This window comes from Phycodurus eques, chromosome 1 (genome assembly GCF_024500275.1).
Source record: "Phycodurus eques isolate BA_2022a chromosome 1, UOR_Pequ_1.1, whole genome shotgun sequence".
Lineage (NCBI taxonomy): Eukaryota > Metazoa > Chordata > Actinopteri > Syngnathiformes > Syngnathidae > Phycodurus > Phycodurus eques.
The window spans coordinates 20,355,370-20,636,083 of NC_084525.1; the positions used below are offsets into that span (position 1 = coordinate 20,355,370).

Here is a 280,714-nt window from a genome sequence, read left to right on the forward strand (position 1 = left end):
TAACGGTTAAGCCACTGTAGCATACACAGTTTGAGCATTAATTCATTTATTCTTCGCGTACCACCAGAGGGAGCCCGCATACCACTGGTGGTACTAGTGCCATCCCTCCATCCAGTTTCTGAACCACTTAACGTCACTCCACAACTCGTTTGGCATAGTATGTACCAGACCAGCTTTAGCCTTCTTCTGTCTCATTCAAAGCTAATTATTTCTCTACAAAACCGAGTGTGAATGCTGAGAAGAGCAGTCGCCAAGCGGAAATTCCAGAGGAAACAAATCTATTTCAGGCGATAATGCTGGTGAATACATCAAGGAATATCATAGCAATTAGCAATTTCCAATAAACATGCAAATATGCCCTCGACAGGCACTGTCCGAATGACATATGAGCAAGCTCATTGGTTGCTGGCCATACATGCTTTGCTTTTCTCACTTAAGTCATTTTAGGGGGAAATAAGGGCTTAATATCTCACTCTGACTCCATTAAGACCTATTTTGTTTTTTGTGTTTGCATCGTTTGAGAAATAGCAATGTTAGTGATATACAGGATGTCTGAAAAGTCACAATATAGTTCATTTTTCTTTTCAATCTCCTTTCAGGTGTCATTGACATTGATGGACACGAGGCCAACAGTGTTTAACAGCTTAGGTTTGCAGTTTTTCTTGGCATATGCTCTTGACAATTGACCGCATTGCAAAACTGCCATCTGGCATTGTATAGCCGTCACACGTGTAGTACAATTTACGCTTTCCGTGGCAAGTCTCGAACCAGGATCCGTTCTTAATAAACCACGCAGTGGACGGCCTGCTACTACCATGACTGATGAAAACTGAATTGCTCGACCAAGCCTTTGTGGAAAGTCTAGTCTGGAGGCTGCATTGAAACAAAGAATAAACAAAAGTTCGATTCAGCAGATACTTCGCAGAGTGATGAAGCTTTACTCTTACTGACTTCATGTTCAAAGGCTTCAAGTGGAAGATTATGACCCGTAATAACCTGAAGTCGGTACAGGTAAAGCTTTATCACTCTATGAAGCAAACTGGCAGAGAAATTATTCTTGCCAGGTGGCAATTTCGCAACACTGCTACAATGGCCGAGTTGGCCAGGCATGGGCAAGGGAATGATAACTGCAAAGCCTAGGCTGTCAAATGGACTCATGTCTGTCCGAATGATACAGTACCTCAACCGAACTAGAGAAAAAGGAAGTGTATTGTGACTTTGGAGACACACAATAAATACCATAATTTTCCATCATTGGTGTGGATTCTTAACTCTCAACATTTGCAGCATAAATAGCTCCACTTTAACTTCTTGAGATTTTAAGCATTCATACAAATAATATGTGACATATAACAGTGATCCTGGGGGAGAAGCTAGGACTACATGTACTAACTGCAGTTTATATACACTACATTGCCGAAAGTATTTGCTCACCTGCCTTGACTCATATGAATTTAAGTGACATCCCATTCTTAATCCATTTTATATGACATCGGTCCACCCTCTGCAAGTATAACATCTTAAACTCTTCTGGAAAGGCTTTGCACAAGATTTAGGAGTGTGTTTAAGGGAATTTATGACCATATTTACAGAAGCGCATTTGTGAGGTTACACACTGATGTGGGACGAGAAGGGCTGACTCATTGTCCACTCGAAATCAACCCAAAGGTGTTATATAGGGTTTAGGTCAGGATTGTTGTGCAGGCCAGTCAAGTTCATCCACATCAAACTCTCATCCGTGCCTTTGTCAAACTCGATTTGTGCACTGATGCACAGTCGTGTTGGAACAGGAATGCCCCCCCCCCCCCCCCCCAAGCTGTTCCCACAAAGTTGGAAATGTCCAAAATATTAGCCCCTGAGCTACAGTGAAAGGAACTCTGAATGCTTCAGCATACCAAGAGATTTTGGACAGTCACACAGTTCCTTCCCATTCCAACATATCTATGCACCAGCGCACAAAGCAAGGTCCATAAAGACATGGATGAGAGAATTTTTGTATGGAAGAACTTGAGTGGTCTGCACAGAGTCCTGTCCTCAACCCGATCAGAATCAGAATCATCTTTATTTACCAAGTATGTCCAAAAAACACACAAGGAATTTGTCTCCAGTAGTTGGAGCCGCTCTAGTACGACAACAGACAGTCAATTGACGGAGAACACTTTTGAGACATAAAGACATTGACAAAAAAACAGTCGATAGAACACCTTTGGGTTGATTTCGAGTGGACGGTGAGCCAGGGCTTCTCGTCCAACATCAGTGTGTGACCTCACAAATATGTCCCTGGAACAATTGGCAACAATTCCCATAAACTCACTCCCGAACCTTGTTGAAAGCCTTCCCGCAAGACTTTAAACTTTTATAGCTACAAAGGTTAGACCAGCATCATATCAAACCATATGTATTTAGAATGGGATCCATCCATCCATCCATTTTCTCCACCGCCTATCCTCACTAGGGTCGCAGGTATGCCGAAGCCTATCCCAGCTAACTGTAGGCAGGAGGCGGGGTACACTCTGAACTGGTTGCCAGCCAATCGCAGGGCACATAGAAACAAATGACCATTCACTGTCACATTTATAACTACGGACAATTTAGTCTTCAATTAACCTACCATGCATGTTTTGGGGATGTGGGAGGAAATCTGAGTACCTGGAGAAAACCCACGCAGGCACGGGGGAACATGCAAACTCCACACAGGTGAGGCCAGATTTGAACCCGGGTCCTCAGAACTGTGAGGCGGATGTGCTAACCAGTTGTCCACCATGCCAGCTAAAATCATATGTGAGTCAAGGCAGGTGAGCAAATACTTTTGGCAATGCAACAAAAAAGTGAATGCCATTTGCTTGTTTATTGTTAGTGAAAACTGACAACTCCTCTGTTATCCCTTTAACAGGTCAGCTACGGAGCTGCCAGCTCGGCCTTTTCAGAAAAAGCGAAATATTCATCTTTCCTGCGCACCGTTCATTCCAATAAAGACAGCGTCAAAGTGATTGTAGCCATCATGGAGCACTTCAAATGGCAATGGGTGGCCTTCCTTTACAGCAATGATGCTTATGGCAATGACGGCCTGGCACTCTTCAAGAACTTGATTAAGGATACTGACATTTGTCTGGCCCTTGCCATGGACTTCAAACAAAGCTCAAATTACTCTGAAATGTTCCAACATATTGAGGCGCACAGAATAAAAACCATTGTTGTTTTTGCTCCCAAATTGTCAGTCGAGGCTCTCATTGAGTCAGCGATACAGGTGGGGGTCACAAACAAGCTGTGGCTAGCGGTCGAAACCTGGTCGTTAAATGAGAAGCTCCCAAAGAGAAAAGGCATCCAAAAAATTGGAACAGTACTGGGAGTGTCTCAGCCTCTGCTGACTATTCCTGGTTTTAGTGAATTTCTCCTTGATTCCAAAAGCAAAGGCCCTTGTGAAGATGCAGAGGAGCGTCGTTTTTGCAATCAGATTTGCAACTGCTCGAATCTGAGTGCACAGGATATCATCTCCATGGACCCTACCTATTCGTTTTCTGTTTATTCGGCCGTATATTCCATCGCTCACGCCTTACACAATGTCTTGCAATGTGAGAAACACACATGTCACAGAAATATTTCTGTGTTTCCACACAAGGTGAGTGGGTTTTTATTCCAACCGTTTGAACTATTCACATTCATAATATTACCAATATTATTTTTCATGTGAGCGTTCTTTGATATGACATAAAAGTGAAAGCTTAATGCAGATCCCCAATGAACAACTGGCAGGATACTTTCTTGGTAAGAGGGAGAATAGCAAATCAGCAATGTAGCCTATCCTCCTTTCTAGTATTAAGTAAGTATTTTTAAGTAAGTTTTTCCACGATGATATTTTCAACAGTGGAATTAACAAGCATCAAAATCTTATTTGGAATGAAGTGCACGTGCTTTATGTGACCATGCGTTCCATCTTTTAGGTTCTGGTGGAGCTGAAGAAGTCAAACTTCACACTGCTGAACCAGAGCATTCAGTTTGATGAGCATGGGGACCCCAAATTTGGATCGTTTTCTATCGTTTTCTGGAACAAGAGTGGTGAAATAGAGGAGATCGGATACTTTGAATTGCAGTCCTCAGTCAACTTGGTCATTGATGAGACGAAAATTCAGTGGCATGGAAAGTGGAAGGTGGGCTATTTCTTTCTTATTCGTCGTCACATTTGATGCCGTTTTTTTTTTCGTCTCACCTGATTTGTTTTTTATCACAGAGAATGCTGTTAGTATCAATCTCGCTTCGGAATGGGAATCCCTGCATCGAACAAGTTTTCTTCAATTTATGAAACTGCGACACCCTTTGTCTTGTGCAGGTACCAACGTCACGATGCTCTCACAAATGTCCTGTTGGATTTGCAAAGAAGCAAGACGGAATTCACCACTGTTGCTTCACCTGTGAGGAATGTCCTGATGGAACCTATATCAACATCTCAGGTACAGTAAGTCTCAACAAAGGAACGAGTCATTTGGTATTTAAAAGTCTGCGCTGACTGGACACTTACATCACTAGGTACACTCTAACAAAATCTAATGAGAACCAGTCATATGATCAACATGTCTGCCTTTACAAAGATGAGTGTTCAGCTTCGCTAATTATGTTGATTTTTTTCCAATACCTCACAGTAGCCTACTTTTCTCTGATTTTTTTTTTCCCCCCCAGGATATTATATTGTTGCAATGCAGTATACAATTTAAATGTCATGATATTTCATATTTCATTTAGAATTATAATCATTACTGTTCCTACCTGATTAGCTGTAAGAAGTCACAGGGTTCTATTAGTGAGGCATCAAGGGTCCATTTAGAATGCCCCTTGAGCGTTTACTCATACAGTGGAACCTCAGCGGTCGAACACAATTTGTTCCGGGATGCTTGTCAACCAAAAATCTTCATATAATTTTTTTTTTTTTTTTTTTTTTACAATATGAATTAAAGTCAAACTGTCACCATCCTAAAACCTTTAAGTACATTTTTAACATTCTTAGCTGTCATAGTGTCAAAATAAGTCAGGCTCTGGTAAAAATAAAAAACGGAAAAATTCATTAACATAGATAAGCGGCTCAGAAAATGGATGGATGGATGATTTTAGCAAATGGCTGCAATATAACAGAGTGAAAAATTTAAGGGGGTCTGAATACTTTCCGTACCCACTGTAGGGTCAAAATTCGTCTCCCACCTCTGCGCTGCTTTTCGAGGTTCCACTGTACAGTATGTGGCCCCTTGCCCAATTAGCACTTACAAGTGTCCCAGTGCTTTTTTTTCTCCCCTCCTCTCTCTCTCATTAAACAACCCTTTAGTGCCAATGTGTACAAATGGCCTAATTTTGTGTGCACCACAGAGAATGCATACAAGTGTGTGGACTGTAAGGAGACAGAGTGGTCGTCAGAAGCCAGCACATCATGCACCCTGCGAAAAGTGGAGTACGTCTCATTTGAGGACAGCATCGCTATATTGATCATTGCGGCCACCTTGCTCTTGCTGGGCCTGGGGGTCGCCACGAGCGTTATCTTTGCCCTCAACTACAACACGCCAGTCGTCAGGTCCGCTGGCGGTCACATGTGCTTCCTCATTTTGGGCTGCCTCGGTCTGAGCAGTCTGAGTATCTTCTTCTTTTTTGGCAAGCCCTCCGTTTTGTCATGTGTCTTACGGTTCATGCTGTTTTCATTGCTTTTCTCTATGTGCCTTGCATGTTTTGTGGTGCGCGCTTTTCAGATTGTTTGTATTTTTAAAATTGCCGCCAAGTTCCCCAAGCTCCACGGTTGGTGGATGAAATATCACAGACAGTGGCTCGTCGTCACGGTGATGTTTGGAACGCAATGCGTCCTCCATTTAAGTACCTTTTGGATCTCCACCCCCAAGCCGTACAATGAGACGACATGGTATCCAGACAAAATCATACTGAGCTGTGAAATCAGCGCTAAGGCGGCCACTGGTCCGATATTTTTGCTTTTGTGTTTATGCACCCTCTGCTTCATTTTTTCCTACATGGGAAAGGACCTCCCCAAAAATTACAACGAGGCCAAAGCGATAACCTTCTGCTTGCTCCTGCTGATCCTCACCTGGATCGTCTTTGTGACTATTTATATGTTTTACAGGGGTAAGTTCATCCCAAGCCTGAATGCTCTTGCAGTGCTCTCCAGCCTCTACTCCTTCCTCTTGTGGTATTTCCTCCCAAAATGTTACATCATCATATTTCAACCCCACAAAAACACACCACAGTACTTTCAAGGTATAATCCAGAATTACACCAAAACAATTAGCCAGTAGTAGCCTGTAGTGATTACCACCCTCATTTTAAACTACTAGGTCCAGAAGTATTTAGACACTTACACTAGGATTTTGGGCTCAATACACTTTCACAATGGCTTGGGAATAAAACAAACAAGATGTAACTCAAGTGTGGACTTTCATCTTTCATTTAAGAAGTTTCACTAAAATATGGCATTTGTCATTCAGGTGGACAGCCATTTTGTGCAGATGACTGACATTTCTACGAGACATCACACTGACATTAGGTTTTGGCATTTTGTGCCTCAAGTGGGAAAAAATGTATGGGCACCAAAACATGTACTGTATTGGTACTGATAAGGATTCATTTGGAAAAATGAAATGGGTCTAGAGACATTAAAAGATATAATATTTTATTGCGAGAATGTGGAATTTTTTCCGATGTCAATCTTTAGATTTCACTTTAATGTCCATCTCTTATAAGTGGTAGTGCATTTACTTCTCTTCAGTGTCATTATTTTTCAATTTCAATTGACTTGTTACGGTAATTGGAGTGTACGTACGTGCTGTGATAAAGTATTTGCCTCTTTCTCTGATTCTGTTTTTTTTTTTTTTTTTGCATTTTCCCCCCCCTTTCATGTTTAAGATCATCAAACAAATTTAAATATCAGATATAACCCAAGTAAACATAAAATGCCATTTTTAAGAAGCGTTTCTATTTATGGAACAGTGGGCGACTGGTTAGCACATCTGCCCCACAATTCTGAGGACTCAAATCCGGCCTCGCCTGTGTGGAGTTTGCATGCTCTCCCCGCCGTGGCTGTGTGGGTTTACTCCGGTTTCCTCCCACATCCCAAAAAAATGCATGGTAGGTTAATGGAAGACTCTATATTGCCCGTAAGTGTGAATGTGAGTGTGAATGTTTTTTGTTTTGTTTTTTTTATGCCCTGCAATTAGCTGGCGACCAGTTCAGGGAGTACCCGGGCACTCGTACAGAGTCAGCTGAGATGGGCGCCAGCATGCCCGCAACCCTAGTGAGTATAAGTGGTACAGAAAATGGATGGATGGATGTTATCTATTAAGGGGAAATACATAATCAAAGCTACCTGGCCCTGTGTGAAAAGTAAGTGACCCCCCCCCCCCCCCCCCCCCAGTTAAATCAGGACTTAACTGTCGCTAATCACTTTTTTTGAAAAGCTGATTTCATTTTCACTGACCACAACCAAGCCTGATTACCTCCAGACCTTTTCAATCAGGACATCACTTAAAGTCCTCCCAAAGTCATCCCAAAAAATGTCTTGTGAATTCGACAGACCACAGAGACATGCAGTATTACCAAACTGGCCAGATGACCCCATTTTTTATCCAAACTACCAAGGGTTTCAACCTCTTTCACGGTGACAACAATTGTGTGTAACCAAGAACAGCAAGAACCAGACGCTCTTGCTAGTTTCGGTAGCTATGATGTCAGTGTCAGCAATGGAAGATGGGATTAAAATGTAGACTTTCAGCTTTAATACCATTAAAGAGGTTTTGTGGCATTATTCTACATACAAGCATCATTTTTAATACTGTACTTGGATGAAAAGTCCTTTCAGGCCTTCACTGTAGCCAACTTCCATTTTGTAGCGTTTGACTGACTGAGCATTCTCAAATCATTTTGTGCCTGTAAAAACAAAAAAACAAAAAACAAAAAAAAATTGCACGCATGGAAACACAAGATTACTATTACGTTTTGGCACTGAAAATAAATATTGGCGCTGTAGAAAAAGAGTATTCAATCTGAAAAATATTTAATTGAAAAATAAAATAAGGTGGTTTTATAACTGTGTTTAAATTACACTTCGTTGTTTCAATGATTACTTTTATTTATAATAATGTTAATGTTAAAGATATAATATTCGGAATACACAGTTACCTTAATAAGATGTTTTTATTTCACTGATTGTTTCATGCTATAAGCGTTACTTTTGCTGACTTACATACAGGAACAGATGATTTTGTTGTTGTTGTTATTTGTTCAAAAATATACTACAGGCTCACTTAAAACTTGAATTTGCCCATAGGAAACAGTGTATTTTTTACTTAATTTCATAGTAGTTGCACTATTGCATTTCATTGCAAAGCTCATCTTATTTTTTTTGTAAATCTGTGTTCTCATCTGCAGCTATGTTAATGATGAAGTATGTCCAAAAGTCATGCGACACGACTTGTCTTTCGTCATCTTCAACATTAAAAAGGGGGTACAATCACCACTTGGTGGCGCTATTTAGCTACGACACGTTCCCTCAATTACATTTAACAGATTTTAACGGTTACCTTGAAAAGGAACCCAAGCACGAATATTAGATTAGCCACCTAATCAAGTCTCCATGGGTGCAAAATTAACCATTTATCTCACTCAAATAACAGCAAAAAAACACATCTACAGTACTAGACAAATATTTTTGCGGACTTGTTATGCCCTATACAGTACTGGAGAAAAATCCCGCTCCAATGTCTCTAATTGTGAATATGTGAAGACCTACAGAATGTTTCACACCACAAACCACAGCTGCCTATTCTAATTCGGTCCAAAACATAAATGTACCAAAAAAACAGAGAGAGCCTATATATTGTGGTTTTAATTGTTTTTTATAAGTACACTGCAATGTACTGAGAGCTGTTTTTATTTCAAGAATATTAGAAAGAACTCCCAGTATTCCACAATACTTATGCGCCACTGCAAACTGCGACAGCCACAATAATAGGTCAATTAAAATAATCTGAATACATAGCGACCCTAATAAGATGTTTTTATTTCACTGATTGTTTTATGCTATAAGGGTTACTTTTGCTGATTTACATACAGGAAGAGATGATTTTTTTTTTTTTTAACACAAAAATCTCGCGTCCATTAAACCTTGCACTGGTCTATGTTTGTACAACGTGTAACAATCCAATATTAATACATGGGAGGCATTCCCCGTTGACTTGAAAGTGAACCTCAATTTCATGCAGCGACCGCGGGGGGTGGGTGGGTGGGGGGGGTGGGGGGGTTGATGTGATAATTCCTGGGGCTCAATTGGCATTTTGTTGCGGCTATTCACTCACTGCTCCTGGACGACGGGGAGACTGGGAGGATGAACCGTGAAAGTGGGAACGAATTGCTCAATGGTGCCACTTAGGGCGGCATATGGCGCCGTGGGGGGAGCAGCTCAATGCTGACACCAACAAATTGACGATTTCATACCAATTTCGGACTTGCGTTCGCCGCACACGTTGCTTAACTCGGCAGGCGTGTTAATCAAAAATTGGTTTCGATTTGTCGACTATAATGCCGTGGGCTTAAAGGCCAACTCCAAACCACATTTCATCATCTGACCATGATATTTAGTTGACTTGAATTTGCAGCTTGATCTGTGGAATACATGTTTTCGCATACATTTACCACTTAGCCTAATTCTCACATTATACGATTTTTATTGTATAATTACGCCATTCTTGACATTATTCAATAACTTCACATATTTCATGTAAATCTTCCATTTTTAGTTGTAAATGATCAACAATAAATATTGTTGGCAATAGGCCTACTTTAGAAAAGGTTTGATCCTCTTCTTTATTGTTTATTCATGTAATATTTCAAGTTTTGCTCAAATCGCAGCTTCTGTGCGAGCCATATTTTTTATTCTCACAATCTTACGACATTTCGTGAAATCTCGTACGAATTCTTGCCGTAATATTTTTTTCCTCGCATGTAATTTGGATCATTCATTTTCTACCATTTACGCCATTTATTTATTGTTGGGCGATATTTCAGAACTTGCTTGCTCCTTTGGAATCAACTTTCTTCTTACAATATTACGATTTATCTTGTAAAATTACAATATTCTTGTTGTATTGTTGCAATGTTCTTATTCGAGATTGGGAGCATTTATTAAGATTTTATGATATTTGCGTGACTCTTCTGCTTAAATATGCCTGACTCAGCACTGTGATTTTATTCACGTTTCATTATGTACTCTTTCCTGTTGAATTCACATTGCGATAACGTTAATATTTTTCATTTTATTTGTTTTGACCCGATTGTTCACCTTAAGGCATTTTGCTCAAGACGCAGTCATTCTGCTGCAGGGATACATTTGTGTGCGTGTGTTTGTGTGTGTGTGGGTGTGTGTGTGTGTGTGTGTTTCGCAAAAATAACATAGGGAGCGAGGAAAATCGCAGGAACGCCCCTGTATCTTTTCAGTTGTACCTTTCAATTTTCCCCTTTGGTCAGATAAAGGGGGGGTGGGGGGGGGGGGCCCTGGGAAATCCTTGGCTGGCAAATGGTCCCTAAACTAAACAAAAATATACTTCAGGTCGCGTCCGTGGGATTTGTGTGGCGAGAAAATGTCCATTCAATTCAAGCTCGATCCCAAGTGATGCTGATGTGAGTGAGATTGATGGGACTTTTCGGGTGTGCTCTCCATCCCTTTAAAGCAATCACATCATGTTTCTCGGTTCGTTTTTAGTCTGCGAATCGTTGTTTCAAACTAACTGGAGGGATTTAATCAGAATCAGAATCAGAATCAGAATCATCTTTATTTGCCAAGTATGTCCAAAACACACAAGGAATTTGTCTCCGGTAGTTGGAGCCGCTCTAGTACAACAAACAGTCAATTTACAGAACACTTTGGGGACATAAAGACATTTATCTCTACTTTATGATCATAAATCCATCACATACAACATAAGCGAGGTAAAAGACGACCCGTATTTTCACGAAATAACGGCAGTAGTTTAGCGTGACAGCAGATTGCGAATGTGGGTACATGTTGTTGTTGTTTGTTTTTTTGTTTTGTTTCTGTTCACACATATCAAGCTAAAATAGCGTGATTTCGTCTCACTAAGTCTTGTTTTACGAAGACATCACACCAAAGGTCTGCTCCATGATTTAATTCCAATCCCGCTCAAGTGCTTCCAAGTAAATGGCAGATGTTTTGCAATTCAAGGCGCATCAATACCCATGCGCTTCAGCGTTTAACAATGGCACCCCAGCCTCTCCTTCTTTGCTCCCTCTTGTCTTTGACTTGAGGGACGGACAAAGGCTTCATCCTCCAGCGAGTTATAAAGTTACTTTGCAGTCAGTTCATTTGGGGCATTCAGAGAACCTTAAGCGATGTTAATGTGCACCTCGGCTCCTTTCATGCGCTCACCCCTGCACACACGGGCGAACAGCGGCCATTGTGCGCCCTAAGCAAAAGAAGAACTATTTAAATAAACCGAGAAGCAGTCCATAGAAATTCATGATGCTCTTTCTATTTGATGTTTGATCAGAGCTGCTGTCGCGTGGCTTTGCCCCAAATCCCGTCTCTATATTTGTAATATACATATATATTTTTTTCTTTTAAATCCCACTGCATGCACCTGTTAGTGTACCTGCTCTGTTTTGTGCACTTGTTGCACACAACAAAAGCGCTTTGGTCGCACCAGCGCAGACTCGAGTGCACCTGAATGGAAGGCGGCAAATCGATTTGATCCGCTCTCGCTGTGCCCAATAGAGGGCCTGCCCTCGTCTGCACGTTTTAACACACGGGCCACATATACGGGACACTGCGTGTACGCATGCGACCATGAGAAGAACTACGAAATCTTCATGACAATGGATTCACTGCATGTGGTGCTGCATGGTGCCAATGTCGTGGCCCTCCCGGACGGATGGGTATGTAACATATGCCAGCTTTCTAGTGCTGCGTGATCAAGACCTGTGCCTTGACAGCTCAACTGAACTCAATTTGATCAACTTTAAGAATAATTTAAAAAAAAAAACAAGCAGTTGAAAGAAGTTGCTGTTCACGAATTAAATATGAGCATAAAACATTGGACAGTGGGACCAAACACCATGTGCTTTTAAGAGAAAGGCATCTTTCTTCTTTAAACGCAGATGACAGACAGACAGTACTTCAATACACACACACTCACATTGTTAAACTGATCAACACATCCCATTGTTCATCAATATACACAGATTTGTGACATATACAGTGGGAGGGAAAAGTATGTAAAGTACTCTTTGGAATTTCTTAGATTTCTGCTTCATCCAAATCACGAGAATAAACACCGTCTGCTTAGACTAATGGTGGTCGAGCTGGTCACACCAGAGATCTCAGACCCCTGAACTGCAACGGTCTGATTTCAAAATTCTTCCTGATCGTTGAGCGCATCTGATCCGCAACTACGGGAAACGTTAGGTGATTGCCAGTTATTAAATCCGAGGGTTCACTTCCTTTTCCTGCCTGTCCTGTAAATCTTTACACGTTACGCTCTATAAAAATATGAAAACATGCAATTGTTTTTGCGCTATTAGTTTACGTAGACTGTTATTTTTGTGGTGTCTGAAGATCAGACAACATTTTATGGCCAGTTTATTCAGAAATGTACGAAATCCCAAAGAGTTTACATACTTTTTCCTCCCACTTTATCAGATATGTCGATACATTGATGCATACTAAATTATTACATCGATATTCATCAACCGGGATAAGATTGGGGGGGGGGAAATGATGAATTGAAAGTCTATATTGCGATATACTGATACATATCAGAACTATGAAATGAAAGATTTTTCAAAGAGTATCATGGCATGCAGCGTTTATACCCACTTTGCCGAACCATTGACTTGCAAATGCGGGCTTTTCTCTCACGACGAACACAGTTTATTGCAGCAATCGCATAATTGTCTCCCTAATTGTTGCTAACAAGTCTCCCAATCGTCCAATTATTACAGCAGCTTTGTCCGAGCCCCCCCCCCCCCCCCCCGTCTGCACGGCTCCATGACAAAGGGCCCCAAAGGGTTAATGAATGACCCGAGGCTCAAAGAGCGAAAGCGGCGCGAGAGCTGCGTCCTTTTTTTTTGTTTTTATAAACATACACTTAACATGTCGTTTAATGGCGCATGCATTCGCACCTCCAAATGGGACACACACACAAAAAAAGGGTTTCTCGTTGCGCCATTCTCATGGGTAGGTGATGACATGGAGACTTTGAAGTAGGGTGCCGGGGGGGGGGGGGGGGGGGGGGGGTCACTTTGAAAGCTCGGCCTCCTTCCTTTCCCTCCCCTGCGTCCTATTTTATGTCGAAAGAAAAACAAAAACAAAAACACAGCATTCTTCTTTGCTCCGCTCAAGGAGGAGAGGCAACGCTAATTGTAAATGATCGCGAACAATAAGCGAGGCGGCGTCTCCTCTGTGACTGCGGAGAACAAGACAGACGCCGCCACGGTGCCATGTCCAAAGCCAGCGTGAAAACTCAACTAATGTGACGTGGAAAAGAGGACAAAAGGCGCCACAGAGCCGCCTGGAGCGCAACACCTCTGCCAGATTTCATACCGATTACGCAGATCACTATTGCATTACATTTGTGTCCTGCAATTATTCGGTGGATTTTACGCAATTAGGGTTTTATTGTGGTGTTTTTTTTGGTGGTTTTTTTTTGGGTTACTCGACGTACGACACGCGCCATTTGAGTGGCCGTGACGTGAACGTGACAATGTCGTCTTCCGAATGTGATAGGCGGGCATGCAGTTAAGAAGTTGCGAATAAAAACAAGCATCCTTTACTTTTGGAACACGACAACATTTTCCATCTGACAACAACAAAATGTTTATTCGAGCCGAGCAAGTAGAAAACAACCTTCTCTTTTTAGTGATGCTAAAATACACACTTATACATGAAATAAACATTGTGGGGCAATGGGGGCATTTTGTGGAAAATCGCGTAGACTTTCCAAAAGAATATATGAAATGTTAACGTTTATTTTTTTTTTTCCGAATAGTAGCCTAAATATTTGAACCCTTTTGACACGAATAAAACACTGCGAATATGTTTCGGTTTGTAATATAAGTATATGCGGCCCATAATATAATAAGGGAAATGCCTAAAGAAAAAGAAATGACTTTCGGCTTTCCCCTGACCTATTTAGGCTAATGAATGTTAAATGTACCTTTGTAAGAGTCGCAAGTTATTTGTTTTTTGTTTTTTTTAAAACAAATTCGAATATCTGAGAAAACAAATCAGCATCATACAGCATCTGAATGAAATAATACTACAGTAAACGTCATCAATCGGATTTAAGGACACCTGGCCTCGACTTTTCTTCTAAGGACCAGAGAGTCACATAAGGCTGATAGTGGGGCAGGTTTTGCTCCATCTGTAATTGTCCTCAATAAGGCAGGGTATGCGAAGAAAAGAGGATCCACAAGTATGCCAATGGAGTCTCACCGGGATGTTCGGATACTGTATAGAATGAACTCGGCTATCGGAAAAGTCTACTCTCATGGACTGGTTACTGCGGGCGATGTTGTTGAGTAAAGACGTCAGGAACGAAAGAAGCAAAGTGCGGTTCCCATTGGACAACGAGGCACTCTTTGATGGAGAGAAGAAGGAACAATGGATGCTGCCCCCTTCTTTTTTTAAGCGCGCTCGGCCCTAGATTGAATGCAAATGTGCCCTCCTTTTACGCGGGGTCTCTGTCACTTTTTCATGCACAGCTGCAAGGTCTGCAACTGGAGTTTTCACTGACAGGTCGCGTGACCCTCATCAAGCGCCTTAAAAGCCCCCCCCCCCCCCCCCCCCCCCCCCCCCCCCCTCATTGGCCCCGAAATGTCTCCGTAGGAACCTTGTTCCAGGAAGGATGGTGTTGTGTCATTTCTATTTTCAAATGCTCCTTTTTACGCGCGTCAAAGGTGCGCGGTGGGCCGCAGTGAAGCCTTACTTTCCCAAGCCAGCTCTCCTTTCAGGGAGCAGTGTGGAGAATTGCGAGGCGGGGGACCGGGGACAAGGGGCGGCCCACGATTCTCCTCGGTGCCCCGCCCCTTTTCCCCCCTCCGACCAGCCTGGCTCAATAGCCGAGGAATAGCCACGTTTGCTTCCTCAAACTTCCCTTGCTCGTTCGATAGTAAGACATAATAGATCATAAGAAATGGAAAGGGGGAAAAAAAATCCTACAATATAAGTATCTGATAATGAATTTTTTTTTGTACCGGAAATGGGAAGAAGTTGAAACCTCTTTAAATCCTATACCCCTTCACAATTCTACAGCTATGATTTGATCCGAAAGACATGCACCATTTCCACAGACCTTGTAAATACCTATAAACATACACATAGCACATATAAACCCTCATACATTAATGCATACACCCCTCCACATACCCAATTGTTCATACACACAATTGTACATATATTCCCACATTTTCCCCCCCCCATATACCCGCCAGCATATTTGTATGGATTCTTTTAAACTGGTTTCCGTATGTTTGGACGTTGCTTTAATTCGTCACTCAAACTGTCCCACAATCAACACCACAAATTAACTCCAAAAACACTTTTCGTGCATGTATTGGTATTTTGTTCTTGGTGGGTTCCTAATCATTTGGTTGCGTCGCGATTTCAATATTTTCTAACTCTATACAATCAGTAAGAAAATGAATTAGATGACATTTGAGTATTTGTTGTAGCCTATTCTATTTGTGTAGTTCATTGAACTGCTACATGAGCACAAATGTAGCTTCTGTGTGTTGATATGTTCTTGATTATGGTTGCCGAATGACAACAGTGCTTGGCCGTGCGTTCTTGGGGCGGGTCTCTTTGCATTCACATGCTAAGTGGGATGTGTCTATATAAATCTGCGCGTGGTCAACGTTGTCATTTGTGCTGCGGCGAGGGAAATAGATTCACTTGAATGAAAACAGGGCAGGAAAAAAAAGAATGGTGGCGACTACTGACTGTGTGAACAAGTCCTACTCAATCCCCGCAAATAAGGTACGTCTGAGAAAAAGAAGGGAAAAAAACGTCGTAAATGTAATAATAAAGACTGAATTCAATGAAATTTATTTCAATTGTCCAGGTATCCAAACCTCTGATGGAGAAGAAACGAAGGGCTCGCATTAACAAGTGTTTGGACCAGTTGAAATGTCTTCTGGAGAGCCACTACAGCAGCACTGTAAGCATAAAGGAAATCACTCCGCTCGCATTTAGCACACAAAGCTACTGTACACCCCCACGAGGTCAATACACATTCAAATCAGACATTTAACAAACGAATTTGGGAAAGGGCAAGTTTATTGATTGAGCGGATAGCTCCTCAGCTAAATCAGCACGTTTTGAAGGGGTCCCAAAATAATAAGACGAAACATTTGACTCATTTTAAGAAATTACTTTATGCTTCCATCAAATGTGTGATTCACAACGTAATCTATATCATTATTATTATATCATATTGCCTACAGTCATATGGGGCACAACTCGATAACTGCACACGTAGTTGAAGGCCACAATATAATTATAGGCAATCGAAATTTATAGAACACATTTATAAACAACAGGGTCGACCAAAGTGCTGTGCAAATCATTTCAAACACACAGAATATAAAAGTAAGTAACATTACAGAAGATAAAGGCAATAAAAGCACTTTCTTTGCAATCAAGCACAATGCTGGCAACTTGGTTTATATTCACGACATTGAATTCCAATGACAGTTATTTTGCTCGCAGATTCGGAAGCGCAAACTGGAGAAGGCTGACATCTTGGAGCTCACCGTGAGACATTTGAAGCACCTTCAGAAATCTCACGCCTGTAAGTCAGAACACGCAGCATCACAATATTAAATGCGAACATTTATTTCACGGTGTCCCGTGTGACCTCACTGACGCGTCATCCTTGTTTGCAGTTGCTTCCGCGCGCGGGGAGCTCTCCGACTACCACCGAGGCTTCCACAGCTGCCTGGCCAACTTCAACCACTACTTACTGAGGGCTGACACAGTGACCGACCGAGGACGCCTGAAGTTGGCACTGCTACGAGGCAAACTGGCGGAGATGTTCAGGACCACGGACAGCGGCCCAGAAATGGCGTGCAGAGGCGAGGACGACAACGCGACCTCTCAGAGGATCCGCGGCGCTTCTCACTTTCGCCAGAGCGGTGAAAGTGAGACCGAGTGGCGGAGGCCCACGCAGCAGGTGTCCACACCGCGTGGGCTGGTCGCTGCCCCCACGATAAATGCTCGGGAAAAACGAGCCGCTCAAAGGAAACGTCACTCCAGGAGTCTTGGTGAAGTGGGAAGCACCCATCACATTATGTGGAGACCTTGGTAGAGACGCTGAACACTTCGACATATTCAGAGAAACGTTTATGATATGTTATTGCTTACATGTCATATACTTGTAGCTTCTATTTTCTGAATAAAAGTGAACGAATGGACTGACTCGTCTTCCATATTTCAATATAGTCAGTGACAGCTTGACGCTTCTGTACAGCATCCGCCTTTATAGAGAGCTGTTGATATTTATATGTTTAGTAAATGTATCTTAGAATTGTGCATTGACAGACATCTCAAATTTAACATGAGAAAAGATCAAATCGCCTGTACCAATATGATCGAAATTGTTTTATTTCAAAATCAAGACAAATACAGGAAAGTTGAAACAAAACCCCAAAATGTCCATTGTCTTAGGAATAAATCCAATTTTTGCTTCTGTATTCATGTAAAAAAAAAAAAAAAAAATCCTCAGGCAAAAGTAAGTCTGACTGACGGAAATGTAATCTTTGAGCTAAGTCATAAATACAACTTGAGACAAACGAATACATTTAGTTGTAGAACAAATGAGATGTCTTTTTTTTTTGAAGTTGATCAAAAAACATTTTTTTTTTTCTCAGTGCTGGTTCTGTCATGCAGCTGTTTGTAATTATAACTATTAGAGACAGTATAGTGTCATTGGACAGTGCTTTTTGATTTGTTTACGTCACTCTACAGTACAATACCACCCATCCATGTATTGTTTAAAATATTGATTTGGCGTGTTTAGTAAACATCTGCTCTGTCCGAGGCAAGTTATTATTAAGTAACAAAAGATCTAATAATTATTTAAAGATAGTTCGTGATTAAATACAACTGCAAAAAATGCGACGTTTATAATCATATAAAAAAATAAAATAATTCTAGCAGAGGATGGTTTCGATCCATCGACCTCTGGGTTATGGGCCCAGCACGCTTCCGCTGCGCCACTCTGCTCTTAGACAAGTGATGGAGCATCCACGAGCATCCAGTGACTTAAATGACCCATTAAAATTACAATTAGAAACCCTAACCCTAACCATTCAACCATTTTGAAACCATACTTTTAAACCTTTTGAAATGCAACTTTACAACCGTAACATTTTCTTTGAGCCCATAATTTGAAACTCTAATTTAAAAAACGGAAACGCTCTTTAAACCATAATTTCAAACCTTAAACCTGCTTTGAAAACCGAAACCTTTTTCGGAAAACTAACCCTGTCTTGAAACCATAATTTGAAACCGTACGCCTGTTTTGAAGCCCTACTCTGAAACCATAACCCTGTTTTGAAACACTACTTTGAAACGCTAAAACGCTCGTTAAACCATAATTTGAAAGACTAGCCCAATTTTGAAACCCTAATTTTAAATTAACCTTGTTTATAAACAAGGTTAATGTTTCCAGTTAGGGTTATAAACCTTAATTTGAATCCCTGTGTAATAAAACGCACATTTGAAACCCTAAACCTGTTTTGAAACCATGTATTGAAACCCTAATTTGAAACCCTAATCCTGTTTTGAAACCATAATTTGAAAACCTAACCCTATTTTGAAACCCTAAATTGAAACCTTTACCCCGTGCAGAAACCACTTTGAAACCCCAATCCTGTTTTGAAACCCTATATTGAGACACTAAAACTCTCTTTAAAACTTCATTTGAAACCCTAACCCTGTCGTGAAACACTAATTATAAACCCTAACCCAGTTTTGAAACCCTAATTTAAAAAGAAACCCTAGTTTTGAAACCCTAGCCCAATTATAAAATTCTAAATTGAAAAGATAATCCTGTTTTGGAACCCTAATTTGAAAACGTAACCCCGTTTTCAAACCCTACTTTAAAAGATTAACCTGCTTTGAAACCCTACTTTGAAAACCGAACTGTTTTTAAACATAAATTTGGAAATGATAATGTGCGTTTTGAAACCATAATTTGAAAAGTTAACCCTGTTTTGAAACCCTACTTTGAAACGTTAACCCCGTTTTGAAACCCTACTTTGAAAATTTAGTCCCGTTTTGAAACGCTACTTTGAAAGTTTAGTCCCGTTTTGAAACCCTAATTTGAAACCCGATCCCTGTTTTGAAACCCCAATTTTAAACGCTAACCCCTTTTGAAATCTTAATTTGAAACCCTAACCTCGTTTTGAAACCCTAACCCCGTTTTGAAACCCCAATTTGAAAGCCTAACCCTGTTTTGAAACCCTACTTTGAAAGCTTAATCCCGTTTTGAAGTATTAACCCTAATTTGAAACCCTACTTGAAAACCCTAACACCATTTTGAAACAGTACTTTGAAACCCTAATCTGTTTTGAAACCTTAATTTAAAACACTACGCCCCGTTTTGAAACCATAATTTGAAACCCTAACAAAATGTTAAAACACTATTTTAAAACCCAAACCCTGTTTTGAAACCCTACTTTAAAATCCGAAATTGGAAATGCTAACCGCGTTTTGAAACCATAACTTAAAAAGCTAACGCTGTTTCGAAACCCTAATTTAAAACCCTAACCCCGTTGAGAAACCCTAATTTGAAAAGCTAAATCTGTTTTGAAATCGTAATTTAGAAACCCTAACCAAATTTTGAAAGCCTAATTTGAAAACCTAACCCTATTTTGAAACCCTAATATGAAACCCTAACCCTCGTTTTGAAGCCCCAATTTGAAACTCTAACACCGTTTTGAAACCCTTCTTTGAAAACCGAACCCTGTTTTTAAAGCCGAATTTGGAAACGCTAACCCCGTTTTGAAACCCTAATTTGAAAAGCCTAACCATGCTTTGAAACCCTACTTTGGAAACGCTAACCCCATTTTGAAACCCTAATTTGAAAAGCCTAACCATGCTTTGAAACCCTACTTTGAAAACTTAACCGTTTTTGAACCATAATATGAAACACTAACCCCGTTTTGAAACCTTAATTTGAAACGTTAACCCAGTTTTGAAACCCTTATTTGAAAGGCGAACCCTGTTTTGAAACCCGACTTTGAAACCCAACCCCTGTTTTGAAACCCTAATTTGAAACACTGACCCCGTTTTGAACCCCTAACCCTCTTTTGAAACGCTACTTTAAAACCCTAACCTTGTTTTGATACCCTAATTTGAAATCTTAACCCCAATTTGAAACCCTAACCTGTTTTGAAACCCGACTTTGCAACTCTAACTGTGTTTTGAAACCCTAACTCCGTTTAGATACACTAATTTGAAACCCTAACCCTGTTTTGAAACCCTACATTGAAACCTTAACCCTGTTTAAAAACCCTAACCCTATTTTGAAAACCAAATTTGAAACCCTAACCCGTTTTGAAACCCGACTTTGAAACCCTACCCCTGTTTTGAAACCCTAATTTCAAATGCTAACCCCATTTTGAAACCTTAATTTGAAACCCCAAATATTTTTTAAAACCCTAATTTGAAACCCTAACCCATTTTAAAACCCTACTTTGAAACCCTAACCCCGTTTTGAAACCCTAACCCTGTTTTGAAACTGTACTTTAAATCCCTAACTTCGTTTTGATAACCTAATTTGAAACCATAATCACATTTTGAACCCCTAACTTGAAACCCTAGCCCCTGTTTGAAACCCTACTTTGAAATCCTAACCCCGTTTTGAATCAATAACCCTGTTTTGAAACACTAATTTGAAAGCCTAACCCTGATTTTGATACCCTACTTTAAAACCCTAAACTCGTTTTGAAACACTAACTCCGTTTTGAAACCCTAATTTGAAACCCTAACCACATTTTGAAACCCTATTTTGAAACCACACCCCCTTTTGAAACCCTAATTTGAAACCCTAACCCTGTTGTGAAACCCTACCTTTAAACCCTAGCCCTGTTTTAAAATCCTAATTGGAAACCCTAACCCCGTTTTAAAACCCTACTTTGTAATCCTACCCCTGTTTTGAAACCCTAACCCCATTTTGAAACCCTAATTTGAAACCCCACCCCTTTTGAAAGCCCAACTCTGTTTTGAAACCCTACTTTATAACCCTAACCTTGTTTTGAAACCCTAACTCTGTTTTAAAACCCTAATTTGCAACCCTAACCCCGTTTTAACATCCTAATTTGAAACCTTAACCCCGTTTTGAAACCCTAATCCTGTTTTGAAACCCTACATTAAAACCCTAGCCCTGTTTTAAAACCCAAATACCGTTTTGAAACCCTACTTTGCAACTCTAATTGTGTTTTGAAACCCTAACTCCGTTTAGATACACTAATTTGAAACCCTACCCCTGTTTTTAAACCCTAACCCTGTTTTTAAACCCTACTTTGAAACCTTCACCCTGTTTTAAAACCCTAACCCTATTTTGAAAACCAAATTTGAAACCCTAACCCCGTTTTGAAACCCTACCCCTGTTTTGAAACCCTAACCCTGTTTTGAAACCCTACGTTGAAACCCTACCCCTGTTTGAAACCCTAATTTGAAACCGTAAATCTGTTTTAAAACTCTAATTTGAAACCCTAACACCGTTTTGAAAACCGAATTTGAAACCCTAACCAAATTTTGAAACCCTATTTTGAAAGCCTAAACCTGTTTTGAAACCCTAATTTAAAACTCTAACCCCATTTTGAATCCCGAACCGGGTTTTGAAACCCTACTTTGAAACTCTAACCGCGTTTTGAAACCCTAACTCCGTTTTGATATCCTAATTTGAAACCTTCACTCTATTTTGAAACCAGAATTTGAAAGCCTAACCCCGTTTTTAAACCCTAATTTCAAACCCGACCCCTGTTTTGAAACCCAAACCCTGTTTTGAAACCCTAACCCTGTTTTAAAAACCTAACCCCATTTTGAAACCCTAATTTGAAACCCTAACCCCGTTTTGAAACCCTACCCCTGTTTTGACACCCTAACCAAATTTTGAAACCCTATTTTGAAAGCCTAAACCTGTTTTGAAACCCTAATTTGAAAGCTAACCCCATTTTAAAACCCTAATTTGAAATCCTAACCCCATTTTAAAACCCTACTTTGAAACCCTAACCCCATTTTGAAACCCTAATCCTGTTTTGAAACCCTACTTTGAAACCCTAACCCTGTTTTGAAACCGTACTTTATAACCCTAATCTCATTTTGAAACCCTAACTCCATTTTGAAACCCTAATTTAAAAACCTAACCCTGTTTTGAAACCCTACCTCTGTTTTGAAACCCAAACCCCGTTTTGTACCCCTAATTTGAAAGCCTTACCCTGTTTTGTAAACCTAATTTGAAACTCTAACCCCGTTTTAAAACCCTACTTTGAAACCCTAACCCCGTTTTGAAACCCTAACCCTGTTTTGAAACCCTACTTTGAAACCCTAACCCTGTTTTAAAACCGTACTTTATAACCCTAAGCACGTTTTGAAACCCTAATTTGAAACCCTAACTCTATTTTGAAACCGTAATTTGAAACCCTAACCCCGTTTTGAAACACTAACCCTGTTTTGAAACCCTACTTTGAAACCCTAACCCTGTTTTAAAACCGTACTTTATAACCCTAAGCACGTTTTGAAACCCTAATTTGAAACCCTAACTCTATTTTGAAACCCTAATTTGAAACCTTAACCCTGTTTTGAAACCCTACCTGTTTTGAAACACAAACCCCGTTTTGTAACCTTAATTTGAAAGCCTTACCCAGTTTAGAAACCCTACTTTGAAACCCTAACCCCATTTTGAAATCCTAACCCTGTTTTGATACCCACTTTGAAACCCTAACCCCGTTTTGAAACCCTACTTTGAAACTCTACCCCCATTTTGAAACCCTAACCCCGTTTTGAAACCCTCCCCTGTTTTGACACCCTAACCAAATTTTGAAACCCTACCCTGTTTTGAAACCCTACTTTGAAACCCTAACCGTGTTTTGATATCCTAATTTGAAACCTTCACTCTATTTTGAAACCAGAATTTGAAAGCCTAACCCCGTTTTTAAACCCTAATTTCAAACCCGACCCCTGTTTTGAAATCCTAACCCTGTTTTGAAACCCTAACCCTGTTTTAAAAACCTAACCCCATTTTGAAACCCTAATTTGAAACCCTAACCCCGTTTTGAAACCCTACCCCTGTTTTGACACCCTAACCAAATTTTGAAACCCTATTTTGAAAGCCTAAAACTGTTTCGAAACCCTAATTTGAAACGCTAACCCCGTTTTAAAATCATAATTTGAAACCTTAACTCGATTTTGAAACCATAATTTGAAAGCCTAACCCCGTTTTGAAACCCTAATTTTAAACCCTACCCCGTTTTGAAACCCTAACCCTGTTTCGAAACACAAACCCCGTTTTTAAACCCTACTTTGAAACTCTAACCGGATTTTGAAACCCTAACTCCGTTTTGGTACCCTAATTTGAAACCCTACACCTGTTTTGAAACCCTAACCCTGTTTGAAAACCCTAACTCCATTTTGAAACCCTACGTTGAAACCCTAACCCTGTTTTGAAACCCTAATTAGAAACACTAACCCCATTTTGAAACCTAATTTCAAACCCTAACCCCGTTTTGAAACCTTAATTTGAAAGCCTAACTCTGTTTTGAAACCCTACTTTATAACCCTAACCTTGTTTTGAAACCCTAATTTGAAACCCTAACTCCCTTTTAAAACCCTAATTTGCAAACCTATCCCCGTCATAAAAACCGAATTAGAAACCCAAATTTTTGAAACCCAAATTTTTTAGAAACCCAAATTTTGAAACCCTATTTTGAAAGCCAAAACCTGTTTCGAAACCCTAATTTGAAAGCTAACCCATCTTGAAACCCTAATTTGAAACCTTAACCCTGTTTTGAAACCCTACCTGTTTTGAAACCCAAACCCCGTTTTGTAACCTTAATTTGAAAGCCTTACCCAGTTTTGAAACCCTACTTTGAAACCCTAACCCTGTTTTGAAACACAAACCCCGTTTTTAAACCCTACTTTGAAACTCTAACCGGATTTTGAAACCCTAACTCCGTTTTGATACCCTAATTTGAAACCCTACACCTCTTTTGAAACCCTACACCTCTTTTGAAACCCTAACCCTGTTTGAAAACCCTAACTCCATTTTGAAACCCTACGTTGAAACCCTAACCCTGTTTTGAAACCCTAATTAGAAACACTAACCCCATTTTGAAACCTAATTTCAAACCCTAACCCCATTTTGAAACCCTAATTTGAAAGCCTAACTCTGTTTTGAAACCCTACTTTATAACCCTAACCTTGTTTTGAAACCCTAATTTGAAACCCTAACTCCCTTTTAATACCCTAATTTGCAAACCTATCCCCGTCATAAAAACCTAATTAGAAACCCTTCACAAATTTTGAAACCCTATTTTGAAAGCCAAAACCTGTTTCGAAACCCTAATTTGAAAGCTAACCCATCTTGAAACCCTAATTTGAAACATTAACCCTGTTTTAAAACCGTAATTTGAAACCCTAACCCTGTTTTGAAACCCAACTTGTAAACCCTACCCCTGTTTTGAAACCCTAACCCTGTTTTGAAACCCTAATTTATGAAACCCTAACCCCTTTTTTAAACCCTAATTTTGAAAGCATTACCCTGTTTTGGAACCCTACTTTGAGAACCTAACCCTGCTTTGAAACCTTACCCCTGTTTTGAAACCCTAATTTGAAAGCTAACCCCATTTTGAAACCCTAACCCTGTTTTAAAACCATAATTTTAAACCCTAACACCGTTTTGATACCCTAATTTGAAACCCTACACCTCTTTTGAAACCCTAACCCTGTTTGAAAACCCTAACTCCATTTTGAAACCCTACGTTGAAACCCTAACCCTGTTTTGAAACCCTAATTAGAAACACTAACCCCATTTTGAAACCTAATTTCAAACCCTAACCCCATTTTGAAACCCTAATTTGAAAGCCTAACTCTGTTTTGAAACCCTACTTTATAACCCTAACCTTGTTTTGAAACCCTAATTTGAAACCCTAACTCCCTTTTAATACCCTAATTTGCAAACCTATCCCCGTCATAAAAACCTAATTAGAAACCCTTCACAAATTTTGAAACCCTATTTTGAAAGCCAAAACCTGTTTCGAAACCCTAATTTGAAAGCTAACCCATCTTGAAACCCTAATTTGAAACATTAACCCTGTTTTAAAACCGTAATTTGAAACCCTAACCCTGTTTTGAAACCCAACTTGTAAACCCTACCCCTGTTTTGAAACCCTAACCCTGTTTTGAAACCCTAATTTATGAAACCCTAACCCCTTTTTTAAACCCTAATTTGAAAGCATTACCCTGTTTTGGAACCCTACTTTGAGAACCTAACCCTGCTTTGAAACCTTACCCCTGTTTTGAAACCCTAATTTGAAAGCTAACCCCATTTTGAAACCCTAACCCTGTTTTAAAACCATAATTTTAAACCCTAACACCGTTTTGAAAACCTAATTTTAAACCCTAACCAAATTTTGAAAACCTAATTTGAAACCCTAACCAAATTTTGAAACCCTATTTTGAAACCCAAACCAAATATTGAAACCCTATTTTGAAAGCCTAAACCTGTTTTGAAACCCTAATTTGAAAGCTAACCCAATTTTAAAACCCTAATTTGAAATCCTAACCCCGTTTTAAAACCCTACTTTGAAACCCTAACCCCATTTTGAAACTCTAACCCTGTTTTGAAACCCTACTTTTAAACCCTAACCCTGTTTTGAAACCGTACTTTATAACCCTAATCTCGTTTTGAAACCCTAACTCCATTTTGAAACCCTACTTTGAGAACCTAACCCTGTTTTGAAACCCCAATTTGAAAGCTAACCCCATTTTGAAACCCTAACCCTGTTTTAAAACCATAATTTTAAACCCTAACACCGTTTTGAAAACCTAATTTGAAACCCTAACCAAATTTTGAAAACCTAATTTGAAACCCTAACCAAATTTTGAAACCCCTATTTTGAAACCCAAACCAAATGTTGAAACCCTACTTTGAAACCCTAACCCTGTTTTGAAACCGTACTTTATAACCCTAATCTCGTTTTGAAACCCTAACTCAATTTTGAAACCCTAATTTGAAAACCTAACACTGTTTTGAAACCCTACCTCTGTTTTGAAACCCATACCCCGTTTTGTACCCCTAATTTGAAAGCCTTACCCCGTTTTAAAACCCTACTTTGAAACCCTAACCCCGTTTTGAAACCCTAACCCTGTTTTGAAACCCTACTTTAAAACCCTAACCCTGTTTTAAAAGCGTACTTCATAACCCTAAGCACGTTTTGTAACCTTAATTTGAAAGCCTTACCCAGTTTTGAAACCCTACTTTGAAACCCTAACCCTGTTTTGAAACACAAACCCCGTTTTTAAACCCTACTTTGAAACTCTAACCGGATTTTGAAACCCTAACTCCGTTTTGATACCCTAATTTGAAACCCTACACCTGTTTTGAAACACTAACCCTGTTTGAAAACCCTAACTCAATTTTAAAACCCTACGTTGAAACCCTAACCCTGTTTTGAAACCCTAATTAGAAACACTAACCCCATTTTGAAACCCTATTTTGAAACCCAAACCAAATGTTGAAACCCTATTTTGAAAGCCTAAACCTGTTTTGAAACCCTAATTTGAAAGCTAACCCCATTTTAAAACCCTAATTTGAAATCCTAACCCCGTTTTAAAACCCTACTTTGAAACCCTAACCCCATTTTTAAACCCTAACCCTGTTTTGAAACCCTACTTTGAAACCCTAACCCTGTTTTGAAACCGTACTTTATAACCCTAATCTCGTTTTGAAACCCTAACTCCATTTTGAAACCCTAATTTGAAAACCTAACACTGTTTTGAAACCCTAGTTTGAAACCCATACCCCGTTTCGTACCCCTAATTTGAAAGCCTTACCCTGTTTTGAAACCCTAATTTGAAACTCTAACCCCGTTTTAAAACCCTACTTTGAAACCCTAACCCCGTTTTGAAACCCTAACCCTGTTTTGAAACCCTACTTTGAAACCCTAACCCTGTTTTAAAAGCGTACTTTATAACCCTAAGCACGTTTTGAAACCCTAATTTGAAACCCTAACTCTATTTTGAAACCCTAATTTGAAACCTTAACCCTGTTTTGAAACCCTACCTGTTTTGAAACCCAAACCCCGTTTTGTAACCTTAATTTGAAAGCCTTACCCAGTTTTGAAACCCTACTTTGAAACCCTAACCCCATTTTGAAACCCTAACCCCGTTTTGAAACCCTAACCCTGTTTTGAAGCCGTACTTTATAACCCTAAGCACATTTTGAAACCCTAATTTGAAACCCTAACTCTGTTTTGAAACCCTAACCCCGTTTTGAAACCATACATACATTGATGCTGTGCTTCTCAGCACCTTTAAAAAAACACTGATTGATGTCCATCCATCGATTTTCTGAGCCGCTTATCCTCACAAGGGTCGCAGGAGTGCTGGAGCCTATCTCAGCTATCATCGGGTAGGAGGTGGGGTACACCCAGACCTGGTTGCCAGCCAATCGTAGGGCATATATCAACAAACAACCATTCACACTCACATCCACACCTACGGGCAATTTAGAGTCGTCAATGAACCTACCGTGCATGTTTTTGGGATGTGGGAGGAAACCGGAGTGCCCGGAGAAAACCCACGCAGGCACGGGGAGAACATGCAAACTCCACACAGGCGGGGCCGGGGATTGAACCCCGGTCCCCAGAACTGTGAGGCAGATGTGCTAACCAGTCGATCACCGTGCCGCTGATTGGTGACTCTTGGAAACATAAATATTTTTCCATACAATAGTTTCCATTTTCCATACTTTTCCATACACGGAGGTTTTAATTTATGAAATCAAATTCCATACTTGAGTATATAATCCATATTTGAACCCTACGACGCCCCGTAGGCTGTCGTCTCCCTGCGGGAACGTCAGGCGGCATCCGCTCAGGGCTCTACATTGACCCATCTCCACGCTTGCATTCGTGAGGGGCGGCCTGCAAAGGGGGTTGAAGGAGCTTACACCCACCCACAGGGTCAAGGGTGAGCTCTCAGAGTAACAAAGCAAGTCAAAAACCACACTTGAATAATCTTAGGAATTTAATCATTCACATCCTTTTTCAAAAAACAAAGTCGTCATCTAGGAACTCATAACAATTCAACATCATTCGTTGACTCACAGATCTTTGAATATGTTACAAAATTATATATTCAGATGGTGTATACAATAAAAAGTTCTACAAAAGGGGAATGTAATGTGTGATGTTTCAATGACAAACGTGCAGTAATACAAGTGACAACAAAACACTGGAGAAGAGAGCAGGAGATGGGGGAAAAAAAAACATGTGCAACTATTGGATACTGGTTTCACATCGTCATTTAACTCTGGATATCCATTTAGGTTTGCATATGTTGTTGTGTAACTTCTATGAGAGCCTTCATTTTCGATGCCTTAACTTTTTCCCATCTTTTGCGGACTCAATTTAAACAATCGTATGAATGGCTTTTCACATAGTTTTCTCTTTTTGTCATCGATTGCGAGGTCTGAGCAATCTAAACATGAAAACGATGCAACATTTAGTCAGTCTTACGGTTGTATTTCACCATCTTCCACGTGGAAATAAATTATGGGTGCACTATAATCCCAAACTGGTTTGAAAGTTGGCTTGACCTTTGTCATCAGCAATTTGGGGCCCTCGCCTCTAATGTCAATATGTGCAACATCCACGGAAAAGTTTGGGACTACTGCACTTATTTATCGTGAAAAATAGTGTTGTACAGTTTGGGAACAACACGTTGTACATCATTATCAAAATAAATATGGAGATTGTATTATGTCCTGACTCATGAGAAGGAAAGAACCCGTCCGAAAACAAAAGCAGCTGTACAATAATATTATATACACACACACACACACACACACACGCTAAACACACGTTTTGTGAAATAAAATCCAGATTTTTCCAGCCTTTCAATGTACTGTATATCAATAGCAACAACTTCACAGCGCATAAAGAAAGGTGTGAATATCATCTAGAAAGAATTACTTTGTGTTAAGGTGCCGGAACAAATCATGCCCCCACTGAATATTCTGGAATGTGAAAGGTGAAGAGCCATCTTTTCACAATGGAGGATGAGTACATATGTGAACGTGCAAGTTAACCCTCCTGTTATGTTGTTTAAAACTATGGAGTTGATTTTAAAATGGAAAAAAATTGGATTAAAAACACTGTGCCGTTTAAATTTTATTTGTTTTAAATATTAAACACTCATTTGCATTACATTTTATCTGTAACAAATGCTTATACAGTACCTTACATGAGAGATTCTTAACCAGGATGCCATGAGTATGGTGGCCTGGAAGTACAAAACAATATAACAAATTGTGAAACACTTTTCCATTTCAGAAAAGGGTTAACCCGCTTTAACAAAAGCAGAGACACTTCTACAAAAGAACGAAAATAATTGCAGGAAACAAATTAACAAGAGCCGAAACACTTTTACAAAAGACGAAACAAATTACAAAAGGCGCAATGGGAACCTTAACTCATCCTAAAATGCCTTAACCCCAACCCTAGTCCGAAACCTAACCTTAATAAACTTTTTAATTTTTAAAAATTCTATTTGGAACGGACATCTCGTTACATCTGCGTGGCCTACCGTTCTCGCGATGCAGGAGCCAATCATATTGAGGGGGTGGGGGGGCGGGTCTTGCCGAGAAAGGGCGTTCTGATTTCGAAGAATGTCTGTGAAATGGGACGTTCCCTTTCCGAGCTTTGTCAATAGTAATTTGTTTCGTCTTTTGTAAAAGTGTTTCTGCTTTTGTTAATTTGTGTTCTGAACTGTAAACCCTCCATCCATCCATTTTCTGAGACGCTTCTCCTCACCAGGGTCGCGGGCGTGCTGGAGCCTATCCCAGCTGTCATCGGGCAGGAGGCGGGGTACAGCCTGAACTGGTTGCCAGCCAATCGCAGGGCACATACAAACAAACAACATTCGCACTCACATTCACACCTACGGGCAATTTAGAGTCCCCAATTAATGCATGTTTTTGGGATGTGGGAGGAAACCGGAGTGCCCGGAGAAACCCCACGCAGGCACGGAGAGAACATGCAAACTCCACACAGGTGGGACCGGGGATTGAACCCCGCTCCTCAGAACTGCGAGGCTGACGCTCTAACCAGTCGGCCACCGTGCCGCCTGAACTGTAAACATGTTTCCAAATTTGTTACATTGTTTTGCACTTCCAGGCCACCGTACATGAGAGACCATCAGCGGTGCCGGAGCAAATGATCAAATTTCACTTGATTTGTCTGAAGAAAATATCAATTACAAGAATATCTTTGTTAATCTATCTACGTGACCGACATACTGTATAGTGAAAGGAGGAACAATTAAATGCTCCTCCATTGGATGCCAGAAGGTACAAAAACACCCATGTATCGACCAGTCGTACAGAAAAATACGTCATGGCTTTGTGTAAGTAAATCAGCTTTGTGTTCAATAAAACAGGCCCAGATTTCACACTGAGTCAGTGACTAAAGTGAGATCATCATTATTTAATTATTCATACTTTTTGTTTGGTGGTGTGCTGTGAGATTTTTCGAATGTAAACTTGGTGCCTTAGCTCCATGAAGGTTAAAAAACACTCGCTTTTGTAACCCCGAATTAACACACAAACGTGGCTTCATGTCCAATTTTCATGTGATCACCCCATGGCAGAGGTGTCAAAATCAAGGGCCGTGGGGCCTTCATGTACTTTTTTGTGGCCTGCTTACGCACGCCACCATTTTTCTTTGACTTCTGTTCAAAAGTAATTATTCATTATACAACTATTCAAAGAGATGGACAATGATATGATGGGGAGAGGATTTGGGATCCTACACACAACAAATTAGGTAATGGGCAAGAAGTCGAACTGTCTCGCGCTCTTGCCACGCACCTAATCTGTAAACAAATACAGTGCAGCTCAGCTTCTGGTTCACGGACATCATGGCGGGCAAGCAACATGCTTTTGGTAGAAAGTTAAACTTGGAAACTTATGAGAAATGGCATCACGCGAATCTGAATATCAGTGAAAAAACAAAACATCATCAACAAACCGAACGGAATAGAAATTAAACATTCTCTTCAGATGGAGCCAAAGCAATCACAAATGCCCTGTTAGTGTTTTTACAGCATAATAATTCTCTCTGGACAAAATATTACAGTTACACTTGTCTGCATCTTCATTTCTTGAAAGGAAGGCTTAAAACTACTGATGTCACAGATTGAAAAGATTCAATACATTGCCGGTTCAACTGTGTTGTGTTTCCGTTTACACAAAACGTGAACTTTGTTTTGCCTTTTGCTCCCTCACTGCACCCAATGTGAAACAAACCGCGAACTTAAACCCAAGACGAACCCAACCCTGATTTTTGGCATACACTCCTAGCAATTGTACATCATAACCGGCCCCATAAGGGAAACCAGAACTACGATGTGGCCCACAATAAAAACACCCCTGCCTATGCAGAAAGAGCTTGTAATGGCAAAATAAAAAGTCAATGCACACTTGTATTTTTATTGACAGACATGCTTCAATATAGACTATAAGAGGTACATACTTATTCTATATTGAAACTTCCTGTTAGAGACTGCCTATAGAATACACACTCCATGTACATCTCGTTGGACTTTTAACATCCACAATGTCTTTTTTTAGTCACACAAGATGTCATAAGAGAGCCACCAAAGATGAACATTATTTGTTTAGGCTTTGTTTGTGTTTACATGATATGGTGTGTGCCGTGAGATGTCTCCAAAGTAAAATGGGTGCATTGGCTCAGTAAAGGTCGGCAAACATTGGGTATGTACCGCTTGTAGTCTACATTGAAACATGTTAATAAAAAATATCAGTGCACAGTGGCTTTCTGGACATAATGTTGAATATGATGTAAAACTCATTGATTTAATGGGAGCAAGAAAACTATTTTTATGTTCTTTTTTTAATTGTATCGTTATGGTTGAACATGCATGCAGCAGGTCACCTTGACCAGTGAACATTTTTGGTGGACCAGAGAAATAAACATAACAGGAGGGTTAAATATTGATTGCAAGAATTTTAAAAAAGGCAGGTAATGCTTAGTCCATGACGAAACAGTTAAGTATCACACTGTTGGGAAATTAGTTGTTGTTGTTTTAGGAAGCAGAGCCAACAGAATCCGAGTGAAAGGTAATATATCCCGAAGAGGATGCCAAGGATGTGCTTACAAAACTGTTCGTGTTTGCTTTACTATCCCCCTGGCTCGTCTGCTTGTGTTGGGCCCAGTCAGCTGCTGCACCCGCCCTGGACCTGCAAACAGGTGGGGGAGTCCGTCGGCTGATCCCTGCAGGCGAGCCCACCTGCCGACCTCCTTTCCCGGAGCTCCCATGACCGCCGCTCCCTTCGGGTGAGCTCCTCGTGCAGCTTTTGTGTTCCGAGAAGCACCTGAGCGCTTGAGGCTCGCGTTCAAAGTCTGTGAGCGCAAAGTGAGGCAGGGTGACGGTGTGACGCTCGTACACACCGGGGAGGAGGGCGAGGGTGCAGGACGCGCGCCGCGGGCTCTTCCTGGGGCTCGGCAGCGGCGTCTCGTCGATAAAGTTGATGACCTCGTCGCGGCTGAAGCAGCGCGGGTCGTCGTCACGGTAGTCGTGAGTGCCGCGCGGCAGGTGCTTGAGGGATTGCGCGTCCTCAGAGCGCCGCCGCTTGCGATGGAGCTGCGGCTGGTGGTAGTAGCGGTGACGATGATGGCGGCTCTCCTCGTGGTAGGCGACCAGGCTGTTCCTGCGCCTCTCGCGGCGCGGCAAGGTGGAGCTGTAGTGCCCACTCACTATCATGTCCTCGCTGGAGCCCCACCGGTGAAGGTAGGAGGGGGGGATCCGGTCGCTGGTCCACATGTCGGTTTCGTCGTGGGAGTATCTTCTTGTAGGGGGCACCTGGACGAAAAACATAAAAAAAAAAAAAAAAAAAAAAAAAAAAAACAAGCAGCCCCACTTGTGAGTGCTTGGGTGCGGTCTGTCCATGTCGAGACACAACAATAAGACATTTGCTATGGAAAGACGTTGGAGCATTTATTCCACATCCTGGAGAGCCAATTTAAGGTCCGTGGACTGGTACGCACGCGTTTTGTCCTCAAAAGAAGCGAGACAATTCAGCGCACTAGGAGAATGACTGTGTTTTACTAGTAAAAAAAAAATAATTCCCACGACTATAGTGCCACTTTTGGCCTACAAGTATGACCTTAAGTTGCATATCAAGGATAATGAGCTGAGGGTTCATGTACTAGTATGCTGTTTGTCCTCATTTGGAAGCCAAGTCTTCGAATTAGTAGAACAACTGGGGCACACTAATAGAAGGACAGTGTCTTACTTGTAAAGTTTTTGCCACCACTAGTGCCATTTTTGGTCTACAAGTACGACCATAAACTGGATAATCAAGGATATTAAATAAATGCATTTGTAGCTTTATAAACATTTGAGCATTTATTTGATATTCTTGATATCAAGCTTGACATCCGTGGACTAGTATACTCTTTGTCCTCACTAGTAAGATGATTCAGTTACGTAGTAGTAATGTTTTTCCACTACTGCCTTTCTTAACTGTATGACATTTCTGGCAACAAGCAGGACAACTTTGGTCTGCCAGTAGGACAACTGCATGTTACCAGTGAGGCCAAATTTTGCACTAGTTGACATCGCCACACTGCGTGTACTACTAGTAAAGCGCTAAATCTTAACGAGCAGAAATGTATAATTTCAGTAAGTCTACTAGTAGCATGCAGTTGTCAACTAGTGCAGTTTTGCCTTACATCAAAGTGTTCCTACTGGTGTGCAGAAATGTCATACAGTTGGGGGGAAAAAAAACTTTACTTGTAAGACAGTCGTTTTACAAGTGTGCTGAATTGTCTTACTAGTGAGGCGACGAACATACTAGTATATTAACCTTAATCTATATATCAAGGATGTGAAATAAATGCTCAAACAGCTTTCCATACGTTGCGGCACTGCGCATGGTTGCATCATAAGCTGTAAGACACCTTGTATTACTTATAAAACACATTATACACCTGTTTAAATATCACTAACACAATACTGACATTATTTTTCCCAACACCATCCAGAATGTACAAAGCAGAAAAGGGTTGAGATTTGTGATGTTATTTTCACTACTCACAAAAAGTTAGGGCTATTTGGCTTTCGGGTAACATTTCAGGATGAACCTAAAATGCACTATAACCTTTACAGATTAATTTCATTTGACATTCTTTTAACAATCAAACACATGTGCAACTGTTTCAGTACTTTTTGCACAACTTGCTGTTCTCTAACAAGTACACATCCATCCATCCATTTTCAACACCACTCGCAGGGCACTGGAGCCTAACCCAGCTGACTTCGGTCAAAAGGCGGACTACACCCTGAACTTGTCGCCAGTCAGCCGCATTGCACATATAGACTTGGACAACCATTCGCACTGTCACTGAGTGGGAACTGAACCCACACTGCCCGCACCAAAGGCAGGCGAGTGTACCAATACACCATCAGTGACTCTAACAAGTACCTGAACAGCAAAATTCACAATACGTGTTTGATACCTGAATCTACCAATAAATTATGGGGCTGAATTAAAATTGATATTTAAACAGTCTTCTTTCTGATACTGTTCACATTTTGACATCGTGAGATCGAGACGACACCTAACAATTGATGAACAGTATTCCGACAGGATGTTCTCAGAGGGAAGTGGCCACTGAACTTAGAGTGTCATCAGCAGGTTGCAAGAGAGACTGGAAGACTCACAGAAAGGCATCGGAGTGGATATCCTTGGAGATTTCCATTGATCAAACACCTGTGTTTTGTCTTGTGACTTTTGTGTAGTGAAAATCAAATTATATTAACCCAAAAGCTCAATAGCTCCAGTTTTCTGTGAGTAGTGTGTGATGCGCTGAGTTCATGGAAAATACTGCGTTGGTATTTTTACCACTGGAACATTAACACGCTGTACATGTATATTATCTCCCAATTGTGTGAGGATTACATACACAATAAATATGAATACAACATAAATAAAGATTTAATATAAATTAAATACCTAGCACCTGGCCACAATTGGATGAGCAATTACACAATCTAGCAGTGATTCCCAACCACTGCACTGCACATTAGTGTGCCGTGAAAGATCATCCAATTTCACTTAATTGGTCTGACATATATCATCTATCCATCCATTTCCCGTACCGCTTCTCCTCACTTGGGCCGCGGGCATATATCATCTATTTACTACAAATAATGTATCTTTATCTATGACAGCAACGTACAGTATAGTGACAGGTTGAACAATGACATGCTCTTCCACTAGATGGCAGCAAATGCAATAAACCTATTGACCTGTTGTTGTTATCAACAACAGAACAATAGCTTTGTTTAACTGGCCCAGTTTTCACATCGAGTACATTTATAAGTAAACTGAGATGACATCAGCATTATTTCAGTATACAGTACATACTTGTAGCAAAATCTTTTTGGGGTAGTGTTCCGTGAGATTTTTCTTGGTTCAATAAATGTTAATGTTGCTAAAACACTCATGGCGATTTAATACAACATTCGGACTTTACAAAGATAATAATTCTTAGCTCATTCCGCCAATATATTATACGCAGCACAATCTTTAGTTAACATTGTTATCAAAATGGCAGTATGGAAAAAACAAATTTAATCAAGTAATATTTTTTCAAGAGTAAATTAATTCTTCTCTGAAAGTGAGCAACATTATCAGAGAGAGAGCTATTGCAATGGAGCTCATGAGATTGCATAAACGTTAGCTCATATTGTGGCCAGTCAGTACGCGCGCACGTGTGTGTGTGTGTGTGTGTGTGTGTGTGTGTATGCATATATGGGTGTTTATTTGATGATGGGCCTTTTTGTGTCCTTGATGTAAAATTTAAAGAAAAGATATATTTAAAAAGATTTTTTTCAATAACCAGCAGTGGGCGTGCCTAATTCTAAGTGTTGTCCAAAATTTCATGTTAATATTAGTACATTTTGACATTTTTTGAGTGGTTTTATGGTGGTATTTTACAGTTTTCACCCTGTCCCTAGCACAGGGTTTGGATATATGAAGCTCTATCTTTCTAACAAAAAAAATGCTAAAATGGTGTAACTTTTACCATAAATTCCTTAAAATATAATAGAGTTAATGATTTCTCATCATATATACAAAACATTTCAAATTCTGTACCTTAAAGTTGCTGTCTTTACCGCCACATTGACCATTTTCAGATCAATAAAGTTTATTCAAAATCTGATTCTTTAATTCCCTGCGCCATTTTGTCTTGTCAATCAAGCACAGGCTAGGGCAGAGAGAAGTGAGACATTTTTCCTCATTTGTACCCTTAAGTCACATAATATTTTTATTGCATGTCATTACCAAACGACTTGTACTGTTAATATCTTTAAAGATTTTCCTGTAAAAACTTGATAATCATATAAAAATGTTGCACAGGACTAGCTAGCTAAAAGAAAACTTAAGCTAACTCTACCAGCATAGCAGTTAGCTAAAAACTTGGAAATGTCATTAAGTCACAAGATTAATCAATTTTAAATCAATATGCCATTGTGGCGGTAATGACATTTTACTAGGGTATCTGACAAAAAGACAAAAAATAAAATGAAAAATTAAATCAATATATATGGCCATGAACAGATTCTGACTCACAGAAAGATGACAATTAAGGTAAGGTAGGTATATATAGTTTTTGTGACATTTAATTTTTTGCGAAAAACGAAAATCAAGTGCCCGAAATCAAACAAAAAAACACCCATATATGTCTGGCGACCAGTTCTATGTGTACCCCGCCTCTCGCCCGAAGATAGCTGGGTAGGCTCCAGCACGCCCGCGACCCGAGTGAGGATAAGCAGTACAGAAAATGGATGTGTGTGTGTGTGTGTGTGTATTTATATAAAAATTGTGTATTTTCTAACATAATGTACTCACATTCCATCGCGCCCTGACAACTTATGCAAGAGAAGGAAGGTGTTTGTCAAGCTGACGTCATATTCACAACGCTCATGTCAGCCCGCACTCTTGTGGTGGCTTTTTGGTAGAATTCAGAGAAAAGGAGAGACAGCAGACGATACAGTAGCGGTGTGAAGGACTCCACAGCAGAGGGCAGCACAAGCATGAGAAGTGGCATGAAATGAGCAAGGACGGATACGCACCAAATAAAAGCCAACCCAAAAAATAAATGCATAAAATAAAAGTCACAGAGGCTTCATGGTACTCTCAACAGATTAATATAAGTTTAACTTTAAGAAAAGTAATATGAACGAATATGCTATTTAACTTCCTAATAATGACGTCTTGCGGAAGTTTTGGCGCTACGCATTTATTTGTTTATCATCTAGAGTTTAATTTAATATTACAATGGGTGCGTTAAAACACAAACAATGGGTGAAGTATGGAGGAAGTGATGGCTACTGTATACATCTCTGTTTCATTCAAAGAAGACGTCAATTTATTCTGATATCCAATAACCAAACGACCCAAGTCAAAGTACATTGCTGGGACTGCAGACTGGAACCGAAGCCCCTGTCAAGTTAAATTGACAAAGATGGCACGGTGTTTAGATGGATTTGTAAAAATAACAAAGAAAATGGAAAAGAAAAAAATAAGAGGAACTTTTCTCTCAAGTTACATCGTCAGCAGTCTTCCAGGCAAGGCTCAGCAAGTGAATTTCATCAGTTCTAGTGTGATCAACACATCTTATTTAAGCAACTGTAATGTATTATGGAAGGCAAAAATTACAAGTCTGCCTCAATAATTTCCTACAGGCTTGAAAAAAATGATCAGGGGTTGATGAGTTGCCCTAGAAAACTGCATGCCAGCAAGCCTCAGTCTGTGTCATCTGAAAAGAAGCGTTGATTGTTTTTGTCTTTATATGGCACCACAATTGATTTGAAATAAAACAATCAAGATATTACATGACTATGCGATTTCCCTTTCATGAATGACAGACATTTTAGACACAACATGTCCATTTCCAGTGGTTCATAAGTATTTGGACGTTTGACCTATTCATAACTACACATTTTTTAATACTTGGATGGGAATAATTTATTATCAGTGACTTCTTGTTTGCAGGGTTCGCAGGACTCACTGTTGTCTTAAGTGACTTAAAAGCTGCATGCTGTTTTAGCTTGAGCTCAGGCCTCAGCCGCCACCTGCATGTTTAACACATGATGTGGTGTAGTGGTTGGAAGACTAAATATGTTTTGTTATAACTACAATGTAATAAAATTTGAGTCGGGAGAAGTCGATTAATAGATGACATCACTGATATTTTTTCAGCACAGTACAGCTGTCCTCAAAGTTTTTTTGCACCACGGACCGGTTTCGTGTAAATACATATTTCAACGGACAGGCATAGAAACAAAAACAAATTATGATGACGCTAATTGTAGTCGTTGTAATTAGTAGGAGTTGTGCTTATGTTCCTCTTCAACAAAACGGTCGACCTCATCTTGTGTTCCATAGAAGAGCGTATTGAAAGACGACACGTCCAAACCGGGCTAAAAAATATCACGCATTTCTCGGTTTCACTGCTTCTACTTCACTTGTGCTTTTATTGTACTTGAGGATTGACTACAGGTCTAATTTTTGGTAAAACATCGCCAGACGTTTATGGTATCTATACGGCCGTATTGTATTCTGACGTAGGTGTCATAAAGCGACAAATGTGTCGTGATGTTAGTGTGTGTTGTATCACACAACTTTATGATGAATAAAGTTCTCGTTAGCACACAGTTGTTGCCCATGCATTAGTAGACACAACATTTTGGCGGCAAAGACGGAACTTCACTTCCTGCCTCTAACCTCATTACTTGCCACCAGACCTGAGGTACTGCTGGTATGAATATTTTAAGATTGGTGGCAAACGGAATAGTCAAAGCTAGTGAGGCTAACTGCTGTCCTCCTCAACAACCAGCCTATTTTTGAAACTATGTCGCCTTGTTGGTCAGACATTTTACAGCTCTACGGAGCGTTACAGTCTATTGACGGCAGGAGATGGGCGAGTCGAAAGCCCTCTGTAAATTGGTCAATTGGAAGACGAGATGGCAAAAACATGAGATTACCGATGAGTCAGCTTCAAGTGTTAAACGTCGATGTGGAGTAGTAGTATACTTGTCGACAAGTCGACTAATCAGTTCAAGCCTTAATATGGTGTTTTTTGGATCATGAGCTGTTCTGCTCCTTCTCCATACTTTTCGCTCCCCATCATAATGATGAATTTGAACTTGGTTTGATCTGTCCAAAGAACATGTGAGGCTTTTTAAAAAAATAATAATAATGTTTTCTGGCAGCTTAAACCAATTGTCCTGTTAAGGAACATCACCAGCAGTTGCATCAAGTTGAAACCCTGTGCATTTACATTCATGAAGGTGTCTGTTGATTAAGGTTTCTGATGATACTCGTCCCCTCCCTCAAAGTCTATCCTCGACTTCAGTTCATGTTTTGAAGTGTCGTCTTCTCTCGTGGTAATCCAGGCCAAGCTTTTGATTTGCATTATTATGTATTGAGATCTCCTGGGACTCCAGCTGCCAACTCAGTAATTAATGTAAAAAAAAAAGATGTTTCCTTTAGCGTTAATAGCTGTACTGTACTTCCTTATCGGTGAATGTCATACGTTTGTGACACCTTTTTTAAAGATGAAAGTCTATGCTTCAATCTCATCTTGATTGTTTTATTTCAAATCAATTGTCATGGTGCATTAAGGGAAAAATCATTGTCCAAAAACATCTGCACCTTCTTTAACTGTATATACAGTATGTCTTTACATAGTGTTGATGGGAGTCCCAATGGTCTTATTTATCAAACATTCGCCAGTCAGAATTTATTTCGGAATCAGGTAAGAAGCAAATAGACACAAACACACACAAAAATATCACATGGCATATCTGATAGCATCACAACGTCTGTTAAAGGCCCACAATGCCATTTGACCATGCACATTAGCAATGAAGTGTCATTCAAAATAGGTCATGTGATCAAGTAAAAACAAATGAAGAAAATCAATAAAAGAATATACCTGCAAATACTGCATTTTATCTTCCTGCTGTTCCCTCACTGGATACCCTTGCGGGATCCCCCTTTCTAAGGTTGAGAACTCATACTTGGCATTACGGTCTACGGTCACGATTTCAGGCGCTGAGCTATAGTCATATGGTCTGTCATATATTAAGTCGACATGAATTCCTCCATCTTGGCTGTTTTCTACAAAGTGCAGAAAAGCACGAGCGTCAGGGTTAGATAGCAACGGACTCACAAGACAGACAGACAGGCAGACGAATAGACAATAGAGACAAGTTCAATTGCTTTCTGATTTGGTTTGCCTTTTGATTTTACTTTGTCCTGCAAGACTAAGTTTAAATCCAAATAGTTTCTCTTTAAATGGTTTTGAATGCAGAAATCAACAAAAATAAGTGGAAAAAAAATCTACAAAAATAAGTGAAAAATACCCCTCCATGGTCCCAATTAGAGAATTGAAGTTAATTTAGGATGTGTTGAGCTTGGCTGTAAAATGCTGCATTTGAGGAAAACTGTGCCAAAGGGATGAAACACAGCAGCTTTTTCTCTTGCACAGGCAGGTGGACATGCAAGTCAGCAGCTTCGTAAAAAAAAAAAAAAAAAAAAAAAATTAAACAGGAAACAGTCCTTATACATACAACTGTGATGAGTTATACATGGCAAGCCCTCTGAAAAAAGAAAGCAGAGAACTGGAGGTGTTATTATCACACAAAATATTGGCTACCCGGGGTTGGTGTTGTTATATGACCCCTCACTGGACAACATGCACTGCTCATGGAGGACACCAGGGGGCTCAAAATGTTTGAAAAGTGACAGGAATGAGGATGAGGGGAGGAGGGGTGTGGGGGTGTGGGATACACTTAAATCATCAGGAATAAAAAAATACTGATATCCATACGTTGTTAGTGCACGTTGATCCATATCCAACTGCCATTTTGTTATTATCATATGACCTTATAGCTTCGACCCGATTCTGTTACTGTGTCTGTCCAACTATAAGACAAAATTAGAATAAACTCCTTGATAATTCAGTGTTGTATCCAGAAAAACAAAATGGGGCATTTCTTTGTGACTTCTGGGTAATATGACCATGTTAATGGCATAAAAGTGCTTTTCTGCTTCCTGGTTTTTCAGTCCTTCCAAATAAATAGGAGCCATTTATTTTATCATCCTGTTGTTGTGGGGGCAAAATAGCCCATCTTAGACGCAATGGAGTGAATAAAGTGCTTTGAGGTAAATATGGCCTTTGTATAGCAATCACTCACTTTTTTTGACATGGTACTTATGTGCATCATGGTGAAGCAGAGCCCTTTATAGAAGTACTTACTGTACTAGCACATTCTGACCACAGATGCATAGTAAACAAACATCTGTAGGTCGCACGATAATATTTGACCATTGATTTCATGGAAAAATGCCATATTTTATTATTCCATCCATCCATTTTCATTTTAAATATTTACAATATATTCTCAGCCATACAATATGAGGTGATTTGATTGGCTTTTCACACATTGATGCATCTTCTCTCACCCTCTTCAGTCATGGGGAGTTCATCTACAGTACAGTGGTCTTTCAATTTAATAGGAACAACTATCACTGAGGTCTTGATTTTGGGAGTCAATGCCGTGTTTTGGTTCCGTGGACAAAAGGGTGACGGCTCTGCGTTAAGGTTCCCTAAAACTCCAACATTAGCTTGCTATTCACCTCGTTTTCCTTTTATACAATACTACTACCATTATCAAACTCCACCGTATGCAAAGAAACAACACTATTTAAGATATTAACCAGTAAGAGATGCCAGAAGTGAAATTTACTTTTAATTCAATTTAAATTACAGCTATCATATTTACATGATTATTTCTGGGTTTTATAAATCCCCATCTACAAATAAACAGGTGACACTATAACCCCTAACCTAACCAAACCAAGTTAGAGAGGAAAAGAGGAATTATACCCATTATCACACGGGAAAATAAACTTACTAAGACAAAACATTAGCAAAATGAAAATAAAACTGTGCCTGCAATAAACAGTTTAAAAAAAAATCTTCTCCATGGCCGTGTTTGGAAAAAAGAAAAAAATTTAAAATCAATTTCAGTGATTTACAATTGAGACATTGGACATAGTCCTAGATTAGGGCCTTTCAGAAACATGAATCGTCCACCACATCGATATCTTTGGGTCGTGGGAAGGGAGTGAAAAAGGAGGCTGGGAAGGCTGGGGTGGTGGGTGGAAGGGACACCTGACTGTGGGGGGCTTACCCTCGTCCACCTCGTCATTGGACATGATGGCCACGCACTTGTCCCACACCATGCGGATATCCGCCCGATAGCGGTCACAGGCCCACAGGAACATGGGCAGCAAGATAGACTGCACAATGGAGCACCAGAGCACACACAGAACCATCCAGTTGTAAGAGCGTTCGAACTTCAGACTGGCAAAGCTCACCACCTGTTAAGAACAAGACAACAACAAACACATACCTTATCCACATGACTATTGGAATGCATTAAAAATCCATCCTTAATATTCAAAATATTAGTATACTTGCATTGATTCAGCCATAGTCAAAGCAATCAATCCCTAAAAGCTACTGATCAATCGCTTGTGACTTAGGTAGATTCTCCAGCATCCTCAGACACTCAAATAGACAGTTGAGAACAATTGTTTACATACAACATATAAAAAGACACATACGCTATTTTTCCCTCACTGTATGACAAGAAATCAGATGAAACCTTTCCGGTTTTAGGTCACTTAGGATTACCGAAATTATTTCAATTTGCTGAATGCCAAAATGAGAGAATGATTTTTTTGAAGACAGATTTGCATTACTTTCTTCAAAGCCTGAAGTTTATATACAGTAAAATTACTCTGCCTTTAACCAATTTGGGAAAACCCAGATGATGTCATTGCTTTGGAAGCTTTTGATACGTTTATTGACAACATTGGTGTTAATTAGAGACATAGCTCTCGATGTATTTTAACTAGGCATACCTAAAACACACTGCTCCTTTGTGTAACATTATGGGAATTTCATAAGAAATCAACCAAGATATCAAGAAGAGACTTGTGGATTTTAACAAGTCTAGTTTATCCTTGGGTGCAATTTCCTGAAGCCTGAAGGTACAGAATTCCTCTGTTCAAACAATTACACGCAAGAATAAACACCATGGGAATGTCTAGCTGTCATACCACTCAGGAAGGAGATGGGTTTCACATGTACATGTGGTCACAGGTCCACAGGAACGTGGGCAGCATGTGCATATCAACCCAACAACAGAAGCAAAAGACCTTGTGAAGCTGTGTGGCGGAAGCTGGTAACAGTGCATCATTATCCACAGTGAAATGAGTACTGTACCAACATGGGCTGAAAGGCCACTCTGCCAGGAAGAAGCTTTTAGTCCAAAAGAAGGCCAGATTAGAGTTTGCAAATGCACACAGGAACAAAGACCTTCATTTTTGGAGATATGTCCTGTGGTCTGATGAAACTATTGTTTGGCCATAATGAGCAGCATTACGTTTGGAGGAAGAAGGGGGAAGCCTGCAAAACCCGGGAACACCATCCCAATGTAGCGGACATGCACGTTGCAACTTTGAGGCGTCACAGAGACTCGCAACCACCTGAGAACTCCCACTCCTCCACGCTGCCCTGCTGTGAGACGGCGACTAGGACAGGGCCTAGTGCACGTCAAGTGGACCTTAACCTAATTAGCAGCTTCCCGTCAAATCTTGATTCCTGTCTTCAAAAGACCCTTTCCCGGACCAAATGGTTGGGGAAGACTATGTGGTTAATATCCACCGATACGCGTGAGGCTCCACCCACTGGCGTTGAGAGGAACTGCAAACGCCAGAACTTGCAGACGTGCCTCTGATGTTCGTTAACAGAAGATCCGTTTTTATATCTTGCAAACTCTGTATAAATATTCCAAATGTATGTCAAGGTGTCTGTGTCCCCATTTTCACTTTGAGAGGTCCTCTGCATGATTTCGAAAGCTGTTCATGATTTGAAATCAAACAGTACGAAATGTTGTATTGAACAATAAGCAACCCATCTGGCACGACCAAAGTTTAAACAATGATCCTATGCGTCAGAGTACAAAGTTGGGAGTGTTTTAGATTAATATTATTTTAAAGTCTATTGACTCAAATTTGTAGACAAGATTCAGGCTGATGGGTGTGGTCTTCTCCAAGTCGGCACTCCCTCTTCCTACGCCCTGCCCCTGGGGTATTTAAATCTAAACTCACACCTTTCTCAGGGAGTTGAGTTCAGGCTAGTCTTGTTTTTCCATTACTCGTACCTTGCGGGCAGGTCGCCAGCCGGGCTGGCCGTTGGCCACCCCTCCCCCGTTTCCCCTTTTGTGCGGGCACACGGCTTGGCAAACGCGAGCTGGGATTGAACGGACATGGCTTCCCAGCCTAAACATGGGCCTCCGCTAAGCGATCAGAGCCGCTACTACAAAGGTACCGGGTACGCTCCCAGCCAAGCGGGATCGCCGAGCCACGAAAGAGGCAGGAAGAGAGACATCCCGGTTTTCCCAAGAAGGCGTGACGACCAGCCATTTTTCTTTCCTTGTGTTCCCGTTGTTTTTATTTTTCTACATCTTTTTCGTCTGCAACCAAATCTGTCGCCTTGCTTCCGGAGCCGCTTCCAAAGGAAGACCATCTGATCTGCATTCGTGAGTCGACACTGCAATCCTTACTATGATGTACAACATCAGTGCTTAATAATTGTGGGGAAATTATAAGCTTCATACGAAATCCCAACTTTGCCTTCTCACTCTCTGACTCAACGCATTAAACGCTCACACGCTCATTTAGTTTAGCCCCGCGACCACACACATGATCTCCTCTTTTCCATTTTCATACACCTCATTTTCTTTCGTTTACCCTTAGTGTTATTTTCTCATTGTAATTGTGTGTTTCATGAAATATACCATAAAATTCCACTCTTGGTCGTATTTTGTGTGTGTTCTGAATTTAAGTAAACCTCTGTAACCTAGGACTCAAAATGTCGTAGAGTGTAGCAACCTCCAGATTCTAAGAGTGATTTAAAAAGGTTTGTCGTCATTTCGCCTGAAGTTAAACTTGAAAAATTTCACGTGGTGCCATCTGAGACATTAGTTTGACTTAAACAATCAAATCGAATTTTACGATAAACTGGAAGTAATGCAAATGTCGCTCCTGGCTTATTACTTTATCCTAAATTAAATACAATTCTTATTTCATACATAATCGCTATACCAACTTTGAAATATGGGGGTTGCAGCATCATGTTGTGGGGTTTCCTCCCTCCAGGAGGGACTGGTGCACTTCACAAAATAAATGACATTATGAGGAAATATTGAGCCAACATCTCAAGACATCGGCCAGGAAGATAAAGCTTGGGCGCAAATCTGTCTTCCCGCTGGATAATGACCCAAAGCAGACTGCCAAACTGGTTACAAAGTGGCTTAAGGATAACAAAGTCAATGTTTTGGAGTGGCCATCGCAAAGCCCTGATTTCTATCCTCCTGAAAATGTATGCGTGTATTTGAAAAGGCACTTGGTTCAGTTACACCAGTTCTGTTTGGAGGAATGAGCCAGAATTGTGAAAAGCTTGTGGAAGGATATCTAAAACGTTTGACACAAGTCATACGCTTTAAAGACCATGGTACCAAATACTAATGTAATGTATGTCAACTTCTGACTTTGATTAAATAAATGAAAAATCCTCCCCCCGTCCCCCCCCCCCCCCCGCCCCCCCTCCAAAAAAATATTATTTTGACATTTAGCAAATAGAAATAATTTTGGTAATCCTAATCTCAGACAGTGAGAATTATTTTTACACAGTCTATGTAAAATCTGGTTCAACTGTAAATCTTAAAGGGCCACAAAGATTTTTTTCAGTCTGTGGTCCATTTATTGACATCAGGCCACATGCAATAATACTGTAATATTCAAATCAAATTGTCCTTTTCATTAAAAAAAAAAAGACAGACAGACAGACTGACGATTGTGTGGGGGTCCATGAAGGCAACTGCGTGTGTGTGTGTGCGCGCATAGTGTACAACGAACTTGGAGTCTGCAAACACACTCGCGTGGCTGTTTTGTTTTTTTTCCTCCCCAAAATGAGTCATTTTGATTGGCTCGCGAAGGCGACGTGCGCGGTCATGTGACTGCCTTTTGTCGTCTGATTGGTGAATTGGAGTCAAATGACACGAGTGATTCCGTTTGATCGGCGCAACGCCCCCTCTATGCGGAAGTCAAGGATGGAGTCTAAAAATAGACACGCACACGCATGAATGGATAAATAAAAGTAGCGAATGGCATGTCAATCATTGTAACGGAGTAAAAGTATTGATCCTTCTTCACATAAATACTCAAGTCAAAGTAAAAAGTACGGTGCATTTAAACTACTCTGACAAGTACAGTTTATCGAAAATGCGACTTGAGTAAATGTAACGGACAAAATGTAACGCTACCCACCGCTGTCCTCTTTCGAGAAACTCGAAGTAGTGGCTGTATTTCCAGCTTGAGTATGCCAATCCCTCATCAACGTGCATTGTGTTTGCGCCGGAAAACGTGAAACACGTCACGGGACGTCATTGCCCCAGACTGCTCCGTTAATAAATATTTTGCCTTTTTTTGATATTGTGGTTAGTCATTTGATTTTTGTTAAATCAAAGTTCCGCTGTATATAAAATACAAGATCTCACCGAGGGCACCAGATTAGGTAGGGCCAGCCCTGCCCCCCAGTTTGCGAGAAGTCAGCAGAGAAGAGTGACTGTGCGGAGTGGACGTGCCATTTTTTTTTTTTTTTTTTTTTTAAATGCTTAGTCCTAGTCCCAATAGCAATCTTACCCAAATGACATACAATTAGTCACTGCTAGGTAAATCCATCCCTGCGGTTTTTTATAATGAATGCTCATGATTTTCATACATTTTGGACTATGTACAGTATATGACATTACACCTCTTTATTGGGGGTTGTATTCAACTATGATGCTTCTTAGCGGGATCAGTTGTACCATATGTGTATTGTAACTTCATTCATTAGAATTTTAATGGCCAACACTTTCTTTCAAATAATAGTGTTTGATCGTGTGTGCAGTCTTTATTGTCATTGTATTTCACCTCTTGCAAAAAAATACCTCGATGAGTTGGTGCCAAAAAAAAAAAAAAGTTTTCTTTTGAATATTTATGGGTGTTAGAAATGTAAAATCCAAATACGTTCCCAACACAAATTTGTTGCGGAGTGAGTGAATTGCAAAGCATGAGCATCAAGTATGTGTTTTTGTGATTCCCATGCATTTAAATAGCTCATTACATTTGGTCAGGAGAGGGCTTTGTTATTTCTGTCAGGAAATATAGTCTTCAATCACTACGACCTGCTCTGTTTCGTACACATTATACAGTATAAACATTCACACACTCTGTGCATTAATAAAATAGCAAACCAGGAGAATTCATTTCAACTCACAAAAACGAACTTGCCAGTGTCCTGAATCTTTCTGAATGTTAAATAGCAACTGTTGGGCCCAAAGGCCTGTGAGATCATCACTTTGCTTTGAATAGCAGTGCTACAATAATGGCGCGTGTTCATTGTCTCTCCATCTTATATATATTCCACATTCATGTTTGGGCAGCACGGTGGATGATTGGTTAGAAACATCTGCCTCACAGTTCTGAGCACCCAGGTTGAAATCCACAATGCAATGTGGAGTTTGCATGTTCTCCCTGTGCATGCGTCGGTTTTCTCCGAGTACTCCGGTTTCTTCCCGCATCCCAAAAACATGCATGGTAGGTTAATTGGTGACTCTAACTTGTACGCAGGTGTGAATGTGAGTGCGAATGGTTGTTTGTGTATGTGCCCTGCGATTGGCTGGCGAATAGTTCAGGGTGAACCCCGCCTCTTGCCCAAAGATAGCTAGGATAGGCACCTCGCCGCCCGTGACCCTAGTGAGTGGAAGCGGTACCGAAAATGGATGGCTGGATGGACATTTACGTTTGGTAAAAATATAAATAAACCTATAGCATCCAACTTCAGCTTGTGCTTATAAAATGTCATATATCTTATCAAGTTAGGTCTGTTTAAAGCAGAAATATGTGGTTAAAAAAATCTAAACTATACCCAAGAGTGGAAAAAATGCTAAAGTAAATTTAAAATCTTAAATATCCAAATAAATTAAAAAAATACAATAATACATGAATAAATAACCAGCTATCCATTTTCCTCCACTTATCCGATGTCAGGTCGCCGGGGCAGAGGATTAATCAGGGAAACCCAGACTTCCCTTTCCCCAGCCACTTCATCCAGTTCTTCCAGGGGGATCCCGAGGCGTTCCCAGGCCAGCCGAGAGACAGTCTCTCCAACGTGTCCTGGGTTATCCCTGGGGTCTCCTCCCGGTTGGACGTGCCCGGAACACCTCACTAGGGAGGTGTCCAGGAGACATCCTAACCAGATGCCCGAGCCACCTCATCTGGCTCCTCTCGATGCGGAGGAGAAGCGGCTCGACTCTGAGCTCATGACCGAGCCTGTCACCCTCTCTCTAATGCCTGTATCAGACTACAAGACAAATTTCGTCTTTCCCGATTGCACTATGTCAGACTACTGGCATAAAATCTTGCTGTCTCTCGGTCACACAGTGGCAACACTACACGACATGTATTCCGATACCACCGCATCCACTCATTTACAATCACTGGCTTTATCTTGTCAAATCAAACACAGTCGGAGAAGCAGAACCAGAGAACGTGTCACCGGTCAACGCGACCGAATACATTCGTTACCACGGCGACAACAACAATGCGCCGCGCCAATGTATTATGTGTGGTGGGGGGAGAACAAAATGAGGAAAAATGTGTGGTGGTTGTCACCGGTGCTCGGGAGAAGACGTTCATTCAAGGATTGTTTGTGGTACGTTCATGTACTTTTAATATGATACGGCTCGCAAGCAGGCAACAAAAGTTTATGCAGCCTAGCAAGCTAGGGCTAGCACTAACAATCATATGCAAACATGCCGACGTTCTGTCGAATCATTCCCTAAAGCTTCGGTAAAGATAGATTTGTGCGCATGAAAACATTTTGACAATGGCATGCAAGTATGTTGACAACGGTAAGCACGGGAGGCGAAGCGCCGGACGCAATACGCAATCCTATTGGTCGACATCAAGGTGTGCTGTTGGAGAGTTGTCGTTGATATGTCACGCTACACGGAAGATATCCACAAAAAAAATATATATAACATGCTAGATTTTTCATTTTGGCGTCGTAGGGCTATCATAGGGCCAAATCGTTGGTCATGGATTATGTCACACTACAAGAAGTTTTGTCGTTCCCAATTAAATATGTCAGGTCCGATCTGGGAAATCGGCCCTGATAGCTAATTGAGCCAATATCGGGGCTAAAATCCTGGAGTCTGATCCAGGCATAACGGAGAGCCAGGACACGATGTGGAGGAAACTCATATTGGCTGCTTGTATCTGCGAATCTGTTCTATTGGTCACGACCCACAACTCGTGAACCATAGGTGAGGGTAGAAACATAGATTGACCGGTAAATCGAAAGCTTTGCCTTTCGGCTCAGCTCCTTCTTCACCACGACAGACCGATACAGAGTCCACATCAATGCAGACACTGCACCGATCTGCCTGTCGAGCTCCCGCTCCATTCTTCCCTCACTCATGAACAAGACCCCGAGATGCTTGAACTTCTCTACTTGGGGCAGGATCTCCTTCCTAAATTCCTAAACCCTTTTCTGACTGAGAACCACGGCCTCAGATTTGGAGGTGCTGATTTTCATCTCAGCCGCTTCACACTCGGCTGCGAACTGTTCCAGCAAGAGTCTGAGATCACGGCTTGATGAAGCCATCAGAACCATATTTTCTGCAAAAAGCAGCGACGTGATAACAGATGTCATCAAACCAGACCCACTCAACACCCTGGCTGTGCCTAGAATGTCTGTCCATAAAGGTAATGAGCAGAATTAGTGACAAAGGGCATGAATAAATAATGAGCAATTAAAATTAAACATACATTAATTACAATCAAATGTTGTTTTTGTTAGAAGTTAAACAGTTACTTTTGTTTGTTTGTTTGTTTGTTTGTTTAGTTTCAAATACTGCAATGTTGAAGCTAGTTAAGTTTCAATGGAAAGTGTGCACAGCAGTGAATTGGTCTGCTGATCCAATAAGAGAACGAGAGTGAAAAAGTTTTGCTACTTGTAATGGAAGTTGTTTTCGCTCAGCTCCCAGTGTGCAATTTTAGGCAGATAGCATGGGAGCCCACAGAAGCTGAGAAGTATAACCTGAGGGAATAATTAAAGGCTGCAAAGTGTTACAATTTCATTGCAGAACATTTGCTAATACTTGTATGATTTTCGATGGGTGCTTTTTCAAGAAAATATAATTTATAGCACAATATAATAGCAATTGATATTATATATAATACTGTCACTGACATCTTGTTTTCTTGTGCCTTTTACCAATGTTTTAACATCATTAAGCTGTATTGTTTTTGCCCTATATGTAGGAGCACTACTCATCTAGTGAAGTCATGTTATTTCAACTTGCCTAAGGTGTACAATTCTTGATGAGGAAAACATTTGTTCCGGTGACAAAGGACTTTAAAAAGATGGCTGCACACAGGACAATGTAACTGAGGTGATGCAGGAATCAGGTCATGATATACACAGAGGTGTCTCACCTAAACTACAACCCCAATTCCAATGAAGTTTAGATGTTGTGTTAAACATAAATAATAAAAACAGAATACAATGATTTGCAAATCATGTTCAACCTATATTGAATTGAACACACTACAAAGACAAGATATTTAATGTTCAGACTGATAAACTTTATTGTTTTGAGCAAATAATCATTAACTTAGAAAGTTCAAAAGCCAGCATCTGTAATGGTATTGGGCTGTGTTACACATCTGTGAAGGCACCATTAATGCTGATAGGTACATACAGGTTTTGGAGAAACATATGCTCCCATCCAAGCAATGTCTTTTTCATGGACGCCCCTGCTTCTTTCTGCAAGACAATGCCAAACCACATTCTGCACCTGTTACAACAGCGTGGCTTCGTAGTAAAGAAAAGGTGATGTAACACAGTGGTAAACATGACCCTGTCCCAGCTTTTTTGGTACGCGTTGCAGCCATAAAATTCTAAGTTACTGATTATTTGCTAAATAGAATAAAGTTTACAAGTTTGAACATTAAATATCTTGTCTTTGTAGTGTATTCAATTAAATATAGGTTGAACATGATTTGCAAATCATTGTATTCTGTTTTTATTTATGTTTAACACAACGTCCCAACTTCATTGGAATTGGGTTTGTATATAACAATAGCACATTTGACAAGCAAATGGCTCAAACAAGACTAGGAACATTCTCCGAATACAGGTTTACTGGTCTGGCCTTTTGTATCAGATGTAAGTAGTCTTAAGCACGCTACACGCTCTCTGTTCTGCCTGGAAACGCAATGAATTGACTTGACTCGTAAAATGAATGAGGCAAGCCAGATGGTGACAGGCTGAAAAACGGCCTTGCTCCTTCATTTATTGATGATGAGCTTTAAGGATTCTTATTCCTGTCATGTCAATAGCACCTTTGGAAATATATTTAGTGAGAAAAATGGTGTTAAATACTTATTTCAGCCACTATTAATTTGCCTGCTATTTTGCTGTTCAAAGTTGATTAACCTCCGCTATAAAGTGGTTCCAGCCAGACCAACGTGTACTGTATCACCCAATCACTTACGTATTTAGTTGTTTTTGCGACTTCACATCACGATAGCTTACCAATTAGCATTGCTTCTTCCTCTTTTCTCATGTTAATTACTCTTCATCCTCCCTTCGTGATAGCGATACTTGGCACAAGTGTAGCTTATTCGCTGCCATGGAAGTGATGATTAATGACTTATGCGGCGTTGACACCGGACACAAAATGAACCATCACCGAAACGGCTCAGCATCGTGTTTAGCTCCGTTAGCTGTGGCTCATAGGTAGCTGGGGTGACACAAAATAACATGCGCCAAGCATTCGCCGTTGTACCTGAACAGTGGAGAGCAGGGAGGTTGGGTGACTGTTCAATGTGGACACTAGTGTTGGCATCTCGGGTATCCGGTACACATATAGATACACAGGTTACGATTCAATACATAAACGATATCTTTAAGGGCGGAACGATACGGTTTGATTTAGTATAGGAGCGATATGATTCGATACGATTCGATTCGGTGTGGAAACAACACGATAGTTAAGAATTGTTGATGTAGAATTAGTCATAAAGAACCTTGATTTGACTTGACTTAACCCAATTCTACAATATGATGTCCCTATTTTCAAACATGTAAAAGACCACTTATCTCTTAGAATTGTTGCTTTATGGCACTATATTTTCAAATATCAAATTAACTATTTAAGTAGACTACAACAATTTATTTTGTAGAGAAAATAATCTGCACAAACAAACAATAGTTAAGAACCAAGAGGGGTCTAGCACACAGTGCCATTCAAACAAGGACCGCCACTGTACACACGCAATGCTTGCTTTTTTTTCTTCTATTTATTTATTTTTTTAAACAATCGCACTGATTGCTGACTGACTTTTTGAACTTTAAGTCGTGATGACTAGCTTAGCTCCAGTACCTGGCTGTGTGTCCTCTCGGTAGTTTCTTTTTGGGTCGCAAAGCAGACCCAGAGGAGAAATGTAGGTAAACTAATAGTGTCGCTAGTGCCCACCACTGCTCTTTTTAGTTGTAAGCATTATGTTACGTCCACGTCGCACAGTGGAAGAGCCCTCGTGCTTGATTTAAGAGATGAAAACTGTAAAGCCTCAGGCAACCAATTCCTAGCTTCCTGATCTCCAGCCCACAGTCCTGCAACTGATGTAGCTAAGGATTCCTGGCGGATTTTGAATCGATTGTGGAGCCTACTACCGATACAGTGGTGGTATCTCTCGCCTTTACGAACGGATATCCAGTCGGATTGGTTTATCATTCCCAACACTAGTGGATGCAATGTCTTTTTTTTTTGGTTCAGTTTTTTTTTTTTTTTTTTTTTTTTTTTACAATAGTGTATACAACCGCGCACTGGCCGCGTTTTTTTTTTTTTGCGTGCGTCATGACATCCTGTTTCAGCCTCTTTTTAAAATTTTATTTTTTATTTTTGGGCCATTTTCACCCAAATAAATTTGTCCATCACTGATGTTTCCATCTGAATTTCTCAAAAAATACCTATTTCTAATTTGGGTTTTGACCGGAAGAAAATGGAAACTCTGGTGAAATACTATGTACAAACTGCTGAGTTGTTAAACTTGAGCACATGAGTAAAATCTACCCTTCGAAATTACATACCTTTATAGATCATCTTTAAATGGGCTTTTGTACATGGACACGTAACGCCCTATGAATTATAGTGGTACGTAGGGATAGGACCACCTTGACTTACAAGTTTTACAAGATACGAGCCATCACTTGGCTGATTTTTTTGTCTTTTTTGCCAGCAAACTTCATAAAATCTGGCCACCATCAATTCACATTGGCTTCCTCGCGGTGGAAGGACAATACCAATTGGTTGTGGTAATGCACTGCAGACCCCGCCAAAGTGGAACAGGGAAGGACAATACATTAGTGACAGTTATGTTTTGTGCTCTCATTTTCTGTGTTTGCAGCAAATGTTATTACTGTGTATTTTATACAGTACAGTACTGTTGGGTGCAATTGTCATGAAAAAGAAAATGTTGTTGTTTGGGGGGCTGGAACAGATGAAATATATTTCCATTCATTTCAATGGGGAAAGAGGATTTGGGATACATGTTTTGAGATGAGCATGTTCAGCGACCAAATTAAACTAATATCTATAAGCACCACTGTACATCCCACAATCTTATGCAGAAGATCAAAAATTTGGTTTACAAGCAAATAACGGGCATGTTTAGGTGGTAACTCACGAGTATGGGGAAGCCGGTGAGAAAGTCATAGATGAAGACAATACCGCTGATCAGGTAAGTGATTTGCAGCGAAGTCTTGAGAGGTTCTGACCCATCAATGGAGGATCTGCGCTTGCCCTGAGCGTCCTCCACCACGATGGTGGGGACGTTGAACTTGTTCTTGTCCGCTTTGTGGCCTGCCTGAATGGAGAAGGTCTGGAAGAGAGCAATGCCGATGCAGATCACACCCATAGTCACGCTACCGCCAATCAAGAGCAGGAAGCAAACCCCAAACCCCAGGCCGATCTCTGTCACAATGAATCTGCAGTCGGAGGTGTAGAAGCGGTCGATGGTGTCGTGCCAGCCCACCGCTGGAAGCGTGGACAGGATGAAAGAGACCATCCAGATCCCCATCACTGTGTGCACCGCCTGCTTCTTGGTGTTGCTCAGCCTGGAAGCACAAACACACGTTTTAGTGTACAAAACAAATTAAAAGCTTGAAAGAACATTTTCACATTCAATTGCAGTGCCTTGCAAAAGTATTCACCCACTTGGCTTTTTAACCATTTTGATACATTACAACTTCTAATTCAAGCGATTTCTATATCTGAACATTATTTGATGGATCTGCACAGTTTTCTAAGTTTTTGAGTGAAACAGAAAATATCTAAAAAAATATATTTTTTTACAAAATAACAAAATTAAAATTGGCATATACATAACTTCAACTAAAGTCTTTTGTCGAGCCACCTTTTGGTGCTATCACAGCTGCAAGTCATTTTTGACAAGTTTCTACGAGCTTGCCACATCATGCCACTGGGGTTTTTTCTCATCCCCCTAGGAAAAACTCCTGCTCCTGATGATCACTTAGACTGGTACAGGTTTTGCTCAAGAATAACACTGTATTTAGCACAAAGCATCTTTCCCTCGACTCGGACCAGTTTCCGAGTGACTGCTGTTGAAAAACATCTCGCCATCACCATGTTTCACTGTGGGGATGGTGTTCATGGGTTGAGGACATGTGGTGGGTGCACACCAGACATACACAATTTTCGTCTCATCTGACCAGACCACCTTCCTCCATACATTTTGGGAGTCTCCCACATGACTTTATGTAAACTCAAAACGTGCCCTCTTTTTAGCTGAGAGTCACGGCATTCTTCTGGCCACATTTTTCATAAAGCCCAGCTCTCTGGAGTGCACAGCTTATTGTGGTCCTATGGGCAGATACACCAGCCTCTGCTGTTGAAGTCTGCAGCTCTCCCAGTGTTACCTTTATTATAATCTCTGTGCTGCCTCTCTGATGAATGCCCTCCTTTGCCTGGTCTGTAAGTTTTGGTGGGCATGTCTCTCTTGGCAGGTTTGTTATGGTGCCATATTATTTCCATTTGACGATGACGTTGCTCCCGGGGATGATCAAAGATTTTGATTTTGTTTTTTAAACTTAACCCTGACTTGTGGTTCTAAACAACTTTGTCCCTGAATTGTTTGGAGCGTTCCTTAGGCTTCATGGCTGTGCTCGTTTAGCTATGCCTCTTGCTTTGGTGATGCAGCTTCTGGGGCCTTTCAGAAAAGGTGTATACAGTACAGTATATACTGAAAGATTATGTAACACCTAGATTGCTCACAGGTGCAGTGTTTCCTCTACATAGGCCCACCCAAGTAAATTGAGAGCTCGCCAAGAAGATGAAAGAAAAATTGCCATCCCCGCCCCTCCAAAATAAAAATAACACACGTGTTCATACTGTACAGACACAGGGAAACCTCTACTGTCTGTCTCACAGCTCTGGACTGTGATTAGCCAAGATAGCTAGCTAGCTAGCTAGCGTCACTAGTCACCCGATTGTCCAATGTTCAATAATGGATACAAAACAGCAGCGCGGCACACGATTGTGTCGTGCCAGCGCCATAGCTCTGGCTTAGCCAGGCTGGCTAGCTAGCTAGCATCACTAATCCAGCCGCAGAAATGCCAGAGCGGAGCTGACGTGACTTGTCACTGATCATCGCCTGCATGGCGGATTCGTTGCTATTATTTTGTCCAAGGTTCCGGCACATTTGCGATTTCAAAATTCTATACACTTTTTAGACTCTAATTTCCAGACTTTTCAGTAAACAATTCAAATAATTTGTGACATTTGAGTAAATAGATGATGATATATGTCATTTTTTAACGTTTTCGTAAAACAATAAAAAATAAAAATACTAAAAATTAGAAAAGTCCAGTTGATTCAATTGAACCTTAGCATATTTCCATGATCTGGATGATTGATAATCTACACATACATAAAGAAAAACATAACTTTTAGCAAGCAAACTGGTATTTCTTTTTTAAATTAATACTGTGACAGTAAGTTAAGTTAAGATATTTTCGCCCACTCTTCCTTTCAGAATTGTTTGAATTCAGCAAAGATGGAGGGTTTTCGATTATGAAGGGCCTTTTTAAGGTCATATCACTGCATTTCAATCGGATTTAAGTCTGGACTTTGACTAGGCCACTCCAAAACATTCTTTTTGTTTTTTTAAGCCATTCAGAAGTTGACTTGCTGGTGTGTTTTGGATCATTATTCTGCAGCAGAACCCAAGTGCGCTTCAGTTTGAGGTCACAAACTGATGGCTGAACATTCTCCTTCAGGATTTTCTGTTAAAGAGCAGAATTCATGGTTCCATCAATCACAGCATGTTGTCCAAGTCCTGAAGGAGAAAGCACCCCAAGACTGTCACACTATCACCACCGTGTTTGACTGTTAGTATGATGTTCTTTTTGTGAAATGCTGTGCTACATTTACGCCAGATGTAACAAGTCACACCGCATCCAAAAAGATGAAGTTTCATCTCGTCAGTCCATATAATATTCTCCCAAAAGTCTTGGGAATCATTCAGATGTTTTTGTTTTTTTTGTGCAAAATTAAGACGAGCCTTTATGTTCTTTTTGGTCAGCGATGGTTTTCCCCTTGGAACTCTGCCTTGGATGCCATTTTTTCCCAGTCTCTTCCTTATTGTTGTGTCATGAACATTGACCTTAACTGAGACAAAAGAGGCCTGCAGTTCTTTAGAAGTTGTCCTGAGATCCTTTGTGGGCTCCTGGATGAGTCATTGCTGTTCTCTTGGGGTAATCTTTGTAGGCCGGCCTCTCCTGGGAAGGTTCACTACTGTTTCATAATTTCTCCATTTGAGGATAATGGTTCCGTATGGTTTGCTGTAATTCTAAAGCTTTACAAATGGCTTTTGTAACCCTTTCCAGACTCATAGATGTCAATTACTTTCTTTCTCGACTGTTCAGGAAATTCTTTGGACCGTGTCATTTTGTTGCAGCTTTTTAAAATCTTTTTTCAGACTTGATTTTGTCAGGAAATATTTTGTTTAAGTGATTTCTTGATTGAACAGGTCTGGAGGTAATCAGGCTTGGGTGTGATCAGTGAAAATTAGCCAAAATATTGTGATTAGCCACAATGAATTCATTTGATTTAACAAGGGGGTAATTACTTTTTCATACAGGGCCAGGTAACTTTGAATATTTTTTTTACTTAATAAATGAAATTACCATTAAAAACAGAATTTTATGTTCACTTTGGTCATATTTGTATGATAGTTACATTGTTGTATATTTGTGCAGAGTGGTTTGATGGTCCTCACATTTCCAAGTAATTGTTACAGTCGAACACTTTGCTAAATGTGTTTGTGTCCTTTGGCGACGGCCTCTTTCTCTCATGCACATACACTTGAAATACAACAGCCAGTGATGGATGTTTCCATTAAAACATTGTACCTGTTCTGGATAAACCAACCACAGGCTTCAGTAAGACAGGTCAGAGTAGTAGTAGGCGAGTCGTCATCACCATAAACAGTGCCTTTGAGACTTCCCATTTCACCCCAAAAATTATTGTAGTCTATATGGGTTGAAATAAAAATTTAATTAATTTGAAAAAAGATACAAAGGAAGGTAAACGCCTGCTTTCACTTCCGGTTAGTCCAATTTATGCTTTTACCGTTAAAATCATACTAATTTGTCTCCTAAAGGGGAGATGGACCGCCTCTTAATGTTACTTTTCCATTTTAGAATTATGTTGTAGTTTAAAACCATCCATCCATCCATCCATTTTCTGAGCCGCTTCTCCTCACTAGAGTCGCGGGCGTGCTGGAGCCTATCCCAGCTGTCATCGGGCAGGAGGCGGGGTACACCCTGAACTGGCTGCCAGCCAATCGCAGGGCACATACAAACAAACAACATTCGCACTCACATTCACACCTACGGGCAATTTAGAGTCTCCAATTCATGCATGTTTTTGGGATGTGGGAGGAAACCGGAGTGCCCGGAGAAAACCCACGCAGGCACGGGGAGAACATGCAAACTCCACACAGGCGGGGCTGGGGATTGAACCCGGGTCCTCAGAACTGTGAGGCTGACGCTCTAACCAGTCGTCCACCGTGCCGCCGGGTTTAAAACCAGTGGGATAAAATATACATTTTTGGATTTAAGATAACAAGACCATTTTCCAGCCTTGCATTGTCACACGCACATCCTCTTTAATCCCTGTAACAAATGTTTCAATTGTATGTGGTTGTTGAGAGCACTGTAATAGTTGCAATGAGGCATTTGTTTTGTGTGGTGGAAACATCTCATCCGGTTCAGTTGACAAACAGATTTGACATCAGACATTCAAATTTGCAGAAATACGATAACTAGTGGCGCTATTGCGATGGCAACACTGGTGGCGTTCAGCAAGCTCATCCCGAGGGGGACCCAGGCAGGGGGACGCCACCCACTCCCCAAGACCCAGGGTGGTCCCCTAGCCCAACCAAAGCGCCCCGACCAGTCCCAAAGGGAGGGGCACAGGTACCGTACCATCCGCAACCGTAACCCCCACCGAGGTCAACCAGCTCCCCAAAGGATGTGCGAATGTATATAAAAATCTGTGGGGAAAAGACATGGCGGGCCAAAGAGCAGGCCAGCGTGCCGGAACACCTGACCGAGTGTCCTCCCCAGCCCGACATTGCCCTCCCCCGACTGACAGGTGTATGTAGTATTCAAACTGGAGGACCGGCAGGGCAGAGAAGGGGAGCAACCAGACTGGAGACCAGCACAGATGTGCCAGGACCTGGCCCGGCATCCGCCCCATCATGACTCGTGCCAGCCCCCCAGGGGACCCTGAATGAGATGTCAATGTGCCAAATGTGCCAAATATGCACAATGTGAGTAATAAAATGTGCTGAGTGTGTGAAGTAAGAGGCTAGACTCCTGCAGGCCCAGCCCGGCCCGATTGGCTAGAAGACCACAGAGAAAAGAGGAGCAGCCCCTCCCCACCCCACAGATAATTGGTAAGCGTATTGAATTAGTATTTGAGATTAGTTTGTATAATTTTGAAAGGAGTTTTTTGATTTGTAAGAGTATTTCCACTATTTTCTGAACAGAAATGGGTAGTTCTAAAGTATTCACGTGTGTTGAGAATCTTTTTAGGATTTTTGTTGACTTTATAGTTTTGAAGGAAGTTACCACCTCTAATTTGAAATGCTTGGAATAAGCTTTCACATGACATAAATGCATTATTTTTGAATAAGTGATGTTGTCGGTCAATTCCACTTTGTTCCCATGTGCTGCAGTAAATAATCCCAAAAATGTTTTCCATTAGAGGTACAAGTTTTCCTGAGGTATTCATGCCTAGATATTTTCTATTCCCTGTCGGAATAGGAAAGTTTGTATTTTGGTCTGCAGGATTCCACGAGTTAGTCGTTATAGGGAGTATTGTTGATTTTGATTAATTGATAGCGTATTCTGATAATAGTGAAAATGACTTAATGAGGTTGAAAACTGTTTGAAGTGATGACTTGGGTTCTTTTAAATAAAGGATATCATCTGCATGTAGATTGATTTTGTGTTCTGACAAAGGAACGCAGATACCTTTAATACTAGTGTTCTGCCGTATCGCTATTGCCAGTCGTTCGATAAATAGTGCGAATAGCAGGGGCGAGAGAGGACATCCTTGTCTAGTTCCTGTTTATAAAGTGAAACCTTGTGATGTGGACCCCATTTGTGGTGAGAGTTGCTTTGGGTGAGTTGTATAACGTTGCGATCCATTGACCAGATGAATCACCGAAGTCAAATTTGTGAAGTACTGCAAAAAGAAAAGACAAGTTGACTTTGTCAAAAGCTTTACCTGCATCTAGTGACAAAACAATTGCTTTTAGGTTATTACGCTGAGACATACATCTTAGGTTTATCAGTCGCCTGACATTGTTGGTAGAGCTCCGACCTTTAATAAAACCTGTTTGTTCATAATGTAATATCGACGGGAGATTCTGTCTATTCTGTTGGCTGAAGCCTTAGAAATGATTTTGATGTCCGTATTGATTAGTGACAACGGTCGGTAATTAGCTGGATGAGTGGGGTCTTTCCCTGATTTCAGTAGTTTTATTGTGGCTGTGTTCATATGGCTTCTAATTAGGCATTTATCTTTTATCTCTGTCACCATTGTCACAGTGGTTCTAATATAGAGCGGAAATGTTTATAAAACTCTGTGGAAAATCCATCATTGCCTGAAAGCTCTCCCCATTCAGCGAAGGTTAATAGGGTGTCTAAAGGCTCTTTACTTTCTGAATTGAGGGTTGTTTAGGTTATTTATAAAAGTTTTAATGTCGTCTTTATTCGGTTTATTGTGAGACGAATATAAGCTACTGTTGTAGCTGCAGAATATATCATTAATATCCTGTGGTGATAGAGTAAATTTGCCACTTGAATCTTGTATTTGTTATGTTGAAGTTGGTTTGCAAGAAATGTTCTTATTATTGTGCTCGAAATTATTGTATCTTAGCTGTTGTAGTAGGAACTGTTATTTTTTGATAATATGCTATCAGGTTGTTGTTAAGCATTATAAAGTTGGTTCATAAGTAGGTCTGTCGGATTTATTGCATATTCTTCTATAATATGTTTGATTTTCAACTTCAATTGGCTTTCTAATCTTTGTTGTTGTTTTTTTCTTGTAGAAAGAGTATGAAATGATTTTGCGTCTAATGACAGCTTTCCCTGTTTCCCAAAGTAAGGATGGAGATATAGTTCTGGAATAATCCATATCTAGAAAATCTTTCCATTCCATCCATCCATCCATCCATTTTCTGAGCCGCTTATCCTCACTAGGGTCGCGGGCGCGCTGGAGCCCATCCCAGCTGTCATCGGGCAGGAGGCGGGGTACATCCCGAACTGGTTGCCAGCCAATCGCAGGGCACATACAAACAGACAACCATTCGCACTCACAGTCACAGTCACACCTACGGGCAATTTAGAGTCTCCAATTTATGCATGTTTTTGGGATGTGGGAGGAAACCGGAGTGCCCGGAGAAAACCCACGCAGGCACGGGGGGAACATGCAAACTCCACACAGTCGGGGCCGGGGATTGAACCCGGGTCCTCAGAACTGTGAGGCTGACGCTCTAACCAGTCGGCCACCGTGCCGCTCTTTCCATTCCTTCCTTCCAAATATATAAAGCTCTGGATCTTTCAGTAGAGAAGTATTGAAGCGCCAGGTTGGAGAAGTTATTATGTTTGATTCAAGTTTGAGGCAGAGAGAAATTGGAGCATGATCGCTGATCATTATTGGATGTATTTTGGAAGTACTGTTTTGAGCATGCGGCACAGTGGCCGACTGGTGAGCACATTTCCCTCACAGTTCTGAGGACCGGTGTTCAAACAGCATCGCCTGTTTTGAGTTTGTATGTTCTCCCCATGCCTGCGTGGGTTTCCTCCCACATCACAAAAACATGCGTGGTAGGTTGATTGAAGACTCTAAATTGCCCGTAGGTGTGAATGTGAGTGCGAATGGTTGTTTGTTTGTATACGCCCTGCGATTGGCTGGCGACCAGTTCAGGGGTGTACCCTGCCTCTCGCCCGAAGATAGCTGGGATAGTCTCCAGCACGCCCGCGACCCTTGTGAGGATAAGCTAGGGGTCGGCAAACCTTTTGGCTCAGGGGCCAAATTGACTTTTAAAATTTGACAGGTGGGCCAAGCCAGGACCAGATGCTTACATATCAAAAATAAAAAAAGGCATTGTAGTGTTAATACTTAGATTTACTTTTAATGAGTACATTGCTGTTTTGTTGATCCCCTTTTTTCACCAGTACATCAAAGTCTGGTGTTAGTTTTGTTGTGGCAGTTCTCAGAACACATGTGAGGTGTTCATCACTCAGCTGTGATCTGTAGGATGTTTTGTTGGTGTTCATCACACTAAAAGTCTGTTCACACACACATATGTAGAGCCATACATCACCAGCATCCCCTGTGCCATCTTCCAGATTTTTGGAAATTTGTCTGCGCTTATTGAAGCATAAAAGTCATCCAGTTTGAGAGTTGAACTTGTCTTTTCAGAAGTATCACATTGGAGATCAATCAGTTCCATCTGCAGTTCCCGTGGCGCTGTTTCAGGGTCTTGTGTGACTGCATCTTGGATGGCAGTTTATCAGATAAAGGTTTTTTGCTGAGCCTGCAAGCTTGATTTTAACCGCTGAGCCGTAGCCAGCAGTTCCTACTTTGATTGGCTGTTAGCATAATCAGCATGCTTGGTAGAAAAGTGATGGCTGATGTTATATTCCTCTAAAACCGCAATGGTTTCTTAACAAATTAGAAATACAGCCTTTGACCGGACTTCAGTGAAAAAGTATTTCGTAGGTCATTCTATATTAAACCCACTGTCGACTTTCCTTTGGTCCATGGTTAAAGAAAGGTGCAGAGCAGTAGCAGAGTATAAACAGAACAGCCAAAGTCAAGTCAATGTGTCACTGTACCTACTGCCCAACCTAGTGGAACCACTGGGCATTAAAGGACAATGTGGTGGAATCACTCCGCATTACAGGACAACTTCAAATGAATGCAGTCATGATTTTGATAGGATTTGGATGATTCTGTACCAAATTTGAAATGATCAACGGGCCGGATGTAGCCCGCGGGCCGTAGTTTGCCCACCCCTGGGATAAGCGGTACGGAAAATGGTCGCTGCGGACAGTCTAAAAATGCCGCTGTTTGTCGCCACAGAAGGGAGATGCGAAAGCAGACGAGTTTGTCTCGCTGACACAGCAGGTGATTGAACTACTGCAACAACAGGACATTTTCACGGCACGACTTCAGCAACAGCAGGAAAACTTGAAAAGCTTTGTCACAATAATCATGGATTAAAAAACAACAACAAATTTCAATGGAAATACAGCAACTTACTTTCTATCTGTCTTTCTAACAGTCACAAATCTGAAAGTCCACTTCAGAAGTTTGCAATTTAGCCACAATGGAAGGAAAACATTCATGCATCCATCCATTTCCTTTTACCGCTTATCCTCACACGGGTCGCGGGCGTGCTGGAGGCTATCCCAGCAATCTTCGGGCGAGAGGCGGGGTACAACCTGAACTGGTCGCCAGCCCATCGCAGGGCACACGAAACAAACAACCATTCGCACTCACATTCACACCTACGGGCAATTTAGAGTCTCCAATCAACCTACCATGCATGTTTTTGGGATGTGGGAGGAAACCGGAGTGCCCGGAGAAAACCCACACGGGCACGGGGAGAACATGCAAACTCCACACAGGCAGAGCCGGGATTTGAACCCCGGTACCCAGAACTGTGAGGTGGATGTGCTAACCAGTCGTTCACCGTGCTGGCGAAGGAAAACATGCAAATTAGAACTTTAGTTTTTTATTTTTTTGCTAATTTTTGGAAGGCCATACTACAGCATATGTCTGGTTTTACTGTACATAGTAATGCATCTAATCAAACCTTAGAAGCAGTATTATGCACTGCACTGCTGCATAAATTCTGTGGACTGTTATACACTACCTGTATTTTATTTGTGGATGGTTGTTCATCTGTTAGAAGTTAATCATTTGTTATTAAATGGTATTTTTTGTCGAGTCTTTAATTACACAATACTTGTGACTTTTTTTAATCTCCCACTTGAAAAATACCCCAAATAAATAAATAAAAAAACAACACTGAAACTAAAAAAACTCAACTAAAACAAAGCATTTTTGAAAAACTACCCGTAAATGTATTTGAAAAAGAAAAGTTAAAACGAAATAAAAACTAACTTTAATGGAAAATCTCAAACAATTATATCCTCAACCCTTCACCTGTCAATTAAATATACGCCGACGTTCGCTGTAGTCATCTACTGGTTAAATGGCTGAATAACGTGTGCCACAGAGCTTATGCTTAATAAACAGTTAACGTTCCCATGTTTGTGTTCACTGGGGACTAACACACACAACAACCCGGAGAGGCACTGACGTTCTAAATGACGTTGCCGTGGAGGAGCGAGGTGTTGAGTTCCTTAACTTGCTAGCTTGTTAGCTCGCAGGCTAGCTCGTTAGCGCGTGGCCGGACTAGTGAACACAACCAACAGTTAACTTTCCCTTAAGTGTCTCTGTTGTGCAAATCTACTTGCTGCAAGGCTGTGGAATATTAGACGAAGCCAACACCGGCAAGAGTGAGAGTGACTGTATGGTGGCAGTGAACTCAACTCAAGTCATTTTACAACAAGCACGAGTATGGTAGATAGTGAATAAAAAATCTTCAAAAAAGAGGCTTCAAGCTGTATAATGCCAATTCCAGTGGAAGTTTACTGTCAAACTAAACAGATAACAAGGAGAATTAGGAGAAAGTCCGCTTAGCTTAATTTTAACCAACAAAGCAAAACACCATAGACTATAATAACAAATATCATCAGTGTTTTGGTTTTATAACCCTTTGGCAAGAGATACACGAACACCAACGGTGGAGCCGCTCATGTTGACAGACAAAACAACAATACCAGCATATATTCTTTATCCTCTGCGAAAAATGACTAAGTATCACTACAATTTACTGAAGAGTTGTTACTTAAGGAAGTGTCTTGCATTCACTCGGAAAAATAAAAAAACAACCAGTTTTCTGAGTAATTTATTTTTGGGGTTTGTTTTTGTTGAGTAATTTATTTCCTGTTTTACTGACAATTTACTCAAAAAAACAGAAAAATATATTTAACAAAACAAAGCCTCAGAAAAACAATCCAAGTGAATGCAATACGCTTCCGTAGTCGAGTGCTATTTCCTTTCTCAAAAAACATTGCAAATATTTTTCCTGTCTTTTGGGGGGGATTTTCATTCATTTCATCGGGGAAAGACGATTTGAAAGACGAGTGTTTGGAGTTACAAGCCTGGTCACAGAACAAATTCAACTTGTACCTCAAGGCACCACTATTTATAAATAATATTCCAATGAACGGTATACAGTACCAGTAAAATGCAATTTTCTTTCAGTATATTTAGGTATGACATTTATACCACATTTATATCAAAAAACTTTTCTTAATTGATTTGCTGGGAGAAATTACATGGTGTACCTGCAGTCCATTTCGACTTAATTAACGAAATTACCAAATATGGTTCCCTGGCCCAATGGGCTACAAAGGTAATATGCAGCGAGATGTGGACCGAGCTGTTGAGGCTTTTATGATTTATAAATAGAGTTGACTGAACAAGTGTGCTGCATTATTACAGAAAATGCTTAATTCCTCCACCAGAACAGCAATAAATGTTGAATGTTAAATGTTAAAATTTCCTCTTGCCATTGCTCTGAAATAAATCAGCACAACATAAAAATGTACACCAAAAAAATCCCAATCATTTTCTTTGCGTGTCCTAATCTATTTTTAAAAGATTACTTTACATACACAGTTGCAAAATGCAGGGCAGCAGTAGCTTCTGCTGCAAAGACAAGGAGGTCACTGTGAGCAATAACGCTAGCCTTTCCTCAATATGCCTCAAGTTCCTATAGCAGTGAGATCGCATCACTAAGCAGCTTGAATCTATTGCGTGAATGAGCATTGCAACGGGAGGCGGACGCCGTGAGAGAGCAGCAGCACAACTACAAGGTTGAAATTCATTATTCAGGCTTTCAGTGTGTGTTAATGTCAGAGACAAGGCAGTCATGCTAACTCAGCAGGGCAATTATGGAGCCATTTTAATGAAAAACGAATAGCATTTACATTGCAATTTGGCTCAACAAAACTGTTGTTATGAGTAACTGAATATTGAAATGAACTGGCGAGTGCAATGCCAATCCGAAGAGAAGTCAGACAGGTTATTGATAGGTGTGAATGGGACAAAAGCATACAATCTACAATACACCAGCTGGCCACAACATTACTGCCAAAATCTAATACAAGAGCTGGATCTATATGGCATTATGCCCTCAATGTCCATTTTTGATTGATAGTCAGCAATTCATTATTAATTTAACAATGTATATTGTCGTGGTATAGAACAGGCCCCATAGAGTGAACTGTTTCTATTTTGACTGAACAAGGTAACCAACATACAGTATTTGACAGTCCAGTTGTACGCCAAAGCAAACTACAATTACAAAAATGACACACCACAGAGAAGAGTGTTGTTAACAACCCTGCAAAATTTGAATGATTAAACAAATCTTTTTTTTTTTCATGAAATGAGGCTTCATCATTGTGAAACATCAAGCCATTGTCTCTGCTTGTGGGTGTGTCCACACAATGCATGAAACCACGCCCTGCTGGAAAATTAATGCTAATGCTTCTAGCATCTGTCTTATACCTAAACATCCCCTACGTTTGGGGCGTGAAAACATATCCGCTGAAAGCCTGCAGTGGTTGAAATATATTCCACAGAGTCATCGCGGGGCTTTCCACAGCATATGAGAGGCGCTAGCCCCCGAGCTAACAGGCTTCTGGGGCTCCTGTAGGCTGCCGGATGGGAGGTGGGCTACTTCAGATGACGACACTGAGCCGTTCTGTCAATTGTGGCATACAGGCAAGATGCATTATCCGGATGACCACACAGCTAGCTACACTCGGTAACTGCACACTGTAGTAGAAATGGGCCTCGTAACATGGAACTGCGAACAATTGCGCCAAATATCCACTGATGTGAATGAAGGTGCACAGTTCTTATATAGCAGGGGAGGAGGGACTCAAGCCGGACGCCCAAGTACGTCAATGGGCGCCGTTTTAGCCAAGCCCAAAAATTCTGGGAAACTAAAATGGTGAAAAACAATGCTATAGATCCACAATAGTAGTTCCCGGTCATTGGACGTTTTCAGGAATTATCTTCAAACGTATAATATAATTAGAAACAAATTCACTTCACAGGTAAATTACCACCTCTTTACCAAAACAAATAGAACTGTTGTGCAGGGCTTGATTGACTGTGCAGGTACACCTAATGCTGTGGTCAGTCTGTGTCTATGAAATCAGCGTGTGAGTGTTAGAGATTGCGAATTTGAGCATCTGTTTGTCAAATTGGCTGGACTATCTGTAAATGCGTCATGCCTCGGGAAGTACAATCATTATTTGTTCCTCCGCATCGGGGTAAGAGTGAGACGTCCCGATCATCACCACGTGTCACTTCACCACTTTTTGCACATCTCACTCAACAAACAACAAGCTTGTAGTTCTGCAAAAATCAATCCAGAGTTCATAGGTTCTGTGTTTGTTGGCTACTGTGTGCTCTTGTTGACTACAAAATGAAAATGTAAATCACCATCATTAACAGATGGTCTGCAGCATACGAAAGACCTTTAAGGAGTGCCTCAAGGCGAGCTGTGATGCAGCTGCACAAATGGTATATTAATAATTATATAAGAGCAAAATACTTCCATTGAAGCAACCATCCACAGCAGAAATTCAATGACAAAGCATCTTAAGAAAACATTTACTGTAACACATACTTACACATTTGGCCCAATATAAATAAAATAAATTCTTACTGTCTAAAAATGACCAACAAAATAAATCATGCATCCCTGACAAAAATAGCATCAAAATCCTATTGGAAAGCAAGCAGCTATGTGTGAACAGCAGATGTCTTGAGAGTATTACAAGGCCAAATTGTGTTACTGCAAGATCACGCTGTCTGGTAATATGAATCTCTATTATTCAGTGTCACTTGGCTAATATCACTTGTTGTCTGGAGCCAAATGTAGCTGAAGGCCAGAGCTAGCAGATGCTCCTTGTGGAATATTTTTCTGTGGTGCAAGCTCAAACAGGAGCATTGGCTGAAGAGAAGTGTCCCCTAATACAGACAGTGTACTCATCTGAGTAGATTCATCATTGAGGGCTGTATTCTCCCGTTCATGCGTGAGTCTTTTTTTACACAGCTGAGCAAACAGACTTCTTGTCAATGCTTATTCTCCCGTTCAGTCTTCTGACACACCCGCTGTGCGTAACCAGGGAATGAGTGCACAGATACCATAGAGGCGTGATTTATTGATTCTATCTGAGCCTGGCTGTAAATCATGGAGCATGGAGTTTTCCTGAGAGTTGGAAATGCCACTGAAATCCATGACAATAGTATAGCACACTTTTAATATGAAAATACCTTGAGTAGCGGATGCGTCGTTGGCCAGTCTGACGTGCACATCGCTCTGGCTTAACACACTAACACTTTGAAGGCGAGCATGTATATTTGTTATTCTTTTGGAAATAATTCCAATACAATTCATTTAATTGCAATACTTTGCTTATGATTGAATGCATGTTTGGCGGTCCATTAATAATAAAAAAAATAAGGGATAGATCTGTCGTACCCAACCTTCCTTGCACCATGGACTGGGCCAGTTACTTTGTCACGTAGACAATTCAATGACTGGGATAGAAGCGCACTCACAGAGCCTCTTTGATCATATCAATAAAATATTTTTTTGTTAAGTCACTCTACAAACATACATTTGATAGCTTTCTGGATGTGTCCTACAACGTGTGGCAGCATATATTGTAAAACCTCAAGTACAATACAATGGTTCATCTTCCTTGGGCGCTAGACTCAATTGCAGCTTCTGGAGCGCACAAGATGAAACATGCTTAAATTGATGGCAGAATGCACGCAAAACCAGATTTGACAGGGAACATCCAGGTATTAGGGTTGCTCCAACCAGACTGCGTACCTGGCAAAGTGTGTAAATCACAGAATTAAGTGAACGGGAGAATCAACGCAGTCAGAAAAATACGTAGCTGCGTGGCTTCTTTGACTTAAGCACTTAGGAGAGTGTCTACAATATCAATTAAAAATACATCTTCAAAATTGTTCACAGCTTTTTATTGAGGACAGAATGTCATGCCACTAAGAGCTCCACATGACCAAGGTGGTCTATAATATTGGTGGACCCCTTCTCATGTTGTGTTCACACTTGCCACAGTGCTAACGTTACTGTTCAGAATTGTCAGATTTTACGGAGCCCCAGACAGGACATGAAAGTAAAAATTAACTAACGAACGATAATCAGGGGACATAGGTCAATGAGGTCCGCAGACACATTTACTCTAAGTCATCAGCGATTTTTCACCAGCTCATTCTGTATTTAATAAGGGTATATACTGCAAACATTCAATGCTCCAGTCACGCATGTGTCGCTCAGTCCTCTTCCGCATATATGACATCACCATGCGAGACTATTTGTGCTGCTTTTAACGGTGTGTAATAAAACGCTTTGATTGGATAAGATTGAAGCCGGCGAGTGGGAGGACAGATACATAAGCTTCACAGACATGTGGGGTGGATCAGAAGTATTTCATTCATAATGTGTGAACAGCAGACATCAAACGCTCTGAATCACTGCAGAAAGGAGTTTATCGAACGCGTCATCATGATTATTATCATTATTAGGGGTGGGTAAAAATATCGATTAATCAATGCATTTCAATTTTCTGCCCCACAATCTCGATTCAGCAAATCCTCCAAATCGATTCACATCCTGTCACTTTGCGTGTGATTTGCTGCACTGAAATTGTGCCACTATGTGCTACTTCTGTGCCTCTGCTAATGATTGATACCACTGATTTCCTTTGTGACATGAGACTGTAAATACAGTTCCTCAAATGACTATCAACAAGTATCAACATTTATTTTGGAGGATCTCTCTTCTAGTATCAGAGGCATCGACATTTCAGACAGTGTCGATCCTCTCCCGCAGGCACGGGGAGAACATGCAAACTCCACACAGGCGGGGTCGGGGATTGAACCCCGCTCCTCAGACCTGTGAGGCAGACGCTCTAACCAGTCGTCCACCGTGCCGCCGTTTTACACTTTCTATAGAGACTTTTTAATTTATGTATTCACTTAAATAAGAGATTGTATTTTTGGTTGAAATGTTTAACTCTATTTCCCAAGAGGAAATAAACATTCAGGTCTACATGCAGCGCCAACTAATTGCACATCCGCGTCACGGTTCTGGGGACCGGGGTTCAAATCCCGGCACTGCTTGTGTGGAGTTTGCATGTTCTCCCCGTGCCTGCGTGGGTTTTCTCCGGGCACTCCCGTTTCCTCCCACATCCCAAAAACATGCATGGTAGGTTGATTGACGACTCTAAATTGCCCTTTGGTTTGAGTGTTTGCGCGAATGGTTATTTGTTTGTATGTGCCATGCGATTGGCTGGCGACTAGTTCAGGGGTGTACCCTGCCTCTCGCCCGAAGATTGCTGGGATAGGCTCCAGCACGCCCGTGACCCTAGTGAGGATAGGTAGAACGGAAGATGAATGAATGATGCACTTTGTGACATAGGACACACAGTATGGTTTACATGGGATCAAAAATAAATATTTCAAAATCGTCCAAATTTACTCTTATTTGTGTATTTTTACTTCTTACTGAATCGATATCGGAGCATTTAAATCAACATCGAATCGAATTGCAACCTAAAAATCGAATCGAATCGTGAGGTTCTTAACAATACCCAGCCCTATTCATGATTAGCTCATTCTTGCTGGCCAGTGGGGTGGAGAAGGGGGGTGGGCAGAAGCGCAAACGATCGTGCATGGGTGGGGATAGATTCATGAGTTCCGCAGATGTAGTTAAGTCACCCGTGGTTCTTACCAGCTCATCCTGTATTTAATCACGTTGTATTTGCAACATATGACAATGCTCCAGTCACGCCCAGTCATGCACAGATCACTCTCTCCATGCATGCGAGACCGCCATTGTGCTTCACTTAAAGGGAATTAATGAATTAAGCTGCTTTGAGTGGCGGCTATGTTTAGGCCCACAGGTGCAGGGAGCCCCTTTTTCGAGATTACGACAACCCGGTATAACCCGCCCCCCTCGCAGAGTTACACCACATGCCGCACCAGATTTGCGCTAGTCAGGAAAATAGAGCCCGATGTCCTTAATGTGTCTTTTCTTATCTGTTCACCTTGCTTTGTACACTGGGGTACAGTCATGCTTGCCAAAAATGTTCCCACTAAGTTCGAACCATACTTCCTCCAAAACGTATTTTTAGGATAATGATCCAGTTAAGTAGCTTAACAATTGATTGTTGAGGGGATGATGTTTGTACCACAATGTTTTGTCTAAGGTTTTGATGTTTTAGACAAAACATTGTGGCAAATTTGCTTTCATAATCTAAAACCCACAATGACAACAGTATCAATAATCTAGAGAATGCAATTTCTGTAGACATTGCGTGTAAATGTTAAAGCTGTCGCAGAACTGAAATGCTGTGGAATTAATTGAATTGCTGACACATTCAATGTGAGACTTGAGGTTGGAATGAATTGGTCAAGAAATGTGGAAGAATGAGTGTGTAAGTATCTCTTAATTGGGGAATTTTATTGTGAAACTTTGGGAACATTGTCACAGCTCCATAACTACATGTCCTAAATAAGATGAACATGGTGGCTAATGTGGAATATTACAAAAATATGGACATTTGGGGAATCTGAAAAATAGTTCACAAGATGTCCTGAATGAACTGAAAAGATTTAAGTTGGAATGTCAACGATGAGGATTTTATTTGTTGTTGAATGTCTCATTCACTTGATTTTTGTTTTTTCATGTGGAAATATGTGCAACTGGGGGGAAACTAGAAATCTTTGGGATGTGGAAAATAGTTCCCCTAATGTCATGAATTTAGTGAATTGATTGATTGGTTTGAAGGAGTAGAATGTTACAAAAGACTAATTGTAATAATAAGAAAAACGTTGGGTGCAGAATAACATGTGAATGTATACACTGAGACATAAAAAACCCAAAGGTGTCTTACCTGTAGTTGACAGGCCAGCGTACCATCCACATGCGGTGGTAAGAGAGTGATGTGACAGAGAAGCAGGTGACCAACGTGAGAGTGTAGAAGGTGGACACAAACACCTTGCACAAGCCCTCGTTCCACTCGTAGTTGGAATGCTGACGCCGCAGCGTTATGACGCAGTACATGGTGATGGGGACGGCCATGTTGAGGATGTGCGTACCAGCCAGCGTGCAGATGAGGAACTCAAGCGGCTTCCACTTCTTCTGCTTGGCGCTGACGCTGAGGATGCTCCACGTGTTGGCCAGGATTGACACGCCCGAGCAGACCAGCCAAGCCAACGTGTTGGCGTTGATGACATCATCCTTCATGGTGGTTGCCTCATCCACCATGTTGGAGAGGGGCGGGGCACAGCCTTGGGGGCCGCAACGAACTGTTGGCAAGAGTGGGTACGCGTGAGGAGAAGGAGGAGTTGGTGGCGGGCAGGTGGGAATCCAGGGTGTCGGACGAGGTAGGCATCCTACACGGGTGGGTGTGCACTCTCCATGGGAAAGCCGTAGCAGAGGCGAGGACACGACAGTGGGGCAACAAGGCGGGAGGCTAGCGGGAGATGGTGGCAGATCCGGGCCGGTTGCCTGGGGATCAGAAAGAGAGAGGGGGCGGTGATGTAATCAAATGCCATTAGTCAGTCCAATTGAAAATAATCCTTCATCAGCTATAATCCTTCTTCCCAGTGAACTAATTACATGAATCATCACACTTTATTACAGTTAATACAGAAAGTCATTTATTTGTCGTGTTTCAGACAGAACAGTGATCAGTCAGCAAGGCTATTTTGAAAAGAAGTGGAAGCAACATCCAAGCAATAAGCTGCCAATTCAAAGATTACTGTATACAGTACTTATATAAATTAAATAAAAAATGATGAAACACACTAGAGTGAGTCCAAATTGGGTCATTCCCATGCATAGAGCCATTTACAGTGGGTATAAAAGTCTACATACCCCTGGTCAAATGCCAAGTTTTTGTGATCTAAATAAATGAGACTAATTAATGTGAGCTATATCTACAGTATATAACTCAATAAAAAAAAAAAAGTAAAAATAGCGAAAAACAACTGGGATAAAGTGGTCGCACAAGTGAACATACTCTGTTATAAATGAGGATGTGGCTGTGTTCAGAATTAATCACATTCAAGCTCATGTTGAATGGGAGTCAGCACACACCTGCCAAAGGTTAAAGAGCCTCTGATTAACCCAAATAAAGCTGAGCTGTTCTGGTAGTTTTTTCCTGACAGGTATTTTTTTGCTTTCTAGCAGAGGCCTGGAGGTTTAGTGCTGACACTGACTACTATTTAAAACTGTCTTTCATAACTGGGTAAAACCATTTTTAAGACAGACAATGAAAGTGATTGGTGAAATAACAGAACCTGATGATTGAAAGTGCATCTCTATCTAGCAGGCAATAAAATATCTAAAAAAAAAAACAAAAAAACATTTGATTGTTTTTAATATCACTGCAAATCAGTAAACATATTGCCATTTCCATAATTTCTTTGCACATATTGTAGCTTGTTAAACCACAGTCAAATCACAGTTCGTAAAGTGTGAATGAAAATAACTGAGCTGTGGGTGTGAGCTGGGCATAGCAAAACAGAATAAAATGTTGTCACAACAAGCTATAAAACATCATGCACATAAATATCACTGCTGGTGAGGGTCTACTTTTACAGACCTATTTACTGCACAAGATGAGTCAAAGCACCAGAAAATAAAGAATGATGTTCCCTCCCTCCCACGGTGGGGTGAAAAATGCTTGCCACAAAGCCAGGGCATGTTGTCACATTCATTCTTTGTCCAAACACTCATGTGCTGTGGGCTGTGGGCAGAAACCCTGAGAGGGGACACTGAAAATGACCTCATCAGCATCTTCATCACCATCATCCCACGTTTGAAGATGAGAGTCACTGATGATGTAGTGGTTCATTCGCCACACTTCCGTTGCAGCCAGGCAGCGTGGGTTTAGTTCCAACACAGTGACCGTGTGAGTGTGAGCGTAAATGATTGTCTCTCTCTCTCGTCCAGTATGTAGTCTGTAAGTGGTATATAAAATGGAGGGCTGGATGGAAGTTTGCAGGAGAAAAAAATGGCACCACTAAGACTCTTACTGTTTGATGTGCTTTTTGAACAGACAACAAATAATGGCCGCATGTCACTAGGCAGAATTTGTGAGATAAGCTCATTTACAGTATACCCCAAAGCCTAGTTAAAAACGAGAGTCATATGGCAGTCACAGTCTGTATGGTTCCTTAAAAACAAGGAGAACCAAACAGCAGATAATAGACTGGGAGGGTTGACAGAAAAACATCAGATAGAAAACTGGCGAGTGACGAAATGTTTTTTCTATTGATAACCTCCTGTTAAATTTACACAATACTAGTACACTTTAAGAAAACATATCTGTTTTTTATAGCACTACCATCTGCTGGAGCTAGTGGGGTCTCTACTTAAAGCAACATGAACCTCCTGTCCAGTACCAGTCATTCGGGACAGCAAATTGAGCATACTGTAATTGTGCAAATAACAAATTACATTTTGCTACTTCACGCTGCAGTGACGGTTTACACAACAGCAAATTGAGCATACTGTAATTGTGCAAATAATGAATTACATTTTGCTACTTCACGCTGCAGTGACAGTTTACACAACTAAACAGACCACAGCATCCACTTTTCTAATTTGCCCAAAAATAAATAAATGCAAGGCTCCAAATGGGAAGTCTTTTAAGAAAACGTGAAATAGCAGCAACACCTACAAGTTGAAATAATGTACTAGTTATTTAAAAATGCAGCAGTTCCTTTTAGCAGTGGAGACAGCGCAAGTAGAGACAGGTTTTAGCAGAGAAACATGGAACGTGAGATGGATCTTGAGGGATTGCGGGAGTTTTAATTGAACTGATGTGGGATTGATGATGACTCCATCTGGAGTGGGAGGTCACGGGAGGAAAGCCAAATGGACTGACCCACCTTGTACTCAGGAGAGCGACAGAGGCCACGAGCCGTTTGTTCCTCTCTGCGGACTGGGCTAAGGCCGCCCTGATGTCTTTCCAAATGGCCTGGACCCTCTAAAGGTGATCCCTTACTGCGGGAACTGCCACCCCCTGCTCCTGTTCCCTAAATAATGGAGGTTGGAAACAGTAGCAGGCCATGAATGGAGACATACCAGTGGCAGAGCTGGTGAGTGAGTTCTGGGCATACTCAATCCATGGGAGGAATGAGCTCCAGGAGGTGGGGTTGCGTGCGGCAACGCAGCGAATGGCCGCTTCCAGGGACTGATTTGCCCGCTCCGTCTGGCCGTTGGTCTCTGGATGGTATCCCGAAGACAACCTGGCTGCTGCGCCCACCGCTTTACAGAACTCCTTCCAGACAAGGGAGGAGAACTGAGGACATCGATCCGAGACGATATCAATAGGGATTCCGTGGAGTTTGAAGACATGTTGGACAAGGAGGTTCACAGTTTCAAAGGCAGAGGGTAGCTTGGGTAGGGGAATGTAATGGACGTACTTAGAAAATCGATCGATAATGGTGAAAATGACCAAGTTACATTCAGAGGAGGGTAGGCCTGTAACAAAGTCCAAGGCGAAGTGGGACCAAGGGGGGCTCGGGATAGGTAAGGGGCACAGTAGACCAGCTGGGGGCAGGTGTGAAGTCTTCCTTCGGGCACAGACGGAGCAGGCTTGGACGAACTCCCGGCCTTTCACCAGGCTAGGCCACCAGAAGTGTTGTTGTATAAATTGGATTGTGAAGGTGAAACCGGGTTGACAGGTGAGTTTTGAACTGTGGGCCCACTGGAGAATGTCAGAATGTGCCGAGTCGGGTACGAACAGGAGGTCCAGTCTTGGGATCCGGTTGGGCCTCTTGAGCATGTTTGACAATCTGTTCGATTTTCCAGGTGGCTGCCCCAACGAAGCAGTAGGAAGGGAGGATGGTTTCGTGTTCTGCAGGGCTGGAAGGGGATGAGAACATGCAAGACCGAGAGCGTTAGGTTTGCTGTTGCGGGATCCAGGATGGAAGGAGAGGCTGAAATTAAATCGGCTCAAGAAGAGGGCAGAGCGAGCTTGTCGGCGGTTAAGGCGTTTGGTGGAATGGAGTTAGGAAAGTTTCTTATGATCAGTCCAGATGATAAACGGTAAATCAGTCCCCTCCAGCCAGTGCTTCCACTCCTCCAATGCCCAAATGATGGCCAACAGCTCTTGGTTGCCAATGTCATAGTTCCGTTAAGCGGGGATAGATGATGGGAAAAGAAACCACAGGGATGAGGTTTTTGGGAAGAGGGGTCCCGCTGCGAGAGAACCGCCCCTGCCCCTGTGTCCGAGGCGTCAATCTCCACCACGAACTGGAGGGAGGGGTTGGGGTGTTGTAGGATGCGAGCATAGTGAAAAGGGTCTTAAGTTGGTCAAAGGCTTGGGATGCTGCCGGGCTCCACCCTTAACGGAGAGCTGGTGGAGTGAGAGGAATTGCGACTTTACTGTAATTGCGCATGAAGCGGTGGTAGAAGTTGGCGAATCCAAGGAAACGTTATAGTTCTTTGTGGTTGGAAGTGTGGGGCAGTTAACGACTGCTTGGATATTGGCAGGCTCTGGTTGCAATTGTCCTTTGGCAATGTTGTAGCCTAGGAAGTGTACGGAGGTGAGGTGGAATGCACATTTTTCGGGTTTGACATACAGGCGGTTTTCAAGGAGGCGCTGGAGGACTTGGCATACATCTTCGGGGGAGAGGGAGAAAATTAGGATGTCGTCCAAGTAAACAAAACCAAACTGGTTCAACATATCGCGGAGGACGTCATTGATGAAGGTTTGAAAGACAGCAGAGGCTTTGGTTAATCCGAACGGCATGACCAAGTATTCGAAGTGTCCGAGGGGGGTATTGAAAGCGTTTTTTCATTCATCCCCCTCTCCGATACGGATGAGAATGTAGGCATTTCGTCGGTCCAATTTCGTGAATATCTTGGCGTCACAGAGGGGTTTAAATGAGGGGTCGATGAGGGGTAGTGGTGATTTATTTTTAACGGTGATGTCATTGAGTCCACGGTCATCGATGCAGGGGCGGCGAGTGGTAACTCTCTTCTTGACGAAGAAGAATCTGGCCCCTACTGGAGACAAGGAGGGTGAAACAAGTCCAGAAGCCAGAGAGTCACAGATATAGTCCTCCATAGCCTTTTTCTCAGGGCGGGAAAGGTTTAAAAGACGGCCGGAGGGAAGAGAGGCTCCCGGCAGAAGATTAATTGCGCAGTCATAAGGGCGGTGGGGGGGGGGGGGGGTTTAGAGAAATGGCCAGGTCTTTACTGAAAACAGGGGAGAGATCATGATATTCTTCAGGCACCCGGGAGAGGTTGGAAGTTTACTGGAGGGCGGCATGGCAGAAACCAGGCAGTGCGAATGGCAGTGAGGGCTCCATCCAGTGAGTGATAAGTGAGTCCAGTCTATAGCGGGGTTATGCTTTTTGAGCCAGGGAATTCCAAGGACTAGTGGGGTCGAGGGAAGGGATGACAAAAAGAGGAATGTCCTCAGATGATTTCCAGAGACAAGCAGGGTAAATGGAACTGTTTGGTGGGTGACAGGGGGAATGATTCGCCCATCCAAGGCTGTGACTTTCTTCGGTGAGGGAGTGGTTGGAGAGGGAGTTGGAGCTGATGTGCCATTCCTTCGTGAATTAAGTTGTCGTCTGCACCAGAATCTATAAGGGCAACTATGGGTGTGTTGTGAATGGGGCCGAGAATGCAAGCGGGAACGGTCATATGGGAGGGAGAGCTTGGGGAAATGGTGGTTTGGCTCACCACGGCGCTCTCGGGTCGTGGTGAGCCTGGCCTTTTGGTCGCAAAGGTCATGTGGCAATAAAGTGGCCTGATTTGCCGCAATACATACACAGACGCTGGGTGAGACAGCGCTGAGGTTCATGGGGGTCTAGTCTTGTGCTACCGAGTTGCATGGTTCATCTGGTGCAGTGGGGGGGTGACGTAAGGGCAGTCTGAGGTGCAGAAGACGGGTGAGGTGCTGATGGTGCAGTGCCCACGGTGGAAATAATTTTACGCGCTCTAACCACCCTCTCATGGGCTCTCTCCCGTAACTGGTTGTCAAGGCGAATGGATAGCGAAATGAGATCCTAGAGTCAGGAGGGCACTTCCCAAGCAGCGAGCTCGTCCTTCAGCTAATCTGAAAGAACGTTAAGGAAAATCCCCCTATATATATATATATATATATATATATATATATATACACACACACACACACACACACACACACACACACACATATATAATATCACGGTATTACAAGAGCCTCAATATCATCATAGGCTTGTCTCAGCATTAAACAATTAAGCTTTGTGCTTAAAATGTTGTTTTGGGTCAGCTATACGTAGACATGTTCACAGCACGTCGCTTAGCCGTGCTTCTACAGCACCGACGTGGCCAAAATGCTGCATTTGGATGCAGAAGTAATAGAACTAAGTGCAGAAGTAAGTCAGATGTAACCGGGTTATATATGGGCCGTACATTAATCACCCGATAAAAAAAAAAAAAAAAAAAAAAAAAAAAGACAAAAAAAAATTGCACTAATTTGAATTGCAGGACATATTGACCAAAGACACTTGGATTGCATCTCGGGGCCCCGAGTCCCTTACGGGGCTACGGTGTAGCCGCTACGGCTTTCTGAGCATTGCTTCGCAATTGATCGGGCGAGAGGTATGCTTCGCAATGGCCTCTGTCCCCCCCAAGCGCGGACCCGACATGCCCTGTCGGACTGGGATCGGGCCTCATCACAATCCTTCTGCCAATACCATTCCATTACCATTGTCCCAAAAATGAAATATAAAATAGGTCCACTCCATACGAATTTAGACTTCAATACAACAACAACAACAAAAAATGACATACTTAACGCTCTTCAACTGAAATTTCAAATTAAAGCCTATTACTAATAATGGGTACAGAGACCCAGTATTAAACTGGCCCCTGGGCTAAATTTTTACATTACTTTTGGTGGGAAGCACATACAGTATACAGTACATACTGTTGTAATTCCTACACTGATCACTTGATTTGGACATAAATACTGTACCCTCAAATTAAAGCTAAAATTATGCAGTTAAAGCACAATAATGGTTGCTATTAGCATACTGTTTTTAGATAGCCAAGCAACACTACCCAGAGTTTGCCATTCCAGACTGTACCATGGTTAGCTGAACTGAACTCCATGACTTGATGGAAACATGACTTAAAATTCCTCAGCATGTCAATGCAATGACTTAGTTTAGGATAAATTGTAAAGCGTACCAAGTATTATGGAAGGGTGGAGCCGTTTGAGGCTGATAAATTATTATGGTTAAGTATCTGTATTTAGCCACTATGTTTGCTTTCCTGTGCATATTCTGGGAGACATTCATAAATGGTAACAGCAGTGGAGCTAGAAGCACAGCTTTAATTTAAAGTCTTGACTGATGGCCTCCTCACTATTTGAACCAACAGCTTGATCACCCACAATCCCCTGGGCCTCCAAACCAAATGTGTTGCCGCCCACAGGAAGGAGTACTGACAATTACAAGACTCTCTCTCTCCAACTTCAAGGTGTCAAAGGATAACATAAGACGCATGGAGTCACTGAGAACAGACGGTCTTCACGAACAATGACTTCAGAGCAAAGTCACTTTAAATAATTCATGTTTAGACCTGATGAAATATGCTCGAACAACCCACTTGTCAACATGGCCTATGGGGGTTTCTTTGAGATGTGGGGGCAGAACAAGTACATTTATTGAGATAACAATTATTCCTGCCAAAGAAAATATGCAAAAATGTTTGTTGCTCTGGAATCAAAGATATTAATTCTCGAAAAGGCTGACTGACATTGCATATGACAAGCCACACCAGCAGGCATCTTCTGTATTTTATCCAGCAGTGGTCTCAGAAACGCAGTGGCTCGAGGTAAAAATAACATGAATTCCTGCCAACAGATATTCAATCCGAATTGAAGCGCCTTGAGTGGGATATGCACATACCAATAATCAGTCTGAATTTGCGCATTTTTCCCACATCTTTTCTTATTATCCTGAGCGATGATCCGGTGGTGTGGGGTGTGTTAAAAGTGACATTTTCTTCCTTCAAGCTGTCCGCTTAACAATTGTAAATGTTAAACCTGTTCAGTATTTACGATCGTGTGGTAAACACGCCGTGATTGTGTTGTGAAATGGAACAATAGCTACCACAATAAAAAAATGACAGTTTATGTTTGACGCTTATCCTCACATGGGTCGCGGGCGTGCTGGAGCCTATCCTAGCTATCGCAACTGCTATGTACTTACCAGTAAGCTAATAGACTACTTCTTCTACTACTACTACAACTGCTATGACTACTACTACTACTACCACATTTTTCTTTTTTGTAATTTCATGCAGTCTGGATGCCCTGCTGCCTCTCACAGGTCTACAACAGACATCTGATCAGGGGGAGGAGACTCACGATTATTGATGGAGATATCATTATGTGTGTGACGTGCTTTGTTGGTCATCTCAAGTACAACACACAATATAAGAGCAGTAAGCACACACGTGCTGCTTTTTATTCGTCATGTGTGGGGTCACTCACATTTTAAAAATTGGTTAAAATGGTAAAAATCGGCATGTGTGTACCAGTTTTATAGGGCCTGCTCAAGATGAGGGGGGGGGGGGTGGATGTGCAGAAAATGACACATTTTTGTCACCAATGAGATGTTTTTTAACTATGGTTTTATAGACTGTAAAATGTCACATTGTGCTGACAGCTGTAGGAAGATGAATTACCAGAGGCATTGCTGTGGAGGTGATAATTACCAACTATTTAAGAGTATACTACAATGCTACTTCTACAGCTAAGAAGAAGGGTGGGATTGCAGGTTTTCATGTGGTGCACAGTGTCACCAACATACACAGACACAGAAGAGCTCTCCTTCACAGGAGAAAGGATTAGGTCGGCCCTCGGAGGTCACCACACTATCTTTGTGTGGTGACTAGTGCTCATTAGTTTGTTATCAGAATCCAGCAGAGGTGCCTTCATGCATAACCAATCATGTGCAGGACCTGTTTGTTAACCTACTGTCCTGCTAAAAGACTAACAGGGGCTGAGGGGCATAATTTTTGGAGGTTTTCTGCAACTGTTGTTCCCTATGGTTTGCACGAAATGGTATTTCAACCGCTCCATAACTAAGACCATTTTAAGTGGTCACATTTCTCCCATGGCCTGAATTAGTCTCACATGTGATTAAGTGTCATTAGGATTCTTTTTAACTGTAACGGTATCACCTCTTTGAGGTTTCGAGCGAAGAAACAAATGTCATAATCATCCAAACGGTCCACTTCTTTTCATTTACACAAGTGACCTGGTTATATAACGCACTTCAAAAACCACATACCTTAATTATTATCCTTCTTTAGCAGCTGGAGACACTTGTTTGAGTCCCCTGGGCAAAATGCTGTCATTATTGGTGTGTATTTCTCCATGATGTCATCATGTTATTTAGAGTAAAGGGCATCATGTTTTCCCACACTTGAGTAAGGACAAAACACATGCTTGGTTTGCCGTGTTATCCTTTTCACTGGCGTTTACAGCACAACGTGATCATAGGAAACAGGAGAATGTTGCTTGTTTTCAGTGCCTGCTTTTTTTCTCATTGTTACCATAACCATCAAGCCACCATGTTTCCACCATAAGAACATTTTTTTCCCCACTAAACCTGACAATATGGTTATCAAATACATCCATCCATTTTATTCCGCTTATCAGAGGTTGAAGCAGTAGCTTTAACAGGGAAGCCCAGACTTCCCTTTCCCTAGCCACTTCATTCAGCTCTTTCGGGGGGGATCCCGAGGCGTTCCCAGGCCAGCCGGGAGACACACTATTTCCAGCGTGTCCTGGGTCATCCATGGGGTCTCCTCCTGGTGGGACATGCCCGGAAAACCTCACCAGGGAGGCATCCTAAACAGATGCCCGAGCCACCTCATCTGGCTCCTCTCGATGTGGAGGAGCAGCGGCTCTACTCTGAGCCCCTCGCGGATGACCGAGCTTCTCACCCTCTCTCTAATGGGAGAGCCCGGACACCCTGCGGAGGAAACTAATTTCGGCCGCTTGTATCCGGGATCTTGTTCTTTCGGTCACGACCCACAGCTCGTGACCATAGGTGAGGGTAGGAACGTAGATCGACTGGTAAATTGAGAGCTTCGCCTTTCGGCTTAGCTCGTTCTTCACCACAACGGACCGATGCATCATTGCAGACGCTGCACCGATCCGCATGTTGAGCTCCCGTTCCATTCTTCCCTCACTCGTGAAAAAGACCCCAAAATACTTGAATTCCTCCATTTGGGGAAGGATTTCATCCCCGACCTGGAGAGAGAACTCCACCCTTTTCCGACTGAGGACCAGGGTCTCAGATTTGGAGGTGCTGATTTACCGCTCCATTGAGAGTTGGAGATCACGGCTTGATGAAGCCAACAGAACCACATCATCTCCAAAAAGCAGAGATGCAATACTGAGGCAACCAAACTGGACCCCCTCTACGCCTCAGCGGCGCCTAGAGATTCTGTCCATAAAAGTTATGAACAGAATCGGTGACAAAGGGCAGCCTTGGCGGAGTCCAACCCTCACCGGGAACGAGACCGACTAACTGCCAGCAATCAACCAGGACAGCCCTACAACATCCAAAGCCTTTAGGAACTCCGGGCGAATCTCCTCCACCCCTGGGGCCTTGTCACTGAGGAGCTTTTTAACCTCCTCGGTGACCTCAACCTCAGAGACAGGAGAGCCCGCCTCAGAGACCCCAGACTCTGCTTCTGGTCTTCGAAGTATTCTCTCCACTGACTCACAATGTCCCGAGTCCAGGTCAGCAGTGGCCCATCCCCACAATGCACAGTGTTGATGATGCACTGCTTCCCCCTCCTGAGACGTCGAATGGTGGACCAGAATTTCCTTAAAGCCGTCCTGAAGTCTATGGCCTCACTGAATTCCTCCCACTTTGCTGGTTGCCTCAGTGACCAGCAGTTGCCTCAGTGACCAGCAAAGCTGCATTCCGGTTGAACAGGCGGTACACATCAGCTGCCTCAGGAGTCCCACAGGCCAAAAAGGCCCGATAGGACTCCTCCTTTAGCTTGACGGCATCCCTCACAACTGGTGTCCACCAACGGATTTGAGGATTACCGCCACGACAGACCACCTTACGGCCACAGCTCTGGTCGGCCGCCTCAGCAATGGAGGCACGGAACATCGTCCACTTGGAATAAATGTCCCCTGCCTCGCCCGGGACATGGGTGAAGTTCTGCCGGAGGTGGGAGTTGAATCTCCTTCTGACAGGGGATTCTGCCAGACGTTCCGAGCAGACCCTCATGATACATTTGGGCATACCTCACAATCACGCCCTTCCAGGTTTCACTGTCATTGCCCACATGAGCATTGAAGTGCCCCAGCAGAACGATGGCGTCCCCAGCGGGAGCGCTCTCCAGCACACGCTCCAAGGATCTGTCCCCCCACCCGAAGGCGGAGGGTGGCTGAACCTCAACGTACAGGCGCCGAGCCGGGGGGCAATAACTATACCCACACCTTCTTGGCGCCTCTCACCGTGGGCAACTCCAGAGTGGAAGAGAGAGACCCGCGTCCGAGCAGGGGAAAAGGTCTTCCTGAATGTTTTAACATCATAGGGGTTTTTGGAGCTGTGCTTTGTCTGGTCCTTCACCTCAGACCTGTTTGCCATGGGTGACCCTGCCAGGGGCATAAAGCCCCAGACAACTTAGCTACTACAATCATTGGGACACACAAACCCCTCCACCACGATAAGGTGGGGTATAAAATACGTTTGGTGTGAAAATTCACTTCAATAATTAATTACTCTGCTTATGCAACAACCCATGACACTGATTCAATCACTCCAAAAGCATGCATACTATCGACTGTCATGAAATACCAAACTCTCACACCGCGGTAGCTGTAAATGGCCACAGTGAAGGACCATTGCATTTTTACAAGGGTTTATTTCACTTTAAAGCCCAAATGTAAAAAACAAAATTGTGAAATATAACATTAGGTACTTCTAATGAGATACAACACAAAAAAATTGCCATTACAAAGACAACAAAGCTCATTAGATAGACATTGTCAGAGAGGCGCTAATGTATCCATGCGTTTATTTTTGTGGTAGCTCCCTTCACTATCTGCTCACCATGCAAACCACACCCACACTCTCCAACTGTTCCAACAGTTTTATGAACCCTTTTGTTCCCAAGGTTCGCACCACTTTCGATCGATCGTTATGATTTTCAGCCCCAAACAACTGGAACACTGTAGCAAATAATAAAACTCACCTCATTTGTGCACTTGCTTTTAGCCTTTTTACAACCTCTTTTTCACCATATGCTATGATGTAATGTAATCTATTATGTAACTCCGTATGTCACACTGTCCAGTTTGTTGTCTTAAGTATTTTTATTTGCTTTGATTTAGCTTTGTTTTACTCTGCTGTGAGGTCAGCATTGCAAATGAGAATCTGTACTCAATTCCCCTACCTGGATAAATAAAGGATAAACACATTTTTAAAAATAATATATATTTTCACCCTCTCATTTAGTTAGACAAGGGAAGACCTCAGAATGTCGCAGTGCATTTCTATGCCCTAATTAGTTACCACTTACTGTAATAAATAAGCCAAGGAGGACTGACACTTCATCAAATTAATCCCCCAAGAAGCAAATGTGAAAATACCACAATGATAATAATATTTAAATAAAATTATGTTTCATACATTTGTGAAGTGAATCAGTATCAGGGATGGAACCTTATTTCCAACTCTCGTGGTGTATTAAAATGGACCTTACACGCCTAGTTCACCCAGCCAATGAGGAAAGAGAAATAATAATAATAATGATAAAAAGCATAAAATAAAACAGCCTTTTTAAATGACGGTAATAATTCGACTTGGTCATGCTAATTGATTCAACAATTAATGGAACTGTGTGTCGAATATTTTGTTGATTAATTGGGTCTTGAAGCAATTGAGGCAAAATGCAGTTGGTGACTTGGCTGCAACCAGCTAAGGTGACATTGACACAGTCTCAACTAGTTTGGTGCTTAAAGATGAGGAATACAACCCCATCTCAAGGAAGCTGTTCTACTTCCATGCATACCTTCAGTGTGGTACAACTTTGGCTTTGAAAAAGGTGCTCAGAACATTCGGATGGCTTTGACATGGTCCAAAGAACTAGCCAAATCAGTCAAGTGAATTAATGTACACGCTCAACAATTACAAAACTCAATCAGGGCAAGAACATCATGTGTTGCTTTAAGTCTGCTGCTCATACTTATTTGGCACATTTTTTTGATACGTAGGTTAGATATAAAATAGAGACGGGTATGTGAAAGCTTCAACATAACCCCGACTTTGTCCCATTTTGCACATGGGACAAGATTCAGGTCATAAACACATATTTTCAGCTCATGACACTGGATGATGCAATTCTGTAAACATTTGATTCATGTCACTGGTGAACATATCATCAAAGGAAACAGTCCAAATTAAATGATCCAGAAGAAATTGCAAGTATTGTACACAGAGGTGTTTTAATTTAATGGCTTCTGCTATATTTTACTCTCTGCAATGAACATAAGGTCCTCAGGACTGTTTGCAAGTTCATTTAGTCTTTTATTGAGTTGGGCTATGAGACCAGTTAACAAGCAACCACTGTGAATAATCTGCTTGTGTGCATCTTACATCATTTCTATTTGTTTTTTAAGATGCTATTTTCCAAATTCCTTTGCAGTTTTTGATGTGTAAGTAACACAAACGTGCACGATGAAAATCTACTAATAATGAGCTATAAAAGACCCATGCCAGAATACAATATGGTGCTCGCTACCCCTGTGGGACAATGTAAACACTTTGTTAGAGTCACCAGCTTCTCAGAGGAAGTCGTTGAATTTTCCATCATGTAACCCGAGGCTTTCTTCCTGTTTATGGAACGCTACCTCCAGCTAAGAGTGAGGCTGAATCACTGTGAGCCATATGGCACGGGGTTTTTGTCTCAACAAACACTGACCATTCCAAGCATTTGAGTCTGTTATTTATAAAAACATGCACTGTGCTTATTGCCTTATTATCATCATCATCCCCACCACGACGGCCGAGGCAACCAGAACGGCACTCAGTTGAGCACAGACCTCCAACTGGGCTGGAAAATCTGAATTTGAGTCAGGAACAGAATGTGCATTTTCATAGGTACACACCGCCTGCAGATGTTTGAATTAGTAACTGAGAAATTAAGGAAAATGTGGAGATATTTTAGGGTCCGAACTAAAATAAAACATCATGTGCCCATGCCTGGCCCTTACACGATGCCGTTGGAAATATATGTGTCACAACAACTAAGGGCACATTTACATTCTTTGTTACTTTGAAGGGGTGGTTTGAGTGTTTCTTTTGTGACACCAGTCATAGATTTTTTTCTGATACACCAAGTACAATAGTGACGCGGTTTCAGGATTTTGGTTTGTTCCTTTTTTGTTTGCTTTTGTGAGGGAGTGATGTTACTTGATAACGAAACAGTATGTCTGATCCAAAACCATATTTTCAAAACACATTGATTGCGTGTGAGTGGATTTAAATTCTGGCACACAGAAGCATTAACAGTGTCATTTTCAAGAACCTCCACTTTGTTTTTGTTTTAGAGCATTTTGACTAATCTTTTAAGACCCACAGAATTTTGTGTTCTGTGACAATGTAAACAGCGGACCTACCAAAAGTAAGAGGAGATGCTTCTTTCACCAGAAAAAAAGGTTTGTTTCTGTTTTTCCATCTTTTAGTAATCAGCAGTAGAACATGGGTTGGGAACACCAGTTTCTCACCAAGAAGCAGAGAAAACAAGCAAAACATAATATTATTGTTTTTAATATTAGTGTTTTTAGCAAAACACTAATATTTTTTTTGCTTTTGTGGCATCTCAAAACTTTTAAGACAACAAAAACAAAACTGAGACTGGGCTTTTGATGGCAAAGTAATTAGTCATACTTGTACAACTAAGAAACAAGCCGAGCCTGTCTTCTTGCATGTGTTCTTCCATCACAGTCTGTTTTGGTGCTGCTACAGAAAAGGACAAACTCCGACTGCAACGGACAATCAAAACTGCTGAAAGGATTGTCGGTACCCCCCTACCCACCCTTGAGGACTTGCACGCTGCCAGAACTAAGACGAGCGTGCAAAATCCTCTCGGACCCTCCACATCCCGGTCACCGGCTCTTCCGGCTCCTTCCCTCAGGTAGGCGCTACCGATCAATGCAAACTAGAACTAGCAGACATTCCAACAGCTTCTTCCCTCTTGCGATCAACTTCTTAAACACCTAACCTACAATTCCATTGCAACATGCTGGCAATTTTTTGTCTTTTTGTCTTGAGTTTGTTGTCACATTTCTGTCGGGCCAATTATATATTACTCGTGCACTCACTGTAGTAGTCTCACTACGTTGCACTATTTGCATATCTGTTGTGGACCAATACTGGGCACTCATGGCAGAGTAGCATCTGCTCCATTTGCACACTGACTGAGGAGCATCTGCAACATTTGCACAATCAACATTGTCCCAGATTATCGTACTACTCTTGCAGAGTCCTCTAGCACTTAGAGCATTTCGAATGGCTAATATTGCAATAGTCCGGTGCAATGACCACTATCCAAAGGGCGCCGAGACTTCAAGCGAGTAGTACGATAATCTGGGACAACTGTTGATTGTGCAAATGTTGCAGATGATGTGCAGTGAGTGCACGAGTAATGTATAATTGGCCCCACAGAAATGTGACAACAAACTCAAGTCAAAATATTGCCAGCATGTTGTAATGGAATTACATAAATGGAATTTATGATGGAGTATATCAATGGTGCACACATTGCAAAGCTTGCTCGCAAGTACAGTACAGTACAGTACAGTACAATATGGAAGAAACAAGTCAACAATTGCCCCTATTTTGGGGGGGGGGGGGGGAATATTTTTGTTGCTGCTGACATGGCCAAGACAGTAAGTATCTTCAAAAGGACAGAGACAAACTTCGGGACCAAGTCGAAAACCTGTTGCTAGTTTGGATAAATGTAAAAACAGCTATCAATTGATAGCATTTCCGAGACTATCATTTGCGAGAAGGCGAGGCACTTCATGTCGACTTGTTGACAAGAAGAAGCTGCAAGCCAGGAAGTCAAGGAAAAATTTGATTTAATATTTTATTCTTCGTAATTGTAGCAACCTGGTTGTTAAAGTTAAAGGGTTTTGTAATTTCCGACTGACTGTGAACACCCCAGATGGACTCGTGACAGGACACTGTTTGGGTGTGTGTCGGCAGGGCAGATGGATACGAATGAAGAGGACAGTTTCGCTTGTTGTTGCTGTTAACTTGGTTAACTTGTTTTTTGATCGATTACCCCGTGTCATGTTTGATACACAGTACAAACCTTTACTAAAATAGGGACTTTTGTCGAGGCTGTGTGGAACCAATTATTGTTGACTTTTATTTTACATTTTCTTTGTTGACAACAGTGTCATGCATACAACCTCTAACAAAGAAAACCTAACCTTTCAGGCACAGGTAAACAAGCAGTAGTGATAACAACCTTCTTGGAGCAAGCAAACACCGTGTAAATTGTGGTCTACATGTTGTGTGGACGAGTGGAGGAAAGCACAGTGTGAACACAAAATGACAGACGCAAACGTGTGACACACAAAATGTCACACATGCCCCGTGAAACAGTGAGCTTGCTGGTGGAGGCTCCTGTGTCACGTGATCTCTAGCCTGCATGGCCGCATGACATCTACTCCATCTGCATCGCACTAATGGCCTCTGCATTGACATGAATGTCTCTTTGCTGTGGTTTACATTTTCATAGTGATAGCGTAACACGCCTATTGATGTTCTTTGTTGAGAAGACTATTAAAGGCCGAGAAATAACTCCTTTGGATCACTTGGCAGGCCTAAATGATTTAACATGGTGTGTTGTGTTGTTCTTGACAGTGACAATGCATACGGTATTAATGAACATTTGTATGGAATACAATTCTTGATAGTGTCAGAGTTAGCCTGATTTAAGATGCGTAGACAATCAGGTTACTCTAACGCTCAGTCAAGCCTGCAAATGCGATGAGCTGCCGAGGCAAGAGTAAGTTGCAATATTTTGCACACCAGTTTTGATACATGAGCCACGTAATATACAAACCCCAATTCCAATGAAGTTGGGACATTATGTAAAAATACTCCGCTAGGCTGGGCGAAGATCCGCTGCTGGATTACACAGAAGCAGTGTCATATCAAAGCCGCAATTTAAGAAGAGCAGCAGCGTAAGCGTTTCGGATAACCTGCACATACTGAAATGTTGTCGATGTGGGGGCAGGAGATATGTTTTTGGCGATGTGTCCGCTGCATGCATCACATGCACCGATCCGCTACACTAATTGACAAAGTGTAATTTGGCGGCTTGCTACCTCCACAACTGAAAATACAAACAAAGCTTTTTGGGCGCTCGTTTAATGTGAGGGATATGTTTAAGTGAGTCAGTGGTGGCTTTGTACACGCAATATTCATTTGCAGTCTGGACGCAGGGGTAAACATCTGCTCGGGAGTGAGTCTCAAAGACTCCAAAAGTCTCCAATCCCACCATGAAAAGTCGCTAGATCTTTAGTAGGTGCTTGACAAACTTTTTCACTTGCAGGGTTGGAAAAGTTGCTTAATGGTTATAATTAAAAGTTAGCAACACTGAGTTACCGCCACTTCATTGCCCTAACTCTGCCCCCAGTCGTCATAGTAATGAAAGCCATACTCACCATTTGCATGAGGCAACCACCCCCACGAAAACAAGTGATTTCAACTTCAATTGAAGTAGATGTTGAGTGCAATGTATTTCTTTGTCCTTTGTGTCCTTTGACAGAAGAACGACAGACGTATTATTTTGATAGTAAAAGCCCTGGGAACCGTTTTAAATTGCAAACAAAAAATGGACGTATGCTTGAAAATTACTGTAGGTTCGCTGCCGGTGTACTTTTTTGTATTTATCTTACTGGATTTACACTATAGTTCAAGTGGCACGATAGCCACAGACTATAGACTATAGTAGTAGTATATATAGTAGTGTAAAGAGGGTGGGGAAAACGCAGAGAATCAAATATCCTCATACCAGAATCCGACGAAACAATATGCAAGTGCCCAATGTGCATTTGGTTAAAAATATAAAAGTGATATCAGCAATAGGGGTTACCAGAAAATACACAAAAGTGGCGCGAAATCAGCACTTGCACCTGCAGTGGCGATGCACTGATGCTTATCGATTATTTGTCTCAAGTAGTTTGTGGTAAATTAGTAACAACAGTCGAATATTCCCTCTCGGGTACATATAAAATTGTTCTTATTGTAGTCACGAAAGGTGTCATTACCTAAACACAAAACGTACACAGCAGTGTGCAGATGCTTACATGTTGACTATTGAAAAGCAACCTCTCAGACTTCAAATGGAAACATTTTAAACCTCGCTTAAAACAGCATATGAAATTTACATTTGCAGCACATTTCTTGTCGAGGGAGCAGCTATCTGATGCAAGCTTACTGTTTGGGTTATTTGTTGCAGATGGAGTGCTTCCCCACCAATGGGAGATGATCGTCCTGGACCCAGCACGTTACCGCTGACTGTAACGGATGCTGTGCTGCCCATCATCGTGTTATTTCACCTCTCAAGTGGGTCATTTTTCATCTTGCATGCGACCAAATTCGATTTGAATGCAATCGGCAAAATAGGTCAGATGAGCTCAGTGTATGGCGGAATGCTGCGTTCACGTGTCTTTCACATCAGATGCAGGACACCACCTGTTTGGACTATTGCTCTGATTCTCTCATAATAATAATAATAATAATAATAGCCTTTTATCACTCAACTAACATTCGTGGCAGTACTGTCTTTGTTTCTTACCTTGGACGACACGCTCCGTGCTTCCTTCCAGCCGTTTACTCTCCGCACGAGGTGGTCCTACTCTCACAAAAAAGTGGCTCCCGGCATCTGTCCAACAGTCCAAAGTGAGCAAAAGCGGGTCAGCCACTGTAAGATTGATGACGGAGCCCTGGCGACAACGCACATCACCTCCGCCGGACTCCCCTTTGTCTTCCTAAACGAAGGAGAAGGCCGTCTGCTGTTGGATTATCGATGAGTATCGATCAAACGATCAGAGTCGCCGACCCCGCGAGGCCGACAGCGCGCAACCGAGGATGCCCAAGTGGCGCAAATGGCAAATGAAAGATGCATCGTCCTCGCCTGTTCGCTCCCCCCCTCACCTCAGTCACTCCGCGGCGCTCTGGCTGCTGGCTGCTGGATGCCTGCGCGCTCCCTCGCTCCACACAGGCGCGTGCGCGAACCAAGACGCCCCGTGTTAGTGGCGGTGGGAGTGGACCGCCAGACCACAACGGGATTGGGGGAATCATTCATGGAAGGGAGGGGGTGCACATACACTGAAGCATCGATCTATCTACAGATTGAGCAATCGATGCTTTTGCTTTTGTTTGACAAAATGCTTTATCTGTCCATGGATATCACATGACCTGGTTAATACAACCCCAATTCCAATGAAGTTGGGACGTTGTGTTAAACATAAATAAAAACAGAATGCAATGATTTAGAAATCATTTTCAACCTACAGTTAATTGAATACACTACAAAGACAATATATTTAATGTTCAAACTGATAAACTTTATATTGGTTTTAGAAAATAATCATTAATTTAGAATTTTATGGCTTCAACACGTTCCAAAAAAGCTGGGACAGGGTCATGTTTACCACTGTGTTACATCACCTTTTCTTTTAACAACATTCAATAAACGTTTGAGAACTGATGACACTAATTGTTGAAGCTTTGTAGGTGGAATTCTTTCCCATTCTTGCTTGATGTACAGCTTCAGCTGTTCAACAGTCCAGGTTCTCCATTGTTGTATTTTACTCTTCATAATGCGCCACACATTTTCAATGGGAGACAGGTCTGGACTGCAGGCAGGTCTATCTAGTACCCGCACTCTTTTACTACAAAGCCACGCTATCATAACACTGTGCAGAATGTGGTTTGGCATTGTCTTGCTGAAATAAGCAGGGGCGTCCATGAAAAAGGCGTTGCTTGGATGGCAACATATATTTCTCCAAAACCTGTATGTACCTTTCAGCATGAATGGTGCCTTCACAGATGTGTAAGTTACCCATGCCATTGGCACTAACACAGCCCCATACCATCACAGATGCTGGCTTTTGAACGTTGCGTCCATAACAGTCCGGATGGTTATTGGTGGTTAACCATCAGCACTGGGGCACCCCAATGTTGTGTCCTCTCTCCGCTGCTCTTCTCTCTCGACACAAACGACTGCACCTCAACGCACCCGGCTGTCTATCAACAGGAAGCGGAGCGGCTGGAGCTGTGGTGCGGCCGACACAACCTGGAGTTGAACACGCTCAAGACTGTAGAGATGATCGTGGACTTCAGGAGGCATCCTTCGCCACAGCTGCCCCTCACGCTGTCCAGCTGCCTTGTGTCAACCGTCGAGACCATCAAGTTACTGGGAATTACAGTCTCTCAGGACCTGAAGTGGGAGCTCAACATCAACTCCATCCTCAAAAAGGCCCAGCAGAGGATGTACTTCCGGGGCTTCTGAGAAAGCACGGCTTGCCACGGGAGCTGCTGAGGCAGTTCTACACAGCAGTCATTGAATCAGTCCTGTGTTCTTCCATCACAGTCTGGTTTAGTGCTGCGACAAAAAAAGGACAAACTCCGACTGCAACGGACAATCAAAACTGCTGAAAGGATTGTCGGTACCCCCCTACCCACCCTTGAGGACTTGCACGCTGCCAGAACTAAGACGAGCGTGCAAAATCCTCTCGGACCCTCCACATCCCGGTCACCGGCTCTTCCGGCTCCTTCCCTCAGGTAGGCGCTACCGATCAATGCAAACTAGAACTAGTAGACATTCCAACAGTAACAGTAACAGGCCTGTCGGGCCGATTATATATTACTCATGCACTCACTAGTAGTAGTCTCGCCACGTTGCACTATTTGCATATCTGTTGTTGACCAATACTGGGCACTCATGGCAGAGTAGCATCTGCTCCATTTGCACACTGACTGAGGAGCATCTGCAACATTTGCACAATCAACATTGTCCCAGATTATCGTACTACTCGCGTGAAGTCTTGGCGCCCTTTGCACAATGGTCATTGCACCGGAGTATTGCAATATTGGTCATTCCAACTGCTTCATTGGAATTGGGGTTGTCGATTAAAAGGAATTGCTCTAGCGTTTGCCTGACTGGATGATTTATATAGTATATCTATAGTGTGTCGTGGTAGTAATATATGTAGTGTATATATATATATAGTGTCTCTACTGTATCTGTTAAAATGAAAATATCTGTATATTGTATAAATATATGTATGTATTCAATTAAAAAAGCTCAGCAATCATTTTACAGTGGTTTTCGAACTGCATTACATACTGAAAGCTGTGTCATGTGTTTAAATTGATTTAAATTTAGATTATATTATTAGCTTTCGTTTTGTTGCATGTTTTCCTGTGTCCCATGTTGTCTTGTCTTGCTCGTTAGGTTTTTGTTTGCACCTGTTCTCGTCAGTCCAGTCACTTGTGTCCACCAATCAGCTCCATCCAGCCACTTACTTGTGTCTCATCAATTTGCTTGTATTTATTTTGCTGCTTTCTTTCACTCTGGGTTGGTTCATTGCTCTTCAGTTGTCATGTTTCTTTTGTGCTGTTGTGTTTCTTCGTGAGTTATTCTGAGTATTTGTTAGTTTGAATTTTATTTTTGTTTAACTTTGTAAATTATTTGCATTTGCCTCCATGATCCTTGTTTGCCTTTGTTTTTGAAATTAAATCCCTTTTTGAGTTTCCTGCGCTCCTGCCTTTCCTCCCTTCTTCTTTACACTTGGGTCCACCAGTTGCCTACAACCTGTGAACTTGACAAGCTGTTTGTAATAATTTGATTACCTCGGTTACCTACATGAGGGTTAAAATCTAAGTAAAAGCTCTTAGCTCATAACCACAAAAATACCCTATTGTTCATTAAATGTGTTACATGCTGCAAAACCATTGCTCTGTCAAGGTGAAAAAAAAAAAAAAATCAACATAGTTTTATACCCACCCCTCTGACAGTGGTCACTATTGTTAAAACCAAACTGTGTCAAAGTGTGCCTAACTTTGTGACTACACTGGACCGGTGCACGAAGCTCACATACAGTGTGAATCACGTTGCATCAAGTTATTCATGCTCCTTTGAAATGAGCAGTTTTCATTGACATTATACGAGTGCTTATGTAAGACTCCTCCCTTGGACGCTCCCTTCAGAGTAGTGTTCTTCCCTCGGGGCTCACATTGTACCCAGTGAGAAAACTAATAGACCCTGCATGACTGCGAGAGCTCCCTGGTGTCTGTAACACAGACTATGTTCACATATTCGTCGGATGCACCTGCCTCCCATTCATTCCCAAATACACCTTCCAGCTGCACATCCTGGGAGGTGTGTCAAAAAATGCCTCTTGATTTTGAAACAGCAAGAGGGGATTTTGGAGGGTGGGGATGGGAGGCTATTTCCCCAGAGCTAAGGTGATCCAGTCGATAAAAGCTGCGGCGTGCTCTCTCAGTTGCATTTCAAACGACATCTGTAATTGGACTGCAACGAAAATCACCATAATCTGGATAGATTTGCTGTGTTTGCCTAGAAGTAGGCCAACAAAACAACAGCAATTACAAGTCAAAATGCTCCTCTTGTCAATGATTTCATTGGAAGACTCTTTAAAAATGGTCATATACTCTAACTCCGGTAAGGTCCACAATTGTCGATAATCAGACCTAAAGAAATCTGAGGATCTGACAAAAAAAAAATCTACATGAAGATGGCCTAAGATGTAAGATTGCCAAAACCGTGAAATAAGATGCCGCACGATTGGCAGTTTTGCCAATCTTACATTATAGGTCATCTTCATGTAGATTTTTTTTCATCAGATCCTCAAGAGAGTTCTTTAGGTCTGATTATCGAAAAATTTGGACCGTACTGGAGTAGAGTATATGACAATCTTTACAGACGCTTCCAATGAAGTGATATTAAGTGACCTGGAAGTAAAAAGTAACAGAAGGCATTCCCGCCCACTGGGTCCTCTGGCACCAGGCTGCCCCCACTCTGTCTGTCAGCACCACACAATCACCCACCCACCCACACATACAAGCTTGAATACCCAACACTGTTTGAAGGTCTTTCTGGTGGTGCATGCTCCCTCCCAAATGTAGCGTAACCTCGCAGGATAGCCACACCTCTTTGGGCAGGAGCTTGGTCATCTTACAGCCGAAGGGGAGTTTAATATTACCTGGGAGCAAGGTCTCCTAGTGGATGGAAAAGGGGACTAGGGTGAGGGGGTTCCAGACTTATCACATTTAACCCCTCTGCAAGGAAAGCCCTGCTGGCTTCAAGTCCAGATAACAGTGGCGACCTGGATGAAGGACTCTGCTCTGAGAATGTGTTCCCTGTGTAATGGCCAGGTGTCCCAATATTTTTGCCCATATCGTGAACAAAAGATGGAGGAATATCAAACCACGTGTGAGGCAGGTGTCAGCAAACTTACGTTGCCTTACGGAATCCACGGCTCTTATTCTTCTTCGTGTGACCTTGACGTACGATTTTTCTGTGATAAAAAATAAATCAAATCAATAAAATAAAATAAATTGCTTGGCTTGTCCAAAAAAAATGATCAAAAAGGTCAATGATGAAGCTTAAGAAATACAAAGCAGTCACTCTGCAATGAAAGCTGAGAGCTCTTATATCCAGTGCCTGCTCACTTCATTTTTATTCCACCCTTATGAGCCCTTAATGGTTTCCCTCTTGCTCGAGGCCATTGTTCATTCTGTATAAGTGGCCTTGTCACTCTCTCCGCTCTGTGCTATATCATTGCGCTCATTCAGATGACACGGCACGTGCTTATGGGCTTTATTTCTTGTTCCCGATTTGTTTGATGTACAGCTTCCTCAGGTTTCTTGAATGATGTCCAATCTTGCTTGTTCTCTTTTATATCCATGTTCTCCCTGTTCTTGTGTGGGGTTTTCCTCTGGCTTCCTCCCACTTTCCAAAAACGTGCATGTTAGGTTGACTGAACATTCTCGATTGTCCAAATGTGTGAATGGTTGTCTAAATGTGCCCTGGGATTGACTGGCAATCAATCCAGGGTGCAGCCTGCGTGGGTTAGGGTCCTAGCTCAACCGTGACAGAATAAGCAGTAGACCATGGAAAGAAATGATGCATCAAGGGAAATTATGTCAGTTTAGGCATAGGACACAAGGGATTCGGGACAAGCCTGATCCAGCCCTAAGTATACGCTTGATCAATATAAAGCTTGTCATAGAAATACTAATAATAGCACTAATTGCAGTGGTCCTAGCAAAGACACTCGCAGGACTCCGGCTCACGTTTGCATGCAAGAGCTTTAATTATTTAGACAGACAGTCAAAATACTTTTTTCATCCCGTAGCGGGAAATTACATTCAAATTAATTTGTAAGTTTAAGCAATTAGCTTTGACCCGATAAGTAATTAAAATGACTTCAGGGAGCTCCTTTCGTGTCAATTAAATGTTCCAGTCTCTGTAATAGGATGTGATGGTCTATGACGCTGAACTCGTCCGTTTCTGCACGTTTACGGATCAATTGCCAAGACTTCATGATACAACACTGAGATGTTCCGGACTATTATTTTAATATTATTTTAATATTTTCTAAATATGCTTGAGTACAATACTTGGAACTCACACTCGTCACACAATCCATATTTTTCAACCATGGTCGAGTGCGCGCCTCGATCAAGCAATGCCAATGCGAAGACGTGTTGGATCAATCAAAATCCTGACTTATTCGGTTGATTCTAAAATTTAACAGTGTAATTTGAAGCCAATTTTTTACGATAAGTTCCTAATAGTATTGCATCCATTTCAAAACTGCTCTATGCCACGCACCATAGTTACAGTACCATATTGTGGCTTCTTGTGTGACAGCCAGTCACAACCAGCCAAAAGGAAATGGCTGAAAACAGTGGTGAAAATTGACGCATGTGGTGACGTGATGTTTTAGAGCAGTGCATACTGTATAATTGCATTTCAATAAGTAGCGATCATATTTAGTTTTCTGAGATGGATTGCATTCTCTTTTCCCCTCAAGATGCTTCAACCTCACTGGGGTTAAAAATAGATTAAAACCCCCTAGTGGAAGCTTGAGCCTAACTTCATTTTCATGGGGGGGAATGAAAAGCGAGCATGCAGTGCTTGGAGTGACACTGGGAACAAACAAACCTTGAAGATCCAATGAAAAATCATTGTGCGGCTGCGTAAGCAATCACGGTGTGTGGAGGAAGAACAAAAAGATGCTTTGCTGCCGTGATATTTACACCATCTCTCTCACTCTGACATATCTCATTTTAGTGCACTTTTTCATCTCATTACAAAACTTGCCATCTGTTACGTGGAATGCAAATGTACTACTTTTTTTTTTTTTTTCCAATTTGCTGTTCTCGAACAAGGAGCTGAACGGCACAATTCACAACAGGTGTTTGATACGTGAATCGGCCAAATAAAAAGGCCTGGTTCTACTAGAATTTGTACAAACAGTCATTCTCATCATGCTGTTCAAATTTTGACAGCATGAGATCAAGATGACACCTAAGAATTGCTCAACAGTACCTCACCATTGCGTTTGCCACACAGAGCTTAGAGTGTCATCAGCAGGTTGCAACAGAGATGCAGATATTGGAAGAGTCACAGAAAGGGATCACCTGTTGTGAATTTTAGCGTTCAGTTAAAGAACAGAACAGCCTCCCAGAGCAGATTGGTGCAATTCCGAGGGTGCAATGCATGTTTAAAACCCGGCGCCACAAAAAAAAAAAGCGTTCGTAATTTCGCACTCTATGCTGTGAATTCCACTGAATTTGTATTTGGTTGTTCTGATAGGGATGTGATAAGCCTTAGCCTATTTATGTGGAAGACAAAGCTGGCCGACTCACAAAAAGAGTAAAAGCGAGGAGTAGTAAGGAAGTGACAAAGCAACAGAATGGAGAATCATTGCGCCCGTCGGCTTCACAGGAGGAAGGAAAACAGAGCAGTGAGGCGGAGTGTGACAACACAGGAGGAAAGCAAGGGTGAGGCGGGGTGACTTTGGGGTTGTATGAAGGCGTGGGAGAGATGTGAGTTGAGTCAAAAGCCCCCCCCAAGCCACCTGCGCCTCCCCCTTGATTTCTCCGAGAACGACATTGGTGAAAAGAAGGATAGCGTGTGTCCTCTCTGCCAAGGCATGCCCAAGACATTGACATCATCATCATCATCAAACGCACAAGGGCATGAGGCAAGAGCTCAGACTCACCCTTAGATATTTATTTTATTATTCATTCACGTTTTTTCATCTTGCACTCGCACATTACCCTGTACAGTTCATCAAGTCCTTTAAAAAGCTATAATGAAAGTCTCGTGACAATTTAAATATTTCTCTCACTTAGTTTTGCAGTTCTTTATATATGTGAACGCTTTGGTGGGTTAAACAGATCAAGGTTCGGGAGGAGGCTACAATTACAGAAGAGGAAGAGAAAAGGGACTTTATCCTTTGGTGTTGTCTTGCAGCCGTGTCAATGTTTGGCTTCCTTCTCTGCAAGTCTCTTGGCTTTATTGAAGAGGTAACGGGCTTGGCCTTCATCATAACGCCTCTGCTCCTCCTCCCCGTGAACCTGAGTAGAAATAAAAGAAACAGATGTTGTTCCTCTGCAAATATAATCTCAAAATTGAAATGTAGAAAGCAGAGTATAATGTTCATCCACTCATTTTTCTAGAGCACATGAGGGTCGCAGGTGAGATGGAGCCTATCCCAGCTGGCTTTGGGCAAGAGCCGAGATAAATGCTAGACTGGTTGCCACTCAATTCTGGGACCCGGTGGCGCCGTTAGGCTTGTTTTAACATTTTAGGGGGGCTTCTTAAATCCCTCTAAAGGATTTGGTTGTTCATTTCTTCAATTTTAATTTTCTTAACCCCCGAAAATGTAATAAGCAGGGATAAACCACCAGTAAGCCTTTTGGGGATTGGTCCCCCCCCAAAAAAAGAAAAAAGAAATTGGAAAAAAAAAAAAGAGAGAACAAAAAAATATATCTATTTTTAAATCCATGCGTAGATGAATCCGGAGATGACAAACCACAAGTATGTGGGAGTCCACTCTAATTGAAAATATACTTAGTTTAAGACCCGCCACTATCCCTAAAACCAAGTGACACCCCTGCCATAGATAACCATTCACACCCACATTTACAACTATGGACAATTTAGAGTCTTCAGTGAACCTAACTACCCTACATAACTAACACTTGACATGCTCTAAGAGGTGTTACTTTAACAATACCGTATCTTTATTACTGTGGCTGTTGTTGCACTGCATCATACTGAGAGCTGTTTCTCATAGTGTTTCCCTGCTATATTGCGGTTCATCATTTCCACCTCCGCTTTGTTGCAGATTTTCTAAGCGATCATTTAAGGCAGGGGCGTCAAACTCATTTTTGTCTCGGACCGCATTGTAGTTATGATTTCCCGCAGAGGACCGTTAGAACAGTGAAACCATATAAATGTTTTATCACCAATCATATTAGTACCATTACACAACAAATTGAGGGATAACTACTTTTGAAATCAGAAGACAAGGATAATAGTTGGATCAAGTATTGTTTAAGTTACTGTAAAAGAAGGGTTCGGTAACAGAAAAATGCAATCTCTCAACATTGTTGTTTATTATGATGAAAATTTGGAACTTGGGTATAGATTTTAGCAAAAATCCCGTAAGTTGTCACAGGCCATGTAAAATAATGTGGCAGGCCGCATCTGGCCCCCGGGCCTTGAGTTTGACACGAGTGATTTAAGGGGTTTTATTTACTACTGTAATACCCTCACATGTGGGAAAGGAGAGCCACAATCGCCAGTGCACTTTTCAGCCATTTATTGAATGCCGGGTAAGGAGTAAAACACAAACAACGAGCACATTCACACAGGAGCTGGTGTCGGCCACAGCTCACACTCCAAGCCCCGCTTCTTCAAAGCACATGCTGTATCTAACACAGAGACACTACAAAAAGTACAGTATTTTCTATACATTCTATGCCTGCAATTTTGTGTGTTCAAAGACATTTACAATTCGCTTAAAGAGTGTTTTAACAAATGTAAGTATATTTCAAGAACTTTAAAAGGTATGGGAGATTTAAAGCTAGACAAAATTTAAAAAAAATTCTATGGTCTCGTTAGAATCCAGATTTGAACCAATTGCAGGTAGGTCAGGAACATCTGTGATAAACATCGTCCATGATAAACAAGGATTCACAGCATTTTAGATATCTTACTTAGCTGCATGGAAGGGGCCAAATATTAGAACAATTTCACATAACGAACATTAATATCTCACTGACAGCTAAAAACAAAATTGAGCATTGTTATCTTTGCAAAGACATGGATTTCATTATTGTAAAGAGGCATCAGATGAAGTGGGCACGGGCACACCAGACATTTTTAAAGCGATAGCGACATCACTGCTAGGATTCAACGTCACACTGTTGACAATGAAGTCGAAAACTCCTTTTTCTCCTCCACTTAACTCAGTCTGGCTTTAGATTCACAGGGCACATGCTATGCTGCAGTTTAATTAGACTGCCTGCCAACCTCGCTACTGAAAACAGCATGGCCACCCACAGCAACCACATCCACTGTAACTTTTACAGCGCAGCCTGCACCCTTCCTTGTCTACCTAACTAGACAGGGGAGCTCACGTGTGTCTGTTTATTTTTAAATACACTCTCCAAGTGAATATCAGTATTCATGGCTTATTCAGAAAGAGCCTCGTCAATCTGCTCACACGAGGGGGTTGGCACATTCAAGAGCACCTGTCACTCCGCAGTGCTCCCAGCGCTGAGCTGACAGATGGCACTTTAACTTTATGGAGGGAGCAAGGTGGCAACACATGACAAAATGTCATGGTGGGGACAGGAGCAGGGGTCACCTCCCAAATGGGATGGCAATTTAACATAGTGATGCAGAGCCACGAATGCACTACAGAGAAGTAGATCCTCCATTTAAAGACAAGCTCATGCACATGTGTGGAGAAATTTGCACATAACCCTGACATGTACCTCTTTCAACATCTTTGGGATGAACTAGAACAGACCTGGCGAGCCAATGTGTGGTCCACAAAAGTTCCACAGATAGAGTACACGCCAACATATTGTAGAAAGTCTTCCCAGAAGAGGGGAAGTTGTTTTAGTTGCAAAGTGGGGACCAACTAGATCTATTAATACAATTCACTTCATGTAGGTGCAGTAGCTATGCCCAATACTTTTTTTCCTTATTCGTAGTGTGTTGGATGGTGGAGGCACAAGTTTGTTTGAGCCCTCACTTTTATCTGATTTGGAATGATGTGAAAATATGTGATATTCAAGTTGGCAGCCTTCTGCCCAGGTATTAAAAAATAAATAAATTGGGATTTAGGTTGGTGGTAGCAAATCTCGGCATCTGTTAAAAGAAATGTCACAGTGAGGGTTTGCACATGCTAAAAACGTTTTTGGAAACTTAACCAGTTTAAACATCCTAGAGCACTTACGTTTTTATCAAATTTCGTTGGTCTGTTGGACGCAATACGTAGCAGTCTATTAAGCAATCATCTGAAACCACTACAAGTAGATCATTGGTATACTATGGAAAAAAACATCCATCCATTTTCAGTAACGCTCATCTTCTCTAGGGTCGCGGGCGTGCTGGAGCCTATCCCAGCTGACTGGGTGAGAGGCGGGTTACACCCTGAACTGGTCGCCAGCCAATCGCATACACATAGACTCAAACAACCATTCGCACTCACATTCACACCTATGGACAATTTAGAGTCTTCATTGAACCTACGATGCATGTTTTTGGGTTGTGGGAGGAAACCGGAGTCCCCGGAGAAAGCCCACGCAGGCACAGGGAGAACATGCAAACTCCACACAGGTGAGGCCGGATTTGAACCCAAGTCCTCAGAACTGTGAGGCAGATGTGCTAACCGGTCAGATGGAGAGAGAGAGAGAGAGAGAGAAAAAAAAAAGTCTTATCGTCTATTTTATATTTTGAACTATGACATTATGTCTCCACCTAATTCTAAAGAGGCAGAAGAACAGAAAAACATGGCACTAAAGGCAGGTTAGCTTTGTTTAAGTACTGACAGTGCTCTGGAATGTAAGGTAAAACTGTGTGTGTTATCCCATAACACTAATTTTCAACAACAGGCAACACAAAATGAAATAAATTATTTTAAAACGAATAAAAATACCACTGGTCAGAAATTTATGGAAGCGAAAACAATAATTAATTGCTTTGTCAATTTACATTATATGGACTGAGAGGGAAAGGAATATTATGAGACCCCAGTAGAAAGGATATATTGTGTTCCCGTGAAAGTTATTCACGTAGCTGCTGCAGATTAATAACAATGATTATCCTACCGCTAATGACTACCAGCTCTCCTAAAGCAGTATTAAGTGTTTCATTGTGTTTAAAATTTTAGCTCAACACCAAATGTCAGTGTCTCGAAAAAGACAGTAAAAGTCGATTGTACACAAATCCAAATGTCAATTCAGAAAACATGAATATATACTGTTGACTACTCCAAACTTGCTTTCCTAGCTGTTTTTAACAATAATTCAACTATAATACAATTTACACGTCAGGAATTTCAAACATTACATCTATGCTTCTTTATTATGTGAGGAAATGCACATTGGAATGCGGTGATGTGCCTCAGACCGGCACAGACACGAATTTCTCAACTCGCACACTTGTCGCCATTAACCCGTTGACTATTGAGTTGAAGGCTTGGCATCTAAAAATAAACACTGCGTTACTTGGACTACATGAGGTTGCCATGACAACCAGGCTTGTTTTCATGTAAAGGGATGCCAGCTGAGTCTCTGCCACTAAGGAAGGAGGCACGGAGGCAGTCTCCATGGAAGGGGAAGGAAGTGATGAGGAAAAGAAGGAACTATGTAAGGGAGGTTGATATTATAGAACTAATTAAAATTCTAGAACTAAGGAAGGAAGGAAGGAAGAGAACAAATGCGGAGGAAAAGGGGGAGAGAGTTGGTGAACAATAATGATGGAAAGGAGAGAGACAAATGAGGATGAAGCATGAAGGGAGTTACAAAAGAAGGAATGCTGGTGGACTTGGTGATAATGATGGAAGAAGGGAGAAAAGTGCTGGGGATGGAGATGCAATTTGGGAAAAGAAGACGCTGATTCGGAGGAGAAGGAGGGTGGAAGGGAGACACGAGGAGTAAGAAGGGTGGAGGGACTAGTGACTCACAACAAGTGTTGTGAGTGTGGCCGAACTCTCACAATACAAGGATGCATGCAGGAGCAGTGCACATTAACAGCATCCAAAGTGATGACCCTTCTGATAACAAAGTAGATTTTCTACGCTCATACTGAATATACATGTGATATATATGTATCGATTACATTTCAAACACAGCAAAGACCGCTGGCAAGAATCTTCATTTTCCTCATTTTCTTTTCTATGGCTCAACACAAAGATGGACCTTCTCGTGGGAAGTACCACCAGCCCTGCTTCCCCCACCCCATGCGGTCCTCCCACCCCAATTTATATGACACTCCCCTCCATACGCGCGCACACACGCACAAGAATCCTATCACCCTGCCGAGCTAAAATGGGAAATTCTATGAATAGAAACAGAGAGAGCTCAGTGGGGAGGAAGCCTGGTTGAGAGAATAGGCTGATGGGGTGGGGGAAACACCTGCAGTCTAAAATAGCAGCATCCGTCTTTCACCCGGACTATTTATAGAGCACAACGGGACCTGAATACGTCCCAATGTCATGAAATATTAACTGGTGAAGCTGCTACCTTTTCATTGTGTCGCTGTCCATTCGAAGATCACGTCTGATGACTTCAATATAAATGTATATACACAGTTCGCTATTTGCAAATTCACCTATTCAGAGATTTTTTTGGGGAAACTTACCGTGTCCTCCATTATTCGCTGAAAACCCCACCTTTTTTGCTGTTTTTGTGTTTAGGCTAAAGCACTGACTAAGATAAAAGTTGTGCTTTGCCAACATCTTTGGGCCTTTATGGGCAATTAGAATTCCTGAGTGGGGGCATAAATTACCCACGGATTTTCGCTTTTCGTGGCAGGACTCGGTCTTTCATACACTGTATACAGCTGTACCTTGAGATTCAGGTTTTATTCATTCGTGACCTTGATTGTAACTTGAAAGAGTTGTATCTCAAATCATCTTTCCAATGGGGGATTTTTTGTTCTGTAATGTTCTATTTAATAAGGAAAAGACTACTCTAATATTGGACTTCATAGAAGCATACAGTAACTACATAATTAAATAGATTGTAAAGAATTTAACAGTTCTTGACGTTTTGCTTAATTTTTTTTGGGAACTTGATTAAATATATACCAACAATTCAAGATATGAATCGTGTGTTTTTTACATACTTGTAAAATAAAGATGATTCTGATTCTGACCTACTGTGAAGCATAGGGGGTGGAAACATCATACTTTGGGGCTATTTTTCTGCAGAGGGACCAGGACGACTGATCCGTGTAAAGGAAAGAATGAATGGGGCCATGTATCGTGAGATTTTGAGTGAAAACCTCCTTCCATCAGGAAGGACATTGAAGATGAAACATGGCTGGGTCTTTCAGCATGACAGTGATCTCAAACACACCACCCAGGCAACGAAGGAGTGGCTTCGTAAGAAGCATTTCAAGGTCCTGGAATGGCCTAGCCAGTCACCAGATCTCAACCCCATAGAAATTCTTTGGAGGGAGTTGAAAGCCTGTGTTGCCCAGTGCCAGCCCCAAAACATCACTGCTCTAGAGGAGATCTTCAGGGAGGAATGGGCCAAAATACCAGCAACAGTGTGTGAAAACCTTGTGATGACTTACAGAAACCGTTTGACTTCTGTCATTGCCAACAAAGGGTATATAACAAAGTATTGAGATGAACTTTTGTTATTGAACAAATACTTATTTTCCACAATAATATGCTAATATTTTTTTTTTTTTTTTTTTTATTTTTATTTTTTTTAATCAGACTGTGATTTTCTGGATTTTTTTCTCATTTTGTCTCTCCTAGGTGAGGTATACCAATGATGGAAATAGGCCCCATCTTTTTAAGTTGGAGAACTTGCACAATTGGTGACTGACTAAATACTTTTTTGCACCACTGCACCACCTACGCCGCCGTCTTCTTGATCGATTTTGCAATATAATTAAATGCATCATCTGGTCACCAAGGTCCATTTGTTCTTGCAGGCACTGTTCCACGCTCGCCATTGTTGTTGCTTTGTTCCTTGTGCCAGAAAGTAAAAACGGTTGTCGGAATTGGCCATAAAATGCAGAGGAAACTCCATCTGGTGTCCTAGCCAATACCAACCGCAGCGACACTCTCAACTTGGAGGAGAATTGCAGCATATTTCAAAATAGCGCGCGTAGGTTGTGCTTGAGTATAAAGGCAAACTGCGCGTGGGATAGCCGTAGTGACGTCAGCGCGGTCAATGCTATTCGTTATCCTGTCTGTGGGATGTTTGTTTGCTAGCATGAAGCCAAACAGACTTCTCACATAAACCTATGTCATTGTTTGAAATACACAACGTGTAATAATCTGTTTAATGTTTATGACATTTAACTTCAACTGGGATGGGCAATAAACAGCTTGAAGTCTCTTTTATGAAGAATTGTTCACTATCTGCCAAACTTGTTGTGAAGTGAATTGAGTTCGCTGCCATCAGACAGCGCTCTTATCTCAAACTGTTGCTCGCAAGTCAAAGCAAAAAAATAATCCGAATGACTGCTCATGTCTCGAAAAACTCATAGGTCAGTTCACTCATATCTCAAGGCACTAAATGGACACAGTTTGAAAGAAATTGGAGCATCAGGAGTTTAGGTATTGCATCTCTCCATTTCTGCCAGTAGGGGGCATCAAGTAATCTCTTGTGTGTGGGACTTTCGTCACAGACACAAGCTTTGGTCAAGATCTGACCTTGTAGAAATAGTTGACTTATTACAGTTTTGTGTTTTATAGCAACTCATCAAACTTTCCTGCCATCGCCGCCCAGACTCCATGAGAAAAACTAACATGTTTCAAAACTTATTTTGAATTCATTTGTCTTTTTGGATGCCACGATCACAACCCTACCAAATATACATTCGCCAGGATTAACATGCCAGCAAAATTTGGTGAGTTTTTGAGAAAGGTAGGGCTATCCAAATGGCGATTTCGCCTGAGAATAAGGACGAAGAAATGCTCCCAATGAGCTATTATGCACTTACAAATTGGTAACATTAATGGTAAGTCAACTAGCAATGTACAGAGCCCCACAGTCAAGCAGTAACATGATTGTTGATTGCAAATGTTGCACAAAAAGCTCAAACATAAGTTTGCCATGTGAGGATATTAATAATCAGCATTTTGCTTTCCTTTCACATTTTCTATCAATTAAATGATGGTTGATCAACAGAACGTGATCACCAAGGTAATGGAATTCCATGTTTGTTTCTTAAAAGAAAAAAAAAAAGGAAATTCTATGGGCTGTGCCTTTTTTCTGTAGAACAGTGTGAGAGTCTCTGTTGATATTAAAGATGCACTGTGAGGTCATAGTTTGACTTCTTAAATTAGAGTGTCAAAATCTTCACAGTTGAAGACCTACAGGTATTAAAGCAGAACTAAAATTCCTCCCAGAGTCAAAAATAGTTTGTAAACATGTGACAGATCAAAGTACAGAAGTTGCTTCTCCTTTGAAGGATCCCGTGCAGCTTTGGGCTCGTCTGATCACTGTTTAATTCACTTAATATCAACATAAAGGCACAAACTTAAATGTGTGAAGCCTGTAGTGAAAAAACGTTAAGCAGTGGACTAATGAATCGAAAATGGAACTTCAAGACTGTTTAGACTGCACAGATTAGAGCGTCTTTGAAACTTCAACTGGCTGCTTGGATGAATATGTGGACAATGTTACATCCTACATCAGTTTCTGTGAAGACTTGTGAGTACAAACTAAGACATTTTGCACGTTCAATAAAAATAAGCTGTGGTTCACTGCCAAACTTCGCCCACTCCACCAAGCTAAAGAGGACACCTATCGCAGTGGCAACAGAGCACTCAACAATCAGGCCAGAAACCAGCTGACAAAAGAAATCGACATCACAAAGAGAAATTATGCAGACAAGCTGTGAAACCACTTGGCTGCTAACGATTCTGTGTCAGTTTGGCGAGGATGACAATCGCTTCTACCAACTACAAGCGAACATCCCGCAAAGCAGAGAACAATAAAGGACTGGCTTACGACTTGAATACCTTCTACTGCATATTTGAAAAGGACACATTCATGGCCTGACACAGGAGCTGCTGAGGCAGTTCTACACAGCAGTCATTGAATCGGTTCTGTGCAAGACAGTCAAGGCTGCTGCAAAAATTATATCGGTACCCACCTACCCATTCTTGACGACTTGCACGCTGCCAACTGCCCTGTGTCAACTGTTGAGACCTTCAACTTCCTGGGAATTACAGTCTCTTAAGGACCAAACATCAACATCCTCAAAAAACCCCAGCAGAAGATGTACTTCCTACGGCTTCTGAGGAAGCACGGCCTGACACAGGAGCTGCTGAGGCAGTTCTACACAGCAGTCATTGAATCGGTTCTGTGCATTTTCTGAGCCGCTTATCCTCACAAGGATCGTGGGAGTGTTGGAGCCTATCCCAGCTATCTACGGGCAGGAGGCGGGGTACACCCTGAACTGGTTGCCAGCCAATCGCAGGGCACACGTAAACAAACAACCATTCGCACACACATTCACATCGGTACCCACCTACCCACTCTTGACGACTTCCACGCTGCCAGGACTAAAACATGGACATGCAAAATCTTCTTGGATCCTCCACATCCTGGTCACCACCTGTTCCAGCTCCTTCCCTCAGGTATGCGCTATCAAACAATGCAAACTAAAACCAGCAGACATTCCAACAGCTTCTTCCCTCTTGCCATTAATTTCTTAGTTATCTTACAATTTCATTGCATTGCTGCCAATTTTGCACATCTCTGTTGGGACAGTTCTACATTATTCGTACACTCACTGTTTTATCACGCTGCACTATTTGCATTGTGTTGTTGATTACTACTGGCCACTGATGTGTTTGAGAACTCTCTGCACCATTTGCACAACCGTCACTGTACCAGATCATTGCACTATTAGTCACTTTAAACTGCTCCAAATGACTTAAGGACTGCATCATTTTCACAATTGCCATTATATCAGTATCATCACACAAGTGGTACACTTTCATCACTCAATGACTTTCCACATTTGTGTTTTGTATGTCCTAAATGTGTATTTAATCAGAGTGGCTGTTTGTTGTTATACTAGAGTGGCTCCAACTACCAGAGAATAATTCCTTCTGTGTTTTGTAACATACTTGGCCAATAAAGCTGATTCTCATTCTGATCAGTCAGAAGTTTGACGCTATGCTCCGCCCATTTCACGTCACCCATCTGTCCAGAATACCTGGTTCCGATTGGATCGCACATGGAACCCTAGAATTGGCCCAAAATGCCTGCTTCAAATAGAAAAGGCCAACTTCCAGTTCCATTTTTTGCGTGGGTCTTTCAGACTTTTTTGTGCATCCAGTCTTCTTTTCCTTTCGGCTTGTCCCTTTCGGGGTCACCACAGCGAGTCATCCTTTTCCATGTAAGCCTATCGCCTGCATCCTCCTCTCGAACACCAACTGCCCTCACGTCTTCCCTCACAATATCATTCAACCATCTCTTTGGTATTCCTCTAGCTCTCTTGCCTTGCAGCTCCATCCTCATCATCCTTCTACCAATATACTCACTATTTCTCCTCTGGACGTGTCCAAACCATCGAAGTCTGCTCTCTCTAACTTTGTCTCCAAAACATCGAACCTCGACTGACCCTCTGATGAGCTCATTTCTAATTTTATCCAACCTGGTCACTCTGACAGTGAACCTCAACATCTTCATTTCCGCCACCTCCAGCTCTGCTTCCTGTCTTCAGTGCCACTGTCTTGAATCCGTACATCATGGCTGGCCTCACCACTGTTTTATAAACTTTGCCCTTCATCCAAGCAGAGACTCTTGTCACATAACACACCTGATACCTTCCACCACCCGTTCCAACTTGCTTGGACCCGTTTCTTCATTTCCTGACCACACTCACCATTGCTCTGGACGGTTGACCCCAAGTATATAAAGTCCTCCACCCTTGCTCGCTCTTTTCCCTGTAGCCTCACTCTTCCCCCACCACCCCTCTCATTCATGCGCATATATTCTGTTTTACTTCGGCTAATCTTCATTTCTCTGCTTTCCAGAGCATGCCTCCATCTTTCTAACTGTTCCTCCACCTGCTCCCTGCTTTCACTGCAGATCACAATGTCATCTGCAAACATCATGGTCCACGGGGATTCCAGTCTAACCTCATCTGTCAGCCTATCCATCACCACTGCAAACAGGAAGGGGCTCAGGGCTGATCCCTGATGCAGTCCCACCTCCACCTTAAATTTGTCTGACACACCTACAGCACACCTCACCGCTGTTCTGCTGCCCTCGTACATGTCCTGTATTATTCTAACATACTTCTCTGCCAGTCCAGACTTCCGCATGCAGTACCACAGTTCCTCTCTGGGTACTCTGTCATAGGCTTTCTCTAGATCTATAAAGACACAATGTAGCTCCTTCTGACCTCTGTAATTTTCCATCAACATCCTCAAGGCAAATAATGCATCTGTGGTACGCTTTCGAGGCATGAAACCATACTGTTGCTCGCAAATACTCACTTCTGTCCTGAGTCTTGCCTCCACTACTCTTTCCCATAACTTCATTGTGTGGCTCATCAACTTTATTCCTCTATAGTTCCCACAGCTCTGCACATCACCCTTGTTCTTAAAAATGGGCACCAGCACACTTTTCCTCCATTCCTCAGGAATCTTCTCACCCGCTAGAATTCTATTGAACAAGCTGGTCAAAACCTCCACAGCCACCTCTCCGAGATGCTTCCATACCTCCACAGGAATTTCATCCGGACCAACTGCCTTTCCATTTTTCATCCTCTTTAATGCCATTCTAACTTCCCCCTTACTAATCATTGCTACTATCTGGTCCACCACACTTCCCGCTTCTACTCTTCCTTCTCTCTCATTTTCCTCATTCTTCAACTCCTTGAAGTATTCTTTCCATCTGGCTAGCACACTGCTGCCACCAGTCAACATATTTCCAGCTCTATCCTTAATCACCCTAACCTGCTGCACATCCTTCCCATCTCTATCCCTCTGTCTGGCCAGCCTGTATAGATCCTTTTCTCCTTCTTTAGTGTCCAACCTGCTATACATGTCATCATATGCCTCTTGTTTGGTCTTTGCCCTGTCGCATCTCAATCTATTCCTTTCGCCTCTCCTTGGTCCTCTCAGTGTTCCACTTCTTCTTAGGTAACCTTTTTCCTTGTAGGATTTCCTGTACTGTGAGGTTCCACCACCAAGTCTCCTTCTCTCCTTTCCTGCCAGAAGATACACCAAGTACTCTCCTGACTGCCTCTCTGATCACCTTGGCTGCAGTGGTCCAGTCTTCTGGGAGCTCCTCCTGTCCACTGAGAGCCTGTTTCACCTCTTCCCGAAAAGCTGCACAACGCTCGTCCCGTCTCAGCTTCCACCACATGGTTCTCTGCTCTGCCTTTGTCTTCCTAATCTTCCTCACCACCACCAGAGTCATCTTACACACCACCATCCTATGCTGTCTAACCACACTCTCTCCTACCACTACCTTACAGTCGGTAACCTCCTTCAGATTACATCGTCTGCACAAGCTGCGTACTTCTACCTCCACTCTTGTAGGTCACCCTATGTTCGGGCCTCTTCTGGAAAAAAAAGTGTTCACTACAGCCATTTGCATCCTTTTTGCAAAGTCTACCACCATCTGTCACTCCAAGTTTCTTTCCTGGATGCCGTACTTACCCATCACTTCTTCATCAACCCTATTTCCTTCACCAACATGTCCATTACAATCTGCACCAATCACGACTCGCTCTCTCTCTGTCTGGGATGCTCAGAACTACTTCGTCTAGCTCCTTCCAGAATTTCTCTTTCACCTCTAGATCACATCCTACCTGTGGGGCATAGCCACTAATCACATTATACATAACACCCTAAATTTCAAGTTTCAGCCTTATCACTCGATCTGATACTCTTTTCACCTCCAAGACATTCTTAGCCAACTCTTCTTTTAAAATAACCCCGACTCCATTTCTCTTCCCATCTACACCATGGTAAAATAATTTAAACCCTGCCCCTAAACTTCTAGCCTTACTGCCTTTCCACCTGGTCTCCTGGACACACAATATATCAACCTTTCTCCTCATCATCATGTCAACCAACTCCGGAGATTTTCCTGTCAGCCCAACATTCAAAGTCCCCACATCCAGTTCTAGGCTCTGTGCTTTCCTCTTCTCTTACTGCCAAAGAACCCGCTTTCCACCTCTTCTTCTTCGACTTTGGCCGACAGTAGCTGAATTTCCAACGGCGCCGGTGGCGGACGTTGTTAACCCGGGCCACGACCGATCCGGTATGGAATTCTTTGGATGAACGCTTATATTTGTTTGGCAAAGTTTTAAGCCGGATGCCCTTCCTGATGCAACCCTGCGCATTTATTCGGGCTTGGGACCGGCCTACAGTTTACACTGGGTTGTGCCACCCATAGGGCTGCATTTTTTTGTGTGCATCCAGTACCAGGGGTAAATTAATCAATTTGTCTTAAGCATAAATGTTTCTCAAAATTATGGAGAATATGGGTATAAATTTAGCAAAACGAGGTCACACCACTATATACTTGCCGTCATCTAGCTCGCACAGCAAATTGATGTCGTTGTCGCATTTCCATCCATCCAATTTCCCATCAGTATCATTATGATTATCATCAAGTGTTAATTGGATTGATGTGTTCCATCTCATCTCCTGCCCATGATAATGCATCTCTTTGGTGCACAGAGGGACAGCCATTAGGTGTGGAGACAGGAATGGAGTTCACATGCATATTCCCTCATTCTGATCTTGTTTCTTTCCTTGTTTAAATGAAGCCAGCAGGCAGACTGAAATAGTAAAACTGAACCTCATGTGCCTCTTTCTCATAAATGAACATGCTCAGTGATGTCTTCAAGATACTGCACATCTACATGCACGCACGCACACGCATGCGCACACACACAGAAAAAAAACATGTAGGAGCCTTCTCCTTCAAACAAAGATGTCAATCCTTTCTATCTGTATTTATGTCCAACTTCATTTGGCATGCTACACCTGAATTGTGCAGGTTCCATTTACAGAGCTGGGGAAGAATGATTAAAATCATTCATTTGTGTTGTTTTGCTTCTCTTTTCATCAAATCGAGGCGTACACATACATTACAGCAAGGGCTATCATGGCTGCAGTTCTGTGCCATTAAAACAAAAGACAGGAGCAGCTCATTGGAGATGGAAAAGTGGCTGTAATGAAAGCGTGGAAGCAGGCACACAAAAGGCGAAGCAAACACAAGCTTGTGTCAAATGGAAATGGGGACAGTGGCAGGTGCTTTTGAAAATGCAGACTGGCAAAAGAGGTGGATTGGATTAAAATGTCTGTATGGCACCAGCAAAAGCAAACTGGTGTGTTTCCAAACTCACTCTTACACACACACACACACACACACGCACGCACGCACACACACGCACGCACACACACACATTAAATCCACCACCATAAACACTTCATGTTCTTTGAGGGGGTGTCCGGTTGGAGGATGCGTTTAGCTTGTCTGCCTCACAGTCAACAGGATCCAGGTAGGAATATGGACTCTGGTTTTTCTGTATGGCGTTTGCATGTTTTGCCAATGCTTCCATGGGTATTCTCCAGAGGTGGCAGTAGGAAGTACTCACACTTGGTACTTAATAAGTAGAAGACTGGTAAAAATAGAAGTACCGATTCAACTCCCAAAAGTAAAAAAGTACAGTCTGAAATGTAATTTAACTACAAAAGTAAAATGTAAAAATAAATTTTTACTGTCAATTATGTACAAAGTAGTGGCCGACCAAGAATCACCGTGTGCTTGCTTCAAACTGCTTAGTGACACTTCCGTGTGAAGTTTACAGTAAATCTAACACAAGATAAAGAAAATTACACATGTGTATTTAATCAAACACAAAGCTTGAGCTTTCAGTAATCCGCTATCTTTATGCTAACACATAATGCGAAACACTATAGCTGGGGTAACGACGATCAATGTTACAGTATAAACCTTTAACCAACAAATATTCACACACAGTGCAGCAACATGTTTAGAAAGATGATATAACAATACTCTGAAGCATATAAAGTATTTATTCTACTTCGAAAAAATATATATAATTGCAGCTTTGATGCAACATTCTTCTTTGTGTCTTTTCATCAAATCTATGTCTAAATCTAAATTTGTCAAATCTGTTTCATCAAATCTATCAGTTATCTGCATCTGTGCACCATACTGCCCCCTGGAGGTCAAAGTGCACACAACAGAAGCAGCACATATACAGTACATAAAGAGCAGGTGGAATTGGATATGGATCTGTATGAGAAGTGTTATATTTAAGTGAAATGTATTTTATGTTCAATTAAGTTTGTGTTTTTGAACATTATTTGATTAAAATTAAATACATTTTCATCAAAATTACAAGACCTCATGTCATCAAGTATCAGTGCCCAGTTTCGGTGATTGGTGAATACTCTAAGTACTAGTACTTGTACTCTTAAAAAGGACTCATAATCAAAAGCATGGATAAAGTGATCTGCGGCATCATTCAATCACTCAGCTTACGTGGTGAAATAACACCATCACAGCGTTTCCATCCATCCAGGTCCCACGAGGGAGTTCAGATTAAAATTGGACTGATGTGTGAAACCTTATCTGCATGTGATCTGCTGAGCGAGACAGCAAAGCAAATGGTCTCTTGACCAAATTCATCGATCTATCCATTTTCTGGAGAGATTTATCCTCCCTTGGGTTGCGGGTGTGCTGGCGCCCATCCCAGCTGAGTTCAAGCGAGACGCGGGGTACACTCTGAACGGGTCGCCGGCCAATTTTAGGGCACAAAGACAAACGACCATTCACACTCACGGACCATTTATTCTCCAATTAACCTACCATGCATGTTTTTGGAATGTGGGAGGAAACCAGAGTACCTTCAGAAAACCCATGCAGGCATGGGGAGAACATGCAAACTCCACACAGGAAGACCGGATTTGACGGGACTTCAGAACTGTGAGGCAGATGTGCTAACCAGTCATTCACCGTGCTGCCACCAAATTCATTCAATGAATGCTCAATAATTAATGATCCGAATAATATCCATCCATTTTCTTCCGCTTAACCGAGGTCGGGTCGCAGGGGCAAGCAGCTTTAGCAGGGAAGCCCAGACTTCCCTCTCCCAGCCACTTCCTTCAGCTCTACCGAGGTGATCCCGAGGCGTTCCCAGGCCACCCGAGAGACGTAGTCTCTCCAGTGTGTCCTGGGTCGTCCCTGGGTTCTCCTCCCAGTGGGACGTGCCCGGAACACCTCACCAGTGAGGTGTCCAAGAGCCATTCTAAACAGATGCCCGAGCCACCTCATCTGGCTGCTCTCAATGCGGAGGAGCAGCGGCTCTACTCTGAGCCCCTCCCGGATGACCGAGCTTCTCACCCTATCTCTAAGGGAGAGCCCGGACACCCTGCAGAGGAAACTCATTTCGGCCGCTTGTATCCGGGATCTTGTTCTTTCGGTCACGACCCACAGCTCGTGAACATAAGTGTGGGTAGGAATCTAGATAAAATCGAGAGCTTCGCCTTTGGGCTTAGCTCCTTCTTCACCACAACGGACCGATATAAAGTCCGCCTCATTGCAGACGCTGCACCAATCCGCCTGTCGTTCCATTCTTCCCTCACTCGTGAACAAGACCCCAAGATACTTGAACTTCTCCACTTGGGGAAGGATCTCATCCGCGACCCGGAGAGGGCACTCCACCCCTTTCCGACTGAGGACCATAGTCTCAGATTTGGAGGTGCTGATTCTCATCCCAGCAGCTTCACACTCATCTACGAACCGCTCCAGTGATAGTTGGAGATCACGGCTTGATGAGGCCAACAGAACCACATAATCTGCAAAAAGCAAAGATGCAATACTGAGGCCACCAAACCAGACCCCCTCTACGCCTCGCTGCGCCTAGAAATTCTATCCATAAATGTTATGAACAGAATCGGTGACAAAGGGCAGCGTTGGCGGAGTCCAACCCTCACCGGAAACGAGTCTGACTTACTGCCAGCAATGTGGACCAAACACTGACACTGGTCGTACAGGGACCGAACAGCCTGTATCAAGGGCTTCGGCATCCCATACTCCCGAAGCACCCCCCACAGGACACCCCGAGGGAGACGGTCGAACGCCTTCTCCATGTCCACAAAACATGTAGAATGGTTGGTCGAACTCCCATGCACCCTCGAGGACCCTGCCTGCTGCTCCACTATTCCACGGCCAGGATGAAAGCCACGCTGCTCCTCCTACTTCCCGACCAACCCTCCTCTACAGCACCTTCTAAGTTAATGATTACTTGCTAAAAACAATAAAGTTTATCAGTTTGAACATTAAATATCTTGTCTTTGTAGTGTATTCAATTAAATATAGGTTGAACATGATTTGCAAATCATTGTATTCTGTTTTTATTTATGTTTAACACAACGTCCCAACTTCATTGGAATTGTAATCGGGGGGGGGGCGTTCCTCCCAATCACGCCCTTCCAGGTCTCACCGTTATTGCCAACGTGAGCATTGAAATCCCCTAGCAGAACGATGGAGTCCCCAGTGGGAGCACTCTAGCCCCCCCTCCAAGGACTCAAAAAAGGGTGGGTACTCTGAACTGCTGTTTGGTGCATCGGCACAAACAACAGTCAGGACCCGTCCCCCCACGCGAAGGTGGAAGGAGGCTACCCTCTAGTCCACCGGGGTGAACACCAATGTACGTGCACCGAGCCAGGGGGCAATAAGTATACCCACACCTGCTCACCGTGGGCAACTCCAGAGTGGAAGAGAGTCCAACCCCTCTCAAGTGGACTGGTACCAGAGCCCAAGCCGTGCATGGAGGTGAGCCCGACTATATCTCGTCGTAACTTCTCGACCTCACACACCAGCTGGGGCTCCTTCCCTGCCACAGAGGTGACATTCCACATACCTAGAGCCAGCTTCTGTAGCCGGGGATCGGATCGCCATGGTCCCCACCTTCGGCCACCGCCCAGCTCACACTGCACCCGACCCCTATGGCCCCTCCCACAGGTGGTGTGCCCATGGGAAAAGTTACCCTTTCAGGCTGTGCTCGGCCACCCCATGGGTGCAGGCAGGGCCACCAGGAACTCGCCTTTGAGCCCCACCTCCAAGCCTGGCTCCAGAGGGAGGCCCCGGTGACCCGTGTCCGAGCAAGGCAAACTTACATCCATTTGTTTTATTCATCATAGGGGGTTTTGGAGACGTGGTTTGTTTGGTCCCTCACCTAGGACCTGTTTGCCATGGGTCACCCTCCCAGGGGCGTGAAGCCCCAGACAACTTAGCTCCTAGGATCATTGGGACACACAAACCCCTCCACCACGATGAGGTGACGGCTCAAGGAGGGGATACTAATAATAATTACTTCAAATTAAAATTACTAAATTAATACTAAAGCAATATTTAAATGAAATTATTAACTTATTTTGTATTTTAGTCTTTATTTTTATCATTTTATTATTATTATTTAATTATTATTGTATTTAATTATTTATTTAATATAATTTTAATTCACACATTAAATTGATTTAAAGAACAACAATTAATTAAGAATGACAACTCGCATTTATTGTTGAAATATTGTTGGTATATTGGTAAATGGGCGGCACGGTAGATGACTGGTTAGCACAGCTCCGAGGACAAATCCGGCCTCACCTGTGTGGAGTTTACATGTTCTCCCCGTGCTTTTCTCCGGGCACTCCGGTTTCCTCCCACATCCCAAAAACATGCATGGTAGGTTCATTGAAGACTCTAAATTGTCCATAGATGTGAATGTGAGTGCTGATGGTTGTTTGTTTATATGTGCCCTGCGATTGACTGGCAACCAGTTCAGGGGGTACCCCGCCTCTCGCCCAGAGTCTGCTGGGATAGGCGCCAGCTCGCCCGCGACCCTAGTGAGGATAAACACTATGGACGATGGATGAATATTTGTCATGGAAAGGAGATTAAAGGGGTCGGAACTAATAGGTTTATGCTTCTTCCTACTCCCTTTCGAACATGTATGCGTAAGCGAGTAATTTATTACCAATAATTGGGTTGACCACTGTTTTATGTACTCTTGTTTGCATGCATATTTGTTCTGTCCTTTTCTGTAAACTGTACTTATAATAACGGTTCCTTTATTTTCATTCATTCATTCATCTTCCATTCCACTTATCCTCACTAGGGTCGCAGGCGTGCTGCAGCCTATCCCAGCTATCTTCGGGCGAGAGACTGGGTACACCCTGAACTGGTCGCCAGCCAATCGCAGGACATATATAAACAAACAACCATTTGCACTCACATTCACACCTACGGACAATTTAGATCATCTAAATTGAAAATGTTAAATCATAATCACCACATTATAACCCTTAAAGTGCAACCAACAGCTTCTCCAACGTAACAATCCTTGTCCGATGTGTTAGTTTCTACTTACTACTTTTTATCATGTCACAAGTAATTTTAGGTCGGTCTCTTAAAATGTGATTTTAAACCATGTTAAAATAATGCCCAGCAAAAGAATAGCTTGGATTTTTTTTGTCATTATTATTATCATAATTATTTCTTATGTGTAATCTGCCTGTATATGGTGCTTAAAAAACATACCAGTAATGGTCTACATTTTATTTTTAATGCTCAAAAAATTTGTTGTTTAACATATCAATTTATTTGAGTTGGGCATCGAGAATCAAGAACCGATTGGATTCACACGATTCTTCCGGAATCGTTAAAAAATTTACAAATTTCGGTTCCCAGTTTTGATGCCTACAATCCGCCAACCCCAAACAAGAGTGGCGAAAACCAATGAAGAAGAAGACTCACGAAGACGTGCTTGTGCCCAACCGTGACAGCGAACAAAAGTGTGTCTTGACTTTGGTAAAAAAATAATGACCAGTCAACTCAGTGCAACACTTGGAATAAGATTATATTGTGAAAAGGAGGCTTTCACGATGTCTAGAAAGTCTGACACGCTCCGAGCCTCAGCCTACACCGCACTGATGACTCATCTAAAAACAGTTTAGACTCTCAGTCAATTGGGTGAGTGAAACAATACAATGTCTATGCCAACATTGAGGCAACTGTTGGTTGCACTTTTGCACTGATGGTTTTTAGCGTTTATTTCAGTCTTCAAACCAATGTAAGAGCCGATGACAGAAAAGAAGCTTCACGTTGAGCTAAAACTTCAAAGGTCCAACTAGTAACTTTACATCACAATGAATTGGGACAAAATTCACAAACGTTCTCTCACAGTGTCACAAACACTAATCTTGGGCCTCATCGGTGGGTACGGCAAGGAATCAACGTTTTATAGTATTTGGTTACATTACTTTCCTTTTCAAAATTCACTGGTGTCGTGTGAAGTTACTTTTCGTTCCGAAAGTTCCAGTGGGTACCCTTCAAAATAAAAGGCTACAAGCTTCAAACAGGAAGTCAAGATAAAACTTGCACATATAAACCATTTGATGGGATAAAACAGTCCCAAATAATTTTAACAATGCTATATTTAACTTTTAGCGGAAACATTAATGAATGAATATTAAGTCAATTGGGTTAGTTCCACACACATTGCCTTTTAGTTCATAGGTTTGATCTTGATACTGGTTATAAAGAACCCCGAGTCAAATGTTCATTTTAATCTATGCTGCGGGCCAACCCTACAAATTACAACTACCGTATTTTCACGACCACAAGGCGCACTTAAAATCTTAAATTTTCTGCAAAATGGACTGGGCGCCTCATAAAGCGCATCGAGTTCCAAAATCTATGAATGCTGTTGTGTGATGAGCGCTCCGCTTGACTGACTGGGAGCATTTCCTGCCGACATGCTGCTTATACAGAGGAAAAGCGGACGTGGCTGAGGACAGTATGCGGCCGTTAAAGGGGGAAGGCTGCGCGGGAAGGAGGATGCTAAAGGCACGCCCCCAGTAGGTATATAGCGCCGGTCAAGCCAGGCTCCGCTCCTAAAGCAGCAATCAAGCCAGCCGCCCCTAATTTTGTTCATACTCGGCATTGCGTTAATAAGTTGCCAATTCGCAGTAAATGCCACCTTCAAAATAAAAGCTTCCCAATAATACGGACGTCAATGCTCTTCGGTTAAGGAATGCAACCAGCAAGATTAATTTGAATCTTGAGATGCATTAAAAAATGTAGTTTATTTGATATCTTATGAAAAATAAATGGTAACTGGACTGTACTTATATCGCACTTTATCTACACCATCACAGTGCCCAAAGCGCATGGCAGCAGTCGCCCATTGGTTTATGAATGTGTATGTGAATGTGAGGCTTTGTAAAGCGCTTTGGGCACTGTGATGATGTAGATAAAGTGCTGTATAAGTGCTGACCATTTACCATTTATTTTTCCTAAGATATCAAATAAACTACATTTTTTAATGTATCTCAAGATTCAAATTAACTTTGCTCGTTGCATTCCTTAACCGAAGAGCACTGATGTCCGTATTATTTCGAAGGCGGCTATCGCCGCGAGTTAGCGACCTATTACCGTAATGCCTAGTATGAACAAAATTAGGGGGGGCTGTCTTGACTGCTCCTTTACGAGTGGAGGCTGGCTTGACCGCAGTCGAAAACTGCACCTACGAAGAGACACACTTACGAAGCACAGTTTAAACTGCAAGCTATCACTTACGCGGAGTAAGATGGGAATAAGGCAGCCGCGAGAGAATTCAAGATCAACGAATCCATGGTTCGCAAGTGGAGGAAGCAGGAAAACGAGCTTCGCCAAGTCAAGAAGACGAAGCTGAGTTTCCGCGGAAACAAGGCGAGGTGGCCCAAGTTGGAAGACCAACTCGAGCAATGGATTAATGAACTCCCACTGCTGGACATCGGTGTAAACCGGGCGTTCAAAGTGAAGTTGCGAGCGGCGTGGGAGCGATGAACGAGAGATGGCGAACACAGCTTTACTAAGACTTGGAGGCAGCGCCGGGAGAGTTACGCCACAATTTGTGAATGGATTGTGGATGCTTGTGCTAACGTGTCTGCTTGCACTGTTGTTCGAACTCTCGTAAAAGCCGGCATCATTTCTGAGGAGCCGCACGGCAACAAGACTGACTCCGACAATGACGAGGGAACTTGCCCAGCTGTTCATTTCGAATACAGAAGATGAGGACTTTGATGGATTTGTGGATGAGGATTGATCAAAAAATAACGTGAGTACATTGTGAAACACTTCAATAAAGTACAACCGAACTCAGTTTTGCTCCCGCTGCCTTTTTAAAATGCACGCTATCGTATGTTTTACCATATTTTAAAATGCATGCTACCGTATGTTTTACCATGCCTGCGCCTTTTAATATGGTTATTATGGTCATGAAAATACGGTATTTACTTCCATTCCTGTGTTTGTTATAGTGGTTAAATGTTATGCTTTATGAAGACTGGTAAAGCGGCACAAATTTGAGTATTAGAAAGGTATTTTTCTTGTAATTGAAAATGTCCGCATTAAAGCTCTTCATGATGCAAGATGATTCCTGCCAATTTTTTTTAAATGGACAATTTGTTAATTGGTCAAAAAATGCCTATGAAATGTGTTCTATATGGATGCAGAGGCTATAATACCAGGTTACATGCAATGTTAATTTAAAATCCTACTTAAGTTCACACAATGATCACGTAATTTGTTGCTTATTTTTGAGGATTTTCATGTATTTTTTGTTCCCAGAAACGCTTGTTTTTATAAAAAAAAATACAGTGGTATTTAAGCAATGCCACAAAAGATGTGTACAATTTGGGTACAATAAAGGTTTTATGAGTAACTAATTAAATATACTAAATATAATAGTGCGGTGGCTGACAGGGGGAAATGTGCCGCAAGCAGATAGCAGAAATGATGCAGGACAAAAAAACACAGAAGCACATAAAACTGCAAAAAAATTAAAAAATAAATAAATGCAAGATGAAAAATAATGCTGCAATCAAAGAGATCAGCAAAAGAAAAATGCTGCAAGATAAACAGGCTGGGATCACAAAAAACAGCAAAAAAAATAATGCTGCAAGATGAAAATGTTGCAATCACAGAAAAGTACAAAAGGAAAACGCAACAAAACACACGCAAATTCCCCAAAAACTTGCTCATTTCTCAACTGATTCACATGAGCGTTACTCTTTTGTCAACGCCAAAGCATATGCTATCAATACGCAGCGTTTGATGAAAGCAAAAAATAAAAACAAATTGAATGTGAAATGGACTTCCAATTCCCCTGTCGTAATTGTACAGCGTTCAACCGTAAGCACCACAATGTGCCAGCATCCTTGGTCTTTCGGTTTTCTCGCCATCCAGACACTTGGAACGCACTGACGAATTTGACCTCCCGAGTTTAGCGTCAACGTCGGCATGGAGCTCAAAATGCGCGTGTCGTATCTACCTATACATACCTGTGATGCATTTGGTCTTACAGGACTGGTCTGTCCCGTAGGTCGCGCCCCCTAGTGGCCTAGTGAACTTCCGTTGTGTGGCGTGAACTTGCAGCAGTGTTTTGGGGATTTGTGTGCATTTTTTTGTCTTTGCAGCATTTTTCCTTTGTGTGTTTTTTTGTTTTGTGTCATTCCTGGGTTTGCAGCATAAGACCGTTTGCAATGCATTTGGCCCTGTCAGCCACCATATAATACCACTGTACTAATCACTGAATGTCAATCAAATCTACAAAAAAAAAATAATAATTCACTCTATAAGGTGTCTGACTTCATGGACAAATAAGGTGATATGTTATGACAGGGCCGGAGACATTTGAGGTTCATACTTCAGAGTCTGCAAGATGTCACCAACCTTAAGAGGAGGGACGGGCTGAGCTTTGCCGTACTTGTCCAGCGAGATGAAGGTGAAGAAGGCAGAGACTGCACGATAGCTAACTTTCTCCGTGTCGACCAGCGAACAGGCATCTACCACCACCTCTATCTCCATGGACTTGTTGCTGGCGAATGTCAGACGGCCCGCTACAGTCACCACACAGCCTTAACAAGGGGAGGAAAAAAAGGACAATGTGCATGTGTTCGGTTTTTTTTTGTGTTTACATACATTCTGTTGGTTTAATAACAAATGTGATTCAACTGTTTTCAAAGGGTAAAAAAGTAAAACATTGCTTGCCAAATCAAAATGACAGACTTCAAATAGATCTTGACGATATTTAAGGAGTTCCTGGTAACAAGCCAGGCAGGTGAAACCAATCATGCAATCTTGCAATGGACTCAACCCCCACTCACCCCCCAGCATAAACATCATGTTGAAGTTCCACTGAGAGAAACAAAGACAGGCACACGGAATTTAACAACTCTGACAGTTCAGGGTCTACCCCGCCTCCTGCCCGAAGATAGCTTGGATAGGCTCCAGCACTCCCGCGATCCTTGTGAGGATAAGCGGCTTGGAAAATGGATGGATGCATGACCTATCAACAGTTTTGTTTTAGTTAAATAAATTGAATGACAATATACTGTATATACACGTTAGACAGCAAATAAAGAAATAAACCCTTTGTGCTCTTTTATTAAAATAAGTATTCTCCAACTTTGTTAGTGGCGTTATTTCATTACTCTTTTTAATGTGCGTGTGTGTGTTAAAGTCTGTTATTACTGCTGGTTGCCACGGAAACATGGAGGGAAAGCATCACTGCAGTCTGAGTTCTATTTTGAAGCTCAAATAATAAACTAGAGTACAAGGAAAACGAATGTCTGTGCTGCAAAACATTCGTTTGGATGTCACATCTGATGTAGAATCCCATCATCTGCATGCTTTAGTTAGGTAAATAAGTCTTTTTTGATTGTGTAGGCTTTATAGGCTGTCATCAAACATTTTACGAAAAAGGTTCATTTCAATATAAGTAAAAGAAAACTGTTGCAAGGATCTCGATTAGAGGCGGGCAAACGTTTGTGCTCATTTGATTTTTAAACTACACAAATGGGCCAGGTCATTCATAGGTGAGGAAAAAGTTAAAATAAGCATATAAAATGGTTCATTTTATGAATATACACGAATGAATTAATAATTCATTCATTCTCTGATATAATTAGTTAATAAATATTAAAATATTTTAAAATCTATAAATCTTTGACCAATTTTAGTAAACTAGATGAATAAATAAAAAAGAAAGCAAAAGAAAAAAAAAAAACACTCAATCAATCACCAAATAATGCATGACTGTTGATAATGTAATGCTTGGTGGGCCGGATTATAAAGAAAGCAGGCTGTATGTGGCCCTCGGTGCATACTTCGCCCACCCCTGGTCTAGATGCAGTGGCTATAAAAAGGTAAAAAAAAACCTGTTCAAATGCCAGGCTTTTGTCAGATAAAAATGAGCCCAAGATAAATAATTTCAAACCTGTTAAAGCATTAATGTAACCTACAGCATAATCTGTAAAACCCATTTGAAAAAAATATATATTTTTGAGAGGAGGAGGAAAAATAAAAAAAAAAGATAATATGGTTACATGTGCACACACCCTCTCATAACTGGGGATCTGGCTGTGTTCAGAATTTACCAATCACATTAAATGCACCACCATTTAGAGTGCTTCTGGTAAACCCCAAATAAATGACTGCGCACGAGCGTGACTATCTAGAAAACTGCGTTAACGTTTGTCTCAAAAATAAAAGTGCGTGCCCGCTGATCCACAAACGCACTAACAATTCACAAGCAGAAGAATTTAATATTTACAAATGATAAGTCATGATCAATGGTCACACAACAACAACTACAAAAAAGAACACGTAAATCGCGCCTCATTTTGTTGGATTTGACAAAAGTGTAAATCGCGGATATATTTGTGCATCTGAAAAATGTTTAAACCGCGGATATATTTGTGGATTGGAAAAACGTGTAAATCGCAGATATATTTAATCATTTTGAGACAAATCCCTCCTCATACTAGTAGGCCCCTCCCTGAGCTGTCACCTTATCGTGGTGGAGGGTTCTGTTTGTCCCAATGATCCCAGGAGTTAAGTTGTCCAGGGCTTTATCCCCCTGGTAGGGTCACCCATGCAAAACTGGTCCTATGTGAGGGCACCAGACAAAACATGGTTTAAAAAAAACCCTATGAAAAATAAGAATTTTGGATTACGCTTTCACCGCGGCCCCCCTTTGGAGCCAGGCCTAGAAGAGGGGCTCGATGACAAGTGCCTAGTGGCCAGGCCTGCACCCATGGGGCCTGGCCGGGTACAGCCCGAAGAAGCAGCATTCCCATGGGCTAACCATGTGTAGGTGGGGCCATAAGGGTCAGGTGTAGTGTGAGCTGGGCGGCGGCTGAAGGAGGGGACCTTGGCGGTTCGATCCCCAGCTGCAGAAGATAGCTCTAGGGACGTGGAACGTCACCTCACTGGCAGGGAAAGAGCCTGAGCAGGTGTACGATGTCGAGAAATTCTAATTAGATATAGTCGGGCTCGCCTCAACACACCGGGCTCCGGTACAAGTCTTCTTGAGAGGGGTTGGACTCTCTTCCACTCTGGAGTTGTCCATGGTGAGAGGCGCCGAGTAGGTGAGGGCATACTTATTGCACCACGACAGTGCCTGTACGTTGGGGTCCACCCCAGTAGATGAGAGAGTAGCCTCCCTCCGCCTTCGGGTAGGGGGTCCTGACTGTTGTTTGTGCCTATGCACCAAAGAACAGTTCAGTACCCATGCTTTTGGAAGTCCTTGGAGTGGGTGCTAGAGAGCACCCCTGCTAGAGACTCCATTGTTCTGCTGGGGGACTTAAATGCTCACGTAGGCATGACTGAGACCTGGAAGGAAATGTTTGGGGGGAAAGGAGGAGTTTCAACTCTCACCTCACTACGTCCCGGGGTAGGCGAGGGACATTGAGACAGAGTGGATCATGTTACCGGATGCGGACTCTGTATCGATCTGTCTTGGTGAAGAAGGAGCTGAGCCAAAAAGCGAAGCACTTGATTTACCAGTCGATCTACGTTCCTACCCTCACCGATGGTGACGAGCCGTGACCGAAAACAACCAGATCACCGATACAAGCGGGCTACATGAGTTTCCTCCGCAGGGTGTCCAGGCTCTCCCTTAGAGATAGGGTGAGAAACTTGATCATCCGCATGGCGCTCAGATTAAAGCTGCAGATGAGGTGGCTCGGGCATCTGGTTAGGATGCCCCCTGGGCGCCTCCCTGGTGAGGTGTTAGGGGCTCCTCCCACCGGGAGGAGGCCCCGGGGACGACCAGGACACACTGAGGAGACTACATCTCTCGGACGGCCGGGGAACACATCGGCATCCCCCCGGAAGAGCTGGATGAAATGGCTGGGGAGAGAGAAGTCTGGACTTCCCCACCAAAGAAAAATGGAAGGATGGGATGGATGATTGGATGTTCTAGTAGGCTTTTTCTGACATATTTTGCTCTCTAGCCGAAGCCTGAAGGTTTTGTACTAATATTAACTGGCATTTCGAAGTGTTCATAATTCCCTCCACCTTGATTTAGGCCCCGGTTCCAACTGAAGAAAAACCCAAAATGTGATGCTGCCACAGCCACGCTTTACTGTAAGTATGGTGCTATTTTGGTGATGAGCAGTGTTGTCATCACAATGGTCACCTTTCTTAATCTTGCGATGAAAGTTGATGGCATCCACAGAGGCAGTGACAATGTTGGTGTTGCAGTGGCGTGCTGCCACAATGCCCGCAACCTCATCCATCAGCTTCATGGTCACGCCTGTTCAACACAAAAACAGGCATACTTCGGTCACATGGAACGTAATTCCCTGCGATAAATGAGGGATTACTGTATTCTAACTGAACTGCAAAAAAAGAAACAGACAATTTAGAGTGTTCAGTGAACCTAATGTACGTTTTTGGTGAATAGGAGGACGCTACAATACCCACAGAAAACAGACACAAGCAGAGGGAGTATATACAGCATTTAAAATTGTTCCAAATTCCTTGTTTCCCTGAGACCTTCTTGCTGTGAGATGATAGAGCCATCGTGCTTCCCACGCCAGCATATTTGGTACTGGGGAAAAAAAGGGTGATATTTATTTTCAGTGATTTGTCACTTTTAAAGACCATCCATCCATCCATCCATTTTCTGAGCCGCTTCTCCTCACTAGGGTCGCGGGCGTGCTGGAGCCTATCCCAGCTGTCATCGGGCAGGAGGCGGGGTACACCCTGAACTGGTTGCCAGCCAATCGCAAGGCACATACAAACAAACCACCATTCGCACTCACAGTCACACCTACGGGAACATTTTAGAGTCTCCAATTAATGCATGTTTTTGGGATGTGGGAGGAAACCGGAGTGCCTGGAGAAAACCCACGCAGGCACGGGGAGAACATGCAAACTCCACACAGGCGGGGCCGGGGATTGAACCCGGGTCCTCAGAACTGTGAGGCTGACGCTCTAACCAGTCGGCCACCGTGCCGCCCTTTTAAAGACCATGTCAAATAATTCAAAAAGCTTACAGGGCACTTTGCCAGATGTCACATTAAAAGTTGATGAATTTTTAAAGAGGTACAAAGTAACCCAGTGAGAGAACAATGAAAAGTGCAGATTACAATATAAAGAAGCACAAATGGAGATGCAATGAAATTATAGCTTTATGATTTGTCTGTGAATTTGTGCTAGAAATGAAGGAAACTTCTTGCGGGTTTCAAATGGAAGCGCCATCATTCTAAAAATGTGGAAATTGCAGATCATTTGGAGGGGCTGTTAAAACACTGGACTTCTTTTTTTTTTTTTTTTTTTACAAATTATTTGTACATTGTGTACTGTATTTCTGTTAAAGTCCTGCTGTCCAGTTTTTCAGTCAATGTCCTGTGTACAATGTGTACCATTCGTTGTGGTTTTCCTTATTTTTTCCAAGTCTATTTACATTTTCAATGGAAAATGCCCAACTCACAGCCATATGCGCTGATGTATTCAGCAGGGTGAGGTTTTTCATTTGATTTCATTGCCAGTTTGTCTCAGTGATATCTATCAACATTCACATGCCATTTCTGAAGGAACTGCAATTTCTAGTAATAAAGTGTAGCTGCCAGATTTATTCCCCCTGAGTCTCACATGCAACATAAAATCAATAAGTCTGCTTGGGATGGCGTATTTAGCTCTGACCATCTGCACGGTGCAGGGAGCCTGATATGTGGGAGTACAAACAAGAATGTGCTGCCTGCTGTATTCACATAAAAGACAGCCTGTTTGGGTGATTCAAAATAAAGTTTGTTATTACTCCAACATCTTGTTCTCCTAAATCCATGACAACTCCACTGTAATTTTATTAACAAGACACATAAAGCTTTGGTAAAAGTTTAATACGGAACGTCTTAATGATGCTGCTTCGTTCAGATGAGCCATCCGTGACTTTCCATTTCCCATGCTGTCAAAAACATTTCCCTTCACGAATCTGATGTTACTTCTTAATGTCCAGTCATCTCCTCTGAGCTCATCAAGCTCTGCCAGATGCCCTTTAAATATCAGGCCAATGCTGATATTCTACATGTACGATTGTGCAACACAGCTAATCCCTATCACGGACACTGAACAAAACAACACCGTCAGGTCTCAGATATAATACTGTACATCATGGATCTTTACAGGCAGCTTCTATACTTCTAAGCTCGTCATTCTTGAAGACCCATCTGGACACTAGATCAGTAACTTGGAAAGTTTTTACGTTCCTCTAGTGGTATGCAAAAGAATCACTGAATTATATTTTCACACTCTGCATTGTTACAGATTGTTAAGTACAGTTCAGTTGTATTTAATTTTGAGTACAGTAGATTTGCATTTATTCTTTGAGAACATTTTGTCCAAACATTTATTCAGGTGCAATTTTAAACTTATGTGCAATACATTTTAATTGAATCATTCAATTAGTGTTTTATTATCCTAAAAAAAAAATGAAGTGTTACTGTTCACAAACTGTGCATTATGTTAGAGTGGTTTACAATTATATCAATAATTTAAAAAATACTTTTTAGAGACCAAACTGCTGCCTCATTATTGATGAACACTTATGCCTTCTGCGCTACTATATTATGTTTATCATGATGGTTGTACTTGGAGAGGTAGTAATTTGTTGAGGTAGTACTTGGCATAAAAGGTTTGAGAACCACTGGTCCAGATAACTTTTAATCCTAAATAATTAGTACGAACCATTCAATGAATTGACTGGACCGCTTAGTGCTTAATTATTCATCGAACAAAGACATCATGGACAAGTCTATGTTTCCAACCTTGTGGGAACAGTTTTAGTAAGCATGTTAATTCCAACAGACACACAATCAAACTTTTATCCACAGACAGGGTTTTCCTACTCTTAAAGCCTTTAAACATCTACAACATATTTTATAACATCGGACTGTTTTCCATGTGTACTGCATCGTGCAAAAACAATATTTGTCTGTATTAATCAATAATCACTGTGGTCGGTGGAGCTGTGAAAGCTACCGACTGGAGGGGAAAAAAAACATCCCATATGTAGCAGAATTTCTAATGTTAAGAAATTACTACTTTAGGAAAGGAAAGTTTGTCTTCCATTGTCGTTACTTTAGGAGCAAAGATAAAAGATAAAAACTGTTATACATAACTTGGTGTCACACAATTTCAGATATTCATGCATGTGATGTAAATGCTGTGTGACAAATTAAATATACTGTGTGTGAATTGCATAATATTAAGGGAATGTAAAACATATTACATTTATGTGAGTCTAAACAGTCATTATTAAAGCTTGTTTTTCTTTTTTGCTTCATAGCAGAAGCCTGCAAGTTTTGCACTGACACGGACTAGTATTTTAAACTGTTCATAATTCCCTCCATGTTGTCTAAGGCCTCAGTTCCAGCCACGGGTGGACTGGCCTTCGGACATACCTGGCAAATGCCCAGTGGGCTGGCAGTCCTTTGGGGGTGATATTTTTCCCCCTCTTTTTCTTTTGAAGAGACGGGCGCAAAATTTAGAGGGGGAAGCCAATTGGTTTATCTTTACTGTAGACAGTGGATTAAACCAATCAGAATACAGTACGAAATCGACCCAACCTCTTCGAGGAATGGAGAAAGGCAGTCCATTGGTCCTTCAATAAAGCAGGTGGACTGAACCAATCAGGATATAGGATGAAGCAGCCCCACCCCTTTCCTACGGGGTCCATTTGTCACACTGTGTGACTCACGCTGCTTGTTTCCAAGTAGTGTACAGAGCGAAGAGTGTGTTGCAATGTGAAAAAACAAAAATAAATGGCGTGAAATGTAAGAATCTCATCTTAGATGCTGCAAAATGTGTAAAAATCATAGATATGGTCGCTTGAGGAACTGTTCTAACATCCACGTCTGTAACAGCTTTGCACCAACAGCAGGTGGAACAAATTGAAGACAGCAGCCACAAAATCGGACTTTTGAAACCAGGTCAGCATGACCGACATGTGACTGCCAGTAAGCAGGTTGGAACGTTTGAATCTAAAAAAAAAAATGGACTTTGAGATGCTGGAGCTAGCGTCCATTACATGTCTTGAGCAATGGCGATTGATTAGAATTACCAATTAACATTGTTACTAATCACTTTGTAATATTGCATGGTTTCCAAAATCTGGGAGCCATGGCACCTTATTCTGATAAAATAAAAAATGGTCAATGCTGAGACGTGTTGGATGAGTAGCAAGTTTTAATTTTTAGGTTATGTCATAGTATTTTAGATATTTAGGTTAAAGGAGTGTTGAAAGGCTGCATAGTAGTTTGAATTAGTAGAATTGAACTCTCTATACTGCAACATGTAGAATTGAACTCTCTATACTGCAACATGTTAAAACATATTATTGATCTTATTGGTTGTGGTTGGCTAATTATGAGGGACCGGTCTAAGCCAAACACCGAAGCATGATGTTACCACTGCAATGCTTCACTGTAGGTATTAGAGGCAGTGAAACAACGCGTGGGTTGGGGAGAGGGCAACCATGCTCAAAAATTAAATACACTTTGATGGGTTGCAACATATAATTATCCTACTGATAAGCAACATGTTCTCAGATAGGTACCACCCAGTGCAATACAGATAGGTGTGTGAAAACATGTGATGAAGGAAACAAAGGGGCACCCCAGTGCTCCCCGGGTTCTGCTGCCTCTGGTACATCTGGTGTTCTTTTGGAGATGAGCAGGGTTGTGTCTGTGCCAAACATACCTTTTGGAATTATGGCCCAAAAGGTCAACGTTGGTTTCATCAGCCCATAACAAAATCTCCCAAACACATGGGAAGAAAAGTCTGCTTTTTGTTTCCTCAAAGTAATGTTATACGGTAGTTTCCCTTTTCTTGACAGAGAGTGAGAACAAGTCCTAAGGAATACTTTAAAAAGCGTGTTTTAATACATTTAAATGTGTTTGAGTGTGTGGGAGGGAAACTATTTTTAAAAATTTGTATACGGTCTCTCTGTTTCACAGATTTTCACCTATCATGATGGGTCTGGAACATATTCCCTGCGATAAACGGGGCTTCTGTCTATAGTAAACAACAGAATTCCCATTACACCATGTAAAACAGACAGAAAAGGTTGATGTGAGACTGAAAATGAGGACAAGCAAGACCAAAGACAGCCCAAGGGCCGCCGTTACACATTCACAGGGTGACATGGAACACTATGACTCCCTTTGCCGTAGGGCGGGAACAAGCCAGGGGGTGGATGGGGAAGGAGGGTTGGGGTGTGATGGCGTTGCTGTGTGTGAAAAGGAAAGAGAGCTCATTCAGAAAGGGGGGGTGGGGATCCAATTAGTAAGCCAGTCCCCAGTGCAGCCCAGTTTGCCAGAGGGCAGAATACCTCAGTGATCACACTCCTTGCCACCACCACCCCAAATCTTCATGTACATTGTGCTCCAATGGCAACAGAACAGTAGGTCTGTCTTCAAGGCAGGCTTCATAGCACATCAACATTTCATATGAGCCCACTCAGACGTTACACGAGGGTCATGCTGATGTAAATGGGAGGGAGTGAAAAAGAGCGAGGTCTGCGTGACCTCTCGCAGTCTTGACACCAAGCATACTGTATGGGCCCCTTGACTTGATTATTGAATAATCCAGTCTGCCATATTGTAAAAAAAGAAACTTTCGGTATGTATGTGGAGGTGATTCTCTAGATAACTCAGTGATTAATCTTGAGATGCATCACAATGAAATACTGCAGAGCAGTGGCAGCTGGTCAATAAGGACGGTAGGGGCACTGCCCCACTGCTCAGCAGTCACTCTGAATAAGAATATAAAAAGTTCATGAAAAGTAAATATTCTAATAAAAATATATGTATATATATTTTTACATTAGTAGGATTAGTAGTACTGAGACGTTTACTGTCTCGTTAAATTAGGACACGCGGGGCGGGGTTATGTACAATGCAGAAGATATTGCCGAGGTAGGGCGCCAGATTCCAGCGGCCACAGCCGATAAAGTTACCAATTACGAATAACCGTTAACCCCTCCCACCCCCGTGGTATCAGCCGTGTCTGGCGACGTCCTTGGACGATCAGCAGCAAAAATGGCGGGATTCAAAGATTGGAATACATATTTATTGATTTCTAAGCAATTTCTAAGACACGTTTTATGAAACTTTGCCGTACTAGCTGCACTCGCTTTTTGGCTGTCTTAAGAATGGTTTGGCCACTGGTTGACAACTGTGGCTATATGGCGGAGTGCATTGCCACTGGCATTAATGGTGGCAGGTTGGTTAATGAGGATTTTTCATGCGCGAGTTCGACCCTTGTTGAACTACCGTGTTTACATTTGGCTATTTAAAAAAAAAAATCCTAATTTCATGAAATAATATTGTTGAAACTCACCTCAACTTTATTCATATAGCACTAGCAACAACCCCAGCTTTCACAAAGTGCTGGACAGATTAATGAACATAAAATCTAAGACACTTTGATGTATTAACCAGCATTAAGTCCTCAATTCATTTCCTTCACATGCAATTTCTATGGGAATTGCAATTCCTTGTTGTGGTGTTTACATCCCAGGAGGCCATCATGATTTGTTCAAAATGACCCCTCAACTTCTGTGTTCATTTTAATCCAATTCTAATCTTGATTTGCTGGATTTTGGTAAAAGCAATCATTACACTTATGTCCCATCTGGTCCATCGGTAAACTGGTAACTACTATAGGTCCTTTTATCACTTCTTAAACTCCCTTCATTGGCCTCTGCTCACCTTATCCACTCCCCTGCAAGTGCTTTGATCGTGGACAGCATCAGATTGCTCAAACTGCCTCCTAATGAGTTGTAACTATGGAAACGGCTCCTGTTGGTGCCTCCCAGAAATCCACCCACATCACTGCGGAAACCGCCATAAACGTTTGTTTATTCTCCTTTAGGCTTTACTAAACATGCTGCTTCCAAAATTACAGAGAAGTGCTGACTGTGTTATTGTGCACACTCAGCAACAGGCAAAGCAACAGATAAGAGTATCTCTACTGGAAACGTTAGATTTCAAGCTTAGAGTCAAGCTATCAGAGATTATTGTAGTGTAGCAGTGCTTAAACATATGAGACCACCAATCATAAACACAAAGTGTTTGAATTCAGACCTTTTAAATTTCAATGAGTGGTCAACGTTTTGTTTTTGGGCACATCGCTCATTTTAAGGTTTAATGGTGTGAATTTAGCAGAGAAATAACTAAATGAAAAAGTATCTGTTTTCAGTGCACTTATTCTAATTAGACCAAGCTGCGGTCCACCTGTGGAAATAAACCTCTGTTTCCATGGAAAAAGTTGAAGTAGTTCCTTAGAACTAAGGGTTCATTTGAGCTGTGCTTTGTCTGGTCCCCCACCTAGGACCGGTTTGCCATGGGTGACCCTGCCAGGGGCATAAAGCCCCAGACAACTTAGCTCCTAGGATCATTGGGACACACAAACCCCTCCACCACGATAAGGTGACGGCTCGAGGAGGGGCCTGTAAATCCCACGAATAAAAGAAACTTTTACAGGGCTTTTTATTCGAGACTGAATGGCATATCAATCTGGAGCCACCTTGTACGTTAAACATGAAAGCCAGATACTATCGAACAGTCCTGTGAGAGTTCTTCTGGTTGGAATGACGAGCAGGCTTTGCTGTCCAAAGGTAAGATAGTCATGTCTTCTCACTCCAAAATGAGTAACGTCAAAAGTTTGACGAATTACGAAGTGTTGTCACCAAAATTGAAACATAAGCCCTCACTCATCAGCAAAATGCTGGTGTGGCAATGTGAAGGGAAGATGGTGTGTCTATTTCCATCACTTCGGGGTGACTGTGGCTATGTTGGTAAAGCCAGTCATCCACTTACCAAAGAGTTGGTGGTTTTGACTGTCTACTGTTGGAGTGCTCTTGGGCAAGACACTGAACCCTAAAATTGCATCCAGGTTGGCATTGTAAATGGGAAATTGTTCTCCATAGCCTTACCTGGGAGAAAATTATTATTAATTATTATATTGTTAAATTACAGTTTGTTCATGTTAACCATCATTGACTGATAATTTACCTGTGAGGCATGAATATTTAACAGTTTTACAATTATTAAAAAATACTATAAGGTATTGTCATCCACCGTGAATTTAGATCTATTTAGAAAATGCTGTTTTATGCTGTTAAAATGATTTATTGTAATTTTTTAATTATTAATTTAACTTAATTCACCTGCAAGGATGACTAACAATATTTTACAATTATTTAAACTACAGTACGATACGATTGTAATCCACCATTAATTTGCAGCTATTCATTAGAAATTCTGCTTTATAATGTTAAATTACAGTTATTGCTAAATTGTTTTTGTATTGTATTGTTAAATTGTTAAATGACTAATTTAACTGTTGATTTACCTGCAAGGGATGACTAACAGTATTTTACAGTTATTATGAAATACAGTAACATACTGTTCTAAATTCACTGTAAATTAACAGCATTTCATTACAGTGTAATGGTTCACCATGGCGGAGTGCTCGACTAAATACAGCATCTGAAGCATGTATGAGGAAGAGCACAAGTCGATGGGAGAATACGCAGAAGGCCAAATTTAATTGGGAATGCCCACATTTGGGGTTGTTCCGCCCAGAGCACGTTTCTGGCATGAAGGTGCGTAGATGATCGACTTAAGTCAATACAAGAATCAGCTCCAAAAAAAAAATGTGTGTTGTATGGACGGAAGCCAAACACAATGGCTACTTAAGCAAACAGTGGCTGCAGCAGCAGCGTGACGCAAGCAACTTCGACTTTATGTGACGTTTGGGGTCATTTTGGATTCCCCTGTAAATCCAGAAGACAGAAATGGACAAAAGACACCAACCACAATACGCAATTCCAACACAAAAACACGCTAGAAGTCGCCGTCCCAGAACTGTACAGAGAGTTAAGACCACGCTTTGGGAGTCATTGAAGTCGACAGAAAGAGCGACTGACCCCTACATACTACGTAACTATCACTTCTCATTTAATTTCTAACGAGTAAGAATTCATGTCAAATGTTCTGAAGACAAGAGCCCCCTACACAGGAGGGAGTAAAACAGCAAACTTGTTGACAGACACAATAAATTAATGAGGTTTGAAGAAGAAAGTACCGGTCCTGGCTTGTCTCACAATGCTGCAAACATGCTATATCATTAGGTATTACTTAAATACACTGTGAATAATAATAGTACCCCTGATAAGTAAAGAACCATTGTTTAAGTAGACATGCACATTATTTTTTCAAGACAGCGCTGTCATCATGTTTTAACTTTTGTATTTCATATGAACAAATAAGTTATTGTGCAATTTCTAAAAGGAAATAAACAATTACGTTTACATGCACTTTACCTTTTCACTGTATATACACAAGTGCCATATTTTTTTTACTTTTGTACTACATATGTACAGTGGGTACAGAAAGTATTCAGACCCCTTAAATTTTTCACTCTTCTATTGCAGCCAATTGCAAAAATCATTTTTCTTTTTTTTTCCCCTCATTGATGAACACACAGCACCCCATATTGACAGAAAAAAAAAATTGTTGAAATATTTGCAGATTTATTAAAAAAAGAAAAACATCACACAGTCATAAGTATTCAGACCCTTTGCTCAGTATTTAGCAAAAGCATCCTTTTGAGCCAATACAGCCATGAGTCTTTTTGGGAATGATGTTTTTCACACCTGGATTTGGTGATCCTCTGCCATTCCTCCTTGCAGATCCTCTCTAGTTCTGTCAGGTTGGATGGTGAATGTTGGTGGACAGCCATTTTCAGGTCTCTTCAGAGATGCTCAATTGGGTTTAAGTCAGGGCTCTGATTGGGCTATTCAAGAACAGTCACGGAGTTGTTCTGAAGCAACTCCGTTATTTTAGCTGTGTGCTTAGGGTCATTGTCTTGATGGAAGGTGAACCTTCGGCCCAGTCTGAGGTCCTGAGCATTCTGGAGAGGCTTCCGTCGGGCCCCGACTGGTGGAGGACTGCAGTGATGGTTGACTTTGTAGAACTTTCTCCCATCTCCTGAATGCATCTCTGAAGCTCAGCCACAATGATCTTTGGGTTCTTCTTTACCTCTCTCACCAAGGCTCTTCTCCCCCGATTGCTCAGGTTGCCCGATTTTCAACAATTCCGTTTATTTTTCTGTCAAAATGGGGTGCTGTGTGTACATTAATGAGTGGAAAAAAATTAAATTAAATGATTTTATCAAATGGCTGCAATATAACAAAGAGTGAAAATTTTAAGGGGGTCTGAATACTTTCCGTACCCACTGCATATACATTTTTACTTTTAGATGTTTTATTGCTTAAAAAATGTGATGTGAAATTACGACATATTTTTACAAGGCCTCAAAAATAATTACAATTTTGCCAAATTTACACATTTATGTATTTTTACTTCTTACTGAATCGATATCGAAACATTTAAATCAATAGAATCAAATTGAATTGCAACCCGAAAGAATCAAATCGAATCACAAACTTAAGAATCGAAATCGAATCAAATCCTGAGGTTCTTAACAACGCCCAGCCCTATTCAGTGTTGTGTAAGTGCATGGTGAATAAATGAAGCGCTGTAACCAAGTTATAGTTTAAAAGGGTTCATTCGCACTTTTTTGTTGACGTTTTGCTTTGCATACTGAAGTAGAATAATAATCTTAAAACCCACTAAACAACTTGGTTTTTGGTTTCAACTCTCCACTGGTAAACTCTTCCTGCAGTATAAATTAAATACATAAATAATGTACAATATATACATTATGCAGGTCCATATCTATTGCACTCATTATAAACATTACAGTACAGTGAATCCCCCATTTATCGCAGGTGGTACCTTCTAGCACGAAACCCACAATAGGTGAAAATCTGTGATAGAGAATATATATTTTAAAAAACTATTATATAGCTATAACCCTCCCATACACTTCAAAAACACTTATTAAAACACACCTTTTAAAACATTGTAACTGTATTTGAACACAAAAATAATTGTATAAAATGTATCAAAAATACTGTACGGATTGTAGTGTCTATATACATGCATGTGCCAGCACGCCCGCAACCCCAGTGAGGATAAGTGGAACAGAAAATGGATGGATGTATAAAAAAATGCAATATAGTGGGAAAACATTGGAAAATACTATATTATATTATACATTTCATATTGCTTATAAACACACAGTAATGTAACTTTAGGTTAATTCTGATGATTACGACTGTGGTTCTTACGCCCCCCACCCCCGTCACTGATTCCTCTGTTGCTTTATTCAATAACAGGACTCCTCAAAATTTCTTGTGTTTGAGCAGCAGGGTGTTCTGGTGTTCCTGTGTTTGTGCGTGTGCTTTACGTCTCCTTAGGCTTCAGCTAACTAGGTCACATTTCCACAGAGCGGCGAGGGAACATAATTATTAGTTTGTATTCTCAAATAGAAGTCACTTCTCTCAAGCAAGAGATGGAGAGAACAGAAGAGGAGGAAAAGGGAGGTTTGCCTGACCTCACTCTTGCTTATGTAAACAAAATAACTGTAGTGCAAGCAGCAGCAGCGAGCAACGGGGAACATTGCCCTAATGAGAAATTGCATGTATAAAGATCGTGTGGGGGGAGGGATGCTTGTTCCATTTGATTGTTAATTGGACAGATGTCTCAGCAAGCACTCCAAAGTAAAAAGCCAAGCGTGACATGTGCAACATTTATCTGTCCCACCCTGCTCGCAGCGATCTTTCGTCCTGCCCTCCATGCTCTCTCTCCTGTTCATCTTGCTCACATCTCTCTCGTTGTTCTCTCTCTTTACACTCATGACATTGGCAGAAATGGCAGCAGAACCAAAGCAATATACACTATACAGTGAAGACAGAGGTATTTGAAAACACCTCTAAAGCAATTCATTTGCATCCCACTGGTATGTACTGTATTTCATGCAAAGACATTCCCTTGTGGCGGCACGGTGACCGACTGGTTAGAGTGTCTGCCTCACAGTTCTGAGGAGCGGGGTTCAATCCCCGGCCCCGCCTGTGTGGAGTTTGCATGTTCTCCGCGTGCCTGCGTGGGTTTTCTCCAGGCACTCCGGTTTACACATCACAAAAACATGCATGGTAGGTTGATTGACAACTCTAAATTGCCCGTAGGTGTGAATGGTTGTTTGTTTATATGTGCCCTGCGATTGGCTGACAACCGGTTCAGTGTGTACCCCGCCTCCTGCCTGATGATAGCTGGGATAGGCTCCAGCATGCCCTTGACCCTAGTGAGGAGAAGCGGCTCAGGAGAGGAGAAGCGGCTCAGTAACGTTGACACATGGACATTCGATCGATGGACATTCGCTTGTATCTGTATGCAGATCACAAGCCAAAGTTTTATTTGAAATATGTTTATATTTATATTATATTTGTCAAAAGTTGACTAAAACATATTCCTCCAACAGTTAACATGACTCCACTCTACAGTGCTGTGCTGTACACGTGGAAGTACTCATCCACGAGGGCAGTGATTACTATTCCACAGCATTAGTGTGCCGTAAGAGATCATCAGGTGTGCTGTGGGAAATTATCCAATTGCACTTCATGAGTCTGAAAATTATCATTTAACATCCCATGTGTCTTTCTTCGATTCCTGCAAGTATATCAGCTTTGTGTTCCATTAAACGGGCCCAGATTTCACACTGAGTAAGTCAATTCATGAGTAAAACGAGACAAGATCCTCAGTATTTGAATTTATACTGTAACTGTATTTTTGGTGAGATGTTCATCTTAGACATTTTTGGTCAATCGTATGTTCCCATCTTGTGGTAACAGTTTGAGCAGTCTGCTACAGCATGACTATGGCCCAGAGCAAGGTCATAGGTAAACTTGGATTGGTTTGGTGTCAAGGAACTTCATCTCAACCCCACAAAACAACTTTGGATGAACTAAAACGGAGCTGGTGAGCCAGGCTCTCTCTTTCGGATTAAACATCAGTGATCTCACAAATGGACAAAATTTATGACAGACACGCACAAAAATCTTGTAAAGAGTCCTTCCATAAGAGTGGAAACTGTTAGAGCAGCAAAGTGAAACGCTTACTTCTTCTACAGTCAAGTATCTTGGTCATTCACCACAGTAGAATGGGGGAACAGGTTGTAAAACAGCTTGACACTAATTCCGTTTAGTTATTCCGAAAGCCCCAGTTACTTTTACTTTTTCTGACTTTGTAGACATTACTGTGCACACAAACTGCATCACAGTGCACGACAACTTTGCACTATTTGAATATTATCTTCTGTACAGGACAACCTCTACCACTTTGAAGGTCCATCCATCAATTTTCTACCGCTTATCCGAGGTCAGGTCATGGGGACAGTAGGTTTAGCAGGGACACCCAGACTTCCCTCTCCCTAGCCACTTCATCCAGCTCTTCCGGTGGGATCCCGAGGCGTTCCCAGGCCAGTCAAGAGACGTAGTCTCTCCAGGGTGTCCTGGGTCGTCCCCGGGATCTCCTTCCGGTGGGACGTGCCCGGAACACCTCACCAGGGAGGCGTCCGGGAGGCATCCGAATCAGATGCCCCAGCCACCTCATCTGGCTCATTTCAATGCGGAGGAGCAGCGGCTCTACTCTGAGCCCCTCCCGGATGACCAAGCTTCTCACCCTATCTCTAAGGGAGAGCCCGGATACCATGCGGCGGAAACTCATTTCTGCCACTCGTATCCGGGATCTCGTTCTTTCAGTCACGACCCACAGCTCGTGACCATAGGTGAGGGTAGGAACGCAGATCGACCGGTAAATTGAGAGCTTCGCTTTTCGGCTTAGCTCCTTCTTTACCACAACGGACCGATACAAATTCTGCATCTCTGCAGACGCTGCACCGATCCGCCTGTCGATCTCCTGTTCCATTCTTCCCTCACTCGTGAACAAGACCCCAAGATACTTGAACTCCTCCACTTGGGGCACGATCTCATCCCCGACCTGGAGAGGGCACGCCACCCTTTTCTGACTGAGGACCATGGTCTCAGATTTGGAGGTGCTGATTCTCATCCCAGCCGCTTCACGCTCTGCTGCGAACCACTCCAGTGAGAATTGGAGATCACGGCTTGATGAAGCCAACAGAACCACATTATCTGGAAAAAGCAGAGATGCAATACTGATGCCACCAAACCGGACCCCCTCTATGCCTCGGCTCCGCCTAGAAATTCTGTCCATAGAAGTTATGAACAGAATCGGTGACAAAGGGCAGCCTTGGGTAAGTCCAACCCCCACCGGAGACTAGTCCAATTTACTGCCGGCAAGGCGGACCAAACTCTGACACCGGTCGTACAGGGACCGAACAGCCCATATCAGGGAGTTCGGTACCCCATACTCCCGAAGCACCCGCCACAGGACTTCCCGAGGGACACAGACGAACGCCTTCTCCAAGCCCACAAAACACATGTAAACCGCCGAGGATGTAGAGGTGGTCCACTGTTCCACGGCCAGGACGAAAACCACGCTGCTCCTCCTGAATCTGAGATTCGACTCCCAGACGGACCCTCCTCTCCAGCACTCCCGAATAGACCTTACAAAGGAGCCTGAGGAGGGTGATCCCCCTGTACTTGGAACTCGACCTCACACACCAGCTTGGGCTCCTTCCCTGCCAGAGAGGTGATAGTCCACGTCCCTAGAGCCAGCTTCTGTAGCCGGGGATCGGATCGCCAAGGTCCCTGCTTTCGGCCACCGCCCAGCTCACACTTCACCCGACCCCTATGACCCCTCCCACGGGTGGTGAGCCCATGGGAAGAGGGACCCACATTGCCCTTTCGGGCTGTGTCTGGCCGGCTCGCCTTTGAGCCCCACCTCCAGACCTGGCTCTAGAGGGGGGCCCCGGTGAACAGCGTCCGGGCAAGGGAAAACGCCTTCCTGGATTGTTTGTCAGCAAAGGGGTTTTTGGAGCTGTGCTTTGTCTGGTCCCTCACCTAGGACCTGTTTGCCATGGGTGACCCTGCCAGGGGCATAAAGCCCCAGACAATTTAGCTCCTAGGATCATTGGGACACACAAACCCCTCCACCACAATAAGGTGGGAGCTCAAGGAGGGGCGCTTTGAAGGTCATTAACCTAATCATAAGAATCACAAAAATAAACTGAAAAGTGATTTAGACACTGTCATTGTTTTGTTTTTTTCCATTCATTTAATTTTCCCTCTTCTGCATCCTTTGTGATTAATCCCAATTCCCTTTTGTCTCTTCTCTTCTGTGGGAGTCTCGGCTTCATCCTCCACCTGAGGGGTATCCACACATCACCATAAGGCCATGGGTTCTCTCTGCTCCAGTGTTGAAACCCAAACACAGAGATGCTATTTCCTCCTGTATTGCTTAGTATTACTTACCTTTGAGACTGAGGAACAAACTGTAGCAAATGTATATTCTGGAGTTTGTGAACCAATCCAATGATTAATATTTGACTGCATTGGATGTACTGCTGGTACAGTATTTGTTGAAAAGAGTGCTTGTATACAAGGTCTGGAATGTCAAAGGGCTGCTTCTGCTGTCTGCATATCAACATGAGAGCAAATGGGTGAATGAGGTGACAAAAATACACCCTGCATGACATTTTGTAGACTGGTGCTATATCTTCCAAATGTTTAATTACGGCTATAACATTATTGATCGCCAAAGGGACTGTGAATCCATAAATTAAGATGCAATAAAGACCCAGTATGCGCATTTCAGGTCTTAAATTCACCAAGTCCTGACAGAATAAAATACTGCCATCCCAAAAGGAATCAGTCACGGTTTTGTGTCAGCATCTTCAAGCAGCCCAAGTAACTGTGAGTGTAAAAGCAACAAGGTGTAGAAACAGCTATGCATAAATATAAAGCATTAAGCCCTCTTTGGGGAGTGACTGTAAAAGTGTCAGAAAAGAATTTGGACCAATAAGTCACAAGGCAACTAAAGTGCAAACTATAAGTGATTAAAACGTATTGCTGTGTGTGCATTATGCTATAAGAGCAAAACTTGTTTGAAAAGTATAAAATGCTAGATGATTCTGTTCCACTCAGGTCCTGTAGGTGGCAGTAATGTGCAATGCGAAGACAGTGCCAACCGCCACAGCTCTATCTGTTGGGTCACTGCCCCACTTTACCCCAATGTAAGCGGACTACAAAAGCATAAAGTGAAAATAAACCCCTCAACCTGTATCTTCATCTACATCAGAAACTTAATTTTACAGGTCGTTCCTTTGCCAATGTGCCACCTCTCTATAAAGTTACGTTACAATTGGTTATGTAGTTTATATATACACACAAACACACGGGGTACGGAAAGTATTCAGACCCCCTTAAAATTTTCACTCTTTGTTATATTGCAGCCATTTGCTAACATCATTTGTTCCCTTTTCCCCTCATTATGTACACACAGCACCCCATATTGACAGAAAAAAAACTGAATTTTTGAATTTTTTTCTGATTTATGAAAAAAGAAAAACTATCACACACCCATAGGTATTGCTATGACACTCATTTAACTCGGGTGCTGTCCATTTCTTGTGATCATCCTTGAAATGGTTGTACACCTTCATTGGAGTCCAGCTGTGTTTAATTATACTGATTTGACTTGATTAGGAAAGTCACACACCTGTCTATATAAGAGCTTACAGCTCACAGTGCATGTCTGATCAAATGAGAATCATGAGGTCAAAGGAACTGCCTGAAGAGCTCAGAGACAGAATTGTGGCAAGGCACAGATCTGGCCAAGGTTAAAAAAACATTTGTGCTGCACACTGGCCTCCATAATCCTTACATGGAAGACATTTGGGATGACCACAACCCTTCCTAGAGCTGGCCGTCTGAGCAATCGGGGGAGAAGAGCCTTGGTGAGAGAGGTAGAGAAGAACCCAAAGATCACTGTGGCTGAGCTCCAGAGATGCAGTCTGGAGATGGGAGAAAGTTCTAAAAAGTCAACCATCACTGCAGTCCTCCACCAGTCGGGGCCCGACGGAAGCCTCTCCAGAATGCTCAGGACCTCAGACTGGACCGAAGGGTCACCTTCCAACAAATCAATGACCCTAAGCACACAGCTAAAATAACAAAGGAGTGGCTTCAGAACAACTCCGTGAATGTTCTTGAATGGCCCAGCCAGAGCTCTGACTTAAACCCAATTGAGCATCTTGGACAGACCTGAAAATGCCTGTACACCAATATTCACCATCCAACCTGACAGAACTGGAGATGATCTGCGAGGAGGAATGGCAGAGGATCCCCAAATCCAGATGTGAAAAACTGGTTGCATCATTCCCAAAAAGATTCATGGCTGTATTAGCTCAAAAGGGTGCATCTACTAAATACTGAGCAAAGGGTCTGAATAGTTATGGCTCTGTAATATTTCCGTTTTTCTTTTTTAATAAATCTGCAAAAATTACGTTTACGTTTATTACGTTTTTTTTCTGTCAATATGGGGTGCGGTGTGCTTTTAGTCGTTCAACCCCTTGTAGCTAGCTAGCATCTTTTTACATGCTAGTCTATTTCAGCCAGTTTGGATGATTGAGGCAAGCCAATGAACTCACCTCCGTGAACGTAATCGTGTAGTGTGCAGTCAGAGGGACCCACCAGATGGATCAGACTGGACTGGCTGAAGCCAACTGTGTACTTTTCTGCGATGCAAAAGAACAATGCATTACATGTGTACATTTTGCCCTATATGCTGCAACTAGCAAAACTGTGTATGTGCTCATGACAGCACACCAAGAAATACAATGCTGTACCTTTTGGCGCATCCTCTGTTTGAATGACCATAATGACATTTAAGGAACAGTTAAGTGTACATACTTTCTTCTTCTTCTACAGTATGTTCCTTTAAAGTGAGTCTGTTACCTGGCTTGGTTGGCGGTGGCACAACTTCATCAACCACTTCTTTGGTTTTCAGTCTCGCCGTCTTCTGAGCCTCGTAGCGCTTCAGACCCTCTTCCTCTTGTTCTGCGTCAAACTATACATACATTTATAATGGAAAATTGTTACCACCTGATGTTTTTTGCGACACTATAATCTCATAATTGAAACCTTTTTCCATCTGTCCTTCAGATATGAAACTGCAATCTATCCTTTACCTTGCATGTGGTGTCAAGATAGGCAAGTGCTCAAGTAGGTGGTCTTATTTTTCTGAGAATGATCTATTTTTTGCTCTTCTTGGCATCTTGATGAGAGAGGGAACTTCTTGTACATTAGCAAAATGTTTTGTGATGTAGAGCAGCGATGGGGGAGATCGATGTTTTTTCACAGCACTCAATGTTAACGCATTTGTCTTTTAGTACTCAATCCATCCATTTTCTTTTCTGCTTATCCTCACTAGGGTCGTGGGTAAAATGGAGCCTATCCCAGCTGACTTTGGGCGAGAGACTGGTTTCTCTGAGTACTCAGATAATAGATATTAAAGACGTATTTTAAATGTACAGTAGGAACATAAGCATTGCATTGGCACACAAAAGCCCTACACCACTTTATGGAGTCCCATAAACTAGGATTTCTCAAAATGGCATTCAAGCAAGATGAGTAAAATGGGCATTTCACCAGGCTGACAAACTATTACTTGATCAGATGGCCTCTTTCCGTGACAGGAACCTGAAAAATGCCAAACTTTGGTTGATTAAGGTTAGCGCAGCAGACATTTGTCACGTACCTTGATGGGCGGCACCTCCATGATCTTGTCGACATTCTGCAGAGAGCAGGGTACGTACCACAGTACGGCCCTGTTGACCAGCTTTTTGGCACCTGCAGGCAAGGAGAAAAGGTCAATGTCTTCTACCTATGGAAAATGTCACAAGGACTCAGGAAGCTTTCTGCTTCCAGTACATTTTGCAACTGTGAAACATGATGCGGGCAGCCTATGCAAAGCAATCATTGATTCACAGTGAAAGAAATCTTTGGCAGCTGTAACATGTAGAAACACAGCGCGTCATCCTTTTCCATGTAAGCCTATCTCCTGCATCCTCCTCTCGAACTCCAACTGCCCTCATGTCTTCCCTCACGACATCCATCAACCTTCTCTTTGGTCTTCCTCTAGCTGTCTTGCCTGGCAGCTCCATCCTCATCATTATCTACCAATATACTCACTATTTCTCCTCTGGACGTGTCCAAACCATCAAAGTCTGCTCTCTCTAACTTTGTCTCCAAAACATCGAACCTTGGCTGTCCCTCTGATTCTTTGGATGAACGCTCATATTTGTTTGGCAAAGTCTTAAGCCGGATGCCCTTCCTGACTGCAACCCTCTGCATTTATCCGGGCTGGGCACCCCCCACCACATCTGCAAAAATTATTTTGGGGGACTTTGAAAGGTTGTATGTTTTTTCTGTAACTTTACCAGGACTGCACACCCAGGATGGGACAGTGCTCAGCGTTCCATACGTTCTGCCCACAAAAATAAGCCTTTACGAAACAGGTGTCAAACTCAAGGCCGGGTGGCCACATCCGGCCCGCCACATCGTTTTATGTGGCCCGGGAAAGCAAATCATTTACGCCAGCTTCCATGATTCTTGCTAAAATCTGTATCAACATTTCTAAAAGTCATATGTAATAAATAAATAAACAATATTGTAACCAAACCCCTTTTTACAGTAACTAAAAATATCTGGTGTAGATTAATATTGGTTTGACAACAGCTGCATGGCATAATTTCAATATCAGGGCTCGGTACATTTGCAAGGCAGCGGAGTAATTAATAAGTAAGGCTACATTCAAATCTTGCTAGCAGCTGGAAAACTGTATACCCCACATTTACATAAAATTCCCAAAAGTAATAATTGGTTGAAATCATTTGCATCAGTAATATGCAGCCACCAATCAGTTGTCTTGGACAAATTACATTGCTTGTCAATTGCAGAGTGGGGCCACATTTTGTTGTTGTCTTTTGCTAAACTATTTGGAGCAAAAGGCCAAACAGACCTCTTGCCAAAATTAAATTAACACAACCTCACATTAACTCATATTTCTGCATAGTTCCAGTATGAGTTAACATTTAAGAGGGCTGGAACGTTTCATCTTCCTTGTCGCACCAAGAAGCAGAAGATCACACAACCTTGTAGAAATCACATCTCATAGCAATCAGGCAGAGAGGTTGTCATGGTGATATCTGCTCTATTCTTCCAACACATTGTCACTTAATTCACTAACTGAGAGAACTGGAGGCTATTTTGGTGCATTTGGGCACATAGACGAGAGGAACGCACAAGGCTTACTCATGGCAACAGCATCTAATGGCGTCTCATTTTGGGAGAAGACATTTGTATTTATCTGATGAAAATTTCAAAAATGTTGAAAGTCCTCCTGCTAACATGTAACAAGATATAACAAAAATGAAAATGGGCTATTGTTACATAAGGTGAGTGCATTGTGACAATACGTGACAACAATAGCAGGCTTAAAGTAGACTTCTCTTAGGGATTAGCATTTGCATCTTACACCAGAGTTAGAACTGCACTGGCAGCCGGGCAGCGTTGCCATGCAGACCATGCTTTTCTCCGCCTCCTTTCATTGGCTCCCGCCCTTGTCAGCAACCAGGAAGTTGCCCATAGGAGAAAGAGAGCCATATTTACATATCCTTAACTCTACCAAGACTGTCCGATCCAGTCTATTATTAGCCACTGCTGGACCTTGGAAGTGAACTACGTTTAGGATGGAGTGGGGATGAGGAGGAAGAGAGAGTGGAGGTGGCTGTTGAGAACCATTCTCAGATGACCTTTTTACCAGAATCTAATCAGGGAGCTGGTTTTCAATTTCAACTCCCCCCGCATTAATGACGATCATGTCAATGTCTGACCATGTCGTCCTTTCAACAGCAACCCTCCCTTTTCACTGAAGTAGCATCATGGCTTCATTAAGGTTACAGTTCATGCACACTGTTAAATAAATATTCTGCATCTGGGAATTCATCCAGATACACGTTTTTGAGGACGTGCCTCACAATCTCTGTTGTAGTTCATCCCAATGACTGACTGATGGGGTTCTTCCACACCTAGCTAATCGAAGAATGCCTTTCTGGGCCTTACTTTGTGCGTTGGCAAATGATCATGCTGGACCAGAAAACTGCTTTCTTCAAACACCAAACTGTTTCCACTTACTTAGAAGGATGCAGTTGTGTTTAACATATTCAAGTGGTTAATAATTAAAGAGGAGTTTACAGGGTTGTTGTTTTTTTTTGTTTTTGTTTTGTTAAATAAACCACCTTTCTAGAGGAAGAACAACCTATCAGTGACAGAAGGCATGACTGGCGAGGTGTCAATAACTGGTCTTATACTCTCTGGTACACTCCGGACACTGTCATACCCCGCAGCCTCACGCTGACCTGTTAGCCCGGCTTCAGGAGCTTTGGAATAATCACCAACCCTCATTTGCTAACAATCTGCGCCCAAGACGATCAAACAGAAGCAGGGCGAAGGGACCTCAGGCATCTGAGAGGATTTAGAAGCCATGCGGCATGAGCAACATTTCTGCGTAGTATGTGTATCTCCTCTTTAAAAAAAATTGTGTATATTCCCAAAAATGTTAAAACAATAAATTTAGTGTTATAGTAACACTCTATTACGAAACAGTCATGACACCAACGTAGCAGCTGTGGCTAACATCGGCTTGTTTACTGTGCTAATGCTAGCTTAGTATTGCTAGCACTGCTATTTTATTGAAGCTGGACAAACTCCCCTTTCAGCAGGTCTGCTTCAATAATGCCATGTCCTTTTAATATTTTTATATTATTTATTTTTATATATTTTAAATATTCCTGCACCAAAACAAAATTATCTTGCTCTTATATCGGATATAATTATATTGTGCAACTGTTTCTAATTTTGAGACTAGTCAGGATATTGTAAGTGTTTTTGTGGGCCACTGATTGAAGTTTATTCATCTAGTTTAAATTTCCTCCATCCATTTTCTGAGCCGCTTCTCCTCACTAGGGTCGCGGGCAGGAGGCAGGGGTACACCCTGAACTGGTGGCCAGCCAATCACAGGGCACTTGCAAACAAACAAGCATTCGCACTCACATTCACATCTACGGGCAATTTAGAGTTGTCAATCCACCTACCATGCATGTTTTTTGGGAAGTGGGAGGAAACCGGAGTGCCCGGAGAAAACCCACGCAGGCACGGCGAGAACATGCAAACTCCCCACAGGCAGGGCCGGGGATTGAACCGGTCCTCAGAACTGTGAGGCAGACGCTCTAACCAGTCGGTCACCATGCCGCCATTTAAATTTCAATATAATATTATTGTTTAATTATTGGAATTATTGTTTTCATTTTTTATGATAACCATTTGGGGGCACTACAGCATAGATGGTGCCCCATGGCTAAATCAGTGGAAGCCTGTGCATTAATCCAGACGCACTCATGAAAGCATTACCTCCTGCTTGTGCTTGGTGGAAGTAATTAGGGGATTGTAATTATTGTCTTTATGCAGATATGTCCCTCCAGTGCTGTTCTTACATAATTCAATCAGAATCCAATTTAAAGCCATTAGTCACTATTTCAGTGATGTGTTGACATGTTCCAAAAGCTTCTTTTTCTACCTCAGTGTTTAAATGGCTAATAGCAGAAGTCACTATGATCTTCAAACTGCTATGTTGCTGCTCTCTCCCTCTCCAAAATCAGCCCCTCCCCTGTTTTACCCACTTCAATGCAGTTTTGTCAATTGAGTTTTTGCTATCTGTAACTCCGTCACCCCTCTATTCTCTGCTTTGTCTCTTACGCAGAAACTTTCAAGCCCTCTGAGCAAATAGAATTTTTTTTACCTTTTCTACTTCCTGCACACCGTGTTCCAGACTGAGGAATCAAGATGCAGATTTGTCCATTGCGCTGTGCCAAGGCTAAATTACTTTTAACTAAAACAAACTCTGGCCTGATGGGACAAGATGATTTCAAGTCAGATGTTTTTTGACATTATTACATTGAACTATTAGGTGTTCAAGTTTTCATACCTGACATGTCACGACAATATTAAAGCATATAATGCATTTAGCAAATGTGGCTTTGTAGGCTCACAAGGCTAACATTCAGAGTGTGCAGTTGAATGACCCATCATGTCATGCTTATTTTAAGCCTCACCCATAATGCATTGCTCTCAGCTGTGTCTATGCATGTGTATGTGTGCGTGTGTGCTGCACATGGGGGTGGGTACGATTTGTGTATACTGTGTTTATGCAAATGTGTTCCCAAGTGTGCATGTGATGCAAGCATTATTACCTACGTGTGTGTGTGTGTGTGCATGTATGTGAATGCATGTAAAGACAACATTTGTTGTATTAGTGTGCAACTCTGAATGTGAGACGTTGTGGTTTTACAGAGTACACACACCATTACTGTACATGGGCATTTGCAAATCTGTGCACGTGTGCGCGGCTGCACATCTGTGTATAGTGCGCATGAGGGTTTTGCACAGTGGGGACAATCATCACGGCTTGTGCCCACAGTAGGCAGGCTCCCCCTGGGGGGCCGTGACTGAGGCCTGCCTGATGAGATGCTGCCTGACTGACTGTGGAACCTGGATGCCTGCCTCCTCCGCCAACACACACACGAAAGACACATAAATGGATGGAACCTATAAACACCCCACAGTAATGCATATTAGTATGCAGGCAATCAGATTTACATTCAAGCTAACTAGGCAATAAAAGCAAAAAGAGACTATACATTTAAACAAATATTTCCTGTCAAAACCATGTTCCAACATAGAGACAGGAATGTGAAAGGTCCTCCTTCATGAGGTAAGACCTCTTTTTGAGAGAACGCAAGTGTGCGCGTTTATGGTGTGTGGGTGCAAAAGAGTGTAGGAGCGTGGCTTTGTCTATGTACGTGTCAGTACACACATGTCAGCCCTACACCGAGCATGTGTGTGTATGAGACATGTTCAGGTACACCCACTTGGCATCCATGTGTGACTGGACCACAGTGTGTGGGGCCTGATGCTAAGCCGACATGACAGAAGCAAATGATGTCTGCTCCCGTTATCTTCTCTTCCCCCTCAGCCCCGAAGGAACCTTTTAAAAAGGGCCAAACACTGACACAAGCACACATGCACAGACATGCAGATATGTACAGTATGCCATACGCATGCACACTCCAATATACTGAATTGTATACATACTGCACACACAAAATGTATCACTGCACAAAGAGATACGCACAGACACGTTACACACAGAGTTCCACAGTCCAAAAATTCTCCGAAGGAAGACAGCGTACTGGTTTTGTCACACTGAAACTGCCTGAATAAAAGATGACAATCCAGTATATGCACAAACTACTTCTGCATTCGGCAAAACAGATTGAAGCACTTTCTCCCAGTTTGGGTGAATGGTGAAGGGGGCCGTGACAAAGCAACAATAGGAACTTTAAACAGCTATGTTTAGGCTTCGTTCAGGTTTACATATAGCATTTCATATTTGTATAAATATATGATATACAGCGCCTGAAATAAGTATTTATCACATCACCATTTTTCTCACTAAATATACTTTCAAAGGTGGTATTGACCTGAAGATTTCACCAGATGTTGGGAACAACCCAAGCAATCCATAAATACAAAGAAAGTAGAACAAATAAGCTAAGAAATTAAGTTGTGAAACGACACAGGGAAAAAGTATTGAACACGAAGAAAGGGAGGTGCAAAAAGGCATGGAAAGCCAAGACAACGCCTAAAATCTATCAATAATCAAACAGCAATCCAGCCCCTTGTCAGTGCAAATGAATATCAGCTGGTTCAGTCCTAATTGATGGCCTATAAAAAGGTCTCATTGCCAAGGTGTGAGTCAAGACACATCTCATGATGGGTAAGAGCAGAGAGCGGTCTAAAGACCATCGCAAACGAATTGTTGCAAAACATAACAATGGCATTGGTTAGAGGCGCATAGCCAAGCTTCTGAATGTTCCAGTGAGCACGGTTGGGGCCATAATGATAAACCAATGATACCACCATAAATTTGCCTTGATCGGGTGCTCCTTGCAAGATTTATGACAGAGGAGTGCAAAAAATAATCAGAAGAGTTGTTCAAGAGCTTAAAAAAGACCTGGAATTAGCAGGTACTGTTGTCACAAGGAAAACAGTGAGTAATGCACTCCACCGCCATGGCCTGTATGCATGCTCACCACGCAACTCCATTGCTGAAAAAAAATAGCATGTCTAAGCTAGTTTAAAGTTTGCTGAACAACATTTTGACAAGCCAGTTACTGGTAGAATATAGTCTGGTCAGGTGAGAGCAAAATTTAACTGTTTGGATGCCATAATGCAAACCACGTTTGGAGGAGAAATGGGACTGCGCAGCACCCTAAAAACACCATACCAACATCGAAGTTTGGAGGTGGGAACATGATGATGTGGGGCTGCTTTTCAGAAACTGGTACTGGCAAACTTCACATTATTGAAGGAAGGATGAATGGGCAAATGTACCGAGACATTATTGACAAAAAATCTGCTGCCATCTACGAGGATGATGCAAATGAAACGAGGGTGGACATTTCATCAGGATAATGATTCAAAACATACTGCCAAGGAATCTCCCAATTGTTTTCAAAGAAAAAATAAATAAAGCTGCTAGAATGGCCCAGCCAATCACCTGACATGAATGCAATCGAAAATCTATGGTAAGAACTTAAACTCAAGGTCCATAAAAGAAGCCCACAGAACCTTCAAGATTTGAAGACTGCTTGCGTGGAGGAACGGACCAAAATCACACCAGAGCAATGCATACGACTAGTTTCTCCATATAGGCGGAGTCTTGAAACTGTCATTGCAAACAAAGGCTTTTTTCTGATCTTATTTGTTCTGCTTACTTTGTATGTATGGATTATTTGGATTGTTGCCAACATCTGGTGAAATTATGTCACTAGCACCTTTGCAAATATATTTAATGAGGCAAATGGTGACGTGTTAAATACTTATTACAGCCGGTGTACATGTATGTAACTTTTGGCTGAAGACACCAGCCATAAAGAAAATGAAAAGTTTCGCAAGTTGGGCTTCAAACCGTAATCATGCTCGTTAGCATAGCATATTCAGGAAGTCAGAGTGACCTGTTTCCCGGGTTTGGTCACATGACATCCCGCATTTAGCAGATTTTTAAAAATACTGAAATAAACTAATTTACTTGTTTTGGTGACTAATGGCGCATTCAAAACTGAAAAATGCAGGTCAGAGCAAACAAGGAATGAAGCATCCCAGTCAACGTGGGCTGCAATTTGTTTGCCTGGTTTGTGAATACATACCGTATTTCCATGACCATAAGGCGCACTTAAAAGTCTTACATTTTCTACAAAATGGACGGGGCGCCTTATAATGGGGCGCGCCTTATGTGTGTACAAAGTTCCAACGTCTATAAATGTGTGATTTTTTATTTATTTATTTATTTATTTTTTTTTTGCATTTCCTGCCGACACGCTGCTTACACAGGAAAAGCGGACGTGGCTGAGGGCAGGGGAAGGGTGGGTGAAGTAGAACGCTAAAGCCACGCCGCCACAGTAGGTATATAGCGCCTGGGTGGTTTTTTTGTTGTTTTTTTTACCGCTTGACTGACTGGGAGCATTCAGGGGTGTGCATTGTGCAAAACAACGTCGGTTTTGCTAAGGACCTCCGAAAATGTCACCTACGAAGAAACATGCTTACAAAGCACAGTTTAAACTGCAAGCTATCAGTTATGCGGAGGAAAATAGGAATCTAGCAGCCGTGAGAGAATTCAAACTCAACGAATCCATGGTTCGCAAGTGGAGGAAGCAGGAAAACAAGCTTCGCCAAGTCAAGAAGACAAAGCTGAGTTTCCGCTGGAAAAAAAAAAAAAAAAAAAAAAAAAGAAAAAATGTGGAAACAAGGCGAGGTGGCCCGAGTTGGAAGACCAATTCAAGCAATGGATTAATGAGCAGAGAAGAAGCGTCTCTACAGTCACCATTCGACTGACTGCAATAACTCGGGGCTTGCCATCATTCCGGGAGGCTTGACGAACCGCTGGACATCCGTGTAAACAGGGCCTTCAAAGTGAAGTGAGCAGCGTGGGAGCCATGGATGACAGAGGGCGAACACCGCTTTACTAAGACTAGGAGGCAAAGCTGGGCGAGTTACGCCACAATTTGTGAATGGATTGTGGATGCTTGGGCTACCGTGTCTGCTTGCACTGTTGTTCGAGCTTTCGTAAAAGACTGACTCGAACCTGGCGTGTTTGATTGATAACTTACCCAGCTGTTCATTTCAGATACAGAAGATGAGGACTGCTCAAAAAAAATAACGTGAGTACATTGTGAAATAATTCAATAAAGTACAACCGAACTCAGTTTTGCTCCCGCTGCCTTTTTTAAAACATTGTTTTAGCGTGCATGCATGCTACCGTATGTTATAAGCTCTTATGTTTTACCATGACTGCGCCCAATAATGCGGTGCAACTTGTGTATGTGTAAAATACAGAAATAGACCCCGTAACTGAGACTGCGCCTTTTAATACGGTGTGCCCTATGGTCGTGAAAATACGGTAATTTGATCTTTTTTTTTAAACCCAGTTCATAAGTAGAAATTCTAATTTTGAGCAGCATTTGAAACAGGATAACAACACATACACAACAATCATCCTGTCCTAAACGGAACATTGTGCGATCATTTTAGTGTGGTGCAAACAAACGGCTACTCCTCTATCATAGAACACAACTGTGATGAGCTAGGGTTGTCATGGCAATGACACAGACATAGTTACCCTCCTTATTCCAAGACAACATACCATCAAACCTATTGTGAAACTGACTAACTCTTTTAAGGTAAACCTAATGACATGCACGTGTGGTTTAGGTCCATGTAAAACTGAAAACTTCAGTGAAATGAGTTTTTTTTTTTTTTCTCTCAAGAATTATTACAACTGAGTCAGCATAAGGTGCCTTTAAGACTTGCCAGTTTCACCTCAATAAGTTTAGATTTTCCATTGAACTTCATATTTCTTTGAGTAATTCAATGCTACGGTGTTACAATTGCATATTGGTCACTCGCTCATGCTTTTTCGTAAATTAACTGTAAGCAGACAATTTACTTGCTAGCTTCCAGACAGGTTGGACAATGACAGGGTGGACATTTTTGGCTAATATTAGCATTTAATGTGCACATATCTGTTCCAGCCTCCCAAAATAACTCAAAACATGTTTTGTAACTTTTTTTTAATATAAACTAGCACTCTATAATATTAAATGTTCTACAAACATGGAGTAATAACATAATTAAGTAGAATTTAAAGAATTAAAAAACATCGTGCATCGTGTTTTAATGCTTCAGTTCAATTCATTGTGTTGCTCCTTCTGTTGTGCTTGTCTTGGCCACCAGGGCAAAAGTATAATACAGACAACCAAAGAAGCTCTGACTCAATAAGGTGCAATATTAGTATTTTTTTTTTCACAGAGGAAAAAGACGATGCATGTAAGTATTGTGATAGTCTGTCTATATGCTGCTTCACCGTTTGTGTTTAAATATCCATTGCCTAAAGGATTATAATAACACAGCAACTATCAATGCTAATAGTGAGCATGTCTAAGGCATTTTGTATTATGTGGTAGCATTAACCTAGCGGGGGCATTCTTAAGGCAAAGTTGTTTAATTGTTTGAAATACACAAATTGTAATATTCTTTGTTGTACGTTTAGTTTGATAGTAAACTTCATTTTGGAGTAGCATCAAACAGCTTGAAGCCTTTTGAAGTCTCGTATCTGGGGCACCAGACGCAACCCTGTATTAAAAAGGGTGCTGCGACATTTTTTCTTACCTGCCTTGGCTCAATACAAGTTGGGAAACTGCTGTATCAGATGTACTGTATAAACTGTATATTCAGAAAATAGTAATCATTGTACTTAAGAGGCTTTTCACTGGGATGGTACTCTTAAAGGTAGTGTACTACTTTGCTTTTGTACTTTGGAGTCAAATAATGCACGGGGGTATATAGATTGTACTTTGGTGGGCATAAATGGATTCTACCACAAACCTGTTGGCTGCAAGTACTGAATGTCTGCTGTTCTCCACTTGTCATGTCATATCTCCGATGCACGTCTGTCAACCTGCTTCCAACCCAGCAACCAGCCAACCAACCAGTACAAGGCTGTTGCTAGGGCAACAGCTGTCTAGGGGATACTTTTGTTTTTCACACCTCCTTCAGACTTCTCTCATACGAAACATAATAGGTGACGTGTACACTGGTAATTTGGCCGTACTTTTTTTTTTGCTCTTCCCACTTTTAATTTTCCAATACCCGTTAGAAGCGCTTCGCTTTTTTCCACAATATTCGAACGTCTTCGAAATTGTTGGGGGCCTAAACCCTAATCTCTGAACTCCAACCGGGAGAGCTTTAACCTAGACTTTAACTCGAACATAAGGACTCTGACCCTACCAATGGAACGTGGGGAGAGAAATTACTAGTACCACTTATTTCAAACACAGTACACCATATGAAATGTTCTGATTTTCAAGGAATTAAAATTTTCTTTACCGTAATTTTTTGTTTGGAGGACAACAGGTCCGTTTGGATCCTGAGGTGATAACCGACATCCAGAGCCCCAGCAGCCGCCACCCCCACCACCCCGCCCCCTGTCCTTAATTCTTTGGGTAGAGGCAGGACTCGTGTGTTGGTGCTGGATGATCAATCACTCCCGGGGTCCCCTGGACCAATCCTAGGATCCCACTTCTGACACCAACTGTTTTGGCAAATCTTTTTCTGACAGAATAAGTGAGGAAGCAATCTTGTCTTTGTGGGTTTTTATTACAAAAAAGAAAGAAAAGTCTTTGCAAAGAGAGGAAAAGGTACAAGTCTTACGAGTTGTCACCCCTTACTGAAGTCGAAGCAAAACAATTATCTTTGTCTAGCTGCACTCAACTTATCTTTATCGAAAAACGCTAGTAGTCACAACATGGAACAATAAAGCATGTGAAGGTTGTATAAAACTAATAGAAGTAATATTTGGTGTATATAAAATATACATTTTCCAACTCACTTCCCTCCTTTTCCCACCCTTAATCACTCTTCTTTCTTTCAGTCTACAGTCGTGGCATTCATCAATGCACCCGTCTGTCGTTGTGTTTGTCTTTTCTCCCCTTCATGCTCATCTCGGATCATTAAAACTAAGACGGACAGGTTGCTGTGATGCTGCAGCACCTTCTACACTGCTATTACTTCTAAATCAGCAAATGATTCACAAATAGGGTATTGCTAAATTTAATAGACGGGAGGCCTGTGTGGTGCGTGCGTGCGCGTTTTCTGTGCATAAACAATCCCCATGCCAGATGTTACGTTGTGTGTGCTGCTCTCTACTGATCAAACAGCAGAAGTGTAACACGAGACTTCACAGTTCAGTACTGTATTTGGCTTATTCTGTTTGTAGTTCAACTTTTAAATCATAGTAGTTAGGATTAAGCAGACACTAAATTACCCCGTTTTATTTATTTCTAATGTGCATTTACATTTAATAAAATGTATTCAGTTTTGGGGATGAATAAAGGTTATCTTAGTTGCAAAATTAATGTTTATAAATTAACTTGTTTGATAATCCTTATTTCATTCTGCTCCTCTGAGCTCTCAGTCCAGCAAGGAGGACTGTCAAGCCTTATGTTCGCCATTCAGATGCCTGAGTGGGCACATTCAATGGCGTATGGCAGTGATTCTCAGAGTGTCGTACGAGTATCACTGGTTGTACACAGGCTCCCTCTACTCAGTTAAATTGTATTTCACTTTTAAGTTCAATGCATTTGCATTTAATCTTTGTTTGTTTTCAAACATTTATTAGGTACAGCTTGTATTTAACTTGTGTGCATCCATCCATCCATTTTCTGTACCTCTTCTCCTCACTCGGGGCGCAGGTGTGCTGAAGCCTATCCCAGCTATCTTCGGGCGAGAGGCGGAGTACACCCTGAACTGGTCGCCAGCCAATCACAAAGCACATATATACAAACCACCAGTCGGACTCACATTCACACCTACGGGCAATTTAGATTCTTCAATCAACCCACCACGCATGTGTTTGGGATGTGGGAGGAAATCGGAGTACCAGGAGAAGACCCACGCAGGCACAGGGAGAACATGAAAACTCCACACAGGCGGCGCCGGGATTTGAACCCTAGTCCTCAGAACTGTGAGGCAGATGTGCTAACCAGTCGACCACCATGCCGCCCTTTTGTGTGCAATACATTTTAATTGAATCGTTATTGAAGTACAGTTTTTTTCCCCCTTCATTTAAGCAGTGTGTTAATGTCCGAACTGTGCGTAGTGCTATACAGTAGCTTACACTAATATTAAATATACATTTTCAAAATACAACCTCTGCCTTGTTTTCGATTAACACTATTGCTTAGTACTAGGTTCTAGTATGCCATTTTGTATTTTAATGTTGGTCATTATGATAGTACTTGGAGAGCTGAGTATTTTTTAGCTGGTACTTGGTTTAAAAAGTTTGAGAACCACTGGCCTATGGGACAGGAATGATTGTGCGTTACAAGTTGCGCCTAGTAAGACGTGACTGTGTGATGAGACCAAGAAAAGAAAAGAAAAAGAAAATCTGATTGGATTGCTTTGACTGTGAGATCAAGTTTACTGCAATTCTAAATATTCATAATGAACCAAAAATTGTTAAACACTGCTTTTGATAGCGAAACTGGATTATAGAAAAGAACATAAGATACAAAAACTCTAATGTGGTTGGTGGCCCATAAAAAAAATTTTAAATAAAAAACAAACATTTGTGCAATATATGAACCGCAGATTTGAATAAATGTGAACACAAACCAGACGCTGTCACCAATTTGGACATGTGTGCGTACATGTAGATGCGTTTGAATTGTGCTTGTGATCAGTGAATTCCTTCACACATGAATGGCTGTCATTCTTTGTATTCTAGCAGGGGAGGGAGGCGGGGGCGGAGAATGAGGCAAAAGGTTAACACTGGTGAGTGATGGCAAGTTAACAAAAGTGCTGATTTTCCCGGAGGACCAGACGTGAATGATGCAGTCTGATCAAACTTTGATATCTTGACAAGTTACCTGTGAGGATGTTCTCGCCCATGACTTTGACCTGCACTTCCAGCGAGTGCGGTGAGGTATACGTGATCTCAGCCGTAGCGTGGGCGACCTCCCCGATGAACAAGGGGTACAAGAACTCAGTCTTCTCAACCCGAACCAAAGCTGCCAAGCAGCGGTCCTGGAGGAGACGGTACAAGACAATGTTGTCATACATGAGGTATCACTATTGACTAACACTAAAAGGAAAGCAAGCATAGTTAAGAACTGACGCCTGATTTGACAAGGTAGTGATGAAGACTGAAGATGTATTGTGTGATACTTCTTGTTTAGAGACCTCACTGCATTGTAGATGCTCTTTTTAAACATACCTTTCCACAATATGAAAACATTTACTTCTCTAAATTGTCTAACGATGTTCATGAGTAAAACTACTGTACATTTTTAACTATAGTGAACAGAGTCATACGTGTGCAGTATAGGAATTGAGTTCGACATACAGAGATGAACTCATTTATTTGACCACCTGTCACAAAGATACCATCCAGCATCATGAAGTGCTTTAATACGCACTTTTTAAAATAAACCTGACAAAGGGGAGAGGTCTAATACATTTGTTAAACACTGTATATATTCAAATACTGTATATCGCAATTCACATCTGAAAGGAGACAAAAGTGTAAGACATCATCAGAATGTTGTTGAAGGAAAGACAAGAATCAAATGATGTGACAAAGCAGAATTTGTTAAATGGGTGAAAGGTAAAGCAAAACAAAATCTTCAAACCAATGTTTACATTTTGATATCCATCCATTTTCTGTACCGCTTATCCTCCCGAGGGTCACGGGCGTACTGGAGCCTATGCCAGCTCTCTTCGGGCGAGAGGCGGGGTACACCCTGAACTGCTCACCAGCCAATCGCAGGGCAGATATAAAAAAACAACCCTCTGCACTCACATGCACACCTACGGGCAATTTAGAGTCTTCAGTCAACCTACTATGCATTTTGTTTTTGGGATGTGGGAGGACACCGGAGTACCTGGAGAAAACCCACGCAGGCACGGGGAGAACAGGCGGTGCCAGATTTGAACCCAGGTCCTCAGAACTGTGAGGCAGATGTGCTAACCAGTCGTCCACCGTGCCGCCTTTTGATATCATTTTCTAAATTCATTTTTTTACATTAAAAATGGGGAGAAAATAATGATTATGGTGGAAATTAAGGTGTGGAAAAAAACAAATGCAAAATGGGATGTGTGTGAAGATCATTATTTAGTTCAGCATTCTGTAAGAATGCAGTCAGAATGTGATGGACCAGGAGGGAACGTAGTGGCATCTGCGTCAGACCACAGGCCGAAACGTAGAGTGCCTTTAAGCCTGCAGGGCTCAGCAGCCCCGTCCCCCCACGGCCCATCACAGATACTGTGATAGACCAGGTAAAAGATTTGCAAGACAGGGCTGCCGTGACCGCCGATAACATATTGCAAACTTATCCTACCAGTCACAATTGAAACTCATCTTCAAAATAGTAGGATTTATGTTTTTACTCAGAGTAGCCCAACATAGTTTATGAAACCTAATTCAATTTGAAATAGCTAAAGTAGTGCACTACATATACAGTTTTAATTCCACAAAATTTTCTGAAATTCTTGATCTTTGCAAAAACCAAGATGCATGTATTTTTTACATACTGTACATAACGGGAGGATAGTTTTGTGATGTTTACATTCTCCTGCGGTAAAAGGAAAACATTTAGTCCAATCAACAGGGTTGTAACCTCTCACCTCATTCTGTGTGTTACAGTGTCGCGTGCTGATAATGCATCCGGCTTCCTCGATCATCTTCAGGATGTTGCCACCGTGCACGTTACCGACAATGTTGGCATCATCGGGCCGCATGATCCTGCAGGAAGAGATGGAGTTAGTACAGGTGGTGTGCAGTGTGGATTATTCTCTGTGGCAGGTTAAATAGGAAAAAATGACACCCAGGTAAGAATGTAATGTTGATTTTATTTTATTTTTTAAAGAACAAAGTCACAAGAAAAACGATATGCGTTGAATGTGACGCTGATAGAAAAACCAAAGTCACTAAAACAATGTCTGCTGAATACTGTTGGAGGCTATCAGTGAATATACCCGATATGATATGTAATGTGGTGCATTGTGTCTTGCACAATCTATAAGTATGGCATCATTATCTTTACAGCACTTTTATTTAATGTAAGTAGATTGTAGTCAAAATCGGAAACAAAGTAATCAAAATGCAATAAATAAAAAAGGGTATAGCAAGGTATTGTAATTTGAATGCCCTTTAAATGGTTAAATCGTGTTCAATGTCTACAAGTTTCTGTCATTACTTTTTCCTGTTTGAGGCGTTTCCCAGTTTATGACTCATCTTCTTCCCAAATGTCAAACCACATGTCCTGGCCTTCTAACAGGTCATAAAAAAACAAGAAAATCCACATCTTGATACCATAAGGTGCCAAATGAGTCACGTTTATCATCTGACTGACTGGTCCTTGTTTTATGAATGACTGAGGACAAAATGACTCATTGTTAGTCACAGCAACAAAGTTGGCATAACTATGCACCACCGTCGAGAACCGAGCAGCTTGTCACAATGTTGACATTTCTATGGTATGTCCTTTAATTGTGAAAAGATGCTTTCAAAATATGCTCCCTTGAATGATATGACAGTCACACTGCAAACAAATATACTATCATAAATGAAGTATTTTGTAAACTACCTGCAGAGCTCGTATTTCAAGTCTGATGTCTTCTCCGCTTCATAGGGTAGAAACTTTCTCGGGGGCCTGAAGCAGCGCATCTTCCCAAACTGACCTTCTCTCTCTCTATGTCTTTCACCAAGCCACTTACTTGCCTTCTGGATGCCTTCTGCATCCAAATCTGATATTTGAGGTTGTGATGTCGGTATGGTCTCCATCACGACAGGTCAGACTGGATTAGAACACGCCCGCTGATGCAGCGATAAGACACCAAGCTGACAATAACTGTGACTTACAGTCAGTGTCGTGTGCCGTGGCTGAAAAGGCAATCCTAGGAACTTCTGTTACTTCTGTCAAGGAGCTAATGTCTCCGTAGTACAAGTGAGAACTGACTATGCAAAACCCACTTTAAACCACTTAAATATTTAGTTAAAAGTTGTTGTTTTTTTAATTCATAACAGCAATGATATTCTATGCATTCATGTTTTTTCTTTTGTGAAATACCCTAAGATTCCACAAGATGCCGCCAAAGCTGTGTCTAGTAAGAAAGTAGTTCAACAATGGGTGTCAAGGAACTATGTTAAAGCGAAAAATCTTGACTGGGAACTGTACGTCGGGGAAGAGCTAAATTAGCCTGGGTTGTTTAGGGAATACGTTACAAGAGAGTATCACCACATGTGCATGTACAGCATTCAGATAATTTATAGGCATAGAAAGCAAACTATTTTGTGACTTCATTAATGAGTCGGGTAGCAGATCTGCCTTAAAGTCTGAGGTTCCAGTTTGGAATCTCATCTTGAGCCCTCCTGTGTGGAGTTTGCGTGTTCTCCCAGTGCTGGGTTTTCTGTGGGTACTCCGGCATCCTCTCACATTCCCAAAACATGCCTCTTAGGTTAGTTGAAGACTACATTTTATATAGGTGTTAATGTGAGTGGCGGCACGTTGACCGACTGGTTAGCACATCTGCCTCACAGTTTTGAGGAACCAGGTTCAACTCCGGCCTCACCTGTGTGGCGTTTGCATGTTCTCCCCGTGCCTGTGTGGGTTTTCTCCAGGTACTCTGGTTTCCTCCCACATCCCCAAAACCTGCGGTTGGTTAATTGAAGGCTCTAAATTTCCCGTAGGTGTGAATGTGAGTGCGAATGGTTCTTTGTTTACACAGTGGGTACGGAAAGTATTCAGACCACCTTAAACTTTTAACTCTGTTATATTGCAGCCATTTGCTAAAATCATTTAAGTTCTTTTTTTTTCCTCAATGTACACACAGCACCCCATTTTGACAGAAAAAAACAAATTGTTGACATTTTTGCAGATTTATTGAAAAAGAAAAACTGAAATATCACACAAAGTATTCAGACCCTTTGCTGTGCCACTCATATTTAACTCGGGTGCTGTCCATTTCTTCTAATCATCCTTGAGATGGTTCTACACCTTCATTGGAGTCCAGTTGTGTTTGATTATACTGATTGGACTTGATTAGGAAAGCCACACCCCTGTCTATACAGGCCACAGTGGCCTCCATAATCCTTAAATGGAAGACGTTTGGGACGACCAGAACCCTTCCTAGAGCTGGCCGTCTGGCCAAACTGAGCAATCGGGGGAGAAGAGCCTTGGTGAGAGAGGTAAAGAAGAACCCAAAGATCACTGTGGCTGAGCTCCAGAGATGCAGTCGTGAGATGGGAGAAAGTTCCAGAAAGTCAACCATCACTGCAGCCCTCCACCAGTCGGGGCTTTATGGCAGAGTGGCAATACACATGAAATCCCGTATGGAGTTTGCTTAAAAAAAAAACACCTGAAGGACTCCAAGATGGTGAGAAATAAGATTCTCTGGTCTGATGAGACCAAGATGGAACTTTTAGCCTTAATTCTAAGCGGTATGTGCGGAGAAAACCAGGCACTGCTCATCACCTGTCCGATACAGTCTCAACAGTCAAGCATGGTGGTGGCAGAATCATGCTGTGGGTGTGTTTTTCAGCTGCAGGGACAGGACGACTGGTTGCAATCAAAGGAAAGCGGAATGCGGCCAAGTACAGGGATATACTAGACGAAAACCTTCTCCAGAGTGCGCTGGACCTCCAACAAGACAATGACTCTAAGCACACAGCTAAAATAACAAAGGAGTGGCTTCAGAACAACCCCGTGACTGTTTTTGAATGGCCCAGCCAGAGCCCTGACTTAAACCCAATTGAGCATCTCAGGAGAGACCTGAGCATGCCTGCCACCAACATTCACCATCCAACCTGACAGAACTGGAGAGGATCTGCAAGGAGGAATGGCAGCGGATCCCCAAATCCAGGTGTGAAAAACTCATCATTCCCAAAAAGACTCATGGCTGTATTAGCTCAAAAGGGTGCTTCTACTAAATACCGAGCAAAGGGCCTGAATACTTACGGCTGTGTGATATTTCAGTTTTCTTTTTTTAATAAATCTGCAAAAATTTCAACAATTCTGTTTTTTTTCCCTGTCAATATGGGTTATTGTGTGTACATTAGTGAGTGGAAAATTAACTTAAATGATTTTAGTAAATGGCTGCAAGAGTGAAAATTTTAAGGGGGGTCTGAATATTTTCCTTCCCCATTGTGTGTGCCCTGCGATTGGCTGGCGACCAATTCAGTGGACCCGCCTCTCGCCCAGAGCCAGCTGCATGCCACGACCCTAGTGAGGATAAGCTGTATGGGAAATTGATGGATGTTCATGTGAATGCAAATGGAACTTTTAGTTTTAAAATGTGAACACAGGTGGGTAGAGTAGCCAAATATTATACTCAAATAAGAGTACGGTTACTTGAGAATCATATGACTCCAGCAAAAGTAAGAAATGCTCTGCCAAATAATTACCTTGGTACGAGTAAGAAAGCACTCAGTGGAAACAAAACTACAAATACTGAGTAAATAGTAACTTCTGATGTATTTGTTTTAATCACAACCATGAATGTCGAATAAAATAACTAAAAATGAATATGAATGTGCAAATAGATATATTCGGATATAGCTGAACAATATCACTTTATCTAAATCATAATAAATAAAGTATCTGTAAAATAACTAATGCAAATTTAGCTCCAAGAAATGGTCTTAAACGATATTGTTTCCACTTGTGAAACAGCACAATAGTGGAGGCTCACCAGGCATATAACAAAAACATGAACAAGGCTGCTGAGGATATATATCCAGTTGTAAAAGAATTTTGACCAAGATAAATCACTTTAAAAGTTTTTGCACCATTAATGTGACCATAAATTTGAACAACTCAACTGATTTACTTTTGTATCTTTTTGAGAGCGGAGGTAAAAATGAACATCTGAAATGAACTTGAATGTGATTGACTTGGACTTGACGTTTAACTTGTTGCCTTCTTGGCCGGGTCACCATTGCCAAAGAGATGTTCTGTTTTAACTGTTTTTTTTTTTTACCTGGTTAAATAAAGTTTAAATACAAAAAATAAATCGGATTGCACAAGGATGCACTCTCTCTTATAACTGGCATGTGGCTGTGTTCAGAAGTAACAGACACCATTCAAACTCATGTTTAATGGGAGTCCACACACACCTGCCACCATTTCATTTAAGTGAAAAAAAACAACACATGCATAGGGCCTTACAGAAACATGACTTGCTTTATCCACTAAAATGACTGAATGAAGAAGCTGTTTGCTGACCAGATTAATTGATAAAGGGAGGGAGGGAGAGGGAGAGAGAGAGAGAGAGAGAGAGAGAGAACAAGATGCATGTTTTACAGTTACTTGTTACCATAAAATAGGGCTAACGTTGCAATATGCACAACAACAGCAAAAACATCTCCAACTTACCGCATGGGGTTTTCTCAAGTGAGCAATGGCCTGAAATATCCAAGATTGGCCAGTGATTAAACTACGCTGCATTTTAAAGCTGTTATTTTTCGTAGTCTGTAATGTCAACACGGGTCGCGCGCGGCTGTCACGGCTCACTTTGATTGGCCCGGACATATGACTTCCTTGTGTCGTTTGATTGGTGAATTTGAGTCCTACGTCACGGTGGTAATCACAGTGGATTGGAGCAACGGCGCGTCGAAAACGAAAGTCTAAAAATGGATCGAAATGAAAATTGCAAACTCCATGTAGATTATTGTAACGGAGCAAACGTATCATTTCTTCTTAACGTAAATAGTCGAGTACAAGTAAAAAGTATGTTTCATCAAAACTACTCTTAAAAGTACAAAACATCCAAAATGTTACTTGAGGTAATGTAACGAAGTAAATGTAGCGCTCTCCATACATTTTGAGTCTTGTGTTACACACTGCTGGACATATACGTCAGAAAAAAAAGAAAAAAATATATATATATATCTTGAGATGACACAAAACTCAAATATGGGGACAATAATTAATTCTCTCATTTGACTCGTGTTTGCCCAGCAACGTCTTGTCCTGTGCTTAACATGGATGTGTGCGTGTGACAAAGGTTGTTGTGAGTCAGGCGCCTTCTGCCGGTGAACATGAGTACCACAACGCAACACAAAGACACGCCGCTGAGACAGGAAGCCCTTTCATACATGAAATTCGGTTACGTGTTTTTCCGTGAATCTATTTTCACATTCAATCAAAACGTCACCGGCACGCTTACATGGTGTCGCCATCTTGTACGTGGTTAATGTGTAATTTGTATGTCCCGGTGTCGTGCGACACGAGTGACTAAAATAAGATCGAAGGAAAAATGTTTTATCATCCAAAAACTCATCCTGTTAACATCTTCGACCACACACACAAAACCGATAACGTGGATGGAAATGGAATGCTCGTAAAACAGATAAAGCAGATTAAGCCGGCGAGTGACCTAAAGTCTCGCGACGGACGGACGCCGGCATACGTGAGTTCCCCGTATATGTTGTTCATGTGTCAAACGCCTGTCAAATAGCGAAGAAAAGTAAGAACACATCGTAATAAACATAACTAACAAAGCATCCGACCTACCTGCATAGCTGAAGGGATGATGCTTCGTCTGGAGCCTTCATCGCGGACATGATGCCGGTGAGGATGTCCTCTTCCTGATGGAGAAAAGGACATTTGTAACCAGTCGCATATATGCAGTCAACACGAAAACGTGACGAAACTGATTTTGAAAAAAAAACATATATATATATATATATATATAGCATTAAAGGTTTCTCACGAGTGGAAGGAAACACAATGTAGCGGACAAGCGATTCCGTCAAACGTATTGCGGTGTTTAGTTAGGAAATGTCACGCCAACAGCCATTTTGCTTGCATCGCTCGGATTCTTTTTGAACGAGGCAACTGTGAGCACCTGGAACGCAACCCGCCGTGCCAATAGCGGCCGCGAGAGGGCAGCAGATACCAAGGCAAAAAAGGGCAGGCGTCAGGTCACGTGGAGAAGCCTTCCTTGCCTGTAGGGGACACCAACACACAAACAAAACATTGACTCACTGAATTCATTTAAACAGACGAATTAATGAGGGGGGGGGGGGGGGTAATTTTTTGCATGAGATATTTGTGTTTTGGAGACATACCCAGTGCAAGAGACTTTATAGATAATCATATAATTAAAAATAATAATAATAATAATACACCAATGGCAGTGTCCAAGAGCGTGAGAAATGTGTTAGAAATTCATGGTAACCACACGACCTATAATAAAAAATACTTAAGAGGTGTCCTCCCTTTTGTTAACCAGCAGGTTATAGAGATTAATGGCCGTGTTTTTGAGGAAACAGTAGCCTACATTTACACTGTCGTACAAGCTGTACACGGTAACAAAGTGTCATTTCTTCAGTGTTGTGCCACGAAAAGTCAAGTTTTTACTGTACAAACAAAATTCCACAGCATGTAAACAAAGGGACAAACGAACAATAGTATACCACGACATCGCAGTTTTATTTTTTATTTTTTTTATATAAATATATATACATGATATAAATACAGACTTTGCTGCAAATAGCAAAAATAAACAAATCCCAACAGAGATACATGCAGTGACACACAATGTGTCCACAAAATCAATCTGCACAGATTCAGAACACTGAAGTCATACAGTGCAAATTCAATAATAGTGACCCTTGGGGTCTTACAGGGCTGTTTCAATAGCCCTTAATCATTCAGTCCTCAAAGAAGACCAAATTATTGAACGTAAAACATACATGCGGAGTTTGAAAAAAAAAATACGACAGTCTAGATTTGTCATCTTATACAGGACAACCGACGCGTACGCAAACGGGAAAGTATACAATACTCAGCTAAGTCGATTTAACGGATAAATGTTAAATGTATACAAGTCATGCTATATCATTCAACATGTACATGTATATCACATGCCCTAGTCGCCCCGGGGTTGGCAGGCGTTGGAACCGCTGGAATGATCTACCAGGGTCTCCACACGGTGGCGCTGTCGTGCTGCGGAGCTGACCGAGCTCTGACGGGCGACATCTCGCCTTCGGGTTTGTGGCCCCAACTGGATTTGAGGCTCAGGAGCCTCTGCTGGATGTGCGGGAAAGCCGCGGAGCTCTGTGTGCAGCACTTGCGGCAGTGCCGGGCGACCGCGGAGGCCACGGACCGCTGGAGGAAGTCGGTCACCTGCCGGGACGCGTCCCGCTCCTGCAGGCTGCTTTTGGGAAGGAGCGCAGAGACGCGCTGGAGGCAAGCTTTGTAGCCCTCTTGGTAACTGCCCGTGGAATCTGAAAGGAAAACGGCGGCGTGGGTCCGTTAGTGTCAGTGACTGTAATTGTAATCGAACTTTTTTTGTGAGTAGTGTATTTGACTCACTTTTATTTTGGACAGGGCGGGTGTCACTGAGGAACCTCACAGTCATCTCCAGGATGTCTGCTTTCTCCAACTTGGAGTAACGAGTCTTCTGCAGATGGTAAAATAGCAAATGTTACAACAAATGACCGAACCCCTTACTTTGATTATTTGACATCTAAAATTGTGATCTTTATTCATCTGACATAAAACAAAATGAAGTACTTACATCTCTGCCGGTGAAAGGAAGAATCAGCTCTTTCAAGTGGTTCAGGCTGTCGTTAATACGAGCGCGCCTTCTTTTTTCCAGCAAAGGTTTCATAGTCTGAAGACAACAAACCTAGTTACAATCAAGCACATCTATTTGTGCGAAAGAAGAAAATAATAATAATAACAATAATAATAAAATCAGGCCTCAACTCACCTTTCTGAGCTCAAGGGCCTCTTTCTTTTTGGCCGCGTTGGGCCTCTGAGAAAAGGATGCCAGGGCATCACAAGTCGTGTTTGGAGACATGTTCTTCCCTCCTTTTTAGTTCACGAGATGTGTCCCCGACAGATACCGAAGGAGATGTGTCTCTAACGGTCTGGAGCTGCGGTTTATATCCACGTCCACGGCGTCGGTACCCGTGCGTCACGGCGACGCCCCCAAGCCAACGACAAACGACGTGACTGGCCACTCATTCGAAGACAACAACGGGGGGGAGCATCACGTTTATTAATGTTCTACCATCTGTCTTCTACTCAAATCCAAGCGTGACAACTCCATTATGTGTAAGCAAAAATATATACATAATCCACATCCAGACGCCGCGCGTAAAACTCGTTGGCTCGCACACAAACACAAACGCTGCAAAAGGTTTAAACAGACGTATAGCCATTTTTAAATAGTTTCATACGTAGAACATGTAATATATGACTTTATTTGTCGTAGAAAAACATTAACATGGATTGTTAGTAGTGCGTAATTGCGCATAAACCTCTTTGTTTTGTTGCGTCATTGCGCAGAGTTTAAATACTTTCTAAAAATGAAAACAAAGCCTATCGAATGCTCATGAATATGTTGAGGTTAAACAATTGTTTTGATGATATTTCATGTTGTAAAATTAATGAATATATACAATACTGTTTGTTACTTGTGTTAATAATTATATAGTTGAGACGATGTTGACGTGTGCTCTATAATTGTATGGATGTTTGATCATTTACATATTTTTTTAACGGGTACATATATTTAATGACAATATACGTCAAATAAAAAAGTGTAGCTGTCTGGTATAGAGTGAAGCTTGGGTGCGTGCAAAATGGGGTCCACAGACAGCCAGTCCCCTGCTCCAATCCAATCCACGCTACACCAAGTAAACCCAAGCCACGCTACTTCCAAATAACATCTGCTAGTCAATTTTGACAACAATAGTTTTACATATGAGGTTTATGCAGTTCGAGCCGGAGGGGGCGAGATCTCAATACCTGTGGCGTGTTTTCTTGCGTCCTGCTGCCAACGCTGAGCTTCAACCGCGAGAGGGGGCGGTGACTAAATGTACACAAAGAAGACTGCGCCACATAAATACATTTTTTTTAAAATAAAGAAGCTCGAAATAAAAGACTGCGCCTTTGGTGCGTTTCTGTTACGTGTTGGCTCCTTCATTATTAAGTATTTATGCGTCGTGCATTTCAAAGTATGCGTCCATATACTTAAGTTTCAACTTATGATAGTATCAAACAATAACTGAAGATGTATGACTAGCCATCAGATGCCACTGCACTCAAGGGACCCACGCGTGCAGCACGCGCCACGGTGACCAGATGGCTCTCTGCCCTCTTCTAATCAAACGTCTTTCTCCCTCCCCCTCCCCATGCATGCATGCTCCATCCAGCCAGTCAACCCATCCTGCAGCAGCACCAACATCCCACACTATACAGCCGCCATCCATTCGTTTCTGAGCCACAATACGGGCACGCACACACACACATGCACACAATAGGCATTGCATTCCGTCTTTCATTTCTTGACGCGCATGACACATGATCCCCAAGCACTTTTAGCGTGGCTACATCATCTGCATGTTTCGAATATTGTGCAACTGAAATGAATCACTAATACCCCCGCGCCCCCTGTTTGGAGGCTCTGTGTTGCAATTGTCTTCTTGTGCTTGACTCTTAGCTATTTTGGCATCCAGGCATTTGAGGGATGCCTGTTTTTGCATGGATTGTACACTGGCATGGCAAAGCACAAAAAGCTCAATCTGGTAGAGGGCATGAAATGTGTTTTGTCTGGAGGAGAAAGAAAGAAACCACGAGGCAAGCAGTTTGGTGTACTTATTGCAAGGTAAAAGATCAGCTGTCCTGCACACACAAATGACACATCATGAGCCCAATGGCACAATTGCCTGTCATTTTTAATTAATGAATGTCACAATATCAACAAAAAATACCGATGAGCTTGCTAAAAATTGTGGTTTTTCTTTCTTTGTGTCTGTGTAGATGGTTAGTTAATCAGGTCACGGTAATTGGCAAAGGTTGAATCGAGGCAAGTGGAGTTTGTATGTGTATTCTTTTTTGGTTTGTTTGTTTTCTACTTGTTTTCCGAAAATGTTTAAAAAGGACACGTATGCAAACATTTGTGCAGTCAAGTCAGTATTTGTTTTGGTCCAATAAAATGTCAGAAAATGGTAACTGTAACGACTGGTTAGCACATCTGCCTCACAGTTCTGAGGACTCGGGTTCAAATCCGGCCCCTGCCTGTGTGGCGTTTGCATGTTCGCCCTGTGCCTGCATGGGTTTTCTCCGGGTACTCCGGTTTCCTCTCTCATTCCAAAAACATGCATGGAAGGTGGACTGAAGACTCTAAATTGCCCATAGGTGTGAGTGTGAGTGGTTGTTTGTTTATATGTGCCCTGCGATTGGCTGGCGACCAGTTCAGGGTGTACGCTGCCTCCCGCCCGAAGATAGCTGGGATAGGCTCCAGCACGCCCACGACCCGTGTGATGATAAGTGCAATCAAAAAGTGGCTGGTATTATTTGATTCACTTCTACAGTACTGTTTTGTCACGTTTTTCCTAGTATGACATGAAGCCATTAGATGTTTTTTTTCAGTGTATAATCAATTCTTTCATTCATTTCGTTGCGTTTCTGAGAAGGTCCCATCACCACGATGCAAAGACAAGCGCTTTGAGAGGCACACTTGCTGCACGCGCCCCTCACACTCCCGCTGGGATAGAGAAATTAATGGAGGGGAAGGGACTCGAGGGGGGTTGGGATTTTGAGGAGGGGAATGGTACCACCTCTCCTCCCATTCTCCGCCGTCGGTTAGAGTCCCCTTTTGTCTTTTCAAGTAAATTGGGCGTCTGTAACCCATCTGTGCAGGCCGGATAACAGGGAGCTTTTGTCTCTCAAAGTCCCAACACTTCACAGGAATTAAGATTTGCATACATGCTGCAGGTTTTGGGATAAAGGAGGGGGCGAGGGAAACAGGAGTAAAACGCCACCTGACTTTGTCAAAGTGTTGATGTGAGTTGGTGATTTTGTGTCCCTCGTATCATCTCCAAAACTGTAACCAGCTGGGAATGAGATCCTGCCCCAAGTGGAGAAGTTCAAGTATCTTTGGGTCTTGTTCACAAGTGAGAGAAGAATGGAGCGGGAGATCGACAGACGGATCGGTGTAGCATCTGCAGCGATGCGGACTCTGTATCCGTCTGTCGTAGTAAAGAGGGAGCTGAGCTGAAAGACAAAGCTCTCGATTTACCAATCTATCTACGTTCCTACCCTCGCCTATTGTCACAAACTGTGGGTCATGGCCGAAAAAGCAAGATTGTAGATACAAGCGCCTGAAATGAGTTTCCTCCGCAGGCTGTCCTGGGTCTCTCTTAGAGATTGGGTTCAGTCATCCAGGAGTGGATCAGAGTAGCGAGGTTTCTCATTCACATCAAGAGAAGCCAGATGAGGAGGCTCGAGCATCTCTGGTGAAGTGTTCTGGGCGCGTCCCACTGAGAAGATGCCCCGGGGATGACCCGGGACACGCTGGAGAGACTATGTCTCTCGGTTGGCTTGGGAATGCCTCAGGAACCCCCAGAAGAGCTGGACGAAATGGCTGGGGAGAGAGAAGTCTGGACTTCCCTGCTAAAGCAGCTACCCCCATGACCTAACCTTGGGTCAGCGGAAATAGATGGCTGGATGAACCGGCACAGATGTATAAAGACTGTGCCATCTTGTTGGCCGGACATTTTTCTTCTCCACAGAGCGTTACAGCCCAGTGACGGCATCAGACAAACAATTTGAAAGTCTTCTGCAAATTGGCTGATTGGAAGATGAGACGCCAAAAACATGTGATGAGATGCCAAAAACATGTGATTAACATTAAACATGAACATTAAATACTGTATTTAATGTTCAAACCGATAAACTTTTATTGGTTTTTTTTGCAAAAATTCTCTCATGTTGAATTTAATGCGTGCAGAATGGGACAAGGGTATGTTTACCACTGTGTTACATGATCTTTCCTTTTAAGAACACTCATTAAGCGTTTGGGAACTGACAACACATTGTTGAAGCTTTGTTGATGGGAGTCTTTCCCATTCTTGCTTGATGTACAACTTCAGTTGTTCAATTCTCTGGGGTCTCCTTTGTCATAGTTTGCGCTTCAGATTGCGCCATGCATTTTCAATGGCAGACAAGTCTGGACTGCTGGCTGACCAGTCTAGTACTCGAAATTTTTACTACGAAGCTACACTGTTGTAACATAACGTGCATAATGTGGCTTGGTATTGTCTTGCTGAAATAGACAGGGACGTCCCTGAAAAAGATATTGCTTGGAAGGCACCATGTGCTGATCCAAAACCTGTATGTACATTTCAGCATCAATGGTGCCTTCACAGATGTGCAAGTTAGCCATGCCATGGGCACTAACACACCCCTATACCATCACAGATGCTGGCTTTTGAAATTTGCGCTGGTCCTTGGCCTCTTTGGCCCGGAGAATACAACACTGATGATTTCCCAAAACAATTTGAAATGCGGACTCATTAGACCACAGCACACTTTTTCACTTTGTGTCAGTCCATCTCAGATGAGCTCGAGCCCAGAGAAGCCAGCAGCCTTTCTGGAAATTGTTGATATATGGCATTCACTTTGCATGGTAGAGTTTTAACTTGCTTTTGGAGCTGTAGCGACGAACTGTGTTAACTGACAATGTTTTTTTTTGTTCCTGAGTTGTTGGTTTTTTTTTTAGCTCACATGGCAATATCATTTACATAATGATGCCGCTTTTTAATGCAGTGCCACCTGAGGGATCAAAGGTAACGGGCATTCAGTGTTGGTTTCCAGCCTTGCTGCTTAAGTGCAGATTTCTCTGGATTTGCTGAATCTTTTGATGATGTTATGGATCATAGATGATGAAATCCCTAAATTCCTTGCAATTGTACTTTGAGGAACAATGTTCTGAAACTCTTTGTCTATTTTCTCACGCAGTTGTTCACAAAGTGGTCGACCTCATCCCATGCTTGCTTGTGAACCTTTCGAGCCTTTCGGGGATGCTCCTTTTATAGCCAATCATAACACCTGTTTCCAATTAACCTGTTCAGCTGTGGAATGTTCCAAACAGGTTGTCAGGTTCAAGACATTTTTCCATCACAGGTGTTGCGCATTCATCAACTTTCCCAGTCTTTTGTTGCCCCTGTCCCAGTTTTTTGGAATGTGTTGCAGGGATGAAATTGAAAACGAGACAATATTTGCAAAAAACAACAAATGTTTGAACATTAAATATCTTGTCTTTTTAGTGTACACAATTAAACATAGTTTGGAAAGTATTTGCAAATCATTGTACTGTATTCTGTTTTTTATTTACATTTTGCACAACGACACAACTTGATTGGAATTGGGGTTGGTACTTCTGTGCTTTGGGTTGTTGTTCTGCTGCATCACCCATCTTCTGTTAAGCTTCAATTTGCAGATAGACGGTCTTAAGTTCCATCCATCCATCCATTTTCTGAGCCGCTTCTCCTCACAAGGGTCGCGGGCGTTCTGGAGCCGATAAACTAGGGAAATAATTTTTCCGTAAACGATCGCAATGTATGCAGGCCCGCAGGTAGCAAACCAGTTCCCAACCATGACGCTCCTCCCACACAGCTGGGATAAGTTTGATGGTGGTGTGGTGTGACATTTTTTCACCACAGACAGCATTATGTGTTACTTCCAAACAACTCAACTGTGGTTTCATCTGTCCACACAATAGTTTGCCAGTAGCGCTATGAAACATCAATGTCCTCTTTTGCAAAGTTCAAACTTGTAAAAGTGGTTCTTGGAAAGCAAGTGTCGCTTCAAAAAAAGTATATAAAGTAGTGGCTTCCTCTGTGTACTCCAATGACATCCAATATTGTGTAATGTTTTCCTTATTTGTCAACAAAGATGTTAGCTTGTGCCAGAAATCTCTGTCACCCTTGAGCCAACACTTGGATTTTTTGCACCTCATTGAGCTTTCTGCACTGTGCTCTCGCAGTCACTTTTATAGGAAAGCCACTCCTAGGAAAGGCTCTCCATTTATGGACATATATTGTATGTCTTATCACGGACTGATGAGCATTAAGGCTTTTAGAAATACTTTTGTGACTCCGTCTAGCTTCATGCAAGTGAACAATTCTTAATTGCAGGAGTTCTGAGAGCTCTTCTTGCAAGACATGGTTCATATTGGTAAAATGTAATTGAGATTAGAAAATTCCAAAGTGGTTAATGTTTTTTTAATACAGTAGGGCAGCTATAAGCAGCACCTCCAGTCTCGTCCCATTTATTAGCTCTTGAAGAAGTCAACTTTGTCAAGGAATTCACATCTACAGTACATTTTCCAATCTGTCCTCTGAATGTTCACTTGGTGTGCCTAATAGAGACAACGTGGAGATACCGTATAGCATTGTTTGTGTGGAATTTTTCTCAAGTAGACTGGTGTTTTCTTTTTCTTTTTGCGACTTAGATGAAGATCAGATCACGTTGTACCGTATGACCAATTTATGCAGAAGTCCTAGTAATTACAAAGACTATACTTTCGTGCAACTGCATAAGGATGAATAATGTTGTCTGTCTAAAAAGATTTAGTTTTTGCACATTTGTCAAATTTTAGCCAAATTATTTTTTTTAAACGGGGGTGGTATAATTACAGTTGTTCCATAGCTGACAGCTAAATATAATATTAACAATATTAACAAAATAGTATTAGTATTAGTAATATTATATTATTTTTGTTGTTGTTTTAATTTGACATAGAAATATCACAAGCATTTAAAGTGGCACTTTATGACAAGTGTTTTGGGGCTGTGCTCGCCCAGCCATGCAGTGATCTCAGCATTCTTCCCACCGATTTGGCGGCAAGCCGCGAGGCGCCTCATGTAGCAACAATAGAGCAGCTGCTCTCAGCATCAATGGGCTCATGCAGGATGACCTGTGGCTTTATGCATTTGCCGCCTTTTCCCAACCCCACCACATACCTCATTACCTGCTCTTAATGACATCATAAAACACAAATTCTACAAAACATGATTTGTTTTGAATGAACATTTATTGACTCACCCCCCCCCCCCCCCCCCCAGTGATAAAACATCTCATACATCACATTTGCGTTGCTTTCGTCATATTTATTTAACACACAGTGTTTACAGACTATTCTTTTGCACAGACCAAAATACTTTTAAGTCCATCGTGCAAACCTCAAACTGAGTAACCCTTGGGGTTTTACAAAAGTGTTGCCAACAACCCGTGCCTTTGAAACCCCAAAGAGGATTGCAATAATAAAACGCAATAGACTATACTGCTTCTTTGGGATCTGTGCTCAATTTCTACGCAAAATGAAGCAATTGCTGACTTACATTAATTATACAGCGACTCCCAAAATCACTCCTATTCAATACGTGTGTAAAGTGGATCATCACAAAATAAATAAGGCATAAAATAAGTGTCCGTCTACCAGGGCCTCCACATGTCAGCGCTGACAGTAGGCGGGACCTGTTGCGCTGCACAGGGGCCCGGGGCCACCGGCTGAGACTGAGGCTGGCTGTCGCCCCTGGAGCTGAAGGCGGACTTGAGGCTAAGGAGCCTCTGCTGGATGTGCGGAAAGGCTCTGGAGGTGTGCGCGCAGCAGTTGAGGCAAGACGGGGTGACTGCGGCGGACATGGAGCGCTGCACAAAATCACTGACCCGCTTACACGCGTCCTGGTCGAGGCTGGTTTGAGGAAGCAGAGCCGAGACCCGCTGGAGGCACGCTTTGTAGCCTTCTCTGTAACTTTCTGTGGGATCTGGATCGGGGGATATAATCATTAGATACAAGGGCTGAGCGCAAGTCACGCAAACTATAATTATCAGCCTACTATCCCAGATGTAGTTCATCGCTCACCTTTTGTGGGAGAGGATGGAAGGTCCCTGAGGAAGCGGACAGTCATTTCCAGAATGTCGGCTTTCTCCAGCTTGGAGTAGCGCGCGTTATCTTTGCCAACCAGGGGCAAAATGAGACTCTTCAAATGGCTCAGGCTGTCGTTAATACGAGCACGCCTTCTCTTCTCCAACAGCGGCTTGAGAGTCTGGAAGAAGCGATAAAGCAAACGTGTTCCTCAATTTCACTGTTTGCACAAGTCAAGCTAAAAAAAAACAAAGGACATGGGAACACGAGCAAAATGTTTTTATTGTTCTTACCTTTCTAAGCTCGTGGGCTTGCTTCCTCTGGGCCACAGTGGACCTGACAGCGAGAGGCTGGCTGGCCTCGGAAGTAACGCTAGGACTCATATTTCGTGGGGGGTGCTGGGGGGCTTGTGCTTGTGAGAGGTGTTCGAATTCGGAGCTGATGTGCGCTGCAGAGCTGTGCGCTCTCCTATTTATGTGGCCCCGTCGCGTCACAGGGGCGGGGACACAAGCTGCTGCGGGGTTGGATTCGGGAGGTGGGGACTGAGGGTTCAAGCCATTTGGGAAATGAATTCATGACATGCGCTCCTCTCTGGACCATCTGTCCGTGGCGAGTCCTACATGCAGTCAAGCGCTGGTATGTAGAGATCGTCCGGGCAGTCGCTGCACATGGCTGATTTTATTCAAAATAACAAAACTGCAGTCGACTGGACAAGAAAATACATTTGTGGTGCCGAAGATTGCCCCTATTTTCATTTGCCTGTGTGGCCAATGCATGGTCTCTGGTAATGGGCAATTTCACACAAACTGGTTGATTGTTCTTCTGCTATACATACATTGCAAATGCATATTACAATTTCATGAGACTTCACAAAATTAAAATATTCTTTGTTATGCTCCATTCGTCTACTGCCACAACAACTCACACATAACGCGCACATACATTGGATGTTTGTTTTCAAGATGGCAGGACTTTCCTAAAATGCAAAAAACCCACGCCACGCCATCGAGCATCTGCTTGTAAACCTCCACAGAAGCTCGTTGCCAATGCCAACAACACAATGTTTACCTGCATGGATGCTGCTGCTTGTGGCGGGGGGAGGGGGCACGTTATAGTGACGTGGCCATCATAGTGACGCCGTGTCACACACACACAAACACGCACAGATTCATGACTGCGGTGGGGGGCGGGAGGGTGATATGCCCTTATTTGCATAACCCTAAAATATAGACACGACAAGAGCTGTAAACAGTGGTGGGAATGGACTAGGTATTCGTTACTGTACTTTAAGATTTTCCAGGATCTGTATTTTACTTGTGTATTTTTGACGACTTTTTACTCCCTACATTTGACACACTGTAAAAAAATAAATAATAATAATAATAATAACATTTTTAAAAAGACGTAAATTGAGAGATATAAGTCACAGTCTAGCAACACTACGGAAAGACGCTGCTTCAAAAGCATAAAAGTCGAGCGAACGCTTAGCTTTTTACTTTATATGTTTGTAATTATAAGTACATGTCAAAGAATGTATACTTTTAAACATTTACTTTCTGAACTTTAAGTATACAGAGCGTGAGTACTTTTTCCACCTTTGACTGTAGCTGTATGTATATTAAATCTAATCATTGTAATATAAACCGTGAGTGATTGTACAACCCCAATTCCAATGAAGTTGGGACGTTGTGTTAAACAGAAATAACAACAGAATACAATGATTTGCAAATCATGTTCACCCTATATTTAATTGAATACACTACAAACACAAGATATTTAATGTTCAAACTGATAAACGTTATTGTTTTTAGCAAATAATCATGAACTTAGAATTTTATGGCTGCAACACGCTCCAAAACAACTGGGACAGGGTCATGTTTACCACTGTGTTACATCACCTTTTCTTTTAACAACATTCAATAACCGTTTGGGAACTGAGGACACTAATTGTTGAAGCTTTGTAGGTGGAATTCTTTCCCATTACTTGCTTGATGTACAGCTTCAGCTGTTCAACAGTCCCGAGTCTCCGTTGTCGTATTTTACGCTTCATAATGCGCCACACATTTTCAATGGGAGACAGGTCTGGACTGCAGGCAGGCCAAGCTAGTACCCGTACTCTTTTACTACGAAGCCACGTACTTGTAACACGTTTAGAATGTGGTTTGGCATTTTCTTGCTGAAATAAGCAGGGGCGTCCATGAAAAAGACTTTGCTTGGATGGCAGCATATGTTTCTCCAAAACCTGTATGTACCTTTCAGAATTAATGGTGCCTTCACAGATGTATAAGTTACCCATGCCATTAGAACTAGCACAGCCCCATACCATCACAGATGCTGGCTTTTGGGATTTGCGTCCATAACAGTCCGGATGGTTCTTTTCCTCTTTGGCCCGGAGGACACGACTTCTACACTTTCCAAAAACAATTTGAAATGTGGACTCGTCGGACCACAGAACACTTTTCCACTTTGCATCAGTCCATCTTATATGAGCTGGGGCCCAGAGAAGCCGGCGGCGTTTCTGGGTGTTGTTGATAAATGGCTTTTGCTTTGCATAGTAGAGTTTCAAGTTGGACTTACGGATGTAGCGCCGAATTGTATTCACTGACATTGGTTTTCTGAAGTATTCCTGAGCCCACGTGGTGATATCCTTTACACATCGATGTTGGTTTTTGATGCAGTGCCGCCTGAGGGATCGAAGGTCACGGGCAGTCAATGTTGTTTTTCGGACTTGCCGCTCACATTCAGTGATTTCTCCAGATTCACTGAACCTTTTGATGATATTATGGACCGTAGATGATGAAATCCCTAAATTCCTTGCAATTGTACGTTGAGGAACATTGTCCTTAAACTGTTTGACTATTTTCTCACGCACTTGTTCACAAAGAGGTGAACCTCGCCCCATCTTTGCTTGTGAATGACTGAGCAATTCAGGGAAGCTCCTTTTATACCCAATCACGGCACCCACCTGTTCCCAATTAGCCTGTTCACCTGTGGGATGTTCCAAACAGGTGTTTGATGAGCATTCCTCACTTTCTTTTTTCCCACCTGTCCCAGCTTTTTTGGAAACATGTTGCAGCCATGAAATTCTCAGTTAATCATTATTTGCTAAAAACAATCAAGTTTATCAGTTTAAACATTAAATGTCTATAAGTATTTGTCAAAATGTATCTATAATCTATCTAGCTATGTTTATCTATAGTTGTGTTTATCTATAGTTATGTTATTTGTCAAAATTTATCTATCTATCTTAAAATAAATCTCCCAAGATTTTTATTTTCCACAAGTATGTATGCGATGGAAATGTGGAAAGATTTGAGTATAGTTTATGAATGGAGTTGAGGATGGTATGTGAATAGATTTGACATGTTTATGCGAGTGTGTTTGAAGTCTATGTGTGCAAACATTTGACATGTTTATGTGAGCGTGTATTTATATGAGTTGAAATGGAAGTGGTTTCGAAATAAAATATGGCTGAAAGGCACATACAGGTTTTGGAGAAACATATGCTGCCATCCAAGCAACGGTTTTGTCATGGACGCCCCTGCTTATTTCAGCAAGACAATGCCAAACCACATTCTAAACGTGTTACAACAGCGTGGCTTCGTAGTAAAAGAGTGCTGGTACTAGACTGGCCTGCAGTCCAGACCAGTCTCCCATTGAAACTGTGTGGTGCACTATGAAGCGTAAAATACGACAACGGAGACCGAGGACTGTTGAACAGCTGAAGCTGTACATCAAGCGAGAATGGGAAAGAATTCCTCCTACAAAACTTCAACAATTAAGTGTCCTCAGTTCCCAAACATTTATTGAATGTTGTTAAAAGAAAAGGTGATATAACACAGTGGTAAACATGACCCTGTCCCAGCTTTTTTGGAACGTGTTGCAGCCATAAAATTCAAAGTTAATGGTTATTTGCTAAACACAATCAAGTTTTTCAGTTTGAACATTAAATATCTTGTCTTTGTAGTGTATTCAATTAAATATAGGTCGAACATAATTTGCAAATCATTATAGTCTGTTTTTATTTATGTTTAACACAACGTCCCAACTTCATTGGAATTGGGGCTAGATGTACATGTATTATCATCACAGCAAACAGTGCAGTGAGCTGCCAGTGGGACTCACGCGCTTGGCACGCGCCAAAACCACGCAACAGATGGGACCTTGCAACTGTTCCAATCAGCCACCGCCCCCTGCGTTCCCCCCTCCGGCAAAGCCCCCACCCCGCAGGACGTCTCTACTATGTGGCTCTAGTCCTTCGAACCTTAAGGGTAATATTACTAGACATGCTTTAAGAACGCATGACTAAATGTTGCAACAAACCTAACAGCCTGATCAATGGCATCATCGTGGCACGAGTTTACGCACACAATTCAGATCAACTATACGTTTTTGCCTGAATGCCCTGCACAATAAAAAGGACAACTATAAGACGTGGCGACAAAATATTAAAACAAAAACATACATTACGTGAAGCTGAATGTCGCTTAAAATTGATAAAATCTTATGCATGTAGACTATTGTGAGCACACATTTACGCACGACAATATCCCAAAATTTTCACGCTATATAAAATAAGTGTATGCTGCACGAAGTGCGTCAAGAAGTAACTCAAGCTGAAACGACATCAGACGTCATTTTCTACATTTCACTTACGCACCAGTCGTTGATTTTACGCATAACGTTTAAGCGTGATGATCTTGCAAAACCCCGACAATCATACATCAGAAATATTAAGCTCGCAGAGGACACATCGCGCCGTAGCTCGGCTGCAAGCTGTCTTGGCCGCATTGGCATGAACAGCACCGTTTTGCACGCGTCCCGTCCCGTGGGGCCCCAAATAACTGCCATGTCCTCTCTGCATGGGAACGGGTCCCTTTCGGTGGAGCAACATTAACAAAAAAAAAAAAAAAAAAAAAAAAGGAGAGGGGCTTCGGTTAGGGCTTTTTTGTCCCAGTTTCCGCGTGGGTATCCATCTGTGCAAGCCGAGACCACAGTGATCTTTTGTTGAACGACATGCTAAGAAGTTGATTTATGAAAGGGCTTCCGGGGAGGGGATTGTTGCCGGTATCTTTAAATATATTTTTTTAAACCAAAGAGTAGTTATTGTAGGTTTATTCCACAGCAAATGGCAAAACAGTATTCACAGAAATTATTCTAATGACTTTTTAAGCATTTAAAATGATCCCAATATGCATAAGAGAGGTCTAAAATATGAATACATCGTTTGAAAATAAGATTTATGCGATCAAAAAAGGCTAATCAGTACAGTGTATACTGTATGTTTGTCTATGCAACCTGTTGATCTTGAGAACATGTGAGTGTTTTGGTCTTATGAGTGGCTTGAGACTGACACGAGCCAGGGCCCTGCAGGCTCCATCTGGAGCCCCTCGTGATAATGAATTGAGGCGTGAAACAAAAGAAAGAATGGGAAACGTCTGAGCCATTCTATTTCCATCATGGCTGCATGGAGGCTTCCAAAGCCTATATGCCTCAAAAAGATGAATAAAAAACAAAACAAAACAAAAGTATGTCATCCATAGCCAAATGCTATGTCAGCAATGGCATCATCTGTTTCTATTTAATATAAATGTATAATAAAGATTATGTATATGTAAACCTAAAAAATGTAATTACTAGAAAGCAAACCAGCTTTTCATGTTTAATGCCATTTTCTTTTCTTTACTTCCAACTAATCTATGTGTATATCGATAATCAGTATTTCTCAGCCAACTGCAAGAATATACACTGACCACAGTCTAATGAGATCCAATAAAAGAGCTGTATATCTAAAGGTCCTCTTGGAAAGACAATGTTCAGTTTGAGTGACACTATCACACAATTATTCATTTACCATTGTAGTTTATACAACTACACAGCAAAATAAGGTAGCCGAAATATAAGCGCAGAGAATGGATCGATTGTTTTATAATGGCCCAATGGTGGGGTACAAATTTGAAATCTTTCAATGTTGTGCTATAGGTTTATTCCAGTGAAATTTATCAATGAAGGTCACTGCTGGTTCACTCGCCAGACCTCAGAGCAGGACGCCTGGGTTCAGTGACCGTTGACAGTATGAATGTGTGTGTGAATTTTATTTTATTTATCCAGGTAAAGTAAATGAGAACAAATTCTTATTTGCAATCCCGACCTGCTGCAAACAGCAGAGTAAACCAAAGCAAAAGATAGATGCAGTGCGTACTGTACTTATGTGCCCTGTGATTGACTGGCAGCCAGTCTAGGGCGTATAGTTTGCCTATTACCTGAAGTCAGCTCCCCGCAAGGATGGAAAATTCAACATCAGTCAAAACCTTAATCTCACTATTGAACCGATCATTCTCTTGCCATATCAATATGCATCCATCCATCCATGCATCAGCTTTCTCCCACTTTTCCTGTTCGGGGTCACGTGTGATCTGGAGCCTATCCCAGCTGACTTTCAGCAGCACAGGCTACTGGTCGAAACATAGAAAGGTCAGAGTCAAGATTTTAACCCTCAATTTTGGTTTTGAGGCAGACGCACTAGACACCACCACCATCTACTGTTTGTCTTCCTCTCTGGACTCGCCCTCTCACCAAGGTGCCTGGTTACAGGAAAATAGACATCTATATTCTTATAAAATAGCATAATAAACGGATCCCGTCATTTAACTGTTCGATATGGTTTCATCCCCAATGCAACTGTGTTATCTACAAATAGCTCACACTTATATTAAATAAAAACAAAATGAGGACTTTGCACATGAAGAGAGTATTGTTGTGCCTCCATTATGAAGATATAGTAACTGTTGATGATGCGCCACAAAACAGTTGACAAGTTACTTAAATTATGCCAACTGGTCACAACATTACGACAAGCTAACAAGATCCACTAGAAATGTACTGTACCTTATGTCTGGTTCAGGTGACAAAAAAGAACAAAATGAGGAAAAACGTGTGGTGGTCATCACCAGTGCTCGGGAGAGGACGTTCATTCAAGGACTGCTTGAGATATGTTCACGTACTTTTAATACGATACGGCTCGCAAGCAGGCAACAAAACGTTATGTAGCCTAGCAAGCTAGTGCTAGCACTAACGGTTGTATGTAAACATGCCAGCGTTCTGTCAAATCATGCTCTAAAGCTTCGGTAAACATTGGTTCATGTGTGTGAATAAATGTTGACCAAGAATGTTGACAGCGGCGAGCATGGGAGACGATGCGCCGGTCACAATACGCAATCCTATTGTTTGACGGAATTCAAATCCATTCATAAAATATACTCAAATCCTTTCATGTTTCCATCTCAAATGCGCGCATACATACTTGTGGGGGAAAAAAAACAATCTTGGGAGATTTATTTTAAGATAGATAGCTAGATCTATCTATCTATCTATCTATCTATCTATGTGTTTATCTATAGTTATCAGTCTATAACTACTTGTCAAAATGTATCTATCGATCTATAATATATCTATCTATCTATCTATCTATCTGTGTAGATCTATATTTGTCTCGATCTGTAGTTGTCTAAATGTATCTATTGTTATAAGGCTAACTACTTGTCAAAATGTATCTATCGATCTATAATCTATCTATTTGTGTAGATGTATATTTGTCTCGATCTGTAGTTGTCTAAATGTATCTATCTATCTATCTATCTATATATCTATCTATCTATCTATCTATCTATCTGTGTTTATCTATAGTTATAAGACTAGAACTACTTGTCAAAATTCATATATCTATCTATGTGTTTATCTATAGTTATAAGTCTATAAGTATTTGTCAAAATGTATCTATAATCTATCTAGCTATGTTTATCTATAGTTGTGTTTATGTGTTTATCTATAGTTATGTTATTTGTCAAAATTTATCTATCTATCTTAAAATAAATCTCCCAAGATTTTTATTTTCCACAAGTATGTATGCGATGGAAATGTGGAAAGATTTGAGTATAGTTTATGAATGGAGTTGAGGATGGTATGTGAATAGATTTGACATGTTTATGCGAGTGTGTTTGAAGTCTATGTGTGCAAACATTTGACATGTTTATGTGAGCGTGTATTTATATGAGTTGAAATGGAAGTGGTTTCGAAATAAAATATGGCTGAAAGGCACATACAGGTTTTGGAGAAACATATGCTGCCATCCAAGCAACGGTTTTGTCATGGACGCCCCTGCTTATTTCAGCAAGACAATGCCAAACCACATTCTGCACGTGTTACAACAGCGTGGCTTCGTAGTAAAAGAGTGCTGGTACTAGACTGGCCTGCAGTCCAGACCAGTCTCCCATTGAAACTGTGTGGTGCACTATGAAGCGTAAAATACGACAACGGAGACCGAGGACTGTTGAACAGCTGAAGCTGTACATCAAGCGAGAATGGGAAAGAATTCCTCCTACAAAACTTCAACAATTAAGTGTCCTCAGTTCCCAAACATTTATTGAATGTTGTTAAAAGAAAAGGTGATATAACACAGTGGTAAACATGACCCTGTCCCAGCTTTTTTGGAACGTGTTGCAGCCATAAAATTCAAAGTTAATGATTATTTGCTAAACACAATCAAGTTTTTCAGTTTGAACATTAAATATCTTGGCTTTGTAGTGTATTCAATTAAATATAGGTCGAACATGATTTTAAAATCATTGTTTTCTGTTTTTATGTATGTTTAACACAACGTCCCAACATCATTGGAATTGGGGTTGTACAATAGAGGCCAGAATGATGTTGGATGCTCGCTGTGAGTCTACACGTACAACAGATGTTTCAGGCATGCAAAAAGTATTTTCAACACATTTGACGTTTAATTTTGCCTCGAGTTGTTCGATGGGCACTGTTGAATCTCTCCGCTGCTGTGCAGCATTGTTTGCCATGGCAAAAGGTGTCTGTCTCAATCTGGGGCTCCACGCAAGAGCCCCAGATTGCTCAAATCCCAGAGAGAGCTGGGACCAAAGTAACAAAGGCCGCCATCAGTAACACACTACGCCACCAGGGCCTCAAATCCTGCAGTGCCCGACGTGTCCCCCTGCTTAAGCCAGTACAGTACTTAAGTCTGTGTGGCCCAGCGATAGCCCCAAAACATCACTGCTCTAGAGGAGATCTGCATGGACGAATGGGCCAAAATACCAGCAACAGTGTTTGAAAACCTGTGAAGACAGAAAACATTTGACCTGTCATTGCCAACAAAGGGTATATCCAGGCTTCCTGCCCTGCCCTGCCAGGCTTATCCTGCCCTGTTGGCCAAGATGGCGCCTACCAGTGTGGTCGCCTCGGTAACGCGCTCTCTAGTATTGTTTTTGTTTTTGTGTTTTTCGTCCGTCTTTGGAGACCTTACACGACTCACTTACACAAGGGGAGACCTGCCGCACCCGCGACCACAACCACACCTCTGACTTCTGCGTTAACCATCCATGAACAGGATGTGAGACGCATCTTCAAACAACAGAAGATTAACAAAGCGACAGGACCGGACCATGTGTCCCCATCCTGCCTCAAAGTCTGCGCGGACCAGCTCGCTCCAGTCTTCACTCAGATCTTTAACAGATCTTTGGAAATGTGCGAAGTTCCATCCTGCTTCAAACGCTCCACCATCATTCCAGTCCCCAAGAAACCTGCAATCTCTGGTCTGAATGACTACAGGCCTGTCGCTTTGACATCTGTGGTAATGAAGTCCTTTGAACGTCTCGTGCTGGACCACCTCAAGAGTGTCACAGGTCCCCTGCTGGACCCCCTGCAGTTTGCCTACCAAGCGAACAGGTCTGCGGATGATGCAGTCAACATGGGACTGCACTTCATCCTAGAACACCTCGACAGTGCAGGGACCTACGCGAGGATCCTGTTCGTGGACTGCAGCTCAGCGTTCAACACCATCATCCCTGAACTCCTTTCAACCAAGCTTCTCCAGCTCAGCGTCTCACCTGCCAACTGCCAGTGGATTTACAGCTTTCTGACGGGCAGGACACAGCAGGTCAGGCTGGGGGAGGCCACCTCATCCACACGCAGCATCAGCACTGGGGCGCCCCAAGATTGTGTCCTCTCTCCGCTGCTCTTCTCTCTCTACACGAACGACTGCACCTCAGCAAACCCGACTGTCAAGCTCCTGAAGTTTGCAGATGACACCACTGTCATCGGCCTCATCAAGGACGGTGACGAGTCTGCATATCGACAGGAAGCGGAGCGGCTGGAGCTGTGATCCGGCCGACACAACCTGGAGCTGAACACGCTCAAGACGGTAGAGATGATCGTGGACTTCAGGAGGCATCCTTGGCCACAGCTGCCCCTCACCTTGTCCAGCTGCCTTGTGTCAACCGTCGAGACCTTCAAGTTCCTGGGAATTACAATCTCTCAGGACCTGAAGTGGGCGACCAACATCAACTCCGTCCTCAAAAAGGCCCAGCAGAGGATGTACTTCCTGCGGCTTCTGAGAAAGCACGGCCTGCCACCGGAGCTGCTGAGACAGTTCTACACAGCGGTCATCGAATTAGTCCTGTGTTCTTCCATCACAGTCTGGTTTGGTGCTGCTACAAAAAAGGACAAACTCCGACTGCAACGGACAATCAAAACTGCTGAAAGGATTGTCGGTACCCCCCTACCCACCATTGAGGACTTGCACGCTGCCGGAACTAAGACAAGGGCGTGCAAAATCCTCTCGGACCGTCTGCACCCCGGTCACCGGCTCTTCCGGCTCCTTCCCTCAGGTCGGCGCTACCGATCAACGCAAACTAGAACTAGTAGACATTCCAACAGCTTCTTCCCTCTTGCGATCAACTTCTTAAACACCTAACCTATAATTCTATACTTATATTACAACAAGCTGGAATTTTCTTAACTTGAGTTCGTTGTCACATTTCTGTGGGGCCAATTATGTATTACTTGTGCACTCACTGTAGTTGTCTCGCCATGCTGCACTATTTGCATACACTGGCCACTCATGCCAGAGTAGCATCTGCTCCATTTGCACACTGATTGAGGAGTATCTGTAACATTTGCACAACCGACATTGTCCCAGATGATCGCACTACTCGTCACTTTAAACCGCATACACTCCTTGAAGTCTCGGCGCCCTTTGCACAATGGTCATTGCACCGGACTATTGCAATATTAGTCGTTCGAACTGCTCTAAGTGCTAGAGGACTCTGCATCTTTTTGCACAATTGTTTTTTGTCAATGTCTTGATGTCCCCAAAGTGTTCTGTAAATTGACTGTCTGTTGTACTAGAGCGGCTCCAACTACCGGAGACAAATTCCTTGTGTGTTTTGGACATACTTGGCAAATAAAGATGATTCTGATTCTGATACTGATTCTGATAACAAAGTATTGATATGAACTTTTGTTATTGACCAAATACTTATTTTACACCGTAATTTGCTAATTAATTCTTTAAAAATCCGACAATGTGATTTTCTGGATTTTTCCCGTCATTTTGTCTCTCATAGGTGAGGTATACCTATGATGAAAATTACAGGCCTCTCTCATCTTTCTAAGTGGTAAACTTGTACAATTGGTGGCTGACTAAATACTTTTTTTGCCCCACTGTATGTGTATATATGTACATGTACATATGTATGTGTGGATAGATATCCAATAACATATATTGATTTGTCAGACTTGTCGATGTCACTGCTTATACTAAAGAAAATGTAAATGAAAACGTTTGATCAGAAACGTTTTAACTACAATACAGAAATAAGAACCACATCTTATGAGCTCACCGACACAATGAACAGATTACAACAAAGGACTTAAAATACATTACATTAATTTAAATCAAGGACTCCGATGCTGTTAATTGTTATTCCATCTTTCCTTGTAATGCTGCAGAGATCCTATCAAATTGTACCAAAGAGCTTCCCAAGCCTAAAGCAACGCCATTTGCACTAAACATCTGCTGCTCAACTTTTACGTCATGCATGCACAAGGTGGACCACAGACGTCCCAGTCTGCATCCTGAATGCAGGGCACGCATAATGGTGCAAAAAAAATGGCTCGCTTTGTACGACAACTTCCCTTGAACATGAAAAGAGGTTATGAATAAACAAAGTTAAAAATCTGCCAAATATTGTGCTGTAGCTGAGTGTTATTTGTCCTTTTTTTAATCGTGCACGGGTTATTTCTTTTTGTCTTTTTTTCAGGGGGCATTGTTTTTTTGTATGCAATAAAAAAAAAAAATTGTAAAAAAGAATGGGCTTGCAAATGTATGAGAGTCCACACAATAAAATCGCTGTTTAGTCAGCTTTCCAAAACAAATCCAACGATTTACAGTAGGCTCAGAATGAAAAATTAAATATGTAGGTTTTATTCGAACTCGTTTGCATATAGACGTTTAAATGTAAAATACTATAGAAAATACCCTCAGGCGTCAGGTTGTAATTTGGTTGGGATCTATAATCATTTTTGGCTCTCCTTAAACTTTATAAGCTATATTCGTTTCAATGAGTCAGTGGTTTGCAAGTCGACGAAGGCGGAAGTCTGCGTGCACTGAATGCCTCAATTTCATTAGAATAATAATTTTAAAAAATACTGCTTATCTGCGCAAAATTGATTCAAACAAGTCAAAGACATGTTTAAGAGCGAGAAGAGCAAATTAATGTCTGCACAGAATTAATGTTGGACCATGCAGCAAATTGCGTGACCGTCGAGAGCGGGTGGAGATGCCCTGCAGACACAATGAGAAGCATCACGGGTGGCGTGGGTTGCGCGGTGGTCACGGAAACACATTCATGGTATAGTTAGGCATTAGTGGGATCGAGGGAGGGTCCAGACAGGATTTTGAATCACTCAAAAGATGGCTCGCCAAGCCAAAAGCCAAGCTGCGTGACGCAACTAACATCTGGTGGTGGTGCGAGAAGTTGACGCAAGTAAAAGAAGGAGAGGAGCCAGTCTGCAACTTGAAAGCACAAATACGCTTGCTTTTCGTTTGTTTCGTTTCAAAGATTGGAATTGGACGTGTTTTTTGTTTTGTTTTTGTTTTTGAGAGGTGGGTGAATATTGGCTTCCCCTCCATTATGCAGCACTATGAGGAGCACGAGGACAGCACTAGCCATGCAAACAAAAGGCGGCAGATTGTTTCCTACCACTAAATTATACGGGGGAGATTAAGACATTAACAAGTGCATGAAATATACAGGTCAGGTATTCTACTATAATTTTTTTTAAAAACGAAAAAACTTACAGTACTTACAGTAAATCCACCAAGACCTGGCTAATGTAAACCTACTGGCCACAACTTTAGGTACACGTGCACAACCGAGTGTTTACTAATTGTGCAGTAGTTTGCAGTGGTGTACACCTGTACTGCCTCCCTGAGATATTTAGAAAATGTCTTACCTATTTAGCTACAAAATATTGCTGTCAGGCTGATGCAGGGCCGGACACCAAGTGAAAACTGCGACACCATATTGCTACATTAATACACTGAAAAACGAATCATATTTTCTTTGGAAAAGCAGATTTTTAACACATTGTATTCGCTCATATAATACGGACAAAAATGATTTCAAATGTAACATCGGCCTTAAAATAGTCATTTAGTGTGAAGCTCAGTCATACGATTTCAAAGTATCTACTATGATCTGACCTCGAGCCAGTGCAGGAGCAAATTCACATTTTAAAATAAATGGTAAACTATAGCGCATAGTATTTTTTTCTATTGTTGCATCGTGGAATGGCAGAGTCCCCCGGGCTGTGATTTGTGCAGAGCCGTGGGAGGGCGTGGCCTCCGTGGAGGTGTCCGCCCCCAGCGTGAACACGAGAATCTTGGAGGGGGGAAAAGGGCGCTCAATACGAGTGCAGCCTTCAACATTTGACGACTGGCATGCATGGAAACGCTCTGCTGTGCGGCCACGCTGCACGAGGTAAGTTGCTTTTAGACGTTTTATACAGATTTGGCTATTATACACTATATATATGCATAGTCGTTAAAATTGCATTGATATTATAGCGTGTTGAGATACAGACCTTTTAATGATAACTCATTTCAATTCGAATGAAAGGAACGCGTGTTCATTGAGAAAATACGAATTCAGCAGTCTGAGGCTCGACATCAGCCACGTGGCGTGATGTTTGTATTTGTTGACAGACACACACGCACACACTTAATCCATGATTGGAAATCCACGATGCGAAAATGAATTGAAATAAGACCACTGTAATTATATTAGGCATTCATCTCGCTCATGCGTGCGTGCGTGTGTGCGTGTGAGTGTGAGAAAGTCTGACCGTGGCAATTCTCACTGCAGATCACGGATGACTGGCTCGCTGCTGAGTGATGACACGTCACGCCTGCGTGGGGACGTCAAGAAGGGACCCTTCAAGATTGTGACGGAACTGCCTGGTACTGTATTTAAAAGATATTGTATTTAAGAAAGATAAGATATTGCGTGGTGTGGCAAATTTCACTGAAAAGTGAGTGCGTTTCAGTGATATGATTACACACACAGAAAAAAAAAATATATATATATATATATATATATACATATATATATATATATATATACATATATATATATCCTCTTTATGCCTTGAAAGAATTATTCGAATCAAGCTGAAGGATCAGATAATATCAGCACGTGTTATACTGTATGTAAATGTCTGCACAAATTAGACGTTGCAATATCGATTTCTGCTTGCCTCAACACACAAGAAACTATATTATTACAGCACCATTCATTTCTACACAGCAAAGTCACTCAAAGGATTATCATGGATCATATAAATCATAAATACATCAATCAAACCATACAAATAAGGTTTACTTTTAAAATATATGATGGAGAAATAAATAAGGAGAATTTAGACAAGGTGGGCAAGGGGATCGGGGATGCAAGATAACAGGATTGAATAAAATATTTTTTTTCTCTGCGCGTCATTGTGTTGTTTCTTTTTTGAATAAAGATTATGTGGTCTGTCTCTTTTTTTTTAAATTCCAGTAAACTCATGTATAACAGTGATAACTCACGCTATTTGTTGTATGATAAGACTAGTAATAATAATCACAATGCTTTGCACAACTCTTGACATTAATTAAAGGGCAGACTGGATGTCTATTGTGCGTCTGGGCTCGTCGTGCACGCGCCCAGGTGGACGCACGCAAGGGCAACAATGGAGGAGAGCGTGGCACGCGCCAAGCAGCTGCACGCTACAGATGGACAAGATGATTATAACCATCAGAATATACAGCGCTCTCACAAAATATGAATTCAGCACTCATGGCTGCCATACTCCACACTGAAATTTGAACTCGGAACTACAGTACACTTCGATTGGTGAGAGATAGCCACAACTCAAACGGTCCATTTTGAAAGACACCCGACCGAATTTAGGGAGTCTCTATATACGCTGCTCAATGGTCAAAGTGCTTCGAGCACATTGTGGGCCCCATGCATGGCAGAAGCGGAGCGAATTTGAGCCTGGTGGCCCGTTTTGAATGTTCCCGCGTATGCAGCAGCAGATGCGAGCGCACAAAAGAAAATAATGGGGGGGGGGGGGGGGGGGGGGGGGCATACGCGCCTCGAATAATTAAGTGCAATTTGAATAACTGTCGCGCGCCCGACGCGTGCAAGACATATCCCGGCGTTCCCAGGCCTAGCAGGAAAACCGTTGGCTTTCCCAGTTTGGATGCTGCCTGCTTCAAGAAGTGGGGGCGGGGCGGGGGGGACTCGAAACTCGATTAAACCACTTCCTCTTGGTCAGTGATTCCCAACCAGTGTGCATTACCCGTGCCGTGAGCGCTCTTCAGGTGTGCCGGGGGAAATATCAAATTTGACTTCGTTGTTCCCAAAATTATTTCCAAGAAATATATTTATTCTTCTATTTAGGCAAGTGAGGCAAAGTGACAGGCAGAACAAATAAATGCTCTTCTATTAGACGGCAGGCAGTACATACAGTAATTAATGTGGCCACTTTTTGGAACATTTTTGTTTGTTGGTGTGCCATGAAATTTTTCAATTGTAAAATAGGTGCCTTGGCTCCATAAAGGTTGGACATCACTGCTCTAGGTGCTCTGTCCGCACCTCAGTAATGTAATATAATATGATATTATAAACTATATGCAGTATAATACATGCTATAATACGATATCATCAACTGTAAAAAAAAAAAAAGGCCTACTCTTTGACATCCCATTATTCATAGGTGTTTATCGCCATACATAGTGCGCTAAAACATTACATTTAAGATAATAGCATAAAAGAAAACATTGGCCAAATATAGTATAGCCTACATTTTTAATGATCAAGAAGGTATACTATATATTAAGTAACAAGATAGTGACATCCGAGATATGGCAGACATGAAGTGACGCACCACGTTTGGGAAAAAAAAATATATATATAAAATCACAGTCCAGTACTTTCCCCAGTGTTGGATAAAAGCCTTAAATAAATTAATACATACAGAAAGAAAGAATGAAAAAAGAAAGAAAGATAACGAGAAGAAAGAAAGAAACAAGAAAGAACGAAAAAGAGAGAAAGAAAGAAAAATAAATATAAATGATGCACACTAGTACTATTTTACCATTAATGCAGACCAACATTGCAGTGTGTGAGTACTATTTCTGGTTTAAGATATTTTCCCTACATATCAAATATACATTTTTTGACGTCAACAATTTAAATGTGAAGCAACAAAAATGTAGGCCACCCACGAATACTATTTCCGGTGTAGGATAATAGCTGTAAACAGCAACTCTTTGCACTACTGATGACGTGTGCTTGTGATTATTAGGATGTCCTTATTGTCCATTTTCTTGTGCAATTAGTCAAGACACCCACACACACCCGCGCACAAATCCCAGCGCAAGGTGTAAATGACAGTTGAGCCTGTGTGACAGATGGTGCGGCGAGGCACGCGTCGGGCACGAGTCTGACATAATTAACCCCCCAACCCGACTTCGACCACACCCGAACACATGTTTACACGCCCCCCCCCCCCCCCCCCCCCCGCACCCCGCACCCCGCACCCCCGCACGTTAATCTGGCATCACGAGGAGGCAGAGGTGAATTGATGATTGATTGAACATCTATCGTGTTACCAAAATATGTCAACTAAGATTGTAGTTAAATAATGCGCTTAAACTTCGGAGCCTTTACATCGGATATTTTAAAAGTAGACATTATATAAACCAGCAGTACAAAACCTCGATCAAAACAGTTAAATTTGCTTCTATTTTGCAGCTGACATATATGTACTGTATATTTGGACAGACCGCATTGATAAGTAGTTTGATAATTGTAATAAAGAAAAAGAAAATGAAGCCAGTCAATGCCCACGAGTGGTAACCTCTCATTGGAAGAATACAGTATGGCGCATGTTTCTGACTTTTAAACTTTCCTGCCACCGCTTGGTGGCGCAAAGAATTACATTGGCTTTATGAACACGGAGCAGCTGTTCAGGCTAAATTTCCAATTTAGTCTACATATGTATGTTTTCTTCAGTCAATATTTATTCCGTTGATAATATGATGGTTTATTATGCTACATTGTACAAGCATGTGCCAATCTGGGGGGATCACTAGTCTACAACTACTAGTGTGTTTAACTGCTTGCGTGTAAAAGAGGTTATTTGCATATTCATGTATTACTCTTAACTTAAATGTTGTACAATTTCCATACTTTGGAAACTGTATAACATTGCAGTTAAGAGGCCTTTTTTAAAAATCCCATACAGCACAAAAGTATGGAAAATGTAATGTATTGCAAATCTACACACATTATTGCCACTTGTATGTGATCTAAATTCTGCCTTTGTGTTATTAACACTCATTATGGTCACGGGTCAACTGGAACCTCGATCGCAGCTGAGGCTAGAGGTGAGATTTGAACCCGGAAGGGTGAAGAAGACATGCTAACCACAATAGCCTCGCTCTTCCCTGTAGAGAAGCTTTAATGTAACATTATGTTTATCATTGTGGTCTGAGTTTTGTACTCAGACTGCAGGATTGACAGGATTGACAATATATCCGACAGCTATGCGTTTATCAGGTTGGCGGTGCCATTTAGTAGTTTGCGGTGGAGTAGAACTGTACTCCAAACTGCTACGACTGTCATAAACAAAATGATTATGCATCAAGGTGTGGCGAGGTGGACAACTCGTTAGCACGTCTATCTCACAGTTCTGAGGACCCGGGTTCAAATCCGGCTTCGCTCGCCTGTGTGGAGTTTGCATGTTCTCCCCGTGCCTGCTTGGGTTTTCTCCGGGCACTCCGGTTTCCTCCCACATCCCAAAAACATGCATGGGAAGTTAATTGACGACTCTAGATTTGCCCGTAGGTGTGAATGTGAGTGCGAATGGTTGTTTGTTTGCATGTGCCCTGCGATTGGCTGGCGACCAGTTCAGGGTCACCCAAAAATAGCTGTGATAGGCTCAAGCATGCCCGTGACCAGTGAGCCAAGGTGCACACCACCCACCAACAACAACAACAACAACAAAAAGTGTAAAAACTGAAATAGTGATGAATTTGTCTCAATTTACTCACAAATTGACTTAACCAGTGTGAAATCTGGGCCTGTTCAGTAGTGGAGCACAAAGCTATTATACTTGCAGGAGGACACGACTTCTTATGTTGAATGAATGGCAACAGGTTTATTGTGCCTTCTGCCATCCAATGGAAGAGCATTTAATTGTTCCGCCAGGGACTAAGTTATATATTTGTAAATAATAAATAATAATTTTCTGACAAACTAAGTGGAATTGAATAATTATCCGCTGCAGGGAGCACGAGTGTACCGTGGCACCTTGGTTGGGAATCACTGATTTATAACGAGTTGCAGGATATAGAGTGTAATATGTTTGAATTGTTTCTTTTGGACATTGAGAACAAACCTAGGTTCACTAATTATTATTTATAATTATTATTTTTTTTGCACCTCTTATAGCAGTGCTACATTTGTTTTAACATATGTGGTCCTGAAATGCTTAGTTTGGTCATCTAAAGGGGAAATAGCATTGTAAGGCTTGGGTCAAAAGAATGCACACACCCTGTCTCTATGAAATATTGTACGGTACAGAATTATGAGATTCCAGTGAAACAGTAAGCCACTAGGTGGACATCTCCTGTGCACTATAGTGACCTTGTTGCCACAGACATATAATCAGTGTTGGGAGTAAATAATTACATGCAACTAGATTAAGTAATTTCATTACAAAATGTATGTAATTGTAATCCATTACATTAATGGGAGAAAATGTGCCACTAAATTACAATTGGCATCGGAAATTTCCACCCTTACGAATTTAGTTACATTTGAAAAAGAGCCGCAAAAACTGAGATTAATTTTTGCCATATCACTTCCTTCTAAAGTCGACTCTTGTGATTGGCTTTCTCAAGTCATCTCCCAGTCTGCCTGTCTGAAACATTACATAGTTTTTCCAAATATGAACTTGAAGCACTACCCTGCGGTGCAATTTATTAGTTTGAAATTAGGAAAACGTTAGACTCAGAGTTACACTTTTGAACACACGTAAAAAACTTTGATTTTGAACAGTTTCATCTTTATTTAATTAAAAAACATTTTTTTGTGTGTGTGCTAACCAGTCGACCACCCTGCCGCCGTGTAAAGAACAAACGTGATTAATTCCAAAATAATGAGCTATGGTTTTAATCCACTTTTTTTTTCCATTCAAAATTTCAGAAAAGCTATTTGTGGGGTATATGTTGCAAATAGCGAAAATCCACGAATAAATTACTCCTATCAAGTCAAGTATATTTGTACAGCCCTTAATTGCAGCATCTCAAAGGGCTTCACAGGCCCACAGTTGACAAAGATTGACAAAATCCCCTGAACCAACACCCCCTCACCCCCCTCGCCCAAGGAAAAACTCAAAACCCCATTTGGGGAGAAAGGAAGCAACCTTGAGAAGGGACCACAGATGGCGGGATCCCCTTTTCATAATGACCAGGCTGCAATGGATGTCAAGTGGGCAACATTTATCACATTGCATGGTGTTGTACAATGTTCATTAAGATGGCATAAGAGTCCATTTAAAGTGTTGAAGTGCCCCAGGTAAATGCATCGAGAAAAAAATTCCGCCTGAGGACCTGGCCCAATCAGTTGGGTGGAGCAGAATCTTCCACAACAAAGCCTCTGGGGAAGTGGTCTACCTCAGATGTTTTCCCAGTTGGTCGGTGCAGAATCCAAACTGCAACAGCCTCAAATTCGGGCATTGTCACCTAGACACTTCTCCGAGCAGGAGACGAAGGGGAGGAGAGAGGAGAAGCGGCAGTAAAACAGGCCTGCTTGTATTTCAACTAATGCCGAAGTGCAAAAATCAGCCTTAAATTGGTGTGGTGCAGAGGGTAAGCATACTTGCAACCGGAGGGTCGCCGGTCCGCATCCCCGCCGAGCAAATGTTGTCGTTGTGCAAGACACTTAACCCACATTGCCTATGACTGAAGGTGGTTGGATGTTTAGTGGCGATCGGAGGGGCCGTAGGCACAGAATGGCAGCCACGCCCTCCGTCAGACTGCCCCAGGGCAGCTGTGGTTACACATGTACCTTCCCACCACTAGGGTGTGATCGTGGAGTGAATGAATAATGTATGCAATTGTAAATCGTCGTTGAGTGCCATGAAACTCGCGATATACTGAAGGTGGTATGCATTATTATTAGGTTAGGATTTAAACCTTTCTACTGAAGTAGCAGCTCTTATATCCGCGGGCATTCGAGAGTACTGGAGCCTGAATAGAGAATGCTCAATTGCGTGCAGACTTATTTTTGTGAGCATGTAGTTGAGTTTGCAGGGCTTTTAAGCGCAACAATGTTCTCACTGGCCCTTTAACTTGTGAGCCGATTTTCAGAAAGCAGCCACCTATAACAGGCTCAGCGATCCTCCCCCTGATGGATTATTTACCAGGCTCTCAGTCCCATGTCGCCATCTGCCAGAAGAGGAAAAATACTCTCTGAAGCACATGCTACGACTTAGTTGTTGGAAAACAAACTGGCTGGGGGAATCGATGATATTCAAATAGTATCGTGCGCAACAGGTGCGCTCCCATCCTGCAGGAAGACGCGCGCAAGAGAGCAGGTCAGTTTGTAATTTGCCCCAGCTTCTAATAGTGGACTGGCTTGAATGGCTCCAGAGAGAAATGTGATGAAGGGTTTGCAAACGCCGAGGTTGTCCTCGCGGTAAGCCGTCGTACTCAAGTGTGACGGAGGAAGGAAGGAAGGAAGGAAGGAAGGAAGGAAGGAAGGAAGGAAGGAAGGAAGGGGCCAGGAGGGGGCGGTGGTCGTCGTGCAGCTCGCAGCAGACATGGTGGTCGAGGGGGAGCGGACGCTGCTGGCCGCAAGACAGGGAGACGTGCAAACACTCAAAGCGCAGTTAACGTCAAAGGCGCTCACCAGAGACGTGAAGGATGCACTGGGGGCTTCCCCGGTCCACCACGCGGCCCGGGCGGGCAAACTGGCTTGCTTGCGCTTCCTGGTGGAGGAGGCTGGGCTGCCGGGCCACTGTCTGGCCCACAACGGAGCGAGCCCGGCGCACGATGCCGCAGCTACCGGCAACCTGGCGTGTTTACAGTGGCTGCTGACCCAGGGCGGATGTCGGCCAGAGGTGAGTAGGTGGCTACTGGGCGCAATGAGGGCTCCTCTGCAATCTTGACGATCGTTGCGTAAAACCATATTGAGATCATCAACTTTCAATGGAAAATTGTTACAGTGCCGTCATGGCAACCTTTAGTGGGGACTGATTGGAGTTCGAATCTTATACCACCCTACCCATGTATTCTGCCCCAGCCAACAGCCAACAAAATAGGCTCAACAAGTAGACTGCCTCACCACTAACCCTCTAATCCTTTGATTTTTAAAAAATTTTTAAACCCACGAAACATCAGACTTTTCTCATATATATATATATATATATATATATATATATATATATATATATATATATATATTGAAAGCATTTAAAGCCTCCATAGCCGCACATTTCCATGCACGGTGATATACATAGTGGGAATGGCAAAACCCACCAGTATAGTTTAATATTTAATTATTGTTGGATAATAATTAATGGTAACATGCTCGTAAATCACATGTGAATTACATCCAAGTGTAATTTAGTCATTTTAGTTGTGTTCATGTTGTCTTCATATTAAAAGTATACTGATCCTTGCAGAGCCCATTATGACAAAGCATCGATTTCTACATAGTAGTTCTGATGTATTTAGATATTGCACCTGTTGCATTATCTGAAGTGCATTTTCATTTACAGTGTGTGTGCATCGAGCAAAACATTTTTATTCTGTGATTGCCTCAAGGGAATGACGACTTATCATGGTGGGATTTTAGCATTAATGTCTCTGATCGCACATTTGGATGCTTGGAATGTTGAAGACACACTAGTGCTGCCACTGTGTTTTGGTTCCAGGACAAAGACAGTTCTGGAGCCACCATTCTCCACCTGGCCTCCCGCTTCAGTCATCATGAGATCACAGACTGGCTCCTCAAGAGCGGGGAGGTGGACCCCGGGACCGCCACTGACACAGGCGCCCTACCTGTCCACTACGCTGCTGCCAAGGGAGACCTGTCCTCGCTCCGACTGTTACTGGGGCACAGCCCAAAGTAAGAACAACAAGACAGGGGGTGATAAGTCCTCTTGTGAGTCTTATCGAAACAGGTGTGGTCATTGTGACTTTGTTGGATAGTTTCTTCTTCTGTCTCATGTCCTACAGAAATTCTTATGCAGGATTTATTTGGATTACAAATCACTTAAGCATATTTTCCAAAAGAACATAAAAGCCAAATCTAAAAATGAAAATCTGTTATGTGTAATGAGCATTTTCAGACTGAGATGATGCATTGTTTTAACATGACAAAAGTGTGAACATTTGGAGATCTGGGTAATGGTTTTTTTGTTTTGGTTTTTTTGTTTTTCAGAATAATCCAAATGGCTTTATAGCATTTGTAAATTATCACTTCATATGAGGGAATTTCTAAAAGGCACGGTATTATATTCAGACTACTCTAACAGGTCTATATCTACAGTGGGAGGGGAAAAGTATGTGAACCCTTTTCTTAAATTCTTACATTTCTGCATAACTTGGTCTTAAAATGTGGTCTGATCTTTATGTAAATCACAAGAATAAGCAAACAGTCTGTTTAAATATCACACAAACAATTATATGTTTTCATATTTTTAACCCTTTCTAACCCTGTGAAAATAACATCAACATTCACAGGACGGGGCGGTAATCAGAGGTCATAAGTCAGGTGTTAGACAACCTGGAGTCCAATCAATAAGTCAAGATTGGAGGAAAAGTGCTCTGGCCGCTAGAAATCACACACCAGTTTAAAATTGTCTCTTGTCAAGAGTCATTGTCTGATGTGTACCACACCTCCCTCAAAAGAGCTTGCAGAAGACCTACGATGAAGAATTGTTCACTTGTATAAAGCTGGAAAAGGTTACAGAAGTATCTCTAAAAGTCTTGATCTTCATCAGTCAATGGTGAGACAAATTGTCTATAAATGAAGAAAGTTTAGCACTGTTGGTTTTCTTACAAGGAGTGGCCATCCTATAAAAATGACCACAAGACCGCAGCGCAAAATGCTCAATGAGGTAAAAAAGAACCCTGGAGTGTCAGCTGTGCCAACATCTCTGTTGACAAATCTACATTACGTCAAACATTAAACCAAAATGGGGTTTATGGGAGAACACCAAGGAGGAAGGAGTTACTGTCTTTAAAAAAAACATTGCTGCATGTTTGAAGTTTGCTAAAGAGCAACTGAATGTTCCATAGCACTACTGGCAAAATATTCTGTGGACAGATGAAACCAAAGTTGAATTGTTTGGGAGGAACACACGATGCCATGTCTGGAGGGAAAATGGCACAGCACACCAACATCAAAACCTTATTCCAACTGTGAAGTATGGTGGAGGAAGCATCATGGTATGGGCATGCTTTGCTGCCTCAGGACAGCTTGCGATCAATAATGTAAACAATGAATTCACAAGTGTATCAAGATATTTTGCAGAACTTGAGGCCATTTGTTCAACAGTTGAAGGTCAGAAGAGGATGGGTTTTGCAAGAGGATATTGGGCCTCATTCACTAACCGTGCGTACGCGCAGATTGGTGCTTAAATCGTGCATACGCACGTTTGACGCAAAAGTCTGTTATTCATCAATTTCATCAGTTCCTGTCCTGTGAATGTTTACGTTATGCTCTATAGAAATGTGAAAACATGTAATTGTTTGTGTGGTCTTAGTTTAAGCAGACTATATTTCATTTTTGTGATTTAGAATAAAGATCAGACTACATTTTTGACCGTGCTATTCAGCAGAAATGTAAGAAATTCCAAAGGGTTCTCATCCTCTTTCCTCCCACTGTAAGTATAAAGTGGTACCTCTAAAATCCATTCCAGGATGCTGGGCTTCCTCAGCCTTGTTTGGATTTCAAAACAAATTTACAGAAAGGAAATAATGGAAATTGAAATAATCCTGTTGCCTTGATAAAATGTGTGAGGCCATTGTTGCAAGTAACATGCCAACATTCTTAACAGTCATATAAATGTAAAGGCCGTTTCGCCAGAGGTGTCCAGTAATGAAGTACAAGTACTTCGTTACTTTACTGAAGTAGATTTTCAGGTATCTGAACTTTACTTGAGTATTTATGTTTCTGGCAGCTTTTTACTTTCACTGCTTACTTTTCAACACAAATATCTGTACTTTCTACTCTTTACATTTTAAAATTGAGCTCGTTACATTTAAAAACTTCTGAGGTTAGCGACGACACCGCGTAAAAGACGCCGGGGTGGTAAAACAGCAGACTTGTTCCATATATATATATATATATATATATATATATATATATAACTGAACTGAGAAAAGAGAGTTTTTAAAATTTATTGATGGACCAGTAATTTCCTATTCTTCCAGAAGCCAGCTCAAAACCATTGTGTCGCATATGTTGCAAGACCGTTGCTTTATAAACACTAACCCGCTCCTCCATATGAAAGAGGCATCCTTCACCCAAACATATCCAATGAACCTGGTGGCGAGAACTCTGAATAGCAAATTAATGTCCCTTCCATATAGCGTGGATTTTGGGGCAATGACGAGCATTTAGGAATAGGAACGTTTGGGTTGTAGAGGAATGTGTCAATGCACCTGCCGAGACTACTTGAACTTAGTACGTTTTTTGGTTGTTTGTTTTTGTTTTAAGAAAGCTAGGATGTTAAAAGTCTGCCTCGCTGGCAGTAAATTATGTCACGTTTGAGCATTAACAATATTGCAAAAAAAAAATATTCTGTGGGAAAATAAATGTGTTTGAAACAAATCTAGCTTTTTATTTGTAACTAATTCTGTCGTATATAACTTTATTTCAATCATACAAATAAATGCTAATATTTTTATTTAAAAATGTTTTATTTTTGTTTTGTCCATTGTTGCAGGTCAATCATCGAGAGAGATACAAAAATCACCCTATGTATTTTAATATTGAGCTGGAAATAATTGACTTTTTACTCTTTTTTACTTAAGTACATTTTATAAGTGTGTACTTTTGTACGTTTACTTAAGGGAGTGGCTCCAACACTTTTACCAGAGTAGTTTTTTTCAGTACTTTTACTGAAGTATCGAATGACAGTACTTTTGACACTGCAAATAGTAAAGCGCAGTATGCCGTCGAACCCATCCGTTGTCTATGTGCTGCTACGACACCAACAGAACATCGTATCGCGCCGGATGGCGGCACGGGGGCAGGGGTTTGCTTCAGTGTTGTAGGCTACAATGGAAAAAAGCATGGAGAAACTTGGAAGAAGCCTGAGGTACACCTTGAAGCGTTCTTCAAGTAAGTGTAGCTTAGCAAACAGCGATAAATATAGCAAGCTTGAGCCTGGCTGCCTTCTGACTCCGTGGTGAATGCAGCACAAAACAAGTGCGGTGAGAAAGCCCCTTAACATTTACACTACACATAAAACAATAAATCATTGTAAATGATTGATGATTTTGCATCCCAGATAAGATAAGCCTCATGTATCTCACTTTTTAACATTATTGCCTCAGACATAATACAAGTGTAAAATATATAAAATGCAAAAAAACACTGCCTTAACTTTGATAACAAATGACTGTGTGCATGGTGATGCTTGAATGAGTCCACTGAAGTCACGTAATGTCCTGTGTATATTCTACTCTTCTCACATTTTTCTTGCTTTAAACCCGAAACATATACCCATATTAAATGTTTATGTTCTCACTGGATATTCTCTGTTGAGAGATATGTTGCGGTCAAGCCTGGGGCTGTCTACCTTTGGAATAAGTGGTTAAAAAAAAAAAAGGCCAAAGAAAAACAAAACACGGTTGAAAAAGGAAAACATGGCCAAAGTTAGGTTGCTGTATGCATGCCGAGGAACTACGAAATACATTGCTCTCCCTCATGATGATGGTTAAAGCTCCAAAGTTTTGTGTAAATTTAAAGGCTTATTTATCCTGAAAAGTACGGGCCATTCCACTTTAGAGGTTACGCTATGAAGTGGTTCTCAACCATGGTGGCATGGCAGTCTGAAAATTATTCATCAGAATCAGAATCAGAATCATCTTTATTTGCCAGGTATGTCCAAAAAACACACGTAATTAATTATTAATTAGTAATATGTCTTTGTTCGTCTAGCTATGCCAGCTGTGACTGGCACAACAACTATAGTAAATGTTCCTCATGAGATGGCAGAAGGTACAATAAAGTTGTGTATCCACTGTTACCATTCAGAGAACAGAATGAGCCATGGCTTCCTGCGCGTATATTAGCTTTGTATTCAGTTAAGGAGATCCAGATTTCATCCTGAGTCAGTAAATTCGTGAGTAAACTGAGTCAAGATCATCATTATTTCAGTATAAATACTTTTTGAGACATTTTTGTTTGGTGGTGTGCCGTAAGATTTTTCAAATGTAAAATTGGTGCCTTGGCTCAATAAAGATTGGGAAACACTGGTCTTCAGGGTCCAATGAAGAGTAATATTTGCAATGGGGTGGATGCTGTCTCCATCAGTGCATGGTGTGTTAACGCTATTCAGCACCAATTAATTGCTCGTGTCATTGGTTCAAAATGAGGTGCGTTTTAAAATTGAGACTGAAAAGAATTGTGCTGCACACATGACTGGAGTCACTGTATGTTGACCTCTTTAGAAAAGAAAAACTCACACCCTCACAAAACTCGCTCAAAGGAGAAAGCGAAAGAGTGTCTTCAAAGTCGTAAAGGTTACATTGCATCGATGCTCAAGGACAAAGCTAAACTTATGTGTTGTGCTAAGACTCGACTGCTGTAATTAGTAAACAAGTCAGGGCTGTTGCAAAAACACCAGAGTGAATAAGCTCTGGGGCTCACGCTGTCGAATGTACTTTATAGTCTGGCACAAGCTGAACTTTGCTTTTTAGATTCCAGTTTTGCAATCTAAATACTAAAATCTTGTTAAGGGATAAAATACCGCCTTTGAGGTTTACTTCTGGAAAAACACTGCAACTTCCATGTGCTGCTTATGTAACTAATATATCCAGAAATATTTTCACGGGCACAATATGTTAAGAGTTGACGTGAGGTTATAGATTTTAGATGAGACGCCCTTGCTCACAATTTCTGTTCTAGTTCATCCCAAAGGTGTTTGATGGAGTTGAAGTTGAAGTTCTACAGCGGCAAATCCAACCTTGTCTGTATGGACCAATACATTTGTCCGTATAGTGTAAAGTATGGGCATTGTATCTAAATTACTTTATCAGTCTGCACTGTGTATAATTAAAATCAGAATGTGGCTGTGTCGTCGTTGAGCGATTGCCACTTGATGACTACTGTCCCTAATCAGTGCAGAGTCAGACCTGATCATGGTTTCCAGAGATAACACTGAACTGAATGATTGCCATGGACACGGCCGCCACATTAGGGAGGCTGAGTTGTCCGTTATAACGAACAAAACTCAGCACACACAGAGTTCCAATCACCGAAAAAAAGTACAATTCACATAGTTAACTTATCCCAATCAGTGGTCAGGATTCGAGTCGTGACACCGACACGCCCATTTTAGTCAGCTTATTACAAAAGATCAGAGCCTTTTGATTTTGGCAAGAGAGAGGTGATTTGGAAAAGAAACAAAGCCCCTGTTTTTGCATTGTTGATACAAAGACTGAACAAATAGCACAGAAAGGGCTACTGATACATTAGCAATTATCTGTGAATTTTAGGTATACAGTGTTGGAGTATGAATTCTAAATGTCAGTGACATACTAGAAGTCAGAATCAGGAGGTCATTAAATGTTTCATGAAACACCTGTGCGAATCAGAATCTTAACGCAATCAAGGAAGCATGGCAATAACTGCTGCATAATCTGCATGTAAGCTTTGTTGACTTCTCCGAGAGTGCATATCAGTGATGAGTTGCTACTACCAATATACAGAAATAGGAATTTGATGACACAGCACACTTTCTTGAACTGATTCAGCTTTGTATGTCTTATGCATTGTGTGTTGTGCATGCTTAAAATGGAGCAGTTCCATTTTCAAATGGCACAGCTAAGTAGGTGCATAGCTGCTGAAAACTTAATGAGCCCCAGGGACACGTAGCTCCCTGATAGCCGGGGCCCCATTCACTCTTCTCTCTCCCCCCCACCCCCGCCCCTCCCCCTTGCTGTTTGTCACCATCTCCACAGTGACACACAGTAGCGCCAACCAGCGATAAGCTAATGAGGAAAACAAATACGTTTGAATAGCCAAGGCTCCACTGGCCAATAGCATTGTTTGCGTTGGAACTTTGCAGAAGAGAGACAAGCATTTTTGTTTCCGGATTTATTACAAGCACCAAATTTGTATCCGTGAGTTTGAAGAGGCAATTGGATGGGTCAGGTTGGTTCTAGCTGAGAAATTGCAAGGATAACATGACCCTTGCGTTACATCATCAGTTTAGTCCCTGGCAGCGTAATGACAGAATAACAAATCGCTGTGTAGAGCTAATAGCGCATACCTTTTTGTTAAAGTTCACGTTTCGTTTCCTCGTGGTAGAATTTGACATTGAGTTTGATTGAAAGAGAGCCAGATGATCATTGGTTTGCTTTATATTTTGAGCACAATACCAACAACCAAACGTGTCAGACTCCACACTTTAACCCAATGGATGACAACATTATCATAAAGAAGGTCCATCTAAAGTAAACGGAAAAAAAGCACAAACCATTGCTTCATCCCAGAATTTTGCAGCCTGCCAAAATTATCAAGTTGATCTATTATTAGTCATTTCAAGCTTTTGTTCTCTTTAAGGAAATAGCCTCATCTGTTAGTAATGCAAAATCCTCCCTACTCACTATTTTAATGATTGCCTGCAAGGGTAACCGCACCTAAGACTGCAAGTAAAAATCATTTTTCTTTTTTAAGTGCTGTTTTTAGCTTCCTCAACACACCTCATCCCTTTTTATATCCCAAGTGGGACAACAGTCATTCTGTAAGTAAGGAAGTTTGATGTAATTCAGTGAACTGAGGCACGCTACGCACCCGTTGCTGAATTGTTTGACCTGTGTTTGTAGTGTGTTGCGAGCGCACAAAGTTTGAACCATTTCAGGAATAGTTTTGTTACCTCAGCCAAGTGCAAAGATAAGATGCATTGTTTTGACTTCCAATTGTTGGATGGATGGTTTGTTAGCGGAATTACATTGGGGGGAAAAATACACAACCAACGTGAAGTGATGGCACATGTGCCTGTTAAATTTGGGTGCAAATCCGCGTAGAAACGTTCACTTTTTGCCATTTGAGTTGTTCTCCATGGCTCCGAATCTACGCTCATGGTATTGAACTATTTATTAAATGTCTTTTTCTATGAACTTGAAAGGAGGCTGCTAACTAAGGAAAGAACAACCCAACACAAATCCAGCACTTGTTCGAGAAATTATTTTTCTGTTTTTGACATTTTAATTACCATGGAATCGTTCCCTCCGCCCCAGAATGTAAATGGTAGCGTTCTGTCTATATAAAACTACATTCGATGTATTTTTCTATAAACCAGAAAGTATCCTGTCTACTAACGGATGGACAAACCAACGCAAAGAAAGTGTCAAGTCAAATAACTTATTTTCTCTTTTTGCCCTTTGGATCACAATGGAGCCACCCTACCTTGCGTCGTCGTCCTCTGTGAACCAGGAAATGGGCCACAAATCTGCCGCACGATTTGTTTCCCACCGAGCTAAGTTTTAACTGTTGACATAAGTCTCCGTTTGACAAAGTGATGTTCCAGTTTATGACCCAGGCTGCACATCCATTATAGTTGTAGCATGTGTACAAGGTTTACAGCACTCAACGTCAAATGTCATGCGTTTTGGTGAGGAAATTCTGTTTGTCAATCGAACAGGCTTTCACAGCACTATTGCTCTGAGGTATTTTGACAGAAAGTGGAAGAATAAGATTCCAGATATAATTTATACAGTAATTCCTTGATATGTTCGTTTGGACGTCTGGTCCTACACTGAAAACTTTAAATTAGTGAAGAGCGGAAGAGTGGGTTTCATAGTGACATTTTGTAGCTCATGCAGCTTTTGGAGCAGATGCTAGTATATACTTGTATCTACTGTATGTATAACACTCAAATGATTACAAAGTATACTTAAAATTAATCAGTCAGTCTTTTTGTAGCCCTGGGGTAGAACAGATGTGACACCGAATTCAATTGGTGTCTTGTTCACCTTTCAACCCTCATGAATTAAAGCCAGCAGGCTCACAGGCTGCGAGGCGACTGATAGCCTTTGTGCACAAAAGCGATAGGTAGTGTAATCTGTCTTGGGTTGAGGCACAATTTAGAAAGTCTCCAAAGGTAGAGCTTTACCTACATAAATTGCGTAATTTCCATATTCGGATATGTAATACAAGTCAAACGTAATTTCTCTTATTAAATACGTTAACTACAGCATTTGATGGTTTTTTTTCCAACAACATGCTCTACTATTTAGACAGGTGAAGCCGTTCCGTAAGCAAAGAGCATTAGTACGACATCGGTTTCTAAGACAATCACCAAGATAAATTACTCAGTACCACTTCAGTGTTGACATATCTGCTTCAGAGTGTCTTTTTCCCCTTTGGGTTGCCCTTGTGGGCCGTCGTCACACAAGGCTAGCTTCTTCCTCAGCACTTTGAAATCCACACCTGCTCAAAAGCACTTCCTTGGTGGTGAGCGTTAATGTCATTGCACTATTGAGCAAAAGGTAGCCAATGTCCAATTAGAATATTACCAATCATACTCACTATGTAAATCCCTTTCATAATAATTGAGGATTTACAGATACAGATTTGTACTTTTTCAGATCTTGTTGCGCAAATATTTTTTTCACACTCTTGTTACTCATGAACGATTAAACTCTCTGCCCACTTCTTGATGAAAGAATTGCCCAATGCTTCATTTTATTATGGTGAAATATTAACGAGGTTTTCCTTTGATCGAGCAAACAGGCTGGTCCATTTTAACATTGACCTCAAACACTAAACACGTGTGCTAGGTCAGAATAGAACACAAATAATCAGAAGCAGCCTTGTGTGTTGCATTTCGACCGTACATACGCTTATCCATATGTAGCTTTAATGTAGTGTCTTTAGCCAGTGGTGCATTGGCCTTGCGCTATATCCTCTAAAGAGAAAGCTTGGCTGGGTCAGGTTTGTCTCGACAGGATTTCATTTTTTTTCACCTCGTCTGCAGCTAGTTATCATATACTCGGGCCACCGTCACCAGTGGTAAACCTTCATTAAGCACAAAGCCAGTCTGGCAAAGCCACTGGAGCGGTAATCTTCTTAGGAGACTCATTGCTCATTTGTCAGTCTCCAGATAAAGCACAACTTTATAGGATTTAGTGGGGAAGTTCCTGGTCACTCCCTGACCTCTCAGTGCGGGACAAGGAGAGATAGAAAAATGGTATGGGATTTTTCTTGGAATGGCTGGCTTGGGGCAGGATTTGAAGCATCACTGATAGCTGCTTCACAATATTGTAGATTTGGCCATTGGCCCATTTTCCTGACATAAGTAGCTCACACTTTATTGGTGAGCGCAGTGAAGGCATCAGTTTGAAAATGTTTAAATGTATAATTGTGGATGTATGAAAAGTTCACTCATGTTGGGTGATTATGATTATATGTATCTCAAGAGGGTCACTGTAAAATCTAATCAAATTAAAGTGGTATCAGTTCAACATTGATGACTTAAGCAACTCAAGTGTTCTACGCACTCACACAGGTTTCCTACTGTTTGTTTTCAGAGGCTCTGTTTCAAAGATTTGCATTGTCATTTGAATACCAAACTCTTCACTGATGCTTGGTAGGCCTTAAGATGATTGCAGACATAAGATATCAAAAGCAGCCATACGCCTGGAGCTAAAATGACATCCTCACGTTGTGCATTATATGCACATTCGTTGTTGGGTGACCTGGGTGTTGTCTCAAATCAAACAAAACCATTGAGTACTTTGTGTTTACAAAGATGGCAACATTAGACAATAGGAAGCTTTAGCATTTTGACAAACGTATAAGGGACCCTAGTGATAACGAGCCACTATGTGGTGGTGCAAAAGTACTTGACTTTACATGACTTGCTTTATTATGATGTGTCTGAAAAGAAATAGTACAAACCTCTTATTGTTAAAACTGTGTCAGAAAGACAATCACTGTTGAAGCTGCCCACCAGTCCGGTTCCCTTAGTAGAATGGCAGATCTACTTTATTAAAGTGTGTGGTCAAATAGGTTAAATAGCTTAATGAAACAGTTAAGCCTGTATTAAAATAACCTTTGTTTCTGTCCAACGAAAAAGAGAACAGGCTGCAACATACTTTACATCCGCAAGCTTTACTATCTGGCCTGCATAAATCTTTATTTAACTTCCTCTTTCTCTGTTCCCACTATAGTTTTATCAACTCCCAAACTAAAAATGGTGCCACACCACTGTACCTGGCTTGCCAGGAGGGCCATTTGGAGGTCATCCAGTACCTGGTTAAGGACTGTGGAGCTGATCCACTCATCAGAGCCAATGATGGGATGACACCCCTGCATGCTGCTTCTCAAATGGGCCACAACACTGTCATTGTCTGGCTGGTATGCAAGGATAGAATTGTCTTGTAAACAAACCAAGATATTTATATACTGTACTCTGCGTGACAAATTATGATGCAAATTAGATTTTTCTCTGCTTTTCCTAACTGGTCAATGCAAGTGAAAGTCGGCATAATTTTCAAGTTATCACGTGTTAGAGCATAATTGGAATGTTTTTGAACAAACCTCCCAATGATAGCATCAGTTTAAAAAAAAAAAGAAAATTAAACGCACAGCTCCAAATTATTACATACAACAGAGTTTCAAAACTTTTTTTACAGGTTTTGAAGAGCTGAAAATAATCATCTGTTGAATTTGCAGCATTTACTGAAATCAAAAGCTATTTCAGTCAAAAACATTTTAACAGATTATATCTTAACATGGCACGGTTTCATTAAATATGGCTCAAATGGGCGGCACGGTGGACGACTGGTTAGAGTGTCTGCCTCACAGTTCTGAGGGCTGGGGTTCAAATCCCAGCCCCGCCTGTGTGGCGTTTGCATGTTCTCCCTGTGCCTGCGTGGGTTTTCTCCGGGCACTCCGGTTTCCTCCCACATCCCAAAAACATGCATGATAGGTTAATTGCCAACTATAAATTGCCCGTAGGTGTGAATGTGAGTGCAAATGGTTGGTTGTTTTTTTGTATGTGCCCTGCGATTGGCTGGCGACCAGTTCAGGGTGTACCTCGCCTCCTGCCCGATGATAGCGGGAATAGGCACCAGCATGCCCACGACCCTAGTGAGGAGAAGCGGCTCAGAAAATGGATGTACATATATATATATATATATATATATATATATATATATATCCGTGCGTGTTTTTTTCTTTCTTTTCTTCTGGAGGCGTTTCGAAGCACATCTACAATGTTTGTCTGAGATCACACAGTATTATAGTATGGTCTTGGTGTATACTCGATTCTGAAAGGCTGAGAAAATTCCTCCCAACGTTTCAAGAGACAATGTTGATGTTTTGAATGATACAATTTCATGCCACCATCCAGTCAACGAAGACCAACGGACAGTACAGCAGATGTGCTAACCAGTCGCCCACCTTACCGCCACGTCACACATAATATACCAAATTTATGTGTAATAGTACAAACTGATTTTATCATCATACCTATGGTTGTTATTTTACAATGGCAAACGAGAAAATATTTTTTGCTGGAATACTACATAGCCTTTACATTCCCTTAGAAAGTTATGAGTTTGGAATGATTCTTCAGAGCCAAGTCTTCAGGTGTTGCAAAGGAAAATAAATTTTTGAAGTAAATCTTTCTACAACCCCAATTCCAATGAAGTTGGGACGTTGTGTTAAACATTAATAAAAACAGAATACAATATTTTGCAAATCTTGTTCAACCTATATTTAATTGAATACACTACAAAGACAAGATATTTAATGTTCAAACTGATAAACTTGATTGTTTTTAGCAAATAATCATTAACTTAGAATTTTATGGCTGCAACACGTTCCAAAAAAGCTGGGACAGGTGGCAAAAAGACTGAGGAAGTTGATGAATGCTCATCAAACACCTGTTTGGAAAATCCCACAGGTGAACAGGCAAATTGGGAACAGGTGGGTGCCATTATTGGGTATAAAAGGAGCTTCCCTGGAATGCTCAGTCATTCACAAGCAAAGATGGGGCGAGGTTCACCTCTTTGTGAACAAGTGCGTGAGAAAATAGTCGAACAGTTTAAGGACAATTTTCCTCAACGTACGGAACGGAATTTAAGGATTTCATCATCTACGGCAGATAATATCATCAAAAGGTTCAGAGAATCTGGAGAAATCCCTGCATGTAAGCGGCAAGGCCGAAAACCAACATTGAATGCCCGTGACCTTCGATCCCTCAGGCATCAAAAATCTACATCAATTGTAAAGGATATCACCACATGGACTCGGGTACACTTCAGAAAACCAATGTCAGTAAATACAGTTCGGCGCTACATCCGTAAGTGCAACTTGAAACTGTACTATGCAAAGCAAAAGCCATTCATCAACAACACCCAGAAACGCCGCCGGCTTCTCTGGGCCCGAGCTCATCTAAGATGGACTGATGCAAAGTGGAAAAGTGTTCTGTGGTCCGATGAGTCCACATTTCAAATTGTTTTTGGAAATTGTGGACGTCGTGTCCTCTGAGGCAAAGAGGAAAAGAACCATCCGGACTGTAATGGACGCAAAGTTCAAAAGCCAGCATCTGTGATGGTCTGGGGCTGTGTTAGTGCCAATGGCATGGGTAACGTACACATCTGTGAAGGCACCATTAATGCTGAAAGGTACATACAGGTTTTGAAGAAACATATGCTGGCATTCAAGCAAAGTTTTTTTTCATGGACGCCCCTGCTTATTTCAGCAAGACAATGCCAAACCACATTCTGCACGTGTTATGATAGCGTGGCTTTGTAGTAAAAGAGTGCGGGTGCGAGACGGGCCTGCCTGCAGTCCAGACCTGTCTCCCATTGAAAATGTGTGGCGCATCATGAAGCGCAAAATAGGACAACGGAGACCGTAGACTGTTGAACAGCTGAAGCTGTACAAGGCTATTCTGACATCCTTCAAAGAAATTAAAGCAGACACTGACAAGCTTAATGGATGTCAGAATTGTGAAGCTGCTATCAAATAAGGGTTCTTATGTTAAATTGTAACGATTTTTGTTTGAGCTAGGCTTAAAATTTCATTAAATATGGCTCAAATGGGCGGCACGGTGGCCGACTGGTTGGAGCGTATCCCTTACAGTTCTGAGGACCCGGGTTCAATCCCCGGCCCCGCCTGTGTGGAGTTTGCATGTTCTCCCCGTGCCTGCGTGGGTTTTCTCCGGGCACTCCGGTTTCCTCCCACATCCCAAAAACATGCATTAGTTGGAGACTCTAAAATTGCCCGTAGGCATGACTGTGAGTGCGAATGGTTGTTTGTTTCTATGTGCCCAGCAATTGGCTGGCAACCAGTTCAGAGTGTACCCCGCCTCCTGCCCGATGACAGCTGGGATAGGCTCCAGCACGCCCGCGACCCTGGTGAGGAGAAGCGGCTCAGAAAATGGATGGATGGATGGATGAATGGCTCAAATGTGTTGAAACTCTTGTATGTAATCATTTGGAACAGTGCATTTTATTTGTTTATTACTGGGAGGGAAATTTGAGAAAAATATCATTTGCATAATAATTTGGAGCGCAGTGTATTGCTAAATCCACATCTCAATTTCACTCATAGTTCTACGACAAAATCTAGTCAGGAGTTTCACGTCTCTTTCTTAAGCAACTTAAAATTGTTGACATTTTAAAACATGACTACAAGTGTTTCTACAGATGAGTTTCACAGAGATTAGCCTGATGGACAAGGACGGCGACGGAGCCACAGCTATGCACTTTGCAGCCAGTCGCGGTCATGCAAAGGTTCTCAGCTGGTTACTGCTGCACGGTGGTGAGATAGTCACTGACAACTGGGGTGGCACGCCTCTTCATGACGCTGCAGAGACCGGTGAACTGGAGGTGAGCAGTTCTGTGTTACTTTTCCTCATGCAATAAAATGGTGTAGAAATAAAGGCCGTCGTCCTTTCTTCACAATTACTGTATGATTTAAAAAGAGCTAAAAACACTCCATTTCACACTGTCACTTCGGGTTTTCCCGCATTACCTCCTTCTTTGACTAATACTTTGGAACGTCCTACTTTGTATCCCCATGTCTGGTCAGTTAGCTGTATTATCACTTGCATGATGTATTTAACTTTTTTTATTTTGTATTTATTTATTTATTTTCTAAACAGCGAAACCCCTGAGGTTGAGCACGGTCAGTTCTTGGATGTTGTAATCCAGTTTGATTGTATTTAGAAACAATTTCCATGGAAAATCATGGACATTTTAATTAATAAATTCCAGTGTCAAACTGTTGCCGTTTGACAATCTTTATTAACTTTAGAGGCAACAAATGTTTCAGTAAATATTTTTTAGCATACAATGTAAAAGAAATACTGTCTAGCTGAAATAAAACTGCTCACACTGATGATGTGTAATTGGAATGTCACACTTCAGTGGATTGATGAAGGATTGCTGAGGACAGGTTAACCTCATATGTTGGACGCTTTTTATCCCTCCTCAGTGCTGTCAGATTCTGGTAGTCAATGGGGTGGATCTGGGCATCAGGGACCAGGATGGTTTCACAGGAGCTGACCTGGCTGAATACAACGGACACTTCCAGTGTGCCAAGTATTTGCGCACTGTCGAAAACATGGTGAGGACTAACCTTTTTGTGACTTTGGGATCAAAGCATGGAAAATATCATGTGTGATTTAACCTGCTGCTTTGAATGATATGTAATATAAACAGTTAATCGTTTGTATATATTTGATGATGTTTTATATAGTTTACATATCGTATTATTATCACAGAAAAGTTAAAAGTTCAGGATAGATAACCAATATTCATACTGTATTACTGTAGATAGGGGCTCTATGTTAAAGTCTACTTATTTGATGTGCACATACGGTATTATCTGAAGCCTATGGCCTCAGCCTACAGTGGGTACGGAAAGTATTCAGACCTCGTTAAATGTTTCACTCTTTGTTAAATTGCAGCCATTTGTTAAAATCATTTAAGTTCATTTTTTTCCTCATTAATGTTCACACAGCACCCCATAATGACAGAAAAAAAACAGTTGTTGAAAGTTTTACAGATTTATTAAAAAAGAAACACTGCAATATCGCACAGCCATAAGTATTCTTTGCTGTGACACTCCTATATTTAACTCGGGTGCTGTCCATTTCTTCTAATCATCCTTGCGATGGTTCTACACCTTCATTGGAGTCCAGCTATGTTTGATTATACTGATGGGACTTGATTAGGAAAGCCACACCCATGTCTATATAAGACCGTGCAGCTCACAGTGCATGTCAGAGCAAAGGACAATCATGAGGTCAAAGGAACTGCCTGAAGAACTCAGAGACAGAATTGTGGCAAGGCACAGTTCTGGCCAAGGTTATAAAAACATTTCTGCTGCACGTAAGGTTCCTCAGAGCACAGTGGCCTCCATAACCCTCAAATGGACAATGTTTGGGACGACCAGAACCCTTCCTAGAGCTGCCGTCTGGCCAAACTGACCAATCGGGGGAGAAGAGCCTTGGTGAGAGAGGGAAAGAAGAACCCAAAGATCACTGTGGCTGAGCTCCAGAGATGCCAAACTGACCAATCGGGAGAGAAGAGCCTTGGTGAGAGAGGGAAAGAAGAACTCAAAGATCACTGTGGCTGAGCTCCAGAGATGCAGTCGGGAGAAAGTCAACCATCACTGTTCTAGAAAGTCACTGCAGCCCTCCACCAGTCGGGGCTTGATGGCAGAGTGGCCAGACAGAAGCTTCTCCTCAGTACAAGACACATGAAAGCCCGCATGGATTTACTGAAAAACACCTGTAGGACTCCAAGATGGTGAGAAATAAGATTCTCTGGTCTGATGAGACCAAGATGGAACTTTTTGGCCTTAATTCTAAGAGGTGTGGAGAAAACCAGGCACTGCTCATCACCTGTCCAATACAGTCCCAACAGTGAAGCATGGTTGTGGCAGCATCATGCTGTGGGGGTGTTTTTCAGCTGCAGGGACAGGGAGACTAGTTGCAACCAAAGAAAAGATGAATGCAGCCAAGTAAAGGGAAATCGTGGACATAAGCCTTCTCCAGAGTGCTCAGGACTGGGCCAAATGTTCACCTTCCAACAAGGCAATGACCCTAAGCACACAGCTAAAATAACGAAGAAGTGGCTTCAGACTGTGACTGTTCCTGAATGGCCTAGCCAGAGTTGTGACTTAAACCCAATTGAGCATCTCTGGAGAGACCTAAAAATGGCTGTCCACCAACGTTCAACATCAAACCTGACAAACTTTAGAGGATCTGCAAGGACGAATGGCAGAGGATCCCCAAATCCAGGTGTGAAAAACTTGTTGCATCATTCCCAAAAAGACTCGTGGCTGTTTGAGCTCAAAAGGGTGCTTCTACGAAATACTTAGCAACGGGTCTGAATACTTATGGCTGTGTGATATTTCAGTTTTTCTTTTTTTAATAAATCTGCAAAGATTTCAACAATTCTGTTTTTTTATGTCAATATATGGTGCTGTGTGTACATTAATGAGGAGCAAATTTAACTTAAATGATTTTAGCAAATGGCTGCAATCTAACAAAGAGTGAAAAATTCAAGGAGGTCTGAATACTTTCCATACCCACTGTACATCGTCACTTCTAGTACTAAGCTGTGTAACTTTAGGACTGTTAAAAATAGGATCTAACTGCATATTAATACATTTATATATGCTACACACGTATATATACAAATGCTATGCACATACATACAAATACAGCTACATACAAAAATGTTTAAAACTTTCTTTTAACTTTAGCATGATACAGTGAGGATTTAATGATCCAAATGCCATATTCAGTAGCCTTTAGGTCCTGACATGCCATACGCCACAGTAAATTGGATTTATTCTTGAAACAACACCAGGCGTAGCATTCCCACCATCAAGCCTGTATTCATAAAGTGTTTGTGCATTGTCAACACTAATTGGGCCAATGGGGGCTCTGCAACAAGGGAATATTCATTTATGTCATTTCTATAGTCTCATTTGTGCTATGAAAAGCACAGAAATTCCATTTTATTCGATTTTGCATGAAATTAGGTATTGACGTATTTGCTTTAGGTCTGCAGTTGCCACAACCAATATGTTACAAATCACCACAAATAATTCAAGTCTGATACAATCTGTCCACCAGTGTCAAAATGTAGCATTACAAAACACGCATCAGCACAGTGCAAATATCAACACTTGAGCGCTGAAACCCCCAAGTGACCAGTAGAATAATCACTCTTCTGCAATCAGGTGTAGGAAACATGTTCACCCTCTTGTAGTCGCTCCCATTGGGGACCTTCAGCCAAGACCGTGTGTGATGTGGGAAAAACTGAGGGCCCCAGAGCCTCTCTGATCAGCTGTGAGCTGTTTAATTAGTGTGGAGTAATTAAATCCACATTGTGGTTGTGGAATATTTTTAAAAATGAAAGAAATAATTCGAATACCATTGTATAATTCAAAGCATGAGGTCCAGAAGCATTTGGACATTCAATGATTTTCTTGTTTTTGAAATAAAAGAGGAAAGACTTTCAGGTTTAAATGAAAATGATTCACTAAAATATGGCATTTACCATTTAGGAATCGGGCATTTTATGCATTTGTACAACTGAATCAGTCAATCATAAAAACCTCTGGACATGAGGTCTATGAGTTGAATTGTCATTTGTCTACAGTCAAGACAGAAAAATATTGTTTGCCTACATGATTTGCATCCTTTAACAGAGTGTGGAGCATCGGGTTTTGTCTCGGGACCCCTCACTGGACCTCGAGTACAAGGAACCTGAAAACAAGCAACAAGATTCGGGCCTTTCGTCGCCAAACACCACCATGCCTCCTGCCAGCCAAGCGGCCCACTTCGACATTAGTTCACCAGCCAGCTCTTTGTCTAACTACGATTCGGCCAACTCCAGCCAGTCCAGCACCGGGGAGAAAAGGAGCAGCTTAACGTTGTCTCGTGGCCCGCAGCTGAACACAGTCGCGCACACAGGTCGACTATTATACTAATACAAATTATAATCTTCTTACATTCCATCTCCAACTACTTTCAAAGGTTGCCTAAGGTGAATCTAACTTGATTCAAAGTTAAACTCTATTCAGTAATTGTAGAATAATATGACTTACAGTCAGTAGTGGGGAGTAACTAATTACATGTAACTAGATTATGTAATTTAATTTCAAAATGTATGCAATTGTAATCCATTATATTAATGGGAGAAAATGTGTCATTAAATTAGAGCCGATTAGGGAAATTCCAATGAATACAATATTAGTTTGAAAAATTGCTACAAAATCACAGATTTGTTTTTTTTTTTCATATCACTTCCTCCTTCTAAAGCCGACGTTTGTGATTGGGTCTTTCTGGTCATGTGCCAGTCTGCTGTTTTCTCAAACATGACGTTTATTTCCAAATATGGCCTTGAGGCGCCACCTTGTGGTGTAATCTATTCGTTTGTCGGAGAGTTTGATCAAATTAGATTCATCGTTACAGTTTTGAACACATAAAAGAACATTGACTTTTAAACAGTTTCATCTTTATAATTTTGGACTTTTACTGTGGGATATTTACATATCTGGGTTGTCATGTGGACATTTGTCAATAGGTCAACATGTTATGGCATGATATGGTGGTTGTCCACATGCTGTACACAAATAGTGCAACAAACATTTTTTTATAACATATTTACATTTCATCATGCATAAACTGATAACAAAACATGATGAAATGATTTGTTATCAGTTCATTATTTGTGTAAAGAACAAGTACGTGGTTGATTCCAAAATGATCTATTGCTTTGAGTCCACTTTTTTAAAGGAATCATCCAATGGTCCTATTGATGTATTCATTCCAAATTAGGAAAAGTAATCAAAATGTAATCAAATGTAATTAATTATCTTACTTTAAGAAAGTAATTGGAATAGTTAGACTACTATTACATTTTCAACAGGGTAACTTGCCAACACTGCATACAATATTAATACTGGGGAAATCTGATCTTAATTGCAGATTGTTGTTTATGTGCCTGTATTTAATTTAAGTAAGTAATTTGCCTTAGTCGATCCTAATTGAAAGGCACGATCCTGGTGCTGCTCTCTAGTGGCCAAACAGTAGACTGAGGTTTCATGAGAGGTGAAATTAGGAGTGTCTTTCTCCGATTTCCATGAATGGAGTTGTCTTACTCTTATCCAACAATTAGTCGAGATCTGGTTCATGGAATGACACCTTGAGTTAGCCTACTTTAAAATATGGCAACAGTGTACTGTACGTGGGGATGAACTAAAGGGTCACTTTCTTTGTTTTAGGTGCATCAGAGACAGTCATCTCTGACATGCAAGCATACATGGACATGCTAAACCCAGACATCGACCCAGACCGGTCCAAGAAGAGTCATGACTCTGTTTCGATACTACCGCCACCACCCACTTATCCACCCCCTCCTCCCCCAAAGTCTCCACCACTGCCCCCGCCGCCCCCGGGCTATCCAGCACCGAAGGCCCCTCAGGAGGCCTCTTCTGCAGAGTTTCTGAAAGTGAAAAGCAACTTGCGCCACGTGGAGGGCAACAGCAGGAAGAAGGAGGTAAAGAAAGTGTTGCAAATTTAAAATAAACTAAAATTAAAAAAAAAAAACACGACAGTGTATGGACAAAATTAGGGGTACTCTTAAAGGAAGTGAACTGAAGCGTGATGAAAATCCCTCTTGGGAGACTTTCAACAAGATGTCGCAGTGTTTCTATATATCGCATATAAATAGTAGATTGTTACTTTATCTGAAAGATGATTTTTAAATTCTATTTTTTTATGGTTACAGTCTCTGTTCTAGTTCATTCCAAAAGCGTTTGGGGTTGTGGTCTGGACTCTCACATTCTTCCACACCAAACTCAGACAACCATGGTTTTGTGGATGTCTTGATATGATGGAGAATAAGGATTGAGGGCTAACTAAGGGCTCAAACTTAACTTGATTAATTTGTTAATTCATTTTCCATGTATGTAAAGCTGTTTACAAGAAGCACTGTTAATTATTGCTATTTGTCAAAGACAAGATCGTATACTGAACAAAAATAGAAATGCATCACTTGTTTTGTCTCCTATTTTTCATGAGCTGAACTCAAAAATCTAAGATCTATGTGCACAAAAGCCGTATTTCTCTCAAATATTATTCACGAATATATCTGAATCTGTGTAAGTGAGCACTTCTCCTTTGCCGAGATCATCCATGCACTTCATAGGTGTCGAGTTTCAGGATGCTGATTAGACAGCGTGATTATTGCACAGGTATGCCTTAGGCTGCCCACAATAAAAGACCACTCTAACATTTGCATTTTACTATATTAGGAGGGTCCAGTGGGGTCAGAAAAACTGTCAGTATTTGGTGTGAACACCATTTGCCCGCAGTGCAACGTCTCCTTTGCATAGAGTTGCTTAGTTGGGCCATTTATCCACGACCATCAACTAATGTTGCAGCATGATAATGCACAACCCCATCTTGCAAGGATCTGTAAACAATTCCTGGAAGCTGAAAAGATGCCAGTTCTTGAAGTCAGCTTTAGATATTTGAGATCATGAAAAAATGGGAGAAAGTGGGGGGGGAAAAAAAAAAAAAAAAAAAACTCTCTAATTTCTACTTTTGTTCAGTGTAGTTAAGGGATGAATCGGAGTACATCTGAAGTAGCCAAGCAAGGACCAATGCTGTCATGTATGAGTAATAATTTTTTGGGACCTGGTGAATAGCAAAAAAAGAAGGAGACTGGCCTGACTGATTGGGATACATTTGTCACTAGTTGCCATTTCCCCTTGTGCCTCATCAGTTGGGATATTGGTCTTGCGTAAGAGTGGCCACAAAGATGTTATTGTGTCGGCATGGCTCACGAGGCTAATGAAGACGCTCATTACTGAGGCAAGTCTCAGAGTTGACACATTGTGCTTACTGTGATTGGTATGAACTCAATTACTGCAATTAATCTGCCCAGAGATCACGCAAATGTGTGCTTCAAGAGCCAACACAGGTAAAATCAGGATCAACGCTACTGAGTTTTGATAAGAATTTCCTTGGTCAAGTGATTTTTTTGCTCAGGGAGTATTATTATTAAACAAAGACAACATAGTATCAGAGAGAATCTCTTTTCCCTAAAGAGGTCTTTAGTTATAAAGGCTGACGAATCATATGGTTGCTTCACCCATATGAATGATGTGGGTCCTTTTTTTGTTTGTTTGTTTGTTTGTTTGTTTGTTTTTAGCAGAAAACCAATCATTCAAGACATAAAGAGCAAGGCTATGTACTGTAAAGTATTCTATGACCATTAAGTTGTTTTGAGCTGATGTCACTTAGCAGTAGTGAAAGTATGCTTTGGCTTAAGACTGTCTCCTGGATGAGGTGTGTGTGTGTGTGTGTGTGTGTGTGTGCGTGCATGCATGCAAGCTTGTGTGTGTACAATCAGTCGTGTGGGAGGGAGGATTTTAAAAATTAACCTAGCCTTCTCCTTGGGACTGTGCGCGCACATACAAACATGCATACGCACACAATGTTAGCCTGCGCAATAAACAGTTACAAAAAAATATTTACTCCGGGTGCTATGGAAACAGGGAATGCTAAGCTCATCCAGGTGATCAGGTGAACTATCAGATGGAAAGAGCTGCAGTCACCTTATTTGCATTGACTCAAGTCGAGTGTTTTGTGGGAAGAAGGCAACCAAATGATGGTTTTGCCTGTCACAATTTCCCTTCTTTGGATCTATAGTACAGCTGCCCCGAGTTGATGGACTTTGAGATTCAGTATGTGATGAGTAACTTTTCTCTTATTTGCACTGTACTGAGGTCTACATTATTATCAGTCTCACAGTGAGGGAAGCACCTGGGTCTTTCTGCTTTAAATAACCTGGCAAGTGGGCCAGTGGTTGCGGAGCAAAGGCCACTGGTGACATCATCGCTTACCACAAGGCTGGCCCCTTAGGTTATTGATGAGCCCTTTGCGTAAAGTGAGAGGGGCAGGTAGAGTGACAGGTGTAGCGCTGAGCGGAGAGAAGCGGTGACGCTGCGGATCTGGTGACAGCTACTCTCTGTGCTCTGCTGGGCTTTGTGGCAGAGGCTCTGTTGAGACTACGGGAAAACTCCCGGAGACACTCAACATCAAGGTAAGGTGTTAAGGACCGAGAGGGCTTTGTAGTCCTCTTGACAGTTGATATTGCATGGTAACTTTTAGGTTTTATTATCTTTGCTGGTCTTTTTAAGTTGTAGGATTCAGAATTTATTTATTATTATTATTTATTTTTATTTTTTTTCAATAGACCCTGAATGTGTTGCACTGTTGGTCTGTATGTTTAAAAGGTGCTTATTGTTTCAACTGGTTGTTGAGAGGAATAGTTGTTGGTTCTTTTAGAGTAAAACTACCTATTTATTCACCACCCTTTACCATTCTTTGGAGTAACAACACAAGGCAATGTACGTTACAAAACAGTGACCAGGTAAAACACTATGCAATCTATTACAATACTGCAGGCATTAACGCAAAGGAAGGCCTAGGATGTGTTTATATGTCTTGAGCTGTGAGCGATGTGTCGTGGGGTGTGGTGGTGGGGTTGGGTTGTGGTAGGGGTGGTGCGGTGCGGTGCGGTGCGGTCGCTCAAAATGTTTGCTATTGTTGGCCCATCTCCCTGGAGGTTTCTAATCAAACACTACTCCCATTACCATCCCACCTCCCCGATGATTGCACAGTTAACAAATGTTGCCAGGCTCATCAGTTCTAAACAAGACACCATAAAAAAAGAGGGCAGGAGTCAGCTCTCCTCTTCGTTTTTTTACTGAACATCCAGTGGATGTCTGGGAGTCTTTTCTAGTAAGAACAGTAACCATGAATAGAAATTCTGTGATCATGACTATATAAATATTGTATATACATTAATATTGAAATATTCATCATGAAAATAACCCATGTCGTAATATCTGGTATTGGACCAAAACATTTTCAAGAACAATATGTATCTAAAGTCACACAAACGCTGTCACGCATGACGTTATGTGAGACGTCAGTGCAGTCAGGATCAAACCATTCATTCTGCATGTTTGCCCTATTCATCGGCTTATTGCAGAAGTTGGATAGATAAAAACAAATCTGAGCTGCATGCTTTTCAGTGGACAGCAACAAAATGCAATTCTGAAAATTGCAATGGACATGCCCTGACATGAGAGAACATGTTAGTATGCTACATACTGATTGCGCTCCATACAATAGTCCATTGCTAATTCATGTGGAATATTTGAGTGAGATTTCAGTATCTGATCTTCACGACTCCGAGAGCTTGATGTCAGGGAAAGTGAAAGTCCTCTGTGGCCCTGTGGTATGCGCCTAATGGTCTCTTATACTGCGTACCCTGTGGTTCTTACCTGAAACACAAATGCCAACAGTGCACTGCAGCTGAATACAAGCCTTGTTCAGTTATTAAATTAAGCTCCTTTTTCCACCGAGGAGTGCTAATCTGGAACGAAAAGCCATTAAGCACTCCGCGTTGTCCTAAACTTTTCAGCAGAGCAAATATTGGACAAAATACTGTATAATACTACCTTTCCTTTAAGTCTATTTGTAAAACATGAAACATATTGGCAACAGTTATACAGTATTTAGGCTCAGTGCTTCATTGAACAATTTTAAATGAACTTTAAGAACTATACAAATTGCTGAAATTCTCGTATTTTTTCCTCTTCAGCAGCTGACGGTGGGAGAAAACCACGACAAACTAAGACGTGTTGATTCCAATAGAAAGTCTAGGAGCTTCAATAAGCAGCCAAGCACTGGGGACTACTACAAGACCCTGGGGAGTGAGACCGCCGAGCTCCGTGGGGGCAAAGTCATGGCACCAAAGGAGGAGGTACCCATCACACAGTTAAGCATAAACATTAAAGAGGATGGAAATGAAAATGCCCAAGTCTTACAGATCATCATCCTCAAGTCATATGTGGCTCACCTTTCTCTCCCGGTGACATCTTCTATTTTGTCTACAAGCTCATTAAGATCCTTGAATCTCCCCAATCAAGGATCTAAAAAGCAAGTGTCCATGTCACAGTAAAATAAACCCTAAACTAAACCCTAAAGATTCACTCAATTTTGGTATATTGGGTAAATGAATAACTCTCAGAAAGAAGCATTTCCTGAATGAGATTTAGCTCGATGGCGAATTGTTGGCATTAGGTTACCGCAGTGGTATCAGAATCAGAATCAGAATCATCTTTATTTGCCAAGTATGTCCAAAACACACAAGGAATTTGCCTGTGCATTATGCCACTCAGCTGGTTATATAATCTTATGTCCTTTTCAGCTTTTTGTTTGCCACGATGCAAACTGCCCTCTCATTTCCATCACCTCTTGAGCCTCCACCTCGTTGTATAAACTGTCCAACTAGCTACAATGGAACATACGTAGACAATCGACCCATCAAGGGCTTAGCTCAGTCATCACAGTTTATGAAAGTACAGTGGCACTGACTAATATTTGTGGGGTTGGGGGGGGTTGGCTGGGGGGATGGCATTGGGTCCCTGCGGTCCCCACTGGGTGGCCAGTTGTCGGGACGCCTCAGTGGAGCCGGCGGACCGCCATGGGTCCCTCGGTGTGGGACGTGTCCCGTCCGCCGGGCTGCTCTTGGATGGACGGACCCCTGGGCCCGATCCCGCCCCTCGATTGATTGGGTGGGGTCCTCAGCCTCCGCGGTGCGGCCACAGCAATTACAGGACACTTCTGTCAGTCTTTGCATGTAAAAAGGTGTCAATTCACTTGCATGTATCCGCAAGGCACACACCCCTAGGACTCTTTCACTGGGTGTGGGGTCACGCAATTACTGCGACAAATAACTCATGAATATCTAAATCGCTTGTGTACCCCCTCACTTATACTCTCGTCCTGTAGACTTTTAGAATTTACATAATTAATCCCACCACACTTCGGTTGTACAGTCGGGTTCACGACCCTTGTCCTGTTCTAGCTTGTCTCGTCCTTCCCTCACAAGGTGTAGCACTACAGCCCCATGCAACATTCATATTTAATGTTTCATTGTTGTAGATAATGTAATGATTTACTTCTCTCATCCTGTTTACAATTAGTGCTTTGTCTTTTGTCTTCGTTTCTCTCTGCCCTCGAGAAACTCTGTTCTGTTCGACTGATCAAATCTGATTCTCAATAAACCTCAATTATAATACTAAGAAACCACAGCGGAATCTTTATAACTCCACTGTGACACAGTAAAACTGTTCCGGCATAGAAGGGATAACATTTTTCCATTCTGCTTGGCCTAACAGCAAAACAGGACACACACAAAAAAAAGTCAAAACTTTTTTTTTTTTTTTTTTTTTTTTTAAATAAATAGCTTAGCGTGAAACACCTAAAACCAATACAGTAAGGAAAATGATATCATTGAGTTGATTTGTTTCCACATACCTCCACAGGCAACAGAACAGAGTCTGTCAAACACAATCATGTTTGTCTCCGGAGATGTATTTCTATAATCTCATGGGAATCCGGAGCAGGGGGTGCTCGGTTGATATGGAGGATAATCCCCATTGAGCCAATTACAGCCTCAGAGGGGCCCCTCCTGGTCTCAGAGGCTCCCTAACAGATGGGTTGGCTAATCAGTGGCACGTGCTGCCGGGACTCATCTGGACACTGACCTCCCCCCAACTCCCTGGGGGGAGCTTGAAGAGTAAAGGGGGCTCCAATGATGAGCATGCGTCCAAAGAACAAAAGGGGCGGGGCTGATTCTTTGTCACGGTCCATTAACTCGCTTCCACTGGGGTTATGGCACGCTTTCAGAGCGTGTCCGACGCGTGTAATGTGAAGGGGTGTGGAGGGCGGTTGTGGGGGTTAAAGCACTATCACTTTCAGCAGCAGATGGCCACTACCCAACTGTTTTTAGCCTTGGTGTTTCCCCTGGAGAGTGGGCCATATTAGCTCTGTTATTGTGTTTGTATGAGTTGATTAAATACGGCAGAGAGAGGAGACCTCTAACAGGGATGCCTACATCTGTCGCAATCAACAGCCTGTGCAACAATTGGCTGTTCTCTCACACGAGCAGGTATTTAAACTGGCATGCCTATGCACACAGGCAAGGAAGAGTCTTGATGCAAATTGGTGGTAATGGAAGAATGAACAGTTCAACTAGATTTAAAACATGTTTGTACGGCAAATTGTTATTTTTTTCTCCAGTTATCGTAAAAATATTTTCGGTCAGCAGAGAGCCATTTCACTAAGTATTTTTACTAAGGGTGGATTTAAACCAGTTATTCACAACCAGGGTGCCATTGACACACTAGTGTACAGGAAAGGTCACCAAGGTGTTCTGTGGGAAATTGTCCATCTTCTTCGTCCGTTCCGCTTCGCGGGCGTGCTGGAGCCCAACCCAGCTATCTTCGGGTGAGGTACACCCTGAACTGTTCGCCAGCCAATCGCAGGGCACATAGAAACAAACAACCATTCGCACTCACATTCACACCTACGGGCAACTTGGAGTCTCCAATCAACCTACCGTGCATGTTTTTGGGATGTGGGAGGAAACCGGAGTGCCCGGAGAAAACCCACGCAGGCACGAGGAGAACATGCAAACTCCACACAGGCGGGGCCGGGATTTGAACCCCGGTCCTCAGAACTGTGAGGCAGATGTGCTAACCTTTTGTCCACCGTGCCGCCCGGAAATTGTCTACTTTCCCTTAATAATTAACAATAAATATACATCATTATCCATCTATGCCAGCGGCATATATTAACAAGTCATGGCTTCATGCAAGTATATCAATTTTGTGTTCAATTTAACAGACCCAGATTTGACACTAGGGTTAGGATTAGTACGTTTTCATGACTAAATTGAGACAAGATCATTATTATTATCATACCTTTTGAGATATTTTTTTGGGTGCCTTGGCTCAATAAAGGTTTGGAAACACTGATTTACGTATTTTTTTGTCATCAGTCTATGTAAAAGACATCAACATTGTCAAAATGATCACATGGACCTTTAAAAAAACAACTGAATTCGCTGTGTAATATGCATGCACGACCACTAGTTCCCTTTGTGAAGAAACTTTATGCACGTGTGCCAACTGCTTGTCCTAACGGATGAAATTTCCTTTTGAATCCTTCTGCAACATACAGGTATTTGCTATAGGAATGAAGATTTTGGTAAGCAATGCAACTCCACTGGAGACGGTAATGGTGATGTAAATATACAGTTTCCTGGCAAAACCTAACAAGCACAAAGGCTACATACAAGAGCTTTGTGTTCTGCCACTACTGTTTTGACTCTGATGTACTTGTGCATGCACAGACTGAACATGCATTTGATAGCAATGATAATACAGACGCAATTCCATGCCCAGGGCTCTGTGTTATTGGAGGAGCCTGCCGATGGCTCCACCCCAACATCTGAAAACGGCACCATAGAGGAAACGGTCCCGGCACCACCTCCACCACCGCCTCCTCCTCCTCCCCCACCAAGCAACCTGACACCAACACCCCCTCCACCCCCTCCGTTGCCGCCAGACACACCAACAACCCAGAATGACTCCATGAACATCTCCAACAAACAACGACGTGCATCTTCCTCATCTGGAAGTGAGTTTCCCTTGACTCCAAATGTCCTACTGCAATTGCAAAGTTAGCCAAATTTGGACTCAAATGTTTTTGTGCCCGTTTCTTTTCATCCATTTATTTCTATAGTCTTTATAGTTTGTGTGTGTCAAGTTCTCTTTGTTCTGTCACATTTCTCCAAAAAAATGAATAAATAAGGTAGCCCTAAATCTCTCAAGGTAGAGCTATATTGAGCCTAACAATACAATCCTGAATAATTGATCTCAAGTTCATGATGCTAGGCTACCATTACCCTGTGAACTGGTTTAGTGTTCAGCCATTTCCTTAAGTGGCCCACTGTGTTAGATGCTGCTGACTGACCCGTGTACTCCCAACAGTTGCCAATAAGTCTTCCAAGAACACAGCTCTGCAGGACTTAGGTTGAATACCGTGCGTAAGCAAATGATCACTTGTACCAAGCAATTTTTAGAAAATATCAATGCAGAATTTCCATTTTTGTCAGTTTTGTAATATTGTAAGACAAGATATGCGTAATTTGGATTTTTCGATGAGATATTTCTTTCTTTATTTATTTTTTAAATCAAGTGTCAGTGTGCTGTGCCATTTTTTTGGTACAGTACAAAAATAACTTCAAGAGCAGATATTACTCATAAACAATAACTAATAGGTGACATATTATGCCTTGAGTACAAAACGTGCAGCAATGGCCAGCATACAATCGCGCTGCGAAGCATAATAAATAAGCTTAATTACTTAGCCTCGACCTTTGGCCCACATTATTAGCCAACTAAAATATCTTATTGTCCTGTTTTATACCACATAACTTATGAAACAACATATGCTTGGTTTCAGTCAGTACTGTCAAACTACTATAATGCTATTCATGTGATCATGTTTTCATGAAAGTTTTGTGTTGTCAAGTCTGTTGTTTTTACTCTTGCTTTGTTTCCATCTTACTCTGTCTGCTTATATTTGTCTATTTTCATCTCTTTGCCTGCCATGGTCTGTCCTCACTGCTGCTCTTTCAAGGCGGGGGTCTCTTTGCCCCGCAGGCAGAGGGAGGGGCACTAAGACAAATGAAAAGTAAGTGGAGACCACAAAACAAAAATATAAATAATTTCCCAATAAATCCACCCGCCAAAATGAAACAACAGAGGTGCCTGCGAATATTCTCATTCTTCCATGTTATTTCAGTCTCAAGGCATTGAATCAGTGACAACTGGACTGTTCTGTTTGTCTTAGAAGACGTTTCGCGTCTCACCCAAGCAGGCTTCATCAGTTCATCACTTTAAGATGTTTTGGTAGACAGCAGAATTAATGGTTCCATTTATCACAGCAAGTCGTCCAGGTTCTGAAGTAGCAAAACAGCCCCAGACCGTCACACTACCACCACCATATGTTACTGTTGGTATCTTTTATTGAAATGCGGTGTTACTTTTACACCAGATGTAATGGGACACACACTTTCCAAAAAGTTCAACTCTGTGTAATAAGTGTGTGTGTGTGTGTGTATATGTATACACACACATATGTAAAGGGTACATATATACATACACATATGTTCATCTGTGTGCATGCGTGCGTGCCTGTCCGTGCATATACACATATATTATTATAAATTTTTATTTTTTATTTTTTTTACGTAACACCCTCAGCAAACCATATCCCAGCAATAAGCTCACAAAAAAGCATTTCCGAAAGAGAACATTAAACAACTATTCACATTTATATAGTAAAGATGCAAAATAAAAAGAATGGATGCAATCTACTGTAATTATCCACAAGTGGTTTGTGAGACAAGTCACTAAAACAGCAACTAAGCTGTAAACCCATAATCTCCTTACTGAAATACTTTACAACCATACTACTGTTTTTTTTATTTTATTTTTTTATAATGTCTTTACATTCAGTTGTCTTGTTTCCCCCTATTTGCAGGAAAGCAATAAAACGTTTGAGGATTATGGGTAGTGTATGCAATACTAATGACCTGATTTGTTTACCTGTGTAAAACAAGTCATAAAGACATTAAGTTGCCATTAACTAAAATGCCATCAATGGGTCTAGAAACCTGAAATAAAACCACACTAATCGAACAAATGAGATTGGGGCAACAAACTGTCAGACTAAAATGCTGTTGCAACAATGGACATGGTACAATGTTCTTCCCAGCTTTTCCAAATACCAACAGGATGGAGAGGAAGAGGAAGAGACAGAGGCTCTAATACAAAAGACATATTTTGTGCTGCCATTCAAGTTAGGTACATTTCTCCATCTGTCACCTTTATCCCCGACTTTACTCTCACAATGACAGACTTGGCCATCTTTTGGATAACACCTAAATGTACAACTTTATACCACCCTCAGTTCCTGGTTGTTTGTGGCTTTTGCTGCCTCCAGTAAATTGGGGGGGGGGGGGATTGATTGGCTTAAGAACAGGCAGTGACCTGGCCATCACATCTATTTTTCCTTCAAAAAGTGTTGCTTTTGCAGTGCATTTTAAGAGCATTATCTATCTGTGCTGTGACGCATCGTGCTGTCAGGAGAGCCTCGCAGTTTATACTGTTACTTCTTCAGCAGCCATCATCATCAAGACACACCAGGGAGCCTGTTCCATTAGGAGCCATACCTGCCAATGCCAACACATTTGACACTGATGTGGCATGCTTTTAATCATGAGCTGTCCCTTTCCTTTCCTTATTTTTTTTTCATCCCATCATTCTGACACAACTGGACTTTGGTTTCATTCATCTGTCCAAGGAATCTTCAGAACATGGGAGGCTTGTTTTATGTCAAAGTATATACTGGCTTTACCGTTGTTGAATGTGAAGTACACTGTTTAAACTCTTTACATCCACAACACATGAAGGTGTCATTCTTATCAAAATCTACGGAGTATTTTTACTTCTTTTGCTGTTGTGAAAGGCTTTCTCTTCACCAAAGATTTTGCCATCATCCACTTAAGTTGTCTTACTTGTGGGTTACTACAGGATCAAGACTTTTTGAAGGCCAAGAAACTGAATATTCTTCAATGGCAAAATGAGTTGGCTGATCGCAACCCAATAGAACGCTTTTCACTGACTGAAGATAAAGCTGACAAAACTGAAAGCAGCAAGAACCCTCCATCCATCCATTTTCTGAGCCGCTTCTCCTCACAAGGGCCGCGGGCGCGCTGGAGCCTATCCCAGCTATCATCGGGCAGGAGGCGGGGGTACACCCTGAACTGGTTGCCAGCCAATCGCAGGGCACATACAAACAAACAACATTCGCACTCACATTCACACCTACGGGCAATTTAGAGTCCCCAATTAATGCATGTTTTTGGGATGTGGGAGGAAACCGGAGTGCCCGGAGAAAACCCACGCAGGCACGGGGAGAACATGCAAACTCCACACAGGCGGGGCCGGGGATTCAACCCGGGTCCTCAGAGCTGTGAGGCAGACGCTCTAAGCAGTCGTCCACCTTTCCGCCAGCAAGAACCAATCATCCAAATTGTCCAAATACCTCTAGCCATGTGCAACTGAATGCCTGAATTTGCCATTTTTTCAAAATCCACACTCGAACAGTGATACAAATATAATCTCCTTAGCAGAGGGAGTTCATTCAGTCATAATTATTTTTTTTATTTAAAATACACAAAAACCAGATTAAAGGACACAAACTTTAGGGCAGAGCTAAGGTTGTTTTCTCAGATGTTGGGGGGGGTCATAAGTCATAATTTAAAAAATTGAGAAATTGCGAATGGTACGTAAGAATGACCACCCATGCGAAATTAAAAGAAAGATGTTTACAAGACCAATCATTGCATCTAAAACAAAGTTCCCTATAAGGTTAGGGGTTTAATGTGTCAAGTGTACTGTATTGTCCTCAGGCGTTTTTCTATAGGTCAAACTATGAGTGAGGAAACGAAGCTAGTGGCACACATGTCGCAAATGGCGTGTAAATGAAAGAATTGCGTATCAAGTTGGCGATGGCGATGTTGACTAACAAGCTGTGAGTGTGTGCGTGTGAGTGTATGGGTGTGTGATAATTCCTTGCCAGCTTGCCAATGGCTCGCTGTCACTTTCAGTTACTGGTGATTCCTTTAGATTTTCCGCCGACTGGGGTGATGAGGCTTTAGCAGGAAGCTGCTTTCTCCTCCCCGAGGAAGAGTGCAGTAGAGCAAGGGAGAGTTTGCAGGGTGGGAGGGCTTTTGTGACCAGTTTAGACCATTGTGGTCACCTCAACAGGGAACAGTTTTACGGGAGGACTATTTTACTTTCATCCAGCAATTAGAGATGACTGATGACATTCAACTTATTTGAAGTTATTCTCTAATTAAGGTGAGGTGTCCAGTGACTATAATTTGTTTTGGACTAATAGAGTCATGCTCGAGGATGTTGCTTTGGTGAGGCGTCTATATTCCTGTATTTACTGTCTTTCATTAACGTGATCCTATTGACGTGAGAATCAGCTGCTGGGGGTGTTTTGGAGTTTGTTTATTCCTTTGCTAATGTTTATTGGTTATCGATGTATCTAAAATGCACTGTCCCTGCAAAATGGACCAAATTTGTCATCGACTTTGTTGGCATTTGTTGTCAAAGTAACTTATTTTGTTCTAAAAGTAAAAGGGTTACTTAGTAAATGGATTTCAGGTCACAGCCAAAGTCTGCCTAAAGTTGTCACATTGTTCATTGTAAGCAGATTAGGGGCTGTGGAAGCTGAATACGTACATTTTATAACAATCCATTCTTAGACTGAATGTTCAGCAGCTCCACGTTGGTATCAGGTGATAGGTCACATAAAAAAAATATGACACCCTCTTTCGCTTAGTTTAGTGCAATAATTGTTCCTGTCCTGGCAAAATGCCATCAGAGGTTTCTGGTGTGATAACACTTAAGTCCTGTGATGTGTTTTTATTCAATTTGGAGTCATTTAAAAAGGACAGATGTTTCTGTGAAACAGTTGGTTGATACAGTATGTTTTAAGCACTGTGGCGAGGCACAGAAAACAGTACATCCAAGAGAGTCCGCAGCCCAGTAATCCACCTGTCTGTATGTGTTCCATGCCAGTACTCAAACCTGCCTGATTGGATGAAATACTGAATATGTAAACTACCCTTTCCCTCACTAAACCTGGACAACAAAATAGAACCATGAAGAGGCCGGTTCGTTGTACCCGCCTGCGACCGCCTCGGAGTGCAACTTGGGGTCGGCCGCGAGAGGGCAGCATTACATAAAATGTTTCCAGTTTGGTGTATCGTTTGGAATGTAGTCAATTAAATGTAGAAGAGGGTGATCAACTTCACTGATGCCTCGTTGCGGTGGCTCTGCAAGCACATCCATGCAGCTGTCCGCGTAGAGGATACACACCACTGATATACATCTTTACTCTTGATTTGAAGTAGAGCATTGTCCAATTCCTTTTTAACTTTGCTTGCTAACTGGAGTTAAATAATCCGGCCAAGAAACTACAATGGTCTCATTTTGCCCGAGACCGCCGTGTACCCCCGCGAGACTCGTGAGCAGGAGGTGCGCGTGAGCAAAATACGACTCGGTCACATCTCTACACTCTCCGATTGGCTATTCTTGTCCTGCCGTACTCAGTTGTAAAATAACAAAGTTAAATTATAGGCATTAGATGTGCCAGAGAGGGGTGAGTTTTTTTCAAAAGGTCATTTTAATAATATTCTACTGTCAGTTCATACATAGTTGAAGTGTACATGACAAAAAGTTTTTTTGTTTGTTTGTGTTTTTAACTGCAAATTGTTCCTTTAAGAGTATTTCTGGCTTTGGTTTCTCTCCCTTTATTCTGGCTCGATTTCTAACCGTTTTCACTTTTCTGCATCGTTTTGTCTGCAGGCACAAAATCTTTCAACATGATGTCCCCCACTGGTGATAACTCAGAATTGCTGGCAGAAATCAAAGCGGGAAAGAGCCTAAAGCCAACACCTCACAGTAAAGGCTACACCACTGTCTTCTCCAACAGCGGGCCAACAGGCAGCAACGTAAGTCCATAGTATCCATAATTACATTTCTTCTGGGCTCATGCCTTAGAATTCTGGAATTACAAAGTATTCATTGTGAATGAATACATAGTTTACATATTCAGTATTTCATCCAACTTCATTAGAATTGGGGTTGTATATGTATTATGCATTTATTGCTGTTAACACAATCAACACAGTCAAATACAACTATTGGCAAAGGAGGTGAAGTGAAGCTACAGTTATACAAAAAACTAAACGCCCCTGTTCAAATTGCAGGTTTTTATACAAAATATGATATACATAAATGATAGATAGATAGATAAATCATTTCAAAAACATTTCCACTGTCAGATAACCTTTATTATGTAAAACTCCGTTAGGGGGGGAAAAGTAGGGTAAATAAAAATAAACAACTGAGATAACATTGTTGCACAAGTCCACATGCCCTCTTATACAGTAAATGGGGATGTAGCTATGTTAAGAATTAAGCAAAAAACTGCCACCATTTAAAGTGCCTCTGATTAAACCCAAATAAAGTAGTAGTGGGCTTTTCCTGAAATTTTTAAAGTCACATCTTACAACACAATCCATGGTTTGGATGGCTTCTGCAGCATTTGACCAGTGAAACCCCCTCATTGGTCAAAAATTCTAAAACATCAAACAGGTGCTCAACGTTCTCAGTCTTTTTTGATATCCACCTGTCCCAGCTTTTTCGGAACGTGTTGCAGCCATAAGATTCCAAGTTAATGATTATTTGCTAAAACCAATAAAGTTTATAAGTTTGAACATCAAATATCTTGTCTGTTTAGTGTATTCAATTAAATATAGGTTGAACATGATTTGCAAATCATTGTAATCTGTTTTTATTTATTTTTAACACAACGTGCCAACTTCATTGGAATTGGGATTGGGGAATTATCCCAGGGACTTCAAATAAATGCCTGTCAAATATCAAAATTAATTTGGTTGGAATTGATGACACATTTGTTTTGGTTTATTTGTTTTTACTATTGGTGATTGAAGGGGGGCCTGCTTAAAACGGGCACTTTTATCATTCAGGGCAAATGGGCAGGTGCTTGAGCACCACTTGGGGTTTATGTCCACGTGCCTGGTTGTGACACTTGTTAAAACTTTGCGTGTTCAATCAAGCATTTAATTGCATCACATCCAACTTGTTGAAGTCCGTTTGTGAATTTATATTTTTCCAGGGAAACAACATATCTCCACCAGAAACTCGAGCTTGTAGCCCACCACCCAAGACGCCATCCCCACTTGCGTCCAATAGGTCGGTCACCTCCCCACCCACAACGCCAAGTACCACTCCCAGTCCACCTGGCTCGGGAGCCTTCAGGACTATGTCAGCCTCAGCGAGCTTCGAGCAACTGCACTTAAACTCCGTAATCAATGGGAGTGGTGTTGCGGGCACGGCAGGACCGCAGTCTGCGAGAAAGTCAAGCCTTGCTGATGTGGAGGCGCTCGTACCCACCCACGACGAGCAGGGAAAAGCTATCCCTGAATGGAAGCGTCAGGTGATGGTGCGAAAGCTTCAGGTCAAAGTGCAAGAAGAGGAAGAGCACAAACGCAAGGTAGGCACGGCAGTTGCCTGTCTTGTCACATTTTAGCAATCCCATTTGTGTTGGAAAGAATTTGAAAGCAGAACTTTTTATTGGCTTGTTTTTCTTTACAATAATGGACACCACAAATGGGATGATGCTAGATTTAGAAGTGGGTTTTTGTGATGTTTTTTTGTGTTCATGCATGGTGTGACACGTACAGTTGAATAAAAAAATGTAACTTTTTATCAAGGACTGTTTCCTACCGTTACTCTAGATAAATACATAAATCAAAGCAGCATTTATTCTCCAAAACTAATTGATCTAATTATGTTCACAATAAGTCAGCCCTAATGATCTGCATGTGGATAAATTCTACCAGGCAAAAAAAAAAAGTATTTGATTACATATGACTGATTAATTTGAAGTTACTATTAAAAACCGCTTAATCTAAAACAATGATGCTGTTCAGTAGTACTGTCATGATACGCCAAAAGTTAAGATTCAATTCATAGCTTGATTTCTGACCCATAGTTCGAAACACAATAAAATACAAAAAAAAATAGATTATTCATTCATTTTCAGTTTTAAAACTGCTTGTAAAATTTGAATGTAGCTTCACTTCACGACTCCCTCCCCCCTCGTGTCTTTGACCAAAGCCACGCCCCTCATTTACATTCTCGAGGCGTGCACTGTAAACAAGCTACATTGGTAGCATGACTTATTGTAATGATAAGACTAAATGTTATCTGTATGAAGATTTATTATTTGGAATGTACAAAAAAAAAGAGGTGATAAACTTACCTGTCGAGCAAAAATATCGATATTCCACATCGCTTCTCAATCCTACTGACAAGTTTATACTGACAGTATTATGAAAAATGACAAAAAGTGATTTTTGTTTAATTACTCAATTCACCCTTTTATTATTATTATTATGTATTATTGAAATAAAGTCAGAGTATATTGTGACTCAGTTTTTCTCCGTACGCCACTTAAATTAATTTCGGCAAGGAGTCTTTGACGATGCATTAACATTTTGACGTGACTTGAAATAGTTTTTATAAGCACTTACGGACAATAGTCTGGGTCTTGTCGACTACGCGATTTCCATCTCTGTTCTCAACCAGGTAGCCAAATTGCTCCCGTACTGCTGACCTAAATGAACTTGGAGGGTCTGCAGTTTCCTCCTCATCTCAGTCAGATGACTGTTACCAGAAAAAGTAGTCACATAACAACAAGTTGGAGGAGGCTTGCTGAAGAAATGTGTCTTCAATTTAGGGTTAGGTTTTTTTATTATTATGATTCATTTAAAATAATTTTGTGACCTCAAATGGCTGTATCTGAATTGGAGACACAAATTATGGGAGTTGGAAGCAGTGTCACAGTTCTACAATTTCAAAGGTGTTCATGTCTTCAGCGTATCGCGATCTTTCTTTTCGATGCTGTATCGTTACAGGCTTAATTTTCAGTCATGCTAACATCAACTATCGTACTGGATTGACATTTCCCCACAATATTAAAATACATCTTGTTTCTTAAGTGCATGAAATGGCCTTCTACCCACCTATTTTTGAATGCTCCTGGTGTTTGGTATTTCTTAAGTATAAAGCTGTATGTTTTGCATATGTTTTGAATTTTCACCAGTTGAGTGTTTGGAGTGATGTGAAGACTTGCCTCCACAGCCCATCACGGCATCAAAACACTTGATGAATGGATTTCACAGAGTGAGCTGGTGTTGGATGATGGAGTGTTTTGTGGTTTCAAGCTGATACATGCAGATTCAGTGGTGTGATGTCAAGCCCATTCACACTACAGTTCAAACACTCGTATTAAACAAAACACTTAAAACAACAACTAAATGTGCCATTAACTCATACAGTCAGTGGGGATAAACATGTTATTTAAACTTTTTATTCATATCATTGATTGCATAAAAGTTGTGAGGAGCAAGGCTTAACCACAAGTGATTCAGAATATGTCAGCTTCGTTGCACTACCAACCACTAAGCCAGGGTTTTTGAATATCATGGTTGGGTGTCGATGTTACACTGTTTATAGGCTTCAAGAGTGCCCTAATGTATGTATCCTCAAATGAACATTCCACGATGATTAAAAGATAAAACAATTGACAACCTTGAGTAAGCTCTATTTAATGCATCGTGATTGGATGTTTAAACAATTAAAAAACATGGAAAGCCTAAACTACATTCAAAACAGGTGAAATGCAAATTACACACCTTATACAAATCATTCATCCATACGGGATAAATAGACTGAATTAGGAAAAAAAAAAGTGGGGAAGGGACATCAGGTCCTCTCTTTCGTTGAAATGAAGCATGAAAAGAGGCAGTGGCATTGCACCACTAAATCCATGTAAATCCAGTGTGTCCTAAAGGATGTGCAATGAAGCATGTGTTTAAACAAGGAACTCAGTGCTGAAGGAATCCATCCCCTCCTCTCCATTTTCTTGTCTCCTGGTCTCCTTTGACCTCTGGTTTAGTTTGCAGCGAGTGGGCCCTACCATCCTCAGGAATGGCACTACTCCCACATCCACAATGCTATTTTGGGACCATTTGGAGAATTGATGACTGAGGGTGATCTCAACCGCATTGAGAAGCAAATTGAGAACCTGCAAGTGATGCACAAAGTCTCCGAAGTTGAGAAGGAGCTGGAAGAACTGGAGCAGGAGCTCCATCAGCTTCTACCCGTTTCTGCAGCGCTCACTCAAGGACATTTCTCAGTCAATCCAAAGCAGGTGCATGGCCAAGCTGAAGATCTTCCAGCGTGGTGCAGCAAGATTTCTACCTTGCTCAAGAGTATGGCCATTCTTCTTGCTACACTGGGGGGCAAAGAGATTGGCATTCTGGAGTTAATAACCCCTAGATATTCTCAAAAAGGGACAAAGAATGTGGCAGTAAGTCCGGCAGATCCAGCTACGGGATTTATTGGGCGCTCTCAGTCCTTCTCTACGAAGGAAGATGTGGAGAAGGAGATGAAGCAGTTTGGTGTATCGGTGAAGAACCTCAAGGCCAGTTATGAAATTCAGTCACAGTCTGCAAATAGCAAAGAAACAAGGGTGTATAAACGCCAGAGTTCACTTCCAGTTGTAAGCAAGTATAGCAATGTGTGTTCCTCTGTTGACCCGCCTCAGTCCCACACGAATGATTCTTTGCTTTCAGTGGAGAAGTCCATCCCGAAACACACTGACGAGCCCGTTATTGGGGCTTCTTATGCTTCTCAAACCTATGCAACCACTGAGATAATGGCTCAAACCAAGATTCAGGAGTTTAACCAGGTTCTTTCTTCGAACCTCATTTTAAACAGTCACCAACCAACAAGAAGTTTGGAGGTGCAGACAGATCTCAGCTATGTGCAGGAATGTATTGAAACAAGGAAAGAGAGGATTGTCTTCCTGTTCCTTGAACACTGGCGCAAGTACACCATCTCTGAATCTGGGAGAAGAGGAAATAATCTGGACATGACCTGGGAGAATTTTAGTCACGTTAACACGGAGGGAGAGATTGTTGGAGAGATTCACAGTGACGATGATAAGCTCCTCCTTTTCATGAAGTCCAAGCAGGTAGTGGGGAAATTGATAGGCCACTGGAGGACCATTATGAGCCAGGTGCCCAGTCGCCAAATTCGTAGGCTGAGTCGAGTCCAGATGATCTATTGGCCTGAACACTTCTTGCCACACATCGACGGCTCACCTGTGAGTTACGAAAGCCTAACGCTTGATCTTTTCATGCTCGGATACTTCCAGCTTCTGGAAATGAACATGACTCGCAGCGAGCGCAAATTCCGCCACCTATTGTGCTACGAGATGTTTGATCGTCTTGGCAGGCATCAGTGGGAGGTTATAAAGCAGTTTCACAAGGAGGTAATGGGGGATATTGAGAGAGGAAAGAGAGACTGGGTGGATGGTTTTGAGGACATCAAGCGTAAGTACTTTGGGGACTCTGATGACGAGGGATGTGCAATGACAGCCTCTCTGCATTCCATGTCCCCTGAGACTGCCTTCATTCCGACGGAAGAGCCACTTCCGCCCCCACCCTGTCATCCTGCACCCCGTCCGCCTCCAAATACACAACCTACTCAGACATGTGCCACACTGGCATCTCAATTAGATTTGCCTTTTCTGTCACCTGCTGCAGCCCTGGATGGTGCATTTGACACCAGTCAGTGTGTGGAACAGAACACCCTGCTGGACACACTGAACAATCGGCAGATGGATTTAAAGAGCACTGAGCACATGTCATTAAATGAGCCGCATGCTCAGCAAGATGAGATACAGAGGGTGACAAACGTGCAAAACACAGACGCAATAAACACATATGAGACACTGCAGGACACTGTACAAAGCCAAGAAGCAGTTCCAGTTCAAGACATTACTGTTAAAACCATAGCAGAACCTCGACCTAGAGAAAAAGACGATTCAATTAAAGTGATCTATGAACTCAAGGAGTTTAGTAATGAGGAGATTATTAGGTACATTGATCGAAGCTTCGCCTTCTGGAAGCAAAAGGAAGCTGAGCTTTTTGACATCTAACATGTCTTGACTATATAGCGACATTGAAATAGACAGACGACGAGCATGAGCTGTAAAATTAACCGGCACTTACCAGTAAGTTCCGAAAGTAAAGTAATTGGTTGCGTTTGCTTTTAGGCCGTGTCACATGAGGTACTTAACAGCTACAAAGGGCATGCGCTTAGCTCTACTGGATGAAAAGAAAGTCATGTCTAAAGTCACACACATGTTGCAAGCATTAGAAACATTTTCATTAAAGAACGTATACAGCAAAAATAAACTGCAATGTTGGATTTGTTTTGTGAAAAGTTTGATTTGCCATACATGTGCTTGCTTCGATGGGCTCTGAGAAGATGGCAAAAAAACAGCAGAGGTTACTTGTATAATGATATTTAAGACTGCAAATACTAATTCATTGATTCACCATCACAGGAAACATATGTCTTCCTAAAAACAGTTTGTTTGACAGAAAGGAACAAAACAGAACATTTCTAACTTAAATTAGTAATATGCAGTGAGGGCTCCTAAGGTTCTTATGACTCATAAGGCTAAAAGGCAGTATCAATCTTTTTTTCATAACCATCTTTGATTTGACATGTTAGACCTGTTGTTTTCAACTGTTGTCACCCTGACCCGCATTTTCCAATTGCAAAGTCTTAACCCACTTTTATAGAGGTGAAGAGCAATTCATGAAAATGAAGTATTGTTCAAAAATAGCCTTAGCTTACATGTTAAATGTCTTTCAGAGCACCTTAAAAAACTCAACATGAACATGACAACTAGATGTTTAAAAAAAATAAAATAAATAAATATCTGCTCCCCATTTGCTGTACCGCAAATAGCACAAATCTGCAAGTAATTGACGCCTACCCCCAAAGGTTTGGAATTGCCTTTGATGCCACAAATTAGCACCAAAGCAATATTTTATTACATGGATTTGGCCTGAGCACAAAAATAGTGAATAGGTGAGAAAAAAAAAAAATACGGCCACAAAATTTCACTTACTGTGTGACTTGGCACTGATGTCATGTTTTTAGGAAAGTCCCTCACGTAATATGTACCACGTGGGAATTAATTCAGTATGGCACAGAGGCGTACCAAATAAAAATAATGTACATGAACTGTGACACCCCAAGTAATAAAGTTTCTGATGCATGCCTGTCAAAAAGTTATTTTCCCCAGATAAAAGACAAGTCCAACAACTGATGCACGTTCAAAGTTTCACTGTACAGGGGGTCCTCTCTTTGCAATGGAGTTGCACTCTGCACATATTTGTATGAAAACCACTTACATATATTCTAATATGAAACAATCCAATTAAAAACAGTAACTGAGCATGCCTTCTTGTACCTTGACATGACGTTGTCTTTGTGCACTGTTGCGCAGTCTACTACTGTACATTGTGCTCCATTTATAACCTCGTTGTACCTCAGAATCGTCGTAGACCGAAGACCCCCTTACTTTTTTCGGCTCTCTATCTGTACATTGACTCAGTTTTTGGTCCTGACCCGCCAGTTCAGAATCACTGTGTTTGACCTCAGAATCATTTCTATTTATGGACTATGCAACAACACTGCTTTAATGTACTAAATATCAGCATTCACTGATTCACAGTTTGTGACTGCACCATGAGATCTATTCTGCATTTTAAGACTAATTTTGTGTCATTTGTGTGGTAGGACATTTCCCAGATTTAAATGTGTGTTAGTATCTTGCTGTTATAAATAAAGCTGTTTACATTTTTTGTGAATATGTAATCTCGTGATCTTTTTGATAAAGTAGAACAACAGTATATATCGTCACCTTCCAAAAATAAAGCCTGTCATATTTTCAGTTTTTCAGAAAAGACAAAAAACTGAACCAAATACTGATTATATTTAATAATTTCATTCATAAAGGTTTTATTATTATTGCATAATATGAGGATGTAGGCGATTTGAGCAGAGGTGGCTAGCATCATGAAGAAATGATTAAGACGCAAAAAAAAGATCATTTTGTCAAAAAGGAACGTGACATTTTGTATAATACTTCCTATTATGTACAATGGAAGAGACAAAATGTAATTGTGTAATCCCTGGCTGTGAGGCGTTGGACTGTAAGATGTCCACTTTTGTCATTACGTCATCCAGCATTGAGATTACCTTCTAATAACCCTCTTACCAACTCCCGCTGTCTTGCTTGCTATCTTTGGCTTAGAAGCCATAAAGAGGTTTTAGCGACTCTTTATCAACTGCAACTTCTCAAATGGGAATGCAGTCAACATTTGTTATGTTACACAATGTGAGCCATTTCGTTGAGTGGAACCAGTGATACTGCCTGCCAAAATTGCAAACAGACTAAATGAATTGTATTAGGGAAGATCACTGTACTGAAAGATTTATAAGTCATTTAGGATCATGAGCAGTGAATCCATCTTTGATTATGGAACACTTCAGAGTGACAATTTTAAAACATCCTAAAAGGAAGCAACCATAATACTTACAGTATACTTTGTACACAGGGTAGACTTTTGCTTCAGTATTTCAATTTTAAAATCCTATTTTGGTCGCATCCTTATTTTTGTATTTATTTATTGTCAAAAAGATTAGCTCTTAAGTCTTTGCTGCATGTCGTTGCTTTGCCCGAATGGACTGAAACACAAGATCTCAATTACTTTCCATCTATCCATTTTCAATGCCACTTATCCTCATTACGGTTTTGGGCACAGGGTGCTGGAGCCTATCCCAGCTGACTTGGGGGGGGGGGAAGGCAGACTCCACCCTGAGCTGGCCGCCAGTCAGTCGCAGGTCACGTATATAGACCGTCAATCATTCACACTTGCATTCACACCGTCACTTCGTGGGAACTGAACCTGCGCTGCCTACGCCAAAGTCAGACAAATGTACTACCACCCCATCAGTGCTTTTCTATTACTAAGATTCCATAATGTACTAATTTGGGACTGCTAACAACTTAATCTGTCTTTTTTTAATTTTATTTTTTATATATTTACAACAACAGTTCTCTTAAAAATGAAACGGAGTTTAATGGAACAAGACTACTTAGTCTTCTTCCATTGGCAAAATATTCAAACAACACATGATCATAGAAACTATAAATTTATCAGGTAATTTCTTTGTTTTTTTATGGCTCTTTAATTCCCAAGGGAGTAATGAAACATTCATGACATAGATAATCTTACCTCCTGGATTCCTTTGCCAAGACAAGTGAAACACTTAAACAAGAGAAATGCATTGGGGTAATGTATCTTGTCAGGTCAAAAAAAGCGAATCGAAGATGGCTGCCCTCTTTGCCGCCGCTCCTCACATTGCTGTCTAAAAAGAGACAATAGGCTCTAGTTACTCGTCGGCACTGTCGGAGAAAACGTCATGTGTTGATTGAGAGAAACAAGAGAGGAATAGTTAATAATGTGTACTGTTTGCAGTGTGTAACATACTGTACACATGTCAGTGTACACACAGTGCTTTGAGCAGTCTCTCCATAAAGGCTTTTTAGTATGAGAGAATGTGGTTGAACACAGGTTAAACATTGGTATTATCAGTTCATTCTTCTCTATGCAGAGGCTTAGCATAAACATAAGCACATAGGAAAAAAGGGAGGCATTTAAATCCAGGGAACTTGTATTAGTGTACAGTATGTGTCTAAGGTAATTGACTTTGTTTGAATCATGTGTGACGGGTTTCAGACTTACTGGTCAAAAATAGAACACACATATGGTAGGATTTAAATGGGAATCTAAAGTGAGAAAAGAAATTCATGACCACATCACTAATGAAGTTTAAAGAAGGGCACATTCAATGAAGGCACTTTTATAATTGTGGTTTTTGCATATGCTCAGTTTGGAGAGCTGCAATTTATGAAGACACGCATGGAGGTATTATTATGCATCTTCCTACAGTAGTCACTCCTTTGTGACTTAAACACTACGGGCTCTATTTTTGTAGACAGCGGATTTACAGTGGGGCACAAAAAAAAAAAAAAAAAAAAAAAATTTCGTGCAAGCGCAAAGCTCGCTGCACGTGTTTGCCAATTTGGCAGACCGGTCTGTGGCAAATTGCAACGAGGGTGTGTCCTTCGACATGCGCCTGATACATGTGACAATTTGGTGGTAGAAAGTCAGTTTAAACTTACGTGTGCTTGGACCACATCTAAGTCCGACGCAGTAGGTTGGTACTGGTCTAACGTGATTTTGGTGAATATGATTGGGGCACAGGCAGACAGATTCTGAGTTCCGCGGACAATGTGGTGGATTTCGGATGCATTTCATCCATAAATATGTGAACAGTGGGTATCAAACCCTGTGATTAATTTTAGAAATCAATTAATTGAACATATTTTTATCATTAATTTCTTTTTTTTAAATCATCCCACTTACTGGCACGCAGCTATGGGGGAGGGGGGGGGTTTGACATGATCGATCGTGGGTGGGGATAGGTACATATCGGACATATTTAAGTCGCCAACAGTTCTCACCAGCTCATTCTGTACTTAATAAGGGTACCCGCTCACGTGGTCTGTTGTCACACGGGCCAAGAGCAGGACAAAGCATCAGTCATACACAGATTGCTGCGTCTTCTTTCACACAGAGATACAGGTATCTCCATGCGAGACACACGGCACCCCATTTAAAGGGAATAAGAGGAGCCGCTTTGATGGGTGGCGAATAAAGTCAGCTGTGTCCACTCCCACAACGGCACAGTACACCGTTTTTTTTTTATTCATCGGCCTGCGTGGGTCTGTAAAATTACAAAAACTCAGTCCAACCCGCCTCTACAAATTTGAATGGATGGACTATGGTATATAATCAGACCATATGAATGGCATTCTTAACATTTCAAATTCTAATTGGATGGAAGTTGGAACCATACTAATCATCAGTTAAGTTACATTTCTTTTCTTATGATGTCGGAAATCGCCATTAATTAGAAAAGACTCTTGTGAGGATTTGATTTCAATTAATTGCGTCATGAAACAGTTTATATAAAATGGATTGCACGACTTGGTTGTTACTAATTTCAGTCTCTACTCATTTGTCTAAAGAAGAACGATATGTTGTTAGATCTGTGAAGTTGAGCTACAACCATGTGATGGCAACTCATCCAGGCAGCAATATTCTATCCCATTGGTTCTCAAACCTTTTAAACTAAGTACCACGCCAAAGAAATACTTACCTCTACAAATACCACCCTGACGACAACCATTAAATTCCAGTAAGGTAATAGGCTGAAGAGTTCATCAAAAACGAGCCAGATATGGAAACGTATATTTATTATTGTATGCCACCGTAATGTTATGTAGTTTGAACATTAACACCACGCTTAAATACAGGAAAAGAAAAAAAATCACTTAATTATTCAATTGAAATGTATTGCACAACTAAAAACACTGTTCTATTCTGTTAGACACTCTCATTGAAACAGGAGTTCAGAACCTTCAGAGTGAGATGATCCCATTCTCTTAAAAAAAATCTAAATTAATGGATTAAATGCTGTTTCATCTTCCCATATTCAAACAAAGATATTCAGTCAAACGTGCTTCCCTGGTGGTTTATTAGAGCGACTCTGAAGTAGGAACAGAACTGTTTGGTTTCTACTCCTTGTCCTCCTCCAAAAAGACAACACTGATTGAATGGGGTTAAGCAAAACAGGGCGTGCTTGTAAACAGATGTTACAAGGATGTACTCACACAATATTTGTCACTCTGCTGATCTTGATAGGCTGATGAGGAGGCAGCACGCCTGGCATCGATGCCGGCCTGGAGGAGAGACTTGATGAAGAAGAAATTGGACGAAGAGAAGTGAGTAACGAAGCTGTGCTGCGGTACATCATCTTATTAGCACAGTCAGGGCAGACAGTCCATAATCATATACCCTTGCAAGCAATGATTGATAATTACTAGCTCGATGGATGGATGGATGGATGGATGGATGGATGGATGGATGTATAGATAGATAGATAGTTAACAGATTACATAAAAATGGAACTTGATTGTTTGTGCCTCTATTACGAAATTGAACTGTATACTGTTTTGTAACCCTGTAAATTCTTTTTGATATTTACACTTTTTTCCTATTGTGCTTATGCCCACCTGATGTGACAGGGAACAAAAGAGGTAAGAATAAAAATGGCTTCCTACATACAAACTTGATCATTTAAAATGGTAATGTGTGAAAGGCTGTCCAGATTGTCTGTGACTGAAAGTGATTTGGCCAACTGGTGTTACACAATCCACACAATTAGAAATGCCAGCCCTATCGATAGAACATCGAAATAATATGTCCATATACCAATATAGCTGCACTGGGATACAAAGGTCTGTCCTACAATATTGAATCCTTTTTATTGTCGTTACAGTTTAGGCTACTAGGTGGTGCCATTTCCATTTTTGTGTCCCTTACCTAGGGACTGAGTGACTCAGGAAATGCGTACGCTAAAATTGTGCTCATTGGAACGACAAAAAGTATCTACATTCGCTTTACAAATATACATGGTATCCATTAGCTTGGAGGCTTTTCCTTTAGCAGCGTGCGAATATTAATAGCCCCCCAAAAAAAACAAAAAAACGCAGTGCACTCACCTGCCAATGTTGTGGCCAACAATGGCTTTTTTTCTGGCTATCGCGGAAGCTATAGCACATTATATTTCCATCCTGACAAATAAATCGATAAAAAATTAAGGTGATATTTCCCCGTGCTGCCGCTCAAAATCAAAACATGATAAGCGTTATAAGCATCTTTTCAAATTTCGCATATATACTTTGAAAATGGCCGCGCCTTTTGAATACGTCAGTTGAGCAGCCAATCGGAACAGTGTGACCCTCTCAATGCCCATATTACGTCATGGACGTTCTACGACCTTGCATTAAAAGGTAGAGTTTGCAGTTTTTTTTTAAAAAAAATTTGTTTGTCCTGACAGTAGAATGGATATTCCTAAATTGATCTTTTGAAAAAGCGTCCCTCTTTGACCCCATCAAATGCCTCTAATTTTAATTATTACAATAGGAACAGCCTATCAGAGACTGTAGAAACAGAAAGCGTTACATAAGAAACGTACCCGTCTGCAGATTTCTTTATTTGACCAGATTTCCCCCCCCCCTTGTTAGCAAGAAAAGTTCAAAAGAAGGAATTGGACAGATCGCGAGACAAAATAAGGGTAAACATATGTAATGTGCACGAGCTCGGTAGTGATGGGCGTGGCTTGAGTCAGATGTGAGGGTGCAGAGCAGTGAAGTGAGGCTGCATCCGAATCTTACTCGCAGTGTAAAAACATCATACTGAATATTTAGGCATATGAAAGCTCAATTATGCGGGCTGAAAACTGATTTAAGGGAGTCGGGGGCCCAACTGCTTTTCATGTACCCTTGTGTAGTGTGTCAATTAAACTCAATGTTATTAGATCAATAGTTCTCTAACTTTTTTATTTATTTTTTTTTTTATTTTGGTCACTTAAATTTTTATTCATTTTTTAACAAAATTGTACACAAATATGGTTCAAATGTTAACAAAAAAAACCTAGGTAAAAAAAAAACCTAGGTATCAGCAGTTGGTCTATAAGTAGTTCTCTCACTTTTTACATGAAGTACCACCTTTAAAAAATACTTGGCTCTCCAAGTACCACCATAATAACTAACATTAAATTACAGCAGCGTAGGAAACCCAAGTGTTCATTAAAAAATGAACTCAACAATGAATTTCCCCATAAAAGTATAGTAACATTATGCCAGTTTGAACATCAGCACTGTGCTTAAATAACAGAAAATAACAAAAACTGTACTTAAATAATGATCCAATTTAAATATATTGCATACACAAATAATTAAAAAAACGTACCTTAAAAATTTTGAAAACACAGGGTTCTAAAAGATTAACTGCAAATATACTGTACTTAAAGGTAAATACAACTGAACTGGACTCAACAAATTTACTGTACTATTGAGCCACTATAACATTGTGCAGTTTAAACATTTACTGTAATTCAATCTTATGCCTAACACTAGAGGAAGCGGGCACCACTAGTGGTACGCATCCCACACTGAGAATAACTGCATTTGGTTAATCAAGTGGTCAAAATCTGTGCTTGAAAATATTGTGGTGCATGTACTACTTGTATATTAATAGTAGAATCGTTCGGAAATAATTGGTGTGTTTTTTTGTTGTTGTCTATTTATTTAAAACAATTTCAGCCTTTGTCCTCTGAATACGTTTAGGAAAATAGAAGAGGAAGCCAAACAGGCCAAGGAGGTGGAGGAGAAGACCGAGCAGGAGCGACTGAGGATCCTGGGTTACGATGAGACCAAGCTTGCCCCTTGGCAACGGCAAATCATCCTGAAGAAAGGCGACATAGCCAAACAGTGACCGGGCCTTTCCTGCTCATGGGACCCTTCCCATCATTGATCCACCCACAATTCCTAAGGCCTTCACTGATCCCTTTTCTCTCCCTGATGTTTGGCTGTGCCCTCGGCATGGACGAGCTCACCACCTCTCCCGATGATGTCCCGTCTTTGTCTCTCACGGTCCAGACACAGAACCGTCACAACCGCGATTGCGGCTGTGACCTCGACCCTTGTTGAAAGTCTCCTGAAGACAACTTTTAAGCATTAGTATAGCTTTGGCATGCACTGATTGCCCTCACATAAGACATCTTTAAACTGCATGTGTCCTTAATTCAGACCTCTTTGCTTTACTGCAAATTCAATGTAATCACTTAGACTTTCTCAAACAAACGGCGAGTGAGGAAAAAAAAGGGGCTATTTGTTAGCATTGTTGCCACAGAAAGGGGTTAAAAGAGCTGTCATTATATTTGTTTTGTACAATACCCACACTCTCCGTTATGTAACACCATTGACATAGGCCTCCTAATCAATGCATTTATATCATGAAAACATTTTTGTATAACGCTCAAAGATGCGCAATCTTGACTTTATTGCCATAGTTGTCATTCTTCCAAGAAGCAATTCTTCTACTTTTCCAAAAATAAAAAAACTCTTGACCTAAACTCACATTTTCTAGATGTGAACATTTGAGCAAAATCCAATTCATGTCAATATTATTCGCACATGTTCATTTTCTAACTCAGCTCTGGAAAATTTAAAGGCTATAATGATCGTAATTCATTTTTCTATTTGTGTTAATGCTATGGTGATCATGAAAGTTGTGTGCATGTTGCATAATTTGTATCAAGCATGTTGTAATTTATTAAGCATACATAACCGAGGTCCCAGATATTCAGCCTAGTTTATTTTTACAGCAGGCAGTTTGTCAACACGCACTGGGTATTGCACAAGTAGATAATATTAATCAATCCCGAGATGTGTGTTTTCTTTCTGCAGGAGAACACTAAGTAGTAACTGGGTTTTAAAATGATGTTGGATCACACATTTGACAAACTATATCATTTAATTGTTTACAATAGATAATCAGTGCACACCTCATGTCATCATCATTTGGAAATAATTTACTTTCATTAGCTGCCATATAATATTGAAATTTAAAATTATGTTATCGCCATTTGATTTTTCTATGCATATAAAGTCTGTACATAGTCACCCTCTCTGATTATGATAATTTCAGTGTTTGCATACTGGATCTCAGCCTTGATTGGATAGAATGTTGGCTAATACATGCACGCATGGTTAGGTTTTCAGACTGTTAAAAAAATACATGGAAATAAATTGCAATTACAAAAACAGGGCAGACTGCTTTTGTTGACTCAAATAAAGGGCAGGATGTGGAGTTCAGTTGCAATAATTTTTAAGAATTTAAAAAGCAAAAAAGGATGTGAACCTCTTCAAAGAAGGATAATGTGTTTATGTAAAAATTATGTATTTATTCACGTTTCTCAAGTTGACATATAAGTGACTGTTACATTGGGATTTAATGCAGTTCATTGACCGTTTACAGTGATGTGGTGTAGGTTGTGTTTTAGCCTTTTCAACGTTCGTCAAACATCCCAGTGCAATCACACACTGTATGCAATATAAGCCAATATATCTGGTAAGGATGTATCCGCACTCCACCGCATTAAAAAACTGACTGAGAGAGAGAAATTGTGTGAAACAATATGATCTAGCAATATTTGAGGTCGCCTTCAAATAGAATCTACTAATAGTTTGAATGCGTTTATTTATTTATTTTTAAAATTGATTTATTTTTCCTTTTTTTTTTAATGTGATGTAGTACAAAGTATTGGCCACTAGCATGAACTAACGACCTGTTGGAAGTTGTAGGATCAACAAACGAGCAAAACATGAGGAAGAATTTAATTTATACTTGAAACATTGCTAAATAATCTCGTCATATAAACGTGTAGACTACATTTAGGAAATGTCCAACTGATGTGAAACTATTCTTTTTAAGAGGCGAATCGAGTTTGTGATTAAATAGTTGTTGCATGAAGTGAATGAGAGGCAAAACGTGTTCGTTCCAGTTGCGATCCATTTAACGCCCTACGAATGAAATGACCTGTCTAAATGAGAATATTCACAGGGATGAATAGAAAGATTTGTGTGTGTGTGTGTTTGTTTTTATTTATTTGTATTTGTTTTGCACATTTCTGTCATTGGCTGACGCTCACCTGTGCCGATGACGTCAGCAGGGCGCCACCATTGCAGGAAGTGGCAGTTTATGGTACAAATGTGTGACACGAACGCCTCGACCAGGAGCGAACACAGTTGAGGTCTCGTTTCTCTCTCTCTTTTTTCTCTCCGCCTTTTTAGCCGAGAGTAAGACGTTTTGAAAGTTCACCTCGCTCAGGTAAGACAGCTGTTGCGTGTTGCAGCCTCACTTGCTTGTTTTGTTGCATGTCACCTCGCCATAAACAAACCATGGGAATGTGAAGCAGACATTTTTTTCCCCCCTCCCACCCTAATCCGACTCTCATACACTGAGACTGCGACTGCGGGGAGGAAACCAATGAACATACTCATAGAAGTCACCGTGTCGGAGAAATAAATATGGAAACCTGCGTCAGTTTGCGTATGGCATAAACCGATCCAAATGTTGGAATTGTTTTGCATGGATATAAGCATTTAAATTTGAACGTTACCCTTTGCATTTAAAGTTTGTCTCACTGCAAATACTGCAAGTATATGTAAAATGAAAAAAAAAAAATTACTGGGTGCCCGAAAAAAAAGTACTCTTGATTGATATATATATCCAATTAAAATTTTAGCAATTTAATGTTATTTTCTGTAATCTAACTCATCAGACTGATATCTATTTTAACACACGAAATTAAAATGAAATGAGTAATGGTCAGTCAAAGAGTAAGTACATTGGGGGGGGTCACCCTACATACACGACCATATACAACTATATACGTACACCCTGTAACTTGGACAAGTGTTATTTTCCTTACTTTTTGGATTATTTTGCTGTTCTATAAGAGAATAGCGCGGCACGGTGGGCGACTGGTTAGAGCGTCAGCCTCACAGTTCTGAGGACCCGGGTTCAATCCCCGGCCCCGCCTGTGTGGAGTTTGCATGTTCTCCCCGTGCCTGCGTGGGTTTTCTCCGGGCACTCCGGTTTCCTCCCACATCCCAAAAACATGCATTAATTGGAGACTCTACATTGCCCGTAGGTGTGACTGTGAGTGCAAATGGTTGTTTGTTTGTATGTGCCCTGCGATTGGCTGGCAACCAGTTCAGGGTGTACCCCACCTCCTGCCCGATGATAGCTGGGATAGGCTCCAGCACGCCCGCGACCCTAGTGAGGAGAAGCGGCTCAGAAAATGGATGGATGGATAAGAGAATAGTGTTAATATCATAATACTGTCTTAATTTTGATTGAGTAAAATAGTCATTTTGAGCATATACAGCGTATATACTGTAAAACATCTGCACCGCCTCAAATGTGAGGTTTTTGTGATTAAAAATAAATAAATATCACCAAGATAATGATTTCAAAACTTTTTCCAACATTAATGTGAGCAAAATTTCTCAAACAGGTGGGAAAATCTGTTCTTGGCTGATGAAACCAAATTTGAACTTTTTGGTCATAATTACAAAGGTATGTTTGCTCATCACCAAAGAACACGAGTGAAGCATGGTGTTGAGAGGATTATGCTTTGAGACTGTTTTTCATCAGCTGGAACTGGTTTATGAAAAGTTTGAAAAAGCAAGAAGGATTAGCACTTTAATTCTATTCTATATGGTGGCAGGTGTGTGCATTGCTGACTCCCATTTAGCACAAGTTTAAATGTGATTGGTTAATTCTGAACACGGCCACATCCGAGTTATACTGTAAGCGGGTGTGCACACTTGTGCACCCACGTTATTTCAGTTGTTGACACTCTCTCGAAAAAAAATTGGGAAAAATAATCAGTTGAGTTGACCAGGTCTTGATGCTCATGTGCTCCCTGCTGCTTGTTTCCGGTGAAGCTTAACGCTTTGTGGTGATGTTTAATATGCTCTGTTTTTTTCCTACTCTTCCACAGAGACCCCAATGTTTTAGGTGCAGAGGAGGTCAGTGGACTGGGCCAAGGTGACAGAGGCAGTACACCATGTCTCACACCCATTCAGACGGCCGTGCGGGTGACCAGGTCCCTCTAATTCTGGAGAGCCACTTTTCCACAGAACTTCATATATCTGAACCTGGCGATGAATGCTGCCAGTCACAAAACGGCCCCACTGTCCGGCCTGAGGTGCGCAAAACCCAAGAGGATGAACCTGACGGGCTGGAGGTGCCCCAGCAGCTGATTTTGAGCACCCAAAGTGCAGTGGCGCTGAAGCTTGGCACTCAGCAGATCATCCCCAAAAACCTAGCCGTGGCCAGCCGGCCCAAAAACCGCCACCACACCACCGTGGTCACGTTCCCTGTGGGACTGGAGAATACCAGTAACGGATCCCGCATCCGACACTCAGCCCAGGGCTCTGATGTGAGCTGGGAGGACTATGACAGTGATGGAGACGGCTTCGCTTTGAGGAGGAACCGCAGGAACAGGTCCTACAGAGCAGCAGTGACCAGCCTGGACATTGAGGCTATGGCGAGGGGGAAAGGGGCTGCAAAGGCACTAAAACCTCTGAAAGAAGGCAGAGCATCCAGTCCAGGTGCAGCCCGCAGTCCTGGGAGGAAGGTAGAGGTTGCTTAGCCCATTTCTTCTGGCTTAAAGTAAATAAAGGCGGGCTTGCACAAGTCATACAGTACCAAAAATTGCTGATCGCAATCATTACTGTAACTAACATATAGTCAATAGAAAGACTAACAACATTATGCAAAAATACAAAACCGGTCTCCACAAAACTGTAGTGAGCTGGCACAAGGGAAGCCAAGGAAGACGGCATTAAAATTTTGGTAGGGGCAAACACTCATTTAGTTGTACTACTCTAGTAACTATATTGCGCTGCGATTGACTGACAACCAGTCCAGGGTTGACCTCACCTCTCGCCCAAAGTCAGCTGGGATAGGGTCCAGCTCACCCGTGATCCTAATGGGGATAAGCGGTGAAGAAAATGGATGGATGGAGTCACTATTGCATCAGTGCCTGTTTGTTTTTCATACTCCATGAACCAGGAAGTAGCCTACTAACTAACAAATAGATGGGCTTGGGGTTGGTGCGATAGTTGGTTAAGAATTTAACCTGGTAAACCCTGGTACGGCCTTCGTTGCCATGATGACTAGGGAAGCTCCTTATTGAGATCCCCCCCCTAATGCTAATGCTAACCTGTGCATCCAACAAAACCCAGCGCAGCTTTGCTTACCTTTGGGATTGGACATAATATTTAGACATTGTACTCTGTCACTTGAACGTAGCTAATCTTAGCACATCCTAGTGTCAAGTCATTGGTGGAGAAACTGTGGGTATTCTCTCTGTTGCATCAAAATTTGGTGAAGTTCCTAACAGCTGGATCAGAGATACATTTTTAGAAATAGGCATCTAACAAAAGATTGTTTATTGTTTAATTTTACATTATTATTACACCATTTGTGTACAGACAATTACAATCTCAGTTCTCCATATGTTCTTTTTAAGCCACATTTTCACCAAGCAGTAAGGAACCCCTGATGTGGCTTGTGTTGATAGCTACGAAAAAAAAGCAATGTTTCCTATTAAGTCGCAATTTTCTCGACCAATTGACAAACTGCTGTGCTGCTCCTACCTTTTTTGTACCATTGCGATTGGTACCCCAACAATAGGGAGCCAAAGAGTGGTATGGACCCAATCAGTTATTTTGATACCCAAATTGAAAAACCTTTTTTAAACTTTACAGTACTATTTGATGGAAACTGGGCTCTACTTCAGTGATGCTCTCTGTTAGTCATGGAGGTCATGATGTGTTCCATAAATATTTTCAAATCTTCCACATCAGGCACCCTTTTGAGGAAGTCCTAATTTAGTTTATACTAGACTATACCTAAAATAAGTAAATGTTGAAACAAGATATTAAGTGAGATATGAGAAACTGAACAAAAAAAATATGTATCTCTCCCACTAATAAACTGTTGTCATCCTTCAGCGAACCCTGGCTAGAAAGAGGAACCGTAACCAGCGTGGATCATTCAAAGATGGTATGAATGAATCACAGTCCACCTCCCCATATAAATGTTGTACATTTGCTTGAATAAAGATTTGCTGAGCCGCTAGAATTAAAGTGGATTTCAAGTTCTCGACAGGTTTGGGCTCTCTTCGAAAAGAATGGCTTGAACTCGGAATGCACTCCAAATGCTGAATGTGCCATTGTTGAGCCCTGATTATTGAATTGCAATGTCCTGCAGCCTCAGCTACTCAGTCACTCGTCACTGTGTGTTGACAAGAAGAAAAAGCTGTCGTGATCATTTATTCAGTATTCTTAAGTGACGCCACAAACATCGTATTTTATATGCAGAAAACGCTGGAGAAATCTGGAGAAACGCTCCGTTCTCTCCATATTTGGCCATTAAATAATACACTGACATTGTTGACGCGCAAACCTTACCAGACCAGAGAACCCTGAAATGATTAATTTGTGGGTTTGCTCCCCAGCAACGCCGTGCCTCTACCAGGAGATCCGAGAGCGGGGTTTGCACTCTACCAACCAGGATGAGCTACTGGACGACTTTGTAGTGGTGGAAGCTCCTGTCGAGGACCAGAGCATCGTGGTGAAGAGCTACAGGCCAGCGCAGCTCACCTGGAGCCAGCTGCCACAGGTAAAATTCGGCACACACCCATGCACAAACGTAATGATGATTCAGACATGGAGGTTTTTAAATCTGCTGTGTTTGGTCTTTATATGACAGACTCATAACAATGGTATTTACACATAATTTGTATTACTGCTTCATGAAGGTGAAGGATACCGGCATACTGAAGATGATCTCGCCTCAAGAGAGAAAGAGACAAGAGGTAAGTATTCCATCTCTTGATTTGAGTGCTGCTACGTTTTATTTATCCTAATAACACGCAAGTTTAACCTTATTGCTAAAACTCAAATAAAGGTGGTCAGGAGCCCCGTGGGTGCACTCACTGTGGTGTGCCTAATTGGGATGAGAATTGGATCTATCCAGTCAGCTGTTCTATATTGTTAACCGTTTTAAGATGACTTTTTTTTTTTCATCCAATGTACATTCAAATACATGTGTTTTTAATGTCCATTTAAAGGCCTTAGGTACTGTACAGGTATGCATTAATCCGTCCTGCATATTGCATTTTGCATTACTAACTACCGGAGACAAATTCCTTGTGTGTTTTGGACATACTTGGCAAATAAAGATGATTCTGATTCAGATTTTTTTTGTACAATCTTTGATGTTGCTTACTTGCAAATTGTGAAGTTCCAAGTTGTATATTCACTATCATCATCGTCTCTGGGATAATAATAATGCTCCGATCAATATTCCGATATGTGATTTAGTGCGCTGAGCAGCGCAGCGGTATGCGACTGAAACTGGCGAGTATAATTTGGAATCGAGGCAAACCCAGTGGCCGATGATCGGCCTCTCATCAACTAGTTGCTCAACCCACACAGTGCTCGACAGTTCAGTTGATTTTGGCCGCGTAGCTCCAATTAATTCCAGTCCCAAAGAAAATCTGATCAGTGCTATTTGCGCCAAAAGAGTGTAACCTCATAAGTAAAAAGTCATGCCGACATCTGACTAAACGTGTGATGATATAATAATGTAACAATATTGACGTGGTGTGAAGTAATTTAAGCAGAAAACGGATTTTCCCTTTTTTTTTTTTAATTGCTTTTATTTTGTGTCAATACCAAAGGTCCACCCTGTTTGCACTCTGCCTGTTTGCACTCTGGTACCTGAGTAAAGCCACACCCTGCCATGCTGTCTGCTGCGTGGGTGCTTCCCACTTTTATGCCTAAGGAAACCTTGTTGGTCTTTATTGCTTCAACTTGATTCAAGTTTCTGTGGAAACACCTTTTTCTTCTGCCACCAGGCCAAACACTCATATTTGCTTTTGGGCTTATATTCAGCAGTATAACCCCCCCCCCCCCCCCCACCCCCCCAAAGAAATCAGCGTTTCAATCTTATCCATTTGATTTGCCCACAGTTTGTTTGACTGGTACTGTTGAAACTGCTGTTTGTGATACTTATTATTGGGTCTCTTTTTGAACAATTTGACAGGCAATCTTTGAAATAATCACATCAGAACATTCATACCTGCACAGCCTGGGTATCCTGGTGGGACATTTTAAGGAGAGTGAAGCTCTGAGGAGAACCATGACGACCACAGAGCATCACCACCTCTTCTCCAACATCTCTGTTATTCACCAAGTCAGCAAACGGTGGGAACAATACTCTACTCCTGCTGTTTTGTGTTTTTATTCTATACACATATTTTATAGTTTTACACAGTGCCGTTTCAGAAGTGATGTAAAATGTCAGGCTCCCCCATCCCTATAGCTTGGGTTAAGTATCTTAAAATGTGCTGTTTCAGAAGTGATGTAAAATGTCAGGCTCCCCCATCCCTATAGCATGGGTTAAGTATCTTGTAGGCCCCATCAACATGTTAAAACACGCTTGGCAAACAGGTTTTGCTGCCTCGCTGCTCTGCGTGGTATTTTGGGGCTTTAAAATGATAATGTACTGCATTACGCAGACCATATCGACGGATACTGTAGCGAGGAAAAAAACCTCTTTAGTAGTTTGCGAATACAAGAGGAAGCGTGATCCAACGGCACATAATGATTCACATTTGCGTAAATATGTGGTGTGTCCCTCTGCTTCCTGGCCTGCATGGTGTCATTTGACCCTTTTTTTGTTTGTTTTGTTGAACAGGCTTTCTGCAAGGGTGTGGCTAAAATTCATTTATTGACTGTTTATTGTGCTCATAAGGAATACACTCACAATGGTTTGATTATATATCTCATTTTAACAGAACAGATATTGACTTTGATCTCTTAAAAGAAACAACCATAGTGCAATATAATACAATATACATTGGTAGCCTGGCTTATGAGTGACCTGATTTACAAGTTTTTTGACATAGAAGTCATTACATTACACGGCTTTGTTGTTTTTGCTTTGATTTGGAGAAGACAATTTGAGATACGCTAGCTTCATGCTAATGCACAATGCAAAATGCCATAGATGGGCTAATAAATTGCATTGGTGCTGCAGTGTTCTAACCAGCAATGGATATTTGAACACAAATACTGCAGCAACAGATGTAGGCAGATAATATAACAGTACCCATCGGCATATTTTCTTCATTCCAGCTTTTTTGAGGATCTTGAGCGGCGTCACTATGACAACCCAGTCATCCGCGACATTAGCGACATTGTTCAGAACCACGCCGCCCACCACTTTGAGCCGTACATCGTCTACTGTTCCAATGAGACCTTCCAGCAGAGGACGTTGCAGAAGCTCCTGTGAGTGTGTCCTCTTGGCGACAGCCTCATGCAAATGTTGACCTAAAAGCTTCTTTTTTGACCGTCTTTTAGGAGCAGTAATGGTGCGTTTAAGGACACCTTGAAGCAAATTGAAGGGAGCAGTGAATGTGGAGGCCTCCCAATGATCTCTTTTCTCATCCTTCCCATGCAACGTGTTACCAGACTGCCACTGCTGCTGGATGTCAGTTTGACCTTTAACAATAATTCTCTAATTGTAAAAGATTAACGTCGTACCAATCTCAAGCATTCATTTTCCCTTCATGAGACACCAAATATTGCAATGAGTAGCAATTCGCTAATATTGCCTGCTAGTGGCTTTGTAGGGATGATATCTGATTGGACGATCTTATGGCAATGTCATATTATTGCGCCACCATCGCTATTCTGTCTGTTATTTCCCCAGTAATGGTGTTTTTTTTTTTCACGGGGGGGTTCCCCTCACAGACAATTTGCCAGAAGACTCCTGACAAGACCGCCGAGTACTTTGCTGCAGTCTGGGCGTTGCATGCCATCAGCAAGGTAGAAACACTTGGCGCTGATTCCGCATCTGTGCAGCCTCACGTCCAGATGCTTTGCCTCATCATTTCACCATTCAATAGTTGGTCGGCAGCTGCAATGACGGTGCACGGCGGATGGAGAGGACGGAACAGATGTACACCATCCAGAAACAGATGGAGTTTGGTAAAATCAAGGTAAAACATGTCATTTTGCTTTTGGAGTTTCAGTTCCTGCCTCTCTGTCCAGGTCAAATATGTCAGACTCAAGACCCATCGGCATTATGCTCATGAACTGTCTGTGAATCTATGAAAAATGTATCAAAATTAAAGCCCTCAACATTTATTTACTGATGATGCAGATAATTATTGCTACAGAGATGTGAGCTGCATATGTTTGATTACCCAGGCAGAATTTGTAAGATGGGCACAATTCTTGAAAGAAAACATGAAGGGCCAGGCATTTCAGAAAAGTATTATCATTAAACAAAACATAACCATAAAGAAATTATGGTGGTTATTTTCCAGTCATCAGTTGTATTTAAAATAAAAAATATTTGAAAAATTCTGCCAGGATATGTAAACTTATGAGCACAACCTTTTTCATAACGTCTAGGTGGCAGTGGCATATTAGAATGAAAGTGTACGCATTTTTCATAACCTCGAGGTGGCGGTGGCATAGTGGAATGAAAGTGTACACCTTTCTCATAACCCTCTAGGTGGTGGCATACATTTATAAAATGTGAGAGGGTTTTTCCACTTTTCCCTATACCTATGTATAATGCGCACTATTGACTTGATATTTTTGGGGGAAATGTGCATAATGCACAAGAAGTTACGGTACTTTATGTAACCCATTGGTTCATAATAAATGGGTCAGGTTTTTCTCATACCTACTGTTGCTGATTTTTGTTCTCTTTTTGAGTAATATCACTTGCCTTTTCGAACATTCTATACTACAAAATAAGTAAAGTATGTATAATTATTGTTGATATCTGGTCAGACCAATATCAGTATAGACTGAAAACTCCAGGCTGCAATATCGGCATCGAATCGGAAGTGATAAAGTTGGATCAGGACATCCCTACTAATTTCCCGTGTATAATACGCTCTAGAGTATAATATGCACCCTCAAAACCGACCCCAAAAATGTGAAAACCCCTTATACCTATCTATAACACGTACCGTTGACTTGCTGCTATGCATGCTCAAAACATGAGGTATTATCTGTATTTTATTATTTTAAAAATAAATATTCTGCTCTCTGTGAATACGCTGTATTCAGATAATTTTTTTCACTGAACGTTTGTGTCACCACCTCAACATTTCTACACGCGTTCTCATATTAGCAACGAACAAAGACGGTGAACCACTCAATGATACGTTAAGTATAACATTTTAATTGGACTGTTGAAAATAGTAAATTTTTACCGGGTAAGCTGCGACTGGGGGCCATGTCGGCTGTGGTGTGCGATGACTGGGCAGGTACAAAGGAGTCGGGATGTAGCGATTGCTGACGAGGGCAAGAGTGGCATTGTCGGCGCGGTGCTTGTTTCCCGCACAAGTGTTCCCCTCGGAGCCCACGGTGTTGGATGAATCAAGTCGTTGGGTAATAGTTGATGTATATTCCGCCAGGCATTGTTTTTCACCGGCTGTGTTTGTGCTGCAAGTCTGAAGATGCTAGCAGCTGCGGGAGCTAGCGGCAGGCGCTTGCTAGCTTCCGTAGCGATGTGGAGTCGCGATCCAAGAAGGAGTGAGTTCCAAGTGAAACATCTTAAAGTAGCCAACTAAAGACAGCGTCGCGGTGGAAATTAAGCGGCAATTTACAAGTTACATGAGAAAAAAGTAGATAGCGAGTAACGCTTAACACACGCACACATTGGTGTGTAGCCCGGAAGTCCTTTCGGTCAGATGATGATGTTGTCGCAGGCACCGCTATAGCATATAGCGGTGCCTGCGACAACATCATGATTCTTGAGTGAGCAGCAAAAATTTTCCAAATATAAATTTGTAACATTAGACATTACATATCATATAGGAATGAAAGTACACCTTTTTCACAAACCTTAGACCAATAATTGTTTAGGGGTCTGGAAATCGGTTTAAGGGGGCCTAGGACAATAAACCTTCACCATAAATGCATAATACCAAATATTTTTCAGGGGGCTTAAGTTTTTAGGGGGCTGTGCATAATGAGCATCGTTATATTTGGAGGAAAAAAAAGGGCAGCTTGCAAGCCTTTGAACGACCATCCTAACTATGAAATACGGGAGTGATAGCATCATGTTGTGGGGTTGTTTTACTTCAGGAGGAACTGACTGGTGCACTTCATAAAATAGATGACATCATGAGGAAAGAACATGTGGAAACACTGAAGCAACATTTCAAAACATCAGCCGGGAAGTTAAAGCTTGGGCGCAAATGGGTCTTCCAAATGGACAATAACCCTAATCATACTGCCAAACTGGTTACAAAGTGGCTTAAAGATAACAAAGTCCGTGTTTTGGAGCGGCCATAGCAAAGCCCTGATCTCATTCTTATTGAACATTTATGGGCAGAGCTGAAAAGGCATGTGCAAGCAAGGCGGCCTACAAACGTTGCTCGATTACACCAATTCTGTGAGGAGGAATGGGCCAAAATTCCTGCAAACTATTGTGAGAAGCTTGTGGAAGGATAGCCAAAACATTTGACCCAATTCATACAGTTTCAACGCAATGGTACTTAATACGAAATGAAATGTATGTAAACTTTGGACTTTGAAGAAGTTAATGAAAAAAAATCATTCTCTCATGATTCTGGCATTTAGCAAATATCCTCATCGACCTAAAACAAGTTTAGTCTGATTTCATATCAGACAGTTGGGGTGGGGGGGCTTGTGTTTTTATATAGTGTTTGTAAGCATCTCGTTTCAACTGTATATTGTGGCCGCCATTTTTTTTTTTAACCATGTCATGTCTGGGGCTCTGTAGTTTAAAGTACCATGTATGCAATTATTATTTGACATACAAGTACAAGCAGACTTAACGTCTTCTTGTACTTGTATGTCAATGCAGTTACATTTAAAAGAAGGGGAAAAAAACACAGCATCACTGATACTCCTCACACATCTAATTTTTAAACTGGGCATACTTTTCACCGAAGTTTTGTCTGTCCTCCAAATTGTATATCATTGTACTTCAGTTATATTCATTGTACTTTGTGTTCCTTAGTGCTTCAATATATTATTTTCTTGTCTCTTCTCTTTTTTTTTTTTTTTTTTTAAAGTGTGATTTCAGTTTTTCCATCAATTTGTGGGTAAACTATAATAATCAAATGTAGAGGCCATTGTGTCTTGACGTATGTATGATGAAGAGTCCATAGGTACATTTATAGATTTTCACAGTTATAACCGGCCCTTTGCAGGCAGGCATAACTGTGATCTTTGATGACAGTGATTTAGACACCCCTAGTCCATTGTCAGACCCTAGTTTGTCATCCAAACTACCAAGCGGGCATTTTTTGAGGGCCTATTGACAGAGGTGGGCAGAGTAGCCAAATATTGTACTCAAGTAAGAGTACTGTTACTTTAGAATAATATGACTCCAGTAAAGAGAATTATTTGGAGGACTACTTTTTAAGAGTGAGAAAGTACTCAGTGAAAGAAACTACTCAAGTACTGAGTAACTCGTATTTTTTTAATCAGAGCATGAACGTCAAATAAAATAATTAAATGAAATACGAATGTGGAAATTCAGATATTCCTGAACAATGTCACCGAATCTAAAACATAAATAAAATCCTTTTTGCATGAACTGATGAAGCCTGCTTCGATGAGAGGCGAAACGTCTTGTAATACAAACAAAACAATCCAGTTGAGATCGGTTCAATGCCCTGAGAATGAAATGACCTGGATGAATGACAAGAAATGGTCTTATACTATATTGTATCCACTTGTTAAACAGCACAATACTGTAGGCTCACCAGGCAGATTACAAAAACAGGAACAAGGCTGCTGAGGATATAAAAAGGATACAAACCTCTTTTCAAATGCCAGGTTTTTGAGTTGTAAAAGAGTTTTGCCTGAGATAAATAATTTTAAAACTTTTTCCACCATTAATGCTGCCTTCTTGGCCAGGTCACCATTGCAAAAGAGATGTTCTATTTTAACTGGTATTTTACCTGGTTAAATAAAATAAATGAAAATAAATCTGGTTGCACAAGGATGCACTCCCTTTTATAACTGGCATGTGGCTGTGTTCAGAAGTAACCTATCACATTCAAACACATGTTTAATGGAAGTCTACACACACCTGGAAAAAAACCTTACAGAAACATTATTTGCTTTATCCACTAAAATGACTGAAGCTGTTTCCTGACCAGACTTATTTATAAAGTGAGAGAGAGAAAGAGAGAGAGAGAGACCGCAAGATGCATGTTTTACAGTTACTTGTTACCGTAAAATAGTGCTAATGTTGCCATATGCACAGCCAAAACAATAGCAAAAACATCTGCAACTTAATGCAAGGTGTTTTCTTAAGTGAGAAGTGGCCTGAAATATCAAATTTTGGGCAGTGACTAAAATACGCTGAATTTCATGGTCTGTAATGTAAATATGAGTTGCGTGGGGCTGTCACGACTCACTTTGATTGGCTCGCAAAGCCCAACAGAGGACTTTGTGTGCGGACATGTGACTTTCTTGTCGTTTGGTGAACTTGAGTCAAACATCACTGTGGTGATCACGGTGGATGGGAGCAATGGCGTCCCATGCGGAAGTCAAAAACAAAAGTCTAAAAATAGATTTGCACACGCAATTATTGATGAATGAAAGTAGCGAACGGCATGTAGATTATTGTAATGGAGTAAACCATTACCATTTCTTCTAAACAAAAATAATAAAAATAATGTTTGCTTCATTAAAACTACTCTGAGAAGTACAATTTGTCCAAAATGTTACTTCAGTAAATGTAACAGAGTAAATCTAGCGTGTTCCTACCCACCTCTGCCTATGGGGCAGTTCTGGTTGAGATCTACAGACTCTTCCTAGCAACAAGTGACCATGCGAACGTGTGACTTCCTATTAGGGAGAAAATCATCCAATTTGCTTCACATTGAGAAAATAACCTTGGTGTTCCCACAGCCGTTTCCACTGGTGTCGTCGTCACGCTGGCTGAAGAAACGTGGCGAGCTGGCCATCTGTGCTGAAGAGCTAAGCATCTGGAGAGCGTTCAGTAACAGGAGCAAATACCTGTTTCTCTTCAATGATGTACTTATTGTCACCAAGAGGAAGAGGTCAGTTACACTAGAATGGGAAATGCGTCATTTCAACTCCATTATCCATATTTTTTTTTAGAAGTGGCCTTCAAAAGTAAATAGTATGGATGAGCATCAGCATTGGAAAGCATTGGAGAGGCTTCTAGCCCCCATCGAGAGTCCTTCGCCCTTATTCATATTCCATTCAGTTGTAAAAATGTTTGTGGAGGAAAGCGGAAGGCCAAAAGTGTCTTTCTTCAGAAGGGTCGAAAGGACAACGTTGTATGTAGGGGGCAGGTGGTGTCACAAGGCATCGCCTGTTTAGAATGGGTTCTCAATCTTCACCCAGGAAATAAAAAAAAGGATGTTTTTAACTCTATTGCAACTGCTAACAATATAAGCAAACGGTCTTACTGGATGCATTGCCAATGAGCTTCTTGGTAAAGCTTTTTGATTAATGTAAGTAATGTGATTACATTTTTTTTCCTACTATAAATTTTACTTTCCTTGTGTCCAACGTAATTCAAGGGTCCAATGTTAAAAGTCTCTCTCTCTCTCTCTCTCTATCTCTCTCTCTCTCTCTCTCTCCCTCTCCCTCTCTCTATATATATATATATATATAAATAAATATATAAAAAACACATACAGTGGGTACGGAACGTTTTCAGACCCCCTTAAAATGTCACTCTTTGTTATATTGCAGCCATTTGTTAATATCATTTAAGTTCATCTTTTCCCTCATTAATGTAACACACAGCACCCCATATTGACAGAAGAAAACGTAATTATTGAAATTTTTGCTGATTTATTAAAAAAGAGAAAACTGAAATATCACACAGCCATCAGTATTCAGACCCTTTGCTGTGACACTCATATTTAACTCTGGTGCTGTCCATTTCTTCTGATCATCCTTAAAATGGTTCTACACCTTCATTGGAGTCCAGCTGTGTTTGATTATACTGATTGGACTGATTGATCGGACAATTGGGGGAGAAGAGCCTTGGTGAGAGAGGTAAAGAAGAACCCTAACATCACTGTGGCTGCGCTCCAGAGATGCAGTCGGGAGATGGGAGAAAGTTCTAGAAAGTCAACCATCACTGCAGCCCTCCGCCAGTCGGGGCTTTAGTGGCAGAGTGGCCATGACAGGAAGCCTTCTCCTCAGTGCAAGACACATGAAAGCCTACATGGAGTTTGCTCAAAACCACCTGAAGCACTCCAAGATGGATGAGAAATAAGATTCTCTGGTCTGATGAGACCAAGATAGAAATTGTTGGCCTTAATTCTAAGTGGCATGTGTGGAGAAAATCAGGCACTGCTCATCACCTGTCCAATACAGTCCCAACAGTGAAGCATGGTGGTGGCAGCATCATGCTGTGGGTGTGTTTTTCAGCTGCAGGGACAGGGAGACTGGTTGCAACCGAAGAAAAGATGAATGCAGCCAAGTACAGGGATATCCTGGACGTAAGCCTTCTCCAGAGTGCTCAGAACCTCAGACTGGGCTGAAAGTTCCCCTTCAAAAAAGACAAGGACCCTAAGCACACAGCTAAAATACCGAAGGAGTGGCTTCAGAACAACTCCGTGACTGTTTTTGAATGGCCCAGCCATAGCCCTGACTTAAACCCAATTAAGCATAATTGAAAATGTTCACCATCCAACTTGACAGAACTGGAGAGGATCTGGAAAGAGGAATGGCGGATGATCCCCAAATCCAGGTGTGAAAAACTTGTTGCATCATTCCCAAAAATACCCATAGCTGTATGAGCTCAAAAGGGTGCTTCTACTAAATACCGAACACTTATGGCTTTGATATATTTCAGTTTTTCTTTTTTAATAAATCTGCAAAAAATTCAACAATTCAGTTTTTTCTGTCAATATGAGGTGCTGTGTGTATGTTAATGTGGGAAAAAAAATAACTTAAATTATTTTAGCAAATGGCTGCAATATAAAAAAGAGTGAAAAACGTAAGGGGGTCTGGATACTTTCTGTACCCGCTGTGTGTGCGTGTGTGTGTGTGTGTGTGTGTGTGTTTATGGTCGGAAATTCTTTTACATCACAAAAACCTGGCATTTGAACTGGGGGGGTGTATACTTTTTTTTATTTATTTTTTTATATCCGCTTCAGCCTTGTTCCTGTTTTCATAATCCGCCTGGTGAGTCTATACTATTGTTGCTTAACAAGTAGAAACAATAAGAATAAAAGTAGCTCTTGTAGCTGAATTTGCCTTAATTTGTTCTTGTACAAAGGTTTTATTTTATAAAGATTTTATTAGTTTTAGATTAAATTATATTGTTCAGCAATATCTGAATTTGCACATTCATATTTTATTTAGATATTTTAATTTGACATTCATGATTTAAAAAATAAATCATTTAGTTAGGACTTGAGTACTTTTTTCACTGAGTACTTTCTTACTCTTGCTCAAGTAATTATTTGGAGGACTACTTTTTACTTGAGTCATATTCTAACGTAACAGTACTCTTACATGAGTACAATATTTAATAGACAGTGTAACACAGCATAAGCATAGTATGTAAGAACTAAGGTGAATTTGCCCTCACCAAAATAGCTGTTTATTCTGTCAGCGAGGACAGTTTTGTGGTGATGGACTACGCCACCCTGGAGAATGTGGAGGTGGAGGTCAGCGATGAAACAGACGGTCAGGCTTCGCCACTTGGCAAGAGCAGCTCCGGCCAAAATCTGTCCTTCAAGCTGCTCATGAGCAAGAACAGTGAGGGCCGACAAGAGCGCACCACCCTAGTGGCTGAGTCCAGGTACATTCGCCCCACAGTGTTGTCTCAAGCAGATTCTCAGAGCTCTAGCGTTTGACTCCCTCTAGTGACTATTTACAAAAACAAACAACCCCCCCCCCCCAAAAAAAAAAAACACTACATGAGTGCTTAGAGCTGCTCCTATGGATTCGAACTTTCTCGTGGAACTGATGAGCTCACCACATTGTTGAATGAATACCTCTTCTGGTGATGCATCTCAAGCTTTGGAGCTCATTAGATTGCAGGCGCACTCTTTAATATTGTGGCCAGCGAGTGTACGTTTCATGCAGGTTGAGTAGAGTGCTTTGGGTTTGGCTATCCCTGCTGTGAGAAGTCTAAAAAGCCTATCTGCTGTGGGCAACGGTCACACGTGAAGTACAAGTAGGGTAAAAAAAAGGGGGGGGGGGGGGGGTAGATTTTTCAGGTATCTGCACTTTAACTTTAGTATTTCTTTTTCTGATTGTTTTTTTTACTTTTATTCCACATTACTCCTACACTTTAAAAGACATATCTGGACTTCCAACTCGTTAGTCAAAATGGCCTTGTTACACAATTCTATGCCGCAGTACAGCATGAGTAAATTTTCCACCTGTGCATTGGTGTTTTCTTCTTTTGATTATTTTTTTTTTTTGTATGTGTTTGTTTTTTTAATTTTAATCTGTATCGTTGGCAAGGGTGGACCGGGCACGCTGGATAGTCGCTCTCACCCAGCACAAGCAGACAGAGCTTTTCTCCTGCAAAGATGGTAAGAAAGACATCACTAGTACTTATTAAAGCACCGTTACTGCGTTACTGTATGTTCAATGTGCTCTGACTTGGATGTGTCTGCCAATGGAGCTGTTTGTAATGGAAGGTTACACAGAGAACAGTTAGTTATTTCAGATAAATGTGTGCCTCTGGTTTTTGACAAATAACAGGTCCCCCCACCCAAAAAGAAATCGGCAAATGGGTGAATTCGCTATTACACGGGAACAAGGCCAAGCCCTGCCACAAATACTGAAAATCCATGTGTAATTGACATCTTCCTTAACAGGTATATAATTGCCAATAACGCACTACATGAAGCTCCTCAACTCACCTCCACATTGTTCCTTAGCACCAGGTTGCCACAAGATGGTGCAAAATCACTATATAATCTCCTCAAATCACTTCAACATAGTTTGTTGACACCAAACCAATACTTTTTAGACAGTGCTTATACCTAAGCACAAAAACGGTGTTTTTCAGAAAATGACCTGGGATAGTAAAAAAAAAAAAAAAAAAAAAAAAAACGGCAATAGGTTAATCTGGAAGTATCCAATTGAAATTGAAAATATACGAGGGAATGCAGTATATGCTTTTTGTGACTTGGGTGATTGTTTTCTGAAATCATTTCAATGACTAAGGAAATTATGCTAATAGGCTATTTAATATTATGCAGTTTGTACAGTAACACTGCATTTCCATATGGGGGGGGAAGAACTACTGATTGATTCAATTTAAATATTAGTTTAATAACTGTACCTAATTTTTTAAAGACTGTTTGTAAAGATTATATGCAAATGTATAGAACTGTACTTATGATTCGTTCACATACCACTAGGAGACACTAGTGCAGTGATTCTTAAAGTGTAAAGGATTAGCACACCCATGTCAGATGGAATAGATTATTAGGATTGACCTAAAAGTCGTGCACGATTGGAATGTGTTTTAGGTCTGCCCCAGTACGAGGCCACCAAAGCCTACATGCCCAAAGAGCCCGACGAGCTGGGCCTGAGGCAAGCCGAGCTAGTCATCGTCCAGAGGAAGGAGGATGGTGAGGCTTTTTTTTTTTTTTTCTCTCCATTGTCAAAAACTCACGGGGCCTCCCTCTCTTAGACCCTATGCTCCCACCAGGCTGGTGCTATGGAGAGCGGATGCGCGACGGTGAGAGAGGCTGGTTTCCTGCCAGCTGTGCTACAGAGATCACCAATCCCACAGCCATAGAGGACAACATGCAGCGGATGAAGCGCCTCCGCAAAGAGACCAATGTTTGAGAATAGAATTGGCTTGGAAAGCATTCATCCACAAGAACATTTGTGAGGTCAGAGAGCTCACTTTCACACCAACCTCATCCAAGCATGCCTTTTCATGGACCTTGCAGGCAGACGACTTGCTAGTCGGTGGTAAATGGGAGGTACAGCCCAATGCAATTATATTCATGACAATGGAGCGCCTTCACCGCACTTCACTTTGTCAAAGCCTTATTAAAAAAAATTTTTTAACTGAAAATTCAACGAGGTTTTTTTTAAGATGTTTGAAAAATTATTGAAAATAAAACTAAGAAATCATGTTTAAAAACAAAAACTTATGGTGTTTAGAATTTAAGGGAAAAAAATTAGTTAGCTGTACAGTGGTGCCTTGAGATGAGTTTATTTCATTCTGTAACCACATATTTTGAGGCACCTCTGTATAATAAACGTCTTTCCATATGTACTGTATACTCTGTGGGTTTCACCAGGGCCCAGTTTGTTTCCATCAAACCAATCCTTTCCATGTCATTAGCAATTTCCTATTTTGGTTGCTGTATTTAACTTGTGATAGCAATTAAGCCTATAGTCTTTATTTAAAAGCTGTTATTTTATGTATGTTGAGAAACACTGCAAATATTGAAATGTATTTGACACTTAATGCATAAACAATTCAAAACCCCAGAGCAACTTGAATCTTAACATCTTGAAGATTAGTTGTGCATATGATCGCTGTAGGCTATAGCTCGGGGATGGGCAAAATATGTCCCGGGGGACCACAGAAAGCCCGCTCAGTTTTTATCTGGTGGTCTGCACATTTACATTATCAGGAGTCCATTTTTTTCCTAAAACTGATTAATTAAAATTAATGGGTTGTTAAATGCACAACTTGTTAAATATAGTTACACATTCAAATTAGTAAGTCATTTTACAAACTGTACTTTGGGGGGGGGGGGGTTTAAGCTACAAAATCTAAGTTAAATGTAGCCCTTCAGCACAAAGGTTTGCTCAGCCCTAATCTGAATACTGGTTATTGTGATATACATTATGAAGTGGGTGTCACCATATTTGCTTTGCAACTTCAAATGACCAAGATCAGCCTTCAGTATAGATCATATGTATTTTTGTGAAGCCTTAAGTTAGCTTTTAGTTGCCTACATCCAATAAATAAAACAATCACTCCATTGTCCCTGGTTTTTTGACTTTTATTTGAGCTTGCATTTTGTTAAAATGTTTGAATAGATAAAAAGTCATTTAAAAATGTCAAACTGACAAGATATCAAATTTCTTTTTTTTTTTTCTTGAAAAACCATTTGGTGTAAAAACTCAGGACAGATTTAGAAAAACGTGTCGTTTCCCCAAAATGTGTTCTAGCTGTCACGTAAAAAGAAGGAAAACAATGAATCTGCATAGAACCTGCAGGCAATAGGTGGTAATCTGTTCAAATGCATGGTGCAAGCTTGTGACGGTCATCAAGTCAAATCTTTATTGCTCTGATCTTGTTGGATGTTTCTTGTTGACAAAAAAAACTGCAGAGGGAAGAGGGAAAAGTTGGAATTCAGTCCATGCTTGTCAGCATCACGCCGCACCAGGCCAACTCCTTGCAACTTTAGAGACACTCACCCGGACGATGGTAAAAGATGGTAGGTGCCGGTGGGCGGGTTGTTCCCTACTCAGCCCCACCCTGCTGGGCCTCGGGAGCGGCCGTTTTCTCTACGGAGGCATCGCCTCCCGCCTTGGCCTCCTTGGCGTCTTGGCCGGGTTTTCCGCCAGTCGGTGCACGCGGTCGGCGGCGGTAGTTGACGTTGCGGCGGAAGCGGCGCTGGCGGGGCTGCTGGTTGGTACCCCCTTCGCCTCCTTGATTCTCCTTGTCCTCCTCGCCATCCCGCACCGGTCTGGGACGGGGTGGACCCCTGTCATGGACGGGTTAAAAAAAGTTTATCCAAAATACAAAGACAAAAATTAATCTGATAGGGCCCTTATGCCAAACTCAGATGACACGTTTCTTTTTGTGTCTTTCACGACAGTCGTTATGTCATATTATCAGACATAATCGTTCTGTATTCGACCGGGTGAGTGGCCACACAAAGAATGACACTTCCCAGACACCACCCGCTCTTTGGGTGCTGTCGCCAAGAGCACGGTCTGACAGCATAGGTCATCGGTGAGGCGGGACAAGAAGAAAGTGTGGGCATGCAGGACCACGGGACACAAGCGCAGGTCCGCTACGTTAACCTGAGCTTGGCTCCGCGGGAACAAGCACATGACATGCGCTCCTGGCACCAGTGCTCTCTCTCATCAGGCAGAAAGAGTGAGGGCGCAGCACTCAAGAATTCACAGGGCGTTAAACGGGGCCGTAAACGTGAAGTCACTGTGCCAAAACTGTCACCAATCACCACCAAAATATACATGGACATCTCTACTCATGGCAACTTCAAAAGTTTGAAAGTTTAGTTGCGGTGGCCGGGCACAGTGCCGTACTGGCCGGTAAGGGCAGACATTGGAACCCCCCCCCAAATAATCGGTGTTATGGCCATTAAAAAGTTATCATTCAGTGATTTACATGGAAGAGAATTTTATTTTTCTGCATGTCACTGGCAAAGACTGTTGAAAAAGATACATTTGCAGTAAATAATTTTCAGAAAAATTAAGCCAAATTCGATAATTTTCCACAGCACACCCTGATTATCTCTCATAGCACATTAGTGGTTGGGAATCACTGTTCTTATATAGGTGTGTAAATAAATGCCACAGACCACGATGTGAGGAAATGCAGTGACTCGTGTGTAAGCCGTGTCAGAGGAGAAACCCTACTTCAAGAACCAAGAGTGTAGTGCATAAGCTCTCTTTGTTGCAGCCTGCCATCAATTAAGCCCACATGCATACCTTGGCCGGAAGCCTCTGTAGTAGTTCTGCCTGGCGGGTTTGTTCCCCTGGTCTGGAGCCCCCTGGTTCTCATCACCCTCACTGGGCTGAAAGAAAACATGAGACAAGAGTCATCAAGTGCTTCACAAGGACTAATAGTGGAGAAGGTGTGAGGTGTGGGTAAAGCATGATGTCCAACTTGAAGGTGTAAAGCTGAAGCCGTGATATGAGTGCTGTGGTGTTTAGGTCAAGACCCCCGATACACCAATAGTGACTTTTTTTAAATTCACAACCACGAGTGTTTTTAAAAGATCATTCTTGACTGGCTCATGAGAAACTGAGTGCCTGCTTCAGGATCAGTCTCTCAGCATTGTGCAGCGGTGTACGGGGTCCGGCGGGCGAAACGTCTACGTACAAAGTATGGCGGGTAGCGCCTTCTGCCGGGGTAGGCGGGCCTACGCGGCTGTTGCTGCGAGTCTCCCTCAGGGGCGCTCTCTCCGCCGTCCCGGCCGCCTTTGCCTTCGCGGCCTCCGGCGCCCGCCTCCCCCTCTCCGTCACTCTGGTAGTTGTCGGGATATTCGCCGACGCGGGGGGGACCCCTCCTTCGGGGGTAGCGTCTGTAGCGGCTCCTGTCGGCGGCGTACTTGCTTCCCTGAACCGCGATGCCCCCTGGGCCGGTGACGTTCGCCGCCTCTGCGCCCTGTTGCCCGTGGAATGATCCCGTTAGGGAAAGGACATCCAGCTTAGTGACGGCAAATGAGACTACTTTAGCGACACACTTACCTTCTCTCCCTCAACTACGTCAAACTCCACAGTTTCTCCATCACCAACACTGCGAAGGTATTTTCTCGGGTTGTTCTTTTTGATAGCGGTCTGAAATTACAAATGAATAAAAAGAGGAGTTCATGTACATGCAAATACAGTAGTACTTCTGTGACCAAGCTTGTACAACCCCAATTCCAATGAAAATGGGACATTGTGTTAAACAAATAAAAACAGAATATAATGATTTGCAAATCGTGTTCGACCTATATTTAATTGAATACACTACAAAGATATTTAATGTTCAAACCGATAAACTATTGGTTTTAGCAAATAATCATTCACTTATAATTTTATGGCTGCAACACGTTCCGAAAAAAGCTGGGACAGGGTCATTTTTAACCACTGTGTTACATCACCTTTTCTTTTAACAACATTCAATAAATGTTTGGGAACTGAGGACACTAATTGTTGAAGCTTTGTAGGTGGAATTCTTTCCCATTCTCGCTTGATGTACAGCTTCGGCTGTTCAACAGTCCGGGGTCTCCGTTGTCGTATTTTACGCTTCATAATGCGACACACGTTTTCAATGGGAGACAGGTCTGGACCGCAGGCAGGCCAGTCTAGTACCCGCACTCTTTTACTACGAAGCCACGCTGTTGTAACACGTGCAGAATGTGGTTTGGCATTGTCTTGCTGAAATAAGCAGGGGCGTCCATGACAAAGATGTTGCTTGAATGGCAGCATGTGTTTCTCCAAAATCTGTATGTAACTTTCAGCATTAATGGTGCCTTCACAGATGTGCAAGTTACCCATGCCATTGGCACGAACACAGCCCCATACCGTCACAGCTGCTGGGTTTTGAACTTTGCGTCCATAACAGTTCGGATGGTTCTATTGTGTTCACAGAACACTTTTTCACTTTTCATCAGTCCATCTCAGATGAGCTCGGGCCCAGAGAAGCCGCCAGCGTTTCTGGGTGTTGTTGATAAATGGCTTTTGCTTTGCATAGTACAGTTTCAAGTTGCACTTACGGCTGTAGCGCCGAACTGTATTTACTGACATTGGTTTTCTGAAGTATTCCTGAGCCCACGTGGTGATATCCTTTACACATTGATGTCGGTTTTTGATGCAGTGCCGCCTGAGGGATCGAAGGTCACGGGCATTCAATGTTGGTTTTCGGCCTTGCCGCTTACATGCAGGGATTTCTCCAGATTCTCTGAACCTTTTGATATTATGGACCGTAGATAATGAAATCCCTAAATTCCTTGCAATTGTACGTTGAGGAACATTGTCCTTAAACTGTTCAACTATTTTCTCACGCACTTGCTCACAAAGAGCTGAACCTTGCCCCATTTTTGCTTGTGAATGACTGAGCAATTCAGGAAGGCTCCTTTTATACCCAATAATGGCACCCACCTGTTCCCAATTTGCCTGTTCACCTGTGGAATGTTCCAAACAGGTGTTTGATAAGCATTCCTCAACTTTCTCAGTCTTTTTTTGCCACCTGTCCCAGCTTTTTTGGAACGTGTTGCAGCCATAAAATTCCAAGTTAATGATTTGCTAAAAAAGTATTTTTATTGTATTCAATTCAATATAGGTCAAACATTATTTGCAAATCATTGTATTCTTTTTTTATTTTATGTTTAACACAACGTCCCAATTTCATTGGAATAGGGGTTGTAAGTCAATGTACTTGCACTTTGGACCCTGGCATAGTCATGATTTCGACACCCACTGATTCACCCATTCAGATTTTTTTTTATTCCGATTGGGTGTACACTAGGCTTTACACGATCAGGATTTTGGGGTCCGATCACAGAGTTTTAAAAAACTAATAACCGATCACCGATCCAATCACAAGATGGAGCAATGTGTCTATTTAAATGACCTGTTCATTTACCGTACACGTGTACTTAATTGCTCAAAAAATTATATTTACAATAAATAATGTATCTTTATCCATCTATATGCCAGTGAGGCCTAGTGACAGACAGAATACATGAATGGTCTTCTATTAGATGGCAGGAAGTACATACAGTAATTAACTTATCCACTTTTTGTGACTTTTTTTGGGTTGGTGACCTGTGAGATTTTTCAATTTTAAAATATGTGCCTTGGTTTGATAAAGGTTGGAAATCACTGCTCAAGTCAGATCATGTATTCTAATCACTCAAGTCAAACCAACATTACAACATGACAGAAATAATGGATGCTAACCTACTGTAATTAAATTACTTTATTGTAATTAAATTACTTCACACACCAAAACTTTAGAGCATGATTTGACAGAACACCTGCATGTTCGCTTACAATCGTTAGTGCTCGAACTAGCTTGCTAGTCTACGTAACGTTTTGTTGCCTGCTTGCGAACCGTATCGTATTAAAAGGTATGTGAACATACCCTCAAGCAAGCCTTAAACCAAAGTCCTCTCCCGAGCACCAGTGACCACCAACAGTTTCCCCCATTTTGCTTTTATAAACACACGCCGCGATCCATTATTGTCGTCGCCATGGTAACGAGTGGATCCGGTCGTGTTTGAGTTGACAAGATGAAGCCCAGTGATCGTAAAAAAACGGGATGCGCTGGTATCGGAATACAAGATTTTTGTGGAGTAGTCTGACGGTGCAATCGTGAAAGACCAAATGTGTCTTATAGTCTGTCGGCCTTGCGTGGTTTGTCCCACACCGCCGACAAGTTTTTTTAAAGTAGCTATTGGTGGTCAGATATTTATAGTACTCTGTTAAAACACACATGACAAGGCTAAAAAATAAACTAGCTCTTTGATTTGAACATACTGTACATGACGGCCACGTGGAGTAAAGTGTCTTTTGCGGAGCTGATCAATTACGTCATACCGATCAGATCGGTGTAAAGTCTAATAAAAACAACAAAGTAAGCAGTTAAAAAAAAAGATCTCCATTGCATAAGAGCTCCGTCGGGAGCCGGCATATTTACGCAGTGCGTAAATGACGACATCACTGTGCATTTACGTTGAGATGGAGCATGCGCAGACAAAGTTTTACGACTCTATTCCGAAAGACAGTTTACATGACGAATATGTACTTCTGATCAGTTTGGCAAAAGGAATAATCCACCCCTGTGAAACCAAGTGAAATGTCATTCAGAGTCACCCTGTGTATAGAGGAGTTCATATAGAGCATTTTCATTCAGTTGAGGCTTCTAAACTGCTTATAATCGGAATAGAAGGCTCCATGTACACCAGGCTTATGACAAAACTCCTTTGAACGCTGGGTCATTTCAGTGCACTGTCACAATTGGTGCTAGCCTCACCCGAGAGCAGCTTTGCATGTGTCCTGTCCCAAGTTTTCAACGCAATGTTACGCAGGATGGGCACGTACTGAACATCCAATTATCACACACTCAGGACACTACTAATTTTCAAATTTGCATGGCAGTTAAGGTTAAAATGTTACTTAACACATTGTCAATACTGATAATTAGGTTTTTATGATGGTTAGACACTGTCTGGAACTAAATTCATTTTAATCAATTCCCTATGGGGGAAAAAAAATCTGATTTGTAATTAAAACAACAAGGTAAACTAGCGTCACACTGTGCTCGTGTGTATTAAAAAAAAAAAAAAGACATACATGGTTGTCACAAAATAAAATGGATGTCTTACACTTACCTGGTGTACAAAAACGTCCTCTTTAGTGTCGTTCCTGGGCAAAAAAAGGAGATCGCATGTAGTTAGCAAGACATTGCGGACTGAACCATTGAGTCTGTGGACAGACTGCAGCTAAAGCCGCAAGTGCTGCGGATTAAGTGGTGCGCGGAACAGCACGGTGAGCAGCAGACAAATTGTCCCATCGGCGTCGCAGGCAAATCAAAGCTATAATAGGATTGCGGGTCCTAACACACTTAAAAGGCTTCTTAAGAGGGACAGGTGGAGAGTAGGGGGAAACGGGGGTCCACTTACCTATTGATGAAACCATATCCGTTCCTGACGTTGAACCACTTCACTGTACCTAGGACTTTTGTGGCTGCCGGGAGACAACATTGCCCCATTATAAACGTCAAAGAAGAGAACAGAACTACCCCACTTACTAATGTTCTAGAAGGCTGTGTGTATCTTGAATTGTTCCTGGGTCATTATGTTGCGTCTGTGTTACGATGATTAGTTTTGCTTTTTTGTCGGCACTCATTGAGCCGCCACTGACACATGGTGCAAATCAGCACATTTCTTGGACAAATGAAACCAACCATAACTTGCTGAAAGTTCACAATACCATCTTCCCCTTTCTTAACTTTGAAATCATCAAAAGGGCTTCTAGTATTCTGTTTTATGAGCATAAACAAAGAAATGGAACCAAATGGCCACTGGAGGTTTTGCGCAGCATGGATTTTTCATTCGTTCATCTTCCGTTCCGCTTATCTTCACTAGGGTCACGGGCGTGCTGGAGCCTATTCCAGCTATCTTCGGACGAGAGGCGTTATACACCCTGAACTGGTTGCCAGCCAATCGCAGCAGCATGGATTTTGCAGAATATATATATATAATCTTCATTGGTTGCGGCAAACCATCGTACTACACTAAAGGCGCACAACAAAATTCAGACTTGCGCAAGTATTGAGAGAGAAAAAAAAATGTACTGATGCAGCAGTCTGTTCGCATGTCAGAATGTTCATATGGTAGAGTCTGTAATCCAGTTTTTATACAGAAAATGGACCATTTTATGAACCACATTTTTACGTTAGCCACACCCACACAAGACCTTTACTGAAGGGAGGCATCAATGGCATCAAATAACTTCAAGGTTGCCTGGAAGTTATATTTAACTGCCACTCTCTTTTTAGAGCTAAGGGGTGCCCCTGTGCCAGCTGCACTCCACAAGTGGTACTAAAAGCCAATCCCGACCAAGGATTTCTATCTAGCTGCTATACTTAGCTGAATTTATTACAATTATTATATACTTTCAAGCATTAAATAGTCTATGCTGGAGTTCATGGACTGTTTATGAGTGGGTCACGGACAGGTAGTAAAACAATTAAAGCGGATCTTTTGATGTTACGAATGGCACGCAAAAAGGCTTGCTTAGTTACTTACCATCAACATATTGTAAAAATGTTATGTTAATAACATTTAAAACAATATCAAAACACGTATACAAATTTTATCATGGACGCCCCCCACCACCATGAACCATGAAGGTCCGAACGTATGATGATTCAAGGTTTCGAACAGTTTCTAAAAGTGTTTTTATACAAATATCTAATGTTATGATGACTTGGAAGCACAGTCGACGACTGGGTAGCGCTGTTGCCTCACAGTTCTTTGGACCAGGGTTCAAATCCTGGCACCAGCTGTGTGGAGTTTGCATGTTCTCCCCGTGCTTGTGTGGCTTTTCTCAGGGACCTCCGGTTTCCTCCCACATCCCTAAAACATGCATGGTAGGGTGACTGAAGACTCTAAATTGCCTGTAGGTGTGAATGGTTGTTTTTTTATATGTGCCCTGCGATTGGCTGGCGACCAGTTCAAGGTGTACCCTGCCTCTAGCCCATATATGTCAAACTCAGGCCCGGGGGCCACATTTGGCCCACTATGTAATTATATTTTGCCCGCAAGACCATATCAAATGTGTATTAGAGCTGGCCCGCCAGTATATAGCACATGCGCCACTATTATTACAAATCCCAGAATGCTTTGCTAATGTGTTGGACCATCAGTCGAGACCGCCAAGCGCCCCTTCCCTTTCTGTTGCAGTCGTTAGCAACTATGCTACCAGTCTCCTCGAGCAAATTTACACTTCCCATTCCCAAAAATGGCCAAACGAAAGATGTAAACAGTTAACTTCCAAGACAGGTGGGAGGCAGATTATCTGTTCACTAAAGTAAAAGACAGACCTGTTTGTCGTGTGCGGAGCAACGTGGCTGTAACAAAGAATAAAACTATTGAATTAATGTTTTTTAAATGCCCTTTATCAACTCCTAGGCAAGGACTGTTAATAGTTTGAAGTTTGGATTTTTATTGAAGGACATTGATGTCTTATCGTAAATTTTTATTGAAGGACACTGATGTCTTATCGTAAATTTGATTTCTCGTGTTTATAATAAAAGTTGTTTATTCCAGATTCAGTGTTTAAGCAAAATTTAAGTTTGTTTTCATGATAAACTTTCACACTACATTTCTGCAGATAAGGGAAACATGTACAGCGCAGTGATTTTTCATTAAATATTGAGTTCGGCCCGCAACATTGTCCCAATTTTTAATTTTGGCCCACCGCTAATTTGAGTTTGACACCCCTGCTCTAGCCCAAAGATAGCTATGATGGGCTCCAGCACACACGCAATCCCAGTGAGGATAAGCGGTACGGAAAATGGATGGAGGACTTAAGTGCTGTGTTGACATATGTTCGTGACAGACTACAACCCGTAACAACTTGTGCCAATTCAGGTTACGTTGTTGGAGCGGAACTTCGTAAAGGGAGGACATGAAATAATTAACGAGCATTCCAGGCACGACTTGACACATACATTAAACATACATTTAAAAATATGAAAGCCATTATTTATTGTTTTTAAAATCACCTAGAAATGTAGGTCACGACTTGGCTATAACAGGAAAATGCAGGTCTCGGTTTGACAACAGTGAACCACTGCTGTAAACTGAATTGTAATAAATATTCAGTTTACAGTTTGTGTGTGTCAAGTGTGCATGTTCCATAACTACATGAACTAGTGGCCCACTCTAGCCTCACGGCGCTCCGCACGTGGTGATCTCGCGCGGTGACATGTTAGCGTAGCTGGCTAACTAGCCTAATGCTTGTAACCATGTGCTTGAAACGGGGCCAACTGGCTAGCTAGGTACAGCCACCGCGGCTTACATGACGGTAAATGTCGCGAACGCACCGAAAATAAGGAACGAAACAATTGACGTAGTGTCATTCGTCGGTTAACAAAACGGCAACGAGTGGAATAAGGGTTAGCCTGATTCGGCCGACATTTTGAGTGTCCCCCTCAACCGTGAAAACAACCAAGCTAGGCTAACGTTAGGTCCACAGTCGCCCGTTAAGTAGCTAACGAAGGCCGCAAGTGACTAAAATTCGACTGAAATTCTAGGCTGTCCCACATTTGGTTATTAACTGAACGCCCGTCAATCGTGTCGTGCTGTGGTTTCTGGTGAGTGCCGACGCGGTTTTGTGGTGGAAAGCCACTCACACGGGAACCGGGGCTTTACAGCGAACAAAGGGACGGTCAATCAGTTAGCATTAGCTCGTCTGCCGAGGCGACAGTCATGGCTGGTTAGGGTGAATTGTTGGGCGAAATGAATAATTGTAATGGGTAATCTCATAGTTTGTGAAAGGAGAAGCGCTGGAACGTGTAACGGTCGGCCGGTAACGTGGCACGAGTGGACGGACGTTAGAAAGCCAACCTTAAACGGAGTTACGCGGATGCCGCATGTTCGGAAAATTAACCCCTCTCAAAAATAAAAGCTGTCGGAATTTAAACTCTTCCTAAATATGGCTGTACATTGGCAATGTTAAATTAATATAAAGTTTAAAACCACCCATTAATTTCACTTCAATTGCCATGTACAACTTCTACACACATACTAGTGCACTGACACATCTCCTAGATTGCCCAAATTTCAGACAGAGCCATCCATTTCTACCACGTATATATTGTGAGGGTTGTATGGAGTTGTTAAACATTCACCTGCGATTCGGTGGCTAACTACACACCGTGGCTAATTCGACAAGCGAGCGAGCCCATTTCCAGCCGTAATCTTACCGATGACCTTCTTATCCCCCGCGGAAGCCGCGACTACCGGGCTGGATGGACTCTCCACGTCGACAGCAGGCTGCTGCGACTGTGGTTGAACCTCGGCCTCGCTGCTCATGGTTACTACTGGTTGGTAATGGCTTCTGCCGGCGGCGGCTCTCTGTTGTCTCTCCCGGTGCAAGATGTTAACCTGGGCCGGCGGTGGTGGGGGGCTGCTGCCTTCGGGCTCTCTGCTTTCTTCTTCCCGCTCCCGTTGCCGATCGAACTGGGCAGACTGTAAACTGTGCGGGAGGAAGTTCCTGGACTGAGCACCGCCCAGCTAGCGATTTGATTGGCTGAGTTCTGTAACGGAACTTAGCGCGCGATCGGATTGGTTACGACAACTGTCAATGACTGCGAGAGAGGCGTTTGTTCACTATGATTGGCTGGGGAAGACAGTACCTGTCAACCCACAGTGACGTTGTACCATAAACCTCTTTGTACACGATGTGATTTTATGTGCATAATGTTTAAAATGGTAGTCACAAACTACATTATGCAAAAGAAATCCAAACGTTAAACATTTTTTATTTAGTTAGGTAGTTTAATATTTAGCCATATTTGTTAATTGCTGTCATAAAGGCCAGTTTCAGATACAGTGCCACCAGAAAGTATTCACACCCCTTCACGTTTTCCACATTTTGCTGTTACAGACTTATTCTAAAGCTGATTTGTGTCGAGTTTTCTTTTTCAAAAAATCTGCATATAATATCCCATAATGACAAAGTAAAACCATATTTTCAGACATTTGTGTAAATTTATAAAAAATGTAAACATTCAAACATAATAGGTACATAAGTATTCACACCCTTTGCTATGACAACATTTTTGGCCTGAATTGCAAGAGTCATATCTGGAACAGAAGAGGTGCTGCTCATCACCTGGTTAACACCATCCTTACTGTGAAGGATCGTGGTGGTCATGCTGTGAGGGCTGTTTTTCTGCTGCAGGAACTGGGTGACTAGTCCGCATAGAGAGTAAGATGACACCTGCCAAATATAGAGAAAATCTTCAAGAGAACTTGCTCCAGAGTGTTCTAGAACTCAGACTAGAGCGTCGATTCGCCTTACAACGCGACAATGACCCAAAGCACACAGCCAAGATAACAAAGGAGTGGCTACAGGAGCAGTCTGTGAATGTCCTTGAGTGGCCCAGACAGAGCCCGGACTTGAATCCAAACCAACATCTCCGGAAAGACTTAAAAATGGCTGTCCACCAACGGTGCCCATCCAACCCGAATGACCCTGAGTGCATCTGGGGAGAAGAATGGGAGAAAATGCCCTAAAACAGTTGTGCCAAGCTCATGGAGACATACCCAAGAAGACTTGAGGCTGTGATTGCTGCCAAAGAAACTTCAACAAAATATTAAGCCAAGGGTGGGAATACCTAAGTACCTATTATGTTTACATTTTCAATAAATTTGCACAACTATCTGAAAATGTTTTTACCGGTACTTTGTCATTATGGGATATTTTATGTAGATTTTAAAAAAAGAAAAGTATCCTCAAATCAGCTTTCGAATAAGTCTGTAACGGCAAAATGTGGAAAAAGTGAAGGGGTGTGAATACTTTCTCGGGGCACTGTATAGTGATTGCGTACATCAAGCATTTATCTACTGGTACTGGAAATAGTATTTGTGGCTGTAGCCCAGTGGTTTGGAGTTGACTTAAATGCGAGCGAAGCCAACAAGGCATTTTGTTCCACTGGATAGGATGAAAATGTTATATTTTTTAAATTGTGTATATATGCCATTCTATGTCAAGGCCCACAGTGTGGACATCCATTCATTTGATGATGCCTCGTCTTGAAAATGAATACGCATACAATGCCACTTTAAATTGTCTTATACAATTCACTGTTTAAATGGAGGAATCAACTGTAGGTAATCCGAAACTGGACATCCAGTATATAGCACATTAAACATAGCACACAGACCCAGACTGGGTGTGAGACAAGCCCAATGCAGCCTCCCTATCCATTGTGATGTTAATGCTCCATTGACACTGTTTATGAGCATTGGCTGATGTGTGAAGAGCTCCTTGTTCAAGTTCTCCCACACAAAGATGGGCCTTAGCAATGACCGCAGAAAGCATCTCCATGAAGCTGGCCCTCCGTCTCTTTACACACACACAAAAAAACAGAAAAAAATCCTTCCTCTAGCCTCCATAAGAACAGTCCCCATCTAAAAGGATTCTTTTGTGCCAGTGGAACGAGGTCCAAAGAACAGCGAGAGCATGTATGGGGGAGGGGGAACGCGCTTGTATTTGTATGGATGGCTGGGATAAAGAGAGGGAGACATAAGTTAAGCAGAGGATCACTTGCTCATTCTGCTTGAGTTTAAGCATTTAAACCACCATCACTGGATCATTACTCATCACTTCATTTCAACCACAAGTAGTCACAGACTAAGCCCATCTCTTACCACATTATCCCCGATTTTAGATTTCTTAATTTGGGTTGTGTGTGTGTGGGGGGGGGTTGGACCAGCAGGGAAAGGGGTTAATAAAACACTGGGAACACAATGTTCTCGCAGTATAAACATTACATTACACCCCAGTCTTGCCACTCAAAAGGAATGAACATTTGGGAGCAAAATACAGTAAAGGTGCTTGACAGACTGAATTTAGAATTTGCAATATTTTAAATATCTTCTGAAGATATCTATTAAAATATATGCACAGTTTTATGTTACTGTTTGGGTCTTATCGAAAGAGGAATAAAAATGTGCCATCGTGAAAGGTTCAGTGAGAGAAAACTGGGTTAGCTGTTAAAGACGCCAAACCAAAGTGGGCAGTTTACAGTATCACCATTCAGTTTAATGAGCCGATCAATCTACAGGGTGATTGAAAAGTAACTCCCTATTTTTAAGTACTTGTAATTTATTTCTGAACTATAATTCTTACAAGAAATGAACATGAGAAGAAAGTCTATTGCATGGAGTTTTATTTCAAATTCGATA

The 280,714-nt window shown here is 41.7% G+C and overlaps 9 protein-coding genes and 2 long non-coding RNA genes across 21 annotated transcripts in view; 5 read left to right on the forward strand and 6 right to left on the reverse strand.

Moving 5' to 3' along the window:
• Positions 1-6,285, forward strand: part of LOC133408437 (taste receptor type 1 member 1) — a 7,405-nt gene extending 1,120 nt beyond the window's left edge. The window contains exons 3-6 of the mRNA XM_061687423.1: positions 2,894-3,619; positions 3,942-4,148; positions 4,328-4,448; positions 5,353-6,285. Of these exons, the coding sequence (XP_061543407.1) occupies positions 2,894-3,619; positions 3,942-4,148; positions 4,328-4,448; positions 5,353-6,281 (1,983 nt within the window). The 3' untranslated portion in view covers positions 6,282-6,285. The remainder of the gene's footprint in view (positions 1-2,893; positions 3,620-3,941; positions 4,149-4,327; positions 4,449-5,352) is intronic.
• Positions 6,286-11,868: 5,583 nt separating this feature from the next.
• On the forward strand, positions 11,869-17,357 carry her3 (hairy-related 3). Its single transcript, XM_061698849.1, is given in 7 exon segments — positions 11,869-11,928; positions 15,822-15,872; positions 15,874-15,944; positions 15,946-16,027; positions 16,113-16,208; positions 16,760-16,841; positions 16,936-17,357. Coding segments are annotated over 7 exon segments (864 nt in total).
• Positions 17,358-28,327: 10,970 nt separating this feature from the next.
• LOC133405319 (probable G-protein coupled receptor 153) lies at positions 28,328-91,651 on the reverse strand. Its single transcript, XM_061682180.1, has 6 exons — positions 91,239-91,651; positions 72,256-72,872; positions 54,255-54,684; positions 42,575-42,764; positions 40,312-40,496; positions 28,328-33,163 (listed from the first exon to the last, which is right to left on the reverse strand). The coding sequence occupies exons 2-6, from the start codon at positions 72,627-72,629 to the stop codon at positions 32,387-32,389; spliced, it is 1,956 nt and encodes a 651-aa protein (XP_061538164.1). The 5' UTR covers positions 72,630-72,872; positions 91,239-91,651; the 3' UTR covers positions 28,328-32,386.
• LOC133405328 (uncharacterized) lies at positions 86,805-91,967 on the forward strand. Of its 2 annotated transcripts, none has more exons than XR_009768942.1 (4): positions 86,805-87,078; positions 87,368-87,557; positions 90,900-91,006; positions 91,270-91,967. It is a non-coding gene; the product is annotated as an uncharacterized LOC133405328 (long non-coding RNA). The 2 variants fall into 2 exon arrangements; XR_009768941.1 differs by having other exon boundaries at positions 87,389-87,557.
• A 6,732-nt stretch (positions 91,968-98,699) lies between these two features.
• Positions 98,700-166,003, reverse strand: acot7 (acyl-CoA thioesterase 7). Of its 4 annotated transcripts, XM_061682220.1 has the most exons (11): positions 165,870-166,003; positions 165,671-165,744; positions 159,783-159,900; positions 158,027-158,183; positions 144,682-144,773; positions 143,880-143,991; positions 143,771-143,785; positions 143,573-143,659; positions 126,231-126,347; positions 122,480-122,664; positions 98,700-99,061 (listed from the first exon to the last, which is right to left on the reverse strand). In XM_061682220.1, the coding sequence occupies exons 2-11, from the start codon at positions 165,718-165,720 to the stop codon at positions 98,963-98,965; spliced, it is 1,032 nt and encodes a 343-aa protein (XP_061538204.1). In that variant the 5' UTR covers positions 165,721-165,744; positions 165,870-166,003; the 3' UTR covers positions 98,700-98,962. The 4 variants fall into 4 exon arrangements, with proteins under 4 accessions (XP_061538204.1, XP_061538211.1, XP_061538188.1 ...); XM_061682227.1 differs by lacking the exon at positions 143,771-143,785; XM_061682204.1 differs by lacking the exons at positions 165,671-165,744; positions 165,870-166,003 and adding an exon at positions 160,745-160,901.
• Positions 166,004-167,074: 1,071 nt separating this feature from the next.
• Positions 167,075-167,966, reverse strand: LOC133408510 (transcription factor HES-2-like). Its single transcript, XM_061687544.1, has 4 exons — positions 167,877-167,966; positions 167,682-167,777; positions 167,477-167,564; positions 167,075-167,388 (listed from the first exon to the last, which is right to left on the reverse strand). Exons 1-4 carry the CDS (start codon positions 167,964-167,966, stop codon positions 167,075-167,077), a joined length of 588 nt encoding a protein of 195 aa, XP_061543528.1.
• A 7,427-nt stretch (positions 167,967-175,393) lies between these two features.
• hes2.1 (hes family bHLH transcription factor 2, tandem duplicate 1) lies at positions 175,394-176,209 on the reverse strand. The gene is made up of 3 exons (XM_061698861.1): positions 176,120-176,209; positions 175,824-176,007; positions 175,394-175,725 (listed from the first exon to the last, which is right to left on the reverse strand). Exons 1-3 carry the CDS (start codon positions 176,207-176,209, stop codon positions 175,394-175,396), a joined length of 606 nt encoding a protein of 201 aa, XP_061554845.1.
• Positions 176,210-196,666: 20,457 nt separating this feature from the next.
• On the forward strand, positions 196,667-248,022 carry espn (espin). 5 transcript variants are annotated; one of them, XM_061682263.1, is made up of 16 exons: positions 197,284-197,351; positions 198,012-198,076; positions 198,168-198,361; positions 208,648-208,834; positions 212,137-212,319; positions 212,927-213,058; positions 216,161-216,425; positions 217,739-218,013; positions 222,136-222,297; positions 225,788-226,022; positions 227,028-227,081; positions 231,836-231,981; positions 233,172-233,549; positions 243,763-243,842; positions 244,137-244,157; positions 246,252-248,021. In XM_061682263.1, exons 2-16 carry the CDS (start codon positions 198,074-198,076, stop codon positions 246,397-246,399), a joined length of 2,463 nt encoding a protein of 820 aa, XP_061538247.1. In that variant the 5' UTR covers positions 197,284-197,351; positions 198,012-198,073; the 3' UTR covers positions 246,400-248,021. The 5 variants fall into 5 exon arrangements, with proteins under 5 accessions (XP_061538230.1, XP_061538222.1, XP_061538238.1 ...); XM_061682246.1 differs by lacking the exon at positions 198,012-198,076 and having other exon boundaries at positions 196,667-197,351; positions 222,139-222,297; positions 246,252-248,022; XM_061682238.1 differs by lacking the exon at positions 198,012-198,076 and having other exon boundaries at positions 196,667-197,351.
• LOC133405394 (uncharacterized) lies at positions 241,282-244,802 on the reverse strand. The gene is made up of 3 exons (XR_009768945.1): positions 244,623-244,802; positions 243,732-243,812; positions 241,282-241,360 (listed from the first exon to the last, which is right to left on the reverse strand). It is a non-coding gene; the product is annotated as an uncharacterized LOC133405394 (long non-coding RNA).
• A 641-nt stretch (positions 248,023-248,663) lies between the features above and the next one.
• On the forward strand, positions 248,664-267,529 carry arhgef16 (Rho guanine nucleotide exchange factor (GEF) 16). 3 transcript variants are annotated; one of them, XM_061682291.1, is made up of 15 exons: positions 248,664-248,796; positions 250,478-251,116; positions 252,498-252,549; positions 253,004-253,167; positions 253,307-253,363; positions 254,596-254,756; positions 255,690-255,842; positions 255,915-256,044; positions 256,308-256,382; positions 256,463-256,555; positions 261,474-261,625; positions 264,169-264,357; positions 265,029-265,099; positions 266,048-266,149; positions 266,212-267,529. In XM_061682291.1, exons 2-15 carry the CDS (start codon positions 250,544-250,546, stop codon positions 266,367-266,369), a joined length of 2,130 nt encoding a protein of 709 aa, XP_061538275.1. In that variant the 5' UTR covers positions 248,664-248,796; positions 250,478-250,543; the 3' UTR covers positions 266,370-267,529. The 3 variants fall into 3 exon arrangements, with proteins under 3 accessions (XP_061538275.1, XP_061538284.1, XP_061538295.1); XM_061682300.1 differs by having other exon boundaries at positions 266,230-267,529; XM_061682311.1 differs by lacking the exon at positions 264,169-264,357.
• Positions 267,527-278,003, reverse strand: ybx1 (Y box binding protein 1). Its single transcript, XM_061682325.1, has 8 exons — positions 277,726-278,003; positions 273,914-273,977; positions 273,623-273,656; positions 269,991-270,080; positions 269,623-269,907; positions 269,229-269,314; positions 267,966-268,255; positions 267,527-267,871 (listed from the first exon to the last, which is right to left on the reverse strand). Exons 1-7 carry the CDS (start codon positions 277,832-277,834, stop codon positions 268,012-268,014), a joined length of 912 nt encoding a protein of 303 aa, XP_061538309.1. The 5' UTR covers positions 277,835-278,003; the 3' UTR covers positions 267,527-267,871; positions 267,966-268,011.
• Positions 278,004-280,714: the final 2,711 nt, after the last annotated feature.

What these genes read in the sequence shown, in the direction of transcription:
- LOC133405319 (XM_061682180.1), bottom strand. Translation starts at nt 72,629, where the DNA reads ATGGTGGATGAGGCAACCACCATGAAGGATGATGTCATCAACGCCAAC. An exon ending in CGCTGGCCTGTCAACTACAG is followed by an intron (nt 54,685 to 72,255) that starts GTAAGACACCTT and finishes TTGTGCTTCCAG; the next exon opens with GCTGAGCAACACCAAGAAGC. An exon ending in TCACCGGCTTCCCCATACTC is followed by an intron (nt 42,765 to 54,254) that starts GTGAGTTACCAC and finishes TGTTCTTAACAG; the next exon opens with GTGGTGAGCTTTGCCAGTCT.
- acot7 (XM_061682204.1), bottom strand. Translation starts at nt 160,824, where the DNA reads ATGCGCTGCTTCAGGCCCCCGAGAAAGTTTCTACCCTATGAAGCGGAG. An exon ending in GGGCGAGAACATCCTCACAG is followed by an intron (nt 144,774 to 158,026) that starts GTAACTTGTCAA and finishes CCTTGCCTGCAG; the next exon opens with GTGCCAAAAAGCTGGTCAAC. An exon ending in TCATCGCAAGATTAAGAAAG is followed by an intron (nt 122,665 to 126,230) that starts GTGACCATTGTG and finishes CCCCTTGTTAAG; the next exon opens with GCTGTGTGGTGACTGTAGCG.
- LOC133408510 (XM_061687544.1), bottom strand. Translation starts at nt 167,966, where the DNA reads ATGTCTCCAAACACGACTTGTGATGCCCTGGCATCCTTTTCTCAGAGG. An exon ending in AGGCCCTTGAGCTCAGAAAG is followed by an intron (nt 167,778 to 167,876) that starts GTGAGTTGAGGC and finishes TGTTGTCTTCAG; the next exon opens with ACTATGAAACCTTTGCTGGA. An exon ending in CCGCCCTGTCCAAAATAAAA is followed by an intron (nt 167,389 to 167,476) that starts GTGAGTCAAATA and finishes TTTTCCTTTCAG; the next exon opens with ATTCCACGGGCAGTTACCAA.
- hes2.1 (XM_061698861.1), bottom strand. Translation starts at nt 176,209, where the DNA reads ATGAGTCCTAGCGTTACTTCCGAGGCCAGCCAGCCTCTCGCTGTCAGG. An exon ending in AAGCCCACGAGCTTAGAAAG is followed by an intron (nt 176,008 to 176,119) that starts GTAAGAACAATA and finishes CGCTTCTTCCAG; the next exon opens with ACTCTCAAGCCGCTGTTGGA. An exon ending in TCCATCCTCTCCCACAAAAG is followed by an intron (nt 175,726 to 175,823) that starts GTGAGCGATGAA and finishes CCCCCGATCCAG; the next exon opens with ATCCCACAGAAAGTTACAGA.
- espn (XM_061682238.1), top strand. Translation starts at nt 197,052, where the DNA reads ATGGTGGTCGAGGGGGAGCGGACGCTGCTGGCCGCAAGACAGGGAGAC. An exon ending in CAGAGACCGGTGAACTGGAG is followed by an intron (nt 212,320 to 212,926) that starts GTGAGCAGTTCT and finishes ATCCCTCCTCAG; the next exon opens with TGCTGTCAGATTCTGGTAGT. An exon ending in TGTGACAGGGAACAAAAGAG is followed by an intron (nt 244,158 to 246,251) that starts GTAAGAATAAAA and finishes GAATACGTTTAG; the next exon opens with GAAAATAGAAGAGGAAGCCA.
- arhgef16 (XM_061682291.1), top strand. Translation starts at nt 250,544, where the DNA reads ATGTCTCACACCCATTCAGACGGCCGTGCGGGTGACCAGGTCCCTCTA. An exon ending in AAGAGAGAAAGAGACAAGAG is followed by an intron (nt 253,364 to 254,595) that starts GTAAGTATTCCA and finishes ACAATTTGACAG; the next exon opens with GCAATCTTTGAAATAATCAC. An exon ending in GCTTTTCTCCTGCAAAGATG is followed by an intron (nt 265,100 to 266,047) that starts GTAAGAAAGACA and finishes AATGTGTTTTAG; the next exon opens with GTCTGCCCCAGTACGAGGCC.
- ybx1 (XM_061682325.1), bottom strand. Translation starts at nt 277,834, where the DNA reads ATGAGCAGCGAGGCCGAGGTTCAACCACAGTCGCAGCAGCCTGCTGTC. An exon ending in ACGTAGTTGAGGGAGAGAAG is followed by an intron (nt 269,908 to 269,990) that starts GTAAGTGTGTCG and finishes CACGGGCAACAG; the next exon opens with GGCGCAGAGGCGGCGAACGT. An exon ending in TACAGAGGCTTCCGGCCAAG is followed by an intron (nt 268,256 to 269,228) that starts GTATGCATGTGG and finishes CGTCCATGACAG; the next exon opens with GGGTCCACCCCGTCCCAGAC.